At 41.5% G+C, this 246642-nt stretch overlaps 7 protein-coding genes across 17 annotated transcripts; 4 read left to right on the forward strand and 3 right to left on the reverse strand.

Moving 5' to 3' along the window:
• Window positions 1-2937: 2937 nt before the first annotated feature.
• TMC7 (transmembrane channel like 7) lies at window positions 2938-52695 on the reverse strand. 2 transcript variants are annotated; one of them, XM_081133271.1, is made up of 16 exons: window positions 52519-52695; window positions 37514-37757; window positions 35956-36104; window positions 32765-32932; window positions 28924-29006; window positions 23303-23448; window positions 19987-20134; window positions 18947-19120; window positions 17755-17912; window positions 15312-15429; window positions 14919-15016; window positions 13159-13345; window positions 10769-10899; window positions 8287-8442; window positions 5698-5776; window positions 2938-4767 (listed from the first exon to the last, which is right to left on the reverse strand). In XM_081133271.1, exons 1-16 carry the CDS (start codon window positions 52583-52585, stop codon window positions 4702-4704), a joined length of 2172 nt encoding a protein of 723 aa, XP_080989397.1. In that variant the 5' UTR covers window positions 52586-52695; the 3' UTR covers window positions 2938-4701. The 2 variants fall into 2 exon arrangements, with proteins under 2 accessions (XP_080989397.1, XP_080989396.1); XM_081133270.1 differs by lacking the exon at window positions 32765-32932 and having other exon boundaries at window positions 52519-52640.
• A 32694-nt stretch (window positions 52696-85389) lies between these two features.
• Window positions 85390-130416, forward strand: TMC5 (transmembrane channel like 5). Its single transcript, XM_081133710.1, has 21 exons — window positions 85390-85610; window positions 92163-93239; window positions 95164-95321; window positions 97683-97769; window positions 102482-102581; window positions 103555-103642; window positions 104058-104306; window positions 106704-106855; window positions 108753-108897; window positions 109995-110150; window positions 112588-112739; window positions 116388-116466; window positions 117290-117387; window positions 118957-119052; window positions 120561-120636; window positions 120812-120945; window positions 122979-123152; window positions 124215-124293; window positions 127775-127879; window positions 129026-129068; window positions 129708-130416. Exons 2-21 carry the CDS (start codon window positions 92236-92238, stop codon window positions 129752-129754), a joined length of 3222 nt encoding a protein of 1073 aa, XP_080989836.1. The 5' UTR covers window positions 85390-85610; window positions 92163-92235; the 3' UTR covers window positions 129755-130416.
• A 4437-nt stretch (window positions 130417-134853) lies between these two features.
• On the reverse strand, window positions 134854-147276 carry GDE1 (glycerophosphodiester phosphodiesterase 1). 4 transcript variants are annotated; one of them, XM_081133713.1, is made up of 7 exons: window positions 147210-147276; window positions 146854-146953; window positions 144864-145035; window positions 142529-142634; window positions 140206-140298; window positions 137432-137643; window positions 134854-136184 (listed from the first exon to the last, which is right to left on the reverse strand). In XM_081133713.1, the coding sequence occupies exons 3-7, from the start codon at window positions 144968-144970 to the stop codon at window positions 136037-136039; spliced, it is 666 nt and encodes a 221-aa protein (XP_080989839.1). In that variant the 5' UTR covers window positions 144971-145035; window positions 146854-146953; window positions 147210-147276; the 3' UTR covers window positions 134854-136036. The 4 variants fall into 4 exon arrangements, with proteins under 4 accessions (XP_080989839.1, XP_080989837.1, XP_080989840.1 ...); XM_081133711.1 differs by having other exon boundaries at window positions 144864-145039; XM_081133714.1 differs by having other exon boundaries at window positions 144864-145039; window positions 146854-147268.
• Window positions 147277-148638: 1362 nt separating this feature from the next.
• Window positions 148639-172135, forward strand: CCP110 (centriolar coiled-coil protein 110). 6 transcript variants are annotated; one of them, XM_081132961.1, is made up of 16 exons: window positions 148639-148806; window positions 150422-150564; window positions 152491-152646; window positions 155429-155557; window positions 158001-159645; window positions 161506-161636; window positions 162146-162323; window positions 162901-163040; window positions 163314-163430; window positions 163762-163863; window positions 164051-164167; window positions 165848-165921; window positions 166487-166549; window positions 167228-167287; window positions 167783-167868; window positions 170234-172135. In XM_081132961.1, the coding sequence occupies exons 3-16, from the start codon at window positions 152506-152508 to the stop codon at window positions 170284-170286; spliced, it is 3036 nt and encodes a 1011-aa protein (XP_080989087.1). In that variant the 5' UTR covers window positions 148639-148806; window positions 150422-150564; window positions 152491-152505; the 3' UTR covers window positions 170287-172135. The 6 variants fall into 6 exon arrangements, with proteins under 6 accessions (XP_080989087.1, XP_080989086.1, XP_080989085.1 ...); XM_081132960.1 differs by having other exon boundaries at window positions 148695-148886; XM_081132959.1 differs by having other exon boundaries at window positions 148697-148848.
• A 5326-nt stretch (window positions 172136-177461) lies between these two features.
• On the reverse strand, window positions 177462-209604 carry SEPTIN14 (septin 14; the record flags this gene model as incomplete). Its single annotated transcript, XM_081132684.1, is given in 10 exon segments — window positions 177462-177716; window positions 181492-181495; window positions 181497-181628; window positions 181847-182015; window positions 183407-183503; window positions 186257-186418; window positions 189103-189289; window positions 194105-194300; window positions 194639-194759; window positions 209551-209604. Coding segments are annotated over 10 exon segments (1296 nt in total). The 3' UTR covers window positions 177462-177542.
• A 4635-nt stretch (window positions 209605-214239) lies between these two features.
• ZNF713 (zinc finger protein 713) lies at window positions 214240-236781 on the forward strand (the record flags this gene model as incomplete). Its single annotated transcript, XM_081131725.1, has 6 exons — window positions 214240-214269; window positions 215376-216006; window positions 227369-227457; window positions 229812-229938; window positions 231673-231765; window positions 234827-236781. 6 exons carry the CDS (start codon window positions 214240-214242, stop codon window positions 235882-235884), a joined length of 2028 nt encoding a protein of 675 aa, XP_080987851.1. The 3' UTR covers window positions 235885-236781.
• A 5470-nt stretch (window positions 236782-242251) lies between these two features.
• On the forward strand, window positions 242252-244961 carry MRPS17 (mitochondrial ribosomal protein S17). Of its 2 annotated transcripts, none has more exons than XM_081132290.1 (3): window positions 242252-242338; window positions 242913-243055; window positions 244532-244961. In XM_081132290.1, the coding sequence occupies exons 2-3, from the start codon at window positions 242933-242935 to the stop codon at window positions 244799-244801; spliced, it is 393 nt and encodes a 130-aa protein (XP_080988416.1). In that variant the 5' UTR covers window positions 242252-242338; window positions 242913-242932; the 3' UTR covers window positions 244802-244961. The 2 variants fall into 2 exon arrangements, with proteins under 2 accessions (XP_080988416.1, XP_080988417.1); XM_081132291.1 differs by lacking the exon at window positions 242252-242338 and adding an exon at window positions 242340-242462.
• The last annotated feature ends 1681 nt before the right edge of the window (window positions 244962-246642 follow it).

Below are 246642 nucleotides of genomic sequence, written 5' to 3' on the forward strand. Positions count from 1 at the left end.
AAAGAAATGAGTAGCAACATTTTTTTCTCTTCTCACCCTCCCTCCTTTTGTACTTTCTATGTTAAAAGGAATTTTGCCAAGTTTAACAGTGGCTATCCATAAATATTGCTCATACATCATTTTTCCTTTTTTTCTCTGCAGCTTTCGGTGTTCTCTCCATTTTCTATAATAAACAATAATTTTTATAATGAAGAACAAAATTTCAAAAAGAAAAGGCATATTTTAAATTTTTATTTTTTTAATCTTCACCCAAGGATATTTTTTCCATTGCTTTTCAGAGAGAGTGGAAGGGAAGGAGGGAGAGTGAGAGAGAGAGAGAAAAACAGAAACAAACAGGAATGTGAGAGAAACACATTGATAGGTTGCCTCCTGCATAGGCCCCGAGACCGTGGCGGGGATCGAGCCTGGAGCCTGCAACTGAGGTAGGTGCCCTTGACTCAAGACGACCCTTCAGTCTTTGGGCTGACGCTCTAACCATTGAGCCAAATCAGCTAGGGCAAGAAAAAGCATATTTTTCCCTAATTCAATCCTCAAAAATAAAAGTGATTGTATGTCTTATCTTTCTATTTAAAGATAAGGGAACTTTATCCCAGAAAGGTGAAGATATCTGTACAAAATTACATAATTATGCTTAATTTGTGGCAAAGCCATTCCATGTCCCAGGCACATCCTATTGCATTGGGGAAAAAACACACCAGATGAAAATTTACTAATAGAGCCACATCCTATATAAAGAAGGGACATTCAGAAGTTCTAGCTGATCTTGCAGTGCTAACCTAGAAAAATTAATTCCTTTCTTCTCCAGTACTTACACATGGTGAGCTGCACTCAGATAATGTAGCTGCAGGAATTTAGTTTGCCAGTTCACTAATTAATTCAAACCAAAGACTTGCCTAACTGGATTCTTCTCTTTTCCTGGATGAGACTATTTTGTCATTGCAGAATGGGGCAGAACAAAGATACAGAGAAATGCTGGGGGCACTTTTAAAATTCCAGCTCCTAGTGTTTTTAAGGGGTGGGGGTTGGGGCCTAATACAAACTATGTATCCAGCAGAGAGGGAATCCTTCTGGAAGTAATCATTTGTTAGATGGTACAAGGGTCTCAAGGTTAGGGTTAGGGTGGTTCTTACTAAATGCTATTCTTGTTCAATGTTAAAATATAGCCCAGTGTTTGGCAGATGCAGCTATAAACAGGATGAGCTTGACAGGAACTCAATGGGTAAATGTAGCCAACTGCAAAGAAGAAATCAATGTATAACTAACCAAATAGTGTATCTATAAGGAATGGCTAAGGTTTCTTTGGGAGACAGAGCTTATGTCCTGTGAATCTCCTGTGCCCTTTACTTGCTGCAAGTAAATAAAACTACCTTGAGACAACTACATCTGACAACCACATCTCATTTTTTGGGTTTTCCTTAAACCTTAAAAAAAAAATTTGATTGATTTTGGGAGAGAGGAAGGGCAGAGTGGGGTGGGGTGGGGCTGGAGGAGAAACATCAATTTGTTGTTCCACTTATTTATGCATTCATTGGTTGATTCTTGTATGTGCCCTGACCGGGGATCAAACCTACAACCTTGGCATATCAGGAGGACTCTCTAACCAACTGAGCTGCCCAGCCAGGGTCACATCTCGTTCTTGAATATAACACCCCAAGCTGTGTATTCCTGGAGTTCAGTAACACACTGATATAATGGAATGCTATGTAGCCATTAAAAAGGATGTGCCACTACTTATTTGGAAAGATCTTCAAGATGTTATTAATGAGAAAAAAGGGAGAAGCTCAGAAATACACTTTTCATATAATCACATAAATATATCTCCTTGAGTATGTATTATAATTTTCTAAGAGAATAAAATAAACATCATTAGTAGTGGTTACCTCTGGGTGGGATGGGGTCACAGGGGGAAGAGCACATACTCAGAACTGTACCACAGTTGTTTAGTGATTATTCATCTTACTAACTATAGATAAGAGGTTTTCTTATAGACCTCGGGAAACTGGAGGATGTGTTGCAAGAAGAAAATACATTTTAAAAGCAGACCAAGGACAGGACACACTTTGACTTGGTTGCTGTGCCGGGACCCTGACACCCTCCAGGCGCTTGCCTCAGGAACACTGACCATTCTCTGACCCTAGGAACAGGCTGAGCTGTTTGTAACATCATAGGTTAGCCACCCAGTAATCGGACTTTGAGCTCCTGAAGACCAGACCGCAGACCCTCCCTTACTCTTTCCCTTTTACACTCTCAGCTCCAGCTGCACGTAGCCCTGTCTCCCTCACCCGTATATAGTCAGCCAGCTAGCAAGGGGGGTCAGGGCAGGATTCCCAGGATAACCTGCTGCTCTCCCCATACTGCTGGCATTACTGGAATAAACGCTCATAGAGATTTAACCCTGTCTCTACTTCATTTGGCCCAAGTAGTGACAGGCAGCCTCGGACCCATTTAGTGTCCAGTATTGGGGGAGTGCTTAAAATAATTTTATGTCTTTTACGTTTAAAACACATACACATCCCTCAGCTTCAGGGAGTCTTCAAAACATTCATCTGATGATTTCCTACAATTAAACACTTCTTTTTTCTCTCTGATTCTAGGAAAAGGCAAAGAACAACCTTACAAACTTATAATTTTCCATGCTCGCTTGATTATGGACAAGAAGCCTATGCAAATTCAAATATATACATTCACACTGAAAAACCTTCGAGACTGTTTAATCAGTAGTTTTCATGCACATTTGTTAGCGAGAGCTGCACCAGAACAATTATACAGACATCACTTAAAGTTATTTAAGTTATCAAAATACATATATAAAAACATTCAAGAGATATGCAAATTAGCACTTAAATATATTAGCATATTTCAGTATCAGTTTTATAATAGGGAAAGAAAACAGAGCTTCCATCTCTTTTCCCTCTCTCTCTCTTTCACACACACACACACACACACACACACACACACACAGAAACTGACTATCCTCAGAAGTATGGTGAAGCAAGATCATTATATACATAAATACACTAGGCAGAAATGCCCCAAATGGAAATTTGTTTAAAGTGAAGGTGGAATGAACTTTTGTTTACTCCAAATTCCATGATACTAGTTTTTAAACTTAGAAAGTTATAAACCTTAACAAGACAGAAAAAGCCTGAAAAGCTCATTGGTCTCACAGTTACAAAAATATCCCACATTAATGCTAACTTGGTGGGAGGAAAGTAAATGGCCTGGGGCAAAGGGGCAAGTATACAGCCATGTGTAAGCTGTAATGAGGGGTGGAGAGGGTGGGAAATGTTCTTAATAGCAGCAGCTTCCTGAAACCTGCAGCCAGGGTGAAATTCCAGGCTACCCCCAGGAAAGGGTTAAAGTCAGTGAAAGGAAGGCAGCCTCAAACGGTACATTGCAAAACTAAAGTATATTGAAAGTGATCTGAAGATATAAAAATGAAACCTTATCACATTAAACAATAACTTAGGCTTATGTTAAAAAGTTCAGACCTATCTATTTTGGAAAGCTTATGATGAGGTATTTATTGCATACAGTTTACTGTAATGGAAATCTTAAGAGGTACTCTGCATGTTTTGTAACGTAAAGGCACTTGTGTTTAAATTTTTAAGCACAAGAAAACCAACAATAGTCCTGAACAATTTGAAAATGTGTATTTAAGAAAATAATATTCAGTCTCATTTGGTACGCCTGCATAGACTGGTCTGATTAACAGGTAGAGCTGCAACACACATCTCCAAATACTTATGCACATAAACCCACAACTCAAGTAAATACTCAACAGCCTTTTCCAGCCTGGCTCTGAAATGTACAGCATCCTTCAGAAATAGAGACTTCAGTGCAGGAAGGGAAATGGTACTTGGAGGACTGAGAAACAAACTTTGTCTGCTTCTTAATTTTGATGGTGCAGGGCCCTCTGCCAAGTCTCCGAACTCAGGACGGGAAGGGAACTGAAGGCTTGTGGCTATCCAGGCCCTTAAAGGCAGCTGTCCCCTGAGTAATAAGGCTGAGCTAAGAAATCACTGCCATCCAGCAGCAGTCCCCCTCCTAAGGCTTAATCTAGGACATTCAGAAACTGTTAACTCAAAACAGCAGGAATAGCTTTTCTCATATTACTACCAACTGGCTGAAATTACATAGCCATCTCCTCCATGTTCCCACCACCTGTTCCAAAAATCATGCTTCAAAGCTTTCTCTTCGTTTAAAATATATCAGGTTTCATTTTAAGTCTACAGAACCATTCAAAAGGGTCACTACTTAAGGGACACTTCTCGGCGTAAACCCCTAGGACCTGGTTTAAAAGAATGACCCCAGCCTCACAAACAGATGACCTCCACAGTTAACTTTAAAAGCAAAACAAATAAGCTCTTAAAAACAGATAAGGTCTCTCCTCCATTTTTGGTGTAAAAGCTTAAACAGCTTCTTAAGTCAGTTCATCGGTGTAGCCACTGAGTGGTTGGTCAACAGGCAAAGACTTGGTCTTGAACCTGCTTTTCTAAGTCACCAAAGCCCCATGTAGGATCTGGGTCGCGTAAACATGCCCACCGCAGCTATGCACAGGAAGCCACCTGCAGGAAAGCCCCGAACTCCTGAAAAATAGACTTTTTTCAATGTGGCGTAAAACCCGGGTGGGCTCTGCAGGCTTGGCAGGTCCCTGGGTCAGCTTATAAACTGGGAGCAGCATCTTCACCAGCAGTCTAGTCAGTTCCTCACATCCCTCTGGGCTTCTGTTAGTTTCTGGATCAGATACCGCTTGTCACGACTTTCCTAAAAGAAGAAATCGGTTCAAGAACACGTTCCATATACTTGGAAACAAATACCATTATTTTGACCTGCTAAACTGCCTGTCAGACACGAGGCTAAGGATCCTGAACATCGGATGACTGTAATGGCCCCAGACTGGTCTGTCTCTCTCGCTCTTGCCCTCTCCACAGCCCCTGGTCCGCAGAGCGGCCAATGATCCTCTGAAAATGCACATCAGGCTTCTGCTTCACACCCACCGGTGGCTCCTGTCACACTCAGATTCCACCCAAACTTGTGCCCAGAGCCGTCAGGCTATGCTGAGGTTCCGGCTGCAATTCAAACATCACTCTGCCTCCCCGGCCACACCACCCTCCCTCCCAGCCCCCAGGAGCACCCAGCTCATTCCCTGGCTGTGGCCTCTGCCTGTTACTCTCACCCCGACACCTCCCACAATCAGCTCCCGCTCATGGTTCGAGTCTCAACTACAATGTCAGTCACCTCCTCAAAGAGGCCTTCATTGGCCACCAGCTACGGCAGCAAATGGCCTACGTGCCACTCTGCCTGGTTTGTATTATCTGCTCAGCAGTTATTGCTATCAGAATCTTTTTTCTTTCACTACTTAGCAATCTTGTCCCTCTTCTTCAGCACTGTATTCTCAGCATAGTATCAAAAATGTATACACACTTTGAATAATTATTAATTCCAATGGGTTAAATCGAAAAAAAGAAACATCAATTGAGCTATCAAAAAATGTATGTGTATACATTTTTGGGGACACCCTATATATATGTTGAAGGAACAAATGAAGTTGGAAGAGGCTTGGCCTGAAGGCAGAGTTTTGGGGGAGTGGTGGGGAGGGGGGCTGTAAAATTCCTGGGAAAAGCGTCATTTTCTGCTAGATGTCCTGGGTAAATGTCCCCAGCCACGACCCTCTGGACCTGCATGCTTCCTTACCAGGGACAGCTGCTCCCGGAGCTGGACGACCACCCGCTTGTGTGCTCCGGCCAGGGCAATGAAATAAAACATAATGAGGCTGCAATACAAGGTAAAGTGGTCACTAGGGAGTTGGTATCATTTAAAGGCCACTAGAAAAACAACCCTACAGGTTTCATCTGGAACAATTTTACTCATTAGAACAAGAAAAGAAAACCCACACCTCTTCCAAACAGAGGGCATCAGAAAGAGTCAGAGGGGTGAATGTTCACTGTGGAATCTCTCTGGCCTCAGTTTCTCATCTGTAAAATGGGGATAATACAGTAAAACCCAGTGATATCAAGCCTAAGATAATACAATTTTGAATAAAAGCAACTGGCAATTGGCTCCTGTTTTCTGTGCAGCCCTAAATCTCAAATGGGGTGGTGGTGGTGGAAGTTATTGTCTTTGAGGAGTGGGGCAAGTGGAGTGGAGGGAAACAGCGAGCAAGCTCATTCCATGAAGGGAAGGTGGTTTCCTGTCCAATCTCCCCAGATAGGGCAGAGGAAATGAGGGCCACTGGAATCCCTGATATCAACAATATTCTTCTAGAAGTCCCCACAGTCAAGGGCAAGAATGGTCCTCAAAAGATTCTGAAGCCAGATCAGGCAACCACCTCCAGAGGGTGCCACAGCTGGGGTGAACAAATTAGGATGGAGTAGCTGAATCCCACGATCCTCGGATCCAGGCTGGTTGGCTGCGCAGCTCGCCCAGGTCATTTTCTTAATCTCATCAAAGGGATCCTGCCTTTAACAAATGAATTTTTTGGCCCACTTCTTGCATTATGGTGGGATTTTACCGTAACAATGTCTACATAATAGGGTAACTGTGATGATTTCGTGAGTTAATCCATGTAAGGGACAATCAATTCCTGTTATTTGTGGCAGTTATATTCTATAAAGTCTCCAGGAATACTGAATTGGTGAATTTTGAACCAATGCCCTTAGGGGAAATACAGCCTTAGGTTCCTATGAGCGGTCACAACAGTTTTGTCAACTGATCAGTACTTTGTCTTATGTTTCCCGTTTATTGAGAAAGGTTATCAATACATAACCCTGTTTCTGTTTAAAAACATTCAACATTCATTAACATTGAACTTACAGCCAACAGCACTGTAACTCACAACTGAATGAAGCTTATCCAATACACGTATTCTCCCTATAAAGCACATCACAGCCTCCTTGCACTTAGGAACACTACACAGTACTTCAGCACTACGCCTGGGGTCATTTCACACAGTGAAATCACCAACCAAAAGCATAAAATGCAAGAAACATGGCACTAAATAGATTACAAAAAGGACATTTGTTTATGGTATGAGAACCAAAACAAGACGGCAGTAAACTTAAGGCCTGGTTCGACCTCAGCTGGGAGGGTGCATGCTCTGGTCTGAATATTTGGGTCCCTCCCTAAATCTGCATGCTGGAATCCTAATGCCCAACGTGTCAGTGTCAGACGGTGGGGCCTCTGGAAGGGGATTATGTCATGAAGGCGGAGCCCTCGTGTTTGGATTAGCATCCTGATAAAGGGACTCTAGAGAGCTCCCAGGCCCCTTCTGTCCTGTAAGGACACAGTGAGAAGTCTGAAAGCTGGAAAAGGGTCTTCATGCAACTATTTGGCACCTTGACCTTGGACTTCCAGGCTCCAGAACTGGGAGAAGCTCCTGTTGTTTCCAAGCCACCCAGCCCGTGCCATTCTGTTACAGCAGCCTGAATAAGCCCAGGCTGCATGGCAAGACTCAAATTTTTCCCTACTCAGGCGTGTCCACAAACGACCGTGAAAGCTGCTGCAAGTACAGATTTTGAGATTTCAAACATCTTTTAGTGAGTGGGCACACTGACAGTACAGGGAAAAAACCCTGGAATCCATGAATAATGAGGACCCACTGTGATTAGAACAATGCCTAGCACAGAGTTAGGCTTCAGTACACATTCGTGTTAGAATTACCCTCACACACAATGTGAACCACCGTGTGGCAGAGACCCTGTCACCCCTGCATGTATCACGTCATTTCCTGAGCCTTTAGTGGCCAGCTCCTCTACTAAGCACTTTACATGCGTTACCACATTTCTTCTTCTCGAAACCTTATCTGGTATGTGCCATTCTTATCCCAATTTTCCAGGTGAGGAAACGGAGGCTCTAAAAGGATATACATATATATCCTTTTAGAGCCTCCGTTTATATATATATATGACTCAAGGCCACACAGCTTATAAGTGGTAGAGCCAAGATTCAAGTTTATGAGAGCATAAACTTCTTTGCTCAATAATCAGTTTCTTTTTTAAAAAAGCAAGTGATTTTGTGACTCATCAGTAATAATAGGCAATGCTTATTGGGTTTTTATAAGTCAGGCATTGGACTAAGAGCCTTATATGTGGGATCTTACTGAACGTGCTCAAGGATCCTCTGAAAGAATTACTATTATTATGCCCATTTTAGAGACGGGAAAGTGAGGCTCAGAAAGGTTCATAACATCGAAAGTGTAGTAGGTGAGCTCCCATTTGCCAGTAGAGAGAAGCCCACGTGCTTCAAGGGGAGATGCTCACAGGGGTCCAGGTGGTTCTTACTCACCAGATGATCATGAAAAAAGGCACTGCAAAGGCTTCCGACGTGATGCCGTGGACCAGGGACTGCAGCGAGCTGGGGAAGGTGCTCACCGTCTTGGGAACCACCTCCCATGTGGTGTTGTAGTTGGTGAACGGCCCACAAGCTTTCGAGGAAGGGATGCTGCCAGGATACAGGCCGAGGAGCTCATGAGAGGTGTGCTCCCAGGCTGAGTTCCTCTACACACCCAGCGAGGCTTTGTTAACAGTAACCTGTGAGGAACTGCCTGACCCCATGACCTTCTGGAAGATTCTGGTCAAAAATGCTTACCCTGAAATTTCATCAAATCTCTAGACCTGACTTCTAACTTACAGGAAATTCAGGCCAGAACAAGTTAAATGACACCATAAGAAAATAATCAGACAAATCCAGAATATGGGGAATCTATTCTCTAGGCTCTTGTTTCAAGGTGAGGAAACTGACCTGGACTCGTCAAAAAAACAAAGATTGAAAGAGACTAAAAACACAAAACCGAGAGCAATGGGTAAAACCTGAAAGATCCTCATTTTAAAATAAAGCTATGGAAGACTAGTTGGGGACAACTGGAGAAATTAGAAAATGTCAGGAATGTGACTGTTAGTATTAATTTTCTGAGGTGTGACAATGTTATTGTGGACACACAGGAAGGAGAATGTCCTTATTTTTAGGAGTTGCATGCCCACGCATTTAGGAATGAATGTCATGGTGCCTACAACTTAATTTCAAATGGTTCATCACACACAGACAAATGTATGCAGAGAGAGAAAGAGAAAACAAATGTAGCAAAATGTCAACAATTGGGTCATCCAGCTGAAGGGTATAGGAGTTTTCATCGTGGCTATTTCTTCAACTTTGCCATAGATTTTAAATTTTTCAAAGTACAAAATAGGGGGAAAATAAAACTATGATGGAAAAAAAATTAAATAAAGCTCTGCAAAGAACTGCCTACATTCACATCACAAAGTTTGTTGCAGAAGGTTTTCCATTGCAACCCTATTTTTATGGATAAAAATTAATTTCTGAAAACAACCTATGTGATGTTTACGGAAATGCATGAACAATTTAGGATCCATTCATACAATGGAATGCTGAAGAACCACGGAGAAAGAGACATACATATGACTGTCTTCTAGAGAGAAGCTAAGTATATAGTTGGGAAATAGGATTGGAAAATGAATTTCCACCATATACTCTTGTATACTTTATGAATTTTGTGCCATGTGAATATATTTATTATATTTTAAAAATCAAAGCTAAAAAATATTTTAAAAGAGAGTTCTACATTTGCTGGCATGGACAATGCCACGATATAAAGTTAAGGGGGAAAAATAAGCTGCCAAACAGGATTATAGCATTATTCCATATGTATTTTTTTTAAATAAATACATTGTTAATAATGAACTTCTACAAGTATTCATAGTGGTTACCTTTGCAGAGTGGGACTAAGAGGTAAACATAAGAAGTAATTTTTTTCTCTTTAATTTACACTCTTCTGTACTATTTGAATTTTATATATGTAATATATATACTACTATAACAATAAAACAATAAAAATATATATACAAGTTAGTTAAAAAATAAGATGTGAGAAACAGATTCCAAATTTAAGGATTTTAATTTAAAGGTGAAGAACTGAAATTCCATGAGCGTCTAAGTCAGAAGTTGGCAAACTACAAGCCCATGGGCCAAATCTGGCCCATCACCTGTTTTTTTATAAATAAAGTTTTATTGGAGCACAGTCATGTTCATTAGTGTATACATTGTCTATGGTGGCTTATAGACACTATATCACCCACAAAGCCTAAATTATTTACTTTCCTGCCCTTTACAGAAAAAGTTTGCTGGCTTCTAGTATAAATAATTATATTCCTAGGGAATGGCATCACTGGGGCTTGAAAGCTCAACTTCTGATCCTTAGTCCTGGGCATTTCTGTTCTTTCCAAATTCCACAACAGACTCTACATTCGTATGTCTTATGTTAAATGTTTTTATATCCCTAGCATCTAGCACAGTGCTTGGAACAAAGAGGGTGTTAAATAAATGTCTGCTAAGTGCAAACCCTCAACCAAAGTGGCAGGAATATAGGTGACTTCCTGCTTCTTTCTGTTTTTCCCCTCTACTCCAAGTTTTCTACAATGACCATGTATTATTTCCATAATCAGAAACAGTTGAAAGGGGCACTAGAAGAGAAGTCTCAGGAAAAGGGAGCTGGATAGGACAGGCCCAGCTGGCACTCTCACAAGTAATGGCCACCCAGCAAGCCCAAGTACTGAAAGTGGACCAAACATTCCAGCAACCAGAAGGAGCTTCCAAAACAAGGGTGGGCCTGGCTAAGCCAACAGCGACTTTCTGACCTGAGCTCTGTGGGTCGCACACTTAGGAAAGCCCAACAGAAAACGCAGCGGGTCTTGTAACGAGAGGACCACGTCAAGAAGCAGGGAAATGTTTTAGAAAACCAAGCGGTACTTACTGAGCCATGCTGATCGTCAGCGGTATCACTGCCAAACACAGGCCGATCAACAGCACAAGCAGGAAGAAGAAATTAGAATTGGATGCTCTGAACTGCCTCGGGGAGGGTCTGCAGGTATGAAGGAGACTCATCTAAGGGGAGAGAAAGAGAGAGGAAAAGTTAGAAGTACTGCTTCCTTGAGGATAAATGAGCACATTCGAGCATCACAGTGGGACTGTAAATTGGTCTAACCTTTTAGAGGGCAGTCAGCAGTAGAGATCAAAATGAAAAATGTTTAATCCAGACCCCAGCATTGGGCCAACATGCATGTTTGTGGATATTTACTGCTACAGTTGTTGGTATCAGGGAATAACTGAACTGGAAGGAACCGAAATAGCTATGGGGGGGGGAGGGTGTCCTTAAAGGTTAAAAAATGTCACCCACACAATGGAATACCATGTAGTCCCCAGAAAGGACAAGAAAGCCAGCTTTACATCCCATATGGCACTGTGAAATGAAATGGGTAGAGTTCAGCACTCTGTCTGCTATGATCTCATTTAAGTTTTTTTAAAAAGTATTCTTTATAGGGGCTTAAATATATATTAAATGGCTCTATAGCCCTGGCCGGGTAACTCAGTTTTTTAGAGCATCATCAGGTTTGATCCTCGGTCAGGGCACATACAAGAATCCACCAGTGAATCCATAAATAAGTGGAACAGCAAAGTGCTCACTCCCTCCCTCCCTCTCTCCCTTCTCTCTTCCTCTCTCTAAAATCAATAAATAAAAAAATAAAATAAATGGATCTATAATGCTCTATAAAAAATTAAGAGATATTTTGCTTGCATTTTTATAAGAATATTTATTTTTCCTATATTTAAAAATAAATATTTCCATCGAGGGAAAGAAGACGTGAAGGAAATATCAAGTAGGAAGGGGGAGAGAGGTAGTACCAGTATAATATTTCCCCTTAATATTTTTAAATGCTATCATTACTGGGAGTAGGCATCAAGCTCTTCCGACTTCAGCAGTAGCTAGAACATCTTGTGCGCAGAGGACACTGAGTACCAAGGATACTTGGTGTATTGTCTGGATGCAGCCAGTCAATCAGGCCTGGAGTGAGTGTCAGAAGGTAGCCCACCCCAGCCAGGCGTGGCTCAGTGGTTAAAGTGTCGACCTAGGATCCAGGCGATCAGGGTTCGATTTCCGGTCAGGGCACATGCCCGGGTTGCGGGCTCGATCAATGACTCTCTCATCATTGATGTTTCTCTCTCTCTCTCTCTCTCTCCCCCTCTCCCTTCCTCTCTCTGAAATCAATAAAGATATATTAAAAAAAAAAAAAAAAAAGAAGTTAGCCCAGCGGCCCTGACCCAGCCCATTACCCCCACACTGTTTTTACTGTGCTGCACGCTGGGAAGCCACTGGCCAACCAATATTTTTGGGAAAGGGAAAAAGTTCCTATGAACTTTTTCTTCTCCATTTCTCCTTTGGTGACTTCAGCTAATTGAAGTTTCCAAATGAAAACATCAGAACATTCTTCAAAGGCCAAAACATCCAGGTAGAAAGTCTGGCCCAATTCAAGGCCCTGCTTACCAGGTTAAGTGGCTCTGGAGTGAGATAAACCTGGAATCAAATCCCTGAAGTCACTTATAAGCTGTGTGACCTTGGACCAGTTACTTGACCTCTCTGAACTTAAGCTTTCTAAGTGTTCAGCAGAGTAGGGGCACATGGTATGACTATCATCTGCTCTTATTATTGTCATTATTATTAAACCTATTATTATTTCCATTTCTGAATCCTCAGGCCTTAGCATAAGAGGTAATCAATAAATGTTGGACTTTTAAATGGTACCCCTGGAAGAAGGGATGAAAGTTACTATATGAATATCTGTATTGTTTAAATGTTTAATATTGAGCATACATTGCCTCTATAATAAAGAAAAAGACGTTTGGTTAATAAGTCCAGGTAGGTTAGTCATCTGCAGGCCACTGTACCCATTAAGCACTTATTTCAGGCACAATGCCTAGGGCCTCGGAGCTGTTCAAGGACCTACACAAATAATTGAGACCTGAACATAAATTCACTGGCTCCAAAATCCAAACAGAAAATTACAAAAATTAATAACCATTTCATTAAACGTTACCGAAATGTACCACTGTCAACTGATCAATTGCAACTCAACTATTAGACAGTTACATATAAAAACAACATTTAAATCACAGGAGCAAAACAATGCTTAACAAAATTCTCAAAGTTATAAAAATGTGAAAATCTTTTTTCCAAAATAGAAGTATATTTATCAAATAAGGGATGTATGTCTGACAGAATGCGGGGTAAGCTCCAAATGTGTGCCGAATGCCGCACATGGTCCAGAGCGGTGCTGGGTATGAGCCCCCCATCCCCTCTCTCCTTACCTCTTTCACATAGAAGATGATGATGAATTTCACGGTTGCAATGGCAGGGAGAAGGGGTGAGAAAAAGGCTCCGATCCAGCAAATGGTTTGCCCATAAACGATCCCCAGAACATTATCAGGAATGGCAAATTCCTGCTGCCCCCAGAGCTGTATCAGCTTCCAAGAGGAACAGTAGGTCACCAGGAGCCTAGAAGCAAATGGGACAATTTCTCACTTGGACCACCAGCATCTGCCACGGCCACAGAACCATGTCCACAAAATCAGGGCCGTTTTCACACAGATCTCTCATGGAAACTGGGTAGTCACAAGTCTAGAAGATGCAAAAGACAGTGAATTCTGGAATCATTAAGAACGGGGTCTGAGTCTCAGATCTACAACTGATCAGCCAAATAAATTTAGACAAGGCTCATTTTTCTCATCTGGAATATGGGGGGGATGATACCACAATTTGGTTCACAAGGTTGGGGTGACAAGAAACAACATGGGCAGTATCTGTGCTCTGGCTTGCCACTCAACCCACAAAGTCATGTGCATCCATGCAGAAAATGACTTACGAGGACCCTACCACCTAGCACGCTGGAATCCCGAAGCTTCGTACAGACACCCTAGGACCAGGGCCTGAGATAAACACATGCCATCGTCCACCACAGCATTGCCATGTATTAGCAAAACTACTGGGAACAACCTGAATGTCCATAAGTAGGGGCGGGGTGGACAAACTATAAGCCACGGATACAGTGGAATATTACACAGTCCTTCAAATAAGTGAGGAAAATCCATATGTCTTCCCAAGAAAGTTCATGATATTTTGTTTGTATGAAAGAAAATCAAGCTGCAGACCAATACAGATGTACCATGATCCCATTTAAGGGGGAAATGAACACTTTAGCAAGACTGTGCCTATTTACACATGTATTTATGCAAATAAGAATTTTTGTTTTTAAGAACTGCTGGATTTTCCCCAAAGTACTGGCAATGGCCATCTGGGGAGTGGGGTGGGATTGGGAAGTTAGGGGTATGGTAACAAACATGAATTCTCACTATTCTCCAGACTTCTGTATTTATTTAAATTCTAAATATTTTAAAATTTTCAAGAAGCACATATTCATGTCATAGTTGAATAATTTTTTAAAGGACATGCTCACGGAATTTGTACATCTGGGTAAAAAAGTCATTAAGTGAGCAGTGTTTCACTTAAGGTTCAAGGAGATGCTCAGAATAATTTTTAAAATGCCAGCATAGTAATGATAATCATAATGGCGATAATGTTTTGGTGAGTGCTTTAGTACTTTTATTTGCATTTTCTCATTTAATCCTCACAATGGTGCGGTGAGGTGGGTACTGCTACTGCCCCCACTTCACAGGTGGAAAATAAGCACAGACCTTCAATTACCTGCCCAAGGTCACATGACTAGCAAGCGCTGGGGCTTGAACCCAGATCAGAAAACGGGGTGTCCACTGAGGCCTGGAGGGCCCTCCCTGACAGGGCCTGTGGCTGTGCTCACGGCAGGAAGCCATCCCTACGGAAATCTCATGGAAAGCAGTGCCATTTCCACTCCTCACACTGCCTTTGGGGGGCACCTAATGGACTATGGGGCTGATGGCCTGGAGCTGTCTGAAAGTCACTGGGTGGTTGTCACTGGTTTCCAGGGACTGTGCAGTTATTTAGCGCTTTACGGAGAGCATCTCTGAGAGGATCTTCCGGTTGGGGCAGGGGTGGGAGGAGTGGGGGAGACTAGGAGGGTACACCTCCCACTTACTTTCTAGGAAAATCCACAAACAGTGTCACAGCCAAGATGATGATGAGGTCGAATATCATCAGCTTGTACATTTCCTGACCAACCTGGGTCTCCCAGCACTGAAACCGAAGACAGGGAGAGGCAATGAGACCTGACTCAGTGCGGAGAAAGCGGGATTCTCAGTGCCCATCCTGTCCCCAGATCCTGCCGCCTCTGGACGCTATTAGCGGATGCTCTTCCGAGCTCCGGCACAAACTTTGGTTTTCAAGCCCTTAGAAGTGCCAGACTCTGCTCCACAGTGAGAAAGCGGGTCAACTGGGATTCAAACCCATGACTTCAAGGCTGTGTTTTCAACCTTGAGGCTGTTACTCCAAAATGACCCACTCAGCAGGATGCTCCGTGCCCCAGCCTCACCGGGTAGAGTTTCTGGTTGTAGCCACAGAGCTCACAGGAGTTGTTATCGCAGGATGTAATCTTGGAGCCCAGGGTGAACACCAGCACACAGATGGTGGCCAGCCGCATGAAGACACACCTGCAGGGAGGGAGAGGGAGGGAAGAGGCGGCCCTGGGGCAGGCGGGGCCCCGAGCCAGGGCTCGGAGCAGAGGAGCTGCCCTTCTGAAAAGCAAACTCACAAATGGGTCGAGTTTCTGTTTGGGATGAGCAAGTTTTAGAAATGGTAGTGGTGACGGTGGCTCAACATTGGGAATGTACTTAATGCCACTGTTGTACACTTAAAAAATGGCAAGTTTTATGCTAGGAGTGTACCACAATTTTTTAAATGGCAGGAAAAAAAAAGATAAGAAAGCTGGGGACTCCTAAATCTATGATGTTGTAGCCACATTACAGAACATTGTACATTTCCGCAAAAAACTAAATGACTCCTCTAAGTATCAGCTTTGCGAGATGTCTGATATACGGAGAAGTGACGAAAGCACATTGTAGAGTGTGCTATAGATATGAATCCATTTTTAAAAAAACACGTGTGGATGCTGGCACGAGCACCGGGAACCACGCAGAAGAGGGCTGCCTGGGGAAGCTGGATTCAAGAGGGGAGCAGAGAGTATTCTTTTTTTAAAAGATGCTGTCTATTATTTGGTTTGTAATAAAAAATTAAAACATCGAAAGGTGGGCCGCAGAGAAAAGCAAGTCCACACCACTGGCCCACTCTTCCCGTTCACTCAGCGTGTCGCCTGACATCATGAGCCTCGGGCGGGCATGAGAACCCAGTGTCACTGAGGGGGTTTCTATAACTAAAAACTGAAATGGAATATAATGAAAAGTTTCAGTCAACACAATAGTTTACCACGACTGTGGGCACAGAACACCACACCGTGAAGAAACAATGAACTAAATGCCGACTGTGGGACACAGGACAAATGCCCCAGTTCTCCCAGAAATCTATGCACAACCCAGGGGGAAGGAGAATTCTTTAGAGAATAAAAGGGGTGCACAATGCTACCGCACATCATCTGTATCTTGTAATGTGTTCCCCACCCCAAGTCAAGTCTCCTTCCATCACCATTTACCGCCCCCGCCCCCTGCCCTCCTCTACCTCCCCCCCCCACCTTCCCTCTGGGAATCATGTCGTTGTCTGTGTCCTGGTTTGAACACACCAGTCAGACAAAGCCATATGCAATCCCATCAGGGAACTGACTTAATTTTGGGTCGTGATGGTTATATTTTAAAAAAAATCCTTGTCACTTACAGACATACTGAAGTGTTTCCAGGTGAAATAACATGTTGGCTAAGATTTGCTTAAAACAATCCAGCAAAAGAGGGAATAGATGAGACAAGACTAACAATGTGTTGGTGATGGAAACTAAGTGATGGGTGGGTACATGGGGGTTCATTTTTTTTTTTAAAGATACAAATGGCCCTGGACAGGTAGCTGAGTTGGCTGGAGCGTCATCCTGTACACCAAAAGGCTGCAGGGGGTTCGAACCCCAGTCAGGGCGTGTACAGGAGGCAAGCCACGGATATTTCCCTCTCCCATCCATCTCTCTCTTTCTCCCTCTCCCTTCCTCTCTCTAAAATCAATAAAAAGATATCCTTGGGTGAGGATTTTTTTTAAAAAGATACAAATGTAATGAGGTACAGAGAAGCAACATGGTCCTCTTCAACTCATCTGTGTTAACTCCCTGCACCCTACCTTCATACCTGTCATTTAAAAGAAATGAAACCGAATATGTATTTAAAATGAGAAGAGGTATTACAACTGAAGAAAAAGTCAACTGTAGCACACACTGGGGGTGACCTGGCCACATTTTCTCAGCACTCGCTATCCCAACAAATGCTGCAGGTTCCTCCTGCAAGGACTTGTAACTCTCCACCCAAGGCCCATGCCTGGGAGTAGTGGGTGGAAATGTGGGGCGTTATGTCTCTGGGAGCCAGCCACCCTTAGGCGGGACAGGCAGAATATCTGGTTTGGTGGGAAAGGGCTAAAGTATTTCTCACACAGACTCCCAGAGTTACCCAGTAGGACTGAGCCCCAGTTGCCAACAGCAGCACCTTGCCCAATAACACCCCCTTTATCAGCTGCCTTTCCTTCTCTCTCACTTTCTTACCCCCCTTGTCATTCTAACATCTTCAGAGCAACACCTCCTCCTAGGGCCGCACCCTACGCCGTCAGATGTCGATGTGCTAATACATGAATCAAAAATATAATACTGACTAAGTAGACTCTTAAGTCAAAGAGATTTCACTGCATGTGCAAACTCTGATTCATTCATGAGGGCTGTCTGGACACTGAGGAGGACTCTTGGCTTAGCAGGAAAGTGGGCCACAGTTGATTAGAAAAGTCTGCCATATACAAGGGAGGGGGCAAGCGGTGATCTGCTTGGCATGTCCAGACATTACCTGAGGATTGTCAGCCGGACCTCAAAGCCTGGGGAATAATCCTCATAGTGGATGATCCTGGCAAAGATCACTGGGGTGATAAAATTGGCCAGCGTGATTACAATAGAAGGCAGGTACAATATCAAGAGGTTCTCTCCAAAAACCATCTTGTCAATTTCCTATGAAGATAATAAAACTGGTCAGGAGTATAATAAGGAAAGTTGTATCACAAATGAGTTGATTTTAAAAGAACTCAACTATGCGTATTAGGCTGTATACTTTCAACTTACACAGTGCTGGATGTCAATTATACCTTAATAAAACTGAGGGGGGACCTCATCTATACATGTTTATTAGCAAGCAAACAAAACATACATATCATTCAACAAGGCCCTTAAACATAAGCCATCTCCTTCCTTAGGTGTTCAAATAGAGGAAACATGACCTAGCACCATACCAGAAGAAAAATGAGCTCCACTGGGTTTATTCAGGTGAGGTATAACAAACAATCCATGTTTCCATATCAATGGGCAGTGTATTTTCAAGGCTGTAATAATGATTTAGAATACCATTCTCTCCTTCTTTAATAATAGATTAGTTAGCCACAAAATGGCTATTCAGGATAAAATGAAATTTCCCAGCCTCCCTTGTAGCTAGATACAGCCATCAGACTAAATCCTGGCCAAAAGAATGTAAGTGCAAGCTCCAGGTCATGACCTTGAAGGGAAAGAATGTGCCCTCCCCACCTCCTTCCCATTGGCTATAAGGTGAGCTATCAAGTACCATACAGAAGAGGGCCACACCCTAAGGACAGCACAGCCACAGGATGGAAGACATCTGGGCCCCTCGTGATTGCTTTCATGAAGCAGAACCACTAGACCAACTTGAGTTTTTAAAACCACTGTTATTTTCGGTAAACTGAGGCCTCTATTAGTAAGTAAAGGAGTTGAGGATTAAATCAGGCAGTCCAAGATTTAAATATTGTGAATTCCAGGGAGAGTTGGTACCCCAAATACTCTATCTTGGATGTTTTTTATTTGTCTTAGAAGTGGAAATTGGTCGCCTCTGATTTCTGGTTCTCTGTCATAACAGCCAAATTTCTACCCCCATATGTAAGACAAATGATGATGGTATCTGCCTCAGAGGTTTACAAGGCACTTAGCATACTGTCCCACCAGAGTAGAAGCTAAGCTGACTTTCAAGGAGTCCTTACTTTTTTCATGTGCTCCTGAGAGAATATAGTTGCTCTATAGATTGCATAAAAGCATGCTGCTAAAACGGCCAGAACAACACAGTTCAAAAACAGCCTCAAAGAGTAAATCCGTATGGTTTCTTCAGAGGTCCTTTCTGCTATTTTCTGCCGTATCCTTTCTTCCTCCAGATCTGCCTGAGGAGCAAAGAAAACTCATTTGTGAGCACGGGGGTGAAGGGATATTCAGGGGTGGAACCTCTGATTTAGCTTCATGCCCTATCCGTCTTTAAGACTTTCCTTAAATGCTCATCTTTCCCAAGATACCTTCCCAGATAAAGCCCAACTAGTTTTCGTGTCTATCAAACAACTAGGCCCAAGTCAAGGTAGAACCTTCTGTTTACGATTGCAGTAGAACCATTAACCTATTCATGACATTACTTACACATTATTTTTTGAAATGGCATATAAGGTGGGTGGATGTTTGTTTTTTTAACTCAATCTGGTCTCTGCTTTTACTAGGAGAATTCAAACTCTTCATATTTAGTATAACAAATAACACATTTGATTAGATTTCTTCCCTCTTACTTTATTAAGCTTTAATGTAATTGTCCCCTCCTCTTTTGGGGGGTTGGTCTGATCACGATGCTGTTTATTACTCCTCTCCTGATTAATTGAGAAGTTCTCCTCTACTTTACCATATCCACTCCACCTTATCACTGTAGCATTCCATCCTTAGTCCTCTCTCTCCTGGTGTAAGCGGTGTTTCTGAGAGAGTCTCGCGACGTGGAAAGGTGACAGGGTGGCGGGGGAGGAGGGAAGGCACCACGTCCTTCCACTCACTGTTGCGTCCCCGCTTGCCTTCCCAGCCCCAGTTTACCAGCTCCGTGCTGGGGCCGAAGGGGATCAACCCCAGGAAGCTGTTTTCTGCAGAAAGCTCTTGAAAACTACAAAGGGGAAACTTGCTGGCCCCCACCTGGCTCCTCTGCAAGCTGCAAACCCGCCTCCCAGGGCCCGGCCTCGCTGGCGAGGAAGCCACGAAGACAAAAGCCGGCAGCACTCACTCGGAGCTCGTACCGCAGGCTGCTGTGCTTCAGGCTCGCCATGCTTTGGTTGGTGATGCAGAAGTCCCAGCCGGCAAAGATCTTGTTGCAGTAACTCTGGAAGTGCTCCTCACTCCGGATCAGGTTGATTTTGAACCCCTCCACGGACCTGGCCCCAAAACACAATTATGCTTCTCATAAGAACAACAATGAAATACAGACTCACGGGTTGGCTTTGTCTAGAATAAAACAGTTACACACGGCTGCATTTTCCACCCTTTTGGACATGGTCAAGTTCTGGACCATCCTAAATACATGTGGCAGCTAACCAGGAATCTCAGGGTTGAAAATCATTTCCTTTCATCCATCTAATGGCTCTTCTCACAGCTGGAATAAAATCCAAACTCTAACACAGCCTAGAGGTTCTATGTGATCCTGCATGATGCCATCTTTCTTCCCACATGGCCACAGTGGCTTTTTTTCCTTTTCATAAACACACAAACCTCTGCTCCTGCCTCAGGGCCTTTGCACTTGCAGTCCCTGCTACCCTCTCCTGGAACAGTTCTTCCCCTGCCTCTTCCTATGGCTGCCTCCTTCCCATCTTTCAGGTTTCAGCTCAAATAACCCCTCCATGGATTCCCCACCACCCCATTTAAAATTGTGGCTCCCACTTCAAACTAGTCTCTTTCATTTCCTTCACAGCAATGAACCTAATCTGCAATCATCTTACTTACCTGTTTCCTGCTTATAGTCCCTGACTACATTTTAAATTCCTTGAAGGTGGATATCCTGGCTGCCTCATTGCCTTTATATCCAGAATGTTTAGATATAATATAGCCACTCTCCAGCTAATGGATAAATGAATGAATAAATGACTTAAATAGTAAACTAATGCAATATTTAGTGAGCACCTGTTTCAATCAAATGCAACTCACACACCATAATTGTTATTCATTCAAACGCTTTCCCGGGGGAAAAAACATCCTGGCACTTAGCAATACAAATACATCAAATGCCACACACTGTAGATGAAATGGGGTGTTTTTAGGATTTTCCAGTGAATTGTGAAGACACTAAAAAGTCGAAGGAATTATAGAGATCAGTCATTCTGCCAAAGGTTCACAGCAAAGAATTTTTATCAGAACCATCTGGGTGCTTTTCCTAAATGCAGACTCCCGGGGGGGGGGGGGGGGGGTGTTCATACCCTGAGATTTTAAATCAGTAGGCCTCAAGTGGGGTCCAGAAATGTGTTACTTTATAAAGCCCCATGGAGACTCTGAGGTCCCGCCCCAGGTGAAAACCTCTGATTTAGACCAAACCTACATTGAACAGATGAGAAAGCTAAGGTCTGGAGAAAATTATTTCCCTAGAATCAGAGAGTTTGTGGTAAAACCGGGGCCAATTTGATGATGATTTTAATTTAATAAATGTTCACCAAGTGTCAGTCCCAGTGCTAAGTTCTTTACCTGTCTTATTTCAGTGAGTCCTCCCAACAACTGGGTGTGTAATATTTCAGAGAGGAAGAAAATGAGTTTAAAAACGTGAAGTGACCTTCGAACCTCGGTCTCAGGACCCCAAAGTCCAAGCTCTTTGCCACTCTAGCACTTCCTCCGCCAGGGGTGGGCCTTTGCCCATTACATCACACCCAGCTCTCACTCCAGGCTTCTCCAGGGAGCAATCAGGGTCCAGAAGCAAGGAGCTTGAGCAAGATCCAGAGATGGAGTCACTATTTGGCTAATAAGGCTTATTTCTTCTCCAGGGCCCCTTCCAAGACCCTGGGAGCACCTCTAGCAGTGTGTTCATCTGGTCCTGTTGTTTTAATATTTATAAATTTTTTAAACCTATTTTTGTATTCTTTGTCTTAAAGAGGGCTCCTCCACATTGTCTAAATTGCAGGTTGGTAAAACTTGACCTGCCCCACCATTACCGAGGAGCAAAGCCCAGAAGCCCAGTCAACCAGCGTTTCTTTACCAAGCATCTCTCTGCCCCTCAAAATGAATCACTGCTCCTTCCAGTCCGTACACTGCTCGTTTGGGTGGGGAGTGGACACGCACCAGGTAATTCTCGTCTCAGAGCTTCTGACTCAGGCTATGAGGGCCCAGCTGGGCCCTGGGGCTTTCTGTGTGGGGGTGAACCCTGGTCCCCATGGAGGGCAAACTCAGTCCCCAGCATCTTGGTCTCTTCTCCTGTGCTAAGGAGCTTCACAGTCCTCTGGCTTATAGCCCTGTTCACACTCTCACATGGCCAATGACGTGGGTAAGAGAGGTGCCCATGACAATCCTGTGTGCCAAGCAACCCCCTGGGGCAGACACAGAAAGCTGTCCATCAGAATTTCGTGGTTCCCCTCCCATAGTGTAGTGTGAGTGCTGGGAAGTGGCTTCCAGCCAGGCGTAACGTTTCCCAGCCTCGTTTGTAGTTAGCTCGGCCATGTGACAAGCGGTCGTCAGTGGGATGTGAGTGAGGAGCATCACCTCAGGCTTAGGCCACAAACACCCTCCCCGGGCTGCTCCTCCGCGGCCATCCTCCCTCCCAGAGCTGCACGCTGAGGGCGGCTGAACTTCGGGCCTCCTGAGCCCCACCACGGCTAGGACGCCGTCTACCTCGCTAACCTGTGCCCGCTCGGAACGTTATGTAAGAAAGACATACAACTTCTATCGTGTTTGGGCCACTGTACTTTTTTGGGAAATTGTTTGTTAGTAATTAAAGTAATTAATATTCCTCTTTTCTTTTCTTGGGAATTGACACCCCCACTCAACCACCTGTCTACTGGGGAAGACCATGCTCTCGTGGGGCCATAACCCACTGGCCACGGCTGAAGGGTCAGGGTTGGGAACCTGAACGAGACAGAGCCAACAAATCTCTTTAAAGGATTTCGGAGCCCGTGGCCCAGAAAGTCCACAGAAGCAGCCGCCACCAGGAGAATCAGATGAAGGAGCTCTTGCTTTTGGATATTTCAAAGCCATACTTTTATCCTTGCCCTTCCTGTAATTAGAGTTTCCTCCCGGCCTTGGTTCTCTGAGCCACTCAATTCCCCTTTGCTCCAATTAGTCAGAGTTGGGTTTCTGCCGTTTGAAATGCGAGAGAGACCTGGTTAATGTACACAGATTGAAGATAAGGTTGGGGGGGAATGTGCACAGTAATGATTGAGTGAAGGTCTCCAGGCTGCTCCTCCAGCTCCCAAATCCTGCCTCCACATCTCCGTAGTCTCTAAAACACTCACAAAGCCCACCCCTGGACTCTGCCCATCCTTTGGGCAATGGCTCCCAGAGTCCACGGCCCCCAGTAAAGTCCAGCCATCAGGATAATTCAGAGAACATAATGATATGATAAACTTTACCTTTTCACTATCCAAAGAAGGCTCAGGGCCAGGTAGGCAATTGTGCTTAACAAATAAGCCAGAGGCAGATCATAGGTTAAATTCTGAAATTTCACCCCGTCAATGGTGTAATGTCCATAAAAGAGGCAAGTCTCCTCCAAGAAACCCTGAAACAAAGTCACAGGCATGAGGTCAGACTGGTAAGTTCACTGCAAGGAACCAGGAGACTAGACTCTATCTCAAGAAGTCACATTCCAGTGTCATTGTTCATCCCTGAATTCCCAGATACTAGAACACAATCCCAGAGATAAAAGGGTTGCTTAGTGTTTGGGGAATAAAGCACAGATAATACCTGAGTATTAAAAATACACAGGTCTATGATCCAAAAATGAAATTTAAAAACCAATTCCATGTGCAATAATAGCAAAAAAATATATAACATACTTAGGAATAGATTTAACAACTGAAATGCAAATCTTATATTCTTAAAGTTAGAAAACATTATTTAAAAAATTAAAGAAGATCTAAATAAGTGGGAAAACATCCCATGTTTATGGATCAGGAAAGCCATGGTAGCACTCCCCAACTGATCTACAGATTCAACATCCTTATCAGAATCCCAGCCGGCTTCTTTGTAGAAAGTGACAAGTTCATATGGAATTGAAAGGGACCCAGAACAGCCAAAATGATATTGGAAAAAAAAGAACAAAGTTGGAGGACTTACACATCCCAATTTTGAAATTTGCTGCAAAACAACAGTAATCAAGACAGTGAGGTAGTAATATAAGAACAGAATATAAATCAATGAAAAAGAATGGAGTCCAAAATTAAGCCCATACATTTATGGTTAATTGGTTTTTGATAAGGGAAAAGAATAGTCTTTTCAAAAAATGGTGCTGAGACACCTGGATAGCCACGCGCAAAAAAAATAAACTCAAACCCGTACCTTACACCATATGTAAAAGTTTACTTAAAATGGATGAAAGACCTAAATGTAAGAGCCAAAACTATAAAACTCTTAGGAAAAAAATAGAGGGCTAAATCTTCATGACCTTGGATTTGGCAGTGGATCCTTAGATAGGACACCAAAAGAAATAATAGCAATCAAAGAAAAAATAAATTGAACTTGATCAGAATTTAAACTTTTGTGCTTCAAAGGACACTATCAGGAAAGTGAAAAGACAATCCAGAGAATAAGAAAAAATACTTGTAACTCATATATCTGATAAGGTACTTGTATCTAGAATATATAAAGAACTTTTATAACCCAACAATAAAAAGATATATAATCCAATTAAAATGGAAAGAGGCCCCGGCTAGGTGGCTCAGTTGGTTGGAGCATCGTCCCATTCACCAAAAGGTTACCGGTTTGCTTCCTGGTCAGGGGAACATACCCAAGTTTCAGGTTCGATCCCCAGTTGGGGCGTGTACAGGAAGCAGCCGATCGATGTTTCTCTCTCTCTCTCCCACACTCCTTTCATCCCTCCCTATCTCTCTCTAGAAATCAACGAAAGCATATCCCTTAGTGAGGATCCAAAAGAGGATCCAAAAGAGGATCCAAATAGACATGTATTCAAAGAAGATAAACAAATGGCCAATAAGCACATGAAAAGATGCTCAACATCATTAGCCATTAGGGAAATACAGATCAAAACTGCAAAGGCACAGCTTTGGCTCTTTGCTTATAGCATCATCCGGATAAGCTAAGGTTGAGGGTTTGACTCCCAGTCAGGGCACATACAAGAATCAACCAATGAATGCATAATTAAGTGTAACATCAAATCCATGTTTTTCTCTCTCCCTTCCTCTCTCCCTCTAAAAAGTTAATAAAGAAAAAAAACAAACAAAAAAATACACAAAGACACTCCACTTCACACAGACCAAGGTGGCTATAATAAAAAAGTCAGGTAATAGCAAGTGTTGACAAGGATATGGAGACATGAGAACACTCATAAAGTACTAGTAAGAATATAAAATGGTGCAGCCACTTTAGATAAGCCTGACATTTTTTCAAAAAATTAAAGATAGGGTTACCATTTATTTGATCCAGTGATTCCACTCCTAGGTATATACCCCCAAAGAAGTGAAAACATATCTCTGCACAAAAACTCACACATGAATGTTCATCACAGCATTATTCAGAACAGTCAAAAGGTGGAAACAATCCAAATGTCCATCAGGAATAAAGAAACAAAATGTGGTATTTCCATACAATGGAATCTTATTTGGCCATAACAAGGAATGAAAGACTGATAGATGCTACAACACAGATGAACCTTAAAAACATGTCAAGTGAAAGAAGCCAGAGACAAAAGACCACATGTCATATGATTCTATTTATATGAAATGTCCAGAATAAGCATTTCATTGAAACATAAAGAAGATTAACAATTGCTGAGAGCTAACAATGGGGACTAGGAAGGGATACCTAAAGGGTATAAAATTTCTTTTCGGGGTGGTGAAATATTCTAAAAGTGATTGTGGTAATGCCTGCACAACTCAGTCATATACTAAAAACCACTGAATTGAACACTTTAAATGGGTGAATTATATGATAGGTAAATTATATCTCAATAAAGCTATTAGCCAAAGTAATAATAATAATAGAAAGAAAGAAGTGACCGATGTGAAAATATAGCACAGAACAGTCCCTGACTTTTTTTTCTTTTTTTTTTTAATATATCTTTATTGATTTCAGAGAGAGGAAAGGAGGGGAGGGAGAGAGATAGAAACATCAATGATGAGAGAGTCATTGATCAAGCCCGCAACCCAGGCATGTGCCCCGACCGGGAATCGAACCCCGATTGCCTGGATCCTAGGTCGATGCTCAACCGCTGAGCCACGCCCGGCCGGGCAACAGTCCCTGACTTCTTATGGAAAGAGTAACTGACCACCTCAAATTCCTCCACGGATGGCAGGAAAATTCCAGGATGGAGAGAGGACATACACGGAGCAGCATCACAGGCAGCACAGAGATGTTCACCACGGCATTGTTTACAAAGAAGGAAAAAGGAGGCAACCGCAACATCCCTCAACAGGGGCCCGACCAGATCAGGAAAAATCCAGACTCTAAAATATTAAGTAAGACCCTGTAAGCACATGAGAAAGGGCAAGAAGGCTATGAGCCATATAGTGTTCAAGGTTTAGTGACCTCTGGAGAGGGATAGTCACATTTTACTCTATAAATTCTGTATTTTTTATGACAATCGTGTATTTTTCTATTAATTAAAATTTTTAACAGGAAAAAAAAAAGTAGTAACAGAAGACTCTTTCTTTTAACTCTCCCGAAGGCGGGCACACAGGCCATAAAAACTTGCCCAACGACATGAAACCTGTTTACATTCCCTGGGGCTGATATCAGGGTTATTATTAATCTCTCCCTCAAAACGACGTAACATTACAGGGTAAAGGTTCACTGGGCCAGGAAAATAATTTTTCTGATTTTAAAATGAGCTTAGCTCAATTGTTTTCAACGAAGACAAACACTGTTGGATCTCTCTGGCACTCTCAGGCCGATTTAAACTTAATTTATTTTTTTTTTTAAATATATCTTTATTGATTTCAGAGAAAGGAAAGGAGAGAGAAAGAGAGAGAGAGAAACATCAATGGTGAGAGAGTCATTGATCAGCTGCCTCCTGCACACCCTCGACTGGGGATCGAGCCCGCAACCCGGGCATGTGCCCTGACCAGGAATTGAACCCCGATCACCCGGATCCTAGGTCAACGCTCAACCACTGAGCCACATCCGGCCGGGCTAAACTTAAATTTTTAATAAAATTAAAATTCAGTGTCTCAGTCACAGTAGCCACATCTCAAGTGCTCAAGAGTTAGTGGCTATTGAATTTTACAGCACAGTTCCAGGACATTCTCATCATTGTAGAATATTCTTTTGGACAGGGCTGTTTTTGTCTTGCATACCATATTGAACACTGATAATCAGGTGCAGCTAAGTCTCCTATAAAATGTTTCCCATAGCCCGGCCGGGCGTGGCTCAGCGGCTGAGCATCAGCCTAGGGTCCAGGCGATCGGGGTTCGATTCCCGGTCAGGGCACATGCCCAGGTTGCGGGCTCGATCCCCAGTCGGGGGCGTGCAGGAGGCAGCCGATCAATGACTCTCTCATCATTGATGTTTCTATCTCTCTCTCTCTCCCTCTCCTTTCCTCTCTGAAATCAATAAAGATATATTTAAAAATAAAGAAAGAAAGAAAAGAAAATATTTCCTATAGGCCCTGGCTGGGTGGCTCGGTTGAAGAATCGTACCTATACCAAAAGGGTTGCGGGTTTGATCCCCGGTCAGGATGAGATGTTTCTCTCTCTCTCTCTCTCAATCACTCAGTCAATCAATAAAAACATATCCTCAGGTGAGGATTTAAAAAAAATTCCTATAAGAAAGATTATGATGTGTGGAGCTCTTACAGATTTCTCTTTGGGGATGTAATCTAAAGAAATGGGGATAACAGCAGTTCTGGGATTTGTTCCCACTTTGTTTTCCATAGTTGTGTGACCTTGGGTGAGTCACTGAATTTTTTTTCTCCTTGTGTAGAGGACATTTCAAAACCCACCTGACAATTCCTCTCCGTTGTTTTGAGAAAAATATCAGAGATGTAAAAAACACTTTTTCAGAATTAAGCACAATGGACAAACTCAATACTTTCTATTATCTATTCAGAAAAGTGGAAGTTCAATGACATAGTATTTTAATACCAATAACTTTCAGAAAGATTATTTTATAAATATCGAATGGAGTGGTTCTCAACGAGGGGCAATTTTGCCCCCAGGAAACATTTGGCAGTGTCTGGAGACATTTCTGGGTGTCACAACTGCAGAACCGCTACTGGCATCTAATGGGAGGAGACCAGGGACGCTGCTAGCATCCTACAGTGCACAGGACAGGCCCCCAAGGCAAGGAATTATCAGGCCTGACAAGTCCACAGTGCTGAGGTTGAGAAACCCTGATCTAGAGGGCAGATGGTCACTTTTCATGACTGTGTTCTTATATGCTGAAAAAAAGTGGGATTAAAAAAATGAAAGCTCACCAAAAAAATCATTTTTTAGAAGAAGGTTAAAAAATCCTTTTGAAATACTATAAGGACGAGATTAATTCCACTTTAGAGAAGGGGGCCTTAACCTGGGATCGGTAGACTTTTAAGGGATTTCAGGACATGTGTACGTATGTGTACAAATGGGGTGAGCACACACATGTATGGGCGTATGTGTGCACGTGTGCATCACACATCTGGGTATGTAATTTCTACAGAGAAGAGCCACAGCTTCCACCCAGGTGGTCTAGAAACCCCAAATCTTAGGTTTTCAATGTCAGAGAAATTAAATAATTCTATCTGGGTTTATTTTCATTGACTTTTCTAAGGGGGAACTCAGTATTTTGTTGCAGGTCAACATGAAGGTGGCTGGGGCAGGAAAAAGGCAATGGCTGCAAGAGACAATGCCTATCTCCTGTGCACTCTAGCAGGTGATGGGTAACATTTTCCTCGCTGAAGAGGTCACTGCAAATCCTGTGCCTTTTACTGGTATTGTGTCCACACTGTTTGGCTCTCACTAACAACATTCAGGAAACTGATGTTTAAATTAACCTATTTTCAGGATCTTGAGGGCTCCAATACAGAATTATGTTAAATACTTACAGTGCCAGAGAGCAAGTCTATGATATAACTGTAAAAGTAGATGAGTCCAGAACTACTTATTGGATACACTGTGCATTGAATATCTGTAAAAAAACAAAAACCAAGATCAGTGGAAACAGTTTTACAGCCTTTATAACTTGTCTATCACACTTTGTGTACACATGCACATACGTGTATGTACACACATTTAGATATCATTATATTTAGATATATTTATGTAGGGACGTGTTTGTATGTTGGTGACTTTCTATTTGCAGACCAAACCCCAACGCACCAAGTACAAAAGCATTTCCGTTTCACTATTCTCCCTAAATATCTGGGGATGTATGTTTTTTTCTGTACATTTTGCATGTGGGTCCACTTATAGTGTTTTCTGCTCACACTGTATTTTGTGTTTTGGGGTTCATGTTTGTGCATGTTTTAGAATAAGTGATTGATATAATTGTTATTCCATTTTAAGCACATCCAATTTTAAAAGCTCTCTATGTGTGTGTAAATATGAAGTTTCATTTGAAAAATACATATATTTATATTTGTATAATTAACCAAGAAATTATTTAAATAACAATTTTAGTGACACTACCTTATCCTTGAATTAATTCACTTCCTCTGTGTCAGTCAGTTATTGCTTTGTAACAAATAACCTCAAAATCTCAGTGACTTCACATACCAACCATTTATTTTCTCATTCATGAATCTGCAGTTAGGGTTAATTCAGCTGATTTAGGCTAAGCCAGGATAGACTCTGGGCTTCCACTTGGGCTCAGAACTGCTCCCCATGATTCCATTCTGGGCCCAGGCTGAAGAGGAAATGGCTCACCTGGGGGATGCTCTCCTCATGGTTTGTCTCATAAGATAAGCCACGCAAAGCCATTTCAAGCTAACACTCCACTAGACAAAACAAGCCATGTGACCAAGTGCAAAAGCAATGGAGCAGGAAGTATTCTCTGTCCACAGTGAGAGGCCCTGCAAAGTCACAAATACAGGGAGCAACAAATTGGGGAAAATAATCCAATTTATCACCCGTTTTCTGGGTCCTAATTTCCCCTTTATTAAAATAAAAGAAATTAACCAGTTTCTCCAGCTCTGCCATTTTATAACTCTAACATGCATGTGTTCATTTACTCATTCAACAAACATTTCTTAATCACTTAGGTGTTGGAGATAACATGATGAGTAAGCAGCAGTTCCTGCCCTTGAAAAGCTCCCCATCAAGGGGTAAAGAAAGACAAGTAGCAGTTAGGTTTACATAAGGTACTCAGATGGTTGCATGAACATGGCATTATACGCAGAGGAGAGAGACAGTCATTCTATTTGGAGAGGAGCCAGGGAGATAAAATGAGATGCCTGCCGCTCTGTTCCTCACTCACTGTCCTCCAGCCTAGAGGCTGGCAAACTATGGCCTGTGGGCCAAATCTGGCCAGCTGCCTGTTTTTGTTAATAGGGAGTTAGGGGAACATAGCCTTGCCCATTCATGACATTCGTGGCAACGATGAATAGTGGCAACTGAGATTGTATGGCCTGCAAAGAACAAAATATTTACTATCTGGCCCTTAACAGGAAAAGCCATGCCAGGCTTTTTGTTTCTCTCATATGCTGAGTTACTTCCCACCTCTGGACCTTCACAGATGCTGTTCCTCTGCATGAAGACACTTCCCTGAGTTCAAAAGTTGCCCTCCTCTCACCCTCTTGGGCTGGCCTTAAATGTCCCTGCCTTCACAAAGGGCTTTGGGGACCCCTCAGCCTCCAGTGTCCTGGCGTCCAGCTTCTCAGGACTATCTCTTCCCTTTCCCCATGGCCCAATTCATGCCTTCTATACTTCATGTGGTTCATTCCTTAAAGCCCACCATCTGCTAGAATGTATTAACACTGTGGATGCAGGTGTGCCGTTCCCTGCTGTAGCCTCAGTGTCAGGCTCAGGGCCCGGCACACAGTAGATGCTCAATAAACACTTGTTGAAGGAATGAAGAAGGGAAGGAAAGTGAGAAAAGGAAGAGAAAGGCTTCTGATCCTTTTCTTAAGGGAAAGAGTTTACTAGGTAAATTTTTTTTTTTAAAGTGATTATAGAGGGGAGAAGACACAGAGAAAATAGTGACGAGAAAGAAGGGATGCACGCTGGCCACACTTAGTCCAGCTGCATTTTCTGCAGGGGGGGTGACTCCTCTATGACCAAGGCCCTGCCTACGGCTGAAGGGAGAAGTGACCAGGCAGTTGAGTCTAGTAGTTAAGTGCCCAGGCTCGATTCCCATGAGAGACAGAATAGCATTCAGTGCTTCTAGAAAGAACACTAAAAAAAAAAAAAAAAGCTGTCATGTATTGAGCTGTTTCCATGTGCTGATCATTGTATTGTCTTACTTAATACTCATTTTTAAGTTATGAGTACTGCTTAATTATTTAAACATTCTTATTTTCTATGTTAAATGATACAGAATTTATATTATTGTTTCAATTATTTATAATTTAAATAAGTATTTATTACTTTTAATGAACAAAGTATTAAATAGTGAGGTGTTATTTGAATAATGAAATTAATCATCTCATTATTTAAATTATCACCGCCAGCCAGGCCAGCGTGGCTCAGCGGTTGAGCATCGACTTAGGATCCAGGAGATTGTGGTTCGATTCCCGGTCAGGGCACATGCCCCGGTTGTGGGCTCGATCCCCAGTCGGGGGCGTGCAGGAGGCAGTCAATCAATGACTCTCTCATCACTGATGTTTCTCTCTGTTTCTCTCTCTCTCCTTTTCCCTTCCTCTCTCTGAAATCAATAAAGATATATTTAAAAATAAATAATAAAATAAATTGTCACCGCCATTCTATGGATAAGGAAACTGAGGCTCAGAAAGTCTAATCAACCAGCAGAGCGAGGCCTTGAAACTGAACCCAGGGTTTTCATATAGCAGCAGGGAATACTTATCTGTAAAACAGACTTATGCAAAAATGAGAAGGTAGCATCCGGCACACAGTAGGCACTCAATACAAGTGCCAATGCCCTGAACTAAGTCAGGGTTTCCACATTACCCTCATTTTCTTTTGAAGTGTAATGAAATAAAGACAGAAACAAATACGAAGAGGAGGAATGTTTAGGGCCACGGGAAAGGAATTATGTGACGGGAGAAGTCTGCGGCTGCCACTTCCAGCCCCAGCACAGAAGCTGGTACTAGAGGGTAATCAAATGTCTGTGGAATGACTGAAGCTCTCCCCATGTGAATAAAGAAAATACCCAGGAGATCTGGCTTGTGTTGAGAATTCAATAAGAAGACACAGGCCCAGCACTTGCCACTGGTGCATGATTGGTGTTTAATTAATGGAAGCCCCGAGCATCACCATTATTGGAGATGAAAGGTGTGAAATGAAAACACTGGAGTAGATTGTATTATGTTTGCTAAATATTCCACTTTCCGAAACTGCAGGTCTCCTCCCAAATGCTTTGCTGAACTCAGGAGTGGCTGAATGACTTGCTTTGGCTAATGAGATGTGGCAGAAATGACGTGTGTCATCTTCAGGCAGAAGCTTTAGGAGACAGCACATTTGTCATGGCTCTTTTTCTTTTGGACATAGTGACTGTGAGTGGTCTAGAAAGAGGGTGCTCCATCAGCTTGGTCTCCAGCATGAAGATGACATGTAAAAAAGCCACCACCAAACAGTGATGGACATGTACTGTGAGCAAGAAACCTCTGTGGATATGAGGTGCTGAGAGTTACAGGGTCATTTGTTTCTGCAGCATAACCTAACCCATCTTGACTAATACAGTAACCCAAGATTAAGAATATAAAGATTTCTAAAGAAGGGAGCACTGTAGCCAGGTAACACTCTTCAGGGAAAATCAGGCCTTAGACTCACCTACGTCTTTGGCTGGAATGAGCACGAAGCTGCTGTTGGTCACCTTGTATCCAGTGAGCAAGACTGGGAGCAAAACCAGAATAAAGATGATCAGAAAGATCACCAAATTCAGCAACACCAGAAATCGCAAGAACGAGAAATAGGACTGAATCCCAGTGCCAAATTTCCCTGGAAGAAAAGAAATCCAGACATCACTGACCAGAAGTGTCGACCCTTTAACCCACTGTAGATTTAATCAGCTACATAGGGCTGAAGTTGGAGGAATCCTGGTGGGAGGGGAGGACAGAGAAACAGTTTATTTTTTTCTACTGTTGAATTTAAGGTTCTATTTTTAATTGTTTAAACTTTGACTTGTAAATATACATTCAATTGTGAATTAACCATTTGAGAATGGTGTGCCAGGACTCAATAGTTATCTTTTCTCATATGAAAATCTAATTCACTTCAGCACCATTTATTGCAAGACTCTTTCCCCAATGAAATACAGTGGTGCTTCAGTAACTGACCAAACGTATGAAGCTGTTTCTGAATTCTCTATTCTGTTCTATTGGTCTATTTGTCTATCCTTGCACCAATACCTGACTGTAATTATTGTAGACATATAATGATACTTAACATATAGTGCTATAAGTCCTTCAGCTTTGCTCTTCCTCAGGTATGGTCCTCTGCATTTCTATATACATTTTAGAATCAGCATGGTCATTTTCACACATATAAACAAAATCTGCTGAGATTCTGATTGGGATTACATGGAAAACATGTGGGGTCAATTTGAAGACGTGACATCTTTATAATATTAAATTTTCTGATCCATGAACATGATATATTTAGGTTATTTAACCTCAATAATGTATATTTTTATGTGCAGAGTGATTCATATCTCCCTTCATATCTATATTCCTAGGTATTCAAATTTTTTTATGCTATTGTAAATTGCATCATTTTTAAATATTCATTTTCTAAGTGTTTGTTGCTGGTATACAGAAATACAGTTGGTTTTATACAGAGATCTTGTGTCAAGAAACTTTATTTTTTTAAAAAACAGCATTTTGTTTCTTCCTTTCCATTCACTACATCTTCCCCCCCCAAGGCTGTACATGGGCTACAACTTCCAGGAGGATGCAGCTTACAGTCAGTGATAATTAGCACCCTTTTCTCGTTCTCAACTCGGGGAACACCTGCAGCATTTCACAGTTAAGTATGATGCTTGCTGCAGAATTTTTATAGATACACTTACCAGACTAAGAAAGTTCCCATCTATTCCTTATTCGCTAAGAATGAGAATTGAATGTTATCAATTATACACCTTTGTTGGGATAATCATAATTTTTCTCCTAATTCTGTTAAGGATTACAGTCAATGATTTTTCAAGAAGAAAACAAACTTCCCGTCACATAATGGTTCAATTATTAAGGACGGTCAGAAAGCACTTGAAGAGTAAGGATGTCTGCTTGTCCTTTGTGGGAGCAGAAAACTTATCTTCTGAGACTGAAGATATAAGAGATGCACAATCTTTGCTTCTCTCTAACCCCGGCAGCCTTGCCAGGGCAAGGAGCTCGGCTGTCACACCTTCACCTCCTGCCAGAGGAGTACCCTGCCAGCCAGGAAATCACAGGAGTGGAAGCACTGAAGAGAAAATCCAGGTCCCAGTTCCCCAGGGAGAACTGCCCTCCAATACACAAGCCACTTTCTGAATGAAAATCTCCAGAAAGGCTGCCACTTAATAAGACAGGTGTGGTGTATAAAACCTTAGCCTCTGAAGCCTGACTGCCTGGGTTCACATTCTGGGTCTGCCTTGTCCTAGCCAGTGAATTTGCACAAGTGTTTTAATTTCTCTGAGCCATGCAAGTGATAAACACCCATAGGAAAGGATCTTGCGAGGACTAACGGAGACACTACCAGTGAAATGTTTAACACAAGGCCTGGTTTGTAGTAAAGGCTCAATAAAGGCCAGCTTTTATAATTTTACTCCAAATGTGAGTTTCGCTTAACTTTCAAAAGTGGATGGTTGAAGTTCTAAGTTTCTAATGAAACTCCTTAGAAACATGTTTACGTTCTCTGACTAAAACAACCACCACAAAAGGTAGTTCATTGAATAGATTATCAACGATGGTATTTTATAGGTCTTGTAATAGTAATCATGGGGGCGATCATTTCTTCCGTATTTCCTGCATTGCTGCTTACAAATTTCACAAAATGTCCATCCTAGCAGTTTAGAGGAGATACTTTTGTAAATAATTTTGCTTTATGGTAGAAACTATGTAAACCTAAAAGGTATTTTCGCCTCTGGCTCTACTACGTCGCCCAAACGTAAAAATGTTTTTCTCCTAATTTTATACTCTGGTACAACTTCCAATTTTTGTATACTTTCTATAGAATGAATTGTGTCCCCCCAAAATTCATATGTTGGAGCCCTAACCCCAATGTGATGGTATTTGGAGATAGGGCCTTTGGGAGGTAATGAGGTTTAGATGAGGTCATAACGGTGGGGACCTCATGATGGGATTAGTGCCCATATAAGAGGTACCAGTTCGAGAGCCTTCTTTCTCTCCTCCTCTCCCTCGCTCCTGGAGTGTGCACAAAAAAGAGGTCATGAAGACACAGTGAGAAAGTGGCCTGATCTTGAACTTGCAGTCTCCAGAACTGCAAGAAAATGAATGCCTGTAGTCGAAGCTCCCCAGCCTGTGGTACTTTGCCATGGCACCCCAAGCTGCCTAATGCAGCGCTGCGTCCCACCGTCACCGCCTGGGAAAGTAGGGATTCTCAGTGTCCTCAGGGCCATGGGCACCTGTGGCAGTGTGGGGAAGCCTAACGAACGACATCTCAGAATAATGTTTTAAATGCACAAAATATAAACAAAGCCAGATCTGCGATGGAACAACGCATGAGCATCTTCATTAGCACGTTAAACAGCAAGACCTAGGGGCACATCTAAAGCCGGCTGTAATTTCACAGTAGCGATGAGCTTAAGTGGTTTCCAAGACAACTACGACCGGAAGGAACAGGAAAATATCTGTGACCTTCCTGGTGACAAAGACACAGGCTGTGCCGCTCCTAACTGTGGTGTTGCTCCTGTTCGTGGTGGAAGGGAACGCTAGATTGCCGCTGGAAGTCAGAGGAGGCGAAGCGGCGCCTCCCCAGGCCCTGGGGCGGAGCACCGGGCGGAGCACCACGCGGCGCGGGCACGGTACCTCCTATGCTGCGAATGTCCTCCCGCCACAGCGCCAGGTGGGCCGTCATCTCGCGAGCTTTCTCTAGGAACCTCTTCCAAGACTTGCTGCTATACCGTTTCCACTGGTCCCACTCAGATAAATACTTCATTTGGGTCTCCTGAATGTCCCTGCATTAAAAAACAAGCGTGACAATGACTGTGGCACCACTGCTAAGCCTTAGCATCAACTAAAACCCCAGCGGAGAGGATGTGGAAGCCCTGGCGCCCTCATACGTGGCTGGCGGGAATGTAAAAATGTGTGGCCACTAGGGAAAGCAGAGTGGCCGTTCCTTCAAAAGTTAAAGCTGGAATTAACATATGACCCAATAATCCCACTCCGAGGTAGACACCCCAAAAGAATGGAAAGCAGGGTCTCAAACCAAAACTTATGCCAGAATATTCACAGCAGCACTATTCACAACAGTCAAAAGGTGGAAACAAACCAAATGTCTATCAACAGATAAACAGATAAACAAAATGAGCTATATCCTCACAACAGAACACTACTCAGCCATAATAAAGAATAAAGTACTGCCCTGACTGGTGGTCTCAGTGGTTAGAATGACCGCCCCACACTGAAGAGTCATGGGTTCGATTCCCGGTCAAGGGCACATACCTGGGTTGCAGGTTTGATCCCTGCCCTAGTCAGGGCACATGCGGGGGCAACCAATCAATATGTGTCTCTCAAATCAATGTCTCTCTCTCTCTTCCCCACCCTCCTTCCCTTCCACTCTCTCTACAAATCAATGGAAAAATATCCTTAGGTAACGATTAACAACAACAAAAAAAAACCTACCAAAAAAAAGAAGAATACAGTACTGATGCATGCTACAACATGAATGAATCTTAAAAACATTATATTCTGGATTGGCCTTGTGATCTGGTCAGACCACAGAATGCAGAAGTGATGCTGTACCAGTTCTAAGCCCAGGTTTCAAGAAGACTTGCAGGATTGCCAGCTGTTGCCATGCAAACAAGCCTGAGCTAACCTGGTGGAGGATGAGACCATTCCAGACTAGCCTACAGCCAGCTGACCCCAAGCCTAGACAGCAGAGCTACCTCTCGACCACAGCTGGCCATAGATACATAGTAAGCCCAAATGGAACTAGAAGAATTGCCCTTGCTGACTTGTAGACTTGTGAGATTATTGCTTGAAACTACAAAGTTGTGGGGTGACTTATTACACAGCACAGCTAACTGGTGCACTCATACTCCAGACTCTTTCCCTTTCTATTGGCCAGATGCAGACAACAGTGAAGCTTTGGGAGGGTTGCAGAGCCACAAGATGGAAAGAACCTGGTCCCTAAGTGACTGCAAAGTCCTCCACTGACCTGATCCAGGACTTTTATGTGAGTAAGAAATAAACTTCTAATAGACTGAGCTTTTACATGTTTGGGTATCTTTGTCACAGCAGCTTAGCTTACTCTAAGAAAAGAAGTTTTGATTATGTGAGCTCTTGAGGAAACGCAGGCCATGCATAAAATGCACCTCTGCCCCAAACCTACATCAGATGCCTTCCAGGTGGCTATTGAACAAACCTTAGTCTCCGCTTCTCAGAGATGTTCAGTGCATACTTTCGAATGGATTGGCCATCGAGGTTTTCAGTGATTCCCTCCTCCAGCTGAGAGCTATAAGAGTCTACTGGCTTCAGTAAAGTGCCACTTTGCTTGTCTCGAGAAGGGATGTTCGTCCTCTTGCGTGCAACGGAACGGTAGCTTGGCAATTCTTGCAGGAAATTCACAGGTGGAGAAGAAAAGCAACTGGCATCCAAACATAAGTTCTCTGGGTGGGAAAGAAGAAAAGCATCATTTACTCACAGTGAGCCAACAACTTTTGTTGGGAGCCAACAAGAATAAGTTGCATAGGAGACTTGGACCACAAAGACCATAACTCAGCCTTGGAGACAGCCACTAGCCTGGGCCACTGACAAAAGCGTTGGTATCTTATTTTATTTACCAGGATGGTGCTCAGGACAATGAAATCATCTGCAAATGGGTTCCCTTTCAACAGATGAGTTTGCAAATATGCTCTAAGTTACATGATATCTGAGTGCTAGTGTTTGGCTGCGACCACTAGCTAAATGTGTGACCTAAGGCAGTTAATCTAAATCTCTCTGTTCTTCATTTGTCAAATGGGGCTAGTAATATTTGCCTCAACTATCCTCACACAGTGTAGGGTAGAATGACGTATGGAATAAAACATTGAAAAGGAAAAAGTGCCTTGCATAGTAACAACAACAATGTTTACAGAACAATTCCTATGAACCAGGCACTGTGTTGAGTTTCACATGCATCACGGGATTGGGACTAGCCCTGTGATCTGCTTGGACCACAGAATACAGTGGAAATGATGCTATGCCAGGTCTAAGCTTGTGGATTTCTCTGCTCTCTGTACCCCAGATACTGCCATGTAAACAAGCTGAGCTTACCTGCCAGACGATCAGACCACGCGGAGCTCGATGACCACCCTGCTGAGACCAACCCAGACCAGCCTACAGCCAGCTGATGCCCAGCGGACCACAGACACTCCACATACTGGGGATGGGTTTATTATCATCCCCATTTTACAGGTGAGAGAATAGAGTCATTGATGGTTCCCCAACCCCTTGTCCAGGCCCTCAAAGTCCTGCATGATCGGACTCCTGCCTGCCTCTCCAGCTCCTCAGGCTCCCTGCCCTACACCCACACACTTTTGGGGATCTTTCAGATACTAAAATGTGTCCCCTCCTCCTCAGAGCCTTTGCATATGCTGTTCCCTCTATGCCTGGAATGGACGTGCCTACCTCTTTAACCTCTTAGCTCCTGCTCAAATGTCACTTCCTCAGGAAACTGTCCCTGCCTCACTGCACTAGTGCAGGTGCCTTGTTACACATTGTTCCATACCAGTGAGTCCTCCACAGCACTTATCACATTCTTGGTTCACTGTCTCCCCCAGTGAACCAAGACCTAGCACCATCCTTGGCTCAGAGCGGGAGTTCGTAAGTACCGATCGGGAGGATGCAGGAATGGATGGCAATCCTAACTTGCTCATGTTTACAGAGGCTGTGAGCAGGGGTGCTGGGAACAGAACCAGGTCTGCCTGGCTCAAAAATCTATATTTTCTCTACTACATCAGGCCACAGCTAGAGGCTAAGCTTTGCTGTGCCTTGTGCAGTGGTCTAAGGGAAGTCCTTCTGTTGAAGGTGAGGGACACTGCCTTCAGGATGGGTTTCATGCCTGATCCAATTTTAGTTGTGGGACAATCACTCTGAGTGGAGACAGGACACAAGGAGAGAAAATAGGAGGGAGCCATAATTAACTAAACAATTAACCCTACAGGGAGCAGAGCATCTACGGCTCAATGTTAGATGCTAAATTGCTTGGGTTTGAATCTTGGCTCTGTTAGTTACAGTTGTGTCCTTAGGAAATTTATTTAACTTTTCTGAGCTTCAGTTTCCTAAACTTTAATATATATTCATTCAACAAATATATCTACCAAGTGTCACATCTGGCGCCTGAGCTGAGCAAATGCCCTGTTCATGTGGTACTTATTTTCTAAGGTGAGGGCAGGGGGGATCAGACAATACATAGGCAATACATATTATGCCAGGAGGCAATAAGTGAAAAAAGATACAGAGTGGGGTAAGGGAGCAGAGGTGATGGGCAGAGTACACTGTTTTTGATAAGCTGGGGTCGGGTATGGTCTCTATTAAGGTGGCATTTAAGCTGAGGCTGAATGGAGGGAGGTGTGAGCCCTGTGGATATTTGGGGAAGAGGAAAACAGCAAGTGCAAAGGCCCTGGGGCAGGGATGTGCATGGCAGTTTGAAGAAGAGCACGGAGACCTGTGTGGCTGGAGAAAAGTAAATGAACGAAAAAGTAAATTAATGGAAGTTTCATTGGTGGTCCCTGATGAGCCACACCAGCCCTCTGTTGCCCCCTCTTGAATCCGGGCTGGACCTGTGGCTTAACCAAAGGATGCAACAGAAGTGATGCTCTGCCAGCTGCAGACCCAAGCCTTAAAAGTGCTTGAAGCTTCCTACATGGGCTGCCATGTAAAGAGTCAGACTAAGCTGCTGGGACAACTACATGGAGAGGAAGAGGCCCCAACCTCCAACGAGGAGAACCAAAGGTCCCAGGCTTACGACCCTGGCAGGCCATTACAACCAGTCCCCAGACCTCCGGGTCATCTGCACCAGGCACCGCCATGGGTGTGAAGAGGCCATCTGGACACTCGGTCCCAGCAAACATGACATCCAGCAGAGCAAACCCTCTCCTCCAGGCTCCACTGATTCCCTGATGCACAGAATCAGCAGAAATAATAAAATGGCTTTAACCACCCCGTTTGGAGCAGTTTGTTAAGCAACAACAGGTAACTGGGACAGGGAGGATGGAAAAGCAGAGGTCAAGGTCAAAGAGGTGGCAGGGCCAGACCAAGTCAGACTTTGTTGGCTGTGCTACGACCCTTGGATGTGGCAGACGAAAAGCCACTGAGGGCTCTGGGCCGAAGCATGTCATAATCTGACTTAATTTTAAAGGATCACTCTGGAGGCTTCGAGGCTAAGGACAGGACCCACCACAGGGGCCCACTTATGAGCACTGAAAGCGATCCTACAGATGGAAGCACTCAGTCCAGTGCCCGGCAGGCAGTGGACTCCATCAGTGCCCATGCAGCTAACAGGACAAGGAGGGGCTCCCCAGCAGGGACAGAGGGAGTCCTGGGGAGCAGGGAGCCAGCCAAGGCCTCGCTCTGAGTGGGAGTCTGACAGGGCAGGGCTGTAACCTTCGCCTCTCTGATGGGCTTGTGCAGACACAAAGGAACAGCTGTCCCACCACAGATGACACACAGCCACGCGTCGGGAGCCTGGCCAGTTGCCAAGCGCAAGCCTGCCAGTCTCCCTCAACCTTCCATTTCCCTGCCCCAGTGCACCCCGAGGATATGACACACTTCCAATTAGTAATGATGGCTCCCTAAAGCAAATCAGGGGCATGGCGGGCGGGTCTAGAGGCAAGAGGGTCCAAGTAATCCAGGCAAGAGGCCTCTCCTCCCTCTGGACAGCAACAAAGAGCTGCTATTAACCACAAACAAAGGTCTTTAAATATGGAGCAGCACTGACCTATTGAATATTCAGCAGCTGTGGGGTCAGGGCCGTGCACTGGAGCTGGAGTCTAGGCTGGCTTCTCACCCACTAACCAGGCAAGACAATGACTGTCTCAGTGATGTTTCTCATCTCCAGAACTGGGGATGTGACCTCATGGACTTCATGGGTGTGATCGTGAAGACAGGGTTACTGGCTAGGATTCATTGAGTACTTACTGAAATAGGCTATTCGAGGTACTCAGAATGTATCACCATGTTTAATACTTTGAACTTCCCTTTGAATAGAATTATCCCATTTAGCAGATGACTAAACTGAGGCTTAGAGAGGTTAAGTGCCTTTCCCACTCACACACCTATTAAGTGTTGGAACTAGGGCCCTATCATAGGCTTGTCAGATGTCAAGCTGTGGTTTTCACCATGAAACGATTCAATGGGCCATGGATTTGAAAATGTTTCATAATCGCTAAAATTCCATATCAATTAAAGTAATGATTTGGTTGCCCAGCCGGTGTGGCTGTGTTTGAGCGTCCACCCATGCACCAGGAGGTCGCCAGTTCAATTCCCGGTCAGGGCACATGCCCGGGTCGTGGGCTTGCTCTGGGCTCAATCCCCAGTGGGGGCCACGCAGGAGGCAGCTGATCAGTTTCTCTCTCATCAATGTTTCTCTCTCTCCCTCTCCTTTCCCCTCTCTCTAAAATCAATAAAAACATAGTTTTTAAAAGTCATAATTTGATTGTTCTTGCGTACGTTCCACAGGAAAATGTGTCCTGTTCACATTTCATAAGGACAGTCCCTGGTGGAAAACTATATTTTTTAAATGGCCATCATTGAAGAGAAATGATTTTTCCTTTTCAGACATTCTTGGGAAGTTCTCCATCTTCAAATTTTTTTTAAAAAATCACAACCATACCTTTGAACACAGGCATCATCATTTTTATAACTATGGTCCACCTCTTCTCCTTTTCACACAGGACTACACACTTTTCAGAGCACAGCAGCATCTGGTTTCTCAGGCCAGCCTGCAGAGGCAGGCAGCGAGGTGCCCTGGCTTTGCAGCAGGGAGGCCGAGGCCAGACAGATGGCAGCTTGCCCAAGGCTTTGATGTTTGGCAGACTCCTGGTTCCACTGCTTCTTACAGAGGCAGGTCATGTCAGCTCTCTGAGCCTCGGTTTTCTCATCCCCAGAGATAATAAGAATGTCTCGTTACAGTTATTGTCAGAATGTCTTCCTGAGTTGGTCCAGCTGAAAGTGTCATCAGTGTGGCCACTTAAGTCCTGTGGTCAATGTGTGGGCTGTTTGTTGACCATTTGCACGGGGAAGCGATTGGGAACATATTTCAGATACTGAGGTGCCTCCATCTAGGAATACCTAGACTCTGGTTGCCACTGGAGCCAGATTTCAGCAATTAGATGATCATTTAGGTGGACAGGTGACTGGGTGATCACAGGAGGGGTGGGGACAGGGGCAGGCATAAGTACTTTTTCTGGTGTCCCGTAATCTTCCAGGTTAAGGACAAAGTTAGTCTCTTTGAGGCTTAGAGCAGAGTCTTGCTGGTAGAAGGGCTTCCATTTGAAGAATGAATGAATGAACGAATGGGCAGGTGCAGGCACATCTGGAAAGCATCTTTAGGTCCCAACTTTCTTTGAAGCTCCTTCCACAGGACACCAAACCCTGCCAATGGGCACAAACACTCCCAGGATGTGGGCACAGGCCAACTGTGATCTGAATGGTACTAAAACCACCACCAGCCTCCCTTGAGTGTTTGCCAGGAACTGAGCCCAACCATATTTAGTGCTGGATTTTCTTCAGGGATTTTCTTCCCATTTGCAGAATCATGGAAACTCTGGATATGATGGGACCTTCTGGGTCATCCAGTCCTGGCCTCTTGCCAGCTGCCATGGGAATTAGTTTGGTTGCATGGAGCCCCTCTCTGCATGGGACTCTGGGCTGGGCATTGGGACTCTGGAGATGAAGACTCCTTCCTGCCTGGATGAGCTGTCACTCACTCCTTCAATCAGCACAAATCTCCTAAGAGCCCATCCCATTGCACACATCCCTGGCATTATTCCATCCCCCTTCCTAATTGTTTACTTGTGTGTTGTCTTGGACTCTCTCCCTCCCCTATTATTCTGTAGCCTCCATGATCCATGAGGGCAGAGGCCCCACCTTTCTCCTTCACCACAGAATGAATGAATCATGAATGAATGAATTTGGTGCTGGGGATATACAGGTAACATTGGATCACCCACCAGACAGACCAAAGTACATGCTTAGCATACCAGCAAAGCAGGTGCACCCCAAAATCAGAAAAATATTTAAGGAACTTAAGCATTTAACATTATTCTTTTTTATATGGATATTTTTCACAATTAAAAAAAATTTAAAGGAGGGTAAAAAAGCTGGCAAAAGTATCGAGATATTGACCATATAGTACATTCTTCCTCTTTCAGGTACTTTACACGAACCAACCCAATTGGGAACCTGCTTTGCCATTATTGCTTAAGAAATAAATGGCACGAGCTCACCTAGACTGGTATTGCTACTAAGGAAATGTGGACATCAATTTAAGAACTCTCTGGACTTCTTTCCACTCATATTCTAAGGTTTGACATTGTTTTTATCTTGGATGCTAACTAGAGGTGGGGTACCTGAGTAACTTGTGCTCACAGCTACCACGGGGTTTTAACCAGGGGCTCACAATCCAGGGAATCTAGCTAAAGCCGCTGACATCCCCACCAAGTGCTCAAAAACCTCTGAGGCCAGAGACTCATCACTGCCCTACCCCTGGAAAGGCCACCTACCTATCTGCCTGTTCATTCATTCACATACTTGAAAGCATTTACTGAGCAACTGCTATGTGCCAAGCACTGTCCTAGGACTGGAATACAGCCCTGAATATAATTCACAAATTCTCCTGCCTTTATGGGACTTACATTCTAGCTAAAGGAGACAGACAGTAAATGAGCAACAACATATTTCAGGTAGATAAGTGTGTGGAAAAAAATAAGGCAAGGATGGGTTTGAGCAAAGCTTGACGGGAGAGAAAGAACCACAAAGCTAACTGGAAGAAGAGCAAGTGCAAAGGCCCCGAGGCAGGACCATGCTCAGCCAGTCTGAGGAATAGAAAGGAGGTCAGTGTGGCTGGAGAAGAGTCAGCAGGGAGGGGAGTACTGGGGTAGGAGATCAAGGCCACCAGGGCCTGTGGGTTAAGGTGAGGCCATGGCTTTTAGTTGGTAAGGTGGAAACCATGAGGGGCTTTGAGCAGAGGAATGACATTGATCTAACTCATATTTAACAGGATCTCTCTGGCCAGTCCCGTGGCTATTTTTGTCTGTGAGCTGAAGTTTGGCATATCTATGTCCCATGCCAGGGCATCACATGTCAGGCTGTGCTGTCCCTCTGCAATGGTGGGAATGTTCTACATCTGTGCTGTCCAGTATGGTAACTACTAGCCACACGTAGCTACTGAGCAATTGAAACGTGGCTGATAAGACTAAGGAAATGAATTTTTCATTTTATCAGACTTCGTTCAATTTACATCTCCATAGCCACACATGTATTGAATAATGTAAAGGGGCTTCATTCACAGGAGCCCAGAGCCTAATCTGAGAGGGGAGGTGCCAAGAGCCCTGGGAGCCTCCTCTGTCTGCCAGGCTTCAGAACTTCAGGGCTGGGAGGAACTGCATGAATCATGGCACCTGGCACCTGGCACCTTGGGTGGGGCCTGGAGACTGGTTGGGTCCAAGGCTTTACAAACATTGAGCAAACAGCCTACAGGAGCAGTGACTAACTGGGTGATCAGAGCCATGCTGGGCGCAGGACCCAGGTCTCCCGGTTTTCAGAGTACCCGGTGGGCTGTCAGTGGAGCAGTTACTCTGATTCTGTCTGTATGAGGAGGTGATATCACACGGTGGTTAAGAGCATGGCCTCTGAAGCCTGCTGCCTGGATTCAAATCCCAACTCCAGTTGCCACCTGTGTGACCTGGCAAGTTTCTTAACCATTCTGTGCCTCAGTTTCCCACACGTTAGGAGTAGTTCCCACCTCACACAGCCTTCCTGAGGGTTAAACAGTTATGCTATGTAAGATACTCAGAAAACAGGTCAGCAAAACTTTTCTGTGAAGGGCCAGATAGTAAAGACTACTTACCACACGGTCTTTGTCACAACTACTCAACTCTGACGTTGTAGCAGGAAAGCAACCATAATCCATAAATAAATGGGCATAACTGTGCTCTAATAAAACTTTATTCATAAATATAGGTGGCAGCCAGGATTTGGCCCACGGGCTGTACTTTTCTCTGGCTCAGAGGGCATTTTCTCTTCCCACCAAAGACAGAAGAGTGTGTTTCCCTGGGTGAGCTAAAACACGGATGATATCTCACTGGAGGAGACCAGCACAGGCTGGAACAGACCCCAGCACAGTGGAGTAGACCAGAGCAGTGCAAAGCAGAACAGCAAGGAGTGGAGCAGAGCCCTTTTAGTCAATAGGGACCTGGCCTCAGGGCCACCAGGCCTTAGGACTGCTTCACAGCCCTGTTGTTTTCACAGCTGTGCTGTATCACAATTGAGCTGTTAGCACTGAATAAAGTTTCCTTCTTCACCACACCCCAAATGGAGGGTTCCTGTTGGTGAATTGTCGCCAGTGACCATCGGTTGACATTATTTACTGATGAACTTAATGTACATGATTCTTGCTATGGACCAAGCTACTCCTTATGTGGTGTGTTTATCGTCCTTGGCGAGGATCTCTCCAAAAGACATTTTCAAAGTTCCTGGAAGTGACGTTCATGGCAACTAGTATTTACCATGTGCTATGATTATGCCAAACTCTTTACATGATTACCTCCTGCGACTCTCACAGTGACTCCATGTATCACTGATTTCACAATATGGAAAGTTCAGAGAAGACAAGAACTTTGCCCAGGCTGAACTACGGTCTGCACCCTGAGGGCAAAGACCTCTGGCAACTCGCATGGGGCCTGACACATAACAGGTGTTCAAATAAACATTTGTAAAGTGACTACATGGCCATGCTGGCTCCAGGTTGACAACATAATGTCCTTCTGTTTCAGGAGCTTGGCAAGTAACTTTTCAGAGCCTCAGTTTCCACAGGGATAAAAGGGACAAATAACACCTTACTTCACTGAGTTGCTGTAAGGATTCAAGAAAGTTACACATTTGAAACCAAAATCAAACAGCTGACCCGGGCCTAGCGGATCTTCAGGAGCGGGTTCCTGCTCGCCTGACCATCCCATCTCCTCCTCTGAGCTCCAGCTGGGGCCTCCTCAAACACACAAAGGTCATTCCCGCTCCAGCCCTTTGCTCTTCCTGTCCCTCCTTCTGAACGCTCTTTCCACCTGCACTTCAGAGTCACCTGCACTGACTCCTTTACATCTTCAGCCTCAGCTCAGAAGTCCCCTCCTCAGAGAGGCCTTCCCGACCACCCATCTAGCAGGTCCCCCCCTCCCCCGCTCTGTCCCATCTCCTGTTTATTTCCTTCTCAGCAGTTCTGGTGATCTGTAACTACCCTATTTTTGTCTTTCACTGTTCAGTGGGTGTCTCCCCTGCTTTGTGAAAGCGTGTCCCTAGCCTGCCTCTTTCACCACTAGACCCGCCGCCTGGTGCATGGTTAAGGCTCAAGGTCAGTTTCCTTCCTCCTCCTGGTGGGTGGAGGGGGAGGCCCCCAGGGGTCTGGGCTGGGTCCCACACCCAAACAATGCTCCTTTAAAAAGCAACCAGATTACAACACAGTTGACAACACTGGAAAGTCATTTCCCCCTTTTATCTCTCCATAAATTCTTCACTTCCTAAAAGAAACAAAAACAAAACAATAAAAAGCCACCAAGGGCCCCTGGGCCTAATCCTGGCCTGAGCTGCTGGGCAGAAGTCAGACTCTTCCAGACAGGGTCAAAAATAAGCCAGATGGCTGGCTCACCAGAGAACCACTGCAGCCCAAATATGGCCCGTGGAACCTGCAGCTGTTCCAGGCTTGCAGAAGATCCCTCCCTCCGGGACACCTGTAAGGGTGATGAGTGACCCGGATGAATGGGCTTAGCAGATAGGGAGAGAAAAAAAATAAACACTGCAGGTTGAATGGTTACTTCAAGTTTAATACACTCTGTTGGACTGAAAAAGCCCAAAGAATAGTTGTTTGATTCTATAAATATCTCATAGCCTATCTGCAGAAAGAACAGGCACACAGCACATGCAGTCCTCCAATCTTACAGCACTAGGGCTAGAGAAGGCCAAATAATAACAATGCCAACAGCTACCAATCGAGCGCTAGATTCTTGACATGCTTCTCTCCCTACATCCTCTTAGTGACCCTAGCAGAGGGGTATGATTATCCCAACTTTACAGGTAAGAAAACTAAGGTTCAGAGAGGTAACAGGACTTGCTCAAGGTCACACAGCTAATAACTGGCCAAGTTAGAATTCACACCTAGCCCAGAAGGCTCCATAAAAACTACCAACTAAGGTTCTCTTCATTTATCTTTAAAAAACAAAACAAGTTCCAACTCCCCTCACAGGAGGAGTCTAAGGGGGATGTTTAGTGAATTCTGTTATGAGAATTAACCCTTCTAGGTGTTCCGGGCTTCAAAGGCCCAGACCAAGTCTCACTCTCTGGCAGATGCGATCAATCCAAATACAGTCCCATCTGGGCCCTCCAGGTCCCCTCCTAAGAGCGGTGCCCTTGAGGAAGAGAGAGGAGAGGTCAGTGGCTCTGAAGCCATCACACAGGTTGTAATTCTGCCAGCAACCACATTGTGGTGATTGGATCATCTTGGTTGAGTCACTTCAGTTCCCCCACTGAACAATGAGATGATGGTCATAGTCACTCCCCACAGAAGGGTCAGGAGTCTCTGAGTTTGGCCCCTCTTCAAAAAGTTAAACACAAAATTACCATATTATCCAGCAGTTCCACTCCTGGGTACATGCCCCAAATAACTGAACACAGATGTTCAAAAACTTGTACATAAATGTTCACAGCAGCATTTTTTCTAATGGCCAACAGGTGGAAACACCAAATGTGCATCAATGGATGAATGGATAAACCAATGGAATACTATTCAGCCATAAAAAGGAGTCCAGTACCGATACATGTTACAACATGGATGAACCTCAAAAATGTTACTTATTGTAAGTGAAAAAAACAAACACCACAAACGGCCACATATTGCGTGATTCCACTTATATGAAATGTCCAGAATAGGTAAATCCACAGGGACAGAAAGCAGATCGGTGGTAGCCAGGCGTCTGGGGGAGGGGAAACAGGGAGTGACTGCTTACTGGGCACAGGGATTCCTTTGAGGTGATGAAAATATTTTAAAACTAAATAGAGGTGATGGCTGCCTAACACTATGAATGTACTAAATGCTGCTGAACTGTACACTTTCAAATGGTTGATTCTGTGATGTGAATTATACCTCAATTAGAAAAACAGTCACTGCATGCATGCTAGATGAAGATGACCTGGTATGAAGTGCTCAGTGTCAGGAATATCAGAGAGATTTGGCAAAGAAGAGTCATTCTATTCAACAAACAATGAACATGCCAGACATCATAGGGCTGAGGGGTCCAGGGGTCCCCCAAAATGTCTCCTGGTGGGGTTTTTGCCTTTTGGAGGAGGTGACATTCAAGTTGATATCAGAAGTGTGAGGAGGTGGCTCCAGGAAGATCAGGGTCAATCAAGGGTGTGTCAGGCAGAGGGAACAGTGACTACAAAGACACGAGGAAGGAAACACAAAGAGGGACAAGCGGGTGGCTGGGGCCTGCGGGGTAAGGGGGTGCAGCAGGCGTGGAGGCTGGAGAGGTAGACAGGGACTGGCTCAGATGTCAGTCATCTCTAGGGGCCCTGGGTCAAAGTGATCCTGCACCTTCTACTGCTATCAGAACATCCACTTTATAGATGGGGAAACTGAGGCTCAGAAAAGGAAGTAACTTGCTCAACACCACAAGGCTTTTTTTTAAAGCAACAATAAAATGTCTGGGCCAGAAATGTGATCTCTAGATATGAAGCTGATGAGTAGAACTCTCACCACAAAGACTTTCTGTTATACACAATCTTTATTGTTTTCATAATTTGGAAATTTGTATAACACAGGGGATGGGGTAATAATGAACAGTTACCAAGGCAATGAAAGCTGCAAAGCTGGCCAAAGAGAACTTTCTATCACTGGCTATGATTCCACCTGACCACAGGCTTATAAGAGGTTAAGTCAGTGTCTGAACACCATCCCTACTCTTAAAAGCAAAACAACTCAGGAGAATTGAGAATACAGTTCCGTGGATACTCTGACAGTATCTGTGTGGGTTACAGAGAAGGAATATAGAGTCCAGCCTGTGGGAGGAGAGGTAATCAGGGAAGGCTTTGGGGGGGAATTGGCACCAGATTGAAAAAAGAGCAGAGCAGCATGCCTTAGTAAGGTAAATGGCCCCCACGGGAAAGGGAACAGAAGGAGCTTCTCAGGCACAAGAAACAACATGCAGACCATTAGGTGGATGTGAGGGACATATGGGAGCTAAGACAGGGGCCAAACCACGAAGGGCATCCCTCAACTAATATTTACTGAAGGCCTACTATGCACCAAATACTGTGCTAAGGATGGGGATGCAAGGGTGAGCCAAACAGGCCCAGCCCCTGTCCTCCTGGAACTTATCATCTAGTGGGAGAGGCAGAGACATTAATTAACAACAGCAGTTAACACTCCCAGGGTCCCATGGCAGCCAGTCTCCAAGATGGGTCCCAGTGATCCATCCTCTCCCCCAATATCCTGACATTCACACCTTTATAAAGGTTCCTTCCACACTGAATGGGACTTACCCATGTGACCAATAAAATATCGCAGAAATAGCACAGTGTGATTTCCCACACCAGATCATCAAGGCATTATAGCTTTTGCTTTGCTCTCTCTTAGATCGTCTGCTCTGGGGGAAAGCAGCTGCCAAGGCATGATGACACTCAGCAGCCCCTGGGAGGTCCACATGGAAAGGAAATGAGGCCTCCTGCCAATAGCCACTATCACTTTGTAATCTGGGAAGGGATCTTGCAGCCACAGGCAAGCCTTCAGATGACTGCATACCTGGCTGACACCATGACTGCAACCTCATGAGAGACCCTGAGTCAGAACTACCTCGACAGGTCATTCCAAAGTCCTGATCATCAGAAACCGGAAGATAATGAGTATTACTGTTCTAAGCCATTAAGTTTGGGGTAATTTGTAACACAGCATAGATAATTAATGCAAACCTGAAGTTCTTTATATAAATCAAATCTCTTAATCTTTATAATAACCCCCTGAAGTAGGTGCTGTCATTTCCACTTAATATGTAAGGAAACTGAGGCGCCAAGCACTTAAGTGCTTTGAAGGAATAAGCAAGGTAATGGGGTCAGGGAAAGTGAGATGGGGGTACTTCTTCAGCCAAGATGCCTCCAGAGGTCCACCTCTCTGAAAGGACATTTGAGCTGAGACCTGACAGGAGGAGGAAGTGGAGGCTGCCATACAAAGAGCAAAGAGAAATGTAGTACAGGCAAAGAGAACAGCAGATGCAAAGGCCCTGAGGCAGAAACAAGCTGGATATGTTGGAGGAATGGGAAGGCAGCCAGTGTAGCTGGAGCAGAATGGGTTAAGGGTGATGAGGGGGAAAGAAGTTGGGGTCAAATCACCAGGCTTTGTTGGCCACCACAGAAAAGCCTGGAGTTAATACTCAGAGCAATGGGAAGCCACTGGAAAGTTTTAATTACAAAGGGGAGTGGTATGATCTGTTTTATCATTTAGAACAGGGGTGAGGAACATCCAGCCCGCAGGCCATCTATACGGCCCTCAAAAACATTTGGTCTGACCCTGCCAAGGCCTCACCCAAGAGAAGCAGTGCCAGAGATCACATTAGGGGTGAGTTAATTAAATGTTTGACCAAATACAGCACGCTAATTTTTAAGTGGATAATTTTGTATGGCCCACAAATGATGTTATAAATATCCAAATGGCCCTTGGCAGAAAAAAGGTTCCCCACCCCTGATTAGAAGGAAGCACAAGGCCCATTCTGTAAACCAGATCCCCTTTGTCTCCTGCGCACCTCCAACTGTACTCCCATGATGCCCATATAAAGCTTAACAGTTTACAAAGTGCTACAAAGTTATAAACATGTCCCTTCTGAGCCTTCCAACCCATGCTGATGGGTACAAGGTCAAAAATACCATCTGTCCAAGGGATGGGGGAGACTTTAGAAGGACCAGTTATAATACTCATAAAAAAGATGTTTAGAGGTCCCTTAAACACCCAGTAGAGATCCAAAAAGGATTAATCTCATGCCCTCTTGTATATGAAACCATTATTGGCATCTTAAATGTGATTGTGCTAAAATAAGAGGAAGATAAACAGAAACCAACTAAAAAAATCCTTGAAGGCCATTATTGAAAAGTTAGAACTGAGCTGATGCCAGCAGTATTAATAATGAGACAAAAAAGAATTATCATCAAACTCAGTCTGAGTTCTGATTCCTGAGCAAATTCCCAGGGTTTCAGTCCTGTCTAGATGTCTTTTCTTTGTCATCTTCTAGACGTTGAGAACAATCCAATCATAAGGGCCTAATGGCAAAATCTCCACTCATGTTTTACTGTAAATCCTTGTAACAAAACCACTATTCTCAAACTGAATTAGAGAAAACACTGCAGATAAAACTCACAGTGCCGTCTTGTGTCTTGTTAAGGACAAATATAAGATACAAATGCTACAAGGAAGCCTGCCTGGATGCTGGCAACTTTTCTGTCTTGACTGGGTGAAGGCTGTACGTAATTCTGTAAAATTTCACAGAGCAGGACACAACTTTCCCCCAAGAAAAAAGAAAAAAAAACCAAAAAGACCAAAAACACACGCCTTATAATGCTTGCTTGGTTACCATTTATTGGGCTTTCTCTGCACCGGACACTGCGCTAGGCACTTCATACATTTTTCTCTGCGCCAACCCCACCAACATCCTATTCCCATGTTACTGTTTAAGAGCCCGAGGCTCCGAGAAGGCAAAGCCACTTACCAAAGATCACACAACCATAAAGAGCTGAGGCAGAACTCGGCTCCGAGCCCATCTGATCGTAAACCCTGAAACGTCTGGGGGCTGGCACCTCCTCCCAGAGTGTTAGAACTGGCGGGGAACCTCAAAATCTTTTCATTGAACAGATAAGGCTCTTTGGAGACTCGCAGGGGATCCCTCGGCCAGCAACTGGATGGCAAAGCCACCGCGGTCCGGACTCCCGCCGCAGTGCTCCTTTGGTGGGACGTGCGCCCTCTTAACCGCGGGAGGACTGGTTGGAGGAGAGAAAGCAGGAATGAGGGAGCCCGCTTTCCCCAAAGACGGGGAGGTGGGCGGAGGCTGGGCCCGCGACGCGTCCGGGCACCCCGCGCGCGCCGTGCGCCCTCCGACCGCTAGCGACACTAGCGACACTAGCGACACCGCCCCGCCGCCCTACCTGGGTGCACGAAGGGCGCTTTCCTGGGCTTTCCGGGCGGGAGCGCGCTGGAGCCCGGCTCGCTCATGGCTGCGCCCCGCGCCCCGAGAGGCCGCGGGAGACGCGCTCCGGCCGCGCCGCCGCCTCCTGGCCTCCCCGCCGGAGCCGGGATTCCAGGTTCCGGCGCGGACGTCACAGAGGCCGGGGCGGGGCGCGGACACCGCTCTTCCCGGGGCCGCGCGCTGGACCGCTCCAGGGGCGGCGGGGCGCGCGGGGGGCGCGGGCGGCGAGGGGGGCGCGCGGGGCGCGCGGGGCCAGGATGTGCCGCCGCGGGTGGGGTGATGTCAGCCCCGCCGCCTCCCCGCTCAGGGACGGGAACCGCGGCTGGAGACCCCGGGCAGCTCCATCCAGAGGCCTGATAAGGGACGGCCTCCCACATGTCTCACTAAAATTTTTTTAAAATATAATAAAAATAAACGGCAAACAAGTGTTTCTAGTAAGTTACCATTTGGGTACAAAACGGGGGCGGCGGGGAGTCTGTTTGCACGTGTTTATAAATGCGTAAGATCTCCCTCGAGTGGGGAGCTGGGTGAGAAAGGTGCCAGACGGGGTTTTTCCTTTATGCCGTGTTTGTTAAATTTTAACACCGTATCCATGTTTCTTCTCTGCCCGTATACATCTATTCAGGTACAGTTTAAAACAGAATTAAAAGTAAATGCCAAGCAAATCAATGTAATCGTCAATGGGGAAGTGTCCTCTGCTCAAGAATTCCAAATAATGGGCATGAGTGTTTCCAGGAGGTGGAGCTTAGCTGCCCATCTTTTTTGTGAGCTGCACACAGTGACCTGCACACAGTGACTTCCTTCCAAAGAGGACAGAAGGGGGACAGTATGGAAAGAGGAGGGTGGGGAGCACCAGTAACTTTACCTGGGTAACACTGGACAAACACTTAAGGCAGAGAATCAAGGTCAACATCAACACGCCTTTTTTTGTTTGTTTTTTGTTAATATTCACCAGAGGATATTTTTCCATTGCATTTTTTAGAGAAAGTGGAAGGGAGAGGGAAAGGAAAGGAAAAGGGGAGGGGAAAGGGGAGGAGAGAGGGGAGGAGAGAGGGGAGAGGGAGAGGGAGAGGGAGAGGGAGAGGGAGAGGGAGAGGGAGAGGGAGAGGGAGAGGGAGAGGGAGAGGGAGAGGGAGAGGGAGAGGGAGAGGGAGAGGGAGAGGGAGAGGGAGAGGGAGAGGGAGAGGGAGAGGGAGAGGGAGAGGGAGAGGGAGAGGGAGAGGGAGAGGGAGAGGGAGAGGAGGGAGGATCAATGTGTCTTGTGAGAGAAACACATCAATTGGTTGCCTCCTGCAGGCTCCCTGATGAGGGCTGGGGATGGAACTTGCAACCCAGGTACCTGCCCTTGACTGGGAATCAAACCCTCGACCCATCGGTGCATGGACAGGCTCCCTAACCACTGAGCCACACCGGCCAGGGCGATGGTATGCACTCTTGATATGAAGTCATGAGAATGACACTTTACCTCTCCAAAGCCATAATCCCAGTCTGATCCTAAGAAAAACATCAGACAAACCCTAATGGAGGGACATTCTCCAAGATACCTGATCAGCTCCACAAAGCTATCAGAGTCATCAGAGACGAGGAAAGTCTGAGAACTGTCACAGCCAAGAGGAGCCTATGGAGACACGACCACGTAAGTATAATGTGGCAGCCAGGGTGGGAATGTGGAAAAGGGAAAAGTAACAGCTAAGCAAACCCAAATAAAGTATGGACTTCAGGTAATAACAATGTGTGGATATTGGTTTATCTATTGTGAGAAATGTACCATACTGATGTAAGATAGTAATAATCAGAGAAACTGAGTCTGAGGTGTATGGAAACCCTCTGTACTATTCTCAAAAAAATTTCGTAGCTCTAAAACTATTCCAAAACAAAAAGCTTTTTTTTTTTTTTAAAGTAATTGCCTGGCTCAAAAAAAAAAAAGGCTATTTTTATTGTATTAAGGGTAGAGTCACTGGTTTCCTATTGGAACCTCATTTCCAATTATTCCTTGAGTGAGCTGGTCCACATGCCTCTGTTTTCTCACCTGTAATATGGGCATATACTACTAGATCCCAAGCTGTGGTGAGAATAATAACCTGAAATGCCTGGGCAGAGCATCTGGGGGGGGGGGGAACGTAATCTGGACACCAACACTACATCTACATAAAAGAAAATCCAAAGATATAAATGTAAATAGTAAAACCATGGAAGTACTAAAATAATAATAATAAGGTGGGTTGTTGTTGTTGTTTAAAGTATCGGAGAGGGGTAGGACTTACTAAGTCTGACCCAAACCCAGAAGCCAAAAAAGCACAATAACTTCAACTACTTAAAAATTTTAAATCCTGCAACACAATGACACTTGCAATGTTGTTTATAATAGCAAAAGAGTGGCAGTGGTCTAAATCGCCATAGAAAGGAGGCTGGTTAAATCAATTTTGACACATACGTTCAGCTATTATATAGCTCTACATGTAGACATATAGAAAGTTCTACGTGTGAAAAAAGCAAGGTGCAGAAGTGTAGTAGGTAAGCTACCATTTGGGCAAGGAAAAACAAGAATATGTATGTGTTTGTAAATGCATAGTATACCTCGGGACAATGGTGGGGGGAGGTATTTACTGATGATCCCTTTTTTGGTTCTGCATAGACATTACCTGTACACCTTTGAATTTTTTAAAAATGACCTTTCAAGTCTGTGGCACCGAGGAGTACCAATAAATGATGGCTATTTCTAGTGTAAGACAATGCCTCCCCCTGCCCTGCACCCCAGCCCCCAGCCTGGAAGGGGATGGGTGGAACTCAGAGCATGGGCTGGCACACCAAAGGGTGTGGGTTCGGTTCCCGGCCAAGGGTAGATACCTGGGTTGCAGGGCGAGTGTGGGTGGCCACCAACTGATGCTTCTCTCTCTCTTTCTCTCCTCCCTCCCTCTCTTCCACTCTATCTAAAAGCAAGAGAAAGCATCCTTGGGTAAGTACTAACACACACACACACACACACACACACACACACACACACAGTGGAAGACAGAATGGGGTGGAGGTGGTGGTGAGCGGTCAGTGACCCTGGAGAGAAGCCTCAGAACTCCTGGCAACCCTCTGCCCCTGCTGATGTCACCTGGCACCCGGCCTGGCTGGGGTCCGCATTCGGGTCAGGGGAGGCCTCAGGTTCTCTGGAGGCAGGGGACCCAGCCCAGGCTCCTGAAGGAGACTCCTCCCTCCTGAAAGACGACTCATTTTACAGGAATAAAAACTGGTCATTCTTTGGAGAAAGGTCACCAAAAGCCCCTGTTTGAAGTGCGTAGAAGAAGGCAGGACACTGCACAGCAGAAATTCACACAGAGGATCGCGAGTAGGACCCGAAAAGGACTCGGTTCCATTTGCTGTTTTATTTCAAGGGGAGGCATGTCTTGCCACAGTGCCCTCTATGGGCGTTTTCATTTCTAGCACTTTTTTCCCCCCCTGATTTTATTCTATTTTAATTAATTTATTTATTTTAATCCTCACCTGAGGATTTTTTTCCATTGCTTTTTAGAGAGAGTGGAAGGGGGGGAGAGAGAGAGAGAGAGATGGATGTGAGAGAGGCACATCGATAGATTGCCTCCTGCAACCAAGGTATGTGCGTGCCCTTGGCCAGAATCGAACCTGGGACCTTTCAGTCCGCAGGCGGACACTCTAGCCACTGAGCCAAAACGGCCAGGACTCTAGCACTTTTTTGTACAACGTATGTCTACTTTATTTTCAATACTAGAGTATAAGCTTGGTGAGGGCTCTCTTTTATTATTCGGGGGATAATAATAATAATAGGCACTTTATTGAGCACTTACTCTGTACCAACTCTTATGATCGCAATACCTCCTTTAATTTTCATCACCCCTAAGAAGACAGTAGGAGACTCCAATCCCCATTTCATAAAGAATGAATACGTAAGTAAGCAGAACAACAAATCAATCTCTCTCTCCCCCTCCACCTTCCTCTCTCTCTCTCTCTCTCTCAGATCAATCAATAACAAAATACAGTAAATCAAAAATGCATTTAATGCACCTAACCTACTGAACATCATAGCTTCCCTTAGTCTACCTCAAATGTGCTCAGAACACTTATATTAACCTACAGTTGGGCAAAATCATCTAACACAAAGCCTGTTTTATAAAAAAGTGTTGAATAGCTCGTGTAATTTATTGAATACTGTCCTGAAAGTGAAACACGGCATGCTCGTATGGATTCTCACCATTAACCACTCAAGTGAAAGCACAGCATCGTTAAGTTGGAAAATCATAAGCAGAACCATCACAAACCAGGGACCATTTGTATTCCACGTGCCTGGACTGTTTGGCACACAGACGTGCTCAGTCTGATGATACTGGTTGAGGGCATGAATGAGCCTGTGAAGTTCATTTTAAGGTTGTGAAGGGGGGTGTCAAAACTCTGGGTCAGTTCCTGATGGCATTTTCTCTGGACTCTGTTGAAATGTGAAAAATACTAGAGCAAGGGAGGGGAATCTTTCTTTCTAGTATGAATTGCTCCTTGATGTTTAAATGCAATACTTCTTTACTTGGGTTCATGAAAGGCAATCTTAAGGCAAATTGCAAAGTAATTCAGAAAAGGTGAAACACCTCTGAGGTCAGGAGATGCCCAGTCCACTTTTAGTTTTCCGGGCTCTTGGCTGCCAGCAAAGGGTCCTTTCACAGAGAGGTTCTGTCCCTGCTGGAGAAAGCTCAGCTGCTGTTTTAAGACCTAAATGGTTATGGTCTGCCCCTGCCCAGGCGTGTCCTTTCCCAGGGGGCTGGGGTGGACCACTGGCCCATCTAGAAAGCACTTCTTTCCTGCCTCCGAGCCCCTACATCAGCTGCTGCCCTAAACCACACCCTCTTCTCACCAAGCACAGACCATCCCCTCTCTTGAAGGGACAATCCAGTTTTATTCCCTTTTCCTCCAAGAGCAAATCCTAACAAAAACGGAGATATGTATTCTCCTGGGGCTGCTCAGAAGCCTAAAAACCAAGGCCCAGTGACCCCGTCTGTGACCAGGCAGAGAAATCCTCCGCATCAGCCCCCTTTTGCACCTACCACCAAGCTGCGGAGCCCAGGACATCGCAACATCAAATTTTTATTACAAGTCCCTTCAAGTACATTTGTCAGCGTGCATGAGTGTATCACATTGTAAAGCCCTCTTTCTTGTAAAGGACTGTTCTGTTCTGCTCTGTAATCCTTCCTTTTCACATGAAAACATCCTATTTGCAGAGAGAGGTGATTAAAAACGTGGGTTTTGGAACCAGGGAGTCTGGGTTCCACAGCTGGCTCTGCCACTCACTAGCTGTGTGATTGGGACGAGTTGCTAAACTTCTCTGTACTCCTGTTTTCTCATCTGTCAAATGATTCTAATAAGAGTGTTTACTGCCAACACAGGGCTGGGACCAGAGGCAGGCAGGCAGGGTGTCTGGGCGACACTCGGGGTTTTGCAAGTGCAGTGTTGGTACCTGAGAGCGGGGGGGGGGGGGGGGGGGGGGGGGGGTGTCTCCGGCCCCACCCCTCGCCCCTCCCTCTGCACCCCTCGCAGGCCCAGCCCAGCTCTTAAAGGTGTTGGAAGATGACATAATGAGGTTATCTTTGTAAAGCACTTAGAACAGTGCCTAGCCCATAGTAAGTGGTATAAAAAATGTTTGTTACATACACTACATTTTTTCATTAAATGTTTGTTAGTAAATGGTAATGTTGTTTCTTTCATCTTTTTATGTAATTTTACCTGGTGTTGGTCATGTAAAAAAAAAATGGTGACCCTAAATTAGTTCCCAAAGTTTGTTGGAGAAATTTTATTGCTTTGTGTATTTCAAATTCCATCACCGGGAGGCACAAGGTGTCAGATCGTCCCACTTGGTGACTTGAAGTTTGTTTGCCTTGTTGAGGTGGTGAATTTGGGAAGTTTAAAGCACCTTGGAATATTTTGACTTGTTAACATTCCGGCTATATCTGTAATTGATATTCCTTTTTGTTAACATTTATGATTCTTCTTTTGGACCTTTCCTCAGTGTCAAGATTTGGGTGTATTGAATCTTTGCAATTTCAAAAATGTCAAATATTAGAGTGATTCGTGATCACCGCGATGAAACAAACAACATCTGCACGTTAGAGAAACTCACGGACAAAGAAGAGATGCAGTTGAACAACACCAATGGGATAAAACTTCTAATGTGACACAACCTCACCTGCTAACTGAATCGGTTCAGGAGGAAAGGGGCAAAGCCTGACTGCGGGGCTGCCTGTGAGGCAACCGGCCTGGACGGTTCAAAAACGCCAACGTTTTGAAGGACAATACAGAAACAACACAGGGACAAATTAAAGATTAAAGGAGAAGAAAGCAGCATGAAACTAAATGCAATTCATGATCATCGACTGGATTCTGGCCTTGGCTGCTCCCCCTGTGCCCCTTCCGCAGGGCTTCTTGAGTGTCCTCTCAGCACGGCCGCTGGCTTCCCCCAGAGCAGGTGCTTCAAGAGAGAGAGCAAAAGGCGGCCGCAGCCGTGTCTTTATGGCCTAGCCCTGGAGCTCACATACTGTCATTTCCTCAGTATCCCCATTGATTACACAGATGAGCCCTACTCAGTTTGTGAGGATAATACACAGGGGTCTGAACACCATGGGGTGAGAATAGCTGATGACCATCTTGGAGGCTGGCTACACATACCTACGCCACAGGGATGCTGGGAGAATTAAATGCATTTACAGTTAAGTGCTCATAAATGTTAGCTTTTGTTATTTATAAGGTAATAATATTTCAATCTTTAATCTAGGATGCCCCTCAAAACCACCTGTGCAGTTTTCAGTTTAATATTACCTTTTAAAGCTTTTTTAAAATTGGTTTTGTTGTTGTTGTTGTTTTTAGAGAGAGTGGAAGGAAGAGGGAGAGAGAGAAACGTCAATCGGCTGCCTCCTGTATACCCCTTACCAGGGATCCAGTCTGCAACCCTGGCATGTGCCCTGACCAGGAATCTAACAGGAGACCTTTTGGTGCACAAGACAATGCCCAACTGAGCCACACCGACCAGGGCTTAAAACTATTTTAAATGGTTTTTGGATTTATGAAAATAATAATGCTTGTTCAACGTTACAGGAATGTGTATAACATATGCCTGTTTGCAATGACACAGAAAAAATTAAAAGTAACATCCTGCCCTAGCCGGTGTTGCTCAGTGGTTAGAGTGTCTGTCCACAGACTGGAGGGTATCCAGTTTGATTCCAGTCAAGGGCACCTACCTCAGTTGCAGGCTTGATCCCTGGCCCCTGGTCAGGGGGCATTCAGGAGGCAATCTCTCTCTCTCTCTCTCTCTCTCTCTCTCTCTCTCTCTCTCTTCCACTCTCTCTGAAAAGCAATGGTAAAAAATATCTTCAGGTGAAGATTTAAAAAAATTAAAAAGTCACATCCTTAGGCTCCTAGCCTAAGGTACTTACTTGGCCTGGGTGAGCTCCCTTTCCTGCAACTGCACCTTCTGGACTGACTTCGGGACTTCCCACAAGGGGGCGCAGGTGAGCGGGTGTGAGGAGAGTGCAGCCCTTGGACCTGGCACAGACCTGACTAGCAGAGGCTCAGAGGCTACCTCTGCACTCATCGCAAGCATCCCTGCAGTGTGCAAACACCATCCTCTCAGGGGATGGCAGAATAAACTTGTGTCTTAGACATAATGAGTGCTCCAGGGGGTGGCAACAGCTCTGCTCTGCCTCTGGGGAACCTCCCTTCTGGTTGCTATGGAAGCTTCACAGCCACTTGGTTCCCAAAAGAACTGATTAAAACTCTTTTGTGACCAAAGCCTTAGTTTCTGCACCTTTAAAACAGATGACCTCATACTTTCCAACCCCTCCCCTTCAGGTTAGCTGAAAAAATTTGGGCAGAGTTAGGGACCACTCAAACAAGAGTAATCACAAACTGAATACATTTAAAATGTTTTAAAACAACTAATCGTGATATTCCATGTCTCATCTCATTCAGCCCTCAGAACTTACCCTATGAGGTAAGTACTAATATTTTCCGTTTGATGATTGAAGAAATGGAAACACAGAGAAGCCTAACAACTTTCCCAATGTCACACAGCCAGGGAGTGGCAGAGGCAAGTTTCAAAGTCTTGTCTGTCCAAACAGCTTGCTTGCCTAACCATTGCACACATAGTCTATCTGCTTGAGATAAAGATGCCTGGACTGGAACCAGAAGACACTGTTGAATCACAGTTCTTTAAAGCTGAAATAATTGGTCCTGCTCAAATCCTCTGCTTCTGTCTGTTTCTCCATCAAAAATTGCAATCCGAGACAGTGTGACTCTTAACTACACTAATATCCCTCTCTCGGGGGCTGTGTAGGTGTCACAGGTGATAACAGGTGTGAAAATGCCTTGTAAACTGTAAAGAGATGTACACAGCTGGGGGCAAGATGCAGGTGTAACTAGAGTGATGAGGAAGATGGCTATGGCTATGTGAGCCTGACATAAAAGAGATGAGGGATTATGTAGACTTCTGAGGGAACATTGCTCCAGGCAGAGAGAACAGCAAGTGCAACAGCCCTGAGGCAGGACTGTGCTGGGCTGTGCTGGAGTGCTCTAGAACAAGAAAGGCCAGTGTGGGGGAGCTGAGTGAGCAGGGTGGGAAATTGTGTGGGATGAAGTCAGAAGGGTGATGGAGCAGAGCACTGGACTTCACAAGCCATTGTAGGGACTTTGGCTTTTACTCTGTGTCAGGTGGGAGCCACTGAAGAGATTTGAACAGAAGAGGGGCAGGATCTGATTGTGCCTAAGCAGGATCTGTCTGACTGCTGGCTTAAGAATAAAATGCGGAGGCCCTGGCCAGTGTGGCTCAGTTAGTTGGGCTTTGTCTCATCACCAAAAGGTTGCAGGTTTGATCCCCAGTCAGGGCACATTCCTGGGTTACAGGCTGGATCCCCAGTAGGGGGCATGCAGGAGGCAGCCTGTTGATGTTTCACTCTCACATCCATGTTTCTATCTCCCTCTCCCTTTCCCTTCCTCTCTCTCTAAAAATCATAAAAAATATTTTAAAAAATAAATATAAACTGTGGAGGAACAAGGATGGAGACCGTGAAGAGGTCAGTCAGTGAACTAATCAAGAGATGATGGTGGCCTGGACCAAGGAGGTCTCAGTGGACACAGTAAGAAGTGGTCAGATTCTGGACATAACTTAAAGGTTGGATCACCAGGATTTGCTGACAGAGCTGATGTGAGGAGTAACAATAGAAGAGACATTGATGATTTCTCCAAGGTTTCTGAACTGAGCAGCCGTCAGGAAGGATGGAGCTGCCATTACCTGAGAAGGGAGATTGTGGAAGGAACAGGGTAGAGGGGGGACCCTCAGGGATCAATATGAGCCTTTCTTGTTTGGGATGGACCCTACTTTTACCTGAGAAGACAGATTCTGGTTCTGCAAGATTGTGTTTGCAAAAGGGTATGCTTACAGGGATGGGGGAATTTGTTACCATTTTGCAATATATCATAGCATGTAAAGTGGTTAGCACAGTTGGTGGCATACAACTACATTTCATTTTCTTTAACAAGCATTTACACAGCCCTTACAGTGTGGCAGGCACTGTATATATAATATAGCTCATGGTACATGCTACCTCATTAGAGCCTTGAAACAGCCCTGCATGGTAGCTTTTGTTATTGTCCCCATTTTATAGATGAGGAAACTGAGGCCTAGAGACTCAGTAATTTGCCCAAGATTATGAAACTAGTAAGGAGCATAGCAGAGCTGGAATTTGAACTCAAGTAGTCTGGTTCAGAATCTCTGCACTTACCATTGTGTTAATTCAGTACTTAACTATGTGGATTAATTTCAGTAAATGCTGGCTGTTGTCATCATCATCAATCTGATTTACGAAGCGAACAAGTTAGAGAGAACTGCGCAATATAAAATCAATTCAGACTCACCACTGCCTCGCTTCCCTGGGGTCTGCATGGGCTGCTCCCTCTGCCTGGGCTGCTTGCCCACCTCCCCTAACTCGGACTCTGAGCTTACCCGAAGCAGCGCTTCCTTATGGAAACCTCCCTTGACATCCAGTAAACGCCCCCAATTTTAAAACTTTACAGCACCACATACCCCTCCTTGGTTGCAATAATCACAGTTCCACTTAGGTCATGGTACAGTTTTTTAGGTTGTGGCAAAAAAACACATAACGTCAAATGTACCATCTGAACCATTTTTAAGTATACGGGTTAGGAGGGTTAAATAGATTCACATTGTTGGGCAACAGATCTCTGGAATGTTTTCATCTTGCAAAATTGAAACTCTATACCCACTCAATACTAATCCCCCCCGCCCCTTCCTCCCAGCCCTTTCTATTTTCTGTATCTATGATTTTGACTACTTTCCCTACTTCATATGAGTGGAATGATACATTATTTGCCTTTTTTGTGATTGGCTTATTTTGCTTAGCATAATGTCCTGGAGGTTCATCCATATTGTAACATATATCAGAGTTTCTTTCTTTTCAAAGGTTGCATAATATTCCATTGTATGTAAACACCACATTTCCTTTATCCATTCATCTGTTGATGGACATTTAGGTTGTTTCTACCTCTTGGCTATTGTGAATGATACTGCAATAAACCTGGATGTGTGAATATCTCTTTGAGATACTGCTTTGAATCCTTTTGGGTGTATATCCAGAAGTGAGATTGCTATTTTTAATTTTTCAAGGAACTTCCATACTGTTTTCCACAATGGTTGCACCACTTTACATGCTCACCAGCAGTACACAAGGGTTTCAATTTCTCCACATCCTCACCAACCCTTGTTATTTTCTGTTTGTTCTTTATAGCGGCTGTCCTAATGGATATGAGGTGATATCTCATAGTGGTTTTGCTTTGCATTTCTCTTATGATTAGTGATGTTGAGCATCTTTTCATGTGTTGGCCATTTGTATATCTTCTTTAGGGAAATGTCTATTCAAGTCCTTTGACCATTTTTAAATCTGGTTGTTTGTTGTTGAGTTATAGGGGTTTTTGAATATATATTCTAGATATTAACAGCAAATATTTTCCCCATTCCTTAGGTTGCCATTTCTAGTGTGGACCTGGAGAAGGAATATATCTGCCAAGAAGGACTCCTCATGGTTAACGGGGCACAGATTTATGAAATAGAGCCTAGCAGTCATTGCTGACAGAAGGCCCTCATACGCACTGCACTCCAGGGAAAAGCCACAGGCTGAGCTGCTGCGCTCCTGCCGGCGGAATGAACCCTGATGAGAAAGTTCCTGGCATCATCTTCCAAACAATGGACTGAGACCGGCTCTATCCAAGCATTTGCATCTATACTGATCAATCAGAACGACTCTTCAACAACCAATCAGAATTCAAGAATCTGGCCAGTCAGACTGCAAATTTGGATTCCTTATTTGCATAAAAATCGATCAATCTGGAACCAAGGCAGAAGCCGTCTCTATAAAAAGCAGCTTCCCACTTTTGATTTCTACCAGAAAGTACAGTTCTGTTGGCATCAGGTTGGTGGCAGTGATCTTTTGTTGACACTACTCATTACTCACTTTATTTAATAGTGCTTTCTTATCTGACATGTGTAAACCAATGGTCTCTGGTGTGAATTCAACATTAACAGGAATCCCCAATTTGGGGTGCAGCGAGGAAGAAAGCTTTATTCAGTGCAAAAAGTCCAATCATGCTATGGCCTGACTGTGAAAACAGCAGGGCTGTAGTAACACCACCCAACAGCACCACCGTTAGGAGGCCCTATGCTGGCCTGCTCTGCGCTCTGCTCTAACCTCCCATGTTTCATCTTTGGTGTTTCAGCTCCAGCCAGGGAAGCAGTTCTCAATCTTTCTGGAAAGGGAAAAGGCCCTTCCAAAGCAAGGAGGGAAGTGACTTAGGTAGACAAAAGCCCTCACCTCTCGTCCCAGATTGGTTTGTTCTCATGCAAATGAGGACTCCAAATCCGTGAAGTTTGATTGTTCCAAAAGGCACTGTCCTGATTGGTCAGAATGGGGCCATTCTGACTGGTCAGTGAGAAGCTGGGGGAGATAGCCCTGCAGTTCCTATTGGACGGGGAAAGCCTCAGTTCTATTGGTTGCAATAGGATTCCAGGAACTGGGTTATAAAGGGGGAGGGGGCGCTCAGATGCTAGGAACTCAGCCCAGGCAAGCAGGTCAGTGCAAAGGAAGGTGGTTTAGTGCAGGCTTCTCCTTGAAGTGCAGTTTGCATAAGAGACCCCTGTGTAGAGATGGCTGCTAGGCTCTGTTTTTTAAATTTGAGGGTGGTTAGTGACCAGGAGCATTTAGTGGGTATCTTCTTTCTCAGGGTCCACACTTGACAGCAATATAAGGCCATGGGCAGAATCTCTGTTCCCCCTGTGTCTAGCTGTTGGGAGAAGGAATGGAGAGGAGGTGACCTCCAGTTGACCAGAGAGCTGGACCAGGGCAATTGGAGGATCCTCACCCCCACCCCCTCCTTGGAATGTAAGTCCTGCCCACTCTTCCCATTCCAGGAGCCATTTCAAGAATGCAGCCTTGAGAGAGTAAGGTGTTGTTGAGACTGTGTGGACTGTACAAGTGACTGAACCCCGTTTAGGCCTCTGTAGAAACTTCAAGGTTCTGGCCTGTGGGTTTTCACATCTACTGCTCTTATGGTGCCCAAGGCAAACCTCTAGGTAACTTCCTTGATTGTTAACACTGCCACCTACCCATCTGGAGCAGTCTGCCTCTTTTTTCCCTGTTCTCACCCTCCATGGGGGGGGCGGGCAGTTTCAGATGTCACCCAGAAGCTCGAGTTTTCCAACCAACATTAGCCCCATAACTGGTGCATATTAGGTCTTCCCCAAATATTTGCTGAAGGAAGGAAGAGCCGAATAAATTCTAGAAGAACAAAGAACCAGAAAAGGAATTTGGGAACACCCTATGGGTTCCTGCCCGAGACCAACATTATCCAGTAGAAGTATAATAGATATCACTTTAAATTGTCTAGAACTGAGAAACAGGTGAAATTTATGTTTATATTTTATTTAATAAACTATATCCAGAATATTATCATTTTAATAGGCAATCCATTTAGAACTTGCAAATGCGTTTTTTAAAATTATTTTATGGCTCTACGCCTTAAAAAAACAGTTCAGTTCATTGGAGCCACAGTTTCAAGCGCTTCACAACCACGAGTGGCTAGTGACCAACGCCTGGGCGAGCGCCGCGCCGGTCCTCGCACCCTCCGGGGGGCTGCAGCGCCGAGCCTGCGCCCCGGCCTCTGGTGGGCGCTCGGTAAGGTTTTCTGGGTAGCAGGAAAGAGTCCGTGCAGACCCGGGGCGGGAAGATGCCAGCAGGCGTGCACGCCCAGCACGCGCAGGAGCTGGGCGCCTGTCCAAGGAGAGCGCAGTCAGCCCCGCGGGCAGGAAGTCTGGCGGCGGCGCCGGGACCGCAGCCTGCGGGCGGCCCGGCGGGGGTCGCGGAGGCGCGCGGCGGGGGAGCCCACGGGAGGTGCGGCGCGTCGCCGGGGCCGGCGCTAGGTCAGTCTTCCCGGGTCCCCGCCGAGACGGGCTTTCGGAGCCCCCTCCCCGGCTCCGAGAGGGAGTCGAAGGAAAGCACGGGGCGCCTCGGTGGAGGGGTCCCTAACGCGTGGCTGCAGCGGGGCGGCCAGGGGTGGCAGACACGGCCCGGGAGCCGGAGCGACGGGGGGTGGGCGCGAGCCAGGGGGAGAACCCTCCCGGGGCGGGAACCGGGAGTGAGGGGTGCGCCCCGGAGGCGGCTGCAGCTCCGTCCCCAGCGCTGCAGGCGACGGCGGCAGATGCAAAACGTCGCCCCCGTCCGGCTCGCGGGGCAGCTGCGGGGGGGGGGGATAATCGCACCCGTTTATCTGGGCGTTTGCCCGACGGTGCCTGACCGGGGGAGCTTCTCTCCGCGCCGTGACTTGGTTCAGAGAGCGCGCGCTGGAATCGCACGGGGGGTGGGGTGGGTGTGTGTGTGTGTGTGTGTGCGTGCGTGTGTGTGTGTGTGTGTGTGTGTGTGTGTGTGTGTGTCTCTCTCTCTCTCTCTCTCTCTCTCTCTCCCTGGTAGGATTTCTGTGAGCCTTCGGTGTGCTGGGGACCCAGGAAGCACCTCCTCGAAGTTAGATGTTATTTCCCCTGGGATAATCGGGGGTGGGGTCTCCTGGGCCCATTTTACTCATGGGGAGATGGGGGCTCAGACAGGTCAAGTCACTTGACCATATCAATTAGATGGAAACAGCAGGATTCGAACCCAGGAAGTCGAACTCCAGAGCCAGTATTAACTAGTCCAGGTCCCACTATTTCCTAGGAGGATGGCAGGAAGGGACAGTAAACTGCTTCTGAGACTCCTTGTCTCTATCTGTGAAATGGGTACAAAAACAGTGCCTAGCCCCACTGGCCTCAACCTATGATGCAGGAGATCAACCTGTGACCCAGGAGATGGAGGTTCAGTCCCTGGTCAGGGCACAAGGTCTGGTTGCCTGCTCGATCCCCAGCGGTCGGGCATGTGGGAGGCAGAGGATCAATGACTCTCTCTCATCACTGATGTTTCTCTCTCTCTCCTCCTTTACTCTTTGTGAAATTAATAAAATATATATATATATTTTAAAAACAGTGCCTAACCTATGGGTTAGTGTAAGGATTAACTGAGCTAACACATAAATGCCTCCCTCCTAGAGTGTGCATGCCACAGGGGTAGGAATTTTTTTCTGTTTTGTTTCTCTCCGCCTGGCACATAATAAATGCTCAATAAGTACTTGCTGAATGAATAAGGAACACGTATTACTCTTTACCCTTTACCCTTACAATAATCCCTATTGGTTCCATACTACTGATGGGGAGACTGAGGCTCAGATAGGTTAGGTAACTTGCAGGATGTTACACAGGTGGTCAGTGGAGGAATCAACATTTGAATCCAGGTCTGTTTGACTGTAAAGCCTGTGTGGTCTTGACATCCAGTCCAGGTTCCTCACATCCTGGTAGGGTGAATGTGGCAAGTTTCCTTATCTGTGTTTCAGTTTCCTTATCTGTCAAATGGGGACAATAGTGGGTTGGTTTGTTTTTTTGGTATTAAATTAAGGTGAAGACAGAGCACTCAGCACCGTGCCTGCACTTAGCAGGTACTCAATAAACACTGGTTACAAAGAGCTTTCTTACTTTCTGTAATTCACAGAACCAGGCCCTGTTTGCTCTCTAGAACATTCCTGAGAAGCTCCCCCACCCCACTCAGTGCGAAGGGAGGGGTGTCCTGCTCTCTATCTAATGTACAAGGAGGCTGTCTTGAGGACCTGCTAACCTTTTGTTGTGCAAACAGGGCACAAAGACCTCTCCGCTTCAGTTGATTCTCTGTTGGCAGATGAGGCTTTTGGGAGGAGGATTTCGGGCGGCAGTGACAGTTATGCAGTGGTTATTCTCGCTAAACCTGGGTTCAAATATCACCTCTAAGGAATTTCCAACTCTGGGACTTTGGCAAGTTGCTTTCAGAGCCTCAGTCCCCTCATCTTTTGAATGGGCACAGGGTTGTTGGAAGGCCAATCTGAACTCACGTTTAGACAGCACTTAGCACAGTGTACGGACCATGAGCTACTTTGCTGGTGTTATTGGATGTTAGATGCTTCTTTCTTTCTATTCCTGGCTTAGGCTCTGCTGCTGTGTAGGTAAAACTCTCCAAGGAGAGAGAGGGAGAGAGAGAAGGGGGGCAGAGAGAGAAACATCAATTTGGTGTTCCACTTATTTATGCATTCATTGGTTGATTTTTTTTTAAATATATCTTTATTGATTTCAGAGAGAGGAAAGGAGAGGGAGAGAGAGAGGGAGAGAGAGAGAGAGGGAGAGAGAGAGAGAGAGAAACATCCATGATGAGAGAGTCATTGATCAGCCACCTCCTGCATGCCCTCGACTGGGAATCCAGCCCACAACCCAGGCATGTGCCCTGACCCGGATTCGAACCCCGGTCGCCTGGATACTAGGTCGACACTCAATTGCTGAGCCACGCCCAGCCAGGCGGTTGATTTTTTTAAAATAATGTTTTTTTATTTAGTATTTTACTTTATTGATTCCAGAAAGAGGAAGGGAGGGAGGGAGGGAGGTGGGGAGGGAGAGAGAGAGAGAGAGAGAGGCATCTATGTGAGAGAAACATTGATCTGCTGCCTCCTGCACACACCCAGACTAGGGATCGAACCCGAAACCTGGAACCTGGGCATGTGCCCTGACCAGGATGAAACCCAAAACCTTGGCGTATCACTCTAACCAACTGAGTCACCAGGTCAGGGCTCTTTCTCTCTTCCTCACTTTAAAAACTTTAGGACTTCCCCAGTGACCTTGGAACTAGTTCTTCATCTTTTTTTCTTTCCTCTTCAGCTAAAACAGAAGAGATGATTTACTGTACACACTACATTCAACCACAACTGAGAGCAGAGCCAGTCCAGGGCAAAGGACCAAAAGGGACTGTTTTTTATGAGCAAGCTGGGTCTCTCAAAAGGTGGTCGTGGAGATCAGATGGCGATATATGCCCCTTATCCATTGAGAAGTTCTAGACAGCAGGCATGCAATCCAACAATTTGCACCAAGGTCCCTGGCCTCTGGCTTCCCTCATTTCTGCTCCTGTGACTTCCACGGGTGCACAGGCCAGCGGCCCACTTGGACCTCTGCCTGCACATTCACCGCTCCCTCCACTTGGCTCTCCTGGTGCCGAGGTTTCTAAGAAAATGGTGCTAAGGCAGAGAAAGACTAGTTCTTTCCTTTAACTCTTCCTATTGTTTTATCTGATTAAAAATATAATGCATGTACAAGTTACTTTAAAAACATATGCCTTATGAAAATATTTGCATAGGATGTGAGAAACTCTGCAACTTCATCCTCTGGTGATAAACACTGTTTTGAGTTTCATGTATGTTCCTTTAGGTTTCTCTTTCTCCCCACAGATATACTAATATACATTTTTTTAAGTTGTCTTTAACAAAAATGAGATCATGTTATCCAAACTGTGTGCAATTCACAGCAGAAATTTTTCAAAATTTCATTTATTTTTTTAATGTTACACTTCAGCATGGTATAAAATCCAAAAGATGGCCAAGCAAATATTGAAAGCTCTCTGCCTCAGTATGTGTCCCCAGCCGCCCAGTTTGTCACTCCAGAAGCTACCTCACTGGCCAATTTACACTCCACCTGCAGACAAAGGAAGAAACATATAATTACATTTCTGGAGACATTTTTGATTGACAGCTTGTGGTGGTGATGATGGGGAGTGTCCTACTAGCATCCAATAAATAAAAGCCAGAGATGCTGCTGAACATCTAACAATATTCAGGACCGCTCCACACAACAGAGAAATGTCTGACCCAAAAGGTCAATAGTGCTGAGCTCGAGAAACCCTGACTTATACCTAGAAAAGAATTACTGATTTGTCCTTTTGCCTTGGATTCCAGTTTGACTCAGCTCCAGGCTGGTGGGCAGGCAGGACTCAAAATCCAGGTGTTTGTGAATCTCACTTCCAGGGATCATCATCTCACCCCAGGAATGAGTTCTTGTGGCAAATGAAACCATCTTCTTGGAGAACTCTCATTTTAAGATCTTCCCTTTGATTGTACAATTTATAAAACAAGTCTCTGTCTCTACCATTGGAAAAAATTTCACTTTTCCTTTCTAAGTTTTCCTTTATTGGGGGTGCTAATACAGGAAAGGTTGAGAACAGTAACTATGAGCCCCCAGTTCTTCTCGGAATTATAGAAATGGAACTTTTTTCTCTTCTGTGAAATGATACCCACCCAGATTCAAATGCCATAGAACATGAAGTTGTTTGTTCTGGCACTTGTAAAAATACAGAGCTCTTACCCAGACCTGGATCATCTACTTCCATCTTTCTTTCCATTGGAGTAAAAAGTCTGCTTCCCAGAGATAACCGTGCATGGAGAATTATCCATTGGCTAGTGTTCTCTCTAGGAACTTGAGTTTTAGGTGGCTGTTAAGAACCTGAGCTTTAAATGGTGCAACCTTTCTCAAAGGTCAACCAGTTTCACTCTTACCAACACTCCGAGGAGGTAGAGTATATTGTCTCCATTTTTCAGATGGGGGGAGTTAAAGTTCAGAAGGGTAGGTAGAGTCATCTCAGAGCCTCAGGGTGGTACAGTAGTAAGGTGCTAATCAGGATGTGATTAAGGTCAGCCTGCCTTGAAATGTGGCGGGTTCCAGGCTGCCTGTCCTTTTGTTCCTGGAAGGGATGCCATCATAACTGTGAAGTTAAACAAGTAAGGTCTGAATGTTGCCCCAAGGGCTGAATCTGCAGAACAAAGTGTCCAGTGCCCGGGGGTGTCTCCTGGAGCATCGAGTTCTAGAAAAATGCTTTACTGCGTAAAGGGAAGAATAGTCTCTTTCCACTCTACCTCACTCTCTGGGGCATAAAAAACAACCAGTGCCACTTCTTTATGGTATCCAAGAAATAAAATACCTTCTAAAAAGGACTTTGTTCTTTTTACTGCACTGATACCAATGCAACATTAATGAGAGGGAGGAGCTGAGAGGTTCAGGAAGAAAGAAATGCACAATTTGGTCCCTGAGCTAGGGTTTCTTTTCCTCAAACCCAGGACACAGAGGCCATGGAACAGCCATGATGTTGGGGGTTGAGGACTGATTTGCATTTAATGGGTGAGACCCAGTTATTAATTGACTGGTAAAGGGAGACATGATAATCAGGGTGGCATAAAATGGTCAGGAGCTGGTAAACATCCCTTCCCAGGGAGCCCAGCAGTGTGACTAAGATCATACAGAGCTGTGTTTAAGGCAGAAAAAGATGAATCAGTAAAAAAAGAGGACCCACTATCTCTGCAGAGTGGAGAGGAAATGCCTGCATGGTCTCCCAGGTAAGAGAAGGTGCTTTGAAGGGGGGAGCACAGAAATGATGAGGAACCCTTGAAAATGTGTCATGGGAGGAAAACAGAAATGGGGGCTGTCCTGTAGCTAATCACCAGATGCCAGGCATAGAAAAATGCATAATAAATATTTGTTAGAGGAAAAGAATGACCATGGGGAAGTGGGAGGCAAGGGAGCGTGTGTTGGCTGTAAGAGAAAGCTCTAGAACTGCCTGCCTGAATTGGAATCTGGGCTTCCCCGAATCCTAACTGTGACACTCTGGGTGAGTTACTGTATTTTTCTGGCCTCAGTTTACTTGTCTATAGAATGGGTAGTATGCTAAAAGCACCTACCTCCACTGGTGGATATTAGGGCTAGTACTAAAATATGGTGCACTGTAAGCACTCAATATTTTCCCTTCAATTCCTTCTTCTCATATTTCTCTTTTTCCTCTGATGATCAAAGTTTAGAGAGGCAGGGGTTTGAATCCCATTCTGCCTCTGTTTAGCTGTGTGACTTTGGACAAATTACTTAACCTCTCTGGGCCTCACTGTAATCATCATAAAGTGGGGATAGTAAATCCTCTCCATAAGGTTGCTTGAGGTTTCAATTGCTAGTGCGTGGGAAGAGCACAGCACAGTGCCTGGTGCTTAAGTAAGTTCTGGGTAAATAGTCCCGTCTTTTGCTTCTTATTACTCTGCCAGGATGCAGAGTCATCCAGTTCAAGGTTGAACACCTTTTACAAAGTTCAGTGAATCACTTGATGTTTGCCATGAGTTCCCGGAATGGAGTGGTGGGAGATAGGACTAGTTTACAGCTCAGGTTATTTCCAGCCACCTAAGGGACAATGTTAAACCAAATGCTACTCATTAGATAGGGTCATTTCTGGGAAGGACACTCCTTAATCATAGGGAAAGAAAGAAAGGACTGGGTGAGATTTCTGCATTTTTTCCAAATACCAAAACAAACAAGCTCCATTTCCTATGGCATTTGAATCTGGGTGGGTATCACTTAAGAGAAGAGGAAAAAGTCCTAGTTCTGTAATTCGTAAGAAGAACGGGAGGCCCATCGTTACTGTTCCCAACCTTTCCTGTATTAGTGTCCCCCATAAATGCAAACTAGTGGCTTTCCAAAGGGGAGGCAGAATTTTCCCCTGTGGGAGAGCAGAGACTTGTTTTGTGAATGGTACAATCAAAGGGAAGGTCCTAAAGTGAGAGGCAGTAGGCAGTGGTCTCCAGGAAGATGGTTTTATTTGCCACAAGAGCTGTCATTCCCAAGGTGGGATGACTGTACCTGGCAGAGTGAGACTCGCAGAACACCGGGATTTCGGGAGCTTGCCTGCCAGCCAGCATGGAGCTAAGCCAAACTGGAACAAAAGGACAAATCAGTAATCTTGATCAGGTCTTTATTGAAAATGTTGATATTTGGTTCATCATGGATCTCTGCATTATTTTCTACTTCTAAAAATATTGCTTTGCCCAGGTGGCATGGCTCAGTAGTTGAGCACTGACCCGTGAACCAGGAGGTCAAGGTTTGATTCCCGGTCAGGGCAGATACCTGGGTTTCAGGCTTGCTAAAAATATTGCTTTGCCCGGGTGGCGTGGCTCAGTGGTTGAGCACTGACCCATGAACCAGGAGGTCAAGGTTTGATTCCCGGTCAGGGCAGATACCTGCGTTTCAGGCTCGATCCCCAGTGGACGCATGCAGGAGGCAGCTGATCAGTGACTCTCTCTTATCATCGACGTTTCTATCTCTCCCTCTCCCTTCCTCTCTCTGAAACCAATAAAAACATAGTTTAAAAAATATTTCTTTAAAATATTATTTATCTTGATTACTGGGATTTTTGGTATCCCTACTATTGGCCCTGATGCAAATGGCACTGAATCTAGAAACTTCCCAAGTTTAACATCATACTTACCCATCATGAGCCAAAAGATGACCAACATCAAGATGTGAATGTGAACAAATGAGTTGAAGAAGAGAGAATTCGTTTCCCTGAGAGGAAGGGGTATTTATGATACCATATTTCAAACTCAACACCAGTGTGCTGCTTCAAAACCACTGCTCCCAGGCTGTCACTAGGGACCATGATTGCCCCAAATGCCACCAGACATTTATTTGCATGTTTAAGTCCCTATTTAACTTTTGTATTTTTTATTTGGATTTTTGGTCATCATATATTTTATTTTCAAAAAGTCATAAGATATGTATACATGTCAAAAAGTATTTCAAATGATACAAAAGGGTATCATAAGGGCTTCCTGTTCCTGTCACCTATCCCGAATCTCACACTGGTTTCGGTCCTTTCACTGGTCACCACCAGAAATCTGAACGAGTTCTTGCTTTGTCATTTGTCCACAGCGTGCGTTGACTGTGTTTCATGGAAGCTACGGAAGTTCGCTCACTTACACTTTCCTTCTGCTTTCTCTATTCTCCTGTGCCGTCCCTTCTCTCCCAGTTTTGTCTATTATTTATAGTTTTAAATTTGTTTCTTTCTTTGCACTATGGATATATTAGGTGGGACAATTCTTTGCCTTGAGAGCTGCCCTGGCCCTGTAGGATATTTAGCAGCATCCCTGGTCTCCACCCACTAGATGCCGGTAGCATGTACATACATATACACATCCCAGTCGTGACCACCAAAAGATTGCCTGACTTTGCCAAATGTCCCCAGGAAGCAAAATTACCCCCAGCTGCGAGCCACTGCGGGTGATGATGTACTTTGTCCATGAACTTTGGACACTATTTCCCGCTTACGATGAGGACATTAGCTTGACATTCGTTTCTAATCATTCTTCCCCCATCTATTTACCTGCTCCTAGAAAGTATGCATATGTTTACTTTTTGTGGTTTATAAACATGTATATTCTGTCTTATAAACTGCCATGATATGTTTCTTGCATTGTCTCCGAAGGGGTTGTAAAAATTAAAAATTAATACACATGGCTACAAGGTTGTAGTCATGTGCCTATTAGGGAAGGTGGATCATAGAAAAGGGCATGTAAGACTAGTCTTTTACATAAACCAGAAACATCCTCGCATATAAAGTTAAGGCAATGTATGGGTTCCTCACAGTATGACCTGCTTGAAAAAAAAATCACTACTCTGGTGCTCTCCGGGGCGCCACGGTGACCACTGCTCTATTACTACAAGCCTAAAATAACGACTGACGTATGGTACTCAAAAATATTTATGAAATAAAAAAGAGACGTGTCACTGTTACTAAATCTGAGCCCCCCAAAGAAACTGATTTTAAAATCCCGGTGCTTTGGCATTTCTTTTCATGAACTTCCTTAATTACTCGGGCAGGTCGGAGTTTAGTTAGTTCATACTCAGATCACGACTTTCTTATTCAGCTTTAGGGATATGGCTTTGCGTTTCTATGCACCTTTTATTTTTTGTCTTGTTGGCAGAAAACACATGCGACTTTGACGGTGTCTCTGCAGTCACACAGGTGTTTGAGCCCCCTGCTTTTCAGGACAGTGGCGATTTCTTTCCAATGCCTTCTTTGTCTTGCACCAGCTTAATCTCAAGCAACTTTTAAACAGACAAGCGCGCGCGATCAACTTCCTTGCTCTTCGCCCACCTGTACGTGGCTCTATTTTCGTCCTCAAACTTGCTTTTGTCGTTTGGCTGGCACAGGACCCTAGATTAAGAGTCATTTCTCCTCTGCACTCGGCGGGCTTGCAGCTGATCCCAGGAGCTGAGGGTGAGGCCCAGGGCTCTCTGTAGATGGGGTTAAGTTCTTTACTGCACCGTGTCCCTCCTAAAATCAAAGGGCGCCCTGGGGCTATGGGCAGGGGAGCAGCCTGCTTGCTGTCTGGAGATTAGATGCGCTGATTGCCGCTCAGCCCGTGCAGGCCATCGTGACACCCGGGGCCCTGAGCCGGGGACGTCCCGCCTCTGCCTGTCCCCGTCCCCGTCCCCGTCCCCGTCCCCCCGTCCCCCCGTCCCCCCGTCCCCCCGTCCCCCTCCCCCCCGTCCCGTTCCCACCTGCGGCTCCTCCACCCACCCGGCTGCCCCATCCCCGCTCCCGCTCACATTGTGCATCTTGGAAATTCCTTATCATCTCCAATGCAATGGCTGCCTCCCTCTCCTCTGGTTCTTCACATTATTAGGGATTTATTCCCATTTATACACCTTTTCTGTAACTTCATGGAGACTTGGGAGGGAGGAAAGGTCTGCCCGGCAGGATCAGTTTGCCATCTTGAACTAGATTGCAGTTTCTTTTGTCAGGTTCTGAATATAAGATGACATTTAGCCTTTTGTTCCTTCCCCTGAACCACGTCAAGAAGTTTGTCGTGTGATCAATCAAGGACAAGTCAAATTTGTCGTGTGGCTCAGTGAAGGCATGCAGGACGGGGGGTCCCGTGGACCTAGGTTCTGGCCCTGGGCATGGACAAGCCGCCTAACTTCCTGCGAGTTACTTTATGTTTTTGGAAAGTATAAAGCACAATTATGCCAATTCTGGAATCAGTTTACCTGGTTTTATAACCAAGCTCTACTTCTTACTGGCTGTGTTTCCTGGCCAAGTTACTTAGCCTCTCTGGGCCTCAGTGTCCTTCTCAGCAAAACAAGGGTAATAATAGCACCTATTGTAAGGATCTAATGGGTTAACACCTGTCAGGTTCTTTCAACAGTGGCTGGCACATACACATTAGTTGTTCTGTGATCATTGGTTTCTGCTTTAGTTTTTCTGTCTGTAAATCACAACCGATAATACTTAGGTTGTGTTGTGTAATGTTATATAAAATAAGCAGTAGAAGGACTATTATATTATGGGGATCTGAATTAGTCTGATTAAGAATTAAGCTTCTACAGACTAATGGTTGCCAGAAGTGAGGGAGGTTGGGGGGCTGGGTGGAAAAGGTGAAGAGATTAAGAAATACAAATAGGTAGTTACGGAATAGTCACAGATTTAAATTACAGCATAGGGAATATAGTCAATAATATTGCAATAACTATGTATTGGGAGACCACTCTGTAAAGCACATGATTGTCTAACCACTATGCTGTACATCTGAAACTAATACAGAATAATATTGAATGTAAACTATAATTGAAATATTTTTAAAAAATAGAACAAAATAAAATTAAAAAGCCTTTAAGCTTAAAAAAAAAAGAAAAAAGAATTAAGCTTCTAGTCCTAGAGATGGATCCAGAAGGAGGGAGGTCCTTTGTCTTCTAACAGAGGGAGGCCGGACATAGGCCCAGAACCACAGGGTAAGGCTCAACTTGGCTTTATTGCCTCCTGCCTTTCGGAGATCCAATGGTAAAGAAAGGTGGGAATGCCCAGCCACAGAGGGTGTTAAGGTTTATCATTTTTCCATAGCCTGCAGGTCTCCAGGAAGTGGAGTCCTTCCTTGGGTAGCAGAGGAGCCCCTCCTTCTAGCAGGTCTCAGTGGGTGCAAGAGCTGTGATGTGCACCTCATGTCTCCACCTGTCCCAGAGACAGGTCCTCCTTCCCCTGGGGTGGGCTGGGACATTCCAGCCAGGCAAGAAGGCACAGAGCTGCCAAGGCACAGGCAATCCACGAATCCGCTTTCCCCCTCCCACCTCTCCGCCTGCTCCTTGCAGCCTCCATTAACCTGCAGATCTGCAGCGCTTCTCAAACCTTGGTGCAAGGAAGAATCACCAGCAGATCCTATAAAAAGGCAAATTCCCAGGCCCAACCCCAGAGCCACTGAATCAAAACTTCTGGGAATAGGACCTGAGGTAGGGTGGTTCCCCCAGGTTCCGAGGACGTGGAACTCCCAGTGCTACAACTCAGAAAGTTCTGGCCAAACTGGCGTGTGGCTTTCGCTTGTTTTGATGCGTCACCTGATGATCCACACTGTGCACCCTGGCCCTGCCATCTCCAGCAAGCTCCCAGGTGAGTGTCACGGGCACCCAGCATGATGCTCTCGGATGCACACCAATCAGCAAAGTTTTTTAAAATTTTTATTTGCTGATCTTATATATATGGGAGGGGGGAGAGAGAGAGGGAGAGAGAAGGAGAGAAGAGATTGAGACAAACATCAGTTTGTTGTCCCATTTATTTATGCATTCAATGGTTGCTTCTTGTATGTGCCCTGACCAGAGATCGAACCCGAAACCTTGCTGACCAACAAAGTTTAAATGTTGCAGTTCCTTTGGGCTCTCTTCTTCCCTAGACTTGCCCTGTATAATATGGTAGCCCCATAGGCCACTTGTGGTTATTTGCATTAAAATCAATTAAAATGAAATAAAATTTAAAGCTCCATTCCTGAGTTGCCCTAGCCACATTTTAGGTACTCAATGGGTACATATGCCTAGTGGCTGCTGTGTTGGACAGCCCGATATAGAATGATTCCATCATCAGAGACTTCTCTTGGACAGTACTGCCCTTGATGATCTCTCCTGTAGGTTAGGGTTTCTCAGCTTTGCCACTATTGGCACTTTGGGCCAGATAATTCTCTTTTGTGAGGGGCTGACCCGGGCACTGTAGGATGTTTAGCAGCATCCCTCTACTTAATAGAAGCCAATATCACACCCCTTGCTTCAAGTTGGGACAACCAAATATGCCTCCAGACATTGTGAAATCCGCTATCAAGAGGCAAAATTGCACTGACTGCAAGTCACTGCTCTAGACGCGTGTCTGCCACCAATCTCTTTGTAAAAGAGAATGAAAGCCAACCACATGCCCTGCATTTCTAACAGGCACCAGAATGCAAACGCTGTCTTGCAATTCAGATGTATCATCTGCTTTTCCATCTAAGGCCCATGGCTTTCACCTGTTTTGATGGCAGTCTTACATACAAGAAAATAGTCCCGTTACAAGATGTCATTTGCATGGAGTGGGGTTAGGGTTATAGTAAGAGTGAGACCCCTGGGAAGAGTTTGGTCCAGGAAATTCCCATTGAGAAAGGTTACAGTAAAAGAGGAGGCACCTTAGCTAGTGTAACGAGATTTGAGGGGCTTCAAACATCCCTCTGAATAAAAGAATCATCCCATTCTAGCTTTTTCTTAAATTTTCCTTGTGGAGATTAATTGGTAACATTTGCCAACCCTATCATCCCAAGCTTCCCAATTCTTATTTAAAAACTATATTTAGAACTCATGTAGCACATTAGATCCTTCTCTGAATGTATTTCTGTCATGGCTGGGTGGTACCCTTCACGAGATTCAAGTTTATGTTTATTTTTCAGCCTCTGACGCTTTCTCGTGTGCTTAACAAGCTAAAATCTTATATTCCCTTTGCATTCATAAAATATGATTCCCTTTCCTTGTGAATTAGGTAAATATCTTGAAAACTTAGTAAATTCCTCGGTGAAGGGAAAACATAAAGAGAACAAGAAGACATACCCATTTTATTTTATTTTATTTAGATTTTTCTGCTCCTATTCGTAGCTTTGATGTTGGTTCTTGAACACACAGACCTGATTTTCTGAAGGGTCCAAACCTCCGGCTGCGAATGTGCCTGGGTCAGAGGTAGAAACACGCTCTGGAAATCCTGTGGGCTGCGCATTGACAAGTGTTCAGTTAAGGGAGGGTTTTGTTAAATGGGTGAGTAGAGGTTATGCCCTCACATGCTTTTAAGAAACTGTTTACACTGCCTTTATTTCCTTGTTCTAAATATTATGTGTGGAAGGTAAGGGATTTAAGGCGTTTGTTTGTAGTGACGTGGGTGATAAAAGTGGAGTAATCGTTAAGCTAACACGACAAACCCAGGGAGGACAACGAAGTCTTTGCCAACCAAAGCCGTGTCTCTGCTGAAGCGTGGATGTGTTTGAGTGCTGGATGGCCTGCTGCCTGGGCAACCTCTCGGGGACATGTAATGGCCTTCACCCTTTCTGTTGGAAACGTCTTTCCAAGATCAGGAGAAAGCCATAGAAGCTTCCAGAACTGTGATTATGAAAGTGTTCAAAGCGATGCCTGGGCTGAGCCATTTCTTTTGGCTCAAAAGAAAAAAATTCTTTTTCCTTCCTTTTCAGGAATTCTTAGAACCACAGATTGGTCGTGTGTGTATATGTGTGTGTATGTGTGTGTGTGTTGGGAGAGGTGGTGAGTATGCAATTATATTATTGTATAATGCCCATTGTTTCCCCAAATTTAGTAACTTGTATTCCACCTTCATAATTTTGCCCCTCCCCACCCTTTTTTTTACCATGCATAGTAATATTTATCTATTATTTTTTACCTAATAGATTTATTGTAAAAGGAAACTGGTGTCCTGACTGTAAATGGGAAATTTGCGCCACTTGCTTATAAATATAGTTGACTGTATATTTGTATGCATACATGCAGATAGGGAAAACCAAACCGTGTTAGTTGTAGCTAGATTATGTTGAGTGAGAGAAGCTACATTCTGTGCAATTCCATTCGTGTGACATTTTGGAAATGGCAAAACTAAAGAATGAGTGCTGAGCAAAGGGTAGGAAGAGGGGTTGGTTGTAAAGGGGTGACCCGAAGAAGTTTGGGGGAACAGAACTGCTCTGGAACCTGATTGTGGTGATAGTTACACATGTGTTCAAACTCTTAGAACTATGCACCAAAAATATTTTATTGTATGTTAATTTAAAAATGAAATAGTTAAATTCTAGTCCTAAGTTGTGGCCTCATGAAGGTTCTGAGCTTGGGGCTTTGCTCTGTCTTTGTGGATAAAGAGACTATGGCAAATCCAGAGACCTGTGCAAGATTAATTGTACCAATGGAGACTTTTACCTAGTTGTTCACTTCAAATACTGAATGGGAATTAAAAAGGAAGGAACTACCCCTGGGAGATTCTTTGTTATTTTCCACCAAGGAAATGATCCTTTCAAGAATCCCTGAACTTATCTGAAACCTTCAGTTTATAAATGGGATGGATTTATGCCAAATGTGGACCCAGGCGCGAGGAGCACAGGCCTGAGTGAACTCGCCCTTCCTCTCTCCCTCCCCCAGGTAGTCCAGCTGGTGCAACTGTAGGTTTCTTTCCCTTCCCACTGGCCGACGGTGGCCGCCAGCAAGATGCACTCCAGGTGATGGATGAGATGAATGAGAACTTTGTGGGACAACATTCATTCAGTCAGTCATTCAGTCATTCATTCAACAATATTGAGTGCCTTCTACAAGTCAGGCATGGTGTTAGGTGCTGGGGATAAAGCAGGCAACGTAGAGCAGCCCCTGCCCTCATAGAGCTTTTGTCTGGCAGAGGACAAGTCCTGAACAGAACATCCGCAAAGCTAGCGTATCATCGCAAACCCCAAGTCCTACGGGAAAAGGGCGGATGCTGCCCGAGGAACTTGCAAGGGGAACTACTTGAATGTGGAGGGAAAGAGGAGTCAGCCATGCCAGGAGTGGAGGGCAAAGCATTTTAGGCAGAGGGAACAGCATGTGCAAAGGCCATGACCCAGGAAAACAGCCCAGTGTGTTTAGTGCAGGGGTTGGCAAACTCTGCCATGCAGTTCAAATGTGGCCTGTGAGCTGAGAATGGTGTGGCGTGGTTTATTTTTTTACTTTTTTATTGTTGACAAAAGAATAATAATTCATGACACATGAAAATTATGACATTTACATTTTGGTGCCCATAAACTTGGAACACAGAGACGCCCATTCAATTATGTTCTCTAGGGCTGTCAGCTGTCTTTGTCAAGTGCAGGTGGGGTTGGAAAAGTGTTCAAGGCTGTTGGGCTTTTCATCTCCTTTTACTGCTGTGATGAATGTTATGTTTAACGTTTCAACGATGGTTTTACTGTACTTGTTTCGACGATTTAAGTAAATTGTTCAGTTCAAAAACTCAGTACATTTTGATTATAGCAAATTTTGAGTTATTTTAAAGCCTCCATAGCTTATTTGGGGATTGGGCTAAAAGCATTCACACAGTCAGCTTATTCTAGTTTTTTTTCTCTCCTACTTTCCCCCACGGTGCTTCAGTGTTTTACTTTTTTAAAAAACTGGTTTTTGTTTTTAAGTGACTGTGAATTGGAAAACTTTTTGCCTCCTTTTTTTTTTTTTTTTTTTTTTTTGGTCTTTACTAACTATTCTTTTTTTAAAAATTGTGGCAAAATACACATAACATTACATTTATTACCTCAACCATTTTTTAAGTGTACTGTTCAGTAGAGTTAAGTACATTCACATTGCTATGCGACCAATCTCTAGAACTTTTTCAGCTTGCAAAACTGAAACTCTATACCCATTAAACAACTAACAACTCCTGCTTTTTATTTCTGTGAGTTTGACTGCTCTATAAAACTCATACAACTGGAGTCATACAGTATATGTCTTTATCTAACTGGCTTATTTCATTTAGCATAATGTCCTTAAGGTTTATCCATGTTGTAACCTGTGTCAGAATTTCATTCTTTTAAAAATTTTAATTTAATTTAATTTTTCCCATCACCATTTATCCCACTATACCCTCTTCCACCTCTACCCACCCCCTTCCCCCGAGAAGAATTTCATTCCTTTTTAAGATTGAATAATATTCCATTGTTGCTATACCAGTGCTGTTCATCTATTCATCCATGGGTGAACACTTGAGTTTCTTCCACTTTTTTGGTTTTTGTAATGTTGCTATGGATGTGGGTGTACATATATCTCTTTGAGGCCATGCTTTTGATTCTTTTGGATATATACCCAGCAGTGAGATTACTGGATCATGTGGTAATTCTATTTTTAATTATTTGAGGAACCACCATATCGTTTCCCATTGTGGCTGCACCATTTTACACCCCCACCAACACTACACAAGGGTTGCCGTTTGTCCACATGTTTACCAACACTTGTTATTTTCTGTGTGTTTTTTAAATAGTGACCATCCTAGTGGATATGCGGTGATATCTCCTTGTGGCTTAGATTTGTATTTCTTAATAAGTAGTGATGTTGAGCATCATTTCATATGCTTGTTGGTCATTTGACTGTCTTCTTTGGAGAGTGGCTATTCAAGTCCTTTGCCCGTTTTTAAATCTGATTATTTGTGGTTTTCGGTGGCTGAGTTGCAGGAGTTCCTTGTGTCTTCCGGATATTAACGCGCGGTCAGATGCAGTGACTTGCAGCTATCTTCTCCCATTCCACGTGTTGTCGTCTCACTCCTTTGATGGTGTCCTTTGATGCACAGAAGTTTCCAATTTTGATATAGTCCAATTTGTCCACTTTTACTTTTGCTGCCTGTGCTTTTTGCACATCTAAGAAATCATTGCCAAATCCAATGTCATGCATGAATCTTTTCCCCTGTTTTCTTCTAAGAGTTTTATAGTTTTAGGTCTTACTTTTTTAGGTCTTTGATCCATGTTGAGTTGATTTTTGTATATAGTGTAAGGCAAGAGATCAGCTCCATCCTTCTGCATGTGCATGTGCAGTTTTCCCAGCGCCGGCTGTTGAAAAGACTGTTCTTTGTCCATTGAATGGTTTTGGCAGCCTTGTAGAACCATTTGACCCTATAGAAGAGGGTTTATTTCTGCGCCCTCTGTTCTCTCCCGTTGGTCTAGGTGTCTGTCTTTAGGCCAATTCTTTCTTCTTTTTACTCAGCCGTGTTCATTGTTTTCCTTTCTACAAAGAAGCCCAGTTTTTCTCCTGGATCGAAATTGTGTTGTTTCTAGCCCTGGCCAGCGTTGCTCAATGGTTAGAGCGGCAGCTTGCGCACTGGAGGGTCACAGGTTCTATTCCCGGGCAAGGATATGTACCTGGGGTGCAGGTTTGATCCCCCGCCGCAGTTGGGGTGCGTGCGGGAGGCAACCAATCGATGTGTCTCTCTCACACCGCTGTTTCTCTCTCTCTCTCTCTGTGTCTCTCTCCCCCTCCTAGTCTCTCTAAAAAATCAGTGGAAAAAATATCCTCTGGTGAGGATTAACCAAAAAAAAATTGTGCTGTTTCTGTTATCTGTCTTTAATAGGGGGGAAAAACTCAGCCCCTATTTCCCCTTCTGCTTGAGCAGCCTTCACTGATTATTCAAAAGATGTAAGTAATTAAATAAATTAATTAAAAAGTGAGGAAGTCAGTCTGTGTGGGAGATGGTCAAGTGTAGTTAAGAAACTGACATTAAAACTCTTGCCCCCCCTTACTATCTGTGAGAACTCGGAGAAGTTACCAAGTCCTTCTCAGCCTCAGTTTCCTCATCCATCTAATGGGAGCATGAAGAGTGCCTCACGCTGAATCGAGTGCAGGTTCTGGGAGATTGTGTGTGTACATTGCTCTGTTCCATGCCTGGCTCAGAGTAAGCAGCAGGATGTAAGCCTCAGAAGTACAGTTTCTTACTTTGTCCATTTCACTTCCTAACTTAGATTTCCCTTTCATCCGAAGTGTCCACCTCTTTCTCTTTAATGAGAAACTGTCCCCTCTGCTTCCCTTCCTTAGAGAGCTGGAAAAGCCCTCTTAGATCTCCCACGTTAATGTCAGTTTAACTTGGTCATTCTCAAATTCAGACGGGGGTGGGAGGAGTGGAGACTTTGTTCCCCTGATGACATTTGGTGGTGTCTGGACATAACTGGTTGTCACAACTTTAGGAAGATGCTACTGGCACGTGTAGGCAGAAGCCAGGGCTGCTGTTGAACATGCTGCGATGCACAGGAAGCCCCACAACAAAGGATTGTCTGGCCCCGAACGTCAGTAGTGCTGAGAAGGAGAAAACCTAGTTTCACCGTCTCGTTTTTCTATATTAGCATCTTGCACTTGCCTTTTTGCAAGCTGCACTCGGTACTGGGTGTAGTCCAGAGAAAAGGGGAAAATATCAATTTGGGAAATATTTCCAGTTGTCCTGGAGTTACAGTGTGAAAATGAAGAAGCTACTTACCTGTAGCTGTTAGGAATCAGTACAACTACTTGGGGCCCATCTCCAGTAGGAACTGAAAACACTGAAATTGCGAACACTGAAACCAAACAACCTGGCACAATCACTTCCAGGTCTCTTCCTTGGGGAAGTTTTTGCATGAGCACAAGGAGGCACAGATGGGATGCAACCTGATCATTTTAATAGTGAAAAAATGGGAAGCAATATTTTAAAAAATAAAAATTAATTAAAGAAAGAAAAAATGGGAAGCAGCCTAAATGTCCATCAGTCAGAGAAGGAATAAATACGATGGTGATATAATGGAACAGTGTCCAGCCATTAAAGTGAACAAACTTCTAGACTGATGTGTAAACTACTAGCTGTAGTTACTAGAACTACCAACATGGATAGATCTCAAAATCAATTTTGTGTTAAAATGGCAAGTTGCAGAGCATATGTAGGGTATGAGATAGCCAGCCATAGATACAACTTTTATGCATGAAGCTATAGTACTATCACCTGTTGACACATACGTGTGGCTTCACTAGTTTCCTAGGGCTGCTGTAACGAGGCACCACATGCTTGTGGCTTAAACAACTGAAATTTATTGCCTCACAATTCTGGAGGCTATAAGTCCAAACGCAAGGTGTTGACAGGGTAATGGGCCCTTTGACACCTTTAGGGGAAGGAACCTCACCTGCCTCTTCCCACTCCCGGTAGCCCCAGACTTCCCTTGTCCTCACAGGGTGTTCTCCCAGTCGGGGTCTGTTCACATATTCCTCCCTCTGTGCACATCTGTGTCCACATTTCCCTTTTCAATGAGCACATCAGTCATGTAGGATTAGGTTAAAACGACCTCCTTTTAACCTGTGTCAAGACTCAAATAAGGTCACGTTCTGAGATGCCAGGGGTTAGGACTTCAATGTATCTTTTTCTGGGGACACAACTCAGCCCCGGACAATGGTCCAAGTACAAACAGCATGACCTGGAAAGTCTCACACCAAGTGCACGGTACGTGGTGGTTCCTGGACAAGAGAAGAAAGTGGGAAGCCGAGGGGCAGAGAGAATGCCAACTTTACCAGTAATGTTTTATTTCCTTGGTAAAATAAACACAAATCTTGAATTAGTATTTGCTAATACCTGTTCTTTTACTCTTTGTACTTTACTGTACTTTGATTTTTTTTAAGTTATTAAGAGAAATGAAAACAAAAGGGCATGTGAGCCAGCATCTCTCACTTTCGTATGCACCCGACTTCGCTGTACAGCATGAAATGAACTTTTATAGACGTCAAAGTCCTCTGTTTTTCAGGATATGTGGCTCTGCCTGCAGTCAGCAACTGGGAAAATTCAGACTTCAGACCAGTGTCAGAGATTATAACCTTTCATAAATCATCTGCCATCCAGCTCCTATCAAAAGCCAGCCGGGAGAAGCCCCAGGCGCATCTGACACTGTGGGTGCTCACAACGTCTGCAGGCCAAGCTGGTTTGCGCAGCCTGGATCTGCTTGGAACAAAGTGAGAAAACTAAGGATAGAGGAGTAAGTTTTTATGAAGCTAAATCTATTCCATCAAATGGCCTCCTTTCCTTTTGAGTTTGGAACCCTCTCCTTTTTAAAAAAATGTCCATAAAATGTTTTATGAAATAATACTGATCATTAATAATAGAAGATTGTTACCTGTCATTGTTTTTAATGTCCTTACCTAGCACAATAAAATGTTTCTTGCCTGGCTGGGTGTGGCTCAGCGGTTGAGCATCGACCTAGGATCCAGGAGATCGGGGTTCAATTCCTGGTCAGGACCCATGTCCGAGTTGTAGGCTCGATCCCCAGTCAGGGGCGTGCAGGAGGCAGCCGATCAATGACTCTCTCATCATTGATGTTTCTGTCTCTCTCTCTCTCCCTCTCTCTTTCTCTCTCTGAAATCAATAAAGATATATATATATATATATATATATTTTTTTTTTAAATGATTCTTACCCTCAAAAAATTTTTAAAAATTTGGTCGATCTTTTAAATCAAATGGGTGGTGGCTCATTAGAACTAGTTAAGAATTTCTATAAAATCACTGTGATCGTTTTGACTATGGATCTTAAATATGCCTGTATCTTATATCCATTTATAGGATTGGAGCTGACATAAGCAATGATTTCATTTAGGTTGAAAGGTTTAGCTTGCCACTTGCTGACATGATAAAGTTCACCCCCTTAGAAAAAAAATTAAAAGTACACCTGAAGTTAGAATTCATGGCTCTACTTTGCCTCTTACAGGGTGTGGTGTAGCATTTGGTGATCAGGTTTGTTGTTTTATAAGCTACTGGTTTCTCTTTCCTTGTCTTTCAGGTAATAAATGGCCTCAGCAAAATTAACCTTTGCCCAGTTCACAACTGCATGGGCCTGGGGCAGGAGATGGAAAAAGGAGATTAGAGAGAACCATGGCCAGCCATCTTCTGCTGGGACATGTCCACCTAAACCATTCTTTTTTGATAATGGCATGATATTCCATTACGCATATGTGCTGACAGATTTGGCCCATCCCCTGTGGATGGGTTTTTGGGTTGGTTCCAGTTTTTTGTTATTATACACAAAGCTTGGCCTGACATCCCTCAATGACTCCATGGCCCAGTATTTCGTTAGGTCACTTTTGTAGCTTTAGAAAAGAGCTTGTGGGCGGCTTGCCTTGGCTTATGTTGGCTTAAGATTAGCAAAAGTAAGAGGCAGCAGAGATCCAGATAAATAGCCCAAATGTGACCTCATCACCGTTATAAAATGTACAGTCAGTCTTCATTTAATATCATCGATAGGTTCTGTGACTTCACATGAAATTATGTGTAACAAAACCAATTTTACCATAGGCTAATTGACAGAAACAAGAGTTAAGTTCCTAAAGTATCTTATTAATGTTATAATCAAATAACATTGAACAAAACAATGTCATTTGAAGACCTGCTATAATTTAATCTTGAATATTCCTGGACTGGCTGAATGACAAATGCGAGGTTGTTATGATCACCCATTCAGACCAGGAGCCCTGCAAGATCAAACAGGGCGTCCACAGCTAACAGCCTTAGAAAGCATATGACTGCGAACCACGGAAACAGCGAAGTGGGGAGCACTAAAGGGGCCCTCCAAAGGAGCGCTCAGAATAGATGGTTCCATGACCCTCTTTAGGAAGGTGCCAGAGCAGTAAAATTTGGAGGAAAAATAAGTATAGTATCCTCTCTGTGCTTTTTCCAGGGCACAAAGCAAAATTATTGCTTTGAAAGGGCAGGATATTTGTTCTTCTAACAGTGAATAGGAAACTCTGAGGAAGGTTCTTAGAAGACCACACCCGCTGTATTTGACTGTTAACACAAGATTATTTCCTTATAGTTATTTCCTCCTCTCTCTCTTTTTAAAATCCTCACCTAAGGGTATTTTTTCCATTGCTTTTTCAGAGAGAGTGGAAGTGGGGGGGGGAGAGAGAGAGAGAAACATCGATGTGAGGGAGACACATGGGTCGGTTGCCTCCCGCACGCTGACGGGCTGGGAATCGGGCCTGCAACCGAGGTATGTGCCGTTGGCCAGAATCGAACCTGGGACCCTTCAGTCTGAGGGCTGACGCTCTAACCACTGGCCAGGGCCCTCCTCCCTCTTCTTTCCCAATTTTTTTCTGTGGGCTTAGCTTTTCGTTTGTTTAGAAATTTGTCCCAGTGCGGGTGATAGTGGTTAAAGCACCATTTGTGCTTGAACTGTGCACAACAAAAGACTACACAAGCTCCTGTCTAATGACATTAGTAGAACAGAGAACTATGTCAATAAACTTGAAACTAATTGTTGGCTGATCACGTATAACGTCTAGCTATCCATCTATCTCCTTTCTGCTTATCTATCATCTATCTTTGTATCTATGTGTGTGTACTACATGAATATATATGTGAATAAATATATATGAATTGCCCTGCTAGCATGGCCCAGAGGTTGAGCATCAACCTAGGATCCAGGAGATTGAGGTTGGATTCCCGGTCAGGGCACATGCCCGGGTTTCGGGCTCAATCCTCAGCAGGGGGCATAAAGGAGGCAGCCGATCAATGACTCTCTTATCATTGATGTTTCTATCTCCCTTTCCCTCTCCCTCCCTCTGACTCTGAAATCAATAAATATATATATACATACATACATACATATATATATATGAATGAATAGATTTGTGAAAGATTCTAAACAGATGATGATCTTGTGTCTGTCAAGCTAGGCTAAGCTCTGGCACATCAAGAAACAAGCTCAAAATCTCAATGGGCTTCACACATAAAAGTTTATTTTTTGCTCATAAAAGCTACTTTGGGTTCATGGAGTCGGAGGTGGGCTGTGCTCCATGTAGTCATGCAGGAACCCAGGCTGATGAGTGGGACCCTGTCTGAAATGTCACTGGTTGCCTTGGCAGGGAAAAAAGAAGGCAAAGGGTTGTGTTTTGGCTCTTAAATGCTTTGGTTTGGAAGTGTCACAGTCACTTATGCTCACAGCCCATTGGCCTGAAATAGCCATATACCAATGCCTTACTGCAGGGTGGCTGCTTGTCTCCTCACAGTGACCTGGAGGGGACTCCAGAGCCTCCTCCCCACTCTACTCCTGCTGCTTATCCTGAAATTGCTAGAGCTTCTGAGCTCTTTGCTGGCGACACTGAGCCCTGGCTTTGTTATGTGGTTACCTGATCCCTTTGGAAGGGTTCTTGTGATATATTCTTCTCAGAAATGTATCCTGGGAAGAGGTGTGGCCCTCTCGAAAAACTGGTATACTTCCTCTTTTACACAAGTAGTGAGTATTAGATAACCTGTCATGATTACTTTCAATTTGGGCTAATAAGCTCACAGCAAAATTTAGTTAGAACCCTCCATCAACCTAGGAATTTTGTAGAACTGCTTCTTCCTTTGCCTGATTTTAAAACATTTCCTATGGCTTTAATCATGACCTGGTTGAGTGCATGATTTCATTGTCTACCAACCCTCTATCTCTTTTGGAAGTTTCCAGATTTACATTACACATAAATTAAAATATTGGTAAAAAAAATATCTTCCATTCAGGGAATGCTTCCTTGGTGCCAGCTGCTTTATGTGCCTTTTCTCATTCATTCCTTACAACAACCCTCTGAGGTATAATTGTCAGCATTGGGTGAGTGAGGAAACAGACTCAGTGAGGCCAAGTGTCTCATCCAAGTCCACACAGCCAGCAGATGGAAATTAAACCCAGTTCTACCCAGTGCCTAGGGCTGGGTTCCTAACCGCTTTTATTTTATAGTATCACATAGACAGATGATTTAATTCAGGTAATGGGTCCTGTCCTCACCTAGCTTTTGTTTTTATTATTCAGATTTTCTGTGAGATATATATGAAAATTGGAAATGTTTGTGAGCCAAAAATCTTTCATTTTTTAAAACTGGTATAGTGGCCTCTTAGGGAAATAGAAGATTTTATATTATAGCTTTTGGTTTAGGTCTTTAAAAAAATTTTTTTAAATTAAGAAGTAATATATTTACAGAGATATACACAACTCTTAAGTGTACTTGATGAGTTTACACACACACACACACGCACACGCACACACATACCCCCAGGTAACAGCACCTAGATCAAAATATAGAACATTTTCAGCACCCTAGAGTTTTCCTCACATCATTTTCCATCTCCTCCCTTCCCCAAGCTAATTGCTATTCTGGCTTATATTACCATTTACTAGTTTGCCTGTTCTTGAACTTTGTGTAAACATTACACAATGTTTACTCTTTTGTGTCTGACTCTCACTTGTCATTACCTCTGTGAGATGCATCCATGTTGTTGCATGTAGCAGGAGTTCAGTCTTGGTTCCTGCTGTGTAGTATTTCGTTTTAGGATTAGCCACAATTTATTTACTAATTCTGCTGTTGAGTGACATTTGGGTTGTTTTCAATTTCTGGCACTTATGAAAAAAAGTTAACATTCTTGTTACCTTTTGGTGGATATATTAATTTCCTTTGGGCTGGTATTGTTCCACCTGTTTTTATTTTTTTTCATTTAGTAGGTATCATTTGGCTTGTTAGATTTACTAGCTCAGGGTTTTGTAGGCCGTGGAAGTACTAGACTATAAATATGTTAATATCTAGTCTTATAATAAGGAAATGAATGGGTTCAATTTCCATCTTATGAAAAATAATTAGCAACAAAGCATAGTATTTAATCTCCAGAGCACTCACAGTTTGTGTAGAAGTTTGTTTGCAAAACTTGGCATATTAGTCAGAATTCTCTTTCATTGGCAAATTACAGAAACCCAACTTAAAATAACTTAAGCCAAAAAGGGAATGTAATGAATCAAGTATTCAGTGGTCATCTGCTTTCAGGCATGGCTGGATTCAGGTGCTTAAATAATGTCATCAGCATTTGATTTCTATTTCTATATATCTCTTGGCTCTGCTCTCTTCTCTGTTGTCACCGGAGAGCTTCTCTCTTCCCAACGTGTCTGACCAAACTCCCAGAATTGAATCTTTTTGGTTATGACCCTGGCCCAGTCACTGTGGCCAGAAAGAAAATCATTCTGACTGGTTCATATGTCCACACCTGGACTGAGAGTAGGGATGTTACTCAAGGAAAAATGTTTCCATAAAAGAGAGAAATGGAAGCTGGGCAGAAACAAAATAAAGAAAAATGGACTTCCACTGTGCTGAGAAATAGGGAATTGGAAAATGAACATTCTAGGACTATAGGTGACGTCAGAAGGTTAATTGTTTTTAGCTCTGATTACTCAACAGAAAGTCTAATCATCTTCGTTTACATAGAGATAAACTTGTAAACGTCAGCTGAACTTTGAAAATGGTCTACTTCCATTTTTCAAAGGCGTCACCATTCTAATGCTTGCTTGCCTGGAGATATTTTTGTCTTTTATTTTTCTTGCTTTTCACCGTTCCCATATCGGTTCAGTCCACAGATCTTATTGATTCTTCCTTTAGATTTTCTCCCCTACTTTTTTTTTTTTTTTACTGTCCCTACTGACACCACATCAACAGTTCCAGGCTTACAATCTATCCTTGGAGCAATCCTAGTGACAAAAACACATCTTTCCCTGTTACTCTAGTCAAAGTCTTAGAAGACTGAATTGGGTTATGTGCCTATTCCTGAACACCATGGGGCCAAGGGCATGGGGGACACTGATGGGCCACACCTGGCTCATGTGACCATCCTGGGTATCAGGAATGCCATCAGCTCTTCTTGTATCACCTGGACCAAGAGTGGAGGAGGGGCATTTTCCCAGAAGAAAATAATGGCATTGGTGCCAAAAGCAGGGGAAATGGGTAATAGGCAAGTATTAGCAACAGATACCCAGCACACTTATAAATTACAACTTCAACACTTCTGATTTCAAAGTGTGCTGTGCCTATAGATTAGAGCTCATGGAACTCCTAAAATCATATTTTCAAACTGGAAGGGATGGTACCAATTGTCTCCTTACCCAAATCCTCTAGTTGCCATTAACCATTCTTCCTTTGGGCACTCATACTAATTTATGCTGTGTACCCTAGAACCGCTAGTGCAGTCAAAGTGCTCAAAAAGTCCTTGTTCCTTCCAATCTTTTGGTTCATTGCACCCCACCCTCCCAACCGAGAGATTACATTGGTCAAGATATAAGTTTGGCCACATGCATTGGAAACAAAAAAAACAGTGGCTTGTATAAGATAAACGTTTCTTTTTTCTTTACATAAAAGCCCAGCTGATATGTCAGCACTGATCTGTGACATCATCAGTAACCCAGGCTTCTTCCTCTGTTGTGCTGCTGTCCCGGGGGGGGGGGGGGCTGCCTCTGTGTCATTTCCACATTCCAGCCCACAGGAAGCAAGGACTGAGAGGGGAGGAGTGCCGCTTCCCTGTAGCAGCACAGCCTGGCAGTTGTATATGTGTCTTCTGCTCACATCCCACTGACCACACTAATGGACACACCTAGGTGCACAGGAGGCTGGGAAACACAGGCTTTATTCTGCGCAGCTGTGTACCCAACTATGAAAGACAGGAAGACAAATACTGGAATATAACCAGCAACCTCTGTAGGTAAGAAGGGAAAACATCTGACCTTTTCCTTCCTTTTTGTTTTTCAGATTTAAAAAAAGATCCCTGAGTAACACAAATGCAGGAACAGTTGAACCTCTAGGGTAAAGGATCTGTAGCAGCATGTCTGCCTACTACAGGAACAGCGGATATGAAGAAGACCCAGATTACCCGGACTACTCAGGGTCTCAGAGCTACACACAGGGGCATTTGAAAACTCAGGGTTATCCAGATTCTCTAGGTCCTCTGAACAACTCCAGTGACTCCAGAACCAGGAGGAACCTATACTCTTCAGACTCCAGAACAAGTCCAGACTACCCCCGGTCTCTTGCAGAACCAGATTACCCTGGATCTTTGAGTAATCCAGATTATCCTGGCACCAGAAACAGTCTGTACTCTGCAGGCTCCAGAAGAAATCCAGACTATCCCCGGTCTCTTGCAGAACCTGATTATCCTGGGCCTCGAAGTAATTCAGACTACCCTGTCAGCAGGAGCAATCCATACTCTTCAGGCTCCAGAAGAAGTTCAGGCTATCCCACGTCTCTGGCAGAGCCAGATTATCCTGGATCTCAGAGTAATCCAGACTACCGTAGCACCAGGAGCAACCCATACTCTGCAGGCTCCAGAAGGTCAGACTATTCCACACCTCTCGCAGAGCCAGATTATATCGGATCTTGGAGCAATCCATACCATCCAGGCTCATTCAAAGAGCCAGACTACCCTGAATCTCAGCGAAACTCTGACTTTGCAGGTTCCAGAAGCAGTAGAAACTATGTGGCCTCCAGAACAAATCCTGATTATCTTGGCTCCTTGGGAGAACCAGACTACCCGGGAGCTCAGGGAAACGCTAACCATCCTAGCCCCAGAGTCAATTCCAACCATCCAGGCTCTAGAAGGAATCGAGAATATGCTGGCTCTAGAATCAAACCATACATAGACACCTTTGGAGAACCTGATTATCCAGGTGCTGAGAATCAACTTTACTCTCCAAACTTTTTAGGGAAACCAGACTATCTTGGTGCTGAAGACTATCAGAACTCTCCAAATTTGGGGGGGGAGCCTGATTACCCAAATGCTGAGGATAGTCGTGATTATGGTTCTTTTGAGACGCCGGGAATGACCAGGGGGTAAGTGCAGGCATCTCTTTCTACTGGGGGTTCGGAGGGGCTGAGTCAATGAAGCTTGGTTGCCATTGTTTGGGTGAGGGACACATATGGTGGTTTTTGTGACCTGAAGTTGTGGTGATACTTTCATACCTACCTGTAGACCTCACCTGGGCCATGGACTCTCAGACTGAGCCTTTAAGCTTTTACCTGAACATAATCTTTCATCACCTTTTGCTTGGGTCACATCCTCCCCAGTCTCCACTTGGTATCCAATCCCTGCAAAACATTTAGATCCCCACTGTTTTGAACTGCTGCTTTGCAGGTCAACGACTTGGTAGGGTTAAGACTTGATAGTTATGAACCCAAATATTTTAACCAGAAGTATATCAACAGGAATACATAGCAATAAAGAAAATTTTTTGAAGATCTAACTCCATGAACTCAGTTCTTCAATTGCTTACCTTTATAGCTGAGCTATAAAAAAAATCTTTAATCTCCCATCAATTTTTGGTCATTAAATTTTACTAGGTGAAGTTCTGGGCCTTACAATGCTAGTTTGGGTGACTTAGTTCTACCAATTCTAATTTTTCCTGGGTTAAAATGTTTAATGTCCATGTTGCCAACAAGATGTGACTCTTTAGTAAGGTTTTTTAAAAAAAATCAATAACAAGCCCTAGCCGGTGTGGCTCAGTTGGTTGGAGTGTCATCCACTACACCAAAAAGGTTGCGGTTCAGTTCTGGTCAGGACACATACCTAGGTTGCGGGTTCGAGCCTCAGTTGGGGCATGTACAGGAGGCCATTGATTGATGCTTTTCTCTCACCTCAATGTTTTTCTCTCTCTTCCTCTCTCTCTAAAAAATTAATAAAAACATATCCTCTGGTGAAAATTTTTAAAAATCAATAACAAATTTTAACCATGTGAAAGTCTAACCAGTATGAGTCTCATTTTGCATATACTGTTTCTACTAAGTAATATTTATGAAATCAACAAAAACTAATAGCTTGTATTTATCTCAGGGAACAAGGATATGGGATTTGGGTGTGTAGCAGGGTCAAAATGTCTTCAGGTTCTGAATAGTCGGGTTAACACGACCAGGTCAAAATGTCCTCCATGTCTTGCCCCGCTGCCTGATTCATCATTCCAAAATACACTTCTGACCCTGTCATTCCTTTGCTTCTCAACTTCCACAAGTCTCTACAACCTTTGGGGGAAAGTCCAAACCTGGGGAAACATTTCAAAATGAGAATGCACTGGGCTAATTATAAGATGCCAGCCAAAGACCAGCCTAACTTGACCTCCTTTCTCTCCTATCCCTTCTGTACCTTAACCTTACAATCGAGGTCAGTGGTTCTTGAACTTGGCTGAGCCTTAGAATTACCTAATCACCTGGGGAGCTTTAAAAACAATACAGCTGACTGGGCCCAACTTTCAGAGCTTCTGATTTCATTGTCTCGGTGGGACTTGGAAATTGATAGATACATAAAAGTGAGAACCGTTGTTAATTGATTTAAATGACCCAGGTTAATTGATTTTCATGCCATTCCCTTTCAGCACTTTCTGGTCTCACGCCTTTATTTCTGCTGGTCTTCATCCTAGGAATGTCCTCCTCGTAACTTTTTATGTATGAATTAATCCTTCCAATACAGCTTAGATGTAGATTTTCCCCCAAACTCCTGGCCAGAATTCTTCTCTTGTTCCTCCGAACTACTCGGGCCTATAATACAAGTTGCTACTTGTATTATAATTGTTTATGGTGGTTTCTAAGACACTCTACCAGACTGTATTACAAATTCCTTGAGGGTAGACATCTCCCAGCCCATGCCTAACACATGGATGGCATTCAGTTGGCATTTGTGGAATAAATGGATGGACAGATAGATGGATTGATGACTGTCCTTACCATGCTACTGGATGGATATTAATCCATAATTTTGGAATTTCAGGGTGCTCGGCAGAACATCTTCAATCCAGCCCTCATTTCGTCATGGGGGTGTCAGTCCCTTGGGCTTGCCTGCAAGGGCGAATGAAGATTACCCTGAAAACATTGAAATGAAATCCATGGAGATGGCAAGTCCATATGGCCACCCTCGCGATGGCTATGGTAAGCATTTATTAAGATGAGGATCACATCCTGGGGAGAAAGTAAAATTCAGTGGACTTAGAGCAGCAATCACTAAAGATCTACTGTAATAGAAGAATTGGTTTATCCCTCCCCACTCAAGCCCGCACCTTACAGGGACCGAGAACTCGATGTCTAGAGAATAAACAGTCTCATCAACCATCAGAGCAGGCCAGGGAGGGGCTGTGCTTACCTGGGTGGCCGGCGTTCGGGTTCGATGCCTTGCAGTTACGTGGGAATGTGGGTAAAGTGTGGCCAGATCCTCAGATTTTTCTAAAGAAGTAAGAAATCTTTGTTTTTACATGAAACCCCTGATTTTTACATACTCCAAAATAATAATAGAAAAGTAAAAACACTGAGCTGGGCAAACAAAATCACTGGTGGGCTAAATTCAGTTTGTGTGCTGCGCTTGGCCAGCTTTAGTCTAGCGCATCCTAAAGGTGTCAGCCAGTCAGCACCTGTGTATTCAAAACCTGCTGGGGGGCGAGGGGAGGACGGGGCAGCTCTGTCCTCAAGTTACTTAAAGCCTAAGTGGGTAGGTGACACAGGCACAGTAAGACTAAAGAAAATTAGCAAGCAGACTATTAATATGTGAAAAATCACATCATCACATCATCTTCAGAATCTGCTGTGTGTAAAGATTTGGTTCCGGGAGGCAAAGGAAATTCTACTAGTTTCTTATCTTGTCGGAGGAAAAAGGGACTTGTTACTGACAGAGGAAGCCAGTTTATTACACGTGAGTCAATGTTCTAGGTATTTAGAGCCCCCAGGGCCAAGAAAAGGGAGGGAGTGTTCAGCCAAGAACAGAATGAGGGACCCAAGTGCTGGTTGGAGCAGATGGAGGATTGCTCAGCCCTGAAGGGGCAGATGGGGAAAGTTGGAAGCAGGCAGAGAGGAGGGGATGGGAGGCATTGCCGTGCACTAATGAACACCACCAACTGTTACACATTTGCACGGAAAACATTCACTTGGGCTATTCCAAACCTTATGCCATGCATTATCAGTGGGGCAAAATCAATCCCAAGGGATGAGATTTTATTTTTAAATTCCAGAAAAAACTTCCTCTTTTTTATATATAAAGCACAGATACACATGCTGTCTATGAACAGATATACAGTCTAATATATAGTCTTTCCGTGGTATTAACATTTCATGGGGGAGGGCAATGGGGAAGAAATGTCTAAAAAGACACCTTATGGGCCAATAGTGAAAAAAGATATTATCTCTGTTTTGAGACTAAGATATTGAAGCTCATAGAGCTTAAGTAACATGCCCAAGGGCACGGCACACAGCCAATAAGTAGCAAAACTGGGAACTGATCTTTGGTGAGAAGTTTCAGAGCCTCTTACAATGTAATTTTGTGCAAGTCACCAACAAAACATGCTCCATTTCCTCTGTTGAGAAGTTGAGCCTTTAATGTTTACCATGGGTTGAATAAAAATATATTGAAATGTGACTCTGCCCGTAAGAAAATCATGTCATGTTTGAAATTCATTTATGCATTTACACATCTGAGGATCTGGCCACACATAAAATGCTAAGAAGGAACCTCTAGAAACATCTAGACTTTTTGGGGTTTTTTTGCTTAACTTTTAAAAAAACTAAGACTATTTTTTAAGTTTTAAGTTCACAGTAAAACTGAGGGGAAGGTAACAGAAATGTCCCATATATCCCCAGTCCCCACATATATAGCCTCCCCCATGATCAAGATCCCCCCCGGACTGGTACATTTGTTACAATCAATGGACCTACATTGACACACCGTTATCACCCAAAGTCCATAGTTTATATCAGCGTCCCCTCTTGGTGTTGCACATTCTATGGATTGGAACAAATGAATAATGAATGACATGTATCCACCATCATGGTATCATACAGAATATTTTCGCTACCCTAAAACCCCTTGGGGCTCCACCTATTTATCCCTCCCTCCTAGACAAGTATTTTTCAAACTCTGGGCTGTAACCCATTAACAAGTCGTGAAATCAATTTTCAGAAATGAAATAGAAAAGAATAAGAATATATCGAGTGCTATTTATGTAGTCAAGCTAAATATAGTTTTGTGAAACTTGTTTTTTTAGTTATGCATGTGTAGGCATATCCTGGATCTCAGTGTAACAATTATTTTTAACTGTGGCTTAGGGTCAAATGAAAACCATCAATCAAGGCTGTTTGTATTTAACAGCATTGTTTTTGTATTTTTGTCCTATTTTTCACCCAAGTGCTTAATCATTAGTCTGTTAGAACCCTGAGGTCAAGGTCTCAGTCTTACTGACCACTGTGTGCTCAGTAATATCTAGTGTGGTGGGATTAATGGTGATGTCTCCTGTCTCTTTGTTCCAGTGAACCCTGCTTATGTGGGTGAAAGTAGCCCTGGCCCAGCTTTTGGAAACTCACCATCTGGAAGTGATTGGCACAAGTCACCCCAAGGTAAGGTTTAAGTGAACAGCGACCAAAAATTCAACACTGGAGCAGGAACGTTCAAGCAATGCAGACATAGCCATTTCCTCTTAGCCTCTGGTGTGATACGAAGAGTACTTTCTGAATTTACCATAAAGAGGTTTTCTTTTAGACATGCAGAATTTTTTCTCTTCTGGATATCAAGGTGGCTTCATTAGGACTCTTCTGGTTGCAAGTGACAGAAACCTAAGCCACACTGGCCCAAAGTGAATTTATTGGCATGTGCGTGGGGAAGGATATGGGGGAAACAAAGAATTAAAGGTAGAATTACCTTCCAGCACCTGTACAGTGCCTGGCACATAGCTGGTGCTCAGATATTTGTTGAATTAATTTGTTGAATGAGTTACAGGAACCAGGGCCTCTGCGTCTGAAGCCACGGGTTTAGTGCCACCTGGACTCTCTTTTTCTCCATCTGTTTCTCACCTGTGCCTGACTCAGCTTCTCTTTAAGCTTCGCCTCATAGTCACACCTTCTCCACAGGCCAGAGAGCATGACCAGTGGCAGGCTTAGATACATACCCTCAGCTCAGCAACCTCATTAGAAAGTCTTCCTTCCTCCCTGGGCCTGTTAGTCAATGATGAGGAACGACTCTGCCCAGCACTCTTTGGGGCCACGTGCATACACACAAGGACTAATTATTTTTAGCATAGAAAAGAAGATTGGGTCCCATGTTCATCCTGTGGTGAATACGTCTGGTGGTGAGGTGGCAGTGCCTTGATCAACTTTTTTCTGAATCATCATATAGTTATTAATGATAGTGGACTGTAGAAGCAGTTGCACTGGGGAAAGACAGAAGGCTTTGAAATCAGTCAGGAAGCTTTGTAATGACCACTGTGTGTCACAATGAAAGTCTGATCAGAGACAGAGACCAAGAAATAAAAAGGGAGCAACAGAGGAGAGAGGCCAGGGAATCCTGGAACCTAGAGGCAAATCTGTGAATAAGAACCCAACCCATGGCCTCCTCCATATAACACCGCAAATTGAGGGGCCCCATGACTCAAAGCTACAGTATCTCCCACCTTCAGGCCATCTAGCCTGTATGATAAAATTTAGCCACATTTTTGAGAACCTTCTCAAGGAGTTGTATCTTCCACGGGGTTAGCTGTTGCCACTTACGAGGGAAAGCCATGGGGACATAAACGATCTCCATTTGGTTCCCACTGGAGCAGAGAATGGCTTTAAGTATTGGGGAAAAGAAATGTCTTTAAACTTCATCAGAGTGCTCTATCTTGCCAGCATGAAGTTTGGGGCTTCTGGTAAAAGAGGAGCCCCCAGAAAGCAGAGAGAAGTAAAGAAATGGGGGACTCAAAGATGAACCTGGCTTTCTCTACCATTTTGCTTTGAGTTGTTTCTGATTCTCAAATCATGTACAATTAATTGGAGAACAGCCTCCAGATAAAGGGTCATTTGATGGATTATGCTATGTACCCAAGGAAGTACCTGGCACGTAGTAGGTGCTCATAAATATTCACTCTTATAGATGAATGAGCGATACATCAACATCTTGTAACAGGAAGGGGCCAGGGGGAAGTGATTAGAGGCCCTGCTTTGGGGACAGACAGACCTAGGTTTGCCCTGCTGCTTATTGCTTTTGTGACCTTAGTTTTCTTAGCTTTAAAACGAGGTTCATTGTTGTATCTACTTCATAGGGTGCTGAGGAAAATTAAATGATATACTCTCTTTAAAGTGCTTGTCCTGCTGTAATGGCAGGTGTTGTTACTGTCAGTTATCGTTGGCGGGCAGACTAGAGTTCTAGTCCAGTCCTGCCATTAATCAGTGTGAGGAGGAGGAGGGTCAGCTCATTTCTCTGCACCTCAGTTTCTCCGATTATTAAATAAACAGCTTGGCTGAGGCGATTTCCAAATCAGGTCAGCGAGATAGGAATTGTGTTCGGGTGCCTGGCACTGAAATTGGCCCGTGGCTTAGCAACACAGATTTATTTTCTCATGTAACAGGAAGTGAGGAAGGGAGTCCGAGTCTGCACAGCAGCTCTGCCCATATGCTCTCAAGGACTGAGGCTCCTTCTATAGGTTTTTCTCCACCATCCTTAGCCGGGGAATGTTTGTCCTCTTGTTTTCAATATGGTGGCCCCTGGTCAGGTGAAACCAGGCAGACTGTCACCTTTTAGAGGGCATTCCTGGACGCCACATGCCTCATTGGCCAATATGGGGTCACAGGTCCACCCTTGGCCACAACTGAGACAGTTGTAACCGAGCACAGACCCTGTGCAGGAAAGGAGACCCCTGCTGGCAGAATAAAAATAGAGAACAGATATTGGGAGGCAGACAAACATCAGGGTGGCCCCCAGGGCAATCAGGAGATACTAATTGTTTCACTATAAACCCACCTGGATTTATATAGGCATATAAAATTATGAAGATAAAATGTAAGTTTTAGGCCAGAGACACCAAATTAAAAAGAAAACCCGGCCCTTTGATGGTGAGTCATTTAGAAGAATCTCTGCCTTCTGTTTCTAGAATCCCATTGTCTTGGATGAAGGGTTCTGTTTCCTCTTTCTTGCCCAGCTATGGAGACAGAGCTCTCTCCAGGGAAACACACCTCCTCCTAGGAGACGCAGCTAGTGTAGATGTGAGGAGTTACCTTGTGATTTGTGTGGGGCTGGCTTTGACAGTCTCATCCTGGAGTTTTAAAAAATGTGAATGGAGCATCCCTCTGTGATGTTGTCACTTTGGTGGTTCTGTGACAGCTGCGTGAGGTCTGTGGAAGCCCGTCCCAGGGCAGGATTAGGCTTGGAGGGGGCGAAAGATGCTGTCTGGTGACCAAGTGAATGAAATCATCATTGATGTTGAGAATGTTCCATCGGGGGCCCAAAGCCACCTATCCTCAAATCTGAATGTCCCGGCAAAGTTGCTGGTGAACTCGAGCTTCGGCATGGTCTCATCCAGATCCGACATGGATGTGACAGGCTCTCAGATTTTCAGCCACCAGAATGACAAAAAGGCCAAGCAGTTGCTACACTTTGCATGGCCTTTGAATGAAGCGTTTTCTCAGACCCGTCGTAGCCCAGACAGTGTGGACATGGACACGCCTTGTGCTTCACATGAAGACATTCAAGGTAGTAAGACCCTGGGGCAAAGGAGCAAAGGCAGGGTCCAAGGGGTCCCCAGAGTTCTTTAGTTTTAAGGCATCAAGTAGGCTGAAGTTTTGTTAGATGACCTGGGGATATTAGGGACCAAGGAAGGGGTCACTTTGAGAGTATTTATCACCTAAAAAGGAGGTGACATAGAGCAGGCTGATTTCGTGTGCCTGGCTCTCGCCTTCTCATTTCCATCTGCTTGATGAGGAAACTGAGGCTCAGGCAAATGAAGTGATCTGGCAGACCTGGGGCCCAAATGCAGGTCTGTCTGATTCCCAAGCCTGATCCCTTAGCCACCCTCCGGTTCTGCTTCTGCCCGATTCCTTCCCGCCTTGGATTCGGCCGCACAGGATGCCTGTTGCTGCCAAGTGCGCCATGAGACCAGGTCCTACTGAGCTGCGACCTCCCTGCCTCTCTGCTCCAGAGGTCAAACACTGTTTGATCTTTTAGATGCTGTTTCTGTTTCAGTCCATAATACCCCAGGCATAAAGTCCAGCCTCTCTCCATGATTTCTAAGGGGGGAAAAATCCACTCACACCAAAGCATCTTGTGGCTTTAGCCCCTTAAATGAAAATTGGGGTGTCTCTTGTCAGGCTGCTGTCCCCTCGAGCCTGTTTATGTTCTCCCCCCTCCTTCTCTTTATGTCTGAGAAAGAGACACTAATTCCTCATCCCAGTGATTGGTGACCCTCCCCTGGGAACTCACTCCACCTCGATTACAGAATGTCATTAAAGTGAGAGGTTCTGGCGCAAGAGCTTGACCGGGGAGCCAGCCTGCTCCCTCGGTTGTGGCCCCAGCTGGCTTCCTCGCTGTTAGGAGATGGTAACAGCACTTCCAGGCGTCATATGTGGACACAACAACATTCAGGAAAAGAAGGATGTCTTTCCTTGTGCTTTGAGTTTTGCTTTTTTGGGAAGGAAGAAACCTTTGCCAAGAAGCTCCTCCACAGGCCACCCCTCACAGAACATTGGCCAACATCTTGTCACAAGCCTGTGCCTAAATCAGTCACCTGCAAGGGGACAGGACCTTCAGGATTGGCTTGGACTCATCAGGACCTGTCCCCTGTGCCTAGAGATGGGTCCCACCCTGCAGAAGCTCAGGGCCATGGGAGAAACAAAAATCTGAATTCTGTTGAAAGGAGAGATGACTTTGGGGTAGGCCACCAACATTATCTGCCACACTGACCTAAAATGTGATCACCAGTTGTTAGGAGAAGAGATGGGGAAGTCATTTTGGGTAGGAGAGCATCTGGCGTCAGTCAGGCACTGCAAGATGCTTGGGCTTGGAATCCAGGGCGCAAGAGAAGTGATGTGGGATATTAAAGTGAGGGATATTAATGTGCAGGGTGTTGTCGTGGAAAAGGAAAGCATGGAATTGCGTGCACACTATAGTTTTCTTTGGCTTTGAGGTTTAACACAGAAGCATACGCTGTCTCCTTTTTATTTGTGTGACCTTTGGGATCCCTGAGTCCATACATTCTTTCCTTGTGCCCTTGTAAAAGCATGCTCTAACTGCAGCCCCATATTTTAATGTTCCATTATTCGGTTAGGGGGAAAAATTAAACTCCGTTTATTTTCTTCCACAGAACAAAAGTTAATTGCATCTCTGATACCTATGACATCTAGAGAGAGAATTAAAGCCATCAGGAATCAGCCAAGGACCATGGAAGAGAAAAGGAACCTTAAGTATGGAGCAAAAGCTTTTCTTCTTCTTTCCCAGATTTTACACCAATCTCAATCTTCTACTTTTGCTGCATCTCAGAAAGATAAGAGATGAACAAATGCAAGAGAAGATGGTCTCTTTGGGCTGTGTGTGCTGAGTGACCAGCAACCAGAGAGTAGAGTGTGGAAAGGGGGGGAGGTAACACTTCTTCAGCCAGAGATCAAGGTTGACATCCTCAGAGATAAGTCATGCGACCAGAAGGACATATCCCCTCTGTGGCACTCTCTCTTAAATCCTGTAACCCTAATCTAACCGGAGAAAAAAGTCAGGCAAACCCCAACTGAGGGACATTCTACAAAATACCCAACCAGTAGTGCTCAAAACTGTAAGGTCATCACAAATGAGGAAAGTCTGAGAAACTGTTACAGACTTGAGGATTCTAAAGAGACATGACAACTAACTGCAGTGTGGGTGGGGTCCTGGAATAGAAAAGTCCAGCCACCTCGGCCTCCTTGGGGTTTTGAGTGTCCCTATGCATCGGACAGTCCCTTATCCATACTACGTCCCTCCCTCCCCTCTTTCAAGACTTCACTCAAATGTCTCGCTATTTCAAATTGTAACACAGTCCACGCCCCAGCATTCCCAATCTTTTCCCCCTGTTCCGTTGTCCTTTCTCTTCCCCATAGGACAAATTACCTTCTAATGTGCCATATAATTTACCCATTTTATCATTATATTTATTGTTTACTGTCTTTCTCTTCCAACTAGGAAGTCAGCTCCATGAAGCAGGGAAACTTGTCTCTCTCCCCCTTTTTTTTTTTTTTACTTGTTTTGGGATTTAATGTAGTAGTAATCGATTTTATTTTATTTTTGAAATTGATCTCTTTATCTGCACCTGGGACTGTGCCTGGCGTGTAGTAGGTGCTCAGTAAATATTTTGGGAATGAATGTATTACAGCATTTGCATCTCTCACTTTCTTCTGCCGCTTCCCATAGGAAAATGGTTGACAAAGAGAAAAGTAAGCAGCCTCGTCGTATCTTTGAGTTCAACTGCTGCACTCAGTGCTTGAACTCCATTTCACTGGTAAGCCCGCCTCTGCTGCAGTCAGAAAAATGAGCACAGGAGGCTGGGAACAGGGAGGTGGGAGAGTGGGGATGAAAGAGGGTCCGTGGGAGGAGGAACCAATTTCAGGGTATTTCACTGAAAGCCATAAAAACTGGGTGATTGTAGGTGTGGGGAAACCAGGTGGGTGTGCAAAGGTCCGAGTTATCTGGGCAGTTTAGCCACTGTGAGTGTTGCCTTCAGCAGCAAACCTGGGGAAATAATAATGCACCCACTCCAGGGGCGGCCCCGCGGATTAAAGGAGATGACATTTGCAAATGCCTAGGGAGGTGCTTGGCACATTGTAATGCTCCAGAAACGGTGGCCGGTTTTGCTATTGTGGGGCCTGCTCAGGAGATACTTGCCAAGGGAATGTCAGGCCTTGTCCTAACCCCAGGAGTACCGGAGGTCCAAGAACATGCTGTCAGAGGTGCTCAGCTCCGTCAGCCTGTGGCAGAAGAGGCTCAAGGTCATCGGAGGCAAGTTCGGCACCAGCGTCCTGTCTTACTTCAACTTCCTGAGGTGGCTTTTGAAGTTCAACATTTTCTCGTTCATCGTGACCTTCAGCTTCATCATAATCCCTCAGTTTACCATGGCCGCAGCCAACACGCTGCAGTTCACAGGGCTGGAATTTTTCACTGGGGCGGTAAGTTCTTCGCTCCCCGCCTGGGCCAGCGCCTCGGGAGCCCAGGGACGCCCCTTGCTGGTCCCCACTGCAGACCTCTCACTGTCCCTGGGAGTCAACGGATGGGGAAAATGGGTGCTTAATGCTTCTCTTCTGCCCCCGAAAGTAACATATACACAACATAGTAGACTTGCTGCCTCCAGAGGTAACTGTGTTGTTGAGACTCCCCTTCTCTGCGCACACAGTAGGCATGTACATGTGCCCCCTTTTCTCTTTTTTAACAAAGGATGAATCACTCACACGCACTGCCTCTGACTTGCTTTCTTCTAGTATGTGGCGAATATCTCACGTTGGTGTTCATGGATCTACCTTTTCTTTTTTTTTTTACAAAATATAATGCTCCTTTTGAAAAATTCCTACTACAGAGGAGAGCAAACTAAGAGAAGGGCATTGACCCTTCTTCCCTGTCTAACCCCCCAGTTCAGAGCGTATCTTTGTCCACTGTTTTTCTTCCCATACCTGCATAAAGACATACATGCATAGGTAGGTAAGTAGGCAGATAGATATACTTTTAAAAAATAAAAAAGGGATAGGAGCACTGGCCGGTGTGGCTCAGTTGGTTGGAGCAACATGCCATGCACCCAAGGGTCACGGGTTCAATTCTGGTCAGGGCCCAGACCCAGGTTTCAGGTTCAATCCCCAGTCAGGGGCATGTACAGGAGGCAACCAATTGATGTTTCTCTGTCACATCTTTCTCTCTCTCTTTCTCTCTCTCTAAAATTAATTTTTTTTTTAAATCTCAAAAAAAAGAGGATACTCCAAGTCTCGTTTTGCAACATTTTTGCTTTATTATGTATCTTGGATAGCTATATAGGTCCACATTATTCTATTTAATAGCAACCGTAATTTATTTACCCAGCTCTTCATTGAGGCACTTAGCGCCTACCTTGTGAGTTCACCTTCTAGGAGGTTGCCATAGACCATAGAGATTCTGTAGACCAGGGATCAGCAAACTACATCCCGAGAGCCAAATCTGGCCGGCCATCTGTTTTTGTACAGCCTGCAAAGTAGAGTTGGTGTCTACATTTTTAAATGCTTGAAAAAATCAAAAGGAAAGTAACATTTTGAAAAGCATGAAAATTATATGAAATTCCTATTTCAGTGCCCATAAATAAAGTTCTTTCAGAACACAGCCACACTCATTTGTTTGCGTGTCTGTGATGCTTTTCTGCTGTGTCAGCAGAGTTGAGATATTGCTGTGGATGTCACATTGGCCTGTCATTTACTATCTAGCTCTTTACAGAAAAAGTTTGCTGCCTTGGCCCAGTATGGCTCATTTGGTTGGAGCATAATCTTGTGCACCAAAAGGTTGTGGGTTGGGTTCCAATCAGGGCACATACCTAGGTTGCGGGTTTGATCCCCTGTCGGGGTGTGTGTGAGAGGCAACCGATCAATGTTTCACTCTCGCATCAATGGTTTTCTCTCTCTTTCTCTCTCTTTCTCTCCCTCTCCCTTCCTCCTTCTCTAAAATCAATAAAAGGCATGTCCTCAGGTGAGGATTTTAAAAAAAAGTTTGCTGATTCTTGCAGTAGAATGTTCAAAGTAATGTCCTGTCATTTGTCTTTTTTTTTTTTTCCTTTTTCTGTTAAAAAATTTTCCTGGGGTAGATGCATTTAAATGGAACTATTGTGTAATTTTTTAAAAATTTTTTAATTGATCTCGAGAGGAATGGTGAGGGAGAGAGAGATAGAAACATCAATGATGAGAGAGTCATTGATCGGCTGCCTCCTGCGCGACCCCCTACTGGGGATCAAGCTCTAAACCTGGGCATGTGCCCTGACCAGGAATCGAACCGTGACCTCCTGGATCCTAAGTCAACGCTCAACCACTGAGCCTTGCTGGCCAGGCTGTGTATATTTTTTCTCATTACTATGTATATTTTGTGTATTTGTTTATATGAAACATTTTATTATGAAAAATTTCAAACATACAGAAAAATAAAAGGTAGTATGATAAACATCCACAAACACACTATGTAGATTTAAATTTGTTAACATTTTGCCATATTTGCTTTGTCCTATTGTTTTGGGAGGCATTTTACAGTAGATTTCAGGCATCAGGACGTTTCGCTATGAACTTCTTCAACGTGCTTTCAGTTGTGCTTCGCTTGGTCGCTGGGTCCTGGTGGGAAGAACTGGGTCCCTTTATGCTGGTTTGGGATCCCTTTCCAACTCTGAAAGCTTAGTGATAAAATGTCTAGGTTCTCAGTGGCCTTGGACACTCCTCTCTTTGCAAACAAAACATCAAAGTTGACTGGTCCAAGCTTCTAGAAGACAAAAGAGGTCAAGTGTGATGACCATAGTCATTCATCGTTTTCTCAAGATACGCACCTGACCTAGGGCTTATTGTCCCTTTCAGGGTTATTTTAGTGACACAGTGATGTACTATGGCTTTTACACCAATTCTACGATCCAAAATGGGAGCGGTGGGGCGTCCTACAACATGCAGCTGGCCTACATCTTCACCATCGCGGCCTGTTTGATCACCTGCTTTTTCAGTTTGCTGTTCAGGTATGAAGTGTCTGCATTTCCTGATTCTAAGCTCTTTTTAGATGTAGGCAAAATTCAAGAGACTCAGCAGTTACCCCAGAAACAATTTCTCTGTAATCTGCCTGATCATTCCTTGTCCTGCAACATGAAATAGGAATTCAGACAGAGGAGAGAGGTTTTCATGTGCTTTAAAAAAAATTGGTCAGTGTGAACATAAGGATGCAATGATGACTCAAGGACATGGATGGACAACTGTCAAATGGTAAATGTCAGGGAGGAAGTACAGATGTTCAACCTCTGAATTAGTTTGCTAGGTCTGGGTGGCTTAAGCAACAGGAGTTTATTTCCTCAAGTTCTGGAGGCTGGAAGTCCAGGATCAAGGTGTTGGCAGCATTGGTTTCTTCCAACACAGGACAGCCATCTGTCCTTGGTTTGCAGATGTCCGTCTTCTTTCCGTGTCCTCACACGGTCTTTCCCCTGTCCATGCCTGAGCCCTAATTTTCTCTTCTTGTAAGGATTGGGGCCCACCCTTAATTACCTCATTTTAACTTAATTACATCTGTAAGGGTCCCATTTCCAAATATAGTTGTTATCTGAGGTAGTGGGTGTTGGAACCTCAACAGATGAAATTTGGGGTGGACACAAGTCAGCCCATAACAACCTCATTGCCAGCATGATAATTGAAAGCAAAATGAGATTTTTTCCTGTCAAACTAAAAAAATGCTTCCTAAGCTGCTATAACTCAGTGGTGGCACATTTTGTAAAGGGAGTATCCAGTTTACTCAGCACTTATTTATCCTGAGCCTGATTTCGCTGAGTCCTCCTAACATCTCCATGACAATAACAGCTGCCTTTATTGAGTGCTTATTGCTCTAAGCACTACATTGACCCTTGTGATTGGCTGAATAATGCCCCTCACCTCCCAAAGATGTCCACATTCTAATCCCCAGAGCCTATGAATAAACTACCTTACCTGACAAAAGGAACTTTGCAGGTGTGATTATGTTAAGGATCTTAAAATGGGAAGATTACACTGGATTATCCAGGTGAGACCGATGTAATCACAAGGGTTCCTAGGAGATGGAAAAGGGAAGTAGGAGAGAGAGAGAGAGAGGACTGGAGGATGCTATGCTGATAGATTTAAAGATGAAGGAAGGGGCCACAAGCCATGGAATGCAGGCAGCCTCTAGAAGCTGGAAATGGCAAGAAAACAGATTCTTCACTAGAGCCTCCAGAAGGAATATAGCCCTGCCAACATCTTGATTTTATATCCCATTTCTTTTCTTTTTCCTTTTCAAGATTTTTTAAAATTGATTTTTAGAGAGGGAGGAAGGGAGAAGGGGAGAGAGAAACATTCTGTGAGAGGGTAACATTGATCGCTGCCTCCTACACGCCCTCTACTGGGGATCAAGCCTGCAACCTGGGCGTGTGCACTGACTGGGAATTGAACCTGAAACCCTTCAGTACATGGGATGACACCCAACCAACTGAGCCACACTGGCCAGGACTAGGTTCATTTTGATTTTTGACTTCCAGTAAGAGAATAAATTTGTGTTGTTTTAAGCCACTAAGTTTGGGGCAATTTGTTACAGCAGCAGTAGGAAACTAACACACCTCTCTCATAGTAGCTCTGTGAGGTGAGTACTATTATTATGCCCATTATATAGGTAGGGAAACAGACTTAGAGCAATTAAAATGACTAAGATCCCCGAGCTGACAATTTAGGATTGTAAGTCAGGCCTGTCAGATCCCAAAGTCAGAGCATTTAACCATTGTTTGTGATCACACTGTTCCCGAAGACCTTAGAGCTAATTTTTCCATGTTACCTTTCACTATTTAAAGATAGGACTTTCTTTTGTTTTAATCCCCAATGCTTGTCCTAATAATCCTTGAGTATTTTGATTTCTGCTTTCCCTAGTATGGCCAGGTATTTCCGGAACAACTTCATTAACCCCCACATTTACTCCAGAGGGATCACTAAACTTATTTTTTGCTGGGACTTCACCATCACTCACGAAAAAGCTGTGAAGCTGAAACAGAAGAATCTTAGCACTGAGATAAGGGTAAGGCAAGTTCCCTGGCCAGTCTCCTCTCTTTCAATATGTCTATAACTTTTTTTTTTTTAATATAGCTTTATTGACTTCAGAGAGAGGAAGGGAGAGGGAGAGAGAGAGTTGAAACATCACTGATGAGAAAGTCATTGATCAGCTGCCTCCTGCACACCCCAGATTGGGGATCGAGCCCACAAGCTGGGTATGTGCCCTAACCGGGAATCAAACCGTGATCTCCAGGATTCCAGGTCGATGCTCAATGGCTGAGCCATGCCCTGCCGGGCTATAATTTTTCTTAAAGTAATAGTGAATTATTTTGTATTGCCCGTGAGATTGGCAAACAAGAAAACACCCCAAAATCCCAGAAAAATATTCATAATGCCCAGTGCTTGTCATGGTGTAAGGAAATGGACATTTTCACATGACACAATGGCTTTGTCATTGGTACAAGCTTACTGGAGGACAGTTTAGCAATTTACAAAATGTTAAATGTAAATGCTTCTTGACCTCATAGTGCCAGGTTTAAAATTTTATCCAGTGGTTTTCAACCCTGGACAGTTTTGCCCCTCAGGGTTTTATGGCACTGTCTGGAGACTTTTTTAGTTGTTACCCAATTGGGGAGGGGGTGCTATTGGCATCTGTTGGGTAGATGCAGCTAAACATCTTGCAATGCACAGAACAGCTGCCACAACACAGAACTACCTGGCCCCAAATGTCAGTAATGCTGAGGCTGCAAAACCCTGTTCTATAAAAAAGTATTAAAAAGAGAGAGTGAGCAGAATGTATAAACAAAGGGGCTTTGTCAAGAGGGTTGCAGATGTTAACTTCTAGTTCTTCAAGTTTCATGACCTCAGTGTGCTTTCCTCAGGAGCATGGGCCCCGATCTGCTGGTCCCATCTGTCCCTCTAAGATAAAACAGGCATTTGGCGCAGTGCTGGGGGCTTTCGCCCATTTGAAATTTTTCCTCAGGGCCACCCATGTTCACCATGAACTTTCCCTGTCTCTCACCTGGGGATAGGGGTGGATTTGTGTCTCTGGGAGTGAAGAGTATTCACCTGCCGGGGACGGGGGGTTGTCTGCGGGCCAATGTGACTTCCTTGTCTTTACAGGAGAACCTGTCAGAAATCCGTCAGGAGAATATCAAGTTAACGCTCAATCAGCAGCTGACCCGCTTGTCTGTCCACCTGGCAGCCTGGGTTGTGTCTACGGGAGTGGCCGTCGCCTGCTGTGTAGCCGTTTATTACCTGGCTGAGAACAACTCCGAGGTAACTGGAGTGCCCGAAGTACCAGGGGCCAGAGCGCAGGGAGCCAGGTGCAGGGGTGCGAGGCTGGAGGGGAGAGTGGAGTCGACCCTGCTACTCAAACTGGGCCCAACGGCATCAGCTAGAAACTTGTTAAAAAATGCAGGCTCCCAGGGACCTCCTCGGAATCACATCTTAACAATGTCCCCAGGTGATGTGTGTGCATGACTTAGAGTGAGACACTCTGGGCTGCAGACCTGGGATCAAGTTCTGGTTTCTTCCTTTATTATTGTATCCCTGATGCTTCCCACAGCCCCTGGCACAGTGTAGATGCTCACTAAGCATTGTGATATGATGGACTCTGGCAAGTGATTTAATCTTTCTGAGCCCCAGACTCCTCACCTGTAAAATAGGAATGATCATACCTGGCTTTGTAGGTGTGTGGTCAGGACTAGAGAAAAGTTATGTGGATAGTCTGCCCAGTGCCTGGTACTGGGGGTGATAAAGGAATGTTAGTTTTGTTTTGTTTTTAAATGATAGGGACTCTGAGATCAATTAGCTGTGTGGCCTGGGTAAAGTACTGTCTTTCTGTAGGTTTCAGCTTTCTCCTCTGGGGCTAAATGTAGCCAGTTTGCTGACCTCTAGAATTGTGGTGCAGGTTGGTCACTTTTTTTAATGGCTTCCCATTACCCTCAATACAAAATCTGTCCTCTGTTGCATGGTTGATAGATATTTTATGATCTGACCCCTGCCCACATCTCTAGCCTCAACACCCCACAACCACCCATATCCCACACCAGCAACATTAAATAGTGTGTCCATAGTTCCCTGACCACACCACGCTTTCCCTCATCTCTAGATGAGAAACATGAAGTCCATTCTACATCCCCCCTCACTTCCCTTCATCTTATAAACTCCTCCTTTCCCTCCTCTAGACCTCAGCATGGATATCACTTCCTCCAGGAAGCCTTCTCTCACCACCACCACCCTCACAAGGCTGAGTTAGGTGCTGCTTAACCTGCAGGCTTTCCCTGTGCACTTGTCACATGCAGCATTGAAAATACCTTTTTATGCATCTGTTTCTTTGAAAGACTGTAGCCAGAAACCTGGCCTAATACCTGGTACATAGTAGGTGCTCAACAAATGGGTGAACAAGTGAAGGAGAAGCCAGCAAGGGTACGGGTGCGGGATTACACAACCCTATGGGCTTGCCATTAACTATATTAAGGTGTGCCCTGAAAGAGGGGAAGCTGAGTCCCATTCCTGGGGGCCTGGCGTTGCCTAGCTCGGATGGAAGCTGCGACAGGGCAGCTGTAAACATAAAGAAGGCTTCTGAGTTTCTTCCTCACTGGGAGGATTTTCCACGCCCACCTGAAGCGAAGGAGGCAGCAGAGGAGAGGAGGCAGAAGTGGCATCATTCCCATTGTTTGAACATCTGTCCTATGCCAGGCAGGATCAGCCCTTTTCACAACTCCAGGGGGCTCATTTATTGGAAACTACAATTCATGTGAATGGTGCCCGAGCTGTGTCATTTAGGGGCCAGGCCTTGCCTTACTGGTCTCAGTTAGTTCTTGCGATGTTACCTGACAATCTCCCCATTACACAGATGGGGGGAAAGAGGCTCAGACAAGCTATTTATCTGGCCCTGGCCCTTGCAGTTTATAAATATGGGGAGGGAGATGGAATTTGTAATACTTCCCAAAATTTGAGTGGTATTTTCAAAACCATCCAGAGGTAAATGGAGGCAGTGTCAAGCCTTGGAGTGAGGAAGGGGCATTGTGAGACATCGGATAAATCCACTGGAATCCTTTACTCCAAGGATATCTGTCAGAGAGGCAGCCCAGGCTCCACTCGGAGCCCAATGCCAGGGTATTGTGTCCATGCAAAGGAAGGGGTCGCCTCTCCCGACCTCACACAGAGGTGTGGCATGGGCTAACAGAGGCTCCCCTTCCCCCTAACTCAGCACCCAAGGCCGGGCGAATCCTGGTGAAAATGAACCAGGCCACGCAGGAGCGGGGAGGAGATATTCCACAGGGATGGAAACCCTTGTGCTGTAGCTCAGTAGCTCAAGCTTTGGCTCCAACAGCCAGGGAGCAATTCTCATTGCAGGAGAGTCTCAGAATGACTTCTTGAGGTCAGGCTCCTAAGTCAGATAGACCCGGGCTCAAATCTGTCCCTTCCTCGCTGGGTGACACTGGGCAAGCATCTTCGCCTCTCTGCGTCTCAATTTGCCCATCAGTTAAGTCAGACGTAACCTGCTGGACTGCAGCGAGGATCAGTCAGTGCAATCATGTGGGTAATGGATGCTTGGCACAGGGCAAGTGCTCACTAACCAGTAACTTCATAGCTAACCCCAGAGGAACCACTTATGGGGGTTTTCCAGGGTGGGGGGCTCCCGAGCGAGGCAGAGAGGGGCCCAGTGCGCAGCTGGCGTGGGGATTCTCTCCCTCGTCCCCTGCAGTTCCTGCAGAGCCACAAGGACCCCGGGGCCGTGCTGCTGCTGCCCTTCACCGTGTCCTGCATCAACCTGGCCGTGCCTCGCTTCTACTCGGGGTTCAGGCTGGTGGAGCGCTACGAGACGCCGCGGCAGGAAGTCTACGTCCTCTTGATCCGGTGGGTGTGTTGGTCACCGCCAGCACCAGCCTCCGTTTCCACGGAGGGAGTGGAGTGGGGGCGAGAAGGGCCATGCTCAAGCTTTTTCCAGAAAGAATTTCAAACGTAGTGCGTTTGTATGGTGTGGGTTAATAGCCGTAAAATCCAAAGGGTCCAGAGAAAATACAGGCTTTTAGTTACATCTGCCTGTTGTGCAAAATAATGACATTTTCCCAGTTGCTACAGGCCTAAGGGTTAACATTGTTCTCAGTTATATGGCAGGTTGTACACTGCACAGAGGTTCCTGGCTGAGGCGTGGTCTGGGGACCGAAATCATCCAGTGTGTCCATGAGTCAAATTGTGAGCCCCGGTACCACTGCATCAGCCAGGAGGAAGAGGCACACTTTTATAATTCGACCACCCAAATGGCAGCGGAGGGCGTGCTTGTGGCAGTTCATTGGCTTGAAGCGGGGAGCTTATTTTGACTCCCACAAAAACACTATGTGCTAGAGGTAACCCCAGTTTCATTGTATGGTAAACAATAAAACTACCCAAGTTTGTTCTTATTGCTTCTTCTTGGCCAGCTCTTGGTGTTTATGACAACAGGCCTGTACAATGCAGAGGAGGTTTCTTTCCTGATCGGTTCCAGAGCCCTTGCCTTACCATGGCTCTGAGGTCTGGCTCCTGCCGGCTCCCCAACCTCGTTTCCTACACTTCTCCCCCTTCCTCAGCGCGCCCCCAGCCTCACTGGCAACCTATGGATTCACAAACATGCCAAACTGTGTACCCGCATCTGGACCTTTGTCCTGGCCTTTCCTTCTTCCTGGAACGCTTCTTCCGCAGAGAGCAAATCTATACTTACATAAGTGTTTATAGTTTCTTCCTACAGAACTTACACATTTTTGTTAACCTCACATTTGTAACTAGGATACTTAAACACACACACACACACACACACACATATATATGTCTATGTTTTAGATCAGGAGTTGGCAAACTGCAGCCTGTAGGCCAGCCTCCTGTTTATAAATAAAGTTTTATTGGAACACAACCACCTCCATTTGTTGACATTTTCTGCAGCTGCTTTCTTGCTACAATGGCAGAAATGAGTAGTTGCGACACAGACTATTTGGCCACAAAACCAAAAATATGTACTATCTGGGTCTTCACAGAAAAAGTTTGTTGATCCCTTATTTAGGTCTGTGTTTAAAATTAATCTATATTTGTCTTACTTTCTTGAAGAAAGATCTTAGCAAGCCCTCACTTCTAGCCATCTCTCCGTGGTTAGAGATAATTGGGATTCTTTTATTGTGGTATATATCATGAAGTTTGCCATCTTAACCATTTTTTGGTGTACAGTTCAGTGGCATTAAGTAATTTGTTTTTTTGGCGTATACATTAATAATAAGTTTCACTGGTTTCTTTGCTCACCAGTGTTTATTTAATGTATCCTACTTACAACCTCCTCTTTATATTGTAAGAAGAGAAATGATTTAGAGTAGGCCTGGGGATGGTCAATTTTCTAAATACTTCCATGTTCTAACATATCTTTATTTTGCCTTTCTACTTGCACATGGGTTTAGATGGGCCAAAGACTGAATTCTAACTAACCCCTTAGGGAGTCTACAGACATTGCTCTGAGGTTTTCTGACATCTAGTGTGGTCAAATACTCACCCAGCTGCTCTCTCCAGATCCTTTGTGTTGGCCGTCTCAAAGCTCCAGGCATCCCCAGAGCTACAGCCACCTCTGAGGCAACCCTCTGCCGAGTTTGTTTTAAGCTGGGGTTTTCTCTATCTTATTTCTCCATCAACCCCTTTCATCTTTTAATCTTTCTACCCTTCATTTCTGCTTTCTATATTCCATACATTCCTCCATATTTCTACTTTTCTTGTTCTGCATTGCTTTATGAATCTTTGAGCTTCTAACTTTCTATCATTTCAATAAAACTAGGTTGAGGGTATGGTAGACATATATACTCAGTATGCCACTTTGATCTAATGCCTTTACTATGTAATTTGCATTTTTTCTGATCACTAGAGAGGTTAATTGTCTCATAATTGTATTGCTTCACAAAACATTTGACATCTCTTCTACATGAAGAGAACATGGGATAGCTCAGAAACACACTTTTTCTATCTATGATAAGCTTTTCTTTGCTAAAAGAATATCTCTCAGGAACAGCCAGATGGAAGAGATGCATGGGGCAGGGAGTGCCCATGCCCTCTCCAGGCACATCATTCTCCCAGCAACTCCACATGTTCACCAGCCCAGAAGCTCTCCAAACCCTGTCTTTTGGGGGTTTATGGAGCTTCATTACATAGGCATGATTGATTAGGTCATCGGCCCTTGGCCATTGATCCAACTTCCAGCTCTTCTCCCTCCGCAGAAGCCAGGGTGGTGGGGCTGAAAGTTCCAACCTTCTGGGTACTTCCAAAAGTCCCTCCTTAGCAGAACAAAAGACACTTTTATTGCCCTCCTCACTTAAAAAATTCCAAGGGTTTTTAGGAGTTCTGTGCCAAAAATGGGGCCAAAGACCAAATATGTATTTCTTATAATTCACAATATCACAGAATACTAAAGTAGATATTGAGGGTCATAGTAGGGTTTGGCAATGGGCAAAAGGTTGGGGATCTGGCATTAAGAAAGACAGATTCTGTCCCTTTCTTTCACAGTGGAGTCTAACACAATGGTTCTCAACCTTCAGTGTGCACCAGAATTACCTGGAGGGATTGCTAGGCCCCACTCCCCGAGTATCTGATTCCATAGGTCTGGGGTGGGGCCTAAACATGTGTCCTTCTAACAAGTTTACAGATGATGCTGATGATGCTGGTCTGAGGACCACACTTTGAAAACTACTAGTCTAGTGACACATAATTCTTGACACACCAATCCTGAAGCCCTATTAAAACCAGCAGGTATTGATTTAAACAGCTGGGTTTAAGAACTGAGGCTGTGGAATCAGATGGTCCTCAGTTTGAATCTTTGCCATGCCCCTAACAAACTGTGTGACCTTGGGCAAGTTATTTCATCTCTCTGAGCTCCAGTTCCCTCTTGGTAAAATAGACATGAAATGCTATCTACTTGATAGTAGAGATGTAAAGATTAAGAGGGATGATTTAATAAAGTGCCTAACATAGCGTACTATCTATGGTAGCAACCAATGAATAATAGGTCACTATTATTATAATGAAAAGTGAAATCAGATAATTTTGAGATGCAACAAAAGAGGCTGTGTCAGTCAGAATAAATTAGATTATGCTACAGTAACAAGCATTTCCCCTCACCCAAATATCAGTGGCTTAAAACACAAAGGTTTCTTTCTTTTTTATGCTCTGTGTCCATTGTGGATTGGCAGGGTTTTTTTGCTCATGTTACTCATGCAGATGTGCAGGCTGTCAGAGCAGCAGTCATCTCAAATATTGCTGATGGCCATTCCAGAAGGAAGACAGTAAGTTCTAGGGTGGGAAGGTGTCTCACTGGCTTTTAAATGCTTCAGCCTAGAAGTGACACACATCATTTTTGCTCATTTTCCAGAACTATATGGCCCCATTCAACCACAGTGGGGCAGGAATTTCCATCCTATTTTGTGCTCAAAAGGAAATATTGGAAAATAGCACTAATATCTGCCACAAACAGTAATAATAGTTGTTTTCTCTTCTGTTATTCAGAAACTTCTTTCTGAAAATATCAATCATTGGAATTCTTTGTTACTATTGGCTCAACATCGTGGCCCTGGCTGGTGAAAAGGTAAGCTTTCCATTCTGTTCAGCCTTAACTTTTGTTTCTTAGCCTTTGACCACCAGAGAGGAAGTGAGCTTCTCAAGTTTCTCAAGAGTTTCTACTCATGATATTAGAACAAATATCATGTTATTCTTCTATCTGTCCATTCATTTATCCATTTCTCCATCCATCCATCCATCCATCCATGCATCTATCCATTTATCCATCCATCCATCCTTCCACCCACCCACCCATCCTTGGGCTGTGCATCCAAAACTTTCCTCTCCTCATTCACCCAAATCTAAATCCATCAGCTCATAGTACTAACTTCCTGCAGAGGTACCTGGCTGCCAGTTTCATAAACTGACCAATTCAACCTTCTAGTTTGTGCTAGCTTGCTACACCTTTAGGCTACCTTCTTAAACAAGCAGATATTAATTGATTTTTCATAAGGTTAATAAACAAAAGGAGTGGAGGGATTATTAGCTATTTATGCCTCCTGCTCTCCTGAAGAAACTGATTAGCCCTGGCTGAGAAATGGGATCCAGAGGGCATAGGACAGAAATGACAAGTGTTTAAGAGAGCATGAGAAGGAAAAGTTTGGGTACATGTGGAGAGCAAGCATTAATGAAGGAAGAAGCATCACAGAAAAAGAATAAACACCCTAAAAGCAAACTTGGTCGAAAGGTGCTTTTCTGCCAAGGGTAGGTCTATTTTCTGGGCTCCCGAGGACTCCATCAGACTGAACCACCTGCCATGCCCTCATGATTCTATAGGGTGCCAGGAGTAGATAGAAATTGAGCAGAGGCAACAGCCCCTTCCCACAGCCTGACTCTTGTTTGCCTTCCAGTGTTGGGAAACCCTCATTGGCCAGGAAATCTATCGGCTCCTCCTGATGGACTTTGTGTTCTCTTTAGCTGATTCCTTCCTGGGGGAGTTCCTGAGGAGGTAAGTGTCTGTCTGCCTTGAGTGATTAGTACCTAGGGTTGTAACTGGAGCCATTGTCTTGACTGAGTAGGAAGTATGGGTCCCTCATGCTCCCAGGAGTGCATTGTTCTAAATCTGCTATTGTCGTTTGGGATATTGTTTTCTTCTGAATGACCTGAAGTTTCACTTTGACCTAACTGTCCTGCTTTCAAAGTTCTTTTGGGTTCAGTTGGCCCTTTCAAACCTTCTTTTTAAAAAATAAAATGTTCTGGAATAAAACACAAAAGCTGAGAGCCATTTGAGATCTTACCCACCACAGATAATTTTAATATGCTAGCGTATATCCTTCCAGATTTTTCTATGCACATACTGCTTTGTATGTGTATGTGCTGTATAACTATCAAAGACAAAAATGGGGTCACACTGCACAGTTGTTGTGGAGTGTACTCTTACTAACTAATCCCAAGGCTTTGGCACCTTCCCATGCCAGTACATATAGACTTATCTCATGATTCATTTCATTGAATTTAGTTAATGCACCAATTTTTATTTTAGAACCCAGCTGTACAGAATTGAGGCAGTGTCATCATTAGCCCATGTGTAGTCCTTATTTATTTACTACTAATATGATGAGCAGCTCATTCTTTATAGACATTTACATATTTCTGCAAGCTGCCGCAGTAATAAGATGGCATGACACAGTGCTGATTCTTTCTTCAGTGGGCAGGTTAAATGACAAAATTTCTCACTCAGTCTGCCCAAACTTACTTGTACTCTAACCTCTGTTTGGGGTGTAGATATAAAGGTGAGAAGTTTTGAGAGGTTTTTTTTGTTTGTTTGACAGCAATTTTTATTGGCAACTCTTCTGTATGAAGAAATAAAAGTGGTCTCAAGTTTCCTCAGAATAAGTGGGGACCTTGGTTTCTTCCTTGTTGATTTGGAAGTAGGGAAACACCATTAATTCAACAGCAGTAACAAAAAATTTCAATTTATTTGGGTTGGAAGGGGCTGGTTTATTTGGTCATAAAAAAAGGCTTAATAAGTCAACAGTTTACCCGGCTGGTGTGGCTCAGCGGTTGAGCATAGACCTATGAACCAAGGGGTCATGGTTCGATTCCCGGTCAGGGCACATGCCCAGGTTGCGGGCTTGATCCGCAGTAGGGGGTGTGCAGGAGGCAGCCGATCAGTGTTTCTCTTTCACTGCTGTTTCTCTCTCTCTCCCTTCTTCTTCTCTCTAAAAATCAGTAAAAACATATTTTTTAAAAATAGTCAACAGTTGTATAAACAAACAAGACAATAGGTAGGATAATTTAAATAATAAGGTAACAAAATGTAATGTTCTCTAGATTTTTTAAACCACTTTAGCTGTACCTCCCCCCACCCCCATTTGAATGCATTGCCAATTCCATTTTCCCTCAATTCCCTCAATTATTTCTTCAAAAACATGCTTATACTTGGAACTTTTCAAAAATTTGTAAGGGGAGTTATGACTTTATTCCAAATTGGTGAGGGTCTCCTTTGTTGATTGTGGGAAATCTTTTGAAGGAGGGAGTTAATGGTTTGAGTGCTAAACTCAGTATGTTTTCACAGAATCATTGGGATGCAGTTTATGACAAGTCTTGGCTTACAGGAGTTTGACATTGCCAGGAACGTCCTGGAACTGATCTACGCACAAACGCTGGTGTGGTGAGTTTTGAGAATCTTCAGTGTGCTCAGTGGTTCCTGCCTGACTGTGGACTCCCAGAATCTGTCGTTTTTAAAGCTGCATGGGGGGGGTACCAAATTCAGCCTATTTGAGAACCAGGAACTTATGTCCCTTTTCCTTTATGAGGACTTCAGGCAAGAATCAAAGTAGAGCAGGAATCCCAACCTGGAGGCCCCTGGGCCGTATCTAGCCTGCAGGTGTGTGTTGCTTGTCTCACACAGTGCTTTTCCTAAAAATTTGAAATAAACATCAATATTTAAAAATCAGGAGATTTCACATAAAATTTAAAATTTCTGGCTTCTTCCAAAAAAGGGAAGATGTAGCCTATTTCCCGTTATGGTAATAATTGGTTGGGTCTTGAGCTGGTCTGAGCACCTCCAGTTTGCCATGGTCCCCACGTCGCTGCTCTCTTCCCAGCATAGATTTGCCATTTCCTGTTGCCCTTATGGTATTTATTTTCTTATGGTAGAAATTTTTACTTTGCATTGATGTTTCAACAGAAGTGGGAATATAAAGAGAGGCAGGAGGGCTTCACTCACTGATGTAGTAACACCCGATGGGGCCTTTGTAGCCTTTGGGTTTTGAGACCTGTTTTAGCAACTGTGCAGGTGCATGTGTGTGTGCATATGTGCCTGTGAGTGCTCACGTGTGCTTCTAGACTAGCCAGCTAGTTGCATCAGATTTTTGACAAGCTCACCTAGAAACTCAAACCAGTAGCCAGTGACTATATTTATTTAATTTAACTTGATGTAATTAAGGCCAGAATTCTTATGGTGTATTACATTCCCAGATTCCATCTATTGGAGCATTGCTAATTTGAAAGTAGGGGCTTTGGAGTTAGAAGCAGGCTCCCTCTGTATTAGTTTTTTAGGCAGCTATAACAAAGAAACTTGGATTCTGGGGCTGGCTCTGCTCCTCACTGAGGTCACTGTGCTTCTGAGCTTCAGTCTCCGCATCTGTAAAATGCACATAATAATGGCTGCCTTTGAAGTGTGTTGAGGATTAAGTCAGATGATAAATGGAAACTGCCTTGCAGTCTTCAATGTACCATACAACTGCAAAGTGTTTTATTTTCCAACTCTTAGCCTCATACAAGCCCTGGGTGATTTAGCCATCTGCAAATAACTCAGGAATGCCAATGAATTTCTTTTTAGAGGTAGTGATGCATTTGCACACTGCCAGGTAACCCCTTGGCCACTGGGCAGCTTATAAAAGCCTTTCACCTGCATTATGTCAACTAACAGGATGCCTTTGGGCAAGTTACTTAAACTCTCTCTAAACAGCTTTCTCATTCTGTCAATGGGAGAGAAAATGTTCCTAATATTACCGGAAATTGGAGCTCAGTTCAGCACCCTTGGTACTATACTTGAGTTCTGGCTAAGAAAGAATTCAGAGCTAAGACATAACACCCCCTTTCCTCCACACCCCTGTATCTGCCCCCACTCCATGTCGCCCCTGATTTCTGACACTCAGCCTTTCTCCCTCGCAGGATTGGAACCTTCTTCTGCCCTCTGCTGCCCTTTATCCAAATGATTACTCTTTTCATCATGTTTTACGTGAAAAATGTGAGTCAGTCTGAAGCTGGAGCCAGTCAGCTTGTCTCAGCCCCATGTGACCCAGTGGTGGTTGGAATTGAGGGGGGTGTGTGGGGGGGGCTGGAAGGGTGTTAGGGAGCCAGTGTCCGGCCAGGCACCCTCTGGCCTGCTCGCAGCTCATAGGTGGCCACTTCTCTCTCCTCAGTTCAGCCTGATGATGAACTTCCAGCCCCCGAGCAAAGCCTGGCGGGCCTCGCAGATGATGACCTTCTTCATCTTCTTGCTCTTTTTCCCGTCTTTCACGGGAGTCCTGTGCGCCCTGGCCGTCACCATCTGGAGGTGGGCACGGCGGCCTCAGCATGGGGTCCTAGGGCGGGGGGGGGGGTGTTCTAAAATGTAGGTTTCGTTAGTATTCAGGTGTGGGAAGGCCAACAGATCAGGGGTGGTTGCCACTGAAAAGATAATTTGTTATACTCACAGATCCTAGGAAGGGGGCACACCCCACCACAAAGGGCAGAGGGACACACAGAGAGGCACCAGTGTCGTTCAGGAGGCAGAAGGAGCAATGGGGAAAGGTGGGCAAGATGCCCAGCTGGTGTGGCTCAGTGGTTGAGCGGTTACAGGCCTGATCCCCAGTAGGGGGCGTGCCGGAGGAGGCCGATCGATGTTTCTCTCTTATCATTGATGTTTCTATCTCTCTCTCTCTCCCTTCCTCTCTCTGAAATCAATTATATATACATATATATATGTGTGTGTGTGTGTGTGTGTATATGTATATGTATATGTATATATAATTTTTAAAAAAAAAGAAAAGGTGGGCAAGAGCCTTTGTTGTGATTTCCAAAGGAAGCACGAGGCAACACAGGGTTAGGACTGGCTAGTTTGAATAATTGCAGCAGGCTCTGGGGCACCGGGGCTGTCTGGAGTTGCTGGATGCCTGGCCCTGGGATGATTAGGGCAGGAGAACAGTGACCAAGGTGTGAAAGCTTGATAGAGGAAATGGGGTGAAGGGGGATGCGAGCTCTGGCTTGGTTGGTTTGCACATGAAAGACTTGCTTTGTAGGCTAGTCCTGGGAATGGCAGTCTCTCCAGGGTTAGTGAGGCCCCAGAGGCCAAGACATCAGAGTAAAGAGAAATGTATAATGCGGTGTTTAACCCCAAGTTCCCTTGCTAACCAACAGACACTACATCCAAGGGAGAGAATAAGTCTGAGTTAGGTGCCCACCGTCATGACTTGCACAGCTCCCCCGCTTTCCCCAGAATAGCCCAGTTTCTTCTTCTGCAGAACAGACGGCATCTAAATGAACTGAAAGGTCCTGTCTGATCAGGCTCCCTCCTGCTTCACCAGCCTCACCCGCATTGGCTCCATCTTCCTCTGGCCCCACAGTCCTCCCTCCATTCCTGGGACTCTGGGAGCCCCTCTCCACATGGGCAGGGTCCTCTATTGGAAGAGCTCTCCCCACTCTCTTTGCTTGAGGGCCTTCTTTCACCCTCTGGTTCTTGTCTCAAACGTCATCTCCAAGATCTGACCTTCACAACCATCTTTGTCTGCTGTCAGTCCCACCTCTACTTTTCTCCCAGGCTGGTTTCTTTTTTTCATTCCATAGTTCACAATCAGAAATGCCTTGGCTTGAATCTCTGTTTAGTTGTTTGCTCCTTGGTTGCCCAACTTTCCCACTAGAGCATAAATCTGAGAGGGCAGGTACCATGTCTGTCTTGTTTACTACGGATTCTCCAGTGCTTAGTATCTAGCACAGTGCCTGGTACAAGTGCAATAAACCTAGAATGAATGAATGCAGGAATGAAGAAATGAACAAAGAAGTTGATTTTTAGGATACATGTGGAACTGGAATCATTGACAATTCTAGTGGCATCAGAGCAGGCTAGTCTGTTTCATGATGTCCTTGCTACTATTCTCTTTTGTGTCTCTTCTTAACCAGTTCCTTTTTGCCCTCTAGTTTCTGCCTGCTCATAAACTGACTGCACGTGGCCATCGCTGCCACAACTTCAGATTCCATAGATTACAGGGTCCCCTCTTCATATTTCTTAGTTCAAGTTCCCAAGAAGGAGAATCTGGTTGCCCCAGTTCATTTCTTTGAGCCAGGGTACCACAAAGGCTACTGTCTTGTCTCTGGATTGACCACCTTTGGGTCAGGTGATACTCCTGTCTGAAAGCTGGTCCTCAGAGTGTGGGTCATGAGTATAAAATATTCCAGCTGAGGCTGGGAGAAGGAAGTTTCCTTTGGAAGGGAGGTGTGGGTGGAGCAGGCAAGGACTGCTGGTTCCAGAGCCCAGAAAGGACGCCCTGACTGTAGTTCAGACTAGACTAGAGTTTCATGCTAGAGATGTTTTTCTGTCCCTTATTTTACCAGATTGAAACCGTCAGCTGACTGTGGCCCGTTTCGAGGACTGCCCATCTTCATTCACTCCATTTATAGCTGGATTGACACCCTTAGTAAAAGCCCCAGCTACCTGTGGGTGGTTTGGATCTACCAGAACCTCATCGGGAGTGTGCACTTCTTTTTCACCCTCACCCTTATTGTGTTGTAAGTGGGGCACCTTGGCCAACATTTTATTACAGCACGTGGACAGCCAGCCATGGGGACGTTCGACGGGAAAGCAAAGGGCTACGTCACAGCTCAGTGTTCTGGATGATCCTGATTATGCCCTTAAGTTTTTAAAAAATATGTATTTAATACTATCTTAAGGTTTTTGTTTTGCCTGTTTTATGAAGAAGGCAATACCTGCTCTGCCCCTCTTAAAGGATAACATGAAAAAATGGGGGGGAAATGGATTTGAGCATGCTTAGGACAATTATATGTGTGATTCTTTCTGAGATTGTGACATATTAAAATGGGTTGGGCATTATTGATATATAGGATAGTGTATTTTCATTTTCAAATAGGGAAAGATCAAATTTCTGACTTCTTGTGAAAAAGTAGATCTGCCAAGACTGGGCCCACGTGCACACTTGGTTGGCTGACTCATGGCCCGCCCTCTTTGGAAGTGCAGCTCTGATGTGTTTGAGATCGCAGGTCCTTGTGTAGAGAGACGCCCATGTGGCTCTCAGGCCCGCCCTCCCCAACATGGGGCCGCTTGCCATTGGCCTCTTTAAAATGGAGAGTTCTCCTAGTGTCTTGATCCTTCAAGCTTCTAATTCACTGGGAAGCTTGTTGGAAAAGTGGAATCTCAAGCCCTACCCCAGTCCTATAGAATCAGCACCTGCATTTTAACAAATTCCCAGGAAATTTGTATCATGCTGAAGTTTGAATAGCACTGTCCAGATTCATAAATTCTGCCTGCACATTAGACTCACGTACATTTTCATTTCTGGCCCCACACCCAGAGAAGCTCAATTCATTGATCTGAAGAGGGGCCATGGCATGAGTCTTTCTACCAACTCTCAGGTGGTTCCATGTGCAGCGTGAGGACACCCATTAAGATAAATGTATTTAACCTGGAACTGCACCAGACACAACTTTTCAGGAACACGGTTGGGCCAAAATCCATTTTCAAGCAAATGTTCCAGTTCCTTTGCACCCAATTGTTATTCAGAGCCTGCAAAACACGGGCAAGTGCCTGCCATGCTTTCTGTTCTTCTCTTCTAGAATCATCACCTATCTTTACTGGCAGATCACAGAAGGAAGGAAGATTATGATCAGGTTGCTCCACGAACAGATCATTAATGTAAGTTCTGTTGAGCCCATCTGTTATCCACCCCCTTTGACATTTTATAATGGAAATTTTCAAACATATTCCCAAACAGAACAGTACAATGAACCTCCCCCTGCCCACCACTCACCCCAACAATCATCAACAACTGTGTATTCTTATTTCATCTAGCCACTATCCCTTCACTGCAAATCTCTGGGTTATTTTAAAGAAAATCCTAGACTTTATACCATTTTATCTGTAAAAACTTTTATATGCCTAAGATATACAGACTTTTAAAGAAACATAACCACAATACCAATCATCACACCTAAAAGAAAACTTAATTCCTTATTATCATCCAGTACCCAGCAATGGTCAGATTTCCCCGATGGTCCCATTGAGTATCTTTTTACAGTAGGGTTGTTCAAATCAGGATCTGAGAAAGCGCCACATGTTGGATTTGGTTGGTATGTCTTTAATGTGTCTTTCAACCTATTACAGTTCACTCTTCCTCTCTTCTGCCATTTATTGTTGAAGAAACCAGGTCATTGTCTTGTAATAGTCCCCACATTCTGGGTATATATGATTTTCAACCTGTGGTGGTATTTGGCACATTCCTTTTTACTTTTTATTTCCCATAAACTGGTGGTGGATTTAGAGACCTTTGGCCAGCATGCTTCACTGATGATGCTATGTCCTTCTTATGGCATTTGAGATATGAAATGTGCTTGTCTTTATTTTGTGTGATGTTAAGAGTGATTAGTGAACCCAAGCTTTGTTAGCTTGACCCATCCATCGTAAAGCTCCTATCAGCCACCTCTCTAATGGATTTAGCAGCCTTTGATGAGTATTGCCTAGAAGATCCATTTATTTCGTTAGGGATTACAAAAGAATGTTATTCTAATTTTAGAATTTCTTCTGCACTTGTTAGCTGGAATTCTATAAAAGACGAATTTTTACTCATCTTTGATTTGAATTTTTTTCACCATTTCCTTGAAATACACCTGACACAGGAAAGGCAAAGTAAATGCAAGATTCTTCCCCTTTATTCCCCAGTTTTCAAAATGCCTACTGTATTAGTTTCCTAGGGTGCCATAAATTTACCACAAACTTGATGACTTAAAAATACAGAAATTTATTGTCTCACACTTCTGGAGGCCAGAAATCCAAAATGAAGGTGTCAGCAGAATTGGTTCCTTCCGAAGCCCTGAGGGAGAATCCAGGCCTCTTCCTAGCTTCTGACGGCAGCTGGCTAATCTTGGTGTTTCTTGGTTCAGAGCTTCATAATTCCAATCCCTACCTCTGTCTTCACAAGGCCTTTCTCTCTGTATGTCTGCTTCTCCTTCTCTTCCATGGACTTGTCATTGGATTTAGGGTTCACCTTCATCCAGAATGATCTCACCTCCAAATCCTTAATTTAATTACATCTTCAAAGACCCTTTTCCAAACAAAGCCATGTTCACAAATATTGGGGTTAGGATAACTTGGACATATCTATTCAACCCACTATACCTAGTAACCTTCCAAATGTGGCCAGTGAGGATTTTTAAATTATCATTATGAATTCATGGCTTTAAGTCTATTTTGGCATTTATCAATTACAGTCATTTGTTTATACTTAAATAGCCTCCCTTTTTGCTAGTGGAAATCCTTTTGAATTAGCTCCTAGGTTCTTTTGACATGACTTCAGAGGTGGTTGGTAGCTTCCTTGCTCTCTGGTAAAGTAGTTTCCAGATTCATCTTGCTCATTTCCTGTCCCAGAACAAGAATCAGCCATTTTTTTCAATTTATTCAAGGAGTCCCGGTGAAATGGTATTTAGAGTCCACAGTCTAGGCACAGGGATGCTCATTGCTACTGGGAAGGTTTCCTTCTAAATATCAGCATAACCATGACATGAGTAGTATGCCTAAGAACATGGGAAAGAAGCAGGACTACCCAGGGTTCTCCCTGCTTGAACCATTGGGGTTTCAGATCTTCTGAGTTGGTCCTTTTGGAGCATCACACATATTTTTCTGATGCAGGACTCTGAATGGTTTGGGCAAGTCCTGCGAAGATCTGAACATGGGAGGGATTTGATTCTAAAACCTCCAGTAGTAAAGGCCGTGTCGGGGTGGTGTCTGGATGGCATCATTTCAGGGAGGCGCCATACGCATCGCCACAGGCCTGCCTGCTTGGGAGTCTAGCCCAGAGGATGGCTCCCAAAGACCGGGACATTGTCTCCAAAAGAATCCAGACAAAGAAGCTAGGAACAGGCATGGCAACAACCCTTCCCAATATGATCACCTGCATCAGAACTCCTGAGTGCTTGTTAAAATGCAAACTCCTGTTACCCTTTCCTCTTCCACCCAATAATGGCAGCAGATAACATTTGTTGAGCACTTACGTGATGCCTGGCATTGTGCTAAGTGATAAACAAAAATTTGTATTAAATTTTCATTCCTTGTTCGGGGCACATACATGTCTTGAAACCGCTATTTTAAAATTAAGGAAACAGACTTACAGAGTGAAGTGATTTGCCCCCAGTCACAGGGATAGTTAAATGGTAGGATTTGAGCCAGGCAACTCCAAAATTTGTGCTCTTAACTGCAGTACAGTTTTGCCTCCCTGAGTCAAAATCTATTGGAGAAAGCCAAAGAATTTGCACTTTGCGAGCTCTCCAGGTAATTCTAATTCACTCTAGAATAAGGAAATGGCTGCTATATGTGAGAGATTTCAAAAAAAAAAAAGTCTGCTACATCCAAGACTGCTGGGGAGCTTGTTAAAAATAAGAATTCCCAAGTTCAGCTCTACCTTAGAGAAGAATTCCAATTAGTAACTGCAGAAAGAATGAGGGGTACAGACAATTATCACAAAGCAAATAGCACAGTAATTAGTGTTGCAAGTGAGATCCACTCGTGGATACTAAAATTAACGGGTGAAAGTTGAAAGAAAAATTCCTGTCACCTGCAACAGATTCGCAGGAAAGCAACTCACCCTCCCTTTGCTTTCTATATGCCTTCTTCCTTTCTTCCCCTCCCCAACTAGGGAATTATTTAGCTGAGTCTATTCCATTCGCACAGATAGCTTCGACAGGTGAAATACAGTTGATGTCCTTAGACGCAGAGCTGTAAGCTTTGACATCGTCGGGGGGAGGACAGGGCAGGCCCAGGCAATGCTGGGTGCCCACGCAGGGTTCTGGGACAGAGGGAAGGCCCAAGGGGGATACAGGAAACCATTTGCCCCGGGCCTTCAGACAGTGGCATGTAAGTTGCTTCTAGCAACCAGGCTGGAGAAGACAGCTACTCAAGCCTGCTCGGGGAATTGCTTTAGAGGAGAATATTCTAATTCAGGAAGGCTTTGGGGGATAATTTGGCTTTGCTATGAAATGTTTCTTTTCTTTGATCAAGAGAAAACGTGGCAGCAGCCATCCAATGGACCCCACCCGCCTAAAAATAAACTTTTCCTTCATTTACTTCTCAACCCCACACCCTCATTAACCCCCCATGTCTTTGTTTTTATTTTTCTCCTTGGCAGGAGGGCAAGGATAAAGTGTTCCTGATAGAAAAGTTGGCTAAGCTGCAGGAGACAGAGAAGAGAGCAAACCCCAGCTCAGTCACACCGGGGAGGAGAGACTTGGAGGTGAGGCTGGCTGGAGGCTGCCTTGGGATCCCTGTGACACCTGCTTGCCTCCCTGTGAAAAGGGCATCAGGGAGCTAGAATCATATGAGGATACTTCACTTTCTATATTTAGACATTTCTGTATTTTTTATTTAAAAAATAGTACTCATTCATCCGATCCTTTCCATGCCTGGGCGTGTTCTAGGTGCTGGGTTATTGCAGTGAACACAGCAAAGGCGCTGCCCTCGTGAAGCTTGCATCCATCTTTTCTGTAACCCAATCATACCAAAGTATATCCCACCGAGATGAAAAGCGCCCTGAAATCTCACCCCACTGTATTAATGCTCCAGTGTACATTCTTCCAGATCTTTCCCCCTGGGTATCTGCAAACATACATGCATCTAACATTTTTGTTTATTTTTTACACTATACACATGTATCATAACCCTCCCCCCTTAATATCTTGGACATTGTTTCAGTCTCTACATATTTGGACATCTGAGTTGTTTCCATGTTTTTTAAGATTAAAAACAGCGTGTAATGAAACGTTTTTGTTATAATTATTTTTTATGCAAGTATTTCAGCCACAGGACGCCCACATGATAATGTTAATAGATATTGCCGTAGCACTCTCTTAAAAAGATGTTACCAGTTTCATTCTTACCACGAGGGTGTAAGAGATGTCTGGAACCATGATTCCAGGGCCCATGCTGGCTTCCTTGGTAGCCTGGAAAATACAGATAAACAGTCAGTCCACCTTAATTCAGATGCCACTGGTTTTGGAAGTTATGATCTTGTCAAAAGACTGCTGTGTCATCTACTATCTGTGAGATTAATACTGTCAGCACCATCAGGGGATCGAGAGGCTCAACTCTAGGTCCTATGAAGGCCGGGAGCATGTCTACACCCTTGCAGCCCCAGGTCCCAATCTGCTACCTAGCATATTGTAAATGCTCTGTGAAATGAGTGGGGGGGAAAATCAATGGAGTCAAGTCCCTAAAAAACACAACAAAACATGTTCGATGTTTCTGTGGTTGAGCCTTGTTCTTAATCTGTCACCTCTCGGTTTCACAATGGTGGAGGCTCACACGTCTTCCCAGCTGTGCAGCAGGACTGGGGTCTGCGTTATTTTCTGGTGGTGAGGCTGCCTGTTGTCTTCTTTTTCAGGAGCCAGGCCCTTTGCACGCCAGGGAACATGACGCTGCTCATGGTGAGTAACCGAGTTGGCACTGAAGAAGATCTAGTTTATCTAGGTGACATATCCCAGGGAGAGGATCAGAATTGCTCATGAATCAATTACTCGTTCAGTTGCAAGAACCGGCCCAAAGTGGCTTTAGCAAAAACCCAAGAATAATTCTTGCTTCAACAGCTGGAGCTCCCCATATGTCACAAGAACCCGGTTTCTTTCTGTTTAGTTTTTTTCCATGTTAGCTCCTTTCTCGAGTAGGCTCTTCCTAATCATTGCAAGACACCTTTTTCAGCTTCTTCTGTCAGTTGGCCAGATCTGAGTCACAGGCCTCATCTGTAGATACAGGTGGGACAATTATACAGACCACGGGGGCTGAGGTTGGGGAAGGGTGGCTTCCCAAAGAAAACCTGTGGCTGATGCCAGAAGGGGAATGAATGCTGGGGAGGAAACACACGAACCAATCAATTCATCTTTTGGGGAATAGCAGTTACTGACGGCATCTGGTGCCAGGCGTTCAAGGGGGAGAACTGAAGGAACTTAAAAGGAGGAGGCAAGGAAGGCACTAGAAGCTGAGCACTCTCGGAGGCCAATGTGGCCTTCCCCTTGGAGGGTGGGGCAGTGTGTGTCTGTGCTAACAACTCTTCCCTGTGTCAAACCCAGACCTGCGATTCAGGCAATCAGTTCAAGGAAATAATCCAAAGGCCTGAGGATTATTGCGGTAGCCAGACACCAATCAAATAAGGAAAGAAGATAAAGACAGAACAACTTCTTCCATGACGCCTTTCGGAGTTTCTCAGGAGAGAATTCAAACTATTTGCCAGGAGTGGGAACTGACCACAGTGTAAATAACTGGAGTAAAACTGGCCATTCCCTGCTGCTATTTTACACTTGAATTGCTGATTTTTTAAGATAAAATATTTGGGATTTTCTAATAAAGACTGTTGTAATATTTTAACTAGTTCACAGAAACCTGGGAAGAGATAACCTGGGAATGATGTATTTTATCTTTAAGAGATGAGCATATGAATTATTGATCCTTAGAAAGCTCTCCCCTCAGACCTCTCAGACCTGGCAAAGGTTTAGAAAGTAGTGCTAAGACAAGTGGTCCAGCCTGAATAAAAATGTGATTCTCTGTCGTGAATGTGATACTTCTGAATTGTGGGACCTGCATTTGTTCATGACTTTGTGCTGAAAATGTCCCCATGTTACCCAAAGGTGAAGTAAAACCAGAAGTCTCACCTATGAACTTTATTACATGTCAAGTACATGAGTTTTTGGGGTTGGACTGGGGTGGGGAGGTGTGGACTAGGACTCTGCTCTGTGAGATTTTATACATGACCATTAAACATAAAAACAGTGGTATGTGTGGAATATGTGTGTGTAATGAATAGATATGTGTGTATATATATACATATGCATACACATATATATAGCATTCTTCTGCAGATTTGTCAAGTGATTCACAAGGTCAGGACTGTACTTAAAACTGAAGGGTCCAGCAGGAAGGTACAATTACCAGACTACTCAAGGTGGGGGGAGTCTCCTCATGAGTAATCACTGTCATGGAATCTAATTGGAACTGAATTTAGGAAACATTTAAGATACACTTGGAACTCAAACATCTAATCAGTGTTCAGTCATGGATTCACTTTTTCATTCACTTATTTATTCGTTAACTCATTTCATCAACTGAATTAATTTCTTTTGGTATCATCTTTGCTAGTGGTTGCCAATACTGTTCGTTCGTTCATTCATTCATTCATTCATTCATTCATTCATTTCACAAATAGGTGCCAAGTGGTGACCAAGATAGTGAACAATTCGAGACACAGCCTCTGCCCTCATATGCTTACTGTCTAGCAGATTCATTTAGACAGGAACTTAATAATTAAACAACAATTATCATTGTGATAGGTCTTATGAAGGAGAAGCCGAGGGGACAATTGGGACACAACTTGTCTATGGGGTTAGTGAAGGCAGCCTGTGGAATTGATGTTTGAAGTGATTTCTTTCCCCTCTGTGACATCTTAATGCTGCTTGTGTTTCTCTGGCTTCTACATCGAAATGTGAGTTCCCTCTGAAAGCGTCATTTCTGCTGACTTGCCATATGCTAAGGGTTTATATTTCCATTCACCACCATCCTTTCCTCCACTTCCATAAAACCCCTGCTTCTCCTGGAGGTTTAGACACAATAGAAAGATCTAGTCTGCAGGCCTCACACACACATTTGGATGTGAGGATGCTTTTAACACTTGGTCTTGAGATAGGGGATGTATTAGTTTCCTGGGGCTGTCATAACCAAATACCATGGACTGGGTTGCTTAAACAACACAAATTTATTTTCTCACAGTTCTGGAGGCTAGAAGTCCAAGATCAAAGTGTTGGTCTCCATAGTCTTGGTTTCATCTGAGGCCCCTCTCCTTGGCTTGCGGATGGCCACACTCTTGCTGTACCCTCACACGGCTTTTTTCCTCTGTGTGTGCACATTCTGGTGTACCTTTATGGTCCAGATTTGCTCTTCTTAGAAGGGCGCCAGGCAGATTGGATACGACTCACCTTAATGGCTTCCTTTTCACTTATTCACCTGAAGGCGGAATCTCCAGAAAAGGTTACATTCTGAGGCACTGATTTCAGCATATGATTTCAGCATATGATTTGGGGTCAACACAGTTTGGCCCATAACAGGGGCCAGCTCTCCCCCAGTCCCTTCGTAACCTCCCTTTGGGCTTCAGGGTTCTCAGTGCTGGCTGCCCTAAGAATCACATGGCAAGCAGGCCAACAACAGCCAGCCCCAGCCCCTGCTCTAGATGAACTAAATTGGGCATACATGCTTTTTCTTTAAAGCTCCCCAAATGGCTTCAGTAGGACGCCACGGCTGAGAACTACTGAGCTAGGATCTAGAGTCGTCCTTCCCAAACTCACCTGACCATAAAAGCCACTGAGGCACTTAATATGCAAATGGTGAGCTCATAATATTGTATCAAAATCTTCAGAGGACATTCCCCATTCCCCTCTTTCAACCTTTATTTTAATTAGTTCACAATTATAAAAGTAACATAGGCTTTTCAACCCTCACTTGCAAGCTGATAACCCCTGGAATTTTAAGTATAGAAAAGGGATAGGATCTGATCCTTCAAGTGGCCTCAGTGAATGGCCCAGTTCATTTCTTAGGAGGCTATGAGATGCTTTTGTGTGAAGTTCAATTACAAAAGGAGTGACTAAAATAGCGTAGACTGGCACGTGTTTTTCTAATCTTTGAATTGAGGCCAAGTGGTAAGAATTCAGCTCATTAACAGGCACTGTCTCTCAGTATGTAGCACCTCACAGAACCCACCTAACTTCTCCAAGCTGAAACTTTTTCATAGCATTTCCATGTCTGATCAACAGCGAGACAGACCATTGAGAGGAGCTCAAGTGTGGCGCGGAGGGCCCCCTGCTTTGCTCCTGGCTGTACCTGCCTGATGACTGCAGTGCGGCACACCTATGTGGCGTTACTCTCCCCTCAGTGCCTCTCCACTTTAATCACCAGGCTCTTGTTACAAAGCAGATCCTAATTTGTGAGATCAGGGAGGGGGCCTGAGAGTCTGACTTTCCATCTAGTACTATGGGTCTGAGGCGCATGCCCTGAGTAGTATGGTTTTAGAGCATCCCCACATTTTTTTTCTTATTTTATCTTTATAACAATATTATTGCACTGTTAGCACATTTTTCAAAAACACTTCCACTTTTATCATTGGACCCTTATAACGTTATTGCTATAAGACAGTTGGTGCAAATACGATCTCCATTTGACAGATGATGACAACTTAGACACACAGGTTAAGTGATTTGGCTGAGGCCTCATAGTGAGTGGCAGGATGGAGGACTTCAAGTTTTCTCTAGCTCAGTGGTTTTCGGAGTTGTGCACGTGTTAGAACTGCCTGGAGGGCTCGCTAAAACATCCTGAGCCCCACCCAGAGTTTCAGTAGTTCTGGGATGGGTTCTGAGAATTTGCGTTTTTAATAAGTTCCCCCATAGCTGATGTTGAGTAAGTGTCTCAAAGGACAACATCTGCCGTGCCTAGCTGATATCCAGCCTCTTCTTAGTACCTGGAGTTCTACAGGGATTTTGGGCACAACAGAATATACAAAGTTATTAATCCTCAGTATTTTTGATCAAAGAAATCAAATAACCTTACCATACAGTAACTTTCACTCCATGCTAAAGAAGGTATGAGTGGATGTTTGGAGCACTTCATTAACTCACACCCTTTCTTGTCCTCAAAGCTGTGGTTTACTGTCCTATGGAAGCACCATTTCCACGTTAGAAATGGTGACAATTTCATTTAGAAATTTGCTTCTAATACAACTAGAATACTTGTCTTGGTGAAATTCTTGTCAAAACAGGATTGTAGACACCAGTCTCCAAATAAGAAAATGAGTATTGTTTAATCTAGTGGAGTTTTTAAGCCTTTTGAGGTAGGCTGTTCGATGTTATGTCTCCAGCACCCTGAGAGCAGAGGTTCAGGCCACTAAACAGATGTGATTTTTATCTGTATTGGTGTTCTTAGAAAGAATGCTGTTAGGATTTTGGATGGCCCCTTGATGCAGCTGAATCCTGAATCATTTACCTAAACTCCCAAATTTTCGTCTCACTCTATCTGCATCTCCAGCTTCCTCAAGGAAGTTTCCACTGATACCCCGTAATTCATTCCTTCAACATTTATTGAACACCTAAGGGACAGGCATCATCACAGGTATGAACCAGACACAGTAAGCAGGGGTTTAGGGTGTGGGCTCTGGAATTATATCACCTGGGCCTGAATCCTTATCTTACTACTGTTGTGTGACTTTAGACAAGCTACTTCTCTGTGCTTTGGTTTCCTTCAGTATTTAATGGTACCAACCTCAGGGTGTTGTTACAGAGTAAACACATGGGAAGCATTTGAAACAGTGTCTAGTACATGGTAGACAGTCAGTAAATGTTATTAACAAGCCTTTTTCAGGCATTTTCATTTCATCACAACCGCCCTCTGAGGTGCTATGAACACTGTCCTTATTTTATGGATGAATTAAGTAACTTGCCCAAAGTCATACAGCTGGTAAGTTGCTGATCAGGAAATCAGATTTACTTTTCTCTGATCCCAAATCCTGTCTTTAACCCCTATACTAGGTCTTCAAGTAAGTACTTAATAGTAGTACTTATTAACATCATCTTTCTTCATCCAAATTCTCTATTGTTCAAGGCCCAAACCATTTAGCATAGGCTCTAAATCCTTAATTGGGTATGGCAGAGCCAAGAGCAAATGGACTTGAGACAAAAGTCAAGAGACAGCGAACACAACAGAAGGGACCTTGTTAACTATACTGTCCCAAAGAGCAGTTCCCTGTCGGTTGTGCAGTCTCCGAAGGTGCAGTCTCCGAAGGTGCGTCACAGGAGGAGTTCAGGCCACAGAATTTCTGGGTGGTTCTCTTTTGTCACTCTAGTCATAACGTGACATGGAATTATATGCAGTTCCCTGGTATCTGTTGCATTTATTGAATTAATCTTTATCCTGATCATTTTAAAATTAAAGAAAATTTTTTGTAAATTGAAAATTGTCTCAAACCCCATCTACATGTCCCTGCCAACACCAACTGTAGCAAGGGTTTGCTTCTCACTGCCATCTAGCTGTGTGGACTGGTGGCCTGCCTGATGCAAGTGTGAGGCTGGTGACCCACTAGGACTCAGGAGGGAAGTCATGACTAAGTTGTGGGGCCTGTGATCAAGGCTATGGGTGGGCTGTAAGAGGGGAGGGTGGGGGCAGCTAGAGAAAGACAGCTTTGCAATTTTTTAAAGACTCAACTTTATTTTAAATATTGCTATTTAAGTTCACAATAAGACCCTCCAGAAGCTCACATGGGAAGAAGCTGGGAATCAAGGGCTTTATAGACAGGCAGAGGTTGGGGGGGGGGGGGGGGGGAGAGGAGGCGTGGTGAAGAGCAGGGGCTCTGTCAGGCCAAACTGGATTTGAATCCCAATTGCACCAAAGAAATTTGAGACCTTGAGTGACTGACTTTAACTTGGCACTGCCTGTTTCCTCATCAGTAAAAAGCAAGTACCTCTAAGATTTTTGTAAGATTTAATTAAGATAATGTGTTAAACCACTAAAGTTCCTGGCAAATAGTAAAAAAGAAATTTTATCTATCATAAGATCAGGCTCTGCTATGTCACCAGCAGTGTCCTTTCTGGGGAAGACCCTTCCCTTCCACAGGTTTTAGTTTTCTTTTGTAAACTGAGGATAAGCCTAGATGTCCTCGAATTGTCTCGGATCTGGTGCAGAGTAGACTGAGAGTGCAGCTCTGCCCCCTAGTGGTCTGTAGTTCTTATTTCAAGGTACCATAAACAATCCCTCAGGCAGGTGGCAAGACTTCCCTGACATTTGCGCCACACTGAAGCTGTTGCCCCTGGTCACTGGACTGCTGACAGCAGCTTCCCTAAATTCCTTATGTCCTAGGATTTGATGCTTGATACGCAGTTTTCCCTTAGTGCTCCTTTTAATGATTTTATTAGTATAGTCACAAGTTTGACGTCTACAGTACATTGATAATGTAGCAGAATAAAAATACTTTAAATAAATTATATAAGTGTGTCGGGTTTTAAAATGTCAACTTTGAGTGATCATGCATTTCCCATGCATCTGCATTTGCACCCCCACATTGCACAACTCAATCTGTGCTTATCCTCAGTGGGTCTTGGTATATGCCTCAGCGAGGTCTGGGCAGGAGCTGTTGTACCTTTTTGCAGACCCAGATTTTCAAGAGCAACGGTGTTGAACTCAGGCATTCCATGGAGCACTGTGGCAACACTGGGTTTTGCTTTGGTTCAGGTAACAATGCAACTACCCATTATTGCTTCTGTGGGCCACCTGATCCCCCATGGCTTGGGCTAGCACAAAGGGTTTTTCAATATCCCTGCATGAGGCCAGCAGGCAATCTCTGTACCCGTGGTTTCCTCCCTGGGGGAAAAGTCTAGAAGTGAGGTGTGCAGTCTTCCAACATGCTGTCGGTGATATAGCTGGAACCAAGATGGGATTCGTAGTAACTTTTTTCATCAAAGGTATTAACAGTCCAACCAACAACCTGAATGCCTTTAGCTGACCACTTCTTTAAATAGTCCCTGGAGAAAGACAAAAAAACAAATCTGTTAAGACAATGACCAGATGGCCCAGAAATATACTGATCACTGAGTATGGTACTCACTGAGTACTTACAGTGCTCAGAAAAAGCCTCTTAACTGAGACCACAAAGAGTGTTGCAAAACCCAGCATGAGAACCTCCTCCACATTGTTCCAGCTGAAAACATTTCAGTGGCTAGCTAAAGAACACTCCCCACCCCCCCCCCCAAAAAAAAAATCATATTGGAGGCCGTGACTGACTTAGACCCACCTGTCTCTTTGGCCTCATCTTAAACCACACACCCCCTTTCTTTTCTGTGCTGCAGAATATTGATTTTCTTTCAGTTCCTTGAAAGAACAGGCTCTTTCCTGCCACGACACTTTTGTTTCTCCTTCTGACTTGATCTCCACACCCGCCCCCCCCACCAATTGCTACTCACCCTTTAGACCTCAGCTTAGTTGTCACTTCCTTGGGGATGTTTTCCCTATTCCCCCAGCAAGGTAAAATTATATATGCACACTGTTCTCTCCTACAAAGCATTTGTCTTAGCTGTACTTCACTGAATTTTTAGTTGATCAGCATCTCTCTCTTCCACTTGACTATCAACTCCATGAGGACCATGGCTTTTTTCACCATGAGGACCATGGCCTTTTTTTTAGTTATCTTCAGATTCTTAATATAATACCTTGCAACACTGTCGACATATTTACCAAATATTTACTGAATGAAATGCATACATGCCTGAAGTAATATGAAACTTAAATTATAATCAGCTGAAACACATAGCTATAAAATTGCTAAAAGACAGATTAAGAGATTGCCAGCACGTTAGGAAACAAGAAGTTTCTTGCAAAGATGGAGCAGAGCCTGTAGTCAACGGGAGCAAGAGGAAAGATGGGAGAGATCAATTAGGCACCCACGGGACATCTTCACTGTGGTCTGACTTGGTTCCTATGTTGGTTTCCAAAGGAAGCCAATCACAGGGAAACATAATCTCTTATCAGTTGGGCAAATTTATTTTTTCTTTAAAATGCACTTAAAACCAAAAATATTTGATCAACTTGTTTTGGAAATAATAAAACATGCCTGAACCCTTCCCACCTAAGAAGCTAGTGACACTCCCACTTAGTAAGGCACGGTGGGATCTGCAGGTAGGAACCAATCCAATCTGTCCACCATCAACCCTTCCTTTCCAAGAAGTACATTCAGGAAATGTGTCAGGAGGAAATAAAACACCATCCAACTTACGGGGATACAAAATCTTTTTGCATGAAGAAAGCAGAAATTCCACACAGGTACCACAAGATATTATGCATGCTCCAATCGAGCAAAATGTCCAGGACTATAAATGTGGACTGTTTCCAGAACGTATCATAGCGTGGTTTCCCATCTCCCGTATAGCTAAGGCTCCAAGGTCTGTGAGTTAAAGCCGTTACCACATTCCGATCTGTTCGTCTCATCTGAAAAAGAATTTTGGAAAATGAAATAATTCTTGTAAATCCAATACCTCTCACTTCTTATAAATAAGCACTCTACCATAAACACTTAGAGAAAATAATGTGATGGATGTAAAGCACTTAAGTATAAATTAGAACACTTCCTTCACAATCCCAAACGAACTGCAATCCTATCTTTAAAATGAGAAAATCGGCCCTAGCTGGTTTGGCTCGGTGGTTAGAGCGTTGGCCCACAGCCTGAAGGGTCCCTGGTTCAATTCATGCCAAGGGCTGTTCCTCAGTTGCAGGCTCAATCTCAGGCCAGGCCCCAGTCAGGGCACATGCAGGAGGCAACCAATCGATGTGTCTCTCTTTCTCTCCCCCGCCATTCGCTCTTGTTCTCTCCCTTCCACTCTCTCTGAAAAGCAATGGAAAAAATATCCTCAGGTGAGGATTAAAAAAAAAAAAAGAGGAAATCATAATCTCAGGCTCAAGTTTTAATAATATTACAAGAAAAACTTTCAACTGGATATCAATTTAAATTCTGGCCAGAGATAATTAGAACTCAATGAGGATGGAACTAAGATCATTTCAAGAGGGGCTGGTTAGCTTTTGATCCTTTCTGGAGAAAATGGCTGAACAGACTGGTGGAGGTGGGGAAGTGGGATGAGAAATATATGAGAAGAGAAAGGAAGAATGTGGGGGCAGGGGATAGGAAGAAGGCAAAGGGGAAATGGGGCGATGAGGGGAAATGGGGCAAAGGGGAAATGGGGATTCTGCCAGCCTGTGCGCCATGCTCCCCTGAAGACTATATCCTACATTTTAAAGGCCTCTGTGGCCAAGTAAGTTTGGGAAACACTGATCCAAATATCTGAAAGCTCTACGACCCTATTCATCTCAATGACAGCTTATGTGTCAACAGGCTACACTCCTACTGTAAAATTTTAAATGTATGCTCCGTTGGCCACTGTTGAAGAATGCTACTGGACCAACTCATTATTTTGGAAACTGGTAAATTAAGGAAAAGACTAAGCATTTTTTTGCCTATTGGGCAACTAAATAGATGAGAGTTTCTTTTTATAGAACTATTCCAGGTAATACATGGAAGAAATTATAGAATTAAAATATTAACATTTTGCAACCCCTAGTAAATTGAGAAAGCTAGCCACTGGCATCAATAGCAGCTGCTAACAAGAGTCAGCCAGACATTACATGCCTTCTGATGGAAAAGTACCCTGACCTGTGAAATTATCTTGCCAAGAACAACTGAACCTCATTCGATCAAGCCTTTAGCTTTCCCTGCCAATTCAAAGGAAATACACGGAGGAGAAGGATGTGCTGAACTGTGTCATGTAGCAAAATCCAGACTTGGGCAACTTCTACAGAACAACCTGGTTTTAATAAATACATCACAAGGGGGAATAAAAAGAAAGGGATCTGACAGGTTTAAGATTTAAAATTATAACAGGTAGTCTTTACTTGGGTCCTGATTCACATTAACAATCTGTAAAAAACAAAAACCATTTGTGCTATTTCTGAGACAAATGAAATGTATACATTGACTGCATATTTGATATTATAGACTTACTGTTAATGATATAAGATGAAATAATGTTATTGTGGCTATGTTTTTAAAGGAATCACGTTTTAAAGATACTTAATATGTTTGGCCAGGTGGTTCAGTTGGTTGGAGTGTTGTCTTGTACACCAAAAGGTTGCAGGTTCAATTCCCTGTCAGGGCACATACCTAGGTGGTGGGTTCAATCCCGGGTCAGGGCGTGCACAAGAGGCAACAGACTGATGTTTCTCTCTCTCTCTTTCCCCCTTCCTCTCTCTAAACATATCCTAGGGTGACAATTTTAAAATACTTAATGCAATTTTTATGGATGAAATGATACGATGTCTGGGATTTGCTTCAAAGTAACACTGGGGAAGATAAGGGGGGTATTGATGAAACAAGCTGGGTCATGGTTAGAGGGGCTCACTGGACTACTATCTACTTTTATGCATATTTTAAATTCTTGGAAATTTAGTTTTTTTTTAAAAAGCTATATTTTGCTGTTACTCAGTGAGACATACAGCTACATAATTCTTTCTGTTCTGAGAACACTTACCAAAGTAATCCAAATGAGCCTATAAACATAAAAAAAGGAGCTAAAAAGGAATTATGGTATTTTAAAATGAAGTGTGAGTACATTCCCTTTCCTGAATTTCTCATTAATGTAAAAGAGTAATTTCCTGACTGGCCGGTGTGGCTCACTGGCTGAACATCGATCTATGAACCAGGAGGCCACAGTTTGATTCCTGGTCAGGGCACATGCCGGAGGTTGCAGGCTCGATCCCCAGTAGGGGGCGTGCAGAAGGCAGTCAATCAACAACTCTCTCATCATGGATGTTTCTGTCTCTCTCTCCCTCTCCCTTCCTCTCTCTCTGAAATCAATAAAAACATGTATTTCTAATAAATAAGGAGTTTCTTAACTGATTCAGTTCAATTTAACAGGCATCTGTCTTATGCTTACTTTGCCCATTGCTATTATCACCACCAACTAATATAATATTATATACAACAAAAATACTGTATTTTACCTTATAGATAACTTCTGGCAAGAAAGAGCAGACCATACTATTATTGTATAGTTGAGGAAACTCCATATACATTTTCTTTAGAGCATCAGTAGCCTGTAAAACAAAAGACATTCAGGTATTTAAAGTCTATTAAAATGTAATAGCCTTAGGCAATAGCTATTAAATATTAATTACAACCCTATCAAATAAATGAGATGTTTACTTATATATAGGGATGTTAAAAGGAGTATTAGTAGATCCCACTACCCACTGGGGTATATTTTAAACTCACATCTGCAGTAGACAAAGAAGTTGGGATACTGCTGCTTTACTGTCTTACTAACAGGCTCACCCATTTTGTCATATTTTTGGAAAGTATGGCAAACTGTAGGCCAGTGGAGGCTGGAAACAAAATTTTAAAATCTTTTCCCTATACCTTAGTTTAACCACTAGGAAAAATCCTTTTATACCCACAACTCTATCACCCTCTGCTTTTCCTAGCTGAAGCATGAGTCACCAGCCTGGGAACTACAAAGGGTAGATGTTCTGAGTCCAAGGGATTGAGAGGAAACATCATCCACCATGAACATGAAGATAGAAGCAATGGGACAAGAGAGAAATTAGGAAGAGTTGGAAGTCTCCCAACCCTCCCAAGGCGAGCAGAAATTTCTTTTTGTAGTCCAGCTAATAAATAAAGAAGAAATGATAGAATTAAAACATTGACGTTTTGTATCCTCTAGTGAATTAATAGATCTGGCCATTGAATATAGTGCTGCTACATCACAATTCTTGAAATACTGCTAATTTTTGGAAAGTGACATATACCTATCACCAAATATTAACAACAAAATGGATTCCAAAAAGGAAAAAAGAACGTAGAAATTCTTCCCCTTCACTAATGTGACTGAGTGTGAGCTACAGACTTATGAGGAAACTGAAGCTTATCAAGGTTAAGATTACACTGCAGTAAATCCATAATCTTGGCTCCTGTGCTCTACTATTTGCTGCCAACACTTGTTCCTTTATACAAACATTTTGGTGAACTGGATCACTATGTTCTACCCAGTCTTGCCCAAACCATCTGTTGAGCACCCAAAGAGAAAGTTTAAATAGCTGGATTAAAGATATGTTTTTTCTTCTCCCCCAAACCTCCTCACCCCCTTCATGAAGGTCACTACACCATGGGTAAAATGTAGGACCTATCAGGGTTCCCAAACATGGGCCTTATTATCAACAAAACCTGAAGTGCTCATTACAAATACATGTTCTTAGATCCCTAGATATTTTCTGAATTTCTTCTCTAGGTGGTATGGCCCAAAAATCCATATTTTTATAGGCATTCCTGGTGATTCTGATGCAGACCAACTGGAAAACCTAGAACTATCAATTTAGTAGAAAAATAAATGAACCAGAGCACCATTCTCTTTTTTCCTCAAAAACAGGAGTTTACTACAACTGGTTTATATATCCTGAGGCTTATATTTCAGATTTTAACAACTGGTTTCAACTGTATCCTGGAATTAATTTTAATAATTGACATCATCAGAATTCTAAACCAGTAGATGGCCATTACTGATTATAACTATTGCTAACTAGGGATAAATTTAACACAAGTTGTCCAAATGCTGAAAAAAGTATTTGTACCTGAAAAGCTGGTTATAAGACAACAAATGTAATCTGAACTACATTTTCCCAATGCTTTCATTGCAATATATTTTTATGAGTAAAAGTGTATGTTCTAAGATGTAAGCAAAATTTTATTTAGGAGTCATACAGATTTGAAAAAAATTATAGTAATTTTCTGATACAAGTATAACTACTCAAATCATAGAATAACAAAAATACACATAAGAGATAGAAATCATACAGAAGGGACAAATCTGTGTGAAGGAAAAATATCCTATTAGCTATCGGAAGCTTTAAATTTCACCCACAGCTGTCCATCTAAGATCTTTAATAGCCAGATGAAACTGGTCGTGTCCGACTCCTGAATTCCTTTTATAAGGCTGCTTGAAGTCTGTTCAAGAAGTGCCTCCTTATTGTTTATTTAATATCTTTGGCAAATGCTTTGTGCAAATAAGAGAAACCTGACTCTTCTATTTTGTGCTAGTTCTAGAGTATCAGGAGTTGTTAAAAGGTTCCATCAAAGGTTAAAAAGTTTAAAAGATTCTATAATTTATGGTTTTCCCTACAGACGGGGATTTTTGTATTGTATACTTCAATTGAGCAAATATAACCTATAAAAATAATTTAAGAATAATAATAACAAACTATTTAGTTTTGGAAATGATTAACAATTAAAGATGTCTTTCTTAAAAAGTGAAGTCTATGGTATAAATTGTACCTTATTTGCATGACCCTTGACATCAAAGAAGATTGTGAGGTTATGGTTTAGGGACTCTGTAACTGCTTCTCTCAGGGTAGGGATTTTTTCATCAGGGAAATCATTCCTGTCGGAGAGGGAAAAGGCATAGTACATTGTAGGAAAAAGAAAAAAATACAAGTTTAGTGGAACAGATATTTAACAAATGTCTCCCAAACAAAAGATTGTTTTCCCCAACTTCCTTTCTTAACCACACTAAAGTCCAAGGACAATTTACTGTATGAACTTAACCAAAGTACAGATATTCTTGACGAAAGAACAGCAACAACAAAAAAAATCATTTAATTTTTAGGACATCACTGGATTTCCACTGGATTAGTAATATAATTAGTAATTCTACTCACTAAAGGGCAGAGTATATGCCACCTTCAGAAACTCAGAGACTTAATTTTAAGACTGTAATTGCCCTAAGAGAACCTTGCAGGAAAAGTTCCTAGGAATACATAAATCTGTTGACTGTATTTTGTTGTTCATTTAAGTGCAAGTGGTTAAAATAAATAATGTTCTAATACATAATTTCCTGATTAAAAAAAGGGAAGTGCCTAATATATTAAGAAATTGGCTTTTCTCACATAATAAAATTTCACTGTATATGACTTAACTTATGCTAATTCAACTGTATTATTTCCATTAGAAGATCTTGGCTTTAAAAAAGATAAAGAGCATGGAAATAGTACAAGCAATTCTGCCAGCCATTCTATCCAATGCCTAGGCCCTGGAGTGAGAGATTAGATATATAAATTTGCTATTCCCTTGGCCAGTCTTAGCTTCCATGCCCCCCTCACAGGATGACCATCTCACCACATTGTGTAATTCTAGAGAAAATAAGTATTTTTCCTACAACATGGTACCTAAACACAAGCCAATTACTTCACTTGGTATTCAAGAAAGAAAAAAAAAAAAAACGCAACCTGTTCCAATTATGGAATAAAGACTAGTCATGTTAAAGACATAAAGATGGTACATTGATATCATGCCTTTTTCCCCCAAGATTTTTCAAATTCATTTTGAGAGAGAGGAAGAGAGAGGGAGAGAGATACATCAATGTGAGAGCAAAACATTGATTGATGGGCTGCCTCCTGCACGCCCCCTACTGGGCATCGAGCCTGCAATCCAGGCATATGCCCAGGCCAGGAATTGAACCAACCACCAACTGAGCCACACCCACCACCGCTGGTATCATGTTTTCATAAAGGATTTTAAGAGTGATGCTGACACTAAGCATTTTTTGCATTTTAAGTGTTGACTCTGAGCCTGACATCTTATGTGTACTGTCACTGTCACATTAAAACCAGCCTTTCCCTTGCATGCAGCAGAGCTATGAAATACCTGATTACTATAGTAAAGAGTAATCCCAGCAGCCTGGACTCAGAATTTTCAAGTTATCAATATTCTTTCTAAACTAAAGCATATTTCCTTTGGCTGATTTTTAATTTTTTTCAGATCCTAGGAAAATTAAGTCTGAATTATCTTTTAGGGAGGACTATAACTTAATCACTGGGTGCAATACTCAGTGCTCAAGGAGTATTCATCACTGTCCAGAGAAATGATACGACATGAACAACAATAAGCACACATTTTTCAGTATTACAAAGAAAACAAGAGGAGAGGGATTTAAATAACCACATTCCAAAGTATATTATTGCCCAGTATACCAATTCTAAGGTGTTTATAGCTGTTAATGGTAGGAAGGGTGTGGGTTCTATGGTTATATATATTTGAGAAACACTAAATTAAAGGTAAAAATTGACTGACATGGGCTATTTCCCAGGAGGAACATCAAGAGTACAGTGTTTGATCTTATTTGATCACAGAACCCTTTTCTTGGGGAACATCGTATAGGACTAGCACTGATATACATATATATACAGTGTCCCAAAAAAATGTATACACACACTTTGAATAATTATAAAGGGGGTGTTTATTAAAATACATTTCATTTTCGAAATTGAGCTATATCAGCTGTTAAAGTATATATACATTTTTTGGGACACCCCGTATATATATATATCATTTATATGACAATACAATGTAATTGTCATGTTAGTGACTAGAAAGAGTATTGTCTTGGGAATAATTCTAAGGCCAAATTTGGCCTCAGTGGGAAAAGATGAAAAACATCCTTTTCTGTTGTTCCTGGCACCTGCTTATTACTTGGGAAACCTGTAGACAGTTCAAAATAAAACACAACAAAACAACTCTCCTGGAGCAGAAGATGTGACTTGAAGGTACCAGTGTCTGTCTATAATCTCCAACAACAAAAAAAGATATGTTTAAGTGACAATCAACAATTTACCTTAATCTGTGATTTGCTGCAGGATTAAGCTTCCTAATTTGTTCAAATGTCAAATCACACAATCGACCAGTGCCATCTGTCGTCCTATCTACTGTGTTATCGTGCATCAAGACAGGAATCCCGTCAGCCGTAAACTCAAGGTCCAACTCCACGCCTGTTGCTCCATTCTTAGCTGCCTTAACAAAAACATCAACAATATTAATGTGAAGTGTCATTTTGCAACATAAACACTCAAGGCAATCAACAGGGCTGGGTAAGTAGACAGCTACTCTTACTGATTCCTTTCACATTTAATGTATCCATTCCTCAGCTGATTGACATTTTTTTTCTACTTTTTTTTTTTTTAATACTCACCTGAGGATATTTTTTCCATTGCTTTTCAGAGAGAGTGGAAGGGAGAGAGGGGGGGAGGGGGGGAGGGAGGGAGGGAGGGAGGGAGGGAGGGAGGGAGGAGAGGGGGAGAGAGAGAGAGAAAGAGAGAGATTGAGAGAGAGGGAGAGAGGGGGGCGGGGGAACACTGATGTGAGAGACACACCAACTGGTTGCCTCCCGAACGCACCCCAACCAGGGTCAGGGATCAAGCCTGCAACCGAGGTATGTGTCCTTGGACAGAATCGAATCTGGGACCCTTCAGTCAGCAGGCTCACGCTCTAGCCACTGAGCCAAACTAGCTAGGGTACCACTTTTTTTTTTTTTAAATCCTCACCCAAGGACATGCTTAGAGGGAGGGAGGGAGGGAGGGAGGGAGGGAGGGAGGGAGGGAGGGAGGGAGGGAGGGAGGGAGGGAGGGAGGATGTGAGAGAGAAACACTGATCCGTTGCGGCCCATCAGTGCCCTAACCAAGGATGGAACCTGCAACCCAGGTACATGCCCTGACTGGTAATTGAACCAGCAACCTTGCAGTGCTCAGCAATGTTCAACCAGTTGAGCCACTCGGCAGGGCATTGTTTCCATTTTTTGGCTATGAATAACACTATAAACATTTGTATACAATTTTTTATGTTTCAATTCTTTTGGGTATATACCCAGGAATGGAATTGCTGGATCACACAGCACTCTCTGTTTCACCTTTTGAGGAACTGCCAGGCTGTTTTCCCACCAGCAGTATATGAAAGTTCCAATTTCTCCATATCTTCACCAACACTTGTTTTTTATTATAGCCATCCTAATGGGTATGAAGCAGTATTTCATTGTGATTTTGATTTGCATTTTCCAGATAACAAATACTTATTAAGTGCATACTATGTATCAGCAGTGAGGAGAGAGTGGTGAGCAAGAAAGAATAGGATCATAGATCTTATATTTTAGGGGGGAGAAACAGACTACAATCATGTTACATACAAATAAATTATGACAGTGACAACTGTTTTGAAAAAGAAAATAGAAGGTAATGTCCTAAAGCAGCTAGGGAAGGCCTCTCTAAGAATATTGACATTTGAGCTGAGACCATAATGACAAAAGGGAGTCAACCATACAGAGATCCAGAAGAAGAGTTTTCCAAGCAGAACAAATGGCAAGTATAATACAAAGGCCACAAGGTAAGAGGGAGCCACAAAGTGACCTAATCTATAGATTCTTGACCCAAAGCGCTTACATTTGTGGTTTTATCAGGCATTCCTTATCCCATTACCCTACTTCTTCATTGCGTTTCTCGCTCTCTTCAAGTGTCTCATTTATGTATTTACTTGCTTAAGGCCTGTCTCCTTGACTCCAATGCGAGTTTTGCGAAAGCAGGGACCCTTTTTGCCCTGTTCGTGACTGCATGCTCAGTGTCCGGCACAAAGCAAGAATGTAAGGACTTGCTGTGTTCTATAAATATTTGAAGTTGGGAGGCTTTCCAGGCTTCAAAGGGATCGAGGGCCACTTCCATGTCTTCCTGGCAGACGCACGGGGTAGAGGGAGGGCTATCGTGAGATGACTGGGGAACCTTCGGGAAGATAAGCAGAAGTCCAAGCTCCCAGGCGGCGAGCGAGGAGTCGGGGGCGCTCACCTGCCGAATGGCCGCCAGCGTGTTCTCGGGGGCGTCGTGGCCGCCGCCGCGGTGGGCGATGGCAGAAACACGGTCCCGGGGCTTGAGTACCTGCAGGGCCCTGCGGGAGGGCAAAGGCTCAAAGCTGAAGAGGCGCAGCAGGAGGTAGAGGCTGCCAGTGAGGAGGCAGGCATTGAAGGGGCTGCGTGTCACCAGCAGTAACAGCAGCAGCAGGAAGGAGAAGGGGCCCAGGAGGCCCCCCTGTTCCTCCCACAACCACATGCCAGCGCCCGCACCGGCACGGACCGGAGTCCCGAACCCGCCGGGCTCCCGGGACAGGAGAGCCAGAAGCAAGGGCAAGAGCCCAAGGCACTCACCGCACGAGCACCCTGCGAGGGGTACCGCGCCGCACAATGGCGGCCGCGGCGGCAGTCGGAGCCGGAGGGGGAGCCAGCAGCCCAGCCAATCAGGGCCGGGGATCTCCAGAGGTCGGGGGCGGAGCTATTGGGTAGCAACGGAGGCGGGCCCAAGTCCCAGGCCCGCCCAAGTTCCAGAAGTGGCTTCTGGGTCATTGCGGGTCAGGACATCAGCCCGGCTTTCGTACTCGGGAATGGGAGGGATGCAAGAGCTGTTGTACGGTTGTACGACTGCAAGGGATCTTAATGATTCCTTCATTCTGCCCTCGAGGACACTGTCCAGGGACCCTTGAAAGGGGCAGGACGCTTCTGACTATTCAATTCAATTCAAGGTGTGCCAGGCACCACCCTGGGTGCTCAGGACACAGCAGTGAACAGGACTTACGAGGTCCTTGCTGTCCCGGGGCTTACATTCTCCTGGGGGAAATAAGAGTGTTAGAGAGTACAGCTAACATTTATAGAGCACCTAGCATGTTCCAGGTTCTGTGAGAGCAAATGCTTCATGCATTATCTCATATATTCTCACAATAGCCTCAGTGGGTAGGTATTATCTCATCAGACTGAAGCCAGTCGACTTTAGAAGGATTTTTCAGATTTGGAGGGAATGAAAGAGCATAGCACAAGGAGGCATAATCAGATTATAAAGCTGGAAGGGATTTTAATGATTCCCTCATTTTATAGATGAGGAAACTGAGGCCAGGAGAGGTGAAGTGAATAGGGCAGTTAACGGCAGAATCTGGACTGATATCAAGCCACCCTAGTTTTAGGCCGGTGGCTTTTCTACCGCTGTTCTTCCTGCTAACCTTGCTTCTCCACCTGCTAAGGGCCAATATTGGGACTTATGTACCAGGCACTGTGAAAGAATTATGTTGTTCCTCATAACTACCCTTGTGATAGTCACTTTTAAAACTCCTTTTACATATGTAATAATATGCACGGGAAGGAGGCAGGAGGTAAAACCGAGTTAGGAAATGAAAGAGGCCACTACATCATATTTCGGAAAGCCGGTAACACGTTTTGATAGAGAACTCTGGCAAAACATTCTGGGCTTTTCCTGCCATCATGAACCTGTTACTTTCTCAGACATTATTTTCCCACTGATTTGCAAAATGGTAAGGGATGTCTTAAATTTTAGAGTTGGCATCAAGGATTCTGCAATTTTTTTTTATTTACAGGAAAAAAAAAATTGGTGCATGTCGTATGTTTCCCAACGAGTACACATAAAAAGGGACCGTTCCCATTCTAATAAATTATAATGGTAGAGGCACTAGCTTGCAGTGAAGACTACATTTCCCATCGTGCACCACGCTCTCATAAGTACTACGTCCTCCATCACTGGACCAGAACGCTTACCCAGGCGTGCAATGCACCTCGGGGATTGTAGTTTTCTGGTGGACCAACCGTTTCAACTGCCCTGGAAGCAACCACCGGAAGTGCCCGCCCGGAGAGGTGGAGTCGGGGCGGCGGCGGCCGTTGCCAGGAGCCCGCGCTGCTCTCTGAGACCGGTAATATGGCCGGGAGGAGGAGGAGAAGGCGGCGGCGGACCGAGTTGCTCTCTGTCAGTACCAATTGAGCCGTTTGCTTCTTGACAAAGCCAGTGGTGAGGGAACGAACGGTGACTGGGCCGTGGGAAATCGGGTGTGTACGTGCCGAGGGTGCTTGACTCGAAGCGTCCCTGCTGCGAGGCCACCGGGAGAGGCGGAATTGGCGCCCTGGGGAGCTGAGGGCGGGCTCTGTACGGAACCGGTGCGCCGGTGCTAGGCTCCGGGGCCTCGAGCCCCTGGAAAGGCGCTGGTGTGGGGAGGCGGGGGCCCGGGGCCCGGGGGCGCGGAGGAGATGTTCGGATGCTGACAGTGCCTGATGGGCCCTCGGGATGGAGCCTCATCAGAAGAGCCCAGGGAGATGGGCGTGGGGCGCTGGGGTGAGAGCAGAGGGTCAGAGTAAATAAACTGTCCCGAGCCGGAGAACCACCTCCTATTGATAAAACTGTTTGGGCCTTTTTTTCTTCTCTTACGGTGCTGGCGAGGGAGGAGTCCCCAGGGTGTGCGCTGGCCATTTCTGAACGCCGGTTACCACAACCAGACGCCCTGGGAGCGCTGTTTACTCCGCCTTTGCGACTTTCTGGGGCACGAGCATGAGGATAATAAAGCAAATTCTCTTGATTGCCCCTGGTGCTGCCAGGTGGTTCCCACTCTTTGCTTCTATCTGGTTTTAATCTCACTTCCCTACCCCTAATTTAGGCAAATGGTAGGTGCTAGACATTGATTTAATGGGAAAGGATCTGGAAACAGCGAAATGAGGAAGCCTTTTTCTCCCTTTCCATGTGTTTAAGTTAGGTTTGAATCTTACCAGGAACCAAGCACTGTCACTGCCCTCCAGGAGTTCATAATGTAGTGATAAAAATCAGCAGCAGCAGCAGGATCATATCACCTGCATAATAAAAGCAGCCCCCATTTATTGATGCTTTCTCCATGTCCTGCAGTATACTAATTGTCAGACATGTATTACTGCGTTGCATCCTCACAGAATCTCTTTGAGACAACTGAGATTATCCCTATTTTACGGTTGAGGAGACCCAGGTATATAGATGGTCAGTGAATTGCCAAGAACTTAAAGCCAGCATGTTCCTGACTAAGAAACCTTCCCCTTCATTGCCTCTATAAGAAGTTTATGTCTTTGGAAGGATTGATGGGTAAACAACCAGCTAGAATCTGAAAACAAAGCAAGATCTGTTCTGTGTTACTTTTACCATTCCCTTCCGCCACATTTCTGGTAGAGCCCTGGTGAGGAGCAGTAAGCCTGGCCATGAGTCTATGGGGTTTGCGAAGAGGCTTATTTGAAGAAGGGTCATGGTATAAGTGGCATGTCTGAACTTGATGGAGCTGACAAATTACTAGTTCAAGTAGGCCAGTAATGCCTGATGGCAAAGTATGGGGCAGTAGATTTGTGGTTGGAGTGGCCTTGTAGTCAAGGCTCCCTTAAAATAAAACTCTGCTGACAGTGGTAATTGTGTTGTGAGAAAGGAAGTGCCCTCTTGCTTAATCATATAGGATATGGATGCTTTACATGGTTGCCTTTGCAGTTTAGAGGTGCCAGTTTCTTTGAAAATAGGGTCGTCCATGAAACTACCATAATAATTACCCTAATTTATTTATTCAATACTTTTTATCAAGTGCTACTGTGTGCTGACGCTGTTCTATGTAATGGGGATTCAGTGGTGAGCAAGACTGAAAGTACCTGTGCTTATGGAGCTTACGTTTTGGTGGAGGAAGACAGACAAAAACCAAGGAAATAAACAAGATAATTTCAGATAGTGGTAAGTGCTATGAAACTTGGGAAGCAGCAGTGTAATGTGGTAGTGACTGGCACAGGGTTAATTTAAAGGGGCAGCCTTTCAAAGGCAGGGACAAACTGAGACTGAAGGATAAGAAGGATCCAGTTGTGCTCTTCTGGGATCATTTGGTGATTTCCATAATCATATGAGCACTTGTATTGGGACATTGAATGCATTATCATATGCCATAATTTATACTGTAATAATGTTACTGTACACCTGCAATATGTATAACATACATGTACTGTTTATGGGATGTGAATTTAACTTTCTGAAACAATGAGGCATATCTGTGTGATGTTGAAAGAAATATAAAACTATTGCCATAAAGCTATTTTATTTCCTTAAATTTCCCAAACCTTTAAAATAGAATTTCATGCTTTGCATGTGTATTCATAGGAAATATATTACATTAATTATACGAGTAATCTATTTGCATTCCCTGTAATTCTGGAAGCATGGGTTGTGTTCAAAAATATTTTGAAGTACTTTAGTAGAAATGGGGTCATTTGAATTTCTCTTACATCTTAGCTTCTGCATATTTTGTGGTTAAGACATCATAATATGGGTTGAAATCTAGACTAAAAATTGAGGTCTCGCTATGGTTTTCATGCAGTAAGGTGTCGGTTTTGTTTTTTACTTTTGCTTGTTTTATGAATATAAGTTTGGAAAATAATCTCATTCACACTCTAGAGAAACATTTCTCTGAAATCAAACTTCATTTTGCATAAGTTGAATATAGAAATAATTGGAATTGATGGGATGGTAGGAAGAAGTTATTAAGATTACCAGTTAGTCACAAGTAGCAACATATCTTTTTTTTTTCATAACCTGATCATAATTTTGAATATGCTTTTTCTTCATTTCTAATTGTGCTATATTTTGTCCCTGACACTTGAGTGTAGTGAATTTTTAAGTACCTTGTAGCTTAAGACAGTATCATAGTCTATCTTATTTCATCTTTGCATATCCTACATCATGAGTTGAATTTCCCTACCCTCTTTCTTTTTTTGTTAATTGGTGAATTGTTTTAAAATGAACACTTAAAGGATCATTATTGTATTAGTTTTTCTGTTTTCACAGCTCATTCCCTTGTTGGTTATAGACCTAATGATGTCTCCCTTTTTATTTTTCCTGTTTAAAGAAAACAATGTTGGACATAATGCTATGGAAACAGATAATCAAATATTTAACACTTGCTTGATGAGTGGATATGGTGGCTAATCCTTCCTGGTTACCTTGTATTTTCATAGCCACCATCACAATTTCCAGAAACTGTGACGTTACTGGGCTGATTAAGTAGTTTGGCAATGGATCCAATTTTCAATAGTAAAATAGAATTATTATGGGAGTCAATAGATTTTCTGTTTTCTACTGCTGATTGATTGGGCTAAAGATATGCAAGTAATAGACTTTGATTCCATGGTAGAAAAAGAATTTTTAAAAGTAGGCATCTTCTTTTATTTAAATAGCCCTTATGTCTTTTTTTTTTTTTTTTTTTTTGGCTAACTTTATAAAACTTAGTCTTCCTTGGGCTTTGTTCCTAAGTCCTGCTAAAGAAAATATATTCTATTTTATAATCTAAGTTAATAAAGTGGTAGAGAACTTTGTGTTCTTCAAGTAGGTTTCACTAGTAAGTTCTTAATACTTTTATTAATCACTTTTAAAGATAGATTTGCATACAAATGTTAAGAAATATTTACTATATGAAGCAAGCCTTAACTGGGTAGGATCTTTACTCACTTAACTTGTACTCAAGAATTAGCTCCTGATCAGTGAAAAAATTTTGGGAAGGCCAGTTCTAGGAATAGTGAATTCTAGGAATATTTTAGTGCTCTATAAAATTTGCCAAATAATTAAGATCATTTTTTCTCAGTACATTAAAAATGACATTTTTCTCTTTTGTAGTGTGGTTGTGGGAAGATGGAGGAATATGAGAAGTTCTGTGAGGAAAGTCTTGCCAGAATCCAAAAGGCATCAATATCCACAGAGAGCTTTCTACCTGTCCAGTCTGAAAGCATTTCACTTATTCGCTTCCATGGAGTGGCTGTGCTTTCTCCACTGGTAAATGTTCTTTGATTTTAAATAACTTTTTCTATAGTGAACCACTAAGGCAGTTCATAGGAAAAATTTTAAAAAGGCTTATAAACATGGAAAAGATGTCTAACTTACTTATAATCAAAGAAATACAAATGAGTTAGCTTTTTTTTTTTTTTTTTACCTACTAGATTTGCAATGATCTGAAAGGACCTAGTGTTCCTTAGGTTGTGGTGAAAAGGCACTTTTGCTGGGAGAATCAGTTGATTTTATTTTTTGGTAAATGCCCAAAGAAGCATTCATAAGGTTATAGTAGCATTGTTTAAAATAGAAAAAGACTGATGAACAACTTAAATGCCCATCAGTATTAGACTAGTTTAACTGTGGTCAGTCAGAATCTCATACATGCCATTAAAATGAGTATAGTACAGTAGACCTAAATGTGTGGGCATGGAAGGATCTCCGTGAGCTACCATAAATCACTGCACACAGCATACCCTTGGAGGCCGTGTAGAGTAGTCATTACAAAGCCCAACTCTGGTGCCTTCTGGCCTCAGTTCAAATCCATTACTCTGCCACTTAACCTGCTGTGTGAACTTGCAGGTCCATTTTCATAGGGCTGTTTTGAGGATGAAATGAACTAATACATTTAAAATGCTTAGAACACTACTCACACCATAGGAGGTACTTAATATATGTTAACTGTTTGGATTTTTAAATAAAGATATTGTATTCTTTCTCTGGAGACGGGTAAGGAAATATAGGATGAGAGGGAAGACACATTTTTCATCATAAACCCTTTAAAGTATGTGATTTTATTTCAAATCAGAAAATTAATATAATTGAAAGACAGTGAGTTTAATTTTTTTTTTTTTGTCTAATAGGAGTTAAAAGTTCAGTATTTTCTGCCAACTTTTTGTAATAAAATTTTCAAACATACAGAAAAGTTGGAAGGATAGTACGACTATCCATATATCTATGAGTTAGAGTCAACAATTTTTAACATTTTTGCCATCTTTGCTTTATCATGTGTGATTTTGTGTGCGTGTGTGTGTGTGTGTGTGTGTATTTACCTACTCTTTTTGTCTTATTGCTGAGCCATTTGAAAATTGCAGATGTATGACACTTCTACCCCAAATAAGGGTGGGGTAAAAGTAGGTTTACAGTTTATATGGAAAATAATACAATAAATAAATAATAACACAAGAACAAACTCTGCTTCACATACTCATAACTATAAACCCGCTTTTGCCCCACCCTGTATTTTAGTATACATATTCTAAGAATAAGGATATTCTCTTATATAAAACCTTAATACCATTATCACATCTTAAAACAATTAATAATAATTTTAATAGCATCTAATATTCTGTTCATATTCAAATTTCCCAATTTGTGCTCAAAATGTCTTTTATAACTGGTTTGTTTTTTCTAATCTGGATCCAGTCAAAATTCACAAATAGCATTTGCTTGTTAGGATTTTTTAGTCTTTTTTGATCTAGAATAGTTCTCTACCTCTTTAAAAAACATTTTATGATAGTGAATTTTTAAAGAGACCATTTCATTTATCTTGTAGAATGCCTTACATTTTGGATTTGTCTAATTGTTTCCTTCATGGTGATGTTTAACTTATCCTCTAGTCCCTGTAGTTCCTATAAACTGGAAATTAAGTCTAAAAGTTTGATTAGAGTCAACTTAAACATTTTGGACAAGAGTTGTTTGGAGATGATGCCATGTACTTCATAATAAATTAAATCAGAAGTTACATAATGTTTAGATGTTTAGTTTGAATACTTGCTTTTACAGTGGTGGCTATCAGATCACTCTTTAACGGTATACATTTTCTTCCCCCTTTTTTATCAGCAAGTAAACTATGAAATGATTCTTTGATACCATGCAAATAAGAAAAAAATTTATAACATTTTTATCAGCTACTTGATGACATATTGCGTGATTAATTTAATATGGACCAAAATATCTGCACCTTATACCTTAATATCTATGACTCCATCAGTTAGTTATTTATAAGCAAAATCTGATGTTTATGGACATTAATCCATGATTTTATGTTATATTTGATGGATGAATATTGCAACTTTGGAATAATTTTTTATGACATGTTTTCTATTTGCATAAGTCTAAAATAAATCTTGACTCCTTAACACAGTAACTAAATTTCCCAGGACTTAATGATTAAGTTTTAAATCCACTGAAAAAGATATGTGTAGAAGCCTTCAGTCTTTTAGGTACATTATATTTTTAGTGGAGGTTACAATGAAGTGGAACCAAATATGTATTCTGGTTTTGTAGGCAAATAAAATATCATCTGTTTCTTTTATTATTAAACCTTTGGGTATTTCCTTGAGGTAGCAAAGAGGTAAAATGTACTTTTATTAGATGATTAGAAATTGAAGAATCTAACTGACCTAATGAAGTAAGATATTGCCAAGTGAAAAGCTCAGCAGTGGCCCAAAGGGCTGATTTTATATCTCATTTTAGAGCACTGGATAAGTTTATTTCCTTTTAACTTTTTTTTTTAGTTGAGAATAATTTACAGACAGTGAAATACACAGCTCTTAAGCATAAAAGTTCCATGAATTTTGATATGTGACATATACTTGTATAACTCACACTCACACAGAATATTTTCATCAACACTGAAAGATCTGTCGTGCCCGATCCCAGTCATTATCCAGGACCACTTCAGATTTCTTTCACAATAGTTTTAATCACTCTGATTCAAAACTTCCTGATTTTATTCTATTTTTACATTTATGAGAAATAATTACTTATTTATTATGTTTTGCAGCTTAACATTGAGAAAAGAAAGGAAATGCAACAAGAAAAGCAAAAAGCACTTGATGTAGAAGCAAGAAAGCAGATTAATAGGAAGAAAGCTTTACTGACTCGTGTCCAGGAGATTCTTGAAAATGTTCAGGTGTGTACAATTCTTTTCAATTATAATTAAGAAATCATGAAGTAAGCCGTGAAGATAATTTTTCAGAAATATACTTGCACATAATAGTTAATTACCGATATACTTCACTGTTCTGTTCTGAGAAGCTTCATAATTTGTGATGTTCCATTTCAGTTACTCCAGGGAAAGTTCACTTGCTTGTTAGTGACGCCCAGTGCTTGAGTCAGAGGGTCCGTACACAACGGAGCCATACACCGAATATAATCACTGCTTGTATGTGTCTTATGACTAAAAACATTGAATTCTCAGTGACAAGATGATAGAATTGGCCATTGTAGTTTGCCTCCGAACTAATCAGACTATTGACTCAATGATCTTATTCTCATTTTTCATTAAAGTAAATAACTGCCCCCCCCCCCGTTTTTTGGGTGAAAATTCTACTCTTAGATACCCAAATGCAATTTAGATTAAATAAATAGAATTGCCTAGGTGTGTCTTAGATCCAGATTAAACCATTTAAACAATACATCCATACATACCTTTTGTGATTATTTTTATTTAGCTTAATATAAATTTGTTTAAATAATTTGTTTTAAAGTCTGGATCATTTTATACTAAAAGGAAAACAAATTAGATTGAACAAATAATTTCTGAGACATGTACAATGAACCTTAGAATATTTCCCATTAACAGCTAACTACCTTCATTTCTTTGTGGGTAGTAGATTTTAGTATGCAGATTATAATTGCTTCTTATATTAAGTTTAAAAAATATGTGTAGCACAATAAGGGTGAGTTTTTTAATTACTAGATATTTTTTATTATTGAAACAAAAATGGTATATTATTCTTGTTCCACTGAGGAAATATATCAGATATATTACTAAAGAGGTTATTGTTGAGTCTGAAAACTTTCTCTGTTTAAGAAAGCATGTACAATGTTGAACTGTAATGAATTATGCAGGTAGAAACATTTTATATATTAAAAATAGATTTCTGCCTGGCCAGGCGTGGCTCAGTGGTTGAGCGTCGACCTAGGATCCAGGCGATCGGGGTTCGATTCCAGGTCGGGGCACATGCCTGGGTTGCGGGCTTGATCCCCGGCCGGGGGTGTGCAGGAGGCGGCCAATCGGTGACTCTCTCATCATTGATGTTTCTCTCTCTCTCCCCCCCCTTTCCTCTCTCTGAAATCAATAAAGATATATTTTTAAAAAAATAATAATAGATTTCTAAGGTCTTTTGCATCTGTAAAACCTATGGTTCTATGATAAATTTTTTGTTGTTATTTAAATCATGTAACCAAAGGCTCAAGTTAGTGGTATACAAAAACTATTAAACCTATGAATGTGTTCATGGATTTCATGAATATGTATTTCTTTTGTTTTATTTTGGTCCTGAGGTGAATGAGTATACTTGTTGTACTGTTTATTTCATAGTACCTGGAAACCATTACATGTCTTGGGATTTATAAGGTCAGACAGGTGTGCCATATGGTCTAGGAAAAAACACGTGCAAAACAACCTGAAAACCTTCCATTAATGAGGATTCTGGAGTCTGTATTCACATAATAATATAATAATGATTTCTCCAGTTTAGTACATGCTTGTATAATCTTTAGAAACCATCCTAGTTCACTTTTAATTTTTTTGCAAAGTTGAATTATTTAAATACAAAATGTAATTTTATTTTTTCTGTTGTATCTTTTGTGTATATAATTGCTCTCATCTTAATTTATCAGATTTTTTACTTATTTCACTTGTTCTAAAACTCATTAACAGGTTCCTGTTTTAAATAACCATCAGTTAATCAAATTGAAATTTTCTTCAATGAATGGGTTTAAAGTTGGATTTTTCCTATTTTCAAGTAATTTAAACTACATGGCTAAGCTATCATTTACTACAAATTTATCTCATCATTTAGACAGATTTTAGTTAAAATTTGGAATAAGTATGTGGGAGGCAGGAGTTTTATCATTGAATTATTTTTTCTTAATATCCAGGGCAAGTTAGTCTTTGTAAAGGAGGGAATCAATTATGTAAAAAATTTAACTACTTGCTGTTTATCTTATATGTCATCCTTAAGTGATAGCTCTTATAGGTTGGTGACATTAATAACATAAAACCAGAAGAAAGTTAAGAAAAACGCTTCTATTCCAAGATTAAATTGCATGTGGATATATGAATATGTGTGTGTATACATATGCATATATGTTCATATTTGTATCAGAATAATTTCCTTTTTTAAAAAAAATCTTAATAAATAGACAGGGATGACAACAGTTGTTATTTATAGTAATTTGACCATGTGACATAGAATACCATAGACAAGGGTAATCTTAGTTTTTGTTATTTGTGTTTTCAAATGTTAGAACTCTGAATCTTTAATTTCAGTTCTATTTTAGAAAACAATGAAATCCAAGGTTTTTGTGCAATGAGAAAATAATACTTTTTAAATTTCCTTTTTCAGGTTAGAAAAGCACCTGATGCCAGTGATTTTGATCAATGGGAGACTGAAACAGTTTACTCTAATTCAGAAGTCAGAAACTTGAATGTTCCTGCTGCCTTTCCAAATACCTTGCCAAGCTCTCCTGAACACTCTACTTTAGCAGAGTTTGAAAAGATAACTGGAATTTTGCCGTTGACTAATGAGGACCAATTTCAATCTAATGGGATAGACTTAGCTAGGGATTCAGAAGAATTTAATTCTCTGAAGCAATGTGGTAGTTTAAATATTAGCCACACAGAAAATGAAGCTTCTCTAAAGACCTCAGCAACCACACGGGAGACACTTATTTCTGACAGTCTCTTCCCAAAAAATGAGGAAGAGGACCCATCACTTTTGGAAGAAGTTACTCCAGATCCCTATGTAATGAGTCTTCAGAACCTGATGAAAAAGTCAAAGGAATATATAGAAAGAGAACAATCTAGACGCAGTCTGAGAAGTAGTGCAAAGAGAAGTGTTCATGAGAGTCATTCAGACAAAGAAAATGATGCTCTTAAACTGACTGACTGTGTAAAGGAGAAGGCCCAGTTGATGGGAAAACATTGTGGTTCAGTGATTCCTGACAAACCAAGCCTTAATAAATCAAATGTTCTTCTCCAAGGTGCTTCCGCTCAAGCAAGCAACATGAATACATCAGTTTTGGGTAGCTTTTCTAAAGCGGACATACCTATGGGGACTGGCCACCCCACTGTCTCAGATCCTGATTCTGATTTTAAAGTCATTCCCACTTTTGTTACTGAAAATAATGTTATCAAAAGTCTTACTAGTTCATATGCCAAATTACCTAGTCCAGAGCCAAGCCTGAGTCCTAAAATGCATCGAAGGCGTTCCAGACCATCATCAGCATGTAATATACTTATAAATAACCCAGTAAATGCCTGTGAATTAAGTCCTAAAGGCAAAGAACAGGCAGTAGACATAGTTATTCAAGATACTGATGAAAAAATAAATGTACCTGAAACTGTGCCAAAGTTACCAACTGATTTAACAGGTGTTTGTTCTAGCAAGGTTTATGTCAGCAAAAATACATCTGAAGCCATACAGGAAATGGTTTTAGGTAAGTCAAATCAGTTATGTCAGTCTTCAGGAAATCAACTGGAAAATAAAGTTATTTATGGACTCGGTATCGTGGAAGATCAGTTAACATCTGATGGGAGAGGACCGCACAAAATGGACAGTACCTGTATCACAATGCCAAGATTGCATGAGCCATATGCCACCAGTGTGTGTATAGCAAGTCAAAACTTTGGAAGCATGAGTGGACTCAAGTCAGCCAGTGCATTAGAGAAAAGCTGCAATTTACAGATGGAACTGAATAAGTCTTATGATGTAAAAAACCCATCTCCTTTACTGATGCAAAACCAGAATACCAGACAGCAGATGGACACCCCTACAGTGTCCTGTGGAAATGAACAATTTTTGGATAACAGTTTTGAGAAAGTTAAATGGAGACTTGATTTAGATATGGATAGTTTGCAAAAAGAAAACTGCCCCTGTGTCATAACAACTGGAATAGCTGAACAAGAAAGGCAACATTTGCCAGAAAAAAGATACCCTAAGGGATCTGTCTACATCAACAAGAATAAAATGTTAGAAAGTATTTCCAAAGGTAAGAAACTTGGAAGTATTTGATACCTGCCAAGCAGAGGACACCTTTATTTAGTACTGTTAATTGACATTTTGTAAAATAATAATCATCTTTTTCTGTTCATTAGGGTACTTAATTTCACTTATCTTAGCAGAGAGCATATAATTAGCTACAGTTTATTGTCATTTGATAGGTTTTTCTTACAGGATTTTAAAATTTAAAATGTGAATTTTTCATAATCCACTTGTATTATAGAGAATATTGTTAATGGCTGGAGGAAAAAGCTCTTGCATGAAACATCACTCATAGTTGTAACCCAGTGTATTGCCATGGTGTCTTCTTTTGGGGCTGTGGTTTCTCATATTTTCATCAGTTTGTCCTTTCATTTGTGATGAGATCTTCATATAGTTGGCCCTTCAGTAAACACTTTAACATCAAATTATTAGAGAAAAATAGCACAAATAAGGCTCTGTGAGTAGTATTTAAAAATAGTATCCTTATTGATAGAAATTATTTCAAATTTATATTGCATCTGTTGTATTAACAACTTGTTAAAACATGTCTTCTTCATTACTCCTTTGTTGTCACGGTTCATAATTCTTCATTGCTAATGTGGGAGACATATAAATCAAGTAAAGTAAGTTCTTAGACATAGACATTTCAACTCTAATGTGATATATGTCTTCCTGAAAATAACTTCATGCTCTGTAAAATTGCACTCTAAAAATAATAAGGTTTATAGGAAAAATGGGGTTAGATCAGGCCATTTAAAACCTGTGCAACTTTATAAAAATGCTAATAAAAACAATAGTTGATAACCTGGAAAGCTTACCTGGATACTCCACGTAAACCACATACCATGACTAGAAGCTGTCTCAGTGAATCCCAAAAGTACACAAAACCAACAAGTGGCCATTCTGGCAGCGGAGGCAGCCAGGTTGCTATCAAAGTGGGCAAGGAAGGCAGTGCCCCTCTCTAGTGAGGGAACCCCTTGTCTTGAAGCACTGGACAGAACCTCCCACGTTGTTATTATTATTTGCAATACTTCTATTTAAAGCCTTTGTCAAAAATACAACCTTTCATGGAGTACTTTGAGAAGGGAAAAGCAAAAAGGAGAAGGGCCATGGAAATAAAGCTTACTTGTCTGCTCCACTAGGCCATGTCCAGCAGGACCTTTTTTCACATTCAATTAATTGATATATTTGAAGCTGAAAGTGCTGTCACAGGATAGGCGTTTGCCTTTGCATCTCCCACACAAATCTTGATGACAGTGGGCACAAAGCAGTCCTTAATAAAGTTGACAGCTTAACTCAGAACATTTTTAATAATGCACATTAAAAAAGTATTCTTACAAAGTGTTCTGCAATCCAAATATACAAAAGCTTGGAAAACCTTTAGAAAACAAAAGACAATGTAAAAAGATTAAAGTAACTAGAACAGTACAGGTTTTATATGACTCTGATTGTACAGTTTCTACTGCATCATCAATGTCAGAAATCTGTTCCTTCGGCTGGCTTCATTGCTCGGGTTTAAAGAAATACCTTTTCTTCCTGGTTTTATTTCACCTTCCAGATCCATCCAGTATTCTCTAGTATCAATTAGGAGCCAGAGGGAGCCCCTTTCTGAAGGGGAGCTCCCTCTCTAGGGATCTGTTGAATGAGCCGTGAGGGTTGTGAGATGTGAACCTTTATTCGATAGCATGAAATAAGAGGAGCAAAAGAGAACGTGGGTCAAAGTGAGCACCTGGAATATCTTGATTATTGTATCATGTCAGATCCAGGAATACTCTCTTGTCAGAAGCATAATTTAAGTTGATGATATAAAACACCAGATACTAGATTTGTAAATTTTCTAAATCTGAGGGGATGTGTTTCTTTTCAGAAGGTGAAGAGATATTAAAAAGCAAGATGTTAGCTTTTGAAGAAGTGCGGAAGAGACTAGAAGAACAGCACGCCCAGCAATTATCACTACTCATAGCTGAGCAGGAGAGGGAACAGGAAAGACTGCAAAAGGTGAGAAATTAAAACATAGGGTGTAGGACTGGTGAGTGGAATTTAGCTGGGGATACCTAAGAATTTTAGTGATGGATAGGATACTTGTAATTGCCCTCCCCTCCCCAATATCTTAATCTAAGGGGGTCATTGATTTTGATACATGGATAATATTTTTATTACCAGAATGTGAGGTTTAATGTTTAGATTCTTATCTAAAAATAATGTAGAATTTATCAAAAGGATACTTTATTGAATCCTTGATTCAAAACTTAATATTTTTAAAGGTATTTTATAAGTAGATGCTTAAATTCTGCAAGAGTAGATTGTAAGAGGAGGACACTTGTTTTAAGATTATTATTGTTACTATATCACATTTTAAAACCAAATAAATTTGAGGGAGGAACACTTGAAATAGATAACAATTTGCTTACAAGTATACATACTTTTAGCTAGGCCTAAAATGATACTATTTTGGGATACAATTTAACAAAATATCTAGCATGTTATAATGAACTCTTAATCTATAGGAAATAGAAGAACAGGAGAAAATGTTCAAAGAGAAGAAAGTGATTACAGCAGAAGCTTCTGAATTGGATACTAACAGTGCAGTGGACTTAGAATGGAGAAAACTAAGTGACTCTGTTCTGTTAGAAACAATGCTGTCTCAAGTGGACTCACTCCATACTTCAAATTCTAATAGTTCTGGTAAATATTTAAAAATCCTTTTCCATTTGAAGAAATTATCCTATAGTAAGACATTTTATTTGGCACACTTTAAGATTATAGCTTTTTTCCTCAAGTAATTTCATACCCACCCCACTGCTGTTTGCCAGCTGCTTAGTAACTAGTGAAAAATTAAATGATAGCAGCAGATCAAAGACCAGTGAGCAGGTGTTCATGAGAAAAGCCATTTTAGCAAGGAAAATATCAGGAAATTTGACACAGAGTCCAGTCTTTGTTCATTCATGCAGCAGGTGATACGCTTCAAGTGAAAATGCTGTTTGCTATCTCCAGAGTGATCTTGAATTACTGCATCTAATTCCTGCCCCCAGTGAGTTTATCTTCACATCTTCAATTATCCTGAGATGCTGTTTGTGTCGAAAAGATCCATCTGGTACATAAGCTTAAAGTCTATAAATACTTTAAGTGGATCAGTTTCAGAAGCAGTTGTCATTCTTTTTTGTTGGTAGTGCTGTTCTTAATGAATGTCATATTTATGTGGGTGTTTTGCATATTTTTATTATCTGACATCAAGTATTATACCATTTATATATTTCTCTAGGTTTCACAAATTCTGCCCTACAACATAGCTTTGGTTCTGTAAATGAAGCACCATTCTACCTCTGGGGGTCATCAACTAGTGGCTTGTCCAAACTCTCCGTAACAAGGCCTTTTGGAAGGGCCACAACTAAATTGTCACAGGTGGGCAGACTTATGATACATGTATGTCCATCTACCTTCTATCTACTTATCTATTTTTCTTTCTGTATTTTTAAACATCTACATTATCTTAGGTTATAGAAATGAGCATGGATATTTTTGTCATACATCTAATAGTTTAGCTTTTATTAGAGCTGAAACTACACAGAGCATACATATATAGAAGAATTTAGTTCATTGTAATAGATTAAGAAAAACAATCTTTAGTGTAATGCTCAAATTATTAAAACACTGTGTCTATCTTATTTCCTCTAGGTTTTCAGTCCAGAAGTACAAGCAAAATTCAATAGAATAACTGCTGTGGCAAAAGGATTTCTTACTCGTAGGCTTATGCAGACAGATAAATTGAAGCAACTTCGACAAACTGTAAAAGTAAGATTGTTGTAAATAATTTGTATTTCACTTCTGTATCAGTTTGTGTCAGTCTTGTTACAGCTGAATTGACAAATTAGTTCATAACTTAGGCAGATCAAACCTTTTTTTAGTTACTATAATATAGGCGATTTTAGAAATCTGATTATTAATCTCATTAGTTTACATATTTTCATCTCACTTTAAAGTGAGTGGTGTTTTGACTTCTGATAAGTAATAGTTTTGTATTCTTAAAAATTTTGGATTGACTGAGGAAAAAAACAAAAGGAAACTCCAGTGATCATGAATCTTTCTAGAAAAATAGTTTCTAAAGGAGCATTTCTTCTTTCAGGACACTATGGAATTCATAAGAAGTTTTCAGTCAGAAGCACCATTAAAGAGAGGAGTTGTTTCAGCACAGGATGCTTCTCTTCAGGAAAGGGTGCTGGCTCAGGTAAATGTACAGGTCCTGAAGGCTTTGGGAAGTGGAAATGCTTTATTTCTCTCCCTTCACTTAACCACTGAAAATGTGTTGAAATTAAAGCTTAAACCTTTTTCTCTAAATAAAAATGTACGTAATATTACTGAACCCTGACCTCATCTTTTTAAATGGGTACAATATTTTCTTCTTTTGAAATTAGTTGCGAGCTGCCCTGTATGGTATTCATGATATATTCTTTGTAATGGATGCAGCTGAAAGGATGTCTATTCTGCATCATGACCGAGAAGCTCGCAAAGAGAAAATGCTCAGGCAAATGGTATGTTACTGATTTTGTAATGAATGAGTGAAAAAGAAAAACTCTTATTTCTTCTACAGTCACAAAATACTTCTGACACTAGGTGTGGGGGATTTTTCGCTTGCACTGACCAGTTCTTTGACACCCTGGGTGTCGTACCACTCAATTAAGTTCTGATAGTATCTACCTGGAGTTATCAGATACTACAAGTTAAGGAGGCAGTTGAAACTGTCCCCACTTCTGACACCAATTGCAATACCCAGGTTGTCATTTGAACTTCTGACTGATGGCTATAAATTGGGGCTCCCATTGCTCCCTCCTTCAGGTCAGTAATGTTCACAGAACTTGGGGAAACACTTAACTTACACTTACTGTTTTATTATATAATAAAGGATATAATAAATGATATAGATGAATAGCCAGATGAAGAGGTGCATAGGGCAAGGTCCAGAAGGATCCTGAGAGCAGTCTGTTTCTGTAGAGTTGGGACCATCTTTCCAGCACATGTATGTGTTCACTAGCCTGGAAGCTCTCTGTACTTTAGGGATTTTTATGGAGGCTTCATCATGTAGACATGATCAGTTATTAACTCAATCTCTAGCTCCTCTCCTGTTTCCAGAGAATAAGAGATGAGGCTGAAAGCTCCAAACTTCAAATCATGCTTGGTCTTTCTGATGACTAGCCTCCTTCTAGGAGTCCACCCAGAGTCTCACCTTGTTAGAACAAAAAAATGCTCCTATCACTCAGAAAACTCCGATGAGTTTAAGAGATCTGTGTCAGGATCTGAGGTCAAAGATCAAATATTAGGCCCTGGCCAATGTGGCTCAATTGGTTGGAGCGTCATCCAATATACCGAAAGGTGGTGGGTGCGCTTCCTGGTCAGGGCACCTGGGGAGGCAACTGATCATTGTTTCTCATATCGTTCTTTCTCTCTTTCTCTCCCTCTCTCTAAAATCAGTAAAAGAAAAATATATTTATTTACTTATTAAAAAGACCAAATATTAGAACAGAAGATGCTTCTACCGCCCTTATCAGTCAGATTACAAAGGTTTTAGGAGCTTAGCTCTGTTAGGAACTTGGGTCAAAGACCAAATAGCTGGAACCAGGAGCAGAAACTATATATATATATTCTTCTGGGTTTGGAATAATTGATACTAAATATTCTCTGTTGACTTCAGCACCCTTCCTACAATTCTTAAGCACAAGTAATTCCCAGAATTACCAGCAACATTTAAATCTGTAGACAGATTTAAAAGAAACTGGTGAAAGAATTGCATATTGTTTTGTGATTAGATTTTAGAGCTGAAGTTTTGAATGTTGTTTGTATGCCTGATAAACTATCACCTGCTCTTGATGGAATTTCCTTGAAACTGTCATGTGGCTTTTGCCTTTTTTGGAAATCAGAATTAAAAAACAGGCTCCAGGTTAATTTGAAATATATCAGAGTGTTGGAGATCTGTGGTTTGAATCAGTTATCTTAGTGTGGTTGGCAAAAGAAAAACAAGCAAGTTTTATATTATTTCATTGGGAAAAAATAATTTTAATTATTTTTTTTAATTTGGACTGCTTCAATTATGAAGACTAAGTTAAAGTTCAAAATGCTAGTAAGAGACACCTGTCCGTGCCATTGAGATCACCCTGTACTATAGCATAGGGGTATCGCTGGTACCGCCAGAGCTTTGTTACTTCTATATTTTAAAGGATAAAATGAAGAGTTCACGAGTGTCTCTTTCCGCTGCAACACAGAAGTCTCTGGATAGGAAGAAGTACATGAAGTAAGTTTTTTTCATGTCACATTAATTTAATTATCAAACCAATTAGTTTTGGTTGGTCTGTTGGTGTAGTCATATTAGAAATAAAGAACAGTTCACTCTTCTGCTGATGAACTCATAGAAATCCTTTTTTTATATAAAGAGTTTTATAAAATCTGGTGGTAAAATTTGATTTCATCTTTAGATAAATATATTCATTAACTACTAAATTTGTCGGTGTTTAACTTGTATAATTGGTAGTCAATCAAACCTTGAAAATAGTTTATCCTTATATGCAATGTCACTTTCATGTCTTTTAACTATGTTCTTTTTCTAATATCCTAAAGACGTCATGGGAGGAAAAACTTAATGCAAGGAACATCCTAATGATTATCTTATTATAACTATTTTTTCTTGAAAGTAGCCTTTATGATTACTTTATGGTTACTTTATGGTTAGGAGAGGTCTTTTGTGGTACACCAACTTTTAAATGATGATTTGTTTCTGCCACCATGTATCACATTTGTAAACATGTTTTTTCCCCTTTCTAAATACATTGTGTGTCTTTATTTTTTTTTTATTGTGTTAGAGCTGCTGAAATGGGAATGCCAAATAAGAAATTCCTGGTTAAACAAAACCCTTCTGAAACAAGGTGAGAAAAGTCACATAGTTTCAATGAGTGGCTATTTTTTTTATTTTTAAAGAAACGAAAATGTTATAAATCCCAAACTTGCTTTTTGTTGGCTTTGTGCTACTTTATCTCAGTAGAATACTCCCTGCTGAGTTGGAGGATCCAGGGTCAGAATTCATATTAACACCTGGTCATGTACCTGGTCACATGTCAGACCAGATGTTCATGGAGTTTTCAGTGGACATGCTATCTTTGGTGGAAATTTGAGTCCATATGTCCTGAGTTCAGTCCATAGTCCAGGGGGTTTTGATGTTTATTTAAAAACATTAGAAAGCTAGCTTAGTATTTCTGACATATTTTCTTCTCTTGTAAGAGTGATATTTTCTTCTCTCAGATGTTTGAAAGGAAAAGTTGGCTTTTGTGAACTATATAAATAAATTACCTAAAAGCAGAAGGATTAATACTTATGTTGGACATTTCTTTCCTGACAAAAACCTAAGGTTTGGGTTCTTGGTGAGCAAAATATAAGTACCATATTAATTTGCTTTAATAAGTTTGCTTTGCTTTGCAGTATTATATTGGCCATATCATTTCATAGATGACTTCCACCTCACTGTTATCATCATTTACCTATTGAAAGAAAGTAGGGGAAAACAGAATTTTTCCTGTTGAATTAATTTTCATTTACTTTGTCAACAGAGTCCTTCAGCCAAGCCAAGGACAGAATGCTCCTGTTCATAGGCTACTTAGTAGACAAGGGTAAGAATGCAACACATAGGTATTAAAAAATATTCAAGTCAAGATTAGCTTTGAAAGAGAAAATAATTTAGTGCTCTTTTTATATCCTTTATATAGGATAGCTATTTTTCAAATGTGATGTTTTTTAGTAGCATTAGAAAGATCTTTTAAAGTTTCCTGTTCAAAGATAACCCTTTGGTGTACTATTGTGTATTATATTTTAATTATCATCTTATGTTGGCATGTTTTTACTTTTCATTTCATACCATCTTGCTCATTAAATATTGTAAACATCCATATTGTAAGTTCAGCATCACCAAAGTGATTCTCCAACGAAGTATGTTATAGTCTCCTGCTGAAGCAAGTATAGCTTCCTTAATGAGCATGCGTGAGACTTAAATTCTTTTCAAGCTTATTTGTGCTAAGAACAGTTGATGCAGTATGGTTGCTTTCTTTGAATGTTGAACATCTAGACCTTAATGCAAGTGACTTATTAATTTTTTTATATTCAATTAGAACCCCTAAGACATCAGTGAAGGGGGTTGTGCAAAATAGACAGAAGTCTTCACAGAGCAGAGTGCCTAACAGAGCGCCTGTTTCAGGTGTGTAGCAATGAGTTCCTGAAGCCCATTCAAAAGAAAGAAATGCACAAGCTGCCCCATAATGCAGGCCTCACGCATGGGATCTGTTGTCTCTCCTTGCCACCATAAGTCTGGCATATTCACAGTCATTCCTACTAGTGATCATTTGTGTTAGTAGTTTGTGTCAGTCAGGAGGAGATTTTAGTAAAATTGGGTCCAGTGTTGATTTCTGTAATAATTCCATGAAAACACTATTGTTTTTTATCTAATAAATTTATAGAATTATACATTCTTAATTCAGTAACCTTTTTATAAATGGGTGAAATGCAACAATGATCTCATGCCTAAATCTATCATGTTCAGTTTTGGGGAAGTGTAGCTATCACCCAGGAAATATTTTATCTGTACAGAAAGGGAAAGAATTTCTCTCTCTGACTACAAGATCACGTGTGAATATGCCAGTTGGGAGGGGATAAGGTTTTTTTGTTTGTTTTTTCTTGTGCTCAGTAAGAAGCTTGAGTTAAATCTCTACATTCATTAGTAGAGGATCCTTTAAGGGCTAAAGTAAATACTGTATTTTAAAATTCTGTGTATGGTGGCAAGAAGACAAAGTCAATGTTGAGCTAATGCAAAACGCTTAAGCTAATGTTTTAATATTTTTTAGTTATCTTTGTTAAGACACTTTGATAAGCTCACACAAAAAAATACATAATCCATTAAAAATACTTTCAAAATGCTTTTCTTTAACTATACCACTTTTTAAGCATTTAAAAGAAACCAAAATTATTCAGGCAGTGAAGACTAAATCTTTAATAAATTCTAATCTCATTAAAATACAGTTAGTATATTTTAGAGCTTTTATTACTAAGTGACTTTCTCCAAATTAGGAGGGAACAAGCAACATAAGAAATTTTTTCATGGCATCACCACTTGTTCACAGAAGTTCAAAAAGAACAAGAGATTGATCATAACTCGGAAATGATTGCTGATCTTTGCATGTAGAGAGAGAATTTAATTCATAATGTAGACGGTAATTTGGACGTCATCGTGAGTGACAGTCAGTGGGTTCTTTTAAGGGGGATTATGCAGTTAAAGATCCTGCTTGTTCCAGAGGTAGCCAGAATCGGCTGGTTTGAAAGATAAGCTTTTGAAAGAACTCAGATCAGACACCAGACCTTTTGCTTGTGAAGTTATATAGAATTTTAAGACATTTTCAATTTTTTCTGATGTTAGTAATATATAAATTGTGATAAATCCTAGCTAGTTGGCAAATCATTGAGGAAATAGTATTGTTTTGGTGTGAATTATCTATTTGCCACAGTGACTACTCTCCATGTTCTTTTCTCATGCATTTCATCTCACTTTTTGTCACTTGTGAACCTATAAGCAAAAAAGCAACTACTGTTTTTATTTAGTAATACTCAACAGTGTAAGTCACTGCAGTTAATAATATACAGTGAAGTTCAGTATTGAGAATTATTGTGGTTTGATTGCATCACAACATAATTATTAATACAAGTGAACTCAACCCTTGAATTAACATGTATAATTAATATGTATGCAAGTACAGAAATTCTTTCCTATTTTTTCTAAAGACTTATTTATACATGAGTACATATTTAAATGATTTTAAAAGGCTAGAGAATTTTTATCCTTCTATAGAAAATTAAAATTTGGGATATGACTGATTAAAATTCTAACTGTGAACCTCAACAAGGGATCCATAGTTGTTCTTGAAAAGATTACTCTTTCCTGTTTAGATTTTTAATGGCCTGGATTATATTTCAAACAAATTTGAAATTATGCTTTGATTTGATCTACATGGAAAACAAACCATGTATTAAGCAATTTTAGGAAACTCATTTTTGTTAAGATGATAGAATATCATATTCTTAAGCTGAAGTAGAAATTTAAAGTGTTAAAATTGCTGCAAAGCACTTAAAGTTGTTTATAGTTTTTACAAACTAAATTGCAATATCTGATCGTGTAGGAGTTTTAAAAAATATTTGTTCATTTTATGTTTTGTGCTTAACTCAAGGGTTGATAGTGAAATTCAGAAACCACTAATTAAAGAGGAGTAGGAGACAGTAATACAAAATGGCTGAGGAATACAAGAAATCAGGCTGAACTGGGTTCTCAGAATCTCTGCCTCTGGCTCTGAGGCAGGTGACTTACTCGCCTGTGTCTCAGTTTTACTACCCATAAAGTAGAGGTATCAGCTTCTACCTCAGGATTTTATGTAAGGATTAATATAATAATGTATACTGCTTAACTTGGTGCTTGGCCTATAGCATTATTTAATTATTATCATTATAGAAATTATATAATTATCATTATAGAAAAACTAACATTGAAAAATAATATTAGTTTTGCTCTATATTTTTAGGAGTATATGCAGGAAAAATCCAAAGAAAGCGGCCAAATGTTGCGACAATTTAAGAAGACAACATTCGTTAGGATAAAAAAGAAGGAAGGGTTTTGTCCATATTATTGTCCCTCCCCAAGACTTTTACTAACCCTGGACTCTGTTTATACAGACAAAGTGATATCGAAGGGCTGAGTAATTATGTGGATAATATGGTCAGTCTGGCTAATTCCTTCCCACACCCCCACTTTCCTCTTAATATTAGGTTTGGGTAAGACAAATTAGTATTTAGTTAATTGACTCATCTCTATGCTTAATCTGTACAAACATAAGTTTGTTTTATGTACCCATATGTCTGCTGAAAACCTTTTTATAAACTTAAAAGGACATTTGGGTTTATTTTTATAAAATATTGAAAAGGTATGATAAAATATAGGTTCTGAAATACAAATTTCATTTATCTCTGCAAACTGCTGAATTTGATAAGTTAGATACTGTTATATTCAAGGGGAAATTATTGCAGAGAAGTGTTTTCCCCTGGTTTTCTAAAAACTCTCAGCCTTCATATTCTCAGTCTTACAGGATAACCACATAGACGAAAACACTTGCCTGCTGATCATGGTCCACCTCCCATTTACCACAGAAGTATCTGGGGATCACCATTTTGGTCATAAGCACACATTTCTCTCAACAGCTAGTTGTTTTACAGAAATGTTAGGTTTAATGTATGTTACCCCAGTACTCTTAGAAACATTTCTACTATATTATCAAATCTTTCTGTGGAGGGTGACAACTTTGGTGAAGATAGCACAATCTTCCTGAATGTAGGGGCATGCGTTAATATTACATTCATCTCTGTAACGTAGAATGTTGCATGCAGCTTTATTTTCCATTTAGTCTGTCTGTTTTGTTTCCTAATGGTCTGCTTTTTCTAGCATGCTTGATTTAGGAGAGAATAAAGGGCTATATAATAAGAACTTCAGATTTTCAAACGGGATAGTAGTAGTATCTAGTTGAAATTCTGCATTAAGAGGCACTGCCTTTTAATGTTTTTCATCACTAACATATTCATTTAAAATATGAACCAAAAAATGTTACCAAGGGACTGTGGTTTTATGAAGGAGAGAGCCACTGTTAATTTATGATACATTCCCAAAAAGGGCTTTGTGCTTCTCACATAAAATTGGGACTGTATACTTTAATCTTTCTAAAATTCTAAAAGATACTGGTATTTTGAAAATGTAGACTATATAATTCTTAATATCCTTTAAAGAATGGAGATAAAGATGGTTTTCTTTGACTTTCTGTTCTATTTAAAATCTCACTTTTACAGCCAGCTATAGACAGAAAGTGATAACCTACTCTGGGTGTAAACTTGGTTTTCTTTATTGAGATGTATCATTTATTCAGTGAGTGAACCAGGATATTAGAAGGCAGTAAAAATGTCTGAGTTACCAGTTTCTTTATTTGTAGGCGAGTATATCAGATTATCTTCATCATATGATAAATAATGCTTTATCATTCTGAAAACTCAGGAGACAGCCTGCTTGTATTATTGTGGGTCTTTCCAATAAGAAAGATAGATACTAAAAGTTTTGTGTACACTAATGCAAATTAGCTAAAACAAGTAGTATGTTTTGGAGAAAGTTAAAACTAGTTTTAGATTAAGGATGAGAAACTTGAGTGTGTTTTTTTAAGATAAGAGCTTGTGTTTTACACATTTTTTAATGTTCACAGCTTTTCTCATAAAAGTGCCAGACATTGTTTTGTGCTTTTAATGGATTTTTATTTATATACTTTATTTTTTTTATATTTACTTTGAAGTGGAATGTCCATTAATGTGAATTGTATTTATTTTTATACTTTAATTTTCACTAGTTTTGCTTCTAGGAAAAAGTCAAAATAAACTTTTCATCTTAAAGGAAACCTCGTTTGATCTTTTTTATTTACCAAGGAAAGGACTCTTAAGAGATAGATATTAAAAAGTATCTGGTCAAAGCATCAGTACTGTAATCTGATCATTTTTTACAATTAAAAGTCCCATGAAAGGTATATCCCACTAATATGTAACCTACACCAGTGCTCATTCCGGCGTTTAATTTTGCATGAGTTGGACTTCTCAGGAGACAAAAACTTCACTAGAGATGCAAATGTCTTAGCTTATCAGGAGTTGGAAGCCTGCTAAGGAGCGAATGGGAGGAAATACTGAGGTTGAAGCTCACCGAGAAGCTGCCAGTTGCACAGCCTAGGAGTCCAGCTCTGGCTCCTGCCTGTCGTCCAATGTGAGCCCAGTAAAATGCTGCTTGTTTTCAGCTCTTCCTGAGATGCTGCGTTTGATCATCTGCAAGGAAGTGTAGGAAGGACCCTCACTTTTCCCATGGTCGCTCTTTAATCTTGTTCATTTCATATATTGGGAATAGTGGATATGACAGGAAACATCACTCACACTGAGAGGAAAGAAAGGACCTGTTCTGGGGATGAAGAGCTTTGTTTTCTGTCAGGTGTCCCTGTCCCCTGAGCAACCACAGACAATCTCTGCCCCCTCGCCATGAAAAGTAACAAAAAGAAATGAGCAAGTGGAGTTGGAGTGCTTTATCTCTAAGGGGCATAGTAGGCGTAGGTGAGTATAGATTATAAACATAAGTAAAAGAAACACGAAGGGTTCTTTTAGTTGTTGAATACAGCCGACCCAACTGGAATGTGGTGCGGTGCAGCCCATCCTTGACTGGACGCTAAAGACAGCTCGGAGGCCAAAAACCGTGTCTAACCAGAATTATACCCGACAATAAAAGATTACCTTTCCCTTGTTTATTTCATGTTTTCTTCATTTTTGGTCCTGGAGAGATGCAGGACCCCAAAGGCCCCACAACCAGTAGGGAAATGACCGTCACCACCTTTGCAACCCCAGTTTCAGATCACATTGCAGGATGGTTCCTTCATCCATAACAATAACCAGCTGGTTTGGAAGGGATAGGACTTCACCAGCCTGGAGAGCCCAGCAGTCCGCGACCTGCTGAACTGTTTACTGCCCGTTGATGTGTCCCGGTGTCAAACCCTATCTCTACGTCTTACACAATTGGTGTCACTTCCCTGCACCAACATAACGCTGCTCCAAAGGCAGCTGACGAGTTCTTAGAGACATCTTTTTAAAAAGTGTCCTAACTTACTTCACTACATGCATTAAGGTGTAGAAACACTTCCATTTAGTGAGACAGCACTGCCTGGACGCAGCTTGCAAGTTACGTTCTTAGAAATACCTTTATTATAAGTGCTTTTAAAGCTTCACATGTGTGTTAAAGAATGGGGATCACTTTCATTTTCTGATACATTCAGGTCTGAAGGTAGCTTACAAGTAATGTTCTTGGGGACATCCTTAGTGTGGGTAATCTTTTCTAATCCTCACCTGAGGGTATTTTTTCCATTGCTTTTCAGAGAGAGTGGAAAGGAGAGAGAAGCATCAGTGTGAGAGAGACACACTGATTGACTGCCTCCCGCACGCACCCTGACCAGGGCCCGGGAAGAACCCACAACCCAGGCACGTGCCCTGGACTGGAACTGAACCCAGACCCTTCAGTCCAAGGGCCGATGCTCTAACCACTGAACCAAACTGACTAGGGTAGTATGGGTATCTTCAACACTTCATGCATTTCAGAATGGGGACCTCCTCCATTTAGTGATTTAACACTGTTCTGAATGCAGCTTCCAAGCAACATTCTAGAAATATATCTATTACAATGGATCTTAAGCTTGAGAGGTGCATTCTTAGAAACATCTTTACTTGCAAGCGTTCTGAAACACTACATGTGTCACAGCACAGGGGTCAATTCCATCCACTGACATCACACTGGTCTAGACACAGCCTGCAAGTAATATTCTTAATAATGTCTTTATTACAAGTGTTCTTAAACACTTTGGTGATGCATTGCAGAGTGAATTACTCTATTTAGTAATATAGTACTTGACCCAACACAGCCTGCAAGTGGCATTCTTAGAAATGTTCTAATTAGCCCTGGTTCGGTGGTTAGAATGTTGGCTCTTGCACCGAAGAGCTGCAGGTTCAATTCCTGGTCAAGGCCACGTACCTGGGTTGCAAGTTCGATCCCCGGCCCCTGTTGGAACACGTGTGGGAGGCAACCAATCGATGTGTCTCACATCAATGTTTCTTCCCCGCTCCCCCCTCCTTTTCACTCTCTGAAAATCAATGGAAAAAATATCCTCGAGTAAGGATTAACAACAAAAAAAGAAATGTTCTAATTATAAGTGTTGTTATATACTTCAACATGCATTAAAGAATCAGGACTACTTGCATTCACTGATATAACACTTATGCATACGCTTGCAAGTAGCATTCTCAGAAACATCTTTATTGAAGCGTTCTGGACATAACATCCACTGATATAACTGGTCTGAATTTTTAACATATAAAATTAAAAATTTATATTTCTAGGGTTCTTATGTACTTGAGGAGATCGCAGTTACTTCACTATATTCATTACAGAACGAGTGTCACTTCATTCTTGACTATAACACTGTTCTCAGACTGCTTGCCTGTAGCGTTCTTAGAACCATCTTTACAAGTGTTCTTAAACACTTCATGAATTTCAGAATGTGTATCACTTTCATTTACTGAAATGACAGCAGCCACATGTAGCTTGCAAGCTGTGTTATTAGAAACATCCTTAGTGAGACAGCTCTTAAGCATTTTACTACCTGCGTTACATTTTTATTCACCCACATATATAACACTGGTTTGAATGAAGCTTGAAAGCAGCATTTTACAAATATCTCTATTAGAATTGTTTGTAATAACATCACTACCCTCACTACACAATGGGGATCACTTTCACTGGTGAACGGGTTTGAATGTAGCTTACAATGGGCTTTTCTTAGAAACATCTTCATTAGAAGTATTCCCCCTCCCCCATTTTTTGGGAGACAGAGAGAGAGACATTCATATGAGAGCGGAACATAGATCAGCTGCCTCCTGCTCGCCCCCTACTGGGAATTGAGCCCAAAACGTGGGCATGTGTCCTGATGGAAATAGAACTGGCAACCTTTCCACGTGTGGACACACCCAACCAACTGAGCCACACTGGCCAGGGCTAGAAGTGTTCCTTATCGCCACCACATTCATTACAAAGTGTACTTCCATTACTGATTAAAACCCCTCTTATTGCAGCTTGCAAATAGTGTTCTTAGGAATTCATTAAGAATTCACTGCATGCATTACAGAAGGGGTATCGCTCCCTTTCACGGATACAACAGTGATCTAATTGTAGCTGGCAAGTGGCATTTTTAGAGACATTTTATTAAAAGTGCACTTAAACACTTCAATATTTGCATACAGAATGCGATCGCTTACATTGACTGGTACAGCACTGGTCTCAATGCAGTTTGCCATTAGCATTCTCTATAAACATCATTACACATGTTCATAAACACTTCATTACATGTATGGTATGAGGATTACTTCCCTTCACTGATAAAACCTGGGAACAGCAGAGCCTACAAGTTGTGCTTGTAGAAATAGCTTTGTTACAACCGCTCTGAAACACTACCCTACTTGCAGTACAGAATGGGGATTCCTTACAGTGGTTGATGTGACACTGGTCTGAATGCGGCATGCGAGGATCACACTGAGAACATCTCTAGTACAAGTGCTCTTAAACAAGTCACTACATGCATTACAGATGAGGGTCAATTCCTTTTATTGATAGAACCCCGGTATGAATGCAGCATGCAAGTAGCATTTTTAGAAACATCTTTATTACAAATGTTATCAAACACTTCCTACGTGCATTAGAGACCGGGATTACTTCTCACCTATATAACCCTGGTCTGAAATAAACTTCCCAATAACATTCTTAAGAAATATATTGATAAAATGTGAACTGACTTACATCGCCACACTTCTTACAGAATGGGTGTCACCTCAAGTCACTGACATAGCACAGTTCTCAATGCCACTCGCAAGTAGCATCCTCACAAACATTCTTTACCGCAAATATCCTTAAGCAGTCCACGCAGTACACAGTAGGGCCCATTTCCACTTACTGATTTAAAACTATCCTAGTTGTTAGAAACAGCTTTATAACAAGCATTCTTAAACACATCATTACATGCATTACAAAATAGCAATTACTTTTATTCAGTAATTTAACTTGCCTGAGCATAATTTGCAAGTGGCGCTTATAGAGCTATCTTCATTACAAATGTTTTCCAAAACTTTACTATATTAGAAGGGTTCTTAAATACTTCACAGCACGCATTACAGAATGAGCATTACCTCCCCTGCCTAAAATAGCATTACACTACTGCAGCTTGCATGCAGCTTTGTTTGAAACATGCTTGTTTCAAATGTCCTTAAACCCTCCCCGAGATGTGTTACAGAATAGCTGTCCCTTCCAGTCACTGAAATACACTATGCACAGCAGAGCTTGGGACTTTAATTGCAAAACCTAACTACACGTGCTCTTAAACACATTGACACATGGGTTAAAGAATGTGTATCACGTCCACTCACTGAAATAACACTGTGCTCACTGCAGCTTGCAAGTGTGTTTTAGAAACATTACTGTAATTACAAGTGTTCATAACACTACACTATATGTGTTATAGAACTGGTATGACTGTCATGCTGGAAGGAAATTTTTGAAATTACAAAATAATTGCCTTATTTTCTAATACTTTGATAACTCTTAACACATATCCAAAAATCCGGAAGGTGTAATATTGTCATCAAAATGTGACTCACGGTTTCTCATTGTTCCCTGGCTCTCTCTAACCTCCGAATATTAGTTTTATAAGGACTGACATCAAAGTATAGGAGTTCTAATAAAACACTTAATCTTTTTTTATTATAGTAACTATCAAGAAATCACTATCAGTAGATTTTGATAAGGAGAATGATGCCTAACATAGCTTTTTATAACAATATTTTATGCCTATGGCTCCCCAACAAATCATCTACTTAGATTTCTTTCAAAAGCAACCATACTTGTATACTGGAGCCACAGGCAGGGCCATGCTAAAAGAACTTTTACAGCTAATAAACACTTTTTACACTGCGCCATATATTTCTTTGATTTTATTTTCATTTTAGCAAACACTTATTGAGAGCCAGCTAATCTTTGGTTTAAATGCTGAGGACATGGCAGCTAACGAGAGGGTCAAGGTGCTTGCTCTTGAGAGTTGGAGAAAATATACAATAAGGGGACAAATTTTTAAAATTAGTAGAACTTTAATCAGAGTTAAGAGCTATGAAGACAACCTCCCAGGAAGATAGGATCGAGAGAGACAGGGCGCTACAGCAGAGAAGGGAAAGAGAGGACTATTTCTTACGATCTTTTTCCTTTTTGACATTGGTGCAAGCCTGAGTCTGCAATATTTCAGAGCCAGCCTTCATTTTATAAAAATTCATTATTTCTTCTTCCAATTGTCTTCTCTCCTCCTCAAGTTTTATTGTCTCCTCTTGCTGGACTCTTTTAAGATGCTCAAACTTGTCCTGTAGCTGTGAAACAAAGGTGCAGTTGTAACTCAAAGCACAGCATGTGGATATCCCCAGGAACATTCTTGTCTTTTTTCCTGGTTATCAAACATACATTAATCATCAAAGTGGAGCTTGATCTTAATAACAATCTCAAAATTTTATGTTTAAAACAAACATTCAGATATAAATTTTTTTCTCAATTAAATTTTAAATGTCCCATTGAACCAAATTTAATAAAACCTACAACTATAAACAACACTCCGTTTTTAAAATACTTTGTTTTCCAAATGATGTCTATTTTCTCTCTACACTTCCCCACAAATCTCTTCAAATAAAATTTGATAAATTCATGCTCATTAAAAATGCATACATTGAAATATAGCACACACTATGAAACAATTGTTGAGACTGTAAATGCTAAAGACCTTTTCTTGTTAAGTGAAATTAGCATAATTATAGAAACAAAAATCTTCAAGGACCTCATTCAGTTACTTTCTATTTACTTGTGGGGTTTTATTTAATCTGTAGGATTTAAAATAAATCGAATTGGCCATATGAAAGAGATGATATCACCTTGGAGTCCGTTAGAGTTGGGCCAAGGTCTTGAACACGACTTCACTCAACAACGTAAGGATTGCTTGTATGCATCAGAGGAGGTATGGCTTGTATGGTATAAAACTCTAAAGGACACTACAAACTCTAAATAAAACTCTACATTTATTTGCAGTATAACTTTTTGAAAAACAAACAGGCCAGGAGATTCTGCTGCCACAATCTTAATCATCTGGTGTATGTGGCTGTGAAGAACATGAACACAGTATGAAGACCAGTGGTTTTCAACCCTGGGGTCCATTAGAATTACTCAGTGAGCTTGCAAACCTCTCAGTGTCCAGGCTGCACACAGAACAATTACATCAGACTCTCTGAAGCTGAAACCCGGGCATCAGTGCTTAAGAAAATTCCCCAGGTGATTTTATTGTGCAGCAGAGGTTGAGATCATGGTTCTGAATAAAGATTCTTTTTTTCCTTTCTTGGAGTCAGGTGTCTCTTGGAATTACATCTTCAGCCCTGAGAAGCAAATGAGCATCTAGATACAATGGCAAGAATGACTGCAAAGGCTGGGGATGTGAGAGGGTGGTATCTGTTAGTGACGGCAAAAAACAACAACACACTGTGAAATGCTTCTCTTAAAGATGGGAAGGTGAGAGTAGAAATCAGAGAAAGCTAAACTTCACACTAATACATAAGCATTTCGAATATTAACTACTCTGATGAAAAGCCTGAAGTTTTCCCCCAAAACAGGTACAAGGCAAGGATGTCCCCTCTCTCCACTACCTTTCAACATTTACTGGAAGTCCTTGCTAATGCAATAAGACAACAGAAGGAAATAAAACATTACATATTGGGGCAGAGGGCATAAAACCGCCTTGTTCACAGGTAACATGATCATCAATGGAGAAAATGCAAAAGAACAGACAAAAAGAACCTCCTGGAACAAAGGAGACTATAGCAAGTTTGCAGGATACAAGGTTAATATCCAAAGGTTAATTGCTTTTCTAAGCAAGGATCCACAACCAAGATTACTCTACCCAGCCAAATTATCATTTAAAATTGAAGGACATGGGGGTGGGGTAGATGCGGGGTGGAGGGGATCAATGGGGGAGAAGGGGGACATCTGTAATACTTTCAACAATAAAGATAACTTTTTTTAAAAAATTGAAGAACAGATAAAGAGCTTTCTAGACAAGAAAAAGCTAATGGAGATCATCACCACCAAACAGTATTATATGAAATGTTAAAGGGTCTTCTTTAAGATGAAGATAAAAAATATGAACAATAAAATGGCAATAAATACATATCTATCAACAATTGAATCGTAATAAATAAATAAATAACTGAACAAGCAGAACAGAAACAGAATCATAGATACAGAGAATGTTTTGATGGTTGCCAGATGGGAAGGGGTTTGGGGGGATGGGCGAAAAAGGTGAAGGGCTTAAGAAGTACAAATTGGTTGTCACAGAGTAGTCACAGGGATGTAAAAGTCCAGCACAGGGAATATAGGCAATAATAGCCTAATAACTATGTATGGTGTCAGATGGGTAAGAGATTTATTGGGATGATCATTTAAGTTACAATGTCTAATCACTGGAGTATATACCTGACACTAATATAAAATGTATGTCGACTGTAATTGAAATAAAAAACGATTAAAAATTATACTCCAAAATTTTTAAAAAGGTTAATTGCTTTTCTATATATCAGCAATGAATGGGAAGAACTTGAAATTAAAACACAATATCAATCGCATTAACATCCCCCAAAAAAGAAATATTTTGGAATAAATCTAACAAAATATATACAAAAGCCATATGACAAAAACTACAAAACTCTGATTTTAAAAATCAGAGAAGAGCCCTGGCCAGGTAGCTCCATTGGTTAGAGTCTCTCTCGATACACCAAGGTTGAGGGTTCAATCTCCAGTCAGGGCACATACAAGAAGCAACCAGTGAATTCATAAATAAATGGAAAAATTAATTGATCTTTCTCTCTCTAAAAATAAATAAATAAATAATAAATAAATTTTAAATCAGATAAGAACTCGATAAATGGAGAGATATCCCATGTTCATGGATACAAAAACTACAGATTGTCAAGATGTTAATTCTTCCCCACATAATCTAGAGATTCAATGCAATCCCACTCTAAATCCAGCAAGTTATTTTGTGGACACTGATTCTAAAGTTTATATGGCAAAAGAGAAGGCCCAGAGTAGCCAACACAGTACTAAAGGAGAACCGAATTGCAGTGCTGATGCTACTCCCTTCAAGACTGGCTACAGTATCTGACTAAAGCTACAGTAATCAAGACAATGAGATGTTGGTAAAAGAACAGAAAAATAGATCAATGCAACAAAATAGCCTAGAAATAAATGCACATATACATAGTCAGTTGATCTTCGACAAAGAAGCAAAGGCAACCACTGGAGGAAAGACAGTCTCTTCAACAAGGGGCACTGGAACAGCAGAGCACGTACATGCAAAAATATGGGTCCCTTTTTATCTAACCTAATGGAAATTCTGTGATAGCTCGGTTGTCCCTGACTGAGACATCTGGTGTGTAGCACCTAGTTACTACCTTGTTTCTATGTAAAAGGAAGTTCACACTCCAATTTACCTACTGAAACTAAATATTCTTAAGTTGAAACCACACTCACGTAAGAGAAAAATATTTATGATTCCTAATATATTCCTTTGCCAAAAACTATAAGTGGCAAATAATCAAAATTATATTAGTAACCTCTTTTTCCACTTCCTTGGAAACAGAATGGAATGAAACAAAAAAGCAACCCGGTTAACTCACCAACTAAAAGTTCCTTAGTTAATCAAGACTCGCTTTAGTCAACATTCACCCGCTTACATATAAAAGTATAGGAAGTTTTCCAAGGCAGTAGTAGTGTTAGAAAGTACATGACTTCACAGAAGTCAATAGTTTGGATTTGTTATAAATTAAACTTTATGCATGAAAATTCATCTCATAAATAAAATAAATGGGTTTTACAAATTTATCTTAGGGCTTATTAAAGAGAAAATTCTCCAAACGCTCCAGAAAAAAATTACAGGCTGTAATTCTTTTTAAAGGTGTAAATTTTGAAATCTACGTGGTAAATGGCTACTTTTTGAAAGATAGCAAGTTGTCTTCAAAAACATCAACCAAATTCTTGAGATTAAATACCCCAAATTAACAGGACACCTAAAAATGAACACAAATCATATCAAACTAGAAGTACTTGCTTCCTTTTCAGCTTCTTTAAACGCTATTTCCTTCTCCTTCACTCGCTGCATAAACTTATATTTCAAGTCTTCTTCTTCCCTCTGGCATTGGCTGTAGAACTCCTGTCTTTTGGCTTCATAGATCTCTTGAAAACTAAAAAGGAATTTTTATTCGTTTTATATAAAAATGCTAATATAAACCAACACGTAAAAATATATATTATAAATTAAGTCCCATGTGAGAACATTTACCAATATTCTCCCATGTATAGAACTGGAAATTTCTGTATCATGAGATGTAAAACTTAGGCAGGTGCAATGCTGAATGGAAGAGCATATGGAAAACAGAGCCCTGGCAAGATCGCTACTCACCTAATTGGCTGGTTGTCTGGGCCCACATCAGTGAAGCCAATTTTCTGCAGTTTGAAGCGCCTGTACCGTTCATAGTGCTGAGTGTGGGTTTGTTCTTTCAGGTTTTCCGTATTTGTACAAAGAAGCATATCCCGGAGCTTAACAAAGTCACAGTGATTTTCATTTTCCACTGGACAGAGAAATAATAAAGCCACAACACATGATCAACCTCTGGCACTCAGTGAGTTTTACTGAATAAATGTATGCGTGGAAAATGTTTAAAATAGCAGCTAAGAGATCATTCTGATGAGTAGCTAAAATTGTTTAAACCATGTAACCATGTTTATGTAGTACATACCAGTTATAGACAGGGTTTATTAATAGACCAGGAAATTTATTTTTAATTTATTAAGCAAAAAATAAATATGAAACGGTAAAATAACATTATATCATATTAATATATGGCATATGTTTTCTCTAATAATTATGTTAATATACAAACTACCCTCAAGGTTTTTACAGAATGCTAACAAAGAATTAGTATAATTTCATAAAGTAAATAATTTCATTAAGTTAAATCCTGCTAACATAAAGATCTTTATAATTGTACATGCTTAAGTTATCATATTTTATTTATACAAGATATTTATGAGATCAAATTAGTCAATATTTAAAATAAATCAATAAATTCACATGGCTCTCTCCTGTGTTTGTTACATCCAGAAGACTGAGCACAACATATTGTGTCTTGTGTTTGATATTGTAACCAAATTTAATATTCATTAAAATATGTTCTTTTTAACTATGTTTTATAAATTTAAATTTTTCTAATACATCAATTTTAAAAACATTTGGAAACTAGTACAAGTAGAGATAATCCAATCCCTAATAATCAGTACTACAAGCATATAAACTAGACAACAAATGACTGGCTATTACAACACTCCAACTCATCATGATGCTAGACAGCAAATATGGATGTCTAGGTATAATCCAAAGGTAAATTTTATTTATTTATTTATTTATTTATTTATTTATTTATTTATTTATTTATTTATTTTAATTACAATCCTTTTATCTAGTGACCACTTTAAAATGTTTTATAACTTAGGCAGTAACTAATTTATATAACATGTTTTAGGCACTATTATTTAGGCTTCAATATGTTCAAAGTTCTTTTGTGCAAAGCCCTTTCCAACATTCTGAATGTGATGGTTCCTGCGTAAGGAGATAATACGCAGGTGGAAAACGTGTAAAGGGGGAGGTTCTGTCCAGCCTCTGTGGATTTCTACCTAAAGCACCATCCAGCAAATTCCTATGAGAATATGCTGTAATCAAAGTAAGCGTTAGCCTAAATGAAACAGAATCTGTGCTCCTGATTAGTAACTGTTACTTTACTGTTTAGCAACAGTTACCAAGATTGGCTCAAGTTAAAATGATATTTTGAAACCATGATAATATTCATATACTATATATAGGATATTGATAGTATATATCATTATATATATATATATTATATATACACCATATGTTGTATACACATATCCAGTCCAGAGCAAGCCTGCTCACTACCACATTTACCTTGTAAAACTCCCCAAGGGTACTGCCGGCCTCTCACCATCCTTTTGCCAACTTTCACCTCATCCAGACACCCCACCACAGCGAAAGGTAAGTGTTCCTACAAAGGAAGGACAACTGTAATCATGTTTCCACTTCAAAATTACAACTAAATGATAGACCCATCTGAAGACTAGCTGGGCGGAAGGCCTATAACTGAGGATATCAATAGGAACCCACGTGAGACGGGTGGGGGTGAAGGCGCAGAGCGAGCTGCCCACCCCTCCGCGTGGCAGTTGAGAACTGGGAGGATATCTCAGCGGCAGAGGTTCTGCCCTAGGAGCAAGGGGTCCCAGCCGCACACAGGGGTCCCCAGTCTAGAGTTCCAGTGCCGGGAGGAGAAGTCCCCACAGCTTCTGGCTGTGAAAACCAGCAGGGACCGTGGCTGAGTGAGACGGAGGGCTGCTGGCGTCCCAGGCCTGCCTCGTAAAGGGCGGGCGCGGACTCACTGGGGCCGCAGCTTGAAAGGCGCCAGGGACATACACACAGGGCAGAACTGAACTGTGTGGCGTTAGGGTGAGGGCTGAAGGGGTAGCTTTCTCCCAGACAGAAGTGCTGGCAGAAGCTATCGTTCCTTTGCTGAGCCTTCTGCTCACCCGCAGCCTGAAGGCGCCATATCTGAGTCTCCATCAACCTGGCTCACCCTGTTCCCTGGCCTTGGTGAGTTCCTGACACCTCATCCCGCCTAACTTGCCCACCCACCCAAGCCATTTACAGTGACTTTTTCATACACATAGCCTATCTTGGCTCATGCTGCAAACTTCCTAAAATCTCTCAAATGTTTGCAAGCCCAAAACAAGCAACATTTGGCTTCAGTGTGCCCCATGCCTCTTACTAAGAAGCCCCCAAGCCTGGAACTAATGGCAGCTGGCCTCAGTTTGCAGCTTAGCCTCTCCCAGGTTCCTCTAAGCCCAGGACAAGTAATAACCATTTGCAGATCACTTTGTAGCTCATACTAAGTGGCCTTGGACAGGGCACAGGCAGTGGCCTGCCAAAAGGCCCCAAAACCAACACACCAGGTGGCCAGCTTCAGACCACCACACCAGAGCACCACCCAACCATCTCCACAAATGACACATCTAAAGGGCAGACTCAACAGAAAACAGAGCCCCACTAAACTGAATCCTGCTCAGTGGGGTCAGCTCCTCCACTATAGTCATGGTCTGTCCTTACGGCCAATCAGCCTGAGGTTCAATCCTTCCCCTTGAGGCGTCAAAAGCAATCAAGGCTCAACCTCAACAGCAAGGCATACACAACCCCAACAGACACTCTTGGAGCACCCCACTCAGGTGACCATGGAGACTGCGCCATTCGGCTCCATAGGACACCTACTACATAAGGTCACTCTATCAAGGCTGAAAGACATAGTAACTCTTACCTAATGCATAGAAACAAGCACAGGGAGGCAGCCAAAATGAGGAGATAAGAAACATGTTCTAAACGAAAGCACAGAACAGAACTCCAGAAAAATGAAACTAAACAAAATGTAGGCAAGCAATCTACCAGATACAGAGTTCAAAACATTAGTTATAAGGATGCTGAAGAAACTCAGTGAGAACCTCAACAAAGAGATAGGAAGCATAAAAAAAGAAGATAGAAACATTAAAAAGAACCAGTCAGAAAGGAGAATACGATAACTAAAACCAAGAATACATTAGAGGGAATCGACAGTAGGTGAGATGAAATCAGCAACTTAGAAGACAGGGTAGAAAACATCCAATTGGAACAGTTAAAAAAGAAGAAGAAGAATCCAAAAAGATAACAATAAAAAGGGGGTGGGGGGAAGCACAATTTAAAAAACGGGAGAGCCCGGCCAGGCGTGGCTCAGCAGTTGCACATCAACCTAGGATCCAGATTGGGGTTCGATTCCCGGTCAGGGCACATGCCCGGGTTGTGGGCTCGATCCCCAGCAGGGGGCATGCAGGAGGCAGTCGATCAATGACTCTCATCATTGATGTTTCTCTCTCTCTCTCCTTTCCTCTCTCTGAAATTAATAAAGACCTTTTTTTTTTTAATTTTTTTTAAATGGGAGAAGGATCTGAGTAAACATATCTCTTGGGAAGATATACTAATAGCCAATAAGCATATGAAAAGACCAAAATCGTACAATTCCATCCATATTATATGTCCAGATCAGAGAAACCTACAGGGAAAGAATCTGATGTGTGGTCACCTAGGGCTGGTGGAGAGGAGAGCTCACAGGCGGTGGTAGGGGAGAAGGGCTGACTGTACGAGGTTTATTTTTGAGGTGATAAAGATGTGTCCAGCATTGATTGTGGTGATGGCTGTACAAATCTGTAAACAGACTAAAAATTATTGAATTATATACTTTAATGAGTGAATCGTAGGTATGTAAACTATATCTCCATAAAGCTGTTAAAAAAACAGAGTTGATTCTCAGTGAACACTTTTCAAAATCAAAAAAATAAAACATTGCCCTGGCCAGTGTGGCTCGGTTGGTTGAGCGCTGTCCTGTGCACTGTGCACCGAAAGGTTGCCAGTTCCGGTTGAATTTCCTGTCAGGGCACCAGGGCTCGAACCCTGGTGGAGGGTGTGCAGGAGGCAGCCAATCATTGTTTCACTTTCACATTAATGTTTTTCTCTCTCTCCCTCTCCCTTTCTCTCTCTCTAAAAATCAACAAAAAAATCTTTTAAAAAAATAAATAAAACATTTCTCAGACTGGATTTGGGGGAAATACCTTATTTATAGTCTCTTGGTCAGATACAAGTGACAGTATATTACTAATATTGTGACTTGTAGATAATATTTGATTTCCACATGTAAAACAGAATTAATATTTAATAGAAGCTTACATTCATTGAGGAGTTCGCTTGAGCAGTAGTTTTTTCATCTGTTGGGAACTGATATATCTGGATGCCATTACTAATCAATTCGTTCATTATCTTACACTTAAATGCCTGTAAATCACTTTTACAAATTGTATCTGCTTTGGCAATCAGTGGTATAACATTCACCTATTAAGAAAGAAGGAAACAAAGTCTCACCATTGAGGATTTGTTGTTAATCCTGGAATGTTTACAGTCAAAACCTCACAATATCCGACAGCAAATATCTGTTACTAGATAATCACTGACTATAATGCCTTCCTCACAATGTTGCCTTCCAAAATACTCAGTACTTTGGAAGATACATTTTTATGAGAATTCAGGTTTAGAAGTCAATTTTTGTTGTTTTCTCAAACTCTCTTCTATTTCTAACACATCAGGAGTTAGTAAAATGTAAGTGGTAAGATGATGTAATCTATTTAATTTGTTAGCAATTTGATTTCTTATTTAACTGAGTGCTAAAAAGCAGAAGAAACCTTTCATCAAAATCATAAAACAGCCCCGCAGGGCAAGGCTCAGTGGTTGAGCGTCGGCCTAGGATCCAGGAGGTTGCGGTTCGATTCCCGGTCAGGGCACATGCCCGGGTTGCAGGCTCGATCCCCAGCAGGGGGCGTGCAGGAGGCGGCTGATCAATGACTCACTCTCATCACTGATGTTTCTCTCTCTCTCTCACCCTCTCCCTTCTTCTCGCTGAAATCAATAAAGATATTTTTAAAAAATCATAGAACAACTTGTCCTCTACCTGTCACTCATTCGCATCACTGTCTTCATAACTTCATCTAAATCAGAGTTGCATTGGAATAGATCCTTGCTCTACCTAGATATCTTTGCAGAGAGATTTGCTTGTGTTTTCCAAAGACCACCTAAAAATAACAGACTTTTTTTTTGTTACCAGACACTAGAAGCTGAATGTGTGTGTAGGTATGTCTACAGCATCTCGCTAACAAGTATGTTTATTTGTCATTTGTAAAAAGGAATTATTTCTATACAGTATATTTGAGGTTGAAATTTATTCATAACATTTTCTTCCTAGTTCTAAAATATAATTATTCCCGTCTCCTTGTATTTATAGCTTAATAATTAAACTTTGTAGAAAATAACAATATGCTGAATTCTAAAATGTTTTATTACTGTTACAATAAGATACCTCATTAAAGCAAAACTATACACTGTCAAGTTTTGTGATATAAGTAGGAATGTGTAAAAGTCAGTTTTAAATATATTGCTCTTATTTTAGATTCTTCAAAGTACATTTTTTTAAAAAAACCACAAACACCTTGTTCCAATCTAAGGCTTCAATGTTGTAACAGAGATGTTCAAAATGTCTAATTTTGGTATTTTTAAACATTAGCATCCACAGTAAAAAGCAGACAGCTGCTAAGGTAGATTTAAGTCCAACATAAATGCATTGGGTTGTATTGGTGACAAAGCTGGGAAAAGATACTCTCCAGTGACAGTAAATCATTGACACATAAGAAATGAAAAATTTCTATGTTAATAATTCCTCAGGTGTCCAGATTTGAGGAATAAAAGTCACTTATTGCAAGGAAAGCTGATCAAGGAGAGAAGACAATAGCCATACCCGCACTCTTGCCCACCCCTTTATGTAATGGTCCTTGCAAAAATGAGCCATTCCCTGTATCTGTAAATAGCTTGATAATTACAGATGCCCTTAAGATTAAAAACAAACTGTGTGTCCCTGCTTATTGAATATGCTACAAATTGAGAAACTAAGGCAACTCTTAATTTTAACTAAAATTATAGCTTCTTTAAACGACTTGGTGATATATGAGATTAAGTACAAAATTTCTTTCTAGTTTGAACAATACATAGTAAAAGTCAGGCCTTCTTTGATACCCCCTCCCCAGTTTTAGAACTTTTCCTCTCTACAACTGAATAAAGTTGAAAACAGTATGTTTAATCAGGGCTCAGTGCAGAAAAGAATATCATGACATACGTTTCTTTTGTATGTAATTTGACGCTCTGTTGGAAAAACACATATGTTGCACTCTGCATCCTGCCTGATAGGACCAATAGCCAGAATCATGAAAACTTCATGTTTCAAAACATCAGTGGTACCAGATAAGTGTTAATCGGGTTATTTTATAATACTATAGAGTAATTTCAATTTCAAAAATATGGGCAAATAACCACAGACTGAATTACCATTTAATCACAAGAAAAGCTAAATTTATATATATATTTTTAATTTTTTTACCAGCACCTCATTATCTTAATGCATTTTCTAATTAAATTTCTCTAGAAAGCCAGGTAAGATTTAAACTTATTACATGTTGTTTTGGACTATGTCTCTCCTCCCCACATGCATATGCTGAAGCCCTAACCCCTAATATCTCCGAATGGACTGTGTTTGGAAATATAATCTTTAAAAGGGTGATTAAGTTAAAGTAAGGCCATTAGAATGGACCCTAATCCTATCTTACTGGTGTCCTTATAAAAAGGGGAAATTTGGACACACAAAGAAACACCAGATGTGTGCATAAAGGAAAGATCATGTGAGAACACAGTGAGAAGTCAGCCATCTGCCACGGAAGGGGAAAGGTTTCAGAAGAAACAAAATTTGGCAACACCTTGATCTTGAACTTCTAGCATTAAGAACTGTGAAAAAATTAATTTCTGTTTTGTAATAGTTTTCTTAGGAAACTAATACAAATGCTATAAAAATTTACAGAAAAAAATATGATATATGCACATATTACAAAATAAGTTCTTGTATGAGAATGCCTTCAAGATACATACTATGTCAAAATAATTATCAAATCTTGATAGGTTGATAGATTTACCAAGCACACCTTACTGTCAATGTTCTTCAAGGTTAAGAGATCAAGGGCCTTCAGAGAATGTCCTGTAGGTGAAATGAAGTAAAGGCACACGTGGATGCGAGAATCATGGTAGTCAACAAAGGAACGTTTGATTTTCAGTTCTTCTTGAAAGTAGGCCTCAAATTGAGCATCTATGTAGCCAACTATTGGTTGGTAGCTGAAAAATGATTATTTAAACATTTAGCATAACACAGTAATAACATCTGAAGTCTACATTTTTACCATTTAATAAATAGTTAATGTGTACTCAACAGTTTGTCATATAAATAAAAATGTGCACAACACTCTTGCAAAGGTAACAGTCACAAGCCAATAAAGGCCCATGTTTTACATTGTTTATAGAAAGGCAAAATGATCTTTCAATTCAATGTAATCCCAAACAGAAACAAATTTATTTATACATATATGTGTGTGTGTGTGTGTGTGTGTGTGTGTGTGTGTGTGTGTGTGTGTATACATAAAAGTATATGTGTATATATATATGTAGATTGAAGGAAACCAAAGAGACATGTTTCATATGTCGGGTCTTATTATGAGGCTGAAATAATACAGTGTCGTAGCAGCACAAGAATAGATGGACTAAAGCACCAGAGAATTTTGAATGTGATAGAACTTTTCTATGTCATAACTAAGACAGTGGATATACAGCTCTACCCAACTTAAAAACCTACATTTTAAAAAAAGTGTAAAAAAAAAACCAAAACAACAAAACCTACATTTGAAACTTGTATGGTTTTATTAACCAATGTCACCCCAATAAGTTCAATTTTTTAAAAACCCACAGAAATATACACCATAAAAGTAAGTTTTACTATATGTAAAATTTCAGAAGAGTGACATCATAATCATGGCAATGAATACTTCCCCGCTTTTTAACAACTGAAAATCTGATCTATCCACTAACAAAGGTACCTCTGCACTAACAAAGGTACCTCTGTGGGATTTGTGGAACCCAGCACCATATGCCAGGGAACCAGGAGGAGTTTTGCCCGACTGCACACCTGGTAATAGCCAGACCCACCTCCCTACAAGCTGTGGAACCAGCAGAAGCCAGCAAACCTGCCCCAACCCCTCTTTCATGCAGTCAGGGAGAACCTGGAGTGTGTTTACTTAAGCATACACCAACAGATAAAAGATATTTGTAGAAGTTCAGCAATCAAGATGGGAGATTCCATCGGAGCATAGAAAAAAGAATAAATTTGGATGCAGGAGAAGGTAAGAGGAACTTTGCCAGTGTCAACCTTCCCTCAAGGCAGCACAGCCTGGGACTAAAATAGACGGCAGCAATCTCTTCCACAGGGCAAAGGGAGTAAGTGCCCAGCAACTGTAGAGAAATACATTTTTTCTCCAGTGACACCCAGAATATTGAGACAGAAACTCCATAATGGAGGGAGGGAAGAGATTAGGAAAGAGACAGATAAAAATATCAAAGTGCAAATATTAAAGGTCCCTGCTGACTAGGCTCAGGACTTCAGCAGGAAGCTCACTCATGAAATTCTGGGAAAAACTCTGTTTCTGATCCCCACACTGGGCCTGTAGGCACTTCCAAAGGCCAAGTGTTAAACTCACACATCTCCTCATTCTGCAGCTGGCTCTGCGTGCACACTGTCCAGTGCAGTTGCAAGAGTGAAATCTGGCAGATGAAATGTGCTCAGGAAAATCAGACCAGGGTCTGTGAACAGGGGAGAAACAACTTTCTATAAAGCATTTCTAGAAATGCTTTATAGAAAAAAAGAGAGAAATTTCCAGCAGCCAAACATGTGAGCTGTAAGAACTAGAGAGGTAAAATCTTAAGACTTTTTCCAGAATAGTGAGAAAGAAGTGTGCAGCTGGGATATCATACAAAGTCGTAGAAAGCCCCAGATACAACAGGACCAATGAACAGTATGTTGCATCTGACTGCAACTAATAAATATTTGAGGATGTGTCTGCTACTTCAAATGTGTAAGCAGCAATGCAAAAATCCAAGGAACGTGAAGGCTCAAGGAAGCATATCACCAAAAGATAACAATTATCCTCTAGTAATTGAATCAAAGGCTCAGAATTTTGCAATCTATCTGATAAAGATTTCAAAATAACTGTTTTAATGAAACTCAATGAGATATAAGAAAACACAGAAAGATGACTCCATGAAATCAGGAAAACAATACTTGTGAAACATGAGAAATTTCATAAAGAGATAGAACTCATATAAATGATCCAAACAGAATTTCTGGAGCTTAAGAATTCAATGAATGAAATGGAAAATGTGATAGAGAGCATCTACATCAGAGGAGACCAAATGGGGGATAGAATCAGTGAGCTATAGAATAGGAACTCTGAAATAACCCAAGCAGAAAGGAACAACAACAAAAAATAATGAAAAAGAGTGAAGAAAGTCAATGTGATCCAAGGAACTCCATAAAAAATACAGATGTTAGAAAAATTAGAGTTTCAGAAGGAGAAAAGAGAGAGAAGGAGGCAGAGAGTTTATTTAAAAATATAATAGCTGAGAATTTCCCAAACATGGGGAGGAATGGAAATGAAATAAAACTATAAAAAGTGGACATAACTCTACTTCACATAAATTTCATAACCATAATGACAGTGGTGAGGAAGAACTTACCAAAGTAAACAAGCCAGTATTTTAACCGACTACAATAGGGCAAAGAACAAAAAGAACTGGACGCAAACACTGTATTCTTCTTAGTAAATTTATTTCTAACAAGGAGGTGGCCAACAGGTCTAACACTACTTAATGTGCATACTAAGGTTAAATGAACATTTGAATACATTGTAGATATGGGAATCCACAGTTCTCACTGTTGGGGAAAGAAGTTACCACCAAGGAAATGTGATACATATACACAGGGTGGGGCAAAAGTAGGTTTACAATTGTGAGAACCTGAAACACAGAGTTTACTCTTGTATCATTATTTGTTAATTCTTGTATTATTTTCCATAGGAACAATTGTAAACATGTAAAGATAAAGGGAAGCTGGGCGAAGTGTGTACAAAAATTACCTGTTTGGGCAATGCTCCTGTAAACATTAAACTATCTCGAAGTTAAAATTTCTGGAAAAAAGGTTGGTGGGCATGTCAAAAGGGCCTAGGAATTAACTGAAAGCTCACTGAAAGAGCCCCCAATAGCCAAGACTGAAAAAATTTGAGCAACTAAATGAATATCTACAGTTTTGTATTATAACTCACAAAATAAATATCCTGAAATTTAACTTAGATAAATAAATAATTGAAAAATAAATAAATGAGAAAAGAAAACTCTCCCTTAGAGAAGACTTCCAATTAATAAATGTAGGAGGAATTAGAAAAATACAGATTCAACATCCAAACACTACAGCAATAATTGCTACACAATGGATGCTTAAAAGAACAGGTGAAAATTTTAGGAGAAATAGGATATTTTCATAGCCTCAAAGTATCATTTCCCAAGTTGTTTATTCATTACAAAGGTGAGAATTATAACATATTATAACAGTTGAAAAACCCTGTAGATAATCTCTTAATCTTAATCCAGGTTAACAGCACTAGCAATGAGACAAATCCACAGAATGTATCCACTGTTATGATACACCAAGAAAGGCAAACCAACTCTGTGGTATTCTTGAAAAATTACACAGCCTCTCTAATCATCAGGGAACCCAACTAGAAAATCATTGTACAGCCCTGGACGGTGTGGTTCAGTTGGTTAGGCATCATCCCGTGTGCTGAAAGGTTGCCGGGTTCGACTCTCGATCCCCAGTGTGGGGCATGCAGGAGGCAGCCAGTTGATAATGCTCTCTCACATCAGTGTTTCTCCCTTCTCCCTTCCTCTCTCTCTCTAAAAAAAAAAAAAATCAGTAAATTTTTTTTAAAAGCAAGAAAGTAGATTCTTTCTCCTCTAGAGCCTCCTGATGGGGTGTGGCCCTCCCAACACCTTGATTTTGGACTTCGAGCCTCCTGAACTGTGACAGAATAAGTTTCTGTTGTTTTAAGCCTCCAAGTTTATGGTAATTTGTTAAGGCAGACTGAGGAAATTAATACAGGAGGCACAATCTATTGTGGAGCTTATTACACAATACAACAAAATTCGGCACATTGAGCATACTGACCCTAAGCTTAATCCTCTATTAAAATATATATATATACTTTCAGAAGTATTACTATTAGTACTATGGTAATATTCATTTTCTAAATGTTAATAATTATTTAAAGCAATGTTTCAGCCCTTTTACCACTGTCTATTATTTTCATAAGTTTCACAAAAAATATTTTCACGTTTAACTTAGACTTGAGCATTTGTTTAAAGGTCTGTCTTTATCCAGTGGCGTTCTGGTAAATGTTTAAAGCGTGGTTCTCTGGAAAAAAATGATTTGTAGCATTTACTGATTTCTGTGGCATGAATTCTCCCACCTGGCCTATTTCAAGCTACCTGAATCGTGTTATTGAACACAGAATTGATGAAAGAGTAGTACAATATACTCTCACAAGCTTGCTGGAGCCAGTTTCAGCACACCACTGCATATAACTAACATAAGTCACACAAAACAAGTCAACATATGAAAAATATATTCACTCTTAAGTAACTAACTTTAGCTAACTGGAACAATAACATATAATAAACAATATGCATCTATTTCAAAAAGGAGTAAAAATCTAGACCTATTGATGTTCCTCTTACACAGTTTAAATCTGATATAGAAACTATAAAGTCTCATCATAATACCAGAGGAGAAATAAGGAAATAAGCTAAAACTAATAGAAACTACATCAACAAATTTTTACTATAATTTTTAAAATATTATAAGAAAATCAGACAGCTGGATATAAAATTATCAATTTCATAATAAGAGAACATTACTTAATTAGAAAGAATTAAAATCTGGGAGGAAAGGTTATAATTGCCTTAGAAGAATATTACAATGTAGTCCATGGAGAAAGAAGGCAAATTCCTTGAAATAAGAAAAACTTTTCATTAAAATAAGAACACACTAACCTGGCCTCTTTGCTCATTTGATCACCATATCCCACTGTGTTCACAACAGTTAATTTCAACTGAACATTGCTTTCCTGTAGTTGATATGTCTGAATTTTAAGTTCAACATTTGGGTGAAAATGTGAGGACGTTTTTTCTTTCAAATTAGTATTAAACAGTGTGTCCATCAGTGTTGATTTTCCAAGTCCAGTTTCCCCTGTAATAAACATAGACACATCATATAGGGGCATACATGGCTGAGAAGTGACACTCTACATCCCTAGGATGGTTTAAAGGGTCCCACATACTTCAAAGACAGTGATGTCCTTGAAAATACACATGCTACTCCTGACACCTTCAGTCATTAGCATAATATAGAAAGAAAATATACACAAAGTTGTATACGATTTGGAAGAGTATTTGAAGAAAAAGTGTTTAAGTAATACGGCTAAGAAGATACGTTCTTGAATTAACGCCAATGTTGCACTGCTGAAGATAAGTTGAAATGAACATTTGGAAAAATTAAGTAATAATTCAGAGAAGTTTAGCACTTACCCACACAGAGAATATTAAAAGAGAATCCTTGTTCAATAGATCTATTCACCAACTGATGAGGCAAACATTCAAAACCAAAATGACCAAGCATAGTTAAGCAACGGATATTATCTTCTCTTTGCTTAAAGAAAACACATGTTAAAAGATTTTAATTAGAATAGGAAATATCATTTGAAAAGATAGTTACAAAATTTCTAAGAAATTAGAATTATTATCATTGGTTATCATACCTCAGGCAAGATGCAAATAAAGTAAATTTGGGAACAAAGAAGCTTTTGTCCAGGCACATAGATTTTGCTGTCATTTTTATAAATAGTGAATCTGTCTGTGATCACACTCAGAGAGACTGCATTTTGAAATTTAAAAATAGGAAATTTTAAAAATACCACAAGAAAGTCCATTACTCAAAAATAATAAATTATTTTTTTCATAGAAAAAATCTCATGCTTTCATTCTGTTTCAGTGTATTGATATATTTAAGAAACTCAATATATGTTAATAAGCATATGAAAACCAAAGTCAATTTGAAATTTTAAAAAAAGGAACAAAAACTTTGACATATCCCTCTGAGAACTTGTGTTCTATTAAATTGTTAAAGGAATCCACTGCTAATAACACCAACCTAGAAAACTAGAAATTCATAAATATTATACATAAAGTTACCAATTGATTATTTTAAAATGGTGGGGGAAATTCAAGAAAGGCTTAACAATCTATATTAATTTAACCCTTGAAAAACTCTCCCAAACAACTAGAAAATTTCACAAATGTTTATGCAGAAAAGTGTTTATTGCAGCTCTCTATTTAACATTCAAATGTATGACTCCATGAAATAACACAATATCCAAATAAATGATGATATATTTATTCACACACAGGGTTTTTCTTAAGTTATTAGAGATATTTATGGAGAATGCTTTAATAAAGTGAAAAATACTTACATGAAAATATTAAGTAAAAAAGGTAAGATACAAAATTGTGCGTACATTCCTAACTTATGATAAAATCAGAGTAAACTGGTAGCATTTTACCTCTTCTCACATTAACAATTAAAACAACTGTTTGAAGGTACTGGAAGGGAACGCAAAGCAGAAAAAGCAGGAAGAAATAAAACCCTGAAAATAAGGGCAGCATAATAGGTAAAACCACATTTATGCACATATATTCTCTTGAACCTACTCCCCAGTGAATGAGGTGCTTGGGAATTAGAGCATAAGCAGAGAGTGACAGTCTTGGGCTGGGAAGTCTAAGAGATTGGGGCTGCGAAATACCAGGATATTGAGAAAGAAATCCTGGAAGAGCAAGCCACAGAGTGGAGAGATCCGAATCTGCAAACTTCAGAATATGTGGCTGAACCTAAGTCTGCACGTGCAAGCATGACTGCAAGGAGGTCAGTGGCAACTGAGAGAAGAGCTGTCATTCTGAAAGAGCTGAGCTGGTATTTCAGAAGTAGTCCTGTGGAGTCCTAAGCAGACAGAGTTTGGAGCTCAAGTTTCTCCCAAGTTATATGAGTTTGATAAGCACTGGACTTTTTATTTCAACTCTTAAAAGTCCTTGCTATAAGATTAAGGACTACATTCTAAGCCAGAGGGTTACTTTCAGATCAAAGGGCATAACTAAAATAAAACCACCTTTATAAAGCATAGTACCATGACTCAGCAGGGTACAAATGACTTGCAGTAATCTGACTGCTTGCTAAAACAAAGCTCAATACTCTTTAGAGAAATATCATAATAGAATACAGACTTTCTACAATATACTAGCCACAATGCCCAATGCATAATCAAAATAACTAGATATGAAGCAGAAAAAATATATCCCATAGCCAAAGAACACAACCAATAGAAAGATCCACGCAATGAGGATACTGGAATTGGCAGATACATACTATAAAATAACTATTATGAATCTGTTTAATAATCTAGAGAGAAAGATGGATATAATGAATAAAGTGAGGAATAATTTTTTTAATCTTCACCCAAGGATATTTTTCCCATTTCTTTTCAGAGAAAGTGGAAAAGAGAGAAAGAGAAATATCAATGTGAGAGAGACACATCAATTGGTTGCCTCCTGCACCTGCCCCGACTGGGGCCGGGGATAGAGCCTGCAACTGAGGTTTGTGCCCCTGACTGGAATCGAACCCAGACCCTTCAATCCACAGGCCGACGCTCTAACCACTGAGCCAAATCAGCTAAGGCAAGGAATAATTTTTAAATAGGTATAAAATTTTCAAAAACTAATGGAAATTAGAATGGAAAAATGCAATATTTGAAAAAATTATTTGAATGAGACAATTCCACTTCCAGCATCACAAATTAAGCATTCAACCTACCCACATGTTAACAACAGAAACTGAACAAACTAAATACACAATGATCAGAAGAACTGGAGAGTGAACAAAAATGGGCAGATACTGAAGGGGAGTCAAAACTGGGGAGAAGAGCCCTAGCGGGTTTGGCTTGGTGGTTAGAGCATCAGCCCACAGACTGAAGGGTCGCGGGTGCATGCAGGAGGCAATCAATCATTGTGTCTCTCTCATATTGATGTCTCTCTCTCACTCTCCCTTCCACTCTCTGTAAAGTAATGGAAAAAGTATCCTCAGGTGAGGATTAAAAGAAAAGACAAAACTTGGAAGAAGAGATGGCGTGATGAGTTTCACTCTAGACCAATTTTAGCCCGAGTGCAGGTCAACGTTAGTGCCACATAGGACATCACCTATTCAAATAAAAATCTAGCCTTTCTTGCATGAAGGATCAAAGGGCACGGTTAAGAGTGGAATCCAAGAAAAATGATAAGCAGAATGACAGGTCTCAAATTCTGTGTGCATATAATATGAAAGTTTCTGTCTGAACCCTAAAGCAGAATGTATGAAAAAAGTTACAAACAGCTCATATATAGGTGAAAGAACTTAACTGATATTTGAGCTACCACACGAAAGACAAATTTTCAGTTTGAGACCAAATAAGTTAATTGCTTGCTAAAACAAAAGTATCAACACTTTTTGAAAGAATATTACAGAATCTTGAAACCATAGGGTAATATTCAAATATCCATGTTATACTCTAAAATTACTTGATACTTGGCCTCAGAACAGTCAAAGGAAATTAACACCAAAATGATGGAAGTGTTAGATTTGCTCAGAGGGACTTTAAAGGAGCTATTATAAATGTGCTTAAGGACATAAAGGAAAGTAGTATGCATGCAATGAATAAAAGGACAAAAATCCCAGCAGCAGAGAGAAAAAACTATAAAATCAAGATAAGAGCAGAAATCAAAGAAGTAGAGAGTACACACATATTAGAAAAAAAGTAAGTAGGCCAGCCTTACCTGCTTTGAGAAATTGATAAAATTTCTAAACACCTAGCTAGACTAATAAAAATCACAAAACACAAATATCCCATGTCAGAAATCAAAGCAGGAATAACACTATAGACCAATACAGATATTAAAATAATAGTCAAACTTATAGAAGCAGAAAGTAGAATTGTGATTCTACTAGATGGTGAAAGAAATGGAGAGATGTTAATAAAAGGGTACAAAGTCTCAGTTAAGCAAAATGTGTAAGTTCTGGAAGTCAAATGCACAACATGGTGAATATAGCTAACAATACTGCACTGTATAAGTGAAATTTGCTGAGTGTATGTTTAAGTGTTCTCACCACACAAACACACACACAAAATAGTTACTACATAATGTGATAGAAATATTATCTTAACAACAGTAAATATTTCACAATGTGTATATATACATCAAAACATCAAATTATATGCCTTAAAATTTATAATTTTTTTTCTCAATTATACCTCAATAAAGCTAAGTAAATAATTAATAATAACAGAATATTATAAACAACTCTTTTGTCAAAAACATTGAAACAACATTTTGCCAACAAATTTAAAAATAAATTCTTTGGGGGGAAAAAACAAATTCTAAAAATGGCAATGGGAAATAGTAATTCTGAATAGCCATAGATCTAGTAAAGAAATTGTACTGTAATCAAAAACCTTCTAACAAGGAAATTTCCAGGTCTGCCTGATTTCATTGTTGAGTTCAATCAAAGATATAAAGAAAAATTCACACAAACTTCACAAAATAAAAGAAGGATTTTTCCAACTCATGTTATGAGAGTAGAAATATCAGTATAAAAACCGGACAAAGATATTGCAAAAAAGAAAATTGTACATCAATATCTTTTATGAGCATAACTGCAAAAAAAATCCTTTTAAAATATTACCAAACAGAATCCAATAATATAGAAAAATCACAATAGATCCTGAAAATCGGCATTTATTCTAGGAATTCAGGGTTGGTTCAACACTCAACAATGAATAAATGTATTTCACCATATTAATAGAATAAAGGGAAAATAGGTGAAAAACTACATTTGAGAAATTCAGTGCCCACTTATGACTTTTAAAAGCCTATTAGTAAACTAAGAATTATAGAGAACTTCCTCAATCTGATAAAGAAAATGTTACAAAAGAATTTAAATCTAACATAATACTTAAAGGTAAACATCTGAATATTCCCCCCACAAGAATTAAAACAAGGCAGAAATGTCAGCTCTTACCACTTCCACGAAACATTGTGCACTGGAGTTTCCCGCCAGTCAACAGGTCGCGAGGGAGGCATGAATACGCAAAAGAAATGTATTTCCATATCGTAAAAAGGTAGAAAATATGCAAAAATCTACTGAGCATCTACCAGAACCACTAAAAGAGCCTATCAAAATTACAAGCTACAGCCCTGGCTGGTGTGGCTCAGTGTCTAGTGTCAGCCTGCTCACCAAAGGGTCACAGGTTCGATTCCCAAGCACATGCCTGGGTTGCAGGTTCAATCCCCGGCCCTGGTCTGGGTGCGTGTGGGAGGCAACCAATCCATGTGTCTCTCTCACATCGATATTTCTCCATCCCATCCCCGCTCGTCCCTTCCCCTTCTACTCTCTCTAAAAATCAAAGGAAAAAATATACTTGGGTGGGGATTAACAAACAAACAGACAAACAAAATTACGAGCTACAGCTCTGGCCACGTGGCTCGGTTGATTGGAGCGTTGTTCCATACACCAAAAGGTTGTGGGTTTAATTCCCAGTCAGGGCACATACCTAGGTTGCAAGTTCGATCCCCGGTCAGGGCACAGGGTGTATATGGGAGGTAGCCAATCAGTGTTTCTCTCTCACATTAGATGTTTCTCTCTCCCTCCCTCTCTCTCTCTCCTTTCGCTTCTCTAAAATCAATCCTCGGGTGAGGATTGTTAAAAAATTACAAGTTACAAACTGAATATATAAAAATTAATTATGTTCTCTTCGTTTCTGATGAGACATGTACAGAGCTAAAAAAAATCATTACCAACATACAATGATAAAATTATGGACAAACAGCAAGATCACAACTTTCTGTGGACTCATTCTAGTGCTGAGTTAACAGGTAAAACAACTGTCCCAGAATCTAGGGAGAAACAGGAGCCTGCAGAGAAAGACGAGATGTGAATATTGGCTTCACTCGGCAAGACATAGACACAAATAAAAAGGGTTCATCTAAGGCAAGTGTCCAATTGCTAGAGTGTGCCTTGTGAGAGAGTAAAAACCTAGGAGTCCCACATATAAGGGAGAATCTACACCTTGCACCCTATTTCTCCTCAAACACAACTGGACATTCAGTGAAAGATTAGTCGAGCTCTGAAAAAAATCTCTCGAAAGGTCACACAGCAGCAATGCAGAAGAAATAAGAAACTTTGCTCAGATCATTTCCCTCTTTTTCCCACATAAAACAAAACACGGAATCTGAGGGGGAAGGGGTATCAAACACTCTTGCCCTTAGAGCACTGGGGAAAGAAAATTACTGCTGGAGGAAGGGAATACCAGCCATTTGAAGAGTTGCAGAAATTGATGGTGGATTCAGAGCTAAACCAGAAGAGGGCAATAAAAGGCCACAGTGCTAGACCCAGAGAGAGAGTGTTTGTCTAACACTGACACGTAATCAAATTTAAAAAAGATTCTTGACTTCTGCTCAAGATAGCAGAGTAGGTAACCCCTGTGCTTGCCTCATCACATAACCACATCGAAATTACGACTAAATTATATAACAGCCATCACTGAGAACCACCTGAAGACTAACTGAACAGAACTCCTATGACTAAGGGTATAAAGAAGAGGCCACGTTGAGACTGGTAGAAGGACAGAGATGTGGAATAGGCAGGTCCCACAACCCAGAGTGTGGTAATTAAGAATCAGAAGGGAGCCCAGCTGGTGTTGCTCAGTGGTTGAGCATAGACCTATGATACTGGAGATCTGGGTTTGATTCCCAGTCAGGGCACATTTCTAGGTTTCGGGCTCAATCCCCAGTAGGGGGTGTGCAGGAGGAAGCTAATCAATGACTCATCACTGATGTTTCTATCTCTCTCTTTGCCTCTCCCTTCCTCTCTGAAACCATTAAAGACACATTTAATTTTTTAAAAAAATTTTTTAAAGAATTAGAAGGGATATCTCACCCAACCTGGGAGCATCAAAATATGTGAAGTGACTACTATAGAAATAAATGGAGAAACTGACAAAAACACAATTATAGTAAGGGACCTAAATACCCTTTGACAGCTATGGATAGGTCTTCCAAACAAAAAAATCAATGAGAAAAATATCAGCCTTAAATATCTGTCTACATTAGGTCTAACAGACATTAATCAATATTTACAGAGGTTTTCATCCCAGAACACCAAATTATACAGTTTTCTCTAGTGCACATGGAACATTCTCAAAGATAGACCATATGTTAGGACACAAAACTAGCCTCGATAAATTGAAGAATATTGAAGTCATACTAAGCATATTCTCCAATCACGATGCTTTGAAATTAAATTTCAACTGCAAAAGGAAAGTGGGGGAAAACACAAATATGTGGAGATTAAACAACCTGCTACTAAACATGACTCGGTAAAAGAGGAAATAAAAAAAGAGATCAAAGATACATAGAGACAAATGAGAATAACAATATAACATATCAATTTTGGCAATAAAGAAAAAGCAGTAATAAGAAGGAAGTCTATATCATTAAAGGCCCTTCCTCAAAAAACAAACAAAATCTCAAATAAACAATCTAACATTTCTTCTTAAAGAACTAGAAACAGAATAACAAACAAAGCCCAAAGTCAGCAAAAGGAAGAAAATAATAAAAATTAGAACAGGATTAAACTAAATAGAGTACCAAAATATAGAAAAAATTACTACAACAAAGAGCTTTGAAAAGATTAATAAAATTAATAACATTGACAATCCTCTGACTAGACTTACTAAGGGAAAAAGAAAAGACTCAAATAAACAAAATTAAAAATGAAAGAGGAGAAATTACAATGGGTGACACAGAAATAAAAAGGACTATACAGAAATACTATGAAAGACTATATGCCACCAAATTCAATAACCTAGAAGAAATAAACAAGTTTGTAGAAATATGTAATCCCTTCTAAATCATGAAAAATTTGAAAATGTATATAGACCAATCAACTGTAAGGAAAATAAAACAACTTTCAAAAACTCCCAAAAAAGTAAAAGTGCAGGACCAGATGGCTTCACTAGTGAATTCTACTAAACACTCAAAGATTTAATACTTAGCTTTCTCAAACTCTTCCAAAAAGTTAAAAAAGAGGCAATACTTCCTAACTCATTTTATGAAGCCAAGATTATCCTGAGACCAAAACCTGGCAAGGACAACACACAAAAAAGAAAATTCCATGCCAATATCTCTGATGAATATTGATACAGAAATCCTGAACAAAATACTAGCTACTCGAATATAACAATGCATTAAAAAGACAATACATCAGCCCTTCTCAGTGGCCAGGCACCGACCCATGAACCAGGAGTTCAAGATTCGATTCCAGCCCGGCCGGGCGTGGCTCTGTGGTTGAGTGTTGACCTAGGATCCAGGTGATCAGGGTTCGATTCCTGGTCAGGGCACATGCCCAGTTGCGGGCTCGATCAATGACTCTCTCATCATTGATGTTTCTATCTCTCTCCCTCTCCTTTCCTCTCTCTGAAATCAATAAAGATATATTAAAAAAAAGATTCAATTCCAGGTCAGGGCACATGCCTGGGTTGTGGGCTCGATCCCCAGTAGGGGGCCATGCAGGAGGCAGCCGATCTATGATTCTCTCCCATCATTGATGTTTCTATCTCTCTCTCCCTCTCCCTTCCTCTCTCTAAAATCAATAAAAACATACTTTTAGAAAAAAAGATAATACATCACAATCAAGTGAGGCTCATCCAGGGGGCACAACGGTGGTTCAAAATATACAAATCAATGTAATATACCACATTAATAAAATTAAGGATAAAAATCATATGATCATGTCAATAGATGTAGAAAAAGCACTTAAGATACGATATCCATTTATAATTAAAACTCTCAATAAAATGAGTATAGAAGTATCTCAACATAATAAAGGTGATATAGGTCAAACCCTCAGCTAATATCATACTTAATGGTGAAAACTGAAAGCTTTTTCTCTAAGATTAGAAACAAGAAAAGGAAGCCCATTCTCACCACTGTTATTTAACACAGTACTGGAAGTACTAGCCAGAACAATCAGGCAAGAGAAATAAATAAAAGGTATCCAAATTGGGAATGAAGAAGTAAACCTGTCACTTCCTGTAGATAATACGATTCTTTATCTAGAAAACCCTAACAACGCCACCAAATAACTATTAGAAACAATAAACAAGTACAGTAAAGTTGCAGGATACAAAATCAATGTACAGAAGTCCATGATTCCTATATTCTAACAATATAATTTCAGAAAAGGAAATGGAAATAAAACAATTCCATTTGCAATTACAACAAAAAGAATAAAATACCCAGGAATAAACTTAACAAAGGGTGTGAATGACCTATACACTGTAAACTACAAGACATTATGGAAAGAAATTGAAGAAGAAATGAAAAGATATTCCATGTTCATGGACTGGAAGAATCAGCATAGGTAAAACGGTCATATTATCCAAAGCAATATACAGATTTAATGCAATTTCAATCAAAATCCTAATGGCATTTTTCAAAGAAACAGAATTTTTAAATATCAAATATGTATGGAACCACAAAAGACCCAGAATAGCCAAAGCAATCCTGAGAAAAGAACAAAGCCAGAGGTCTCACACTCCTTGACTACAAAGCTACAATAATCAAAACAGTATGGTGTTGGCAAAAATACCAGACACATAGAACAATGGAAAATAATTGAGAGCCAGAACTAAACCCACATGTATATGGGCAACTAATTTTCAACAAAGGAGCCAAAAACATACAATAGAGAAAAGGAACACTCTTTAATAAATGGTGCTGGGAAAATTGGAAAGCCACATGCAAAAGAATGAAACTAGACTGCTATTTGACATCATACACAAAAAATAACTCTAAGTGGATCAAACACCTAAATATAAGACCTGAAACAATAAAATACATAAAAGAAAACATAAGTACTAAAGTTATGTACCTTAATCTTGGAGAGGATTTGATGAATTTAACCTCAACGGCAAGGGAAGTAAAAGCAAAAATAAGTGAATGGGACTATATCAAACTAAAAAGCTTCTGCACAGAAGAAAAAAAAAATGAACAAAACAAAAAGAAAACCAACAAAAGTATATAAAGAACTCATACAAGTCAATATCAAAACAACAAGACACAATCCAATTAAAAATGGGCAGAGGACCTGAACAGACATTTTTCCTAAGAAGACATACAGATTCATGAAAAGATACTCAATTTCACTAGCTATAAGGGGAACACAAACAAAACCACAATGAGATACAACCTCAAACCTGTTGGTTAGAATGGCTTTTATCAGCAAGACAAAAAGCGACAAGTGTTGGAGAGGATGTGGAGGAACAGGAACTCTCATAGGCTGCTGGTGGAAATGCAAATTGGTACAGCTACTATAAAAAACAGAATGGAAGTTCCTCAAAAAATTAAAAATAAAACTACCAGATGACCCAGCACTCCCTCTTATTGGTTTCTACCCAAAAAATTTGAAAACACTTATTCATAAAGATATATGCACTCCTATGTTCACAGCAGAGTTATTTCATGGAGGCCAAGACATGGAAGAAACCTAACTGTCCTTTGATGAAGGATTAGCTAAAGAGGCTGTGGTCCATATATACAATGGAATACTATTCAGATATAAGAAATGATGAAATGTCCCCGTCTGCTACAATATGGATGAATCTTGAGAGTATCATGCTAAGCAAAATAAATAAGATAAAAGAGGACAAGGATCATATGATTTCACTTATATGTGGGCTATGAAACAGAAAGCAACAAACAAACAAAAGAAGCAAACAAAATCCCAGCAACAAAGATAACAGTATGGTAGTTACTAGAGGGAAAGGAGGGTGGGGGAAGGCTGAAGAGGGTAAAGGGGGTCAAATGTATAGTAATGGAAGGAGACCTGACTTTTTAAAATATGTTTTTATTGAATTTTAGAGAGGAAGGAAGGGAGAGGGAGAGAGAAACATTGCCTGCAACCCGGGCATGTGTCCTGATCAGGAATCGAACCAGTGACCTTTTGGTGCTTGGGAAGACGCTCAACCAACTGAGCCACACCGGCTAGGGGCAGGAGACTTGACTTTAAGTGGTGAGCACACAATATTCAGATAATGTATTGCAGACTTGTATACTTCAAAGTTATGTAATCTTATTAACCAATGCCACCCCAATAAATTTAATAAAATAATAAAATGCCAAAGATTAAAGACAGAGAATGTATCTTAAAAGTAACCAGAAAAAAGCAGTTAGTTACATACATGGAAGCTCCCATAAGACTATCAGCTGATTTCTGAACAGAAACATTGCAGGCTAAAAGGGATTAAATATTCAAAGTAATGGCAAACAAAGACGTAGGACCAAGCAAGGCTGTCATTTAGATTGTTTAAAATAGTTTCCCAGACAAGAGAAAGCCAAAGGATTTCATCACCACTAAACCAGTATTATATTATGTGTTAAAGGGACTACTTTAAGAAGAAAAGAATAGGTCAAAAATATAAATAAAAAATAGAAAAGAAAATATCCCTACTGACAAAGGCAAACACTTAAAAAAAGTTGTGGATCAACCAACTATAAAACTAATACAAAGATTAAAAGGCAAAAGTAGGAAGAACATATTTAATTACAATCAACTAGGAGATACACACACACACACAAGAAGTAAAAAATAATGACAAAAACAACCATGGAGGCGGTGAGTAAAAACTGTAGTGATTTTAGAATCTGTTCTTAATTAAGGAACCAACTTAAAATAGACTGTATAAACATAGCTTGGTTTATATGAGGCACATGGGAACAACAAATGAAAAACCTATCAGATGTATACAAAAAATAAAGAGAAAGGACTACAAACACAACACTATAGCAGTGACCAACATACAAGAGAAGAATGCAAGAGAATTTAAAAAACAAAAACAAAAAACAGAGAATTACAAAAACAACCAGAAAACAATTAATAAAATGGCAGTAACTACATACCTATTCATAATTACTTTTAATGTCACTGGACTAAATGCTTCAGTCAGAAGACATAGGTTGGCTGAATGGATTTCTTAAAAGACCCATACATTTGCTGCTTACAAGAGACCAACTTAACATCAAAAACTCATAGAGACTAAAAGTAAATACATGAAATAAGATATTTCATGCAAATGGAAATAAAAGAAAATCTGGAATAGAAATACTTATATCAGACAAAACAGACATTAAAACAAAGGTTGTAACAATAGACAAAGCAGGTAGTTTAACAATGATAAAGGGATCAATCTAACAAGAGGATATAACTCTTGGAAACATGTATGCATCCAACATAGGAGTACCTAAATATACACAGCAAATATTGACCAACATAACACTATATAATATAACATAATTTAATGGATATGGTAGCTATAAGGAGACTATTTGTATTAAATTTGTAATATCGCTGTGATTAGTATAAGAATTAACTTACTCTTCTCATGTCAAAATAAGGGGTTAAGATCCAAACAGACTCTCAATGGTTGCTGGTTGAATGAACAGTGAATAATAGAGATAGGACCTGAGCCCTAGATACCAGGAATCAACCAAAGATTAATTGATAGAAATTCCATAGGGATTTCATATTTAAAGGGAGTATGTTTAACAATACCAAACTGAAAATATAATGAAATAAAAAATTTGAATTTTTTCATTCCTTGCTATTTGTGCTCTTAGAAGATAGGGTTTTATCTGTGTGGTAAATTCTGAGTTCTCTATGTATGAAGAGAACATTTTGATACACACAATCTGAAGATTATTTTAATGTAACAATAATGGATTTGGACACTCCATTGTCCTCTCTGGCCTAGACTCCCTTATAACAGAGTTTTCTCATTTTTAACTCTGTAGCTCAGGGAGGTATCAGATCAAAGTGCTTTGTGTGCCAAAATAGAGAAGAAACTATAGCCCATTGTCTTATTAAGAAAGGACCTGAAACCTTGGCCTCATTAGCACCGAGTTCTTACCACACAGCAACTAGAGCAGGCAGGGATTTCCACAGCATCATCACTATTACTTAACAAATGTCTTCTGATGGGCCAAAAGCTCTTTCTTATAGTATTTATTTTTATAAAATGCCAATACCAATGTAGAAAACAAATATTTCAGATTCTACCAATTTGGAAGCTGTGGTTATTCAAATCTTGTTCTTGAATACGCCTTTGCACCATCCACAAATAAAGGAAATTAAAAAGTAAACAAGGTAGATGTATAAAAAATACAATGTTTAACCTATGAAACTGAAATGCTAAACATAGACTATTTTAATCCCTGATAAAATACACAAGGAAAATATTTCAACATGTACATGAAAAAGTATATAGGAGGATATTCAACACAGCATTGTACAGAATAGCAAAAAGAAAAAGATGGAAAGTACCTTATAGCCACCAAAAGGGGACTGGTTATTGAAGAAAAGTACATTCATAAGAGCAAAAGTACAGAGCCATTAAAAAGAATAAGATTTATCTGGATGTGCTGATATGAAAAGTTGTCCAAAGATGAAGGAAGGAAGGAAGGAAGGAAGGAAGGAAGGAAGGGAGGGAGGGAGGGAGGGAGGGAGGGAGGGAGGGAGGGAGGGAGGGAGGAAGAAAGGAGGGAGGGAGGGAGGGGGGAGGGAGGGGGGAGGGAGGGGGGAGGGAGGGGGGAGGGGGAGGGGGAGGGGGGAGGGGAGGGAGGGGGAGGGAGGGGGGAGGGGAGGGGGGAGGGGAGGGAGGGGGAGGGAGGGGGGAGGGAAGGACCTAGGTTGAGAGGAGTGTTTTCTTTTTCTTATTGCTTAAATTTTTCTTTTAATAATGTGAAAATGTCATTTTTAATATTTAAAAGAAGTTGCCAATTGTACTAGGACTCAAAAAAAGGTTGAAAGATTACTTGCTAAAGGGTTTGTAGCAAGCATTTATTTTATTTTTATTTTTTTTAAATATATCTTTATTGAATTCAGAGAGAGAAAAGAAGAGGTAGAGAGAGAGAGAGACAGAAACATCAGTGATGAGAGAGTCATTGATTGGCTGCCTCCAGCACATCCCCTACCGGGGACAGAGCCCACAACCCGGGCATGTGCCCTGACTGGGAATCGAACCTCGATCTCCTGGATCCTAAGTCGATGCTCAACCGCTGAGCCACGGCCGGTCGGGCTGTAGCAAGCATTTATATATCAGATTAAAGTATGACTGGCCTTTGGGGTCTTCTAATTCTAAAACTTTATGATTTTTTAAAAAATATATCTTTATTGATTTCAGAGAGAGAGGAAGGGAGAAGAAGAGAGAGACAGAAAATCAATGATGAGAGAGTCATTGATGGGCTGCCTCTGCACACTCCCAACTGGGGATCAAGCCCGCAACCCGAGCATGTGCCCTGACTGGGAGTCGAACCATGATTCCCTGGATCCTAGGTCGATGCTCAACTGCTGAGCCATGCCCAGCTGGGCTAAAGCTTTATGATTTTAATGTCACATAAACAAAGAAGCATATACCATGATTTAATGCAGAAGAGGAGCCAAAGATCATATGAATGGGCATAAGCCAGTGGTTCAGTCACTGAGACATGACTGATAGTAGTTTCAGAAAAGCAGTGAACATGAAAGGCAGGTCAGTGTGATTTTAAAGGTATGGCTGATAGAAAAATGAAAATTGAATAAGCCATTCACTCCAGAGGAGTAACAATGAGAAGGAAAAGAGGAAAAACAAGGTAATTTGCTGGTTAAAACTAAGATATAGAAAAACATTCATATTTGAAAAAAGAGAAAACACCAAGAAGACGACCTTTAGTTATTAAGACATAAATGAACACTACTTAACCTAGCTCAATACTCATGTATATATTTGACATTTTGGTCCGAAAAATTCTAAAACCAAGTTTTCACCCATTGAGACACAGTATTCTCTTTTAGTGAAAATATTTATGTTAATTACTATATATTTTCCCTAGAACAGCAGCTTATCTTAAAATGGAACTTGGTTCCATCTCCCACTCTGTAAAGTAATAAATAAGTAGCCACCCAACCACTTCCTAAAATAAACGACATTTAAAAGTTATTTATTGTAAGTACAGAAAGTTCCACAAACATATGCATCAGAGCAGCACTATTCTTGTTACCTAATAGGAGGTTCTGGAGTTTTAATTTGTTATCCTTTGCTGTTAAACAGGAATAATCTCTTGCACTACTTAATAAGGTCTGCAGACTCAAGAAACATGCAATAATTATTTAAACCATCACTGATATTGAACTCCAATTAGTATAAAAGTTAATTCATGTCCAAGCCTTTATCATCTAGGTTTATCTCAGTTAAATGAGTCAACATTTTGAAACGACACAGTCTTGTTAAGTACAGAACGAAGAGTTCTATTTGAAAGATGTACTCAACTATGTCTTCACCATCCGGCGTTTGTGTGGCCGTGCAGACTGGTTTTTCTGCCATGTCAGAATGAACAAGCTGAAAACAAAGAACAAAACCCTTTTAAAAAGTTACTGGAAAAGGCAATATTCCTATAACATAATTTAGAACAATAAGGAAGCGTAATATAGACATTATCCCAGGTTTCAGCTTTCAGTCCACACTATTGATCCGTTTTAAATTGTGGCTGTTTTGCTAGACAGTCTTCTAAATAACATATAATATTCAACTTATAATGTACAACAGTACATTTCACCACAAACATGCAAACAGCATCTAACAAAAGGTAAACTCCCTTTTGAAACCAAGAGGACAAAGAACATTCTTCTGTAAAGGGCTCTCTGGGCATGAAAAGGGAAATAAGGAATTTTGCGTCAAAATGTGCTAAAATGAACCAGCGACACAATTATAAGTACTTACCTTTCCAGAGTAGATTACCAGGGGAGGCTGGAGTGTTCAGTGTACTTACTGAAGGAGAATTGGGAAAGCAGAGCTTATAAAATCTAAACAAGTCCATTAGACATTAAACTAAGTTCATGATAGTTGTCATTTATGAAGTATTTATTATGCACCTAGCATTGTGCTGACTGCTTATGTGCTTTGCCTCCTTTAGTCCTCACGACAGATATGAAATACATGTTTTCATTGCCATATGCCGGGTGAGAAAATTCAGATTCAGAAAAACTAAATAACTTACCTGCCCAAGATTTCAGCTGTACAGCAAAGGTCTGAACCGACTCCAAAGCTGGTGTTCTTTGTATTTGTAGACCAAATCTTCGCTGGTTTTGCAACTGTTTGGAACGAGGGAGGAGAGATACAAGAGAGCATGTTGTGCTGATTTATAAGCAGAACTCCCTTCGAAGGACATGCTACCCTACTTTTGAGGAGAGCACAAAGATACTGAGAAAATGAGGCATATTTTAAAAGAAAATATTATAGAAGGGTATAGCAAATAAAAAAGCAAAGAGAATTGAAGAATGGCTCTGTGTACCATGGTTGCTTCACTAGATCTATCCTGAGGATCATTCCACTTTAGTGGAGTTCCCATAAAGCATTTAAACTGTACACAAGTGTGAAGGCTGTCTTGAGTAAAACAAGTTATGTAATTGTGAGAAATAGTAATTCCCCTTTTTTATGGAACACCAATTTCAACTGCAAAAACAACTGACAGACACTAGTTTGTCAGGCTTTGTAACATGGGAAAAAACAACTGAAGGTGTGTGTTGTAAATGATAAAATTTGAGCTTTAAAGTTTTTGGAGAACTTGTATCTACCATCATGATCTTGACAGCTTTCTAATACTAACAAACTTTCCCCAAAAGATTAGTGATGATGTTAACAAATAGAAATTGTTGATAATGTATAATGAAATACGTAGGCATTAAATAGACTTGGCTTTTCCAACCTCAGCATTATTGACATTTGGGGCTGTAGAATTCTTTGTTGTGGAAGGCCATTCCATGCATTGTAAGATGTTTAGCAGCGTCTCTGGTCTCTACCTAGTGGTGGATGTCAGTAGCAATCCTAATTGTGACAACCAAACCTGTTTCCAGACATTGCCAAATATTTCCTGGAGGGTAAAATCATTGCCAGTAAGAAGCACTGGGTTAGATAACTCAATACACAGATATTTTCCAGATGCCCAATGTGTGACATTACAATAGCCATACATGAGTTCAAGATTCATTTAGACTGTAAGATACATCCACAGATTTTAATGTAATAAAACAAAAAGTATATAAATATAGTTTCAGAGTCTACATTGCAATTAATCTTGTTAAGTTTTGGAGGAGTGTCAAAGAAGAATATTCACAATTATGTGGGAGGACTATTAAAGGATTTGTTTTTCCAACTATATCTCTATATGGAACCACATTTTCATCAGAAACATCAACCAAAACAATGTATTTCAGGAAACTGAATGCAGAGGCAGATATAAGAATCCAGCTGTCTTTTTCTTTTTACTTTTTTATTGGGTTAAAATATACATAATATAAAATGACCATTTTAAGTTCAGTGGCATTCAGTACATTCACATTGTTGTCGGAGCATCACCACCATTCATCTTCAGATCTCCTTTTGTCTCTTCTAACTGACACTCTATACTCATTAAACAGTAACTGGCCATCCCCCTCCTGCCCTCAGCCCCAGGAAACCATATTCTGTCTGCTAATGACATTTGTCATAATAATATTATATTTGTTCTTTGAGTTTTTCTGTATAGACCAACTGTTTCTGATTGCTGAACATGTATACGATAACTGTTAATGCTCTTTTTATGGCTTCTGTGAATGTTATATTAGATGCCAAATACAGAAAAATGAGACAGAAGGCAAACCTTGGATCATGATAATTCACAGGATAGAAAAGATCCAGAGTGTTTTTTCACAATGAAGACCTGCCTTCTTTTTACTTAGACTTCTCTTTTGGGAAAATTCAGCCTCAACTCAGATCCCTTGGTTACAGTTTTGCCCCATCCCCAATGGTCAACAAGATGACATGGGTGCTGAGACTTCCTAGGAATGAGCCTTCCTAGAGCTATGAGACCACACTATCTGACACCAAAAGTTTGGTCATCAATGTATCTTTTAAATCGATTTATGACCAAAAGAGAGAACTGTAAAAGGGGAGGGGAAAAAGAGCTTGGGGTGGTGAACACACAATACAATATACAGATGATGTATTATAGAATTCTACACCTGAAACCATATAATTGTATTACCTAATGTCACCCCCTTTTTTTTTAAAGGATTTTATGGACAGTAACCTCAAAGGGTAATCTGACCATAAATTCCTTACTGGAAGGTCATGGTAGGTAGTCTTGCCCCAGGCATATAACTTTTTAGTGAAAGGTTTATCTTTGCCTTAAGCAAGCCCTGTTCTCTGTTTCTGTGCTAGGTTAAAAAGCCTTTGAAATAAACTGTAATCACCCTCAACAGAGCGTATAATCTTGCTAACTATACTGTAATCCAACCCCCACATTGCTTCCTCCCACATCCATGTAATCTTTCTTAGTTCTCTTCTTAATTTCAAATGCATAAAAGAAGCTGTGAAACTGTTTAAAAAGTTTCAACTACAACAGGAGGGCACACGCAACCCACACAAAGGACACTCCTGGAGCACCAGGCTCAAGTAACCAGAAAGACAGCATCACTGGGCCCCACAGGACACCTGTTACATAAGGCCACTCTGTGAAGACCAGGAGATGTACTGGATCTACCAACTACATAAAAAACAAACACAGGGAGCCAGCAAAATGAGGAGAAAAACATGCCCCAAATGAAGAATCAGACAAAACTCCAGAAAAATAACTAAATGAAATGAGACAAGGAATCTACCAGATTCAGAGTTCAAAACCCTGGTTATAAAAATGCTCAATGAATTTAGGGGATGAATAGGTGGACTCAGTGAGAACTTCAGCAAATACTTAGGAAACATAAAAATGGCAGGAGATAGAATACAGACAGCCTCTAGGAGCAAAGACTGACTCCTGCTCACAGGAAGCAAGGAAAGGAATACTCCAGTCCTACAACCATAAAAATCTGAATTCAACCAACAACCTAAACTGTTCTGGCCACCATGGCCAGAAGAATATACCTAAGGAAACAGGAAAGGTAGAACAAGATCCCTACTGTACAGGACAAGGCCCGACAAGTTAGCCCAATAAGCCCCCCCCCCCCGCCCCCCGAGTTCCCATAGAAAGAACAAACCAGTCACACTCTGGCCAAGCATAACCCCATTACTCATTGTAAGACATTGTGTTTAAACCGTTCCTTTTGTGTTGCTAAAGGTCCCCCCTTGTTTCCTGTACCAAAAGCTGACAGTCTGACAAATTATTGGAAACCCCTTTACTGCAGTGCCTTTGTGGTTACTAAGCATAAAGTGAGAGAACTGAGGGTCAGGGCTGCAGTTCGGCTCTTACATGGGTGAGACGCTGCAACTGTAGCCGCTGGCCAGCTAATAAAGGCTCCAAAATTCAAACACAAACTCTGGTGGTCATCTGTCGCCGGTCCCCCCAGAACAGAATGACACTTGAAATATATTCTTCCCCAGAGCTTCCAGAATGGAACATAGCCCTGCTGGAATCTTAATTATCACCTTGTAAGACTCTAAACAGAGGACCCTGATGAATGACTCTGTCCTTGAATTTTTGCCTTACAAAGCTTCTAGTGTTAATTGTAACTGAGAAGGAATCTGCCAAACCATCTAGTTACTTTGAATCCTACAAGCAAGCTGAATACAGGCCAGATATTACCATAATTGTGTGAGAAAGCAATAGTCAGAAAAATTAGAAGTTTAAAATGAAACATCTCATCACACTGAAATTTCTTCACATCACAGATAAAAAATGAAAATAAGGTTGCAACCAAAGTAAGTTTGCTTGGCTCCTGATGAGTTAACCTATATTATGGATACTGTTCAACGTTGTTGTTTTTTCTTAAACGCGGGAGTCAATGCCAATTTTGAAGTGTCTGAAAAATTCACTTTTATGAATAGTCTGTGTACAACTTCAGGAGAGAATACTTTCAAAGAAGCTGAGAAAAACCTACTCAGTACTACATCAAGCGGAATTTGCTAAGTGGGTACTTTGTGGAAAATATTTGAATCTACCATGGGTTATTGAACCAGTAATGTCAATGGTGAACTTAATTTGCTCTCATGGACTTATCCGTTGTTAATTTCAAGAATGTATGTTAAAAATAGGAATTAAATATCTTTATGTGCCTTACCACGTAGCCAGCAGTTTGATAGATTAGAAGTGGTAAGGTGTGTGTGTTAAAGTTTCATTAAGATTTGTGTGTCAAAGTTTCATTAAAATTTGACCTCAGGGCAGAGATCTAAATTTTTCTAAATGAGAAGAACTGCCCTGGATCACTTATCAGTTACTGAAAGGCTTTGGAAATTAGCTTTTGCTTTAAATCTGATAATGTTTCTTAATGAATTCAACCTAAAATTACAAGGTAAAACAGCTTATAACATATAACTTGTAAGTACAGTCAAGTCATTTCGATGACAACTGGTAATTGTTTGAATCACAAGTGATGTCAAGTTGCTTTATATACTTGCAGTGCTGTCAAAAGGTAAAAACAAGCCCTGGCCTGAGGGGCTCGGTGGTTAGAGCCCCGGGCTGCTCTTGGAAGGGTGGGGGGTTCCATTCCCCATCCAGGGCACATCATGGGTGGCAGGGTCCCTGCCCCTGCTGGGCTGTGTGGGAGGCAACCAAGTGATGTGTCCCTTTCACATGATGTTTCTCTCTCCCCCCCTCCCTTCCACTCTCTAGAACCAGTGTAAGAAATATCCTCGGGTGAGATTCACACAACAAAACAAAAAGGTAAAAACAAGACGTGAGACCCCCATCCCCTCACAAAATTAGCAAGAGGATACATTTTTCAAGGGCAAACTATTGTCCCAGGAGCATTTTCAGACCTCTGTGCAAGTGCAGAGGACATTTCCGTATTTTGAAACTCATTTAACCCTGCAGTTGAGGAGATGCTACCCAACCTTTATGGAGGAGTGATGGATTTGACATTTAGTGACATCCTATCAAGAGAATACAACGGAATTCTAGAAATGCCCTCCTATCAATAAATATGTTCAGTCATACGCTTACGGATATCGGTATTTGGCAGTTATCTAGTTGAAAAGTTTTCAAAGCTGATCATAGAGAAGATTTCATTATAGACTGGCATTAACAGGTGAGCTTCCACAGTTCCCTGCGGGGATGGAGAACTCACTCCAGGCCCCATGAAGCAAAATGTTACACCCCATTAAAAGAATTCCATTCTTCTCATCAGCAGGCCTGGGCTGCCAAAACCACTGCATTCAGTCGCTACCGTCACGTTTGGAGCTTCGTCAATATAAAGCGGCAGGGGCGGGGGGAGCGGTGCTCCAGGGCCCCGGGGAGCGCGGGCTCGGGCGGGCCCCTCGCGGTCACCTCGCGGTCGGAGCGGCGACGCCGCGGGCAGCCGGGTGTCTCCGACGGGCAGGGGTGTGGGAGCGCCCTCTCCGCCGCCCCCTCGGCCCTTCCAGAACCCAAAATTCCGCGAGGGCCGGGGGCGAAGGCCAGGCCCCCCGGGTTGCGGGCCTCTAGGAAAGCAGACGCCGGAAACCGGCGGGAGCCCCGACCCCGCTGGCGGAGAGCGGCTCCCCCTGCCGCCCCCCACCCACCCCGGGCGCCGCTGCGCATGCGTATTGGGGGTCCGAGGCCGGCGCGGCGCAGCCGCCATTGCGGGGTTTTCCCCTTCGGAGCCCACCTGGCGCCGGAGGCTGGCCCAGCCCCAGGAGCCCGGGCCCCGGGAGTCATTGGCTCAGGCATCAGGACACTCATCACTCTCTCCCGCCTGGGCTCGGGCAGGAGGCGGAGGCGACGAGGAGGCGGTGTCAGGGGGCGGAGCCGGCCGCACGGCCCTTTGTCTGTGGAGTCCGGTGAGTGCGGCCCGCCGGGGACCGAGCCGCGCGCGCGCTGCGGGATGGCGGCCGGGGTCCGGGATGCCGCGGCCCCGGAGCCCCCCAGCAGCGCCTCAGCCTTCCCCGAGACCCTGGATAGGAAGGCCTCCCCTATCCAAAGCTTGGAAACGTGTTTTCTTCTAATACCCTCTGCGATTTATTTTTGTGTAGGCGTGGGTGGTATCATTTTTTTTCGGGGAAAGTTTTCCCCCAAGCCAAGATTATTAAAACATTCACCATTATTTTCTGCTAATACTTTTAAAGGATTTAAAAAAATCCCTTTTTTACATTTTTACCTGTATTATTGGGTATTGATTTGGTGATGTGGATAGCAATATGCCTTTTTCCCCAGTTGTCTGGCCATTGTAGAAGGAACTGAGAGTCCGCAGGCTGTGCTAGAAATAAATGGTAGACATTTATTTAAGAGGCTTTGCAGCTGGAAACACAGCTAGGCAAAAACCCATAAGTGTTCTGAAGAAAAAGAAAAGTTAAAGGTTCTTATAGAAAGCCCTGGCCGGTGTTGCTCAGTTGGTTCAGCGTCATGCAGTCAATGGCTGGATTCCCTATGAGGGCACCCGCCTGGGGTTTGGACTCGATCCCCAGTAGGGGGCGTGCAGGAGTTAGCCAACGTTTCTCCCTCTCCCTTCCTCTTTCTCTCCCCCTCCCTTCCTCTCTCTCTAAAATCAATAAAAAAAAACACTTTATAGAAAAAAGTACGTTAGTGAGAATTTTCAGCCCTGCATCCTTACCCCTGGAATTGGTCCAGGACAAGTTATCAGTCAGATGACAGGCATTATGACGGATGCCAGGTGGTCCAGAAGTTGGGGGCCACGAAGTCTGGTCATGTCAGATGGACTAGGTAATAGATGTTAAGTGAATGTATATATGAGTCCTTCAGAGGGTAATTAGGTGGTGTGGATAAGTGAGTTTTTCAGGGGGTAATCAAAGGGTTATCTGTATCATATACAATGCCTGATGTCTATCCAGGCATTGATGCAAGACTGGAATGTTCAAAATATTTTAAGTTCCCAGGCTAGTTAGAACAAGAATGGTCTTTCTTCATGCCTCAACATTTCTAATGCTAGTAATTTTAGTAGCTCAGTTAAAGTGATTCCATTTTGGCCCTAGCTGGTTTGGCCCAGTGGTTAGAGCATGTCAGCCCTTGAACTGAAGGGTCCCAGGATCCATTCCCGCCAAGGGCACCTATTTCAGTTGCAGGCTCCATCCCTGGCACTGGTCAGGGCAAGTGCGGGAGGCAACCAATGGTTGTGTCTCTCTCACATTGATGTTTCTCTCCCACTCCCTCTGAAAAGCAATGGAAAAAATATTCTCAGGTGAGGATTAAAATAATAATAATAAAATAAAGTGATTCCATTTTGTATATTCTTTATCTTCACACCTTCCTTACCATCATCTATTGAATTATGTTCAATAGAACATAATTGAAATGAATTGAAATGACACATTATATTCTGCAGGCAGATAAATACTTGGACCTGTTTTTATTTTACTTTATTTTTCCCTTTTTTGTTTTTACTAGGACCTGTTTTTAGATTGTTTCTTTCACTGCTCTCACAGTTTCTGCTCTGATACCATTTTGTTTTTTGTGTGTGTTTTTTAATATATCTTTATTGATTTTAGAGAAGAAGGGAGAGGGAGAAAGAGAAAAACATCAATGATGAGAATCATTGATTGGCTGCCTCCTGGCTCGAGCCAGAAACCTGGGCTTGTGCCCAGACCAGTAATTAAACTGAGATCTCTTGGATCCTAGGTCGATGCTCAACTGCTGAGCCACACCCGGCCGGGCCATTTTGTTTTAATTTAAAATAGTTTTGATATGTGATACAGAAAATCCCCCTTAATTATACCTTTGACATATGATCTTTGTTGATTTTTTATTTTTTAATCCTCACCTGAGGATATATTTTTTCCATTGCTTTTCAGAGAGAGTGGAAGGGGGAGAGAGAGAGAAAGAAACGGTGATGTGAGAAAGACACGTTGATTGGTTGCCTCCCGCACATGTCCCGACTTGATGGAGCCTGCAACTGAGGTATGGAATTGAATCCGGGACCCTTCAGTCCACAGACTGATGCTCTAACCTCTGAGCCAAACCAGCTAGGGCCATATGATCTTTTTTTTTAATGTTTTTAATCCTCACCAAGGATATGTTTATTGATTTTAGAGAGAGAGGAAGGGAGAGATGGAGGGAGGGAGAGACATCGATGTGAGAAAGAAACATTGACTTACAGGGTTGCCTCTTATAAGTGCCCTGACTGAGAATAAACCCATAACCTAGGTATGTGCCCTGACCAGGAATCGAACCCCCAACCTTTTGGTGTAGGAGATGACACTCCAACCAACTGAGCCAAACCAGCCAGGCAACATATGATCTATTTTTAACTTATAAATTGTGTGAAATATAAAATGTCCCAAAATTATATTTTTCTAAGAGACAGATTTGATCATGGCATTTAGCAGGTGCTCAGTAGATAGTTATTAAATGAGAAATCTTCGTTGAAAATCATTCTATTCTTGAAAACTTTTACATGGTTCCCTTTTGCCTTCAGGATAATGTTCTAGTTTCTTAATACTGCCCTCAAAGCCCTTTAAAGTCATAATATTGCATGCTGCTTTGCCTTCTACCCTTGCACTTTATGCTTTAGCCATCCCAAACTACTCAAACAGGACACAAAACACTCTGGGAAAACTAGTTAATTTGATTATGTCAAAATTTTAAATTTCTGTATTTGAAAAGAACAAAGGCCTAAAAATAAGAGACATGAAGAGCCCTGGCTGGTGTTACTCAGTGGTTAGAGCGTCAGCCTGTGCACCAACGGTCTCGGATTCAATTCCCAATCAAGGGCCTGTACCTGGGTTATAGGTTCAATCCCCGGCCCCGGTTGGGGCACACGCAGGAGGCAACCAATCGATGTGACTCTCTCACATCGATGTTTCTCTCTCTCACTCTCTCCCCATTCCTTCCTTTCACACTCTCTAAAAATCAGTGGAAAAACATATCCTCGGGTGAGGATTAACGAGGGGGGGGGAGACATGAAGAAAATACTTGCAACATGTGTAAGAGATAAAGGATTAGTGTTCATAATATATAAAGAACACCTGTTGACAAAAAAAAAGAATATGCACAGCAATTTAAAGAAGAAATACCAATAAAACCTATAAAATAAACACCAGTAAAAATAAAGCTTAACCTCATAAGTAACCATAGACTGCAAATGAAGACAAAGATATTTTTCACCCACTAGACTGGCAAAATATAAATACGTTATTGTGAATCAATAAATAAATGTGATACACCACATAAACAAAATGAAGGATAAAAATCACATTATTATATCAATAGATGCAGAAAAACATTTGATAAAATCCAGCACCCAAAAGTGGGAATAGAGAGAACATACCTCAATGTAACAAAGGCCATATATGACAAACCTACAGCCAATATCATACTCAGCGGGCAAAAGCTAAAAGTGTTTCCCTTAAGATTGGGAACAAGACAGGGGTGTCTGCTTTCACCACTCTTATTCAACATAGTACTGCAAGTCCTAGACACAGCAATAAGACAAGAAGAAAAAAAAGACATCCAAATTGGGAAGGAAGAAGTAAAACTCATTATTTGCAGGTGAAATGATACTATATAGAGAGAACTCTAAAGATTCCACCAAAAAACTACTAGAACTGATAAATGAATTCAGTAAAGTAGCAGGATACAAAATAAATATTCAGAAATCTGTTGCATTTTAGAACAATAATGAACTATCAGAAGAATTAAGGGAATAATCTCCTTTACAATTGCTCCAAGAAGAATAAAATACCTCGGAATAAATTTAACCAGGGATGTGAAATACCTATACTTGGAAAATTTTAAGACACTGAAGAAAGAAATTGAAGAAGATACAAGTAAGTGGAAGAATATACCATGTTCCTGTACAGGAAGAATTAAGAGTAAACTGAAAATGGATTAAAGACTTAAATGTTAGACTCAAAGCCATAAAAATCCTAGAAGAAAACATATACAGTAAAATTTTGGACATTTCTTGTAGCAGTATTTTTTCTGATATATCTCCTCAGGCAAGGGGAACAGAAAGAAAAATAAACCAATGGGATTACATCAAACTAAAAAGTTTTGCACAGCAAAGGAAACCATCAACTAAATGAAAAGGCAACCTGCTGAATGGAGGAACATATTTGCCAATGAGCCAATGACACATCGATAAGGGGTTAATATCCAATATTTATAAAGAACTTACACAACTCAACGCCAAAAAAACACACCAACAAAAGACAATCCAATTTAAAAATGGGCAAAGGTCAAAAGATTTATCAACCTTTTTTAGCGGTTGAGCATCGATCTAGGATCCAGGAGATCGCGGTTCGACTCGTCGCCGGGGCACATGCCCGGGTTGCGGGCTTGATCCCCAGTCGGGGGCGTGCAGGAGGCAGCTGATCAATGACGCTCATCATTGATGTTTTTATCTCTCTCTCTCCTTCTCTCTGAAATCAATAATGATAAATTTTTTTTTTAAAAATGGGCAAAGGATCTGAATAGACACTTCTCTAAAGAGAACATACAGATGGCCAATAGACATATGAGAAGATGCTCAATGTCACTAATCATCAGAGAAATGCAAATTAAAACCATAGTGAGATATCACCTCACACCTGTCAGAATGGCTATCATCAATAAATCAACAAACAACAAGTGTTGGCAAGGTTGTGGAGAAAAGGAAACCCTCATGCTCTGTTGGTAGAAATGCAAATTGGTACAGCCACTGTGGAAAGCAGTATGGAGTTACCTCAAAAATTAAAAATAGAACTGCCTTATGACCCAGAGATTCCACTTCTGGAGATACATGTGAAGAAACCTAAAACACTAATTCAAAAGAATATATGCACCCCTATGTTTATTGCAGCATTATTTACAATAGCCAAAATCTGGAAGCAGCCCAAGTGTCCATTAGTAGATGAGTGGATAAAGAAAAAGCTATGGTACATTTACACAATGGAATACTACTCGGCTTTAAAAACAAAGGAAATCTTACCTTTTGTGACAGCATGGATGGACCTAGAGAGTATTACGCTAAATAAAATAAGCTAGTCAGAGAAAGACAAATACCATATGATTGCACATATATGTGGAATCTAACGAACAAAATAAACTCACAAACAAAATAGAAACAGACTCATAGATACAGAGAACAGACTGCTGTTAGAGGGGAAGGGGTTTGGGGGACTGGGTGAAAAAAAACCCTCAAAACTCATAGACACAGACAACAGTATGGTGATTACCAGAGGGAAAGGGGGATGGGAGGGGGTAGAAGAGGGTAAAGGGGGTATAAATGGTGATGGAAGGAGACTTGACTTGGGGTTGTACAGTGTGTGGCCCTTTTAGATTGGCCTCTTCTGCTCGGTGGTGTGCATTTGGGATTCTTGCCTGTCTTTTCATGGCTTGCTATCTCACATTTTTTAAATACCTGGGTGATGTCTTATTGTCTGGATGTACCACGGTTTGTTTGTTTTTACACCTATGGAAGGACATGGAATTGTGTTTTTGTGTATTGCCCTAATTTAGTTTGAGAATTTAGGCAGCATATACTTGGGTCCTTTTAAAAAAAATCCATTCTACTATACTTTGCTTTTTGATCGGTATGCTCTGTCCATTTACATTTAGGATGATTATTGATATATGAGGACTTAATATAGCCATTTTAGTTTTTGTTTTCTGGTGGCTCTGTATTGCCATTGTTTATTTTCCCTTATGTTTCTGTCTATTTTAGTTTTGTGATTTTCTATGATTTTTACCTCTGTTTCATCTTTTTTTATGTTATGTGTCTCAACTCTAGATTTTGTGTGTGTGGTTACCATTAGGTTTATGTAAGAAATGTTTCATACATACAATAGTCCTTTTCTTTTGACTGCATCATCTTCATTCTCTTGTGCAAACAGGTTCGACCCTTTCCCCTTTGCCTTTTATGTTTTTGTTGTAATAAACTATCCCATTTTATACTGTATGTTTGTTTCCAAAGTTGCAGAAATTATAGTCTTTTTTTAAGTGCTTTCTCCCTCTAACCTTTATGTTATAACTAAGTGATTCATACTCTATTCTGAAAGAATTGTAATTTCCTTCCTTTGTGTGTTTGTAATCTTACTCAGAGTTTTGTAACTTTTGTTTCTGGTAAAAGAGCTCTTTTCAACATTTCTTTTTTTATTTTTATTTTTTTCATTTTAGACGGAGAGGGAGAGAGACAGACAGACAGGCAGACATTGATGTGAGAGGGCAACATCAATCAGTTGCCTCCCATAAGCACCCTAACCGGGGTTTGAACCTGCAAGCTGGGTATGTGCCCTGACCAGGAATCAAATCCATGACCCTTCTGTGTATGGGATGATGTTCCAACCAACTGAGCCATACTAGCCAGAGCTCAACATTTCTTGTAATGCAGGTCTTGTGATAAATTCCTTCAATTCTTATTTGCTGGAAAAGCCTTTATTTTTCCTTCATATGTAAAGGGTAACTTTTCTGGATAAGTTTCATGGCTGGTGGTTTCTCTCTTTTAAATTTTTGAATATTTCATTCACTCTCTCCTAGCATATCAGGTTTCTGCTGAAAAATCTGATGATAACCTAATAGGGTTTCCTTTATAGGTTACTGTCTTCTTTACCCTGGCTGCCTTGAGAATTCTTTCTTTGTCCCTGAATTTTGACATCTTTAGTGTAATGTGTCTTGGAGAAGGCCTTTGTGCACTGAGATAATTAGGTATTCTGAAAGTCTCTTGAATGCAAAAGTCCAGCTCTTTGCCTGGGTTTTGGAAATTCTCATCAATTATTTGTTTGAATAGGTTCTCTGTTCTCTTCTCCCATCTTCTCCTTCTGGTATACTCATTATTCTTATATTGCTCTTTCTAATGGAGTCAGGTAGTTCTCATAAAGTTTTTTCATCTTTTTAACTCTCAGTGTTCTCTCTTCATCCACCTGAGTAATTTCTAGATTTCTATGTTAGAGCTCGCTAATTCTCTCTTTCATCTGGTCTTCTCTGTTTCCCACACTCCTCTCTGATTCATTCTTTTTTCTTTTTTTTCTTTTTTTAATATATCTTTATTGATTTCAGAGAGAGGAAAGGAGGGGGAGAGAGAGAGATAGAAACATCAGTGATGAGAGAGTCATTGATCGGCTGCAGCCCGCAACCCGGCATGTGCCCTGACCGGGAATCGAACCCTGATCGCCTGGATCCTAGGTCGATGCTCAACCGCTGAGCCACACCCGGCCGGGCTCTGATTCATTCTTCACCTCATTTATTGAGCTCTTCAGCCCCAGAATTTCTTGTTGGTTCATTTTATAGTTTCAGTCTCTTTGATAAAGTGCTTCTTTTGTTCATTGATTTTATTCCAGAGCTCGTTGAACTGTGTTTCTGAGTTGTCTTGTATCTCATTAAGTTTTTTCAAAACTGCAATCTTGAATTCTCTGTCATTTAAATCATAGTCATCCATGTTTTTGAGTTTGGTTTCTGGAGAGTTTTTATTTTCCTTCTGAGCTAATTTGTTACCATGGTATTCATGGTACTTGATGGATTGTTTCTTTGCCCGGGCATTTGAGGAAGTGAACTCTTCTTTTTAGGTATGGTTTATATCTTTTAAGGATTCCTTTCCTTCAACTGTGAAAGGGACAAGAATAAATTTTGGAAAGTTATAAGGAACAACAATATATAAGTGGTAGGCAGAGGAAAAGGGATTAGAGCATTGCCCACTGAGAGAGACCATGGAAGTAAAGCAAGACGCAGCTGTCAGCAATATCAGATACCTTCAACACTTAAGAAGTAATGAGGTCTATTGCATGAGCAACATAAGGGTGTTTTATATTACTAACCAGAGAAATTTCAGTGGTGTCCTGGCAGCAGAACAGAAGCAAGATTATAGAGAATTGAAAATCAGTGGGTAATGGGAATAGAGACAAGTATTGACAATCCTTTGAAGAGTGCCGCCTTGAAAAAGAATGGATAGTAGTTGCAAAGGGGTAGGTAGCCAGTGAAGGTTTTTAATGTAGGGAGAGACATTAAATGATTTTAAATGATGATAGGAAGGAGTCAATAAAAGTGAAAGATCAAGTTGATGTATAGGAATGAGAAGATATGTGCTAGATTCAGGCCTGTAGGGAGGCTGGAGAGAATGGACTGATTCCAAGGAAGAAATACCTTTTAATGCAAATCCCTGGGCCAATATTCCCCCCTAGAACTACTATTTCATTAGGTCTGGGGTCTGCTTTCAACAAATATCATGATTCAAGTGATCTTCAGACCACACTCTGATAAGCACTTCTCTTTTTTCTGTTTTCCCACATCTATTAACCCACTCCTATCTTCATTTCTTTTCCATACAGTCTAGAACCTCGGTCTCCTGACTCATGGTCTAGTGTTTTGTAAGGTAAGAAAGATATCAGAAGTGGTGTGGCTTCAGAAGTGGGTGACTGGAGTAGAATGATGGTGAAAATCATTGGGCTTGAGAAAGTAAATGAAAAGTTCTAATAACTGTTTGAATTCTTGCTTGCATCAAAGAAAGTTATAGGTCATTTTAAAAATATGTAGATGCCAGACTTCACCTCAACAGATTCTGATTTAGTAGCTCTTGGGTGGAGCCTGGACATATATATATATTTACATCTGTATATTTTAAAATCTGGACTGAGTCTAATGTACAGCCCACACTGAGAACCACTACATGGGGTTTTTACATGGTCAGTAAAGTTTACTCCATTTTATGAAAGAACTTGGGGTGAAAAAGGAAAACTGGTAAGCCCATATTCATTTGTCATCTGAATTTATTATAATTCTGGTATTCCTTAGGCAGTCAAGCGAATTAGTTACTTTCCAAGCATCATGGTTGCTTGTGGCAATCCCACAGGCTTCTCTGGAAAGTTCTTCAACTTTAGAGTCCTTCATTAAACCAGGAAACTGAGAACTAAATCAGCACTTCCAAAGTTGTGTCTATGGAACCTTAGTCTCATTAGTTGCCATAAAAATGTCTCAAATTAACTAAATTTGCATGCAATATATAATATATTTGACACGCTCTTCATCCCCTTGGTTTCACATATATGAAGGAGAAATGCTGTTCTGCCTAACTTAATTGTGGTTTTTATTGTTGTGAATGAGTGGTTTTGAGGTGATTGGGTTGAAACATCAGAGCATTCTCATAGATTGTGTCTGGCTCTTACAATAGGACTTTTTTAGAGCTTTTGCTTGGTGAATTAGTGACACAATTCTTAAAGTACTTTTAAATTACCCCTGAAAGGTCTGCTTCTTAGTGAACTGGTTGTACAATGTTAGATCTATGCCATGTCTTAGGTAGTGAGTGGCTTCCTTACCTAACAGGTCCATTCCACCACTGGAACTACTACAGTTTCCTTCCTTCCTTCCTTCCTTCCTTCCTTCCTTCCTTCCTTCCTTCCTTCCTTCCTTCCTCCCTCCCTCCCTCCCTCCCTCCCTCCCTCCCTCCCTCCCTTCCTTCCTTCCTTCCTCTCTCTCTTTCTTTCTCTCTTTCTTTCTCTCTTTCTTTCTCTCTTTCTCTCTTTCTTTCTCTCTTTCTTTCTCTCTCTCTCTCTCTCTCTCTTCTCTCTCTCTCTCTTTCTTTCTTTCTTTCTTTCTTTCTTTCTTTCTTTCTTTCTTTCTTTCTTTTAATTGCTTCTTAGAAATGGCTTTATTTTTTATTTCTATCACTAGTTTTTGAGTGAAGTTTTCCAGGCCAACTTTTGTGAACAGAAAAAGGATGTTTTCTTTCATGATTATTAGCAAATTAATACATTTCACTCTGTTATTGGTGTTGGTGAAAGTCACTGGGAAAGGACCACATGTTTTCTATTCTACGAAGAGAGTGGGAAAGGATTATGCTAAAGTTTGTTGTAGTTGATGCATCAATACATCGCTGCTTTTCTGTGATGTGTGAATCTGAGAAATTTTCTAAAAATGCTTTTTGATTCTTTTAAAGAATTCCACATCCTACTGTTCTCTGTCTTCATGAATGAGTAGTTTGTGTCTCTTGACTGTAGGGCCATAGGTGACCGAAACAACTGGATTTCTTCTGCTTATTCTGGTGCATCTCATTGCAGGTGCTCAACCTGAAATTGTATCATACAAGATCCCTGCCAGGAGACAGATTTGAAATCATAATGAAGTCTGTACATGGAGGATTGATGTCCTTTAGTTTTAAAAAAAGTAATAGCCACCTTGAAAAGGCAAGATTCTGAGAGTGGCTGGCTGCCTCTGGGAAGCAGAAGTCATCCTTGTGAGTTGTCCATTGACTCCTGGGACTCTCATCAGAGATGAGGCACCTTTAATACCTGGGAGTGACTGTTCCCCATAGGCACTAGAATATCAGCTTTCAGGGCCTGACAAGGATACTGAGGCTATTAGTACTGGTATATTTCCTGACTGTCCTACTAGAAGAGAACAAAGCTTTGGGGACACTACAATTTAAGAACTGCACAGTTTAGTAATACTGGTGTAGGGCTGAATCCAGGTACTCAAAAAGGAAGGTGAACATTCTGAAAAATGAGAAGAGTGAAATCTCCTTTGTATATTAGAAGGATCATCTTAAAGGAAGCAGAGGAGAGATCTCTGGAGTTTGAGTTTAGAGCTGAATTTATCACCTTAAAGGGTAAGAATAAGCCCTCAACAGAGGTTGTCTGCAGCATCTAATCTCAGCAGTTCTCATCTCCCTCTTAAAGTCGCTTAAGGACTTTAAAATATAAAGTGCTGTTGCCCGGGCCCACCCCACACCAATTTGTATAAAATTGGATTTAAACAAATCTCTGGGAATGAAGGCTGAACACTGGCCTTTTAAAAAAATTCCCCAAGTGTATAGCTAGGGCTAAAAACTATGAGCTCTCTTGAATTTCTTATATGCCACAATAAGTGGCGTTGTTCCACAGAAGAGAGAAGTCCTGCATCGAATTCCTCAGTGTAATAGAGGAACAAGAATGTCACAGTTAAGTCATCCAACCTTTAAAGTTTATGTCTTTGAGTACTTCCCTCTAAAGTGTCTGCCATCCTGCCCTGACCAGTGTGGCTCAGTTGGTTGAGTGTCGTCCTGTGCATCGTAAGGTTGCAGGTTTGACTCTCGGTCAGGGTGTATGCGAGAGTCAGCCCATTGATGTTTTTCTCTGTCATTGATATTTCTTTCTCTCCCTTTCCCTTCCTGTCTCTCTAAAAATCAATAAAAATATTTTTAAAAAATAAATAAACTGCCATCCTAACACAAAGCAAAAGCTCCAAGTTTTAGGTTCAACCTTAATACCATGTATTGATGAGATGCTTTTTTTCGCTTTTTCCCAGTTATGCCTTCTCAGAATGCTGTACTTTTTCAGGAGGGAAACATGGAAGAGAAGGAAATGAATGATGGATCACAGATAGTCAGGTCCCAGGTAAGTTTAGTTTTACCCTCCTCTGAAATGCTATCATAGTTCTCAGAATGTGGGCACTTTTATTTTTCTGTTCTCAGAAGTGCTAAGCCTCAAGACTTCAAGCCCTTGAAACAGTTGTGACAGATGATAATCTCTATTGGATGTTTCCCATTCACCTTATATACCCCTTTATAGCTCTTTTCCCCTCCAGCATTTTTACAGATCAAGTATTCACGTCAGTGCTAGATGTTGTAAAAGAAGCAGAAGAAGCCATATACTGTCTTATAACCACCCTTCACTCTTAGAAAAAGCTTAGCTTTACATTAAAAGATGAGCCAATGAATATAGATATATATATTTTAAATAAAGTGGTTAAGATATATTTTATGGATCTCCACTTTAACCAGCTTTTTTGCTTAACACACCAGATGCCAGTCTTAGTTGCTTCTAAGGAGGCCTTCTATTGTTCCAAATTCTATGAAATAATCATTATCTGTACATAGCAAATAAACTCATCAGAGGAGATTTTTAAAAGCCTACATCACACAATTAATATTTAATAAGTACAATGTTGGATGCTGCTGTGCATGCAAAAGACAACAAATACAAGAAGTACTCAGAAAAGGGAGAAGTCTGATTGAGACTGGAGGCAAGAGAAGACTTCACAAAGAAGGTAGAGTTTGAATTTGTGCTAATATCAGGTAGGGTTTGTAAATTAGAAAAGATTGGACCATTGCAGACAGGAAATAAAACTTGAGCAAGAGCTGGGACAATAAAGAGACAGTTATCTAGAGCTGAACATTTATTTAGTACATTAGTGTTTTGGGATCTTTCGTCTGCAAGGAATAGATTCATTCAGTTTACTCTTAATTGTAAGACCCCACATTAGAAATAAAAAGACATCGAGAATAATGTGGCATACATGCCTCTTGGCCTTCTAGCCAGTGTTTAATTTTCCAGAACCATTTATTGTGTTAAGAAAGAAGATGATTCATTCATTCAACAAATATTTTTTGAGCAGCTCCCGTGTGCCAGAAATTATGCTTGGCATCAGGTATATATCAATGAGCAAAAACAAACGTGGTCCTAAACCTGAGTGGCTTACAGTCTAACAGAGACAGATGTTCAGCAAATATACTAATAAATTGCAAATTGAGATGTGTATTATACAAAATAAGAATAAGGTGCCATGAGTGCGCATTAGGGAATCAAGGAAGAACTCTCTGGGGAAGCAAATTTTAAAGTGAGATGTGAAGGATATATAAGAGTTATAAAAGGAAGTGGAAAAGAGCATTTTAGGCACGTGCTAAACATGCCTTAGGTTTTTACACAGTAAAAACCATGGGTATATTTGAGAAATTAAAAGAAGGCCAGTGTGGTTGGAGGGGAGCGAGGTAAGCTTAGGGAAGCATGCAGGCGCTAAGTGTGCAGGGCCTTTGGCTGTGAGGTTTGGGTTTTATTCTAAGTGCAGTGAAAAGTCTTTGAGGGAATTTAAGCAGGATAGTAACGTAATAAGCAATTGAATTCCACTTAAAAGATCACCCTGGTGTGTGCTATGTAATAAGTGAACTTGTGAGAGGCAAGAATGGAAAAGGGAGAGAGAACCACCTAGGCAACTATTGCAGTCTTCTAGATAACAGAAAATGATAGCTTAAAACTTGAAGATGGAGAAAAATTGGTGGGTTTGAGAGCTTTGCTTTGGGAAACAGCAGAGATTAGCAAGAAGGGTAAAAGCAAAGGAAGAAAAAGGCCGATTTCAAAAAAATGTAGCCCAGGAAATGGCAGGGCAGTGGAAAATCAGATCATGTCACTCCTGCTCAAAATGTGTGGCTCCCGTTTCACTCAGAGTAAAAGCCAAAGTCTGATGATGGCCTAAGTAAGTCCTTCAGAATCTAGACTCTGGGCATTTCTGACTTTATAGTTTACTTTCCCCTTGCTTACTCCCCTCTGGCTACCATGGCCTCACTTCTCTTCTGTGAACATGCTACACACACTATTGCCTTAGGATCTTTGTACTAATAACTTTTCAAATCCTTAAATGTCACCTCTTCAGTGACATCTTTTCTATATTGTTTTTTAATTGTTTAGATAATACGAGAGTCTTTCCCCTGTTAAAAATTATAAAAGGCTCAAAAGCAAGAATTATTTTATGCATGTTTTTCCATCTGTCTTGAAAGATGATCGAAAGACATGTAGTAAATGTTATTTCAAAATTTTTGACCTAGATTACTCAGAGCCCTGAAGACTCTCAGCACAAACAGCTTAGACATCCTAATCTTTGTCTATTGCTGTACCTTTGCTACGTCCAGTAAGGGCCCCAGTAAAAAAAAAAAAAAAAGGTTTATGGCTGAGCAAAGATGTACTTGATGTTGCAGGGGTCATTGACATTCCAGGACGTGGCTGTGGACTTCACCAGAGAGGAGTGGGACCAGCTGTACCCTGCTCAGAAGAACCTCTACCGAGATGTGATGCTAGAAAACTATAGGAATCTGGTCACACTGGGTAAGGATGGTGTCCCTGTAAAACTGGAAACCATTCTGATGGGTTCATAGTAGTCCTCCCTTATCTGCAGGGGATGCCTGAAACCTTGGATAGTGCTGAACCCTACATACACTATGCTTTTTCCTGTTCATACATACCTATGATAAACTTCAATGCCTTTTCCATCTTAACTAAGCACTTATGCACTCTGGCTATAACATTTGCAGTTTGAGGTGCGACAGCAAAACTAGCATGAATTTTTTTCTTCACAATTTTGTGGATAGAAGACATGTTCTTACCATAGATCTAAACAACCTCAGCATATAAATTGTTTTTTATCCTTACCCAAGGATATTTTTCCATTGCTTTTTCAGAGAGAATGGAGGGGCGGGGGCAGAGAGAGAGGGAAACGTTGATGTGAGAGAGACACATCTGTTGGTTGCCTCCCACACTGCACATGCCTCAACCCCTGCAGGGGCTAGGGATCAAGCCTGCAACTGAATCGAACCCGGGACCCTTTAGTCTACAGGCCGACACTCTAACCACTGAGCCAAACTGGCTAGGGCTCAGCATATAATTTTTTCTTTCCTTATTAAGCTGAGAACTTTCACCTTTTTACTTAAAGGAATCACTTTATGGCTTCTCTTTGGCATATCTGAATTGCTAGCGTCACTCCTCTTGTGCTTTGGGGCCATTATTAGGCAAAGTAAGTGTTACCAGAACACAAGCACTTAGACACCAAGACAATTGATCTGATAACCAAGAGGGCTATGAAGTGACTAACTGGCCTGGAGCATCCACAGTGTCGATAAGCATATCAACAGAGGGATGATTCACGTCCTGGGAGGGATAGAACAGGATGAATGTGCAAGATTTTATCACAATAGTCAGAACAGCCTGCAATTTAAAACTTACAAATTATTTCTTTCTGGAATGCATTATGCTAAGTCAAATAAGCCAGTCAGAGAAAGACAAATACCATATGATTTCACTTATATGTGGAATCTAATGAATAAAATTAACTAACAAAATAGAAACAAACTCATAGCTATCAGAGTGGAGGGGGGGAAAGGGATTGGATGAAAAACCTCATAGACAACAGTATGGTTATCATCAGAAAAGGGAGTGGGGGATGGTAGGAGAGGGTAAAGGGGGGGTTAAATGGTGATGGAAAAAGACATGACTTGGGGTGGTGAACACACAATACAATATCCAGATGATGTATTATAGAATTGTACACAATAAACCTATATAATTTTATTAACCAATGTAACGCCAATAAATTCTATTAAAAAAGAAAAAGAAAAATGCCTTTATAAATCAGTAAAAAATAAATAAAAATTTAAAAATATAATGTATGAATTGTTTGTTTCTAGAATTTTTTATTTAATATTTTTAGACCATGGTTGTTTGCTGGTAACTGAAACTGCAGGAAGCAAAACTGTGGATGAGGGGGAGTACTCTATTTTCTCAAGTAGTGAAAACTTCCAAAGCTTTGTCAATATAGTTCAGGCCAGAACAGAAGAATGCTAATCAGTTTCATAGACAGAGACCTTTGTTTTCTGCTCTTTCTCCTCAAGTAAAAAGTCTTGACTTTCAGAGTTGGAGGTGGGTAGCTTTATTTTGCTGCCTCTGAAGCCTCCCCTTTCCAAAACCAGAGGCCCTTCAACACTAAAAACGTTGGAAATGAGTTCTGAGAGAAATGTTTTTGTTTCCAGTGTAAACTTCTGAGATACATTTCCCCCCCATGAATAGGGCATCAACTTTATAAGCCAGAGGTGATCGCTCAGTTGGAGCAAGAAGAGCAGTGGGTGACGGAAGGAGACAGCCCGCTGGACACTCATCCAGGTGAGAAGCAAGCATTTTAGCACTTGCTCCTGGGTGAACGGAAACGGTCACTTTTGACGTACTCAACTGAGTGTGCTCCAAATACCTCTCTCTGGGATCTGAAGAATACTGAAGACGAAAAATCTAGTTCACGTTTGACCTTTTCCCAAAGTGGAAATGGCTTTCTTCTTTTTTTCTGGTATATACTTATTGTTTAAAAATTGACACAGCACAGAAGTTAATTTGAAGGTATTAGTTTGAATGTCCATAAATACCCTGGTGTTGCAAATCCCCACACAGCATTTTCCATTTTTCATCACACATTCTCGTTTGGTATTCTTTAAATCTGTCTTGTCTGTATCTCTGCCATTTTCATCTACTTTTCATGTTTTCTTTTTCCTTTCATTATCAGACTCTTTAAACTTGCCTAAAACCCAGAACCCTGGTTCTTATGATCACCTTCGCAATACATCCTGCTCGTGTTACTAAAACTGTTTTCTGGGAGATTACCAATGACTTCCTTCCAGCCAGACCCAGTGGCTAGAAATCGTAGTTACTGTCTCCTATGATCTTGTATTTGACTGTGTTGACTTTGCTTTTTAGAAATTTTCTTCCACCCTGCCTGTGAATCACACTGTTCTTGCCCCTTTCAGCCTTTCTCCTGTATCGCTACCTGCTCCTGTGTTACCTCCTCTCCCTCCTTTTTCTTCTGAAGGTGTGCATTCCTGTGGGCTTGGTACTCCATTCTGTTGTAGTGCTTATAAGTAGCCTTATATGTCAGTTTCCCCCATTTCTACATTTCTCGTCTAAGTATTTCACCCACATTCTCTTTCCAGATTTTAGATTATATTTTTGTCTATGAATGTCGTGCTATTTTAATTAAGTGCCATATTTCAAAACCTGGAGCTGTTGACTTTGTACTCTCTATTTATTTACTTATTTTTAAATATATCTTTATTGATTTCAGAGAGAGGAAGGGAGAGGGAGAGAGAGAGATAGAAACATCAATGATGAAAGAACCATTGATCGGCTGCAGCCCACAACCCGGACGTGTGCCCTGACCGGGAATTGAACCCTGATTGCATGTATCCTAGGTCGATGCTCAACCGCTGAGCCACGCCCGGCTGGGCTGTACTCTCTTCTTTAAAACATCCCACTAAATATGAGACTTCTTGGCCAAAAGAAAAACCTCCTTAGTTTCCTATTATTAGCATAGCACCTACAATGCTCTGCCTGGGTTATATTAGCAAATAGTTGACTGCTGCCCATATCCTATATTCCACTCTGGTTCATTCAGCCAAACTAACCTGCCCCATCTCTATGTAGTTTCCCACTCTGATTCTTTGTTCTGACACCTTGTTTCATCATTTGGACTTCGTTTTGTTTCATTTGAACTTCTGCTTTTTCTTCCTAATCCCTCATTCCTTCACTTAGCTCCTACCCTCCAAATCTTGTTAGAATGGAACTAAACAACAATAGTGAGTGAAGGAAGAGGTGAGCAGGGAAATAGTTAAGTGGGGAAGGAAGAGAATAGTCAGAGAAAAGGCTAGGATGGAGAGAGTAGAGTTGGGGAAGAGGCAGGCAGGGAGAGAGAGAGAAAAGAAAGAATATGACTCTGGTAACAGACCCAGGGGAGAGGTAAGGGATTAATTTTGGAGTTCTGACTATTACATGTGACTGGACATTTTCATTGCTGAATAGAGACTGTTTGTGACAATATAACAGGAGTGTCAGTTACTTAAGAATTAGGGGAAAAGCCCCGGGACCTGCCCAAATATTCATCTAGAAGCAGAGGAAGACCACGCCCACTAAATAAACTTTAAAGTGGTAGGAGACTGAAATGAAATTTTGTTTTTATCACAACCCATGAGTCATGCTTGTTCAAAATATGGTTCACATTTATATTTGTGTGAACATAGGAAATATCTGGCAAGATAGGCCCCAAACTATTAACAATGATTACCTCTAAGATGGTTGGGTAACATCTGGCCCATGGGCTGAATTCAGCAGCGAAATCATTCTGGCCCTGCTAAGGCCTCACCAAAGAGAAGTAGTTCCAGCCATTAGGGGTGAGTTACGTAAATGTTTGACCAAATATAGCAGGCTAATTTTTTTTTTTTAAATATATCTTTATTGATTTCAGAGAGAGGAAAGGAGAGGGAGAGAGAGAGAGCTAGAAACATCAATGATGAGAGAGTCATTGATCGAGCCCACAACCCGGGCATGTGCCCTGACTGGGAATCGAACCTTGATCGTCTGGATCCTAGGTCGACACTTAACCGCTGAGCCATGCCCGCCCAGGCGCAGGCTAATTTTTAAGTTGATAATTTTGTATGCCCTGAGAATGATGTTATAAATATTCAAATGGCCCTTGGCAGAAAAAAGGTTTCCCACCCCTCTCTAAGGAGTGGAATTCTTACAGTATGTATTTTCACATTATTATATTACCATAAGCAAGTATTAGTTTTATCATTTTAAACAAAAGATTAAAAATAGTAAGAAATAATTTTTAAATAAGCAAGTGGCTGTTCTTATAGTAGAATAATCCACAGATGAGACCTGTCTTCTTTAAATACAGTCTTTCCTCTAGTATCTCCCACCTCTGAACACAGGCCTTTCTCTGATATTTCTTATTCTCCTTTCCATTTCCTTTCAACTGTGGACACTCCAGAATGATCTCTTTTTTTTTCATGGTTACCACACATGTTTTAAAATTTCCTCCAGCTCACTGCTTCTTGTCATCTTTTTATAGTCTTTCTTCTTGTTACATGGCCTCATTTTAGAACTTTTCAATGCCACAAATGCCTTTTTGCATTATTGTCAGTTTCATTTGGTAATTCATTAGCAACAATATTTTTGAAAACAGAGACTGCTGCAAAATATCTGAATATTCTGATTTTTTTCTTTTGTCATTAGAAATATGCTGTAAACCCCCACTTGTTTTTTTATAAGTCTAGTGCCTCGCACCATACTTAGTTATTACAATACTATTGACTATATGCCCTATGCTGTACTTTACATCCCCATGACTGTTTTGTAACTATCAATTTGTATGTCTTAATTTGTTCTGTATTTCTTATAGATGGAAAAAATAGACCTGAAGTCAAAAAATCAACTCCAATCCAGACTATTTCTGATGAAAAGCAAACCCAGGACATGATAATAGAGAGACTAACAGGAGACAGTTTCTGGTACTCCATTCTAGAAGGACTCTGGGATTTTGATTACCAGTTAGAATTTAACCAAGAAAACCAGCAGAGACATTTAGGACTAGTATCGTCTGCCCAAAAAAAGGTCACACAGGAGAGAAGCCTTGAATGTAATACAATTGGGGAAAACTATAAAATGAACTCAAATCTTATTATGCATCAGAGAATTTCTTCATTTAAAATACCCCTGAATTCAGACATACAAGGAAATAGCATCAAACATAATTCAGAATTGATTTATTACCAGGGAAACTATGTAAGAGAGAATACTTGTGAATATAATGAGTGTGGGAAAATCTTCAATCAACATATTCTTCTTACTAATCGTATTCGTTCTGAAGAGAAACCCAGTGAATATAGGAAGGCCTTCAGCCACAACTCATCTTTGACTCAACCTCAAATAGTCCTTACAGGAGAGAAGCCCTATAAGTGTGATGAATGTGGGAAAAGATTCAGCCAGAGAATACATCTTATTCAACATCAGCGAATTCATACAGGAGAAAAACCTTTTATATGCAATGAATGTGGGAAAGCCTTTCGTCAACATTCATCCTTTACTCAGCATTTGAGGATTCATACTGGAGAGAAGCCCTACAAATGTAATCAATGTGGTAAAGCCTTTAGCCGTATCACATCCCTTACTGAACATCATAGACTTCATACTGGAGAGAAGCCTTATGAATGTAGTTTTTGTGGGAAAGCCTTTAGCCAGAGGACACATCTTAATCAGCATGAGAGGATTCATACGGGAGAGAAGCCCTATAAATGTCATGAATGTGAGAAAGCTTTTAGCCAGAGTGCACACCTTAATCAACATAGGAAAATTCATACTCGGGAGAAATTATGTGACTATAATAAATGTGAGAAAGTTTTAAGCCATGGTCCTTCAGTTACTCAGCAGCACATAACTCATGGGGGGGAAGTTATATGAATATATAAATGTAGGAAATTTTTTGTCAGACCTTTCCATACCATTTAATAACAAGTTATTCATAGTGGAGACAAAGTTTGTAAACAAACATTTAATGCATAGAAACCAAATAAATTTAGACTTTAAACTAGTAGAATATTATGTTCCCAGGAGAGGTTATAAATAGTGAAAATAATTTATGAACAAGATTATATTAGGAGTCATGTTCCAAATCTGATATAAACCTTTTTTTAATGACCAGAAATTCTGTAGGCATACCCTGTGGTTATTCACCTGTGAGTTTTATGATATAAAGTTTTTCAATTATATAAACCTTGATTAATCAAGGCAATGATGTAGTGTAGTCACATAAACTTGAAATAAACAGAAAACACCAATATTTCTCATACTTCGACATTTGTATGCTTCCTTTGCAGTTTTTAGTGTTTACTTATTAAATATGAAGTAAACACCATATTTAGTGTTTACTTCATATTTTTAAAGGGGCTTAATTTTTAGCCTTTAGGAAATATTATTTATGAAAATTGGGTTTTATATGCTAATTATATTTGTTCTAATTTCCATCAGAGTAAATATTCATTGATATATCACCTAAATCTTTTGTACCATTATTTGAGAAACAGTGTGATAAGATAGCAATACTCTGTTGCTGTTTTTTTTTGTTTTCTGGGGGTTTTGGCAATGCTTTCATTAATCTCATCAGAATCCTAGGGTCACTTTAAAAAGAGTCTTGGAGGAGATTGAGGATTATGTTGATGAAATTTGAAGTTATTCGGAAAAGTCTGCTTTTCTATCATGTTGTTCTAGTTTTAAATTTCCCTGTAACAAAACATAACTTTTAAGTTAAAATTGTTGTTTCTGCTATATTTGCAGATTTGAATAGAGAGAAGGTTTTGTTGTTGTGTTTGTTGTTGTTATTATTGTTTCTAATAATGAATGGGGGCTAAGAATTCCTCTGCCTCCCAGCCCCACTCTGGGAGACAAGAAAGTGCAGACTGTACCAGAGGGTGATCTGTGGTACATAGTTGAGGCTGAGAACCAGGGAAGAGTCGTAGTGTCTTACAGAAACAACTAAGGAAGTAATACTAATTGGCTTAATAATCCACTTTATTTATTGAGATATATTTATGTAACACCTTTTCCCAAAAAGAATTTAGGTGATTTAATTTGATTTTTATGATTACTGCCTTGTTTGACAAAAAATCACATTTTGATGTTACAAAGCAGTGCAAACTATTATAAACCATAAATAGCTGTAAATGTGAGGCTGCCTGAGTTTCTTGGCTTTTCACTTTTCTCTCAGTCTTCTCAGGCATGGTGAAAGAAGCTTGAGACCAAGGTAGGAATGCATTTTCCTTGCTTTTTCACCTTTCTTCTAACATATCTCCCAGCTCAAGACTTCCCTGATGCTCTTCCCTGTGAAGGGCTAGATTTAAGCTGAAATGATTTAAAGACTTAAAACACTAAAAGGCAAGAAATTAATTAAGTGAATTCACTTCATCATAGAAATTAAACTTTTGAAAGTGCATTTATATCCCACACATCAGCAGATGTGAAATATTTTTTAAAACCCTGAGTTACAGTAGTCAGGGAGGATGTCTAACAGTATTTTGTGTTCAAATATCATTGTAGTAGAGATCCATTTTCAGGGTAGATCAGTTCTGGAATTATCTCTTCACCAAAAGGAACTACATTTAGCATTCATTTGCCATAGGAAGTAGAGTATAGGGCACTCAGATTTCAAGAAGCAAGAGAGTGAGCCAAGGTGAAGTCTGACAGCAAAGGTATGTATTAAAGAATTAGTGCCCTAGCTGGTGTGGCTCAGTTGGTTGAGCACCAAAAGGTTGGTTTAATTCCCGGTCAGGGCACATGCCCGGGTTGTGGGCTCAATCCCTGGTAGGAGGCGTGCAGGAGGCGGCCAATCAAGGTTCTGCTCTTGCATCAATGTCTTTCTCTCTCTCTCTTTCTCTCTCTCTCTCTCTCTCTCTCTCTCTCTCTCTCTCTCCCCTCCCTCCTCCCCTCTTCTCTCTCTTCCTCTCCCTCTCCTCTCCCTTCCTCTCTCTCTAAAAATCAATTTAAAAATCTTAAAAAAAAAAAAGTAGTGATGAATTACAGCTGGTAAAGGATTTTATCAAGGTTTAGTTTTGCAACCAGAAAACAAAACAAAACAAAACAAACACCCTGCATCTTCCACAAAGAGTACTAAGGGCTCCAATACAAAGCAGTTTGTCTCAGGATACATGACAAAAACAACAACATGGGATTTTTAGAAGAGGATCAGAAAAATTTGGACAATCCCAGAAAAGAAGTGTCTGAACTAAATCAGAACAGTTGGCCAAGGATTTTCTCCAATTCTTCATACATAGGAACTATAAATTAGAAGCCTACTATATATTCCTTAGAGTCATAAATGATTATGCTCATGTTAATTATATAGGAAACCATGTTGTTCTGGTGTGAATTCATTCTCATATTGTCCTTTGATCTCTTCAAAATGTTCCAGGTTAAGGAGTGAACCCTAAATATATATTAATTACATCAAAATACTGGTGCTCAGAGTAGGGGAACCAGAGGAGTAGTGCTCATTCAAAAACCTTTTGTTATGACTTATTTCTGTCTAGGAGGGCAGGACATTATCATTTCACATATATTAGTTCATTTGGTCCATTCAACCAGGTGTTATGGCCCTTCTTTTATAGAGAAATCCTTGCCCTGGTAGATGATGCTCAGTGGTTAGAGCATCGGCCCTCGAAGTGAAGGGTCACAGGTTCAATTCCTGGTCAAGTGCACATACCTGGGTTGCAGGTTCAATCCCCATGTGGGAGGCAATCAGTTGATGTCACATCGATGTTTCTCTCTCCCTCTCCCTTCCTCCCTTTCACTTGCTCTAAAAATCAATGGAAAAAATAGTCTCTGGTGAGGATTAAAAACAAACAAGCAAAAAAAACTTCTTGTAAGAATAAAACTTTTTTAAAAGAGAAAGATCCTTAAGTCTAGACATACTAATTATTTTTCAGGGTTTCTCAGACTGAAATATCACTCAAACATGGGTCATCTTATTCCTAATCCAGTAGATACAAACTGCCTAGAACAATATTTCCCAACACTCTGAAAACATTTAATAAATATATTAAAACACTAATTTGATAAGATTTATGCACCCCTATGTTCATTGCAGCATTATTTACAATAACCAGAATATGGAAGCAACCTAAGTGCCCATCAATAGAAGATGTGGTATGTCTATACAATGGAATATTACTCTGCCGTAAAAAAAGAATGAAATCCTATCATTTGTGGCAACATGGATGGAACTAGAGAGTATTATGCTAAGTGAACTAAGTCGGACAGAGAAAGACAAATACCATATGATTTCACTTACATATTGACTCTAAAGAACAAATAAATGAACAAACAAAACAGAAAAGACTCAGAGATAGAGAACAAACTGAGGGTTGCCAGATGGAAGGGGGGTTGAGGGGCTAAGTAAAATAAGTCAGACAGAAGACAAATACCATATAATTTTACTTAAATGTGGAATGTAAAAAACAAAACAGAAACAGACCCACAAATACAGAGAACAAGCTGATGCTTGCCAAAGGAGATTAAAGTAGGGAATGGATGGACAAAATGTATCATAGTGTCTAAAACATAGTAAATATTCATTTGGTGAGGATTGCCTAAATGTTTACTGTGAAACATTCAAATGATCTGTGACATACAAGTTAATTAACATTTGTTAAACACATAATCTGTATCAGTTATAATGCTGGATACTTTACAGATTTTGGTATGTGAATAATACATATTTTTTAGATGACAATCTGAAGGCAGAGAAATTAATTTACTCCAGGTCATACAGCTTAGTAAGTCTGGTTGAATAAGGTGATAATATAGCCCAGCTGGGCATGGGACAGCAGTTGAGCATTGACCTAGGATTCAGGAGATTGAGGTTCAATTCCCAGTCAGGGCACATGCCCGGGTTACAGGCTCAATCCCCAGTAGGGGGGCATCCAGGAGGTAGCCAATCGATGTTTCACTCTCACATAGATGTTTCTCTCTCTCTCTCTTTTTCTCTTCCTCTCTCTTTCTAAAAATCAGTAAAAAAAAAAAAACTTTTAAAAAATTAATTGTAGTTAGGTGCAAAGGAGGAGTACTCACTCTTTAAGTTGAAGGTGAAGGTAGAGCTGAAGCTACAGAGCTATTACAAAAATGGGAAGATTAACAGGGTGGCAGTGTTTAGGATAGATTTTAATCAAAAGCCTGAAGGAGCTAGAACACTAAGTAAGAGTTTATTGTATTAATCTGGGTATAAGGCAGTAATTTCTTAATTTGGGAGGAACAGGACCACAGATCTCTTTGAGAGTTTAGTAAGAGCCATAGACTATGCCCCCCCTCCCCGAGACCTGTAGATATATACCAAATTTTACATGTAAAACTTTGTGGAATTCAAAAGTCCTCCCTTTATACCAAAGGATGTATAATGTCTAATTGATTTACTTTTACTAATGCAAACATTAATTAGAGGTTCAAGTGGCATTATTCTGCTCTCTTTATTGTAAAGTTCCCCACTGATATTTTACTCAATGGTTTTGTTAACCATTTTTAATAGTATTCATTATTAATGATTGCAAAAAAAGTAATTTTCCAATTCTGTCATTCCTTATGCATGAATTATTTGATCATTCTGACATGTACTTTGTATTATATTTCAGGATATAGTGATTCTTTCCTTTTATTTATTGAACTATTGACTTGGTCCCCTAAGGAGCTCCAAAAGTAAGCAATGAAGTTTTGCTTTTAAGTATCATTATAAACTCATGGATTTTTATGTAGTTTATGTTAATTCATTGCAATTATTATTCTTTTTAGGCTCACATAATTTCATCTTACCCATGAGAACCCCTTCAGGTTGGCTTTTGACCTGATCCCATTTATCTTTGTTAGCTCCTTTGATGTCTGACCCAAGGAGATGTCCCAAGTTTAACTCATACACTTCTGCTCTAGACCTGAAGTCAGACATTTCTCAAGGATCCTTGGTTTCTTTTAGAGAGAAATGGTATATAGATACCACAATCTGGGTGCTTGGTATACTAATTGCTACTAGGTTGTCATTGCTTCTAGACTTTCTAGGAAAGACTTTTTTTGAGAAAAATAAATTATTCATACTGTATTTCCAATTCAAATTTAAGATTACAAGGCTTTAATTTTATTGCTCCTTTAATTTTATTGTTATGGACTGAATTGTCCACCCAAAATTCATATGTATGTTGAAGCTCTAACCCCTAACCTCTACACCTCTGGAGTGGAGGGCTATCTCTGTCCAGCTCCAGTCCCTACCACTCTTTCCCTCACCCTATATTGTCGCAGTCCCAGACTCCTGCTTATCATACTACATTCTCTCACACCCAGGCACCTCTGCACATGCTCTTCTTTAAGCCTTGAGTTTCACCCCCTACATCCCATGTCCCTCTCCTCTGGTTCCCTGGCCCGGGGCTGTGTATTGATCATTCCCCTCTCTCTGCAAAGTTAGGCACTCCTTTCTTAAGGCTCTCATCACTCCTGCTTGTTTTATAATTGTTTCTTTACTCACCTGTCCTTACTAGACTGTGGTTATTTTGAGAGTAGGGGCCTCCTTTGATTCATTTTTTTTGTCCCCAGTGCCTAGCACAGAGTGAGAAAAAGTTTTCTAGAAATGTTTGCTAAGAAAGAAGTGTGGGAGAGACTAACATATGGATGGATGATTTTCCCAGCCTTCCCTCAACAGTTACTAAGATGTTTCAGTGATCAAAAACAATTGACCATATCCATAGGTTGGCCGTCGAATTGTGCTAGTAGCCTGTTGTTTTCTGTTCCTCTTAGCAATTCCTGAACAAGAGCCTAATAATACATTCCAGATTTCCCTCTGTCTGAGAAAGCAGCATGAAGCAGCCCGCTCACGGCCCGTCTAACTCCTTCATAATTGGCAAGTATATATGTACCCACACAGGACTTCCAACCATCTCCCAGATACTGAGAAATATTACACCTAAATTCATAAAAAGCTACGGAGGTTTATCATTGTCCCAGCAGTGAAAGTGATTGGGACAGCAGGCTGTGGTGGCAGAAATGCTTCAGTAGTTAAGTCTCAACATTTAGTTGCATCCGATGTTTCAGTATTAGATGAGTTAATGAAGCTCCTCTGATTTCGGAGGCCTTGTCCAATACTTGGGAGGGAGCTCAACGGAAGAAGAGGAAACCAAACGGGATAAGAAAAGGCCAGAAGGCCCCGCCCCCCGCTCCCGGGCGACTCACGGCCCGGGGCGCCCTTTAAGGGGGAGTGGGCGGGGTCCTGCCTTTAACCCCGCCCAGGCCGAGAGGGGCGGTCCGAGGCGGAGCCACCCGCGTGCGGCGTGACGCAACTACGCACCGACCGGCTCTCTGCGACCTGCGCGCTGGGTTTTAGGGTCGGGAGGTGAGTGCGGGCCACGCGCTGCCCCCGCAGGGGGTGGGATGTGGGGGGGGGGCGCGCTACCGGGTGGAAGCGCTCGGGGCGAGGCGAGGCTCCGGACCTCGGGACTGTCAGCCGGGGCGGAAGGGTCGGTCGCCCCCAGCCTTCCCCAAGCGGAGTGGGATGCACGTAGTATTGACTGACCGAAAGCAGCCCAAAGTCACGTCCCCTTCGCTGCGGGGACAGCCCCGCGCTCCGCCTCCGCCTCGGGCCGCGTGCAGGGAAATGAGAGACCCCAGTAAAGGCAGCGTCCGCTCGCGTTGAACGCCCCCGAACACCCCTGGGAATAGGCCCTGCTGTTATTCCCATTTTGCAGAGGGGGAAACTGAGGCTTAGAGCGGTTAAACTTACAGCCTTGTAAACAATGTAAAGGTGGGAGGTTGGGGAATGAAGCAAACATGGAGGCGTGTAAGCATCTCTCGGGGGTGGTGCCGGAAGGCCAACAAAAGCTGTGTCTGAACTTGGGCAGTTCTAGGGACAGAATTCATTCAGCGAGTCATAACCACCGGGATATTAAACTTTGAAATTTGTTTTTCAGGTGACCCAAGCCTACCCAAAATGTCAGTAGCTCGTTCATCCGTCCATGCCAAATGGATTGTGGGGAAAGTGATTGGGACAGCAATGCAGAAGACTGCCAAAGTGAGAGTAACCAGGCTTGTTCTGGATCCGTATTTATTAAAGGTGAGAAACATCCATTTTGAGTTGGCACTGATAAATCACCAACACATTCTGGGTTCTGAGCAGAAAAACACCTCCCTGTAACACTGCATTGAGCATCTGCTGCAAACCAGGTACTGGGGCTGGTTAACAAAGTCAGTTATTCATGGTTTATACTCGCATTGTAAGGACACACAGAGTTCATTTCAATTCAATCTGGTAAGTGCTGTCGTCTTTCTATGTGCAACATATTGTGGGAGCAGAGAGCCGCACCCTCATTCTTCCTTCCCAGGTTGCTGAAGGAGCACATCCTCTGTTAAAAGACATTTGAGCTGAACCTCAAAAAGGATTTTATCCAGAGAACCAGGTTGGGGGAAGTCATTCTGGCCATGATGAGTAATTTGTGGAAGTTCTTTTAGCCTTGAGAGAGTATGACATTTATAGGAACAGAGTTTGGCGCAGTTTGGCACTAAGGCACTGTTGAATGGGTGCAAGAACATTCAGAGCTGGACTGTGAAGGGCCTTTGATGTTGTATTTTGGGTTTCATTGTATAAGCAAAGGAAAGACAGACTTGGAGATGGGTAGGGATGCAGGTTAGAGGTAAGGAAATGGGTAAGTTGGCCATTGCAAAAGTCTAAGGTGGAAATGATAAGGACCTGAACACTCCTTGGAGCAATGGGGATGTATCGGGAAAAGTAGATTTCAGAAAGGACAGAGTCCTTGATTTGTTAGATGTATAAAGGAGGGAGGGGGAAGTGCCAAGGATGTTTTGCATTCAAGGTTAGTAGAAAGGCCAGCTGTTATCTGGGATCAAGAGCACAGAAGTAAGCTGAAAAGTGATGGCATGATCATTGACCTTAAAATCAGAAGACTTTAGTTTGAGTACTGACTCTGTTGTTTACTAGCTGTGCACGTTGATTAACCTCCTTGAGCCTGTTTTTCTCATCTGTGGGTGGGAATACCTGCTGTGGTGGGGTTGTCTTGAGGAATAGATGATCCTGGTTATCTGTAGCTTGTTTGCAATACTTTGAGCCAGGCATGTAGCTAAGTGCTGTATGTACATTATAATGTTTAATTCTCTTGGTACTTTTAGAGGTGCAGATATTAGGGCCTCATTTTATGATGGAAAAAAAAAACTGAGCTAGGCGTTAAGTGATTTGTCTTAAATTACACAGCTAGTGGTGACAGTAGCATGTATATGGGCCGGAGAGAAGATGCTGCTGGAAGAATTTAAATAGTATACAGAAGGATGGTGATTGATAGAGCCAGGGTGCTGAAGATAATAGACTAGAGAGCTTGGAGAGAAGATCATCTCTGGGAAAGTCATTGCTTTTTCCAAAAATTAAGCAGCTAATTTTTGTATTGGAAGCCTCCTTAAGCACTTTATCATTTTTCCCCCAAGTCCCAGCTTATTTTCTGTGTATTACCTTTTCATACTCTGTGCTGCATTGCCAGATCACAGATGGGAACTACTGATTTGTTCCTCCTTCTCTCTACAGTATTTTAATAAACGAAAAACCTACTTTGCTCATGATGCTCTTCAGCAATGCACAGTTGGGGATATTGTGCTTCTTAAAGCTTTACCTGTTCCACGAACGAAACATGTGAAACATGAGCTGGCTGAGATCATTTTCAAAGTTGGACGAGTCATAGATCCAGTGACTGGAAAACCCTGCGCAGGAACCACCTACCTGGAGAGTCCAATTGGTTTGGAAACCACCCGTCTAACCAAAACTCTGGAAGAACACAGTATCTCATCAGAACAGTGAAGGAGGATTAGAAAAGTAAGCCAAAAGGAAAGATTTTTAAGTTTGCTAGAAGGAAAAGAAATTTTTCTAAGTTTCATTAAACACTGATCAGTTTCTCTTCCGGTATTTATGGAACAGCTAAAAGTAAATGAATAAAAGGTTTGTTACATTTTTCCAAAAAGGTTTATGGTCATGTTTCGGGGCGCGTACAGAAGGCAACCAGTCGATGCTTGTCTCTCACATTGATGTTTCTCTCTCCCTTCCTCTCTCTGAAATCAATAAACATATCCTTTGGTGAGGATTTTAAAAAATGGTATAATTAGATTCACATTTCAATACAAGTGATAGCATCAATATAGGGCATGAACTGGAAAGGGAAAGATTAGAGGTGGGGAGACAGTGGCCTGTTCGAACACTGGTCCTAAGGTGTAAACTGAGTTGGGCAGGGAGGGTGAAAAGAGGCTGGACAGATGATGTTCCAAAGTAGAAGTCTCAGGGCTTGGTGCCAAGGAGGGTACATAAAAGGGAAGCGTTTGAGGCTGTCTAGGTCTCTGGCAGCTGGGGCTTTGTGGTACCAACTATCCTGGAAGGGACAGGACATCTGTCCAAGCCATCTCTAAGAGCTCAAATATTTTAAATGTTTACATATATTCTAATGTATCATTCTTACCTTTTAAGATTTTTTTTTAAATCGTGGTACAAAAATTATGCTTCAGGAAGATGCCTCATATTCTGTGTTGTTGAGTTACCTAATCCACATACCTGTGAAATAAAGAGTACCTCCCCGAATAAAAAGCACTGGGTTAATGGAACTGCAAAACAAAATGATAATGGAGAAAAAATACAGAATGAGTGGCCTAATACTAAATAACACAAAAGCAAGGTCAGCAAAGAAATGTCTACCAAGTTTACATTTCAGGAAAATAGATTTGAAAGCATTTGTCTCCTGGAATAGAGCTGAGAAATTGGGCAAATGTGTGAGAAAGTTACAAGGGCATATTGATACTACCTTGAAGAGGCCCTGTCTCCTGCTGTGCAGGACTGGGACCTGTCTTTTTTGCCCTGGGGATAGCTCACTTCAACCTCCCTTGTGGGTTTATTGAGCCTCTACAGCCTCACTGTGCCTAAGTCAGTTGAGATCAGGGACTCTGAGCCACACAAACTCCAGCCTCCTGTCCCTGTGTCTCTTGACCTCCTTTCCACTGCCTTTTAAAAGACAGATGGATCTCCCTGGGCAAATCCTTGTTGCCACTCCTCCATCCACAGGATCTACTTCTGTCCTTCCTGGTGGCTCCTTGCCATATGAAGGTGTTCAAACATTGCCCCAGTCAGAAAACTGCACCACTTGAGCCCCAATGCTTCCTTCACCTCCAATATTACCAGCTTCAGAGAACCCCTCAGTCCACAAGCCCAATTCCTGCTCCCACCCCTCCTACAGAGACCTGCCTGATAGCAGACACCTCCCAGCTACCTGGTCGTGGGGGCATTTTCCTCTCAGCCTCTGCAGATTCACACTGGCCTTGAAATGGATGGGACTTCTGCTGCTCTTTTTCTCCCCCTTTCTCTCACGGTCTAGCTCCCTTAATGCCTGCCTTGTCTTGGTTGCAGTTTTCATGGTTACATTTGTGGCTCTTTTATCTTAGGGCAGGATGCACTTTCCCCAAACAGTGCCATCCCGACCCATGCCTTTAAGTTGTTTCCCTGCTGATGGGAAATGTACTCCCTTCTTCCACTGGTCAACTTCTGCCCCCTTGGGATGCGCTGCTGTGACAGCTCCTGAGTGTCTAACCCCCACTTCACAGCCACTGCTGGTTACATGCTCTCCCCTCCATCCTCCCTTCCCATCTTGTGAACCTCTCCAT

Source organism: Miniopterus schreibersii (genome assembly GCF_964146895.1).
Source record: "Miniopterus schreibersii genome assembly, chromosome: 3".
NCBI classification, from domain to species: Eukaryota; Metazoa; Chordata; class Mammalia; order Chiroptera; family Miniopteridae; genus Miniopterus; species Miniopterus schreibersii.

What these genes read in the sequence shown, in the direction of transcription:
- TMC7 (XM_081133271.1), bottom strand. Translation starts at nt 52,585, where the DNA reads ATGAGCGAGCCGGGCTCCAGCGCGCTCCCGCCCGGAAAGCCCAGGAAA. An exon ending in CTCAGGAGCACATGAAAAAA is followed by an intron (nt 17,913 to 18,946) that starts GTAAGGACTCCT and finishes TTATCTTCATAG; the next exon opens with GAAATTGACAAGATGGTTTT. An exon ending in CTGACGATCAGCATGGCTCA is followed by an intron (nt 8,443 to 10,768) that starts GTAAGTACCGCT and finishes GTATCCTGGCAG; the next exon opens with CATCCCTTCCTCGAAAGCTT.
- TMC5 (XM_081133710.1), top strand. Translation starts at nt 92,236, where the DNA reads ATGTCTGCCTACTACAGGAACAGCGGATATGAAGAAGACCCAGATTAC. An exon ending in GCTTGAACTCCATTTCACTG is followed by an intron (nt 103,643 to 104,057) that starts GTAAGCCCGCCT and finishes TCCTAACCCCAG; the next exon opens with GAGTACCGGAGGTCCAAGAA. An exon ending in TTTTTCAGTTTGCTGTTCAG is followed by an intron (nt 106,856 to 108,752) that starts GTATGAAGTGTC and finishes TGCTTTCCCTAG; the next exon opens with TATGGCCAGGTATTTCCGGA.
- GDE1 (XM_081133714.1), bottom strand. Translation starts at nt 147,114, where the DNA reads ATGTGGTTGTGGGAGGAACAGGGGGGCCTCCTGGGCCCCTTCTCCTTC. An exon ending in TGCCAGAAGTTATCTATAAG is followed by an intron (nt 137,644 to 140,205) that starts GTAAAATACAGT and finishes ATTCTTTTTCAG; the next exon opens with ATGAGACGAACAGATCGGAA. An exon ending in CAAAAAGATTTTGTATCCCC is followed by an intron (nt 136,185 to 137,431) that starts GTAAGTTGGATG and finishes GTCTTTCTCCAG; the next exon opens with GGACTATTTAAAGAAGTGGT.
- CCP110 (XM_081132961.1), top strand. Translation starts at nt 152,506, where the DNA reads ATGGAGGAATATGAGAAGTTCTGTGAGGAAAGTCTTGCCAGAATCCAA. An exon ending in GTTAGAAAGTATTTCCAAAG is followed by an intron (nt 159,646 to 161,505) that starts GTAAGAAACTTG and finishes GTTTCTTTTCAG; the next exon opens with AAGGTGAAGAGATATTAAAA. An exon ending in AACTTCGACAAACTGTAAAA is followed by an intron (nt 163,431 to 163,761) that starts GTAAGATTGTTG and finishes TTCTTCTTTCAG; the next exon opens with GACACTATGGAATTCATAAG.
- MRPS17 (XM_081132290.1), top strand. Translation starts at nt 242,933, where the DNA reads ATGTCAGTAGCTCGTTCATCCGTCCATGCCAAATGGATTGTGGGGAAA. An exon ending in TGGATCCGTATTTATTAAAG is followed by an intron (nt 243,056 to 244,531) that starts GTGAGAAACATC and finishes TTCTCTCTACAG; the next exon opens with TATTTTAATAAACGAAAAAC.